General features: G+C 43.5%; 6 protein-coding genes and 1 long non-coding RNA gene across 17 annotated transcripts; 5 read left to right on the top strand and 2 right to left on the bottom strand.

The window, feature by feature from the left end:
- Window positions 1-7,961: 7,961 nt before the first annotated feature.
- On the top strand, window positions 7,962-42,158 carry slc7a2 (solute carrier family 7 member 2). Of its 2 annotated transcripts, none has more exons than XM_036969861.1 (12): window positions 7,962-8,252; window positions 14,065-14,448; window positions 14,599-14,754; window positions 16,126-16,291; window positions 18,637-18,773; window positions 18,953-19,175; window positions 22,938-23,077; window positions 25,043-25,145; window positions 38,323-38,534; window positions 38,684-38,850; window positions 39,050-39,158; window positions 39,307-42,158. In XM_036969861.1, exons 2-12 carry the CDS (start codon window positions 14,079-14,081, stop codon window positions 39,435-39,437), a joined length of 1,914 nt encoding a protein of 637 aa, XP_036825756.1. In that variant the 5' UTR covers window positions 7,962-8,252; window positions 14,065-14,078; the 3' UTR covers window positions 39,438-42,158. The 2 variants fall into 2 exon arrangements, with proteins under 2 accessions (XP_036825756.1, XP_036825757.1); XM_036969862.1 differs by lacking the exon at window positions 22,938-23,077 and adding an exon at window positions 23,400-23,536 and having other exon boundaries at window positions 7,963-8,252.
- Window positions 42,159-42,283: 125 nt separating this feature from the next.
- Window positions 42,284-51,064, top strand: pdgfrl (platelet-derived growth factor receptor-like). The gene is made up of 6 exons (XM_021583492.2): window positions 42,284-42,567; window positions 43,991-44,270; window positions 44,505-44,656; window positions 44,823-45,116; window positions 46,057-46,193; window positions 50,181-51,064. The coding sequence occupies exons 1-6, from the start codon at window positions 42,510-42,512 to the stop codon at window positions 50,367-50,369; spliced, it is 1,110 nt and encodes a 369-aa protein (XP_021439167.1). The 5' UTR covers window positions 42,284-42,509; the 3' UTR covers window positions 50,370-51,064.
- Window positions 51,065-51,630: 566 nt separating this feature from the next.
- Window positions 51,631-112,074, bottom strand: mtus1a (microtubule associated tumor suppressor 1a). 10 transcript variants are annotated; one of them, XR_005041207.1, is made up of 16 exons: window positions 111,762-112,074; window positions 100,192-102,692; window positions 99,295-99,523; window positions 93,597-93,848; window positions 91,957-92,061; window positions 91,188-91,298; window positions 77,616-77,869; window positions 66,732-66,798; window positions 58,875-59,089; window positions 57,456-57,561; window positions 57,230-57,303; window positions 57,040-57,135; window positions 53,785-53,901; window positions 53,568-53,665; window positions 52,279-53,442; window positions 51,631-52,245 (listed from the first exon to the last, which is right to left on the bottom strand). XR_005041207.1 is itself a non-coding variant. In XM_021583495.2 (15 exons), exons 2-15 carry the CDS (start codon window positions 102,460-102,462, stop codon window positions 53,178-53,180), a joined length of 4,257 nt encoding a protein of 1,418 aa, XP_021439170.2. In that variant the 5' UTR covers window positions 102,463-102,692; window positions 111,762-112,074; the 3' UTR covers window positions 51,631-53,177. The 10 variants fall into 10 exon arrangements, 9 of the variants coding, with proteins under 9 accessions (XP_021439170.2, XP_021439171.2, XP_021439168.2 ...); XM_021583495.2 differs by having other exon boundaries at window positions 51,631-53,442; window positions 91,188-91,295; XM_021583496.2 differs by having other exon boundaries at window positions 51,631-53,442; window positions 53,785-53,898.
- A 1,564-nt stretch (window positions 112,075-113,638) lies between these two features.
- On the bottom strand, window positions 113,639-116,929 carry fgl1 (fibrinogen-like 1). Its single transcript, XM_021583502.2, has 7 exons — window positions 116,589-116,929; window positions 115,709-115,883; window positions 115,434-115,593; window positions 115,230-115,327; window positions 115,029-115,117; window positions 114,179-114,366; window positions 113,639-113,975 (listed from the first exon to the last, which is right to left on the bottom strand). The coding sequence occupies exons 1-7, from the start codon at window positions 116,646-116,648 to the stop codon at window positions 113,816-113,818; spliced, it is 930 nt and encodes a 309-aa protein (XP_021439177.2). The 5' UTR covers window positions 116,649-116,929; the 3' UTR covers window positions 113,639-113,815.
- A 2,277-nt stretch (window positions 116,930-119,206) lies between these two features.
- LOC118946046 lies at window positions 119,207-122,057 on the top strand. Its single transcript, XR_005041176.1, has 3 exons — window positions 119,207-119,937; window positions 120,047-120,197; window positions 120,337-122,057. It is a non-coding gene; the product is annotated as an uncharacterized LOC118946046 (long non-coding RNA).
- A 7,707-nt stretch (window positions 122,058-129,764) lies between these two features.
- On the top strand, window positions 129,765-200,566 carry LOC110504394 (protocadherin Fat 1). The gene is made up of 35 exons (XM_036969679.1): window positions 129,765-129,960; window positions 135,592-135,685; window positions 135,793-136,442; window positions 136,579-136,637; window positions 136,880-137,078; window positions 154,216-157,503; window positions 157,873-157,991; window positions 158,130-158,225; window positions 158,322-158,421; window positions 160,360-160,421; window positions 160,564-160,938; window positions 161,673-161,883; window positions 164,435-164,574; window positions 168,934-169,209; window positions 170,256-170,466; window positions 170,637-174,692; window positions 174,824-175,020; window positions 175,662-175,815; window positions 175,949-176,182; window positions 178,023-178,409; window positions 178,530-178,744; window positions 178,932-179,069; window positions 179,254-179,397; window positions 179,751-179,948; window positions 183,808-184,633; window positions 184,990-185,112; window positions 185,346-185,503; window positions 187,406-187,725; window positions 187,847-188,007; window positions 188,148-188,301; window positions 191,199-191,309; window positions 191,578-191,866; window positions 191,952-192,297; window positions 192,555-192,671; window positions 200,158-200,566. The coding sequence occupies exons 1-35, from the start codon at window positions 129,765-129,767 to the stop codon at window positions 200,334-200,336; spliced, it is 14,583 nt and encodes a 4,860-aa protein (XP_036825574.1). The 3' UTR covers window positions 200,337-200,566.
- A 17,861-nt stretch (window positions 200,567-218,427) lies between these two features.
- LOC110504716 (melatonin receptor type 1A-A) lies at window positions 218,428-251,378 on the top strand. The gene is made up of 2 exons (XM_021583503.2): window positions 218,428-218,795; window positions 249,209-251,378. The coding sequence occupies exons 1-2, from the start codon at window positions 218,609-218,611 to the stop codon at window positions 250,069-250,071; spliced, it is 1,050 nt and encodes a 349-aa protein (XP_021439178.1). The 5' UTR covers window positions 218,428-218,608; the 3' UTR covers window positions 250,072-251,378.
- The last annotated feature ends 36,980 nt before the right edge of the window (window positions 251,379-288,358 follow it).

The raw sequence follows: 288,358 nt of genomic DNA on the forward strand, positions 1-288,358 counted from the left end.
TGGTTGGGGTTTGAGCAGATTATTTGTTGCAATTGCAGACGTAATAAAACGGTGGTCCGATAGTCCACGATTATGAGGAAAAACATTAAGATCCACAACATTTATTCAATGGGACAAAACTGGGTCCAGAGTATGACTGACTTAAGTTATGTTATACTCACAGACATGATTCAAACAGTTTTAGAAACTTCAGAGTGTTTTCTATCCAATACTATCCAATCCAATAATAATATGCATATCTTATCTTCTGGGAATGAGTAGCAGGCAGTTGAATTTGCGCATGCATTTCATCCGGACGTGAAAATACTGACCCCTGTCACCAAGAAGTTTAATCAACGTTTCAGTAAAAGTACCAGTTTTAGCCAGCCGGCTAATTTTCAACCACAGTCCCTGGGCAGGTTATAGTACCTGAATAATGTTGAAATGAGGAATTAGAGGAGATAATGGTGTACTTCTTTTGCCAACTTGCTGTAAAGATGTTTGCCTGCTCTGACAACAGATTGTTTAGCAAAACCCTTTTTTTCAAGATTTGCACCAACAGAGTGATCAGATACGGTTTGATGAGGTGACTTAATAACTCATAAAAACCTCACAGATATCCCACTGCATGCTCTCTGTATTGGCATATCAAATAGTCCCAGTTGTGTCATTCATTGAAGTATCTTCTTTTTATAGTCTTATGCAAACACAAATCAACAAAGATAGCCTGCTAGGAATGCATACCCTTCAACCTAATTGCTTAGCTTTTATGAGGATCTGATAGATGCTTTCTAAATCTGGATGTTTATGTGGCTATTTTTATACATCGTTTTCAAATCCTTTTTGGCAATGAATATTATGGGAAAAGGGAAACATGCTGGAACTGGAAGTACGTGATGGTGAGTGCTTTAGTATCAACACGCTTCTTCAGAGGGGGTCATTCTTTCTAAACCGTAATATTTCTAAATAGTGGGGGGGTTCTTTCTAAACTGCAATATAATACAAAATAAATGACCTTGGGGAGATTCTCATCAATAGACACTGTACTATATGACGGCCAAAAACAATGCAGTGTCCTGCTGTCTAATAAAGGCAGCATTAAAGGGAACTAAAAGTGTGTACACAGGTGATGTCTCTAGGCCTTTGAGATTATTGCCTAGACAGTTCTTAAAAAGCAATATAAAGAGGATTTGTGTTGTTGCTGCTTACTTTTTTTTCTAAGAATTGTAGCAAAGGCGAAGGGGTATCTGATGAATGACAGGCCTACCATCTACCTACATCAGTTAGGCTTATATCACCTGGATGACAGGCCTACCATCTACCTACATCAGTTAGGCTTATATCACCTGGATGACAAGCCTACCATCTACCTACATCAGTTAGGCCTATATCACCTGGATGACAGGCCTACCATCTACCTACATCAGTTAGGCTTATATCACCTGGATGACAGGCCTACCATCTACCTACATCAGTTAGGCTTATATCACCTGGATGACAAGCCTACCATCTACCTACATCAGTTAGGCCTATATCACCTGGATGACAAGCCTACCATCTACCTACATCAGTTAGGCCTATATCACCTGGATGACAGGCCTACCATCTACCTACATCAGTTAGGCTTATATCACCTGGATGACAAGCCTACCATCTACCTACATCAGTTAGGCTTATATCACCTGGATGACAAGCCTACCATCTACCTACATCAGTTAGGCCTATATCACCTGGATGACAAGCCTACCATCTACCTACATCAGTTAGGCTTATATCACCTGGATGACAGGCCTACCATCTACCTACATCAGTTAGGCTTATATCACCTGGATGACAAGCCTACCATCTACCTACATCAGTTAGGCCTATATCACCTGGATGACAGGCCTACCATCTACCTACATCAGTTAGGCCTATATCACCTGGATGACAGGCCTACCATCTACCTACATCAGTTAGGCCTATATCACCTGGATGACAGGCCTACCATCTACCTACATCAGTTAGGCCTATATCACCTGGATGACAGGCCTACCATCTACCTACATCAGTTAGGCTTATATCACCTGGATGACAAGCCTACCATCTACCTACATCAGTTAGGCCTATATCACCTGGATGACAAGCCTACCATCTACCTACATCAGTTAGGCCTATATCACCTGGATGACAGGCCTACCATCTACCTACATCAGTTAGGCCTATATCACCTGGATGACAGGCCTACCATCTACCTACATCAGTTAGGCCTATATCACCTGGATGACAGGCCTACCATCTACCTACATCAGTTAGGCCTATATCACCTGGATGACAAGCCTACCATCTACCTACATCAGTTAGGCTTATATCACCTGGATGACAAGCCTACCATCTACCTACATCAGTTAGGCCTATATCACCTGGATGACAGGCCTACCATCTACCTACATCAGTTAGGCTTATATCACCTGGATGACAAGCCTACCATCTACCTACATCAGTTAGGCCTATATCACCTGGATGACAGGCCTACCATCTACCTACATCAGTTAGGCTTATATCACCTGGATGACAAGCCTACCATCTACCTACATCAGTTAGGCCTATATCACCTGGATGACAAGCCTACCATCTACCTACATCAGTTAGGCCTATATCACCTGGATGACAGGCCTACCATCTACCTACATCAGTTAGGCCTATATCACCTGGATGACAGGCCTACCATCTACCTACATCAGTTAGGCCTATATCACCTGGATGACAGGCCTACCATCTACCTACATCAGTTAGGCCTATATCACCTGGATGACAGGCCTACCATCTACCTACATCAGTTAGGCCTATATCACCTGGATGACAGGCCTACCATCTACCTACATCAGTTAGGCCTATATCACCTGGATGACAGGCCTACCATCTACCTACATCAGTTAGGCTTATATCACCTGGATGACAAGCCTACCATCTACCTACATCAGTTAGGCCTATATCACCTGGATGACAAGCCTACCATCTACCTACATCAGTTAGGCCTATATCACCTGGATGACAGGCCTACCATCTACCTACATCAGTTAGGCCTATATCACCTGGATGACAGGCCTACCATCTACCTACATCAGTTAGGCCTATATCACCTGGATGACAGGCCTACCATCTACCTACATCAGTTAGGCCTATATCACCTGGATGACAAGCCTACCATCTACCTACATCAGTTAGGCTTATATCACCTGGATGACAAGCCTACCATCTACCTACATCAGTTAGGCCTATATCACCTGGATGACAGGCCTACCATCTACCTACATCAGTTAGGCTTATATCACCTGGATGACAAGCCTACCATCTACCTACATCAGTTAGGCCTATATCACCTGGATGACAGGCCTACCATCTACCTACATCAGTTAGGCTTATATCACCTGGATGACAAGCCTACCATCTACCTACATCAGTTAGGCCTATATCACCTGGATGACAGGCCTACCATCTACCTACATCAGTTAGGCCTATATCACCTGGATGACAGGCCTACCATCTACCTACATCAGTTAGGCCTATATCACCTGGATGACAGGCCTACCATCTACCTACATCAGTTAGGCTTATATCACCTGGATGACAGGCCTACCATCTACCTACATCAGTTAGGCCTATATCACCTGGATGACAGGCCTACCATCTACCTACATCAGTTAGGCCTATATCACCTGGATGACAAGCCTACCATCTACCTACATCAGTTAGGCCTATATCACCTGGATGACAGGCCTACCATCTACCTACATCAGTTAGGCCTATATCACCTGGATGACAAGCCTACCATCTACCTACATCAGTTATCTTTAATTATATTATTTTGCATGCATAGCCTTTTTTTTTTTTTCAATGTTGAAAATCCTTTGAGAATGACTCTTGACTCAGAAATAAAAGTTGATGTTAGAAAGGGCCCTTATTTTGCTCAATCTCTTTGGTGAGGCTGAACAAGGTCTTGGAACTAATCTGTCTGGATGCAAAAAAAATAAAAATAAATTTAAATACAAGTGCAGCAAAAGCTGATTCAAGTCTAGATCTCTAATCTGGCTATTCCATTTTCAGAAAGGCTGTTCTATTAGGGTACGACGTAGGACTCCTGTTGTATGTGTGGTGCTCTGACGTGTCATTTTAACAGCCTTAACCTGTCCTCTAGCTGTTTTCATCAGGCTTCCAAAAACTTCAGACCAGCGGTGAACAATTGGGCCCTTTGCCTACTCGCCCATCTCTTATTTGTCCATTTGAGGCACTTTAATCCTTTACATTTTTTTTAAAGGGAAAATCAACTGAAAAGTTTGCATCATCATGATGATGCGGCATGTGACACTTTGCTTCTTGAAAGTCCAATATCTTGAAAACTTGACTTCTGACATGCAAAACATTTTGGAGACTGTATCAACAGTGGACTAATCTGAAATAAAACGTTGATGGAAAGTGTATAGTCTACATACATGTCAGTGCTTGCCTCTGTGTAGTGCTGTCATTGGACCATACGATAATCTATTTTGGTGCTATTGGTGTATCCCAATGCTTAATGCTTCTACTCGGAGCCGTTCCCTATCTTATCATCACTAATCATTCACTCCAACATTTCCTGGTGACAGCACTGTTAAGTGGAGCAAGCTGCCCATTGCCTACACGACAAACAGTCTTCATTCTGTTGACCATGTCCACGGTTGTGTAGCTGGGTCAATCAGTTATCGTCCACGGACAAATGTATTCAATAGGCTTTACACAATTAGTCTGTGTCAACATATAAACCGGGGGAGTGACCCACTTTGTTCTTTCCATCTGTGCCATGGTAACATTGGTTGCATTAAAACTATTGCTGGACATAATGACATAGAACAGCCTTGTATCATGTCTAAAGAGCATTACAGATGAATGTGACCATGGATGTGACCTCACATGACTGTGTTAACTTATAGGGGTCAGGAGTAGCCTATTCTTCCACCTCCATTCTCTATAGAATGTGCTCTTACGATGCCTTCAACGTGTCTTGATTCGGGCCTTTGTTCAGTTCTTCTGAGAGTGATTGGCTATAGTAGTTAGAGTAGTGCCTGAATGGTTGGAGTCATAGAGTCAAACAAAAAGAGTAGTGCCTGAATGGTTGGAGTCATAGAGTCAAACTGAGAGAGTAGTGCCTGAATGGTTGGAGTCATAGAGTCAAACAAAAAGAGTAGTGCCTGAATGGTTGGAGTCATAGAGTCAAACTGAGAGAGTAGTGCCTGAATGGTTGGAGTCATAGAGTCAAACTGAGAGAGTAGTGCCTGAATGGTTGGAGTCATAGAGTCAGACTGAGAGAGAGTAGTGCCTGAATGGTTGGAGTCATAGAGTCAAACTGAGAAAGTAGTGCCTGAATGGTTGGAGTCATAGAGTCAAACTGAGAGAGTAGTGCCTGAATGGTTGGAGTCATAGAGTCAAACTGAGAAAGTAGTGCCTGAATGGTTGGAGTCATAGAGTCAAACTGAGAGAGTAGTGCCTGAATGGTTGGAGTCATAGAGTTAAACAAAAAGAGTAGTGCCTGAATGGTTGGAGTCATAGAGTCAAACAAAAAGAGTAGTGCCTGAATGGTTGGAGTCATAGAGTCAAACTGAGAAAGTAGTGCCTGAATGGTTGGAGTCATAGAGTTAAACAAAAAGAGTAGTGCCTGAATGGTTGGAGTCATAGAGTCAAACAAAAAGAGTAGTGCCTGAATGGTTGGAGTCATAGAGTCAAACTGAGAGAGTAGTGCCTGAATGGTTGGAGTCATAGAGTCAGACTGAGAGAGAGTAGTGCCTGAATGGTTGGAGTCATAGAGTCAAACTGAGAAAGTAGTGCCTGAATGGTTGGAGTCATAGAGTCAAACTGAGAGAGTAGTGCCTGAATGGTTGGAGTCATAGAGTCAAACTGAGAAAGTAGTGCCTGAATGGTTGGAGTCATAGAGTCAAACTGAGAGAGTAGTGCCTGAATGGTTGGAGTCATAGAGTTAAACAAAAAGAGTAGTGCCTGAATGGTTGGAGTCATAGAGTCAAACAAAAAGAGTAGTGCCTGAATGGTTGGAGTCATAGAGTCAAACTGAGAAAGTAGTGCCTGAATGGTTGGAGTCATAGAGTTAAACAAAAAGAGTAGTGCCTGAATGGTTGGAGTCATAGAGTCAAACAAAAAGAGTAGTGCCTGAATGGTTGGAGTCATAGAGTCAAACTGAGAGAGTAGTGCCTGAATGGTTGGAGTCATAGAGTCAGACTGAGAGAGAGTAGTGCCTGAATGGTTGGAGTCATAGAGTCAAACTGAGAGAGTAGTGCCTGAATGGTTGGAGTCATAGAGTCAAACTGAGAGAGTAGTGCCTGAATGGTTGGAGTCATAGAGTCAAACAAAAAGAGTAGTGCCTGAATGGTTGGAGTCATAGAGTCAAACTGAGAGAGTAGTGCCTGAATGGTTGGAGTCATAGAGTCAAACTGAGAGAGTAGTGCCTGAATGGTTGGAGTCATAGAGTCAGACTGAGAGAGAGTAGTGCCTGAATGGTTGGAGTCATAGAGTCAAACTGAGAGAGTAGTGCCTGAATGGTTGGAGTCATAGAGTCAAACTGAGAGAGTAGTGCCTGAATGGTTGGAGTCATAGAGTCAAACTGAGAAAGTAGTGCCTGAATGGTTGGAGTCATAGAGTCAAACTGAGAGAGTAGTGCCTGAATGGTTGGAGTCATAGAGTCAAACAAAAAGAGTAGTGCCTGAATGGTTGGAGTCATAGAGTCAAACTGAGAGAGTAGTGCCTGAATGGTTGGAGTCATAGAGTCAAACAAAAAGAGTAGTGCCTGAATGGTTGGAGTCATAGAGTCAAACTGAGAAAGTAGTGCCTGAATGGTTGGAGTCATAGAGTCAAACTGAGAGAGTAGTGCCTGAATGGTTGGAGTCATAGAGTTAAACTGAGAGAGTAGTGCCTGAATGGTTGGAGTCATAGAGTTAAACTGAGAGAGTAGTGCCTGAATGGTTGGAGTCATAGAGTCAAACTGAGAGAGCAGTGCTTGAATGGTTGGAGTCATAGAGTCAGACTGAGAGAGTAGGTCCTGAATGGTTGGAGTCATAGAGTCAAACTGAAAGAGAGGGAGAGAGAGAGAGAGAGAGAGAGAGAGAGAGAGAGAGAGAGAGAGAGAGAGAGAGGGAGAGAGAGAGATATCTCTGGACTGTCAGCTGTGACCTTCCCACTGAAGTCTGCTGCTGGGTTCAGCTGGTGATGCACCACATTTGAAATTGACATGCAAATTGCAACCATAAAAAATTTGTTAACTTAGCAAATATAAAGAATGTTTGACTTGACAGCAAATATGTGATATTTTCAACTATAAATCAAGTATATGAATGTGTTTTGGGCTTGTTGTATTTTACAGTACAGTATGTAAATGGCTCTCTATGGTAGTATTGATTCAATACTTTGATGGCTGTGACTCTAGTTGCGAAGGGAACATTGCGTAACTGTCTTCCATTAAAAGGACTCTATACCTCTGGCACTAGCAGCTCCTCCACCCCATTGACCAATCAGCACCCATGCTTTTAGCAGCACTCCCCTAGGCTGCACTGAGCAAACAGATGTGTCTGTTTCAATGTTTGTCAACGTTAGATGCCTAACCATTTATCAGTGGTCAGTAAGTACCCAGGCAGCTGGGTTCAGTCTGGCATGTGTGTGCATTAGAAATAACATTTTGTAAGTAAAAAAGGGGAGAGAGAAAGATGCCTCCCTCCCTCCCTCCCTCCCTCATGGTCTGTGGGCTGTTGACCTGAAGATCTGGACTTGTGGTACATTATTGCCTCCCTCTGAACACAATCGTGGACCAGATACCCTCTCTCGCCCTCATTACCCTATTACCCACCCCTTCCTCCTCCCCTGTTCCCTCCCTACTCGGGGGGGTCACTATACTGTAGTGGAGATGGTTCTGTAGCTCGGGCCAGGGGCATAGCAGGGGAAGTACTTATGAAGAAAGATATTTTGGGGATGGAGCGAGGGGAGGAGTAAAAATAGCCTAGTACTCTACACTGGTTTACATGTCAGAGAACATGAGCTGTGAACAGACAGAGATAGTGAACTTTACATAGAGCCTGGTCTATGTCTGTAGTCCATGAGCTCCCTGTGTGGCCTGCTTCCCTGTGACTTCCTGTTGGAGAGGAATCTAGGGAAGTTTTCTGTCTTGTCCGCGTGAGGTGCACAGGACCTTTGAGTGTCTCCATATTTAACAAAGTTGAAACTTGAATACCATATATTCGTCTTTGTCTTCTTGACAGGTAAGTGGTGTGTTATGAGGAGTCTGCATATACTTATAGACATAACATGCATTCTATCTATCTATATATCCATCTATTGATTCAACTTATCGACTTCTGTGCCTACTTGATATTATATGTGTATGCGTTGTAATGTTAGCTCATAGTTGTAATAACTGCTTAAAAAGTTGTAATATTGGCTTAAAAAGTTGTAATAACTACTTACAATGTCAGCTTTTATAACGGTAGTGCTTCAAGTGTTAGCAATACATAGCAGCCTCTATCAAAGGGATTTGGTAAGGCATTATGAGGACCTCCCTCTGTTTAGTGCAACTCAACTGTATTCTGAATTGGCCATAAAAGAGGTCAGATTGGTATGTTAATGTATTGTCAGATGGAGCATAGCATTTCTCTGGGATGAAAAGGACACACTTTAATGGGCAACACTGTGTTAAACAAAAATACATTGAGATGGTAGTCAGTGTTCTTTAAAAACACACTGAGATGGTAGTCAGTGTTCTTTAAAAACACACTGAGATGGTAGTCAGTGTTCTTTCAAAACACAGTGAGATGGTAGTCAGTGTTCTTTCAAAACACAGTGAGATGGTAGTCAGTGTTCATTAAAAACACAGTGAGATGGTAGTCAGTGTTCTTTCAAAACACAGTGAGATGGTAGTCAGTGTTCATTAAAAACACAGTGAGATGGTGGTCAGTGTTCTTTCAAAACACAGTGAGATGGCAGTCAGTGTTCATTAAAAACACAGTGAGATGGTAGTCAGTGTTCATTAAAACACACTGAGATGGTAGTCAGTGTTCATTAAAAACACAGTGAGATGGTAGTCAGTGTTCATTAAAAACACAGCGAGATGGTAGTCAGTGTTCTTTAAAAACACAGTGAGATGGTAGTCAGTGTTCTTTCAAAACACAGTGATATGGTAGTCAGTGTTCATTAAAAACACAGTGAGATGGTAGTCAGTGTTCTTTCAAAACACAGTGAGATGGTAGTCAGTGTTCTTTAAAAACACAATGAGATGGTAGTCAGTGTTCTTTCAAAACACAGTGAGATGGTAGTCAGTGTTCTTTCAAAACACAGTGAGATGGCAGTCAGTGTTCATTAAAAACACAGTGAGATGGTAGTCAGTGTTCATTAAAACACACTGAGATGGTAGTCAGTGTTCACTAAAAACACAGTGAGATGGTAGTCAGTGTTCATTAAAAACACAGTGAGATGGTAGTCAGTGTTCATTAAAAACACAGTGAGATGGTAGTCAGTGTTCTTTCAAAACACAGTGAGATGGTAGTCAGTGTTCATTAAAAACACAGTGAGATGGTAGTCAGTGTTCTTTAAAAACACAGTGAGATGGTAGTCAGTGTTCTTTCAAAACACAGTGATATGGTAGTCAGTGTTCATTAAAAACACAGTGAGATGGTAGTCAGTGTTCTTTCAAAACACAGTGAGATGGTAGTCAGTGTTCTTTAAAAACACACTGAGATGGTAGTCAGTGTTCTTTCAAAACACATTGAGATGGTAGTCAGTGTTCATTAAAAACACAGTGAGATGGTAGTCAGTGTTCATTAAAAACACAGCGAGATGGTAGTCAGTGTTCTTTAAAAACACAGTGAGATGGTAGTCAGTGTTCTTTCAAAACACAGTGATATGGTAGTCAGTGTTCATTAAAAACACAGTGAGATGGTAGTCAGTGTTCTTTCAAAACACAGTGAGATGGTAGTCAGTGTTCTTTAAAAACACAATGAGATGGTAGTCAGTGTTCTTTCAAAACACAGTGAGATGGTAGTCAGTGTTCTTTCAAAACACAGTGAGATGGCAGTCAGTGTTCATTAAAAACACAGTGAGATGGTAGTCAGTGTTCATTAAAACACACTGAGATGGTAGTCAGTGTTCACTAAAAACACAGTGAGATGGTAGTCAGTGTTCATTAAAAACACAGTGAGATGGTAGTCAGTGTTCATTAAAAACACAGTGAGATGGTAGTCAGTGTTCTTTCAAAACACAGTGAGATGGTAGTCAGTGTTCATTAAAAACACAGTGAGATGGTAGTCAGTGTTCTTTAAAAACACAGTGAGATGGTAGTCAGTGTTCTTTCAAAACACAGTGATATGGTAGTCAGTGTTCATTAAAAACACAGTGAGATGGTAGTCAGTGTTCTTTCAAAACACAGTGAGATGGTAGTCAGTGTTCTTTAAAAACACACTGAGATGGTAGTCAGTGTTCTTTCAAAACACATTGAGATGGTAGTCAGTGTTCTTTCAAAACACAGTGAGATGGCAGTCAGTGTTCATTAAAAACACAGTGAGATGGTAGTCAGTGTTCATTAAAACACACTGAGATGGTAGTCAGTGTTCACTAAAAACACAGTGAGATGGTAGTCAGTGTTCATTAAAAACACAGTGAGATGGTAGTCAGTGTTCATTAAAAACACAGTGAGATGGTAGTCAGTGTTCATTAAAAACACAGCGAGATGGTAGTCAGTGTTCACTAAAAACAGTGAGATGGTAGTCAGTGTTCATTAAAAACACAGTGAGATGGTAGTCAGTGTTCATTAAAAACACAGTGAGATGGTAGTCAGTGTTCATTAAAAACACAGCGAGATGGTAGTCAGTGTTCACTAAAAACAGTGAGATGGTAGTCAGTGTTCATTAAAAACACAGTGAGATGGTAGTCAGTGTTCTTTCAAAACACAGTGAGATGGTAGTCAGTGTTCATTAAAAACACAGTGAGATGGTAGTCAGTGTTCATTAAAAACACAGTGAGATGGTAGTCAGTGTTCATTAAAAACACAGCGAGATGGTAGTCAGTGTTCACTAAAAACAGTGAGATGGTAGTCAGTGTTCATTAAAAACACAGTGAGATGGTAGTCAGTGTTCATTAAAAACACAGTGAGATGGTAGTCAGTGTTCATTAAAAACACAGTGAGATGGTAGTCAGTGTTCTTTCAAAACACAGTGAGATGGTAGTCAGTGTTCATTAAAAACACAGTGAGATGGTAGTCAGTGTTCTTTAAAAACACAGTGAGATGGTAGACAGTGTTCTTTCAAAACACAGTGATATGGTAGTCAGTGTTCATTAAAAACACATTGAGATGGTAGTCAGTGTTCTTTCAAAACACAGTGAGATGGTAGTCAGTGTTCATTAAAAACACAGTGAGATGGTAGTCAGTGTTCATTAAAAACACAGTGAGATGGTAGTCAGTGTTCTTTCAAAACACAGTGAGATGGTAGTCAGTGTTCATTAAAAACACATTGAGATGGTAGTCAGTGTTCATTAAAAACACAGTGAGATGGTAGTCAGTGTTCTTTCAAAACACAGTGAGATGGTAGTCAGTGTTCATTAAAAACACATTGAGATGGTAGTCAGTGTTCATTAAAAACACAGTGAGATGGTAGTCAGTGTTCTTTCAAAACACAGTGAGATGGTAGTCAGTGTTCATTAAAAACACAGTGAGATGGTAGTCAGTGTTCATTAAAAACACAGTGAGATGGTAGTCAGTGTTCTTTCAAAACACAGTGAGATGGTAGTCAGTGTTCATTAAAAACACAGTGAGATGGTAGTCAGTGTTCACTAAAAACAGTGAGATGTTAGTCAGTGTTCATTAAAAACACAGTGAGATGTTAGTCAGTGTTCATTAAAAACACAATGAGATGGTAGTCAGAGTTCATTAAAAACACAGTGAGATGGTAGTCAGTGTTCATTAAAAACACAGTGAGATGGTAGTCAGAGTTCATTAAAAACACAGTGAGATGGTAGTCAGTGTTCATTAAAACACAGTGAGATGGTAGTCAGTGTTCATTAAAAACACAGTGGGATTGTAGTCAGTGTTCATTAAAAACACAGTGAGATGGTAGTCAGTGTTCTTTCAAAACACAGTGAGATGGTAGTCAGTGTTCATTAAAACACAACGAGAAAAACACAAATGCTAAATTGTTGTTGTTTCAGCTTGGGACTGAAGTTAAATCTTCTTATTTTCAACCGTGCTGGTTGAAAATAAGAAGATTTAACTTCAGCCCCAAGCTGAAACAATTCATTAAAGAGCAGTGGGTACAAACAGTTGTTTTTTCCACTTCCTAGACATAGACAAATACATCAAATGAAAAACCTGCATATAAATACATTGTTGAAAGATTTTGTTGCGAAGCTCCCCCACAATCAAAGTAATACAAAGAGACAGTGTTGCGTTAAAGCCCAGCGAGGTTATGCGTTTGAACTTCTGCATTTTCTCTTTATAGATGTACGGTACAGCAATTAGTAACCAGAGCCAAAGTAATTGCCCTATTGTATCATATGAGTACCCTCAGGCCCCCTGTTCAGCCATTTGAGTCTTTAGGTCTAAGTCCCAAATGGCACCATATTCCCTCTATAGTGCACTACCTTTGATGGTCCCTGGTCAAAAGTAGTGCACTATGAAGGGAATAGGGTGCCATTTCTGACCCCAAGTATAGGTCTGCATGCACTGTACCCCCAGACAAAGGGTTATAATGAGGTTACAATGAGGATCTGCTATATAGTGACAGCAAAGTGTTGGCCAATACTCTCATCTTCTGACACACATATGACATGATTAATCAATGGTTTGCTCTTAACGGCTTTCAGCTGTCAAAATCTGGTACTCGTTTTTAATTGCAGCTTGAGGTGTTTTTTTTAGGATTCATGAGGGGACTTTTTAGGAAGGTCTGCTCTTCTATAGGATTTATGAAGGGACTTTTTAGAAAGGGCTGCTCAAACTCAGAGGAAGCCCCGTGCCAAAACAAACTGGCCTGCTGGAAGACTTCAGTCTTCACAATGGATTTGCCTCCTGAATGCTAAAATGAGCCCCTATCCAAATATATACAGCAAGAACGTCAATAGTAACCATGGTGTTATCTCAACTAGCTTGATCCCCACCCCCCCTGAGTTGTAGCTTTGATGAGACATGTCCCTATCTCCACCCGTACTATAATAAAGAAAATGCATTTCCTCAGCTTTGTCTGTGTTCTGTATCAAACCGTATAGTGTGTGCCGCACTATACACACACGCAGTTACACACACGCAGTTACACACCCACAGTTACACACCCACAGTTACACACCCATAGTTACACACACACACACAGACACACGCACGCACACACGCAGTTACACACCCACAGTTACACACCCACAGTTACACACCCACAGTTACACACACACACACACACACACACACACACACACACACACACACACACACACACACACACACACACACACAGTTACACACCCACAGTTACACACACACACACGCAGTTACACACCCACAGTTACACCCACAGTTACAAACACACACACACACACACACACACACACACACACACACACACACACAGCACACACACACACACACGCACTTACACACCCACAGTTACACACCCACAGTTACACACACACACACACACACACACACACACACACACACACACACACACACACACACACACACACACACACACACACACACACAGTTACACACCCACAGTTACACACACACACACGCAGTTACACACCCACAGTTACACCCACAGTTACAAACACACACACACACACACACACACACACACACACACACACACACACACACACACACACACACACACACACACACACACACACACACACACACACACACACACACACACGCAGTTACACACCCACAGTTACACACCCACAGTTACACACACACACACACACACACACACACACACACACACACACACACACACACACACACACACACACACACACACACACACACACACACACACACACACACACACTAAACCATGTTCTACCCTCCCCCAGTCCTTGCTGGCGGGATGATGGGTCATGTGTTGTCGTTCGGCCGCTCCCTGGTGAGGAGGAAGGTGGTGGATCTCAACAGTCTGGAGGACTCCAAGCTGTGCCGCTGCCTGGGTACCGTGGATCTCATCGCCCTGGGCGTGGGTAGCACCCTGGGGGCTGGGGTCTATGTTCTGGCTGGAGAGGTGGCCAAGGGAAATTCAGGCCCCAGCATTGTGGTCTCCTTCCTCATCGCTGCCCTGGCCTCTGTCATGGCGGGCCTCTGCTATGCTGAGTTTGGAGCCCGTGTGCCCAAGACTGGCTCAGCCTACCTGTACAGCTATGTAACAGTTGGAGAGCTGTGGGCCTTCATCACTGGCTGGAACCTCATCCTCTCCTATGTGATAGGTGAGTTTGTTATAGCGGTCTAAAATACTATACTGCCCGCATTAACTTTTATTTTGAAGGTAACATATACTATGCTGAGTTTGACTGCTAACGGAACATAAACATTTCTACTCTAACGGAACATTTCTACTCTATATTCCCCTCTCACAGGCACCTCCAGCGTGGCCAGGGCTTGGAGCGGGACATTTGATGAGCTGATTGGAGGACACATTGAGACGTTCTGCAAGACCTACTTCAGCATGAACTCTCCAGGCCTGGCTCATTACCCAGACTTCTTTGCAGTCTGTCTCATTCTACTTCTGTCAGGTAAAGAACTGTAGCAACTGTGGATAACTGAGCTCCTGTTTAGAACTCTACCTCTTTGTCCCAAATGGCACCCTATTCTCTTTGTAGTGCACTACTTTAGGGCCAAAGGGCCCTGGTCAAAAGTAGTGCACTATATAGGGAATAGGTTGCCATTTGGGATGCACACTACATCTGATCCCCTGACTGTCAGATCTGTATATCAACAGAAATTGGAATGGGTATTTTTTCCATATCAATGGGCATTTGTATAAGCAGCAATTTTTTGGTCCACATTTTCAATGTAATAAGGAATGGCAGAACGTTGTTTGGTGAGTGGTAGTACTCACATGGTGGAGAGCCCTCTTTCCCTGAATGTCTGCCTTGTCGGTGTCAGAACTACCCAGGCAGTGCTCCTCTCTGTTCAGGAGAACTGACAAGCCCTCTGTAGCTACTGTTACACATTACACAGAAGCTTGACATGGCTAGAGAGTTCAGCACTTTCAGAGGGACACTGTGTGTAGACGTCAACAAGACTTTTCTGTGAAACAATCAGAAACAGTTAAAAGTCATCATGTGCTGAGCCAAAAACTCTCAAATGCAGTGATTGGATTACTCCAATGTTCCGGAAGGCAAACCTCCATAGCGATGCAATGTTTGCTGTTCTAAAGGTCTTAGATACTGAGAGTAGTTGTGTTAGTTTCCTAGGGTTAGGATATGATAATAATAGACCTTTTGGTTTGGATCACCTGACAAAATTACCAGACATGTAATACATAAAACATCATCTCAGATCATAGGTGATAGGTATTTAACAAGATGTAAGATAAATATTTCACCTTTCTTCAATACATGGGCTGGAGGTGTGTAACATTCTTCACATATCATGGATAGGTTATTTTCTAAATGCAATCCGTTACAGCTACATGTCCAAAATTGTAATCAGTAACGTTACTTTTGGATTACCCAAACTCTGTCATGTAATGTGATTACTTTCAGTTACTTTTGGATTACTTTCCCCTTAAGATGCATGAGAAGAAGACAAAAAGGATCCAAATATGTGTCATCGTAGTGGTCTCTGATCTGTGGTCAGACTCGCTCAGGTGGAACAAACTTAAACTTGTCAATGTATTTTTTCGCAAACATCCTTTCTGAATTTAAAAGTAATCAAAGAATTAATAATCTATTTTTCCAAAAGTATCTGTGATCTGATTACAATATTTTAGCTGGTGACGTAACTGATTACAGTTACAGGTTTTTTGTAATCGATTACATGTAGCTGATTACAAGTAATCATTTACTCCCCAACCCTGCACGTGACAATATTCAGTAAGTTGAGTCCCTGATGCGGAGTATGTTGGACTCCATATTCTTATTTGTTGTTTCCTCCCTCAGGCCTCCTGTCGTTTGGAGTGAAGGAGTCAGCCTGGGTGAACAAGGTCTTCACTGCTGTCAACGTGCTGGTGCTCTTGTTTGTCATCGTCTCTGGCTTCGTGAAGGGAGACCCACTCAACTGGAAAATCTCTGAAGAAACTCTCATCAATGTCACCATTGTTAAACGGTAAGGATTGGAGGTGGGTCTCCTCGTTTCACAAGATTTCTTATCGATGTGGCCTGTTTGGCTGCAGACCCTGGCACATGTATTCCAGAGTCAGCATGGGTATTCCAGAGCCAACCCATGCTCTTATGACTCAAAATCTCTCCTACTTTCCTGTCTCCTCTTCACTGTCCTATCTCAATAAATACAATATGCATGTACAGTGCCTTCAAAAAGTATTCACACCCCTTGACTTTTCCACATTTTGTTGTGTTACAAAGTGGGATTTAAATGAATTTAATTGTATTTTTTTGTCAACGATCTACAAAATGGAAGCCAAAACTCTAACATTGGTAAAAAATTAAAAAAAATTAAAAAAAAATATATATATATATATATATGAAAAATAAAACACTAATATATCTTGATTACATAAGTATTCAACACCCTGAGCCAATACATGTTAGAATCCCCTTTGGCAGTGATTACAGGCTGATTCTTTCTGGGTAAGTCTCTAAGAGCTTTCCACACCTGGATTGTGCAACATTTGGCCAATATTATTTTCCAAAATTATTCAAGCTCTGTCAAATTGGTTGTTGATCATTGCTAGACAAAAATCTTCAGGTTATACCATAGATTTTCAAACAGATATAAATCAAAACTGTAACTCGGCCACTCAGGAACATTCACTGTCTTCTTGGTAAGCCACTCCAGTGTAGATTTGCCCTTGTGTTGAAGGTGAATTCATCTCCCAGTGTCTGGTGGAATGCAGACTGAACCAGGTTTTCCTCTAGGATTTTGCCTGTGATTAGCTCCATTCCATTCATTTTTTTATCTTTAAAAACTCCCCAGTCCTTAAAGATTACCCATAACATGATACAGCTATGATATGCTTGAAAATATGGAAAGTGACACTCAGTAATGTGTTGTATTGGGTTTGCCCTTAACATGACACTTTGTATTCAGTATTAATTATTTAAATATTTTTATATTTAACCCTTATTTTACCAGGTAAGTTGACTGAGAACACATTCTCATTTACAGCAGCGACCTGGGGAATAGTTACAGGGGAGAGGAGGGGATAAGAATGAGACAATTGGAAGCTGGGGATGATTAGGTGGCCATGATGGTATGAGTGGCAGATTGGGAATTTAGCCAGGACACCAGGGTTAACAGCCTTACTCTTATGATAAGTGCCATGGGATCTTTAGTGACCACAGAGAGTCAGGACATCCGTTTAACGTCACATCCGAAAGACGGCACCTTACACAGGGCAATGTCCCCAATCACTGCCCTGGGGCATTATGATATTTGTTTTAGACCAGAGGAAAGAGTGCCTCCTACTGGCCCTCCAACACCACTTCCAGCAGCATCTGGTCTCCCGTCCAGGGACTGACCAGGACCAACCCTGCTTAGCTTCCTTCATTGGGATACTTTAGTGCCTTGTTGCAAAAAGGATGTATGTTTTGGAATTTTTATATTCTGTACAGGCTTCCTTCTTTTCACTCTGTCATTTAGGTTAGTATTGTGGAGTAACTACAATGTTGTTGATGCATCCTCAGTTTTCTCCTATTTCTCCTCTCCTATTTAGGCTTGCCATTAAACTCTATAACTGTTTTAAAGTCATCATTGGCCTCATGGTGAAATCCCTGAGTGGTTTCCTTCCTCTCTGGGAACTGAGTTAGGAAGGACTCCTTTATCTTTTTAGTGACTGGGTGTATTTATGCACCATCCTAAGTGTAATTAATAACTTCACCTTTCTCAAAGGGACATTCAACGTCTGCTTTTTTTAATGTTATTTTTACCCATCTACCAATAGGTGCCCTTTCCCTGGTCTTTGTGGTTGAATCTGTGTTTGAAATTCACTGCTTGACTGAGGGACCTTACAGATAAGTGGATGTATGGGGTACAGAGATGAGGTATTCATTCAAAAATTATGTAAAACACTATTATTGCACACAGAGTCCATGCAACATATTATGTGACTTTTTAAGCACATGTTTACCCCTGAACTTATTTCAGCTTGCCATAACAAAGGGGTTGAATACTTATTGACAAGACATTTCAGATTTTGTAAACATTTTGAAAAATATAATTCCACTGACATTATGAGGTATTGTTGTGTAAGCCAGAAACAAAAAATCTCAATTTAATCATTTTAAAATTCTGACTGTAACAACAAAATGTGGAGAAAGTCCAGGGGTGTGAATACTTTCTGTAGGCACGCATCCTTTTATGCATTATAATAATCTATACTTGAATATGCTCACAATCAATCACCATATGTCCCACTACTAACATTATTAACACTGAAATGTGTCAGTAACGTTTCAGTGTGCCCCTCTGTTTACCCCCCTTCTGTATTCCAGTAACCTGTCTGTGACTGCTAATGTGACCAGTGATTATGGTGCAGGAGGGTTCATGCCATTTGGCTTCAGTGGGACCCTGGCTGGAGCTGCCACCTGCTTCTATGCCTTTGTCGGATTTGACTGCATCGCAACAACAGGTGTGTCTTTTAAGACAATACCCAACATCAATGTAGATCATTCCATCTCAAAACATGCACTATCATGGATCAACAAGGTACCTGGTTTGCAGAGTCAAATAATCCCAGAGGTCAACCTAAACCACTGGGGGATCTAAATCTAAATTTGACCTGTCTCTGTGTATGCGTGTGTACACCAGGTGAGGAGGTAAGGAACCCTCAAAAAGCCATTCCCATCGGCATCGTGGTGTCTCTGACGGTGTGCTTTCTGGCCTACTTCGGTGTGTCTGCTGCCCTCACCCTCATGATGCCCTACTACCTACTGGATGAGAAGAGCCCCTTGCCCATGGCCTTTGAATATGTGGGCTGGGGCCCAGCTAAATATCTGGTGGCTGTGGGGTCACTGTGTGCCCTGTCAACCAGGTAATGGACATGTCCTGTGCATGCTTGAATGTGATGCTATTCACAGGATGCTTACCGTGTAGCTTTCCGTTAGGTCAAATGTGATGAGACTCAATAAAGACAAAGTAATACATGGAATAACAGGTTTTTAATTGTTTTGGTGTTTTAACTAGATTTCTCTGGGTTTCATTTGGGGAAAATTATTTTTAAAAGAGTTCAAACAAATCTATAACATTGAGTATTATTATCAAGGCAATTAGCCTATCCAGCTCAAAATAATGTGAAATCTACAATGACTGTCTATGTGTTGGATTGATTCTCATGGCTAATTGTCCTACTTGCCAAGCTGCGGTCATTGTTTTGAGAGAACTGCCTGGCTTGATGTGCTATATCTCTGGGTTGATGATATTGGCTGTTTGACATGTTTCTGTCTTTCTTATCCTTTGGTTCACTGAGTTCCTTCCTGGGTCCTGGGCTTCCCACTATAGAGCCTCATACTGTAACACACATCAATCAATACATCAATCTCTGACAACTCTACTTAAGTAATTATTGTGCAATATAGTGTATTCGGAAAGTATTCAGACCGCTTCCCTTTTTCCACATTTTGTTACGTTACAGCCATATTCTACTTTTTTATTTTTTTATTTTACATGTTCTCATCAATCTACACACAATACCACAGGTTTCCTCCTGATGAGATGCTTGGCATTCAGGCCAAAGAGTTTAATCTTGGTTTTATCTGACCAGAGAATCTTGTTTCTCATGGTCTGAGAGTCTTTAGGTGCCTTTTGGCACACTCCTAGCGGGCTATCATTTGCCTTTTACTGAGGAGTGGCTTCCGTCTGGCCACTCTCCCGTAAAGGCCTGATTGGTGGAGTACTGCAGAGATGGTTGTCCTTCTGGAAGGTTCTCCCATCTTCACAGAGGATTTATGGAGCTCTGCCAGAGTGACCATCGGGTTCTTGGTCACCTGCCTGACCAAGACCCTTCTCCCCCGATTGGTCAGTTTGGTCCAGGTGGCCAGCTCTAAGAAGAGTCTTGGTGGTTCTAAAGTTCTTCCATTTAAGAATGCTGGAGGCCACTGTGTTCTTGGGGACCTTCAATGCTGCAAACATGTTTTAGTACCCTTCCCCAGATGTGTGCCTCAACACAATCCTGTCTTGGAGCTCAACGGACAATTCCTTTGACCTTTGACCTTTGACCTGCTTGGTTTTGGCTCTGAAATCCACTGTCAACTGTGGGACTATATAGACGGGTGTGTGCCTTTCTAAATCATGTCCAATCAATTGAATTTACCACAGGTGTTCTCCAATCAAGTTGTAGGAACATCTCAAGGATGATCAATGGAAACAGGATGCACCTGAGATCAATGTTGAGTCTCATAGCAAAGGGTCTGAACACTTATGTAAATAAGGTATCTCTGATTTTTATTTTTAATACATTTGCAAAAATATCTACAAACCTGTTTTCATTTTGTCATTATGGGGTATTGTGTGTAGATGGATGAGGGAAATTTCATCCATATTTGATCCATTTTAGAATAAGGCTGTAATATAACAACACGTGGAAAAAGTCAAGGGGTCTGAATACTTTCCGAATGCACTGTATAGTACTTGACCAAAACAGAATAATTTCAAACCTTGATTACATTGGGATACGATCACAGATGCCTCTCTATTTATGCGTGGGAATATATGGGAACAGATTTCTATTGTTTTCTAATTTCCTGGTGATTTTATAGTCTTATGTCCAACAATTATTTGTATTTTTTTTGCTCTGAAAACTTGGGGGGGGACAAATAAAATAACCTGCCGGCCATCCTGTTGGGAACCTTGATATGAAGTATTCGGCCCCTTTGAACTTTGCAACCTTTTGCCACATTTCAGGCTTCAAACATAAAGATTTAAAACTGTATTTTTTTGTGAAGAATCAACAACAAGTGGGACACAATCATGAAGTGGAACGACATTTATTGGATTTTTCAAACTTTTTTAACAAATCAAAAACTGAAAAAGTGGCCGTGCAAAATTATTCAGACCCTTTACTTTCAGTGCAGCAAACTCTCTCCAGAAGTTCAGTGAGGATCTCTGAATGATCCAATGTTGACCTAAATGACTAATGATGATAAATACAATCCACCTGTGTGTAATCAAGTCTCTGTATAAATGCACCTGCACTGTGATAGTCTCAGAGGTCCGTTAAAAGCGCAGAGAGCATCATGAAGAACAAGGAACACACCAGGTAGGTCCGAGATACTGTTGTGAAGAAGTTTAAAGCCGGATTTGGATACAAAAAGACTTCCCAAGCTTTAAACATCCCAAGGAGCACTGTGCAAGCGATAATATTGAAATGGAAGGAGTATCAGACCACTGCAAATCTACCAAGACCTGGCCGTCCCTCTAAACTTTCAGCTCATACAAGGAGAAGACTGATCAGAGATGCAGCCAAGAGGCCCATGATCACTCTGGATGAACTGCAGAGATCTACAGCTGAGGTGGGAGACTGTCCATAGGACAACAATCAGTCGTATATTGCACAAATCTGGCCTTTATGGAAGAGTGGCAAGAAGAAAGCCATTTCTTAAAGATATCCATAAAAAGTGTTGTTTAAAGTTTGCCACAAGCCACCTGGGAGACACACCAAACATGTGGAAGAAGGTGCTCTGGTCAGATAAAAACAAAATTGAACTTTTTGGCAACAATGCAAAACGTTATGTTTGGCGTAAAAGCAACACGGCTCATCACCCTGAACACACCATCCCCACTGTCAAACATGGTGGTGGCAGCATCATGGTTTGGGCCTGCTTTTCTTCAGCAGGGACAGGGAAGATGGTTAAAATTGATGGGAAGATGGATGGAGCCAAATACAGGACCATTCTGGAAGAAAACCTGATGGAGTCTGCAAAAGACCTGAGACTGGGACGGAGATTTGTCTTCCAACAAGACAATGATCCAAAACATAAAGCAAAATCTACAATGGAATGGTTCAAAAATAAACATATCCAGGTGTTAGAATGGCCAAGTCAAAGTCCAGACCTGAATCCAATCGAGAATCTGTGGAAAGAACTGAAAACTGCTGTTCACAAATGCTCTCCATCCAACCTCACTGAGCTCGAGCTGTTTTGCAAGGAGGAATGGGAAAAAATGTCAGTCTCTCGATGTGCAAAACTGATAGAGACATACCCCAAGTGACTTACAGCTGTAATCGCAGCAAAAGGTGGAGCTACAAAGTATTAACTTAAGGGGGCTGAATAATTTTGCACGCCCAATTTTTCAGTTTTTGATTTGTTAAAAAAGTTTGAAATATCCAATAAATGTCGTTCCACTTCATGATTGTGTCCCACTTGTTGTTGATTCTTCACAAAAAAATACAGTTTTGATCTTTATGTTTGAAGCCTGAAATGTGGCAAAAGGTCGCAAAGTTCAAGGGGGCCGAATACTTTCGCAAGGCACTGTACATGTTGGCATTAAGAGTATTGCCCATTAATACATCAATAACTCTCCTCTCCTCTGGGTCTTCTGGGTCCTCTGGGTCTTCCTTCAGGCCTTTTAAAGGCTGCAAAATAACACCTGAGCAATGTCCTATTTGCAATAACCTTCAGAGAGCTTCAGGAAAGGTGATAGTGGGGATTCTGTCAGCAAAAGTTGGAAGAATGGGGCCATAAGACAAGAAATACACTGTCTCTGTGATTATGCTCTTTAGCTTTGGTGAAATTACTTTCCTGTTTGTCCTTGTGCATAACGTGTTTGTCCTTGTGCATGTCTCTGCTGTTCCATGCAGTCTGCTGGGTTCCATTTTCCCTATGCCACGTGTAATCTATGCTATGGCAGAGGATGGGGTGCTTTTCAAAGCCTTAGCCCGAATCAATCCTAAGACGAAGACCCCGCTTATTGCCACAATGAGCTCCGGTGTAGTTGCAGGTGAGAGCTGGGGAAAGTGCTTTGACATCACTGCTGCTGAAACTGTATCCACCAATCAACTGTGAAAGGATATTATGCAGATAAAATTATCCTTTCCCAAAAGGAGAGTAACAAGTCCGGTGACTTTGTCAAAATTCACCAAAATGTCCCCCGAACCCATGTTTTGACCAATCATAATTAATCAAAACATCTGTTGAAGTTTCTATTCTATTTGGTCAGAGTTTTGTGGGCTTGGTACAGACGAACACTTTCACAGTTGTGCAGGTGTCCATTCCTTCTCAAAGTGTCTTGTGTTTGAACCCTGACCCCTCTCTCTCCTTAGCCTGTTGGGCTCCATGTTCCCTCTGCCCCGCATTCTCTTTGCCATGGCACGAGATGGCTTACTGTTCAAATTTCTTTCCCAAGTGAGTAAGCGCCAGTCGCCTGTGGCTGCCACCATGGCGGCGGGCACTACCGCGGGTAAGCTCCTGAGGAGGCCTTGTGTGGCATCTCGTCTGCTGTGGTTACGTTGTGTCATCGTTGGGTTAATTGCATCTAATTCTGCTGGTGATTAATGCATGCCAATGATGTGCTGCTGGTGGTGGAAGCATGATGGAAAATCCCTCTCACATCAATCAAACTCTCTTGATGGACTTGTCCCATCCATTCAGTTAGGCATAGTAGTAGGCCTAATTATCAGTAGAGCAGGGGTACGCAGCTCCAGTCCTCTAGGCTTTTGAAGCCCTCTGTTGCTCCTAACTGATCAATTAATTTATCAGAGAAGCTACACAGCTGGTTACCCAACCAGACCTATTATTCTCTGATCAGAAGACAAAATCCAACCCTAGAGGACCAGAGTCGTGCTGTAGCTCTGCAGTCAGCAGACCTATAGAGGACCAGATTAGTGCTGTAGCCCTACAGTCAGCAGAATCATTTAATAGATGAAAGCTTCTCCAGGTTCAGTATAGTCCATAGGTGTGTGTCTCTACTCTGCTCACTGAGACTAGGGCTAAGGCTATAAGGTTATCAGGCTATAAGGTTAAAGGTTATCAGGCTATAAGGTTATCAGTCTATAATGTTATCGGGCTATAAGGTTATCGGGCTTTAAGTGTATCATGTTATCAGGCTATAAGGTTATCGGGCTTTAAGTGTATCATGTTATCAGGCTATAAGGTTATCAGGCTATAAGGTTAAGACATATAGTGCTGTCTGCAGGGTTTCTCCCAGTGAGATGGCTGACTGCAGGGTGCAGGGTTGAGGGACTTTGATGCCAGCAGGTGTTTTTTCTATATTTATTATGTAATATTTATTCATCCAGGAAGTCCCATAGAGGTCAGAATAACTATTTTACAAAGGGTGCTAAGTACATGTTAAGGTGGGGGTGGGTCTTGGGACGGGCACAGAGAGCAGCTGGTACCAGCGTGTAGACCCAGTAGAGTACACAGTGCCTGGTAGAGGAATAGTAGGGGTTGGGGTTTGTTGTGAGCAGCGCCTCCTGACATACCGCTGGTCTATGTTTGAACCATGCAGGGGTGATCAGTCCCTTACTGTGGTCAGGTGCTAAGATACAAGAGAGGGAGCTGAGCCAACTCCCCAGACTATCTCACACCAACTCCCCAGACTAGGTTGCCGTTTGCGATCCAGTCTTAGTTTTCATTTGAACCCTGAGAGAGTTTTTGGTTGAAGGCACCTGCATCATATACCCTAAACACCTGTGTCTGTGACTGTCTGTAATAGCAATCATTGACTGTGCGGTGCATCACCAAAACACTTTCTACTGTCCATTGGGACAATAGATTAGAAACCTGCTTTATTAATGACTGTGTAATTCTCTGTAATATGCTGTATAAAGATGTAATGAGTGGGGTTGTGGTTGTGTTGTATTTTGGTTCATTTAACTCTTAATGTAATCATTATTAGTCATGAATAAGTATGAACAATGAACGTTTGTATCTGACTTGTGTCTGTCTCATCCCCATTCCTCAGCAATCATGGCTTTCCTGTTTGACCTAAAAGCCTTAGTAGACATGATGTCTATTGGAACACTCCTGGCCTACTCCCTTGTTGCTGCTTGTGTTCTCATTCTCAGGTGAGTGATGGTTGGACACATCCCCAGGGTTGTTGCAGCTATTAACCGAACTATTATGCTTCATTTCTATCTAATTAAAAACATATGTTCTCCAGTGGGTTAGTTGGTGGGAGCATGGTGCTGGAAACACCAACTTTGTGGGTGTGATTCCTACAAAGGCCAAATATACTAAATAGGTCATTCTTGAATTGCGTTGGCATTAGCGTCTTTTGACTTTGCAACCATAGTTGCACATAGTTTTACAAATAGTTGCACATTATACATGTTTTTGTCTATACTGAACTGTTTATTAGTTATGAAACACAATGCAAGTAATTCCAAACTTTACCTTAATGCATTGTTTAAAGTACTAAGGGCAAGCAAATTGGCTTGTCCCAGTAGTAATGAGAGTTTTGGGGATTTAAAGATTTCTAACTAAAATTTTGAATGCTAGAAAATAAACAAAAGTATGTATTATATTGCATCGATCAATAACCAATGATAATAATACTGTAACCGTACAAACCTTGGTTTCATGCATGTTAACATTAGAAGCCTCCCCCATAAGTTTGCTTTATTCACTGCTTTATCACATTCTGCCAACCCGGATGTCTTAGCTGTGTCTGAATCCTGGCTTAGGAAAACCACCAAAAATTTCACATTTCCATCCCTAAATAGAACATTTTCCGCCAAGATAGAACTGCCAAAGGGGGCGCCGTTGCAGTCTACTGCAAAGATAGCCTGCAGAGTGCTATCTTACTATCCAGGTCTGTACCAAAACAATTCGAGCTTCTACTTCTAAAAATGCACCTTTCCAGAAACAAGCCTCTCACCGTTGCCGCTTGACCACCCTCTGCCCCCAGCTGTGCCCTGGACACCATATGTGAATTGATTGTCCCCCATCTATCTTCTGAGCTCGTGCTGCTAGGTGACCTAAACTGGGACATGCTTAACACCCCGGCCATCCTACAATCTAAGCTTGATGCCCTCAATCTCACACAAATTATCAATGAACCTACCAGGTACAACCCCAAATCCGTAAACACGGGCACCCTCATAGATATCATCCTAACTAACTCACCCTCCAGATACACCTCTGCTGTTGTCAACCAAGATCTCAGTGATCACTGTCTCATTGCCTGCATCTGTAATGGGTCTACGGTCAAACGACCACCGCTCATCACTGTCAAACGCTCCCTAAAACACTTCTGTGAACAGGCCTTTATAATTGACCTGGCCGGGGTATCCTGGGATGACATTGACTTCATCCCATCAGTAGAGGATGCCTGGTTATTCTTTAAAAGTGCCTTCCTCACCATCTTAAATAAGCATGCTCCATTCAAAAAAAATGTAGAACTAGGAATAAATATGGCCCTTGGTTCACTCCAGACCTGTCTGCCCTTGACCAGCACAAAAACATCCTGTGGGGTTCTGCATTAGCATCGAATAGCCCCCGTGATATGCAACTTTTTAGGGAAGTTAGGAACCAATATACACAGGCAGTTAGGAAAGCTAAGGCTAGCTTTTTCAAACAGAAATTTGCATCCTGTAGTACAAACTCAAAAAAGTTCTGGAACATTGTAAAGTCCATGGAGAATAAGAGCACCTCCTCCCAACTGCCCACTGCACTGAGGCTAGGAAACACTGTCACTACCGAAGAAATACACAATAATTGAGAATTTCAATAAGCATTTTTCTACGGCTGGCCATGCTTTCCACCTGGCTACCCCTGTGTTGTTATGTGTTAATAACATTTAGACTACGTTACCCAGCAGGCTAGGCAGATGGTTAAGGAATGCCTTGCATGGCTAAACAGGGAGTTTTCTAGCTGAAGTATATATTCATTAAAAGTAGTTAAACCTACGCCCCGGTTTATCCTTATATAAGGAACAAACATAACATGGTGTCAGATTGGTAGTCGCTATGACAAGACAGAGAAAAGAAAGGAGTAACTCTGCAAATTTCCGCGACGAAAATGAAACATTCTACCACAAGTCAAGTGACGTGAGTAGTCGAAGATGCTAGCTTGCAAGAGCGAGGACAACAAGCCACAGCAGCGAGAGTGACAGCAGCGAGAGCGAGGACAACGAGCTGCAGCAGTGAGAGTGACAGCAGTGAGAGCGAGGACAACGAGCTGCAGCAGCGAGAGTGACAGCAGCGAGAGCGAGGACAACGAGCTGCAGCAGCGAGAGTGACAGCAGCGAGAGCGAGGACAACGAGCTGCAGCAGCGAGAGTGACAGAAGCGAGAGCGAGGACAACGAGCTGCAGCAGTGAGAGTGACAGCAGCGAGAGTGACAGCAGCGAGAGCGAGGACAACGAGCTGCAGCAGTGAGATTGACAGCAGCGAGAGCGAGGACAACGAGCTGCAGCAGTGAGAGTGACAGCAGCGAGAGCGAGGACAACGAGCTGCAGCAGTGAGAGTGACAGCAGCGAGAGCAAGACTGTATTGGAATCTGTTGACAAGCAAGTTGATGAGCAACATACTGAATGAAGTAAGAGAAATTGACACTGTTCCTGTTCTCCGTCATGGATAGGCTTAGTCCTCCTACTCCTATGCAGTTAACAAGCAATTTAGCTGACAATTGGAAACGTTTCAAGCAGAGATTCAATATCTACCTAGCAGCCAGTGGTGCAGGGGGAAATTATGACAAATTGAAAGCTTCCATTTTTCTGCATGTTATTGGAGAGGATGCATTGGACATTTACAATAGCTTTCAGCAAGACGAGGCAAACTTGACATTGACTGTGCTAATGGATACATTTGAGGAGTACTGTGTACCAAGCCAGAACATCACGTTTGAGAGATACAAGTTTTTCTCTCATGATCAGAAACAGGGAGTCAGTTTTGACCAGTATTTGGCTGAGCTGAACACACTGAGCAAAACTTGTGAATTTGAGAATCTGTAAGACTCACTAGTGAAAGACAGGATAGTCTGTGGCATACTTGATAATGGACTCGAGGAAAGATTGCTGCGTGAGCAAGATTTAACTTTGGATAAAGCAGTGAATATGTGTCGAGCAGCTGAAACCACCGGAACACAAGCTAAAGAGCTGTGCAGGAGAGAGACGTCAGTGTATGCAATAAAAAGAGAGGAGCACCACACACAACACCTTTCAAAACAAAAACAAGCAAAAGAGATAAATCAAAACTCTACATGTGGAAAATGTGGATTTATCCACAAGCCAAAAAAATGCCCTGCATATGGCAAATCATGTAACAACTGTGGGAAAAATAATAATAATAACAGTCAAGGGGGAGATTGAAGAATTCTTTGTTGATTCTGTGGAAATATTCAATGCAGTAAAAGCTGAATGGATTGTGTCATTGACTGTGAATGAAACTATAATAACATTGAAGCTTGATACTGGAGCACAGGTAAACCTGTTGTCTCTGGATGACTACAAAACACTGAAGGTGAAGAGCAAAATACACCCGGTGAAAATGAAGGTTACTGGTTATACTGGGGAGAACGTACCAGTCAAAGGTAGCTGCATAGTATCTTTACAGCACAAAGGAAAACTGTTCAGAGCACAGCTGCTGATTGTGGAAAAGAGTGTACATCCTATTCTATGCATGTGAAAAGCTTAATTTGTTGAAAAGAGTGTATGTAGAGACATCACAGACTGTAAATGACCAAGCATCAATACTGGCTGAGTATGAGGATGTGTTTGAGGGTCTTGGATGTTTACCAGGAGAACACAAAATATGTACTGATGACTCCAGTTGTGCATGCATGCAGGAAAGTTCCATTTGCACTGAGGAAAAAGCTCAAAGAGGAACTCGGACACATGGAAAAGATGGACGTCATCACAAAAATGGATGAGCCTACAGACTGGGTAAGCTCACTGGTTATTGTGGTGAAAAAGAACGGCGATCTCAGGTTATGTCTAGACCCGAGAGATCTCAACAAAGCAATCAAGAGAGAGCATTTCAAGTTGCCAACCAGAGAAGAAATAATGTCGCAGTTTGCTGGAGTAAAGTGGTTCAGTAAGCTTGATGCCTCATCAGGATTCTGGCAAATGAAGCTAGATGATGCAAGCTCAAGGCTATGCACATTCAACACACCTGAGGGCAGGTACAGATTTCTTCGTCAACCATATGGGATTCTCTTAGCGCCAGAGGTTTACCACAAGACAATCCACATGATCTTCGAGCACATTCCAGGAGTAGAGACTATGATGGATGACATCATCGTCTGGGGGTCCACAAAAGAAGAACACGATGCGAGAGTGAGACAAGTGCTGGACCTGACACGGAAAGTCAACCTAAAACTAAACAAGGACAAATGCGAGTTTGGTGTGAAAACACTTACCTTCGTGGGAGATGTACTTTCTGAGGACGGAATCAAACCAGACCCGAGGAAGAACAAGGACGATGTGAGACGCTTCATGGGCATGATCACCTACCTTGCAAAGTTCATACCTCAACTGTCAACACAGTCCGCTCCACTCAGATGTCTACTGGAACAGAAAAATGAACTGGAATGGTCCCATGAACTGGAAAACTGCTTCAAAAACCTTCGTATTTATTTTACCTTTATTTAACTATGTAAGTCAGTTAAGAACAAATTCTTATTTTCAATGACAGCCTAGGAACAGTGGGTTAACTGCCTGTTCAGGGGCAGAACGACAGATTTGTACCTCGTCAGCTTGGGGGTTTGAACTTGCAACCTTCCGGTTACTAGTCCAACGCTCTAACCACTAGGCTACCCTTCCGCCCCAGGGTAGAAGACAATCACAGAAGAACCAGTGCTCAGGTTCTATGATCCAGAGCAAAGCACAAGGATTTCTGCAGACGCGTCACAGTTTGGCCTAGGAGCAGTTCTTCTGCAACAGTATGATGACACATCACAACCCGTCGCTTATGCGTCCAGAGCCTTGACAGGCGCAGAGACAAGGTATGCACAAATAGAGAAAGAACCACTGGCAAACACATTCTGTATGCCTGAATGATTGTCCAATGAGAATACAGAGAATGTTGATCAGACTGCAAAAGTATGATGTGAAGATGATATGTACCCCGGGAAAGTTCATGTTTGCCGCCGACACTCTTTCTCGAGCAGTCGACAAGAAGGAGAGCTTCGTCACACAGAAAAACACTGAGATTCAGGCCTACATCGACATGATCGTAGCGTCCCTTCCTGTGTCTTCTGAGAGAATGGAGCAGATCAAAAGAGAGACAGCAGTTGACCAAACAGTTACACAGTTGAAAGAAACAACACTGATAGGATGGCCCGCACAGAAAAACAACTGTCCAAGGAGAATACAGGATTACTGGGTGTGCAGAGCAGAACTCACCATTGTGGATGACATAGTGTTCAAAGGCAACAAGATTGTCATTCCCATGACACTACGCAAAGAAATGCTACAGAAAATACATGAGGGCCACTTGGTTGAGGAAAAATGCAAACGACGAGCACGAGAAGTAATGTACTGGCCAAGGATGAACCAGGAAATCAGCCAGACCACTGATTCATGTGAACTGTGTTTGACCTACAGACCAAAGCAGCAAGCTGAGCCGCTAATGCCTCATCCAGTACCCAACAGACCCTACTACAAAGTTGGAGTTGACCTTTTTGACTGCAATGGCAAAAGTCACATTGTTGTTACCGACTACCACTCAAACTACCCTGAAGTAGCAACACTGCCAACTGCCTCCAGCAAAGCTGTAATCACCTACCTGAAATCAGTGTTTGCAAGACATGGGGTTGCGTCTGAACTGTACTCGGACAATGGCCCGCAGTTCTCAAGTTCCGAATTCCGATCGTTCGCTAACGACTGGGGATTCCGACACAACACCCCAACTACCCAAGGTCCAACGGCTTAGCAGAGAGTTCAGTCAAAATTGTCAAAGGTCTGATGAAAAAGGCACATGATGGAAAGAAGCATTTCCTAAAAAATCTGATGATCTCCCGCAGCGCACCGCTGCAGAACGGACTTTCACCTGCACAAATGTTGATGGGACGTCGCATCAGAACCAACCTACCCATCCATGAGGACTTGCTAACACCCAGAGGTGCTCACAAAGTCAAACTCGCAAAGGAAAAACAGAAAGACAAACAAAAACAGCGACATGACAAAAGTGCAAGACACTTACCTGAACTGAAACCAGGAGATCATGTACGACTCAGAGACATCACTACAGGAACCTGGATGCAGCAAGGGTGTGTGCAGAGAGAAGTTGCACCGAGATCCTATGAGATCCAAACAGAGCATGGATCACAACTGAGATGAAACAGAGTGGATCTAAGGCTGCAGCCATTCACTCAAGGGACTGAGGATCATCAGGAGGATACTGCTGAAGCGTCAAATACCTTTACAAATGGACAATTCAGTCAGAACACCCTGACTGACAATGAATGCTGTCCAACTGTTTCAGGAAGCACTTCAGCAGAACGACCAAAAAGGACTGTCCGAGCCCCTGAAAGGCTTATTGAGAATTGCTAAAAATGTAAAAAAGGGGCACTGAATGTTTGGTTTATGTGAAAAGAAATAGAACCACAATAGAGTATTGTTGGACAGACTATATTTAGTTGAAAAAATATATTTATCTTTTTAAGAAATTTTTTTGGGGGAAAGAAATGTGTGTTATTGAAAATGGCATGTTATGCAGGTTGAGTAAACAAATGTGATGTGACATGTGTAGTTACATAGACAAGTAGTTTTATTTTAAAGGAAAGAAGATGTGTTGTTATGTGTTAATAACATTTAGACTACGTTACCCAGCAGGCTAGGCAGATGGTTAAGGAATGCCTTGCATGGCTAAACATGGAGTTTTCTAGCTGAAGTATGTGTTCATTAAAAGTAGTTAAACCTACGCCCCGGTTTGTCATTATATAAGGAACAAACATAACAACCCCTAACCCGGTCAACAGCCCTGCGTTCCCCACAGCAACTCGCCTAAACCTCCCCGACTTCTCCTTCACCCAAATCCAGATAGCTGATATTCTGAAAGAGCTGCAAAATCTGGACCCCTACAAATCAGCCGGGCTAGACAATTTGAACGCTCTCTTTCTAAAATTATCTGCCAAAATTATTTCAACCCCTATTACTAGCCTGTTAACCTCTCTTTCGTATCGTCCGAGATTCCAAAAGATTGGAAAGCTGCCGCGGTCATCCCCCTTTTCAAAGGGGGAGACACACTAGACCCAAACTGCTACAGACCTGCAGTATACAGTATCTATTCTACCCTGCCTTTCTAAGGTCTTTGAAAGCAAAGTTAACAAACAGATTACTGACCATTTTGAATCTCACCGTACCTTCTCCGCTATGCAATCTGGTTTCAGGGCTGGTCATGGGTGCACCTCAGCCACGCTCAAGGTCCTAAACGATATCATAACCACCATCGATAAGAGACATTACTGTGCAGCCTATTCATCGACCTGGCTAAGGCTTTCGACTCTGTCAATCACAACATTCTTATTGACAGACTCAACAGCCTTGGTTTCTCAAATGATTGCCTCGCTTGGTTCACCAACTACTTCTCCGATAGAGTTCAGTATGTCAAATCGGAGGGCCTGTTGTCCGGACCTCTGGCAGTCTCTATGGGGGTGCCACAGGGTTCAATTCTCAGGCCGACTCTCTTCTCTGTATACATCAATGATGTCGCTCTCGCTGCTGGTGATTCTTTGATCCACCTCTACGCAGACGACACCATTCTGTATACCTCTGGCCCTTCGTTGGACACTGTGTTAACTAACCCCCAAATGAGCTTCAATGCCATACAACTCTCCTTCCGTGGCCTCCAACTGCTCTTAAATGCTAGTAAAACTAAATGCATGCTTTCAACCGATCGCTGCCCGCACCTGCCCGCCCGTCCAGCATCACTACTCTGGACGGTTCTGACTTAGATTATGTGGACAACTACAAATATCTAGGTGTCTGGTTAGACTGTAAACTCTCCTTCCAGACTCACATTAAACATCGCCTATCCAAAAATCTAGAATCAGCTTCCTATTTTGCAACAAAGCATTCTTCACTCATGCTGCCAAACATACCCTCGTAAAACTAACCATGCTACCGATCCTCGACTTCGGCGATGCCATTTACAAAATAGCCTCCAACACTCTACTCAACAAATTGGATGCAGTCTATCACAGTGCCATCCGTTTTGTCACCAAAGCCCCATATACTACCCACCACTGCGATCTGTATGATCTCGTTGACTGGCCCTCGCTTCATACTCGTCGCTAAACCCACTGGCTCCAGGTCATCTACAAGTCTCTGCTGGCCTATTGTAACTACCCTTCCCGGGTCTGGGATCGTTGTCATCATCTGACACTAATTAGCATAACGCAACGGACATAAATATTACTAGAAAATATTCCTATTCATGAAATCAGAAGTGAAATATATTGAAACACAGTTTAGCCTTTTGTTAATCACCCTGTCATCTCAGATTTTGAAAAACAGCCAAAGCAAGACAAGCATTTGTGTAAGTTTATCAATAGCCTAGCATAGCATTATGTCCAGCTAGCAGTAGGCAATTTGGTCACGAAAACCAGAAAAGCAATCAAATTAAATAGTTTACCTTTGATGAGCTTCGGATGTTTTCACTCACGAGACTCCCAGTGAGATAGCAAATTATTTTTAATTTGTTAGATTATTTTAGTTAGATAGCAGATTATTTTTGTAGGCGAAATAGCTCAGTTTGTTCTTCACGTTTGGCTGAGAAATCGACCGGAAATTGCTGTCACGAAAACGCCGAAAAATATTCAAAATTAGCTCCTATCGACAGAAACATGGCAAAAGTTGTTTATAATCAATCCTCAAGGTGTTTTTCAAATATCTATTCGATAATATATCCATCGGGACAATTAGCTTTTCAGTAGGACCGAGAGGAAAAATGGCTACCCCTATATTTTACGCAAGAATCACTCTGAGAGCCATCAGGTGACCACTTACGCAATATAGTCGCTTACGCTCATTATTCAACATAAATGCGTGAAACTACGTCAAAATGCTGTCGATACCTTGGGGAATACGTAGAAAAAGGAATCTGGTTGATAGCCCATTCACTGCTCAATAGGGATGCATCGGAACGCAGAGCTTTCAAAACATGAGTCACTTCCGGATTGGATTTTTCTCAGGCTTTCGCCTGCAATATCAGTTTTGTTGTACTCACAGACAATATTTTTACTGTTTTGGAAACTTTAGAGTGTTTTCTATCCTAAGCTGTCAATTATATGCATATTCTAGCATCTTGTCCTGACAAAATAGCCCGTTTACTTTGGGAACGTTATTTTTCCAAAAATGAAAATACTGCCCCCTAGTTACAAGAAGCTAGGTAAAGCCCCGCCTTATCTCAGCTCACTGGTCACCATAGCAGCACCCACCCGTAGCACACGCTCCAGCAGGTATATCTCACTGGTCACCCCCAAAGCCAATTCTTCCTTTGGCCGCCTCTCCTTCCAGTTCTCTGCTGCCAATGACTGGAACGAACTGCAAAAATCTCTGAAGCTGGAGATTCTTACCTCCCTCACTAGCTTTAAGCACCAGCTGTCAGAGCAGCTCAGAGATCACTGCACCTGTACATAGCTCATCTGTAAATAGCCCATCCAATCTACCTCATCCCATACTGTATTTATTTATTTATCTTGCTCCTTTGCACCCCAGTATCTCAACTTGCACATTCATCTTCTGCACATACTGCCATTCCAGTGTTTAATTGCTATATTGTAATTACTTTACCACCATGGCCTATTTATTGCCTTACCTCTCTTATCCTACCTCATTTGCACACGCTGTATATATGTTTTTCTACTGTATTATTGATTGTACATTTGTTTATTCCATGTGTAACTCTGTGTTGTTGTATGTGTCGAACTGCTTTGCTTTATCTTAGCCAGGTCGCAGTTGCAAATGAGAACTTGTTCTCAACAAGCCTACCTGGTTAAATAAAGGTGACACAATTATTTTATTTTTTAAACAAGAACAAAGGCTATTCAAATATATATATAAATATATATATATATATATATATATATATATATATTTACAAATATGTCTCTTAATTTAATGTTATTGTCGTTACCACCTTGAATATCACTCATTACAAAGATATAAACAGACATTGAGCATTCTCTCCAGTGGCACATTGCTATCTGTGGAAGGGTCTATATTAAAGAAAATGATTAGCTAATCAAACCCTTTTAGTATGTCATACATTTTAGGATTCCACTGATATTTTGGTGTCTAAATAAACAGTGTAATTTGTGTTACTCAATTTAAATGAAGGACAATCACATTGTGAGCAACATGATTAACCAAATCACTTTAGTAAATTAATTTAAAGGGTCCTAAGATTTTAGCATATGTGGTCTCCATTTAAGAAAATCCTCAATTTCCTAAAATGTGTAATTGGTGTTAATACTCCTACTGGTGGCACAATGTTATCATAATGGTAAAAATGATTTAAAGTCACTACGCTGCAATATTAGTGGATTTAGAATGGGAAGATGTACCCAAATACATTTAAATCAACATCTAGAATAATGAACATCTTTTTTTCTCTCGAAATGCCATGCCCAAATCCCATTGCAATTCAAGAACGACTTGAATATGAACTTGATACAATTGACACAGCCGCAGTGTAGGTAGCCGTGCTTGTGGGGAAAATAAAGCAAATATCATTACCCTGTTAGAGTAATATGCAGCTTGTGTTATTGAATCAGAGCTATGTTGTAATCGTTCTGAATGCTTCCTTTGTGTGGAAGTAGTGAAATGACTTCTTCAGTTCAAGCTGATGTTTACTCAACCTTTCGTTGCATTCAAATCCAGATTCAAGAAACACACCATCCTGTTTAGAGTTGTAGGCTATGAAGTTCAGATGAATATCTTCCAGGGAAATAACCCTTTGACTCCAAACAGAAACAGAACAGCGTGTTTCTTGGTCAACATAGCCTAAATTCCTTTCAGGAAGTACTTCTGAACAACATCCAAATTATGACAAAGCCAGATGAATCAAGTATGTTTAGAACGTTTGAGTAAATATCAGCATGTACTCAGGAAGCAATGCACTCAAGTATCAGTGTCACATGTTGACTCTAGGGGCCCACCATGCGACACAAGGAGGAGAGGACAAAACAATGCCCACCTGTAGGAACGTAATGTGTTTCACTATGGAGCGCCGTTTGGGTCTTTGCATATCAAAAAAGATACACGTCAAATAACACTATTTGACGCATTGAGTACGTTTTATTTTGACACGTCAAATAACATAGATCTATTATAAAATGTATGTGTTCTGAATTTGCAGGTGCAAGCCAAGCGACACCACTACTGTCAGTAGTACTGTCAAAGCTGTACAAAAAAGTCTGCAAACAAGCAAACACTGGCCATGAACAATGTGTTTACATTACCGTGTTGATAATAAAGCATAATTTGTTGGACCTCAACTTCTGGGGTAGCTAGCTAGCTTTAGCTTGGTACCTAGCTATCACCAATACAACAAGCCTGAAACTGCAGTGATTTTCATTATTCTTAGCAATGATTTAGGAATCATTGTGAGTAATTATTAGCTAGGTATCCACTTGTTGTTCACCTATTGAAATTGAATCACGCTTCACCATCTGGCAGTCCGATAGACTAATCTGGTTTTAGCGGATGCCAGGAGAACGCTACCTGCCGAATGCATAGTGCCAACTGTAATGTTTGGTGGAGGAGGAATAATGGTCTGGGGCTGTTTTTCATGGTTCTGGCTAGGCCCTTTAGTTCCGGGAATCTTAACGCTACAGCATACAAAGACATTCTAGATGATTCTGTACTTCCAACTTTGTGGCAACAGTTTGGGAAAGGCCCTTTCCTGTTTCAGCATAACAATTCCTCTGTGCACAAAGCGAGGTCCATACAGAAATGGTTTATCGAGATTGGTGTGGAAGACCTTGACTGGCCTGCACAGAGCCCTGACCTCAACTCCATCGAACACCTTTGGGATGAACTGGAATGCCGACTGCGAGCCAGGCCTAATTGCCCAACATCAGTGCCCAACCTCACTAATGCTCATTACTGAATGGAAGCAAGTCCCTGCAGCAATGTTCCAACATGTAGCGGAAAGCCATCCCAGAAGAGTGGAGGCTGTTATAGCAGCAAAGGGGGGACCAACTCCATATTAATGCCCATGATTTTGGAATTATGTGTTCGACAAACAGGTGTCCAAATACTTTTCGGGATATAGTGTATTCATAACTAACCCAAGATAGTTCATCTTTGACGTTTACAGTGGGAGCAAATTAGTCATAGTGGGCAGAACAAGCAAGGAGGTGTGCAGAACAAGCAAGGAGGTGGGCAGAGCCAAGCAACGAGCTAGCGAGATCCTATTAGCGCATTATAGCATGTATTTGCATATTTCCATTAGAGAACGCCTCCACTGTGAACTGTGCATGTGCACAAACTCAATTTGGCCTTGTGCTCGGTGGCAGGTAGCCTGGTGGGTAGGAGTTTTGGGCCAGTAACCGAAAGATTGCTGGATCGAATTTCCAAGCCGACAAGATAAAAAACAGCTGTTCTGCCCCTGAGCAAGGCACTGTTCTGTGGATGTTGATTAAAGCAGCCCTTGGCTCCTCTCTAATTCAGGTTAAATGCGGAAGGCACATTTCAGTGGAATGCATTCAGGTGTACAACTGACTAGGTATCACCCTTTCCTCCTTCTAAACAATGCCATTTTTTTTTACTTTGGTAAAGTGTCAAGTCTATAAAACTTAGTGCACTGTGGTTGTAACAGATTGTAGTTTTGGGAACAGAAACATTTATTGAGATCAGCTGTTTCATCGATGAGAAAATTACCAGAATATTGGGCCAGTTTCACTTGGTTCCATCCTAATCCACTACCTGCAACCGGACTTCCTCTCATTATCATAAATGGTGGTGAGAAAACATTCTAAATGAATGCTTCAGCTTTATAGCCCCGGTGACGTGTCTGGGTTTCCCCTTCTGTCTGTGGACATACTCCTGTGTCAGTGAGAATCAGGGCTACCACTCAATGCAAGCCATTTCGATCTATGGTGTCCATAGATCAATTTCTAAGTGAAAATGTCAGTCGGAACCGGTACCAGAACTACGCAGGTCCCTTAAACAAGGGCCTTTACATCTAAGAGATTTAATAGCAAACCTACCAAATACGATGCCAAACCACTAATGTTCCTGTCTTTTGGTTGTGAAACTAAATAAGACAAAATAAGTGTCTGTCGTGTCTTTCAGGTACCAGCCGGACCTGCTCTATGGAAAGCCGGGCTGTAACAGGGAGAAGGATTGCCTGACATCACCAGAAGGGGAGTCGGAGCTGACGGAGTCTGAGTCCCACATCAACATGCTGAAGGAAGGAGGTTCCACCCTGCAGACGGTGCTCAAACCTCCCCTCGTACCCACAGAACAGTCCTCCTCTGTGGTCAACATGGCGGTCTGCCTCTTAGGTTTGCATTGCATCCCTGATCTATTCTTAAACTCCATGATGGCCATTTGAAATGTTCACAATGTTGTTTGTATCTGATGTTGTCTCACCAGTGGTGGACAACTCATTGCCTTAGATAATTATTTAAGTCTGTGTATTGTCTGTCCACAGTGTTGGTGGTGTGTGTGATCAGTGCTCTGACCACCTACCATGGATATGCCATCATTCGCATGGAGACCTGGATCCTGTGTTGTCTGGCCCTATCCCTGGTGGTCTTCATTGGCTGTGTGGTTCTCATCTGTCAACAGCCTCAAACCAGCAGGAAGGTCTCCTTCATGGTACCTATACAGATTACTATATTTTTTTAGGCAGAATCAGCCTACTGTCTACTGCCTACTACTACCATGACCCCTCAGTTTTCAAAAAATGATGTACAATGATTTTATACCATGTCAGTTTCAGACTCTCAGGTTGCAGTTGGAGGATACAATAAGCTGTGTTACTGATGGTTAGACTCTCTGTTGTCTATTCATACAGGTTCCACTCATCCCATTTCTTCCCATCCTGAGTATATTTGTCAATGTTTACCTCATGGTCCAGCTGAGTGGAGACACCTGGATACGCTTCTCCATATGGATGGCTGTGGGTAGGTGCCGCCCTCCAACATATCTGAAGCCTCAAACACATTGCGGTGAATCTATCTAGATGTCCACCTGCTGGCTCGTCCCAGGCCTGCAGAGGGGGAACCCTTTTGTAACCAGGCCTTCTCGGTCTCCCTGTCTTCCTCCCTCCAGGTTTCCTAATCTACTTTGGCTACGGAATGTGGCACAGTGTGGAGCGCCAGCGCAGGCTCCAGGACTCCCTCAGCAGCCGTGCCAAGCAGGAGAAGAAGAACAAGGGTCCAGAGAAGACCAGCCAGTGTTAAAGAAAGATCAGGGATCCACACAGACTCTAGAAGGTCACCTGGTGGCCCCTGCCCCAGCCAAGACACAGACACACTACAAGCACACAGCAGCTATCCCTAAATACACTACAGATGTAGGATCTTAATATGATCACTCTTTTATTGCTGACGATTTTCCTGAACCGCAGGAAATGCAGATGAGCTTCTTGATTTACATAAATTCCCTGAAATCCCACACTAACACATGGTTATATTAACAGTATTGCACTTTTCATGTAGTCTAATTTTGGCCAGCTAATAAACTAACCACCGATCAAGCAATATTATGGACTAAATGTTTAAATCCTGTTACTGCAGGATTATTTTGCTGTGGCAATACTGGTCAAATTAAGATCCTACATCTGTTTATACAGCTACATGCCATCTGTGCCTCAGTCACATGCCATTCTCCCAGTGGAGCTGCAGTATACTGTATTAATGGTCATGTGCCTTGGAGCAGTGAGGTGGGCTCATTATCAAATCAAATCGATGTCCGTCTCCATGACGATGTGACCAAGTAGGAAAGGCTGATTGGTCAGAAAGGTGTGGAAGCATCTCCAACAGTCAACAAGAAGAGACAGAAGACAGGAAATTACAGGTTTTGCATTTCCTATTACAATTACAGTCATGGACTAACTGTGGAAAGGCTTGGTATTTGGTTTTGGCCTAACTTTCTATGTCTTTTTCTGTAAGTCAGCTTATTCAGGAAGTTTGCTGTTGGAATCTATTGTCTTCGTGTAGAAAGGTCAGTAGGTCACACTATGCTAATATTAATACCCTGTTAGTGAAGCACAGACAATTTTCTAATCTTGCTGAAAAAACTAACTCTAAAACTAACTCTATCCAGGATTAATGACATGTACACTAAACCATTCATTTGCTTCTAAATAGTGGCCACATTCTGAATGTACATTCTGTACAAACGTAAACAGACATACTAACATGCACACACAGAATATTCATTTCATTCTTGGCATATATATATGCACATGCATCATTTTATGTGTGCATATCAATTTATTACAATCACAAATATGATATAACTGTTGGTGAATGGTATTTCTGAAATGTTTATCTGTTGAATGGTATTTCTGAAATGTTCATCTGATGTGTGTTTTCCATAATGGTACTAATGATTAAGTTTGTGCTCTATTTGACTTCTTGTCTTAATGTTCTTGCGACAGGTGTTGTTGGTGATCTAATCGAACACAAGTTTAACTAGTCTTTATAAATGTTCTATTCTGATTACTTGGATGTGTTGCCGTCATAATCGTTTTTACAATCGTGTCGTGAAGATTGTATGAAATGGAAGTGGAGTGAATAAGAGAATTGCTTGTTCGGTGTTTGATATCACATTCCGTACAAAAGACCGTTTCTGCATTGCTGTATTTTTTTGTGTGCAAGTGTTACATATCTTCTTAAGTCCTTTGGGAGATGTTTTGTCTGTTATTGCTAGACGGTGGACTGGACTGTCTTGAAATTTGCCATTTCTTGACAAAATATGCTCTACAGGCCACCTAGAGTCGCCCTTCTCATTTGATGCTAGTCCCTTCACTGTTTTCTGAATAGTTTCTTAGCATCACATATAAGATGTACCATACATGTTTTGCAGGATAATGTCCCAGGGAAAGTGACAGTTAATGACATTATTCAACAGATTTAAGTTACACTGGTCTTTCAGTGTTTAAATGGTCCATGCTTTTTTGCATTAACATTCTACTCCAAGTCGGAGCTTGATCAGTATTTAAAGGTGCCCCTCCCCTCTCCTCCTCTCGTTTTGTGTCCAAAAAGTTTATGTCGTCTACTTTGTAACTCTATCTTGGTTTCACAACCAATTTATGGGGTTTGATATGGATGAGCAGTGAGAGAGATATTTTAACATTCTTCTCTTGGAGTAGCAGAGACAAAAATCATGTAATTTTTCCCAAATTCCCAGGTTTTCCAGAAATGCCTGTTGGAAGATTCCTGGAATCAAGGGGGAATAAGCAGGAAATCCTCCAATTAGGATTTCTGAAATACCTAGGAGTTTTGGGGAAGTTACCAGATTTGTACAACCCTAATTAGGGAAGTATTTTAGGGTGTTCAGTTGCAGTTAATCCACTGATAGAGCTCTTAGACCTGTGGTATGATGATGATCTCAGAGTTCAACCTCAACCTCCGGTATTGAGAATTCCTGAACAATCTTAGTTTAGATGATTTTGATGTACATTTTCATTTGATCTTCTTGAAAGATAAGTGGCTGAGGTTATGCTATATCATGTCATGATAATTTACTGCAAAAGCATTATTATTATTATTATTATTATTATTTTTTACATTTGATTTCACTTGATCGATTTAAGTTGAGTTAGGTTAATTAAACGTGGAACAAAAGAGCAGAGCACATTATGTCCCAGGGGACCTAGATCAGGGTTCAGGCATATGTAGCTAGTGTTGTAGCTTATAAATATATCAACAGAATGATCCTCTGTAAATGTACCCATTATGTAGTGACATGGTTTTCCATTGTTTATACTAACTGTACTATTGTCAATAAATGTATTTTTTAATAAGATCAGTTTATGCAAGAGTCTATTCTGAGAGTGTTCTGCACATTGTCAGACATTGCAGTAACTCAGTGAGGGGAGGATATATAACTGCTTGTCTGTCTGTTGTAAATGGTTGGTATTAATAATTGGTAATAAAAACCTTCTTGGTTTAGAATTTGGGTCTGGACATCCAGATTTATCTGTGGTTCTCTCAATAAAACCCAAATAGGGTTGTGTGTTCTTCATTAAATCGCCTTTATAAACTGTAAATATGGGTTCGGACCAGCCCACCAGAGGGCATCAGAGCATGTATCTTAACAGAGAGAGAAAGAGCAAGAGGTCGAGAGAGAGAGATTCCCCTTTCTTCTCTTCTCCTTCATTCCACTGAGGAGGATGGATATATTAATCTAATCTAAACAGGTCTGCTGGAGCCTGCAGAGATCCAGGCAGTGTAGCACCCAGGTCTGACATCTCTCCTGCTGGGTCCCTCTCACTGCTCCTCTAGTCTCATTCGCGTCTGCTCACCATGAAGCCCTGCTGGGTCCTTTTAACTCTGGCCATACTCTGGCAGGAGCTCCAAAATGGTGAGTAACTTTCTGATCCTCTGTGTCTCTCCTCCATGTCTTCTTCTTTGTGTGTTTTCCTGAGTCTGAATACACTGCGGTTTCCGTTGATTCCGCCATCACTGTTTTGCTGTAATCGGAGAGCAGCCTTTGGGATTAGAAAATCTCATACTTCTGAGTTGATGTTGCCGTTTAGTTAAACAGCGACGGGAGTGAGGGGGAAAGGCATAGTCTGAAAGGTGATAGCAGTGATTTTAGGATTGGACACAATAGCAACATAATTTTTACAGAATAGTTTCTGTGGTGTTTGGTCACTCTGCAAAAGGCCTGCACAAACAATACATATTTTGTAAATTTTATGAAGTACAGTGAGCTCCAAAAGTATTGGGACAGAGACACTTTCGTTTGTTTTGGCTGTGTACTCCAGGACTTTGAAATTATACAACTATGATGTTAAAGTGCAGACTATCCATTTTAATTTGAGGGTTTTTTCATCAATATCGGGTGAACAGTTTAGAAATTACAGTACTTTTTGCGCACGCTATGGCTTTACAGCGCACGCTATGGCTTTACAGCGCACGCTATGGCTTCATATCAAGCTTGTAACTAGAAATTTGTTGTATGTATTTGCCGTTTGTTTTCGTTGTGTTTCAGATTATTTTGTGCCCAATAGAAATGAATGGTAAATAATGAGTTGTGTCATTTTGGAGTTACTTTTATTGTAAATAAGAATATGTTTCTAAACACTTCTACAATAATGTGGATGCTACCACAGATAATCCTGAATGAATCATGAATAATTGTGATACAATCTGGATTTGACACCTCAAACACTGAGGCTGCGCCACTCCGGAGCATGAGTGTTTATTCAGCGTAACTGCTTTTCATTTTAGAGATCTCTGCTTTCCAAATGTCCAATACAGAACAAATTAAACAAACAATGAGCTGAAATATCATCAAAAGTCAGAACTATTATGCTGTTGACAAATCTGTTCCCCTAAATATACCTGTAATATGTTTTGTCTGGAACATACCCGATATCCCATTAATTAAACTAACTCAAATAACAGAATCACATATCCATAATTTATACAAAACTATTTATCACACCAAATAGAATATACTGCAGACAGATGGGAGTTGTTGAGGTTTGGACATGTGGCAGCAAGGAAAAGTCCCATGTTTCCTGTTCTGCGGTTGTTACAGCCGTGAGTTATATTATTGAGTAGCTTTCTAGATGGGAACACTGCACTGTTCCTTACTACTCTGACTGTCTCTTTTGCTGTGTTCAGATGCTAGTCGAAAATAGGAAACTCAAACATGTCAGACTTGCTAACTTGTAGCATCTGTGTCTGTCTCTGTGGAGGTGTGTCATTCCACAGTGGGACTGCTGGGGTGGGTCACTGTTAATACTGTTCTAACCTCCCTCCCTCTGTTGGTTTAGGTGCCTGCCAGCAGGTCAATCGTAGGAAGGAGGCGGGAGAGAACCGCATCAGGCCTGGAGGCAAGCGGGCCAAGGTTCGCTACCCCAAACTGAAGGAGAAGGAGGCAGGAGGAAGAGGGCAGTCCATCCTGACCCAGGTCCTGGATAAGGGCCGTTTCCTGAGGCTGGGAGAGAGCGTGAGCCTCAGCCCTGGTAACAACATAGAGCTGCGTTGTAAAGGCAGTAACATCGGCTGGTCCTACCCTATCTACCTGGACACCTTCAATGACTCCCGACTCAGGTGACCTGAAGGTTGCGTCCCAAATGGAACCTGATTCCATATTTAGTGCACTAATTTTGACCAGGGCCCATAGGGCTTTGTAGTGCACTATATAAGACATAGGGTGCTATTTGGGATGAATCCATTGATTAACAGATGACTTGTTCTGTCTCATCACCATGCCTCCAGCTGATAGTAACCTAACAATGATTAATAATGTTAATGTCCCCCATCTGATTCACTCCCACCATGCAGCATCAAGAAGAGTGACAAATACAGCCAGTTTATCCTGACGTCTCCCTCTGCTGCCGACACAGGGATGTACAGCTGCTGGGTCACACTGTGTGACGGATCGGAGTGTCTCAAAGACCCCGACCGCACCTCCAGGACTTATATCTACTTCCCAGGTGAGCAGGGTGCCTTTACTACTGTAAAACCTATTTATACTTCATCAACCTAACACAAAACATGTTATTTAAATCGCCTCCATTCAGACTAATCCCCTCGTATTGTATATTCAAATTCTTTACTTCAAATCATCTCTACCCTCGTCCCCCCTTCCCCTCCAATCAGACAAGGATGATCTCTTCGTCCCCTCCACCATCCACTTTGAGATTGTCTACCTGCGTCCGGACAGGACTGCTGTTATCCCATGTCGTGTGACCAGTCCGCTGGCCAAGGTGTCCCTGCACAGAGAGGTCCCCCCAGAAGAGATGGAAGTGGATGGGACACTGGTCTCCTACGACCCAACCAAGGGCTTCATCCTCCAGAAGCCCAGTCCAGAGCACCAGGGAGTGTTTTACTGTAAGGCTGTGACCAAAGCCATCCCACAGATCTCCACAAAGTACCAGCTGCTTTACGTGGAGGGTAGGAACCTAGCAACCGTGCACCATCACACATAACAAAAACATTGGTTTTCAATATATCACAATATGGAACATTTGTTGTCAAATCACAATACTAGTGATCACGTTAACATTAGTAAAAGTAAAGTAAAAAAAAATGCAAATCTATATTATAGCATCAGAGTCCCCATCTCTGTATCAAATTTGAATGACTTAAAGCAATAACTGACAGGCAAAGGCAATTAACTTTTAACACAATAGTTGATTAGAAGTCTACCTCTATCTGAGACAATTTTACACAGTTATGAATCAGCTCTGCTGCTGTCTACTAGGGGCCCTGGTCAAAAGTAGTGCACTAAAGGGAAAAGGGGTGCCATTTGGGACGCATACTTGATCTGATGTGTGTCATCAGCTTCCAGGAATAGAGTGTATTTAGAGTGTGATATCAAAAGGCTGTTCCACTGTAGGGCTCGATGTTTAAGTGGACCTGTGCCTACTGCAGTGGAAACATTAACCCACTTTGGCTGCTTTAAGTGGGATGGATCAGTGGTGAATTTATGAAATGGAAACTGTGTGGTTCAGGGCCGAGTTTTTAAAAAGTTATCTGATAGGATTAAATATATAGAAATAGAAAGAATAGAACCACATTCAAGACAATGATACAGCAGTTCTATTCATTATATTTCTATGTATTTAATCCTATCCGATTGCTTAAAAACTGGTGATCTCAATCTCTCACTTCAGTTTTGACAGGAAGGCGGAGAGAACAGTATTAAGGTTTAGGTGGAGGTCGACCAAGAAAGTATGTTTCCAATCCAATCCCTGCTGTCCACTAGAAATGTATTCCATCTTAAAACAGTCAGTGACAGCACCTGGTCAATAAAATTGTTTGTCCCATACAGATCCTATAACAAATGTCCTATTTAATTCTGTGGTTTGTCCTTCCTTAACTCTGTTGGCAGTGCCCAGTGGCCCACCATACGTTACCATTGAAGCGTCCCTTTCCTCTGCGAGGGGAGGAGACAACATCAACATCACCTGTACTGTCCTGGGAGAGCCAGAGATGGACGTCACCTTCACATGGACCTATCCTGGACAGGTAAACTGGATGTCACTGTTTCTCAGAGATGCTTGATCTAGATGTTTCATCTCTTCAGCTTGTGAGACGTAGCCTGACAAAGGGAAATCTGCAGTTGCTACATCCATTTTTGGACTTAAATTGCTATGTATCCATTATGACTCATATGCTTAGTTCAACTGTCGTACCCCTTCAGAACCCAAAGTATAAGGTTGTTTTATTCCAATGTTTGCAAACAAAGTAAATGTAAACAAATACTATATAGCCTCAAAATATTGTTAAAACCAGGGACGCAACTTTTAATGGGGACGGGGGGACATGTGCCCCCACATTCTGAAATTGCATTTTTGTCCCCCCCAGTTTTATAATTGGAATGTGATACAAAACAAGGAAACGGTGTGCTTAGGACCATGGTCGGGTAGGCTGTTTGGAGTGTTTATTCGACTGGATATATACACTGCTCAAAACAATTAAGGGAACACTTAAACAACACAATGTAACTCCAAGTCAATCACACTTCTGTGAAATCAAACTGTCCACTTAGGAAGCAACACTGATTGACAATAAATTTCACATGCTGTTGTGCAAATGGAATAGACAACAGGTGGAAATTATAGGCAATTAGCAAGACACCCCCAATAAAGCAGTGGTTCTGCAGGTGGTGACCACAGATCACTTCTCAGTTCCTATGCTTCCTGGCTGATGTTTTGGTCACTTTTGAATGCTGGCGGTGCTTTCACTCTAGTGGTAGCATGAGACGGAGTCTACAACCCACACAAGTGGCTCAGGTAGTGCAGCTCATCCAGGATGGCACATCAATGCGAGCTGTGGCAAGAAGGTTTGCTGTGTCTGTCAGCGTAGTGTCCAGAGCATGGAGGCGCTACCAGGAGACAGGCCAGTACATCAGGAGACGTGGAGGAGGCCGTAGGAGGGCAACAACCCAGCAGCAGGACCGCTACCTCCGCCTTTTTGTAAGGAGCACTGCCAGAGCCCTGCAAAATGACCTCCAGCCGGCCACAAATGTGCATGTGTCTGCTCAAACGGTCAGAAACAGACTCCATGAGGGTGGTATGAGGGCCCGACGTCCACAGGTGGGGGTTGTGCTTACAGCCCAACACCGTGCAGGACGTTTGACATTTGCCAGAGAACACCAAGATTGGCAAATTCGCCACTGGCGCCCTGTGCTCTTCACAGATGAAAGCAGGTTCACACTGAGCACGTGACAGACGTGACAGAGTCTGGAGACGCCGTGGAGAACGTTCTGCTGCCTGCAACATCCTCCAGCATGACCGGTTTGGCGGTGGGTCAGTCATGGTGTGGGGTGGTATTTCTTTGGGGGGCCGCACAGACCTCTATGTGCTCGCCAGAGGTAGCCTGACTGCCATTAGGTACCGAGATGAGATCCTCAGACCCCTTGTGAGACCATATGCTGGTGCGGTTGGCCCTGGGTTCCTCCTAATGCAAGACAATGCTAGACCTCATATGGCTGGAGTGTGTCAGCAGTTCCTGCAAGAGGAAGGCATTGATGCTATGGACTGGCCCGCCCATTCCCCAGACTTGAATCCAATTGAGCACATCTGGGACATCATGTCTCGCTCCATCCACCAACACCACGTTGCACCACAGACTGTCCAGGAGTTGGCGGATGCTTTAGTCCAGGTCTGGGAGGAGATCCCTCAGGAGACCATCCGCCACCTCATCAGGAGCATGCCCAGGCATTGTAGGGAGGTCATACAGGCACGTGGAGGCCACACACACTACTGAGCCTCATTTTGACTTGTTTTAAGGACATTACATCAAAGTTGGATCAGCCTGTAGTGTGGTTTTCCACTTTAATTTTGAGTGTGACTCCAAATCCAGACCTCCATGGGTTGATAAATTTGATTTCCATCGATAATTTGTGTGATTTTTGTTGTCAGCACATTCAACTATGTAAAGAAAAAAGTATTTAATAAGAATATTTCATTCATTCAGATCTAGGATGTGTTATTTTAGTGTTCCCTTTATTTTTTTGAGCAGTGTATATATATATATGCACACAGTGTATATGTGCACACAGTGTATATGTGCACACAGTGTATATGTGCATACAGAAAATATTCAGAACCCTTGACTTTTTCCACCTTTTGTTACATTTCAACCATATTATATAATTGATTAAATAGTTTATTTCCCTCAATCTACACACAATACCTTATGACAAAGTGAAAACTGTTTTTTAGAAATGTTTGCAAGTGTATAAAAAATAAGTAAATGTGATAGTTTTTTAAAAGTATTCAGACCCTTTACTCAATACTTTGTTGAAGCACCTTTCGCAGCAATTACAGCCTTGAGTCTTCTTGGGTGTGATGCTGCAAGTTTGGCACACCTGTTTTTGGGAAGTTTCTCTCATTCCTCTCTGCAGATCCTCTCAAGCTCTGTCAGGTTGGATGGGGAGCGTCGCTGCACAGCTATTTTCAGGTCTCTCCAGAGATGTTTGATTGGGTTCAAGGCCGGGCTCTGGCTGGGCCACAAGGGCATTCAGGGACTTGTCCCGAAGCCACTACTACGTTGTCTTGGCTGTGTGCTTAGGGTCATTGTCCTGTTGGAAGGTCAGCCATCGCCTCAGTCTGAGGTCCTGAGCACTCTGGAGCAGGCTTTCATTAAGGAGCTCTCTGTACTTTGCTCCATTCATCTTTTCCTTGATCCTGACTAGTCTCCCAGTCCCCGCTGCTGAAAAACATCCCCATAGCATGATGCTTCCACCACCATGCTTCACCATAGTGATGGTGTCAGGTTTCCTCCAGATGTGACGCTTGGCATTCAGGCCAAAGAGTTCAATCTTGGTTTCATCAGACCAAAGAATCTCATTGTCTGAGTCCTTTAGGTGACTTTTGGCAAACTCCAAGCGGGCTGTCATGTGCCTTTTACTGAGGAGTGGCTTCCGTGTGGCCACTCTACTATAAAGGCCTGATTGTTGGAGTGCTGCAGAGATGGTTGTCCTTCAGGAAGTTCTCCCATCCACAGAGGAACTCTGGAGCTCTGTCAGAGTGACCATCAGGTTCTTGGTCACCTCCCTGACCAAGGCCCTTCTCCCCCGATTGCTCAGTTTGGCCGCGCGGCCAGCTCTAGGAAGAGTCTTGGTGGTTCCAAACTTCTTCCATTTAAGAATGTTGGGCGGCCACTGTGTTCTTGGGGACCTTCAATGCTGTAGACATTTTTTGATACCCTTTCCCAAATCTGTGCCTCGACTCAATCCTGTCTCGGAGCTCTACAGCCAATTCCTTCGACCTTATGGTTTGGTTTTTGCTCTGACATGCACTGTCAACTGTGGGACCTTATATAGACAGGTGTGTGCCTTTCTAAATCATGACCAATCAATTGAATTTACCACAGGTGGACTTCAATCAAGTTGTAGAAACATCAAGAATGATCAATGGAAACATGATGCACCTAAGATTAATTTTGAGTCTCATGGCAAAGGACATGAATAGTTGTGTAAATAAGGGATCGCTGTTTTTATTTTTAATAAATTTGTAAAAACCCGTTTCCACTTTGTCATTACGGGGTATTGTGTGTAGATTGACATTTTTATTTATTTAATCCATTCTAGAATAAGGCTGTAAAGTAACAAAATGTGGAAAAAGTCCAGGGGTCTGAATACTTTCCGAATGCACTTGGTATTTATGTCGTCCCACACCACTTCTATAAGCAAAGTTGCGCCCCTGGTTAAAAATATCATTTTGATGTCATGGATGGTCATAGCTCAGTCTATACATTTGAGTGGTTACATTTCTACAGTCTCATCCCTAATCTTTTTAGAGACGGGTGGGGGTCCGCTTTGTTTCAACAGCAGATAGCTGCTTTAATTGTGACTTTCTAGTTAAAGGAACATTTAAAAAAATCATACAAATCATTCCACACTCCATTTCACCCTCCCTTGTTACCGTTCTCCTGGAAAATGGCTCAAATCAAGCTCCTTTGGGAGCTATAGTATGAGCTAGTCCTCTCTTTCTGTGCTCTGTTCAGAACCTCCGTCCTGTTAGTGTGCGTGATTCGTGGAGGCTGATCAACAGAGGAATGGGACACACCACCCGCATCTCTCAGAGCGTCATAGCCGTTGATGACCTGGAGACCATCGACTTTGGAAGATACATATGCAGAGCCAAGAACAAGCTTGGGGAGACCGCTGTGGCCACCAGTGTCCACTCTAACTAGCCACAAATAACACTTAACCTGTATAGGCAACATTCCACATTAGGCCTCTTGCAGCTTGTGTAGATTTCAACTATATGTTTGCCACTTTGCTGAGGTGTATTGACCAATAAGGCTAGCACAGGAAGTATACTAGTTGAGCTAGTATACTCAAAACCAGTGTCAGTTTGACTAGCTGTTATCCAGTAAAAATCTGTGTAAATATCCATTTAGAAATATTAATGTATCCAGCTTATGTAGATGCACATTTACTCAATGTCTTGGAGGACATTAAAGATATCTTCATACATTTACCTCCTCTATGATGTATGGTGAAGCTCTTCCTGGGCACACATCTTTCCCTTCTGTGGGGAAAGACATTTTACAATGAAACAATATTGGATGCTTTGTTGGAGGATTTGATAAGTCTAAAAGGAAAACCGTCATGTGAGAGAAGCCTCTGCTCCCTCTCTCTGGTGTGAAGGGGAAGGAATAGAAACCGTGTGCCCTGCCTCACTCCTAATGGACTCCGTATGTGGAATGTGAATTGCAGGCCCAGATCTTATTTTAGTCCAGTATAACACACGTACTGCATTTCCACCTCTCTCTCAACAGAAACGTACTAGGCTGTTGCAGTCTCTTAGAATGAGCTATACTGAACATTTAAAGTGTTGGTTTCATGAGCTGAAATAAAAGATCCCAGAAATGTTCCATACACACAATCTTATTTTGCTCAAATTATGTGCACAAATGTTTGAATTTCTCCTTTGTCAAGATAATCCATCCACCTGACAGGTGTGGTTTATCAAGAAGCTGATTAAAGAGCATGTTCATTACACAGGTGCACCTTGTGCTGGGGACAAAAGGCCACTTGTCACACAATACCACAGATGTCTCGTTTTGAGTGTGCAGGAACCGCCACCCGAGCTGTTGCCAGAGAATTTCATGTTAATTTCTCTACCATAAGCCACTTACAACAGCGTTTTAATTTGGTAGCATGTCCAACCAGCCCTGGACCTCCACATCCAGCTTCTTCACCTGCGGGATCGTCTTAGACCAGCCACCCAGACAGCTGATGAAACTGAGGAGTATGTCTGCGCCTGTGCCTTCCCAGGCCCACCCATGTGAAATCCATAGATTAGGGCCGAATGAATTGTAACGCAGTAAAATTGTTGCGTTAACATTTTTGTTCAGTATACAGAGCTAAGCAGTGTTGAGGTAATTGTACACAAAATCTAGTTTCATCTACCAACCAAGTAAGAAACAGAATACATCACCATAAATATATATCTGCTTTAGATTTCATAATAGGACTTTATTAATTGCATATATTAAACAGTTTTTTCAACACCAGTAATCTCCACATCCAAACAAGTACTAATTTGTGACATATCCAAAACACGTCCATCACGCTTAGCTTCTTCTTGCATTTTAACCTTAGTGACATCTTTGTAAAGACCCCCCATTTTAAAGCTGTAGTAGGAGGATTGGATGAGGGAGGGGTGCTAGATAACAGGTCATCAAACATGCAAACATTTATTTGAATTGGTCCCATGGTCAAACAAACCAACGAACATTAAAAACACAGCTTTGAGTCATCAGGAAACCTAACTGAACAGTTAGAGGTCTATATAACCTGTAGAACTGAACAGTTAGAAGTCTATATAACCTGTAGAACTGAACAGTTAGAGGTCTATATAACCTGTAGAACCGAACAGTTAGAAGTCTATATAACCTGTAGAACTGAACAGTTAGAAGTCTATATAACCTGTAGAACTGAACAGTTAGAGGTCTATATAACCTGTAGAACTGAACAGTTAGAAGTCTATATAACCTGTAGAACTGAACAGTTAGAAGTCTATATAACCTGTAGAACTGAACAGTTAGAAGTCTATATAACCTGTAGAACTGAACAGTTAGAAGTCTATATAACCGGTAGACGGGTAATAACAGGAAAAAAAAAAGTACAGTTCGGAAGCGCAGGACGCCCATTAATTACCATGGAAACGCCATTAACCTTTTAAAAACACAGGAAATGATTGCTAATATCCAGTTTATGAAGACAATTGCATGTAGCATGTGGTGCATGCATCACTGAAAGCGAAGTTCCTGCAGTGAAAGCATTCATGAATGATCTATGAGGAGTGAACACAATGTTATTGAGTACTGTGTGTTGTACAAGGGTTTATGTTTACCTAATTTTCATCAATTAATATACAGATTACAGGATTCATGTTTGATTTCCAAATCAAAGGGAGATTCAATGTTATTTTTGGATTCCTAGCCGTGCTGATTCTCATAGCAATATTATGACAGACAGGAGCAGAGCATATTCCCGGTCAGTCAACACACAGGTCTGCCTTTGGCCACCAGCACCACTCCTTCCCATTTTCAGAGGGAAAACCAGCAACACGCTTTTGCTGACCACGAGAAAGAGTAACAAAAATAGTGTCTCATTATATAGTCCTGAGATGTCCTATAATAACCCTAACCCTCTGATGTCCTATAATAACCCTAACCCTATGGCTGATGTCCTATAATATCAGACAAGGCAGAAAGAACAAGAGGCGGTCTCACTCAGTAAGTGCTTCTGTGCAACAGTCTTTTCTCATAGAGTCATTGATCTGTAGTAAGTGTCAACAGAAAGTAGAGCCATTCAGGGATATTGTAGCCATCTCTGGATGACATGCGGCAATCCCGGCCAGCTAATATAGCTCTTAAGTACGGAGGGTTGACTCGGTCCAAACAGAAAGGAGTGAGAGAGGCTGCTTCCTGGACCCAGTCCAATCAGAGGAGAGAAAGAGTCTGCTTCCTGGAAGCGGTGGGCTGCTGTTATCTGGGTGAGACTGGAGGGCTGGAGAAGACGGCAGAGCTGCGAGGTGATTGGATGGGGCTGGTGAAGACGGCAGAGCTGCGAGGTGATTGGAGGCCGAGGGAATGGTGGGAGGGAGAGGTGGGGGACAGCTTGTGGGGGCTGCTTGGGTCCCCATTGTGCAGCTTCCAGATGAGCTCCTCATTCTCCATAGACAGACGCTTGTTCACCTTTGATTCCTTATGGAGAGACTCCTGCAGCACCGCCTGCTCTGTGGACAGTTGTCTGTAAAGCGGTGTCAAGACAGGAGTTAAGAGAGCAAAAAACACCCGGATACATAGAAGCCCATAGACACCCATTCCCAGGCTGACTTAAGACTACAGGAGTAAGAGAAGGAGTGGTTGTTTTACCTCGACAGAGCAGCATGTCTGTCCATGCGGGCTTTCAGATCCTCATTCTCCTGCTGGACTTTTTTAAGGCATTCGTCCAGCTTAACACTTTTCTCCGTCTACAAAAAATCCACAACATTAAAAATGCAAGACTAAATCAAAAAAGCATCGGTCTTAAAATGTATGTCTGAACTATATGTCATTAACAGTGAGTGGGTGTGGTATCTATGGTGCTCACCATTTTGGCCATCTGCATCAGTTTGTGGTCCTGTTGGTGCAGCTGTTTGTTCTTGATATCCAGCACTACCTTGAGGCTCTCCAGTTCCTGTTCCAGATACAGGGTGTGGGAGTCCTTCTGGAACAGAACAAAAAGAGGGTGAGTAACACTGTTCTGCATCAGTTTGTGGTTCTGTTCATGCAGCTGTTTGTTCTTGATATTCAGCACCACACTGAGGCTCTCCAGCTCCTGCTCCAAATACAGGGAGTCCTTCTGGAAAAGGGAGGTCTGAATGAGTGTGATAATTCCAGATGAGGCTAACCTCTTCCCATAACTCATTCAACCCTAAATCCATGAACAACTCAGAGGGTAACATACCTAGGTGACAAAAACACCCCACTGTGTAAGCCCTAGCAACACATACATGCCACACATACATGCCACACATAGGGCTGTGGCGGTCATGACATTGACCATTAATTAAAATAAACATGTTTAGCATCTCCAGGCCTCCCCTCGTACAAGTCGCATGCATGCATGCCACTAATGCCCACCTTTGGAACATCTACATTTAAAAAAAGTCTAATGAACTGTATACACCATCACAATACATCCCTTATGTATTTTAGGTCTAAAGAAACATTATATAATTACATTTTGTTTAACAAAACGTAAAGGATATTTTTCCCATTCTGGAGCAGGTGCGCAGGATTTGAGAAATCAATTGAATTTACACCATCAAATGGTCAGGAACAGGGGCAGGTTTAAAAAGTATCCCGTCATATAGCGAATGGAGACTGAGTTCCAGTGGTCAGTTATTATGCAGGAAAGGCTACTACAGTCATTTCACTCCAACCATCAATCACTGTTTAAGGAGCATGCAGCCTCACTGCGCGACAGGTGATATTCCACCCAAACTCTGTATGCCATGGGCTCTCCAACGCTGTTCCTGCAGCTACCCAGTGCTTCATTTTGTGAAACAAAGTTAAATCTGTTCAGCCACTCTGCGCACTGGAGTAAGGAATGAAGGAGAGAGAGAAAGATGGAAATGCACAGTGGTGAGATATTCTGTAGCTAAAGGTAACGTCAGCCTATTAATTACATACAAAGAAAAAGCTCTATTACTAAGCTAATAAAAAATAAAATACAAATTCACTATAACTGTAGGCTAACTCTGTAAGCCGTCCTGCACAATAAACCAACAGCATCGCCTAGGCCCATAAGTTGTCTCCCAGACTCATGAATAGAACGTTAGGAGAATAGCATAAGGTCCATCCAGTATGCATTATAATACAGTCCACACTCAAAGGCGATCACTAATTTGTAACCATTTTTGGAGTATAGGCTAGGCCAATTATGTGCCAAAGACATCTTGAATCAGTTTTTTAATGTTTTTCTGCTGTGTGTAATATGCAGTAGGCTATGTATTGTATATGGAACAAAAATAAACAACATGCAACAAAGTCAATTATTTTACTGAGTTACAGCTCATTTAAGGAAATCAGTCACCTGAAATAAATTCATTAGGCCCTAATCTATGGATTTCACATGACTGGTCAAGGGCGCAGCCACCCCCTCGGGAGCTGACCCAGCCAATCAGAATGCATTTCTCCCCCCCACAAAAGGGCTTTGTTACAGAAAGAAATACTCCTCAGTTTCAGATGTCCAAGGTGGCTGGTCTCAGATGATACCACTTGTGAAGAAGCCGGACGTAGAGGTCCTGGGCTGGCGTGGTTACACGTTGTGAGGCCGGTTGGGCATACTGCCAAATTCTAAAAAAAAACTTGAGGCTGCTTACGGTAGAGAAATTAACATTCAAATTGTCAGCTAACAGCTCCGGTGGACATTCCTGCAGTCAGCATGCCAATTGCACACTCCCTCAAAACTTGGCATTGTGTTACGTGACAAAACGGCACATTTTAGAGTGGCCTTTTATTGCCCCCAGCACAAGGTACACCTGTGTAATGATCATGCTGTTTAATCAGCTTCTTGATTTGCCACACATGTCAGGTGGATGGATTATCTTGGCAAAGGAGAAATAATCACTAACAGGGATGTAAGCACATTTGTGCACAAAATTCTAGAGAAATAAGCTTTTTGTGCATAGGAACATTTCTGGGACCAACACTTTAAATGTTGCGTTTTTTATTTGTTCAGTATATAAACGGCACAATCATTATTACATTTATTTGCATATAAGTGTTTTGAATGAATCATCACCTTATAAAGTGCTGTCTATTTCATTGTATTAGGCTTTGAAACAACATCCACAACAACCATGTTTTACACTCAGTTTAACCTGTTGTTGAACTTCTTTCTTCAAATTGATCAATTACAGTGAGGTGAGTTTTAAAAGCATGAAACTGTTTGGATACGTGTTTGATGTGATTTTCAATTGTATTTGCGTTGATGTCATAGTAGTTAGAGGGACAATAGAGTCCTGAGTACCAGGCCAATAGCAACGTGATGATCGTTAGCGAATGGGGTACTACTAATGCATGTCCAGACTGCATAAGAGGAGATTACCATGACTCGGTCATGACCGCCGGTGTGGCGGTAATACTTTCACCACAACAGCCTTATTCAAACATAGTCAATGCCTTCAATCACATAGCAGGGGAGAATTAAAGTCATTCTAGGTTGTAAAACTATACACCGTGTGGTGTTTTAACTATACAGCATGACTCCCATAGCCCCAAGCAGGCAGTGGACCACTGGGTTGGTGCTAGCAGTTATTGTCAGACTATTTCTAGTCTATCAGTGTGGCTGGAAGGGTAGTACAGAGGTCTTTATCTCAATCCCCTCATGTGCATTGTTAGAATGCTGAGAAGAAAAGGTCACCCACTCAATACTGATTATGACCGACAGCAGCCTAACTTTAACAACGCACTCTTGGGTGGTGTCAGAAATGGCACCCTATTCACTTTATAATGCACTGCTTTGACCAGAGGCGCTGGTTGGAAGGAGTGCACTACATAGGAAATAAAGACAAAAATAGAAAACTATCAATATATATACACACTGGAGGTCCTGTATGCCTCAGTTGGTATTGTGGGTTCAATTACCAGGGCCACCCATACGTAAAATGTGCACGCATGACTGTACGTTGCTTTGGACAAAGGTGTCTGCTAAATGGCATATCTGACATCATCATTTTATTATGGAGGGAGATAGGGCAGTGCTGTTGCCTAGTGTCAATAACACTCATCTTGGAACGTTATTGGAGTGGGCCGTAAGATAAGAGTGAATGTGAGGGGTGTGGCGTGTTGGCAGTACCTGACTTCTCTCAGCCAGCTCCCTCCTCTGGTCCTCCTCTGCCTTTATCCTGTGGTTCAGGGTCGTGTTCTCCTCGATGAGCTCCTGAATCTGGCCCTGATGAACATCACATCATGAGGACACGATCTCCTAACCTCTCCCGAGACAAAATAACTTGGAATATATTTTGATATGTGAAGCTGAAGCTTACAGATAAAGTGGCTTCAGCCTCCTTCAGTTTTTTGTCCAATGTCTGCAGCTCCCGCTCATGAGCTTGACGGAACTCTGAGAGAGAGATCAGTTTAACAGAATTATATTGCAAGACAGTCAAAATCAGTTAAAAAAAAATGACTAACACGTGCTTTGCTGATTTTTACCTTGCAGTTACTTAAGATTTTGTAATTTTTTAAACGGTGTACATGACAGGATGAATGTACCTTTTAGAGACTCTTCATACTGCTGTTTAACCACTTGGATCTGTTCAGAGTTGCTGGCCTCCAGCTCTAACGTCACAGCCTCGTGGCTGGTTCTCAACTCCGTCATCTTCAAAAAGAGAAGGAACATGGTTTTAGGAACATTCATAATCAAAAACAAAAGCAACGTATAAAAAGCTATTACCACCATCTATTTCCCCAGTCAAATTAACTCATGGACACCATGTGTGTCTGCTTGCAGTTTTAAGGAAGTTGCTAACTAGCATTAATGCAATTGTCAACTAGTGTTAGTGCAATGTAAGTCTATGGTAACTGCTAGCATGCTAGTATTTACCATAGACTTAGTCATTGAGCTAACGCTAGTTAACGCTGGCTTATGAAACACTCTTAACTTCCTTCATACTGGATGCAGAGACCTAAAAATGGTATCCGTGAGTTCACCCGGCTCTGGGGAAGCAGATAAAGGGCTTCACCCGACTCTGGGGAAGCAGATAAAGGGCTTCACCCGACTCTGGGGAAGCAGATAAAGGGCTTGACTGACAAAATCCCGAAGTATCCCTTTAACAGGTGCATTATGAATCATCACATCAATAGTAACGGATAGATCATGAAAAGCCTTTAGGCCTTTAAACTACTTAAGATCAAATAAACCAACACAGTACAGACTGCCAAAAACACTTATTCCAAACAGATAGAATTTCAATTTTATTCAGTGAGTCAGTTTGCGTAAGACAGTATGCATCCCCAAATGGCACACTATTCCCTTTAAAGTACACAACTTTGACTAGGGTCCATAGGGCTTTGGTCAAAATGAGCGCACTATAAAAGGGAACAGTGTGTAATTTGGGGTGCAGTCAGCATCAATAGAGCAACCTTCAGCATCAGGATGAAACCAGCTCCACGCTGACAGTATACCGACAGATAGCCCCAGGTCTGATTTGTGGACTACTTTCTGCAGTGACCAATTTTCCTTGAAATGAATCTAGCTGAGTAGTACGCTCTGTGAATGACTCAACAGAATGACTGCAAAGGACACTGATGGATATTGTGTATGTCAGGAATGAACAAATCTCTAAACAATTATCTCATTGTCAGACAGACAGACAGGACTGAGCCCTGAGAGACTGAGGGGGCGACAGTGTCATGTGTAGTTGTATTAAGACTTGACACTGTGGGTGCATTCCAATCCTCTCAAGCCCTTCTACATTTTTACTGATCTGAAATAAACAGACTTCTCCAGTAAAAAGAAGGAACAGAGCCACGTTTAGCCTATTGGCACTCTTCTACGTCCCAAATGGCACCCCAATCCCTTTGTAGTGCACTACTTTTGACCAAATCTCATAGGGCTCTGGTAAAAAAAAAGTAGTGCACTATATAGGGAATAGGGTTCCATTAGGGACGCACCCAGTAGCTTTAATGTACCTGCTGCTCCATGAGGGCCTTGCACCGGTCTGCCTCCTCCTGGTAGGTCAGGTGGATCTTGTCCCACTCGGCCTGGTAGAACACCCTGAGCCTCTCCTCCAGCTGGGCCAGCTCTGTGTGGTGCTGCTCCTGCATCGTCTGGAGCACGCCCTCCAATGCCCTACACACCTCATCCTTCTCCCGCTCCAACAACTCACACGAGCGGGCCGAGTTCACTGCAGGGTGCCAGTAGGATCCACAGCAGAGGGGAAATCATTTAGTTTTGTGGAACTGTATTTTCTAACGGGAAATGTGTTTGTCTCATATCTTATCAAAGAAGAACAGCATTAGATAAACAATCTAACAGTCTAACAAAGGGGCTGAGAAGGCTAGTGGGTTCAGCACTGAGACTCCAAGTCATGTGTGCCTGCAATCTCTTAGTTGTGCTTATTGGATTTCTTTATTTACATTTTTCAATGTGACATTTCATGGATGTTTATTTAAAGATGAAATAAATAAAAATGTCAATGACGGTAAATACATCAGAAATGGTCAGTTCTGAGAAAGGGGAAATAAGAGTATTGAAATTCACCCTGCGTGCACAGGGGCAAGTAAACACTTTGGGAACAACTGAACAGTAAAACTCGAGGCTCATGTTACGACATACAGCATTGGAAAGGCAAACGCATTTATAAAAATATAACCCAGTGCCCGCCTCTGGCTGACTGCAGAGCACACTGCCTTACCCAGTGCCCGCCTCTGGCTGACTACAGAGCACACTGCCTTACCCAGTGCCCGCCTCTGGCTGACTACAGAGCACACTGCCTTACCCAGTGCCCGCCTCTGGCTGACTACAGAGCACACTGCCTTACCCAGTGCCCGCCTCTGGCTGACTACAGAGCACACTGCCTTACCCAGTGCCCGCCTCTGGCTGACTACAGAGCACACTGCCTTACCCAGTGCCCGCCTCTGGCTGACTACAGAGCACACTGCCTTACCCAGTGCCCGCCTCTGGCTGACTACAGAGCACACTGCCTTACCCAGTGCCCGCCTCTGGCTGACTACAGAGCACACTGCCTTACCCAGTGCCCGCCTCTGGCTGACTACAGAGCACACTGCCTTACCCAGTGCCCGCCTCTGGCTGACTACAGAGCACACTGCCTTACCCAGTGCCCGCCTCTGGCTGACTACAGAGCACACTGCCTTACCCAGTGCCCGCCTCTGGCTGACTACAGAGCACACTGCCTTACCCAGTGCCCGCCTCTGGCTGACTACAGAGCACACTGCCTTACCCAGTGCCCGCCTCTGGCTGACTACAGAGCACACTGCCTTACCCAGTGCCCGCCTCTGGCTGACTACAGAGCACACTGCCTTACCCAGTGCCCGCCTCTGGCTGACTACAGAGCACACTGCCTTACCCAGTGCCCGCCTCTGGCTGACTACAGAGCACACTGCCTTACCCAGTGCCCGCCTCTGGCTGACTACAGAGCACACTGCCTTACCCAGTGCCCGCCTCTGGCTGACTACAGAGCACACTGCCTTACCCAGTGCCCGCCTCTGGCTGACTACAGAGCACACTGCCTTATTGGCAGTACAAAGACATACCCATGAGTTATCAAAAACACATTTTCACAATTGTCTGAAATCAGTGTCAAGTCCTTGGTATTTTTTTTATATTGACTCACTTCTGTCCTACTTGCAACATATGTCTGCTACAGTAGAACAGTACACCAGCTTTACAGTTTGAACATAGACAGTAGAAACAGCAGCATGTCCAACACAATGTACATGCTGCTGGGGGTACTGGAGGACTGGAGTTGGGAGACACTAATATAAACTAAGCAACAGACACACGGCTCTGGTGGGCCCTTGCGTGCTGTGCCACATTCCTGGTATAGACAGAACAGATGCCAGTGCCAGTGTCATGCCCAGCAGTTGGCCTTGCCAGCCCGTGAGGATTTACGTTGGCTGGCGATGACATAAGAGTGGCAGCTGTGTACAACAGGGTAGTATCTACTGTCTCCATGTGTAGCAGGTGACATACATATGGAGGTTGATCCCTGACACACAATCCTACCAGTATGAACAGAATAGCTCAATAGCTCTCGATTTACAAGTGGGCAGGGATGGATGGGTATTAAAGGCTACTTCCAGCTGTTGGTGCAATAGAAATCATTCTAATTCTATGCTTGGTGCCCTTCTGCAGGCACGTGTCAGAATATGAATCTTCTTATGCAATATGTTTAATGGTGGCAACCTTCCTAGATGTACAATAGGAGCTCTATGGCAACCTTCATAAAACAAGACATGTTCACTACAGTGATTAGATGGGATTCACACGTTAAAAGGATTGGGGAAGTGAACGTTTCAGGAGAAAGGGGAATTTGAGGTTCTTGATCATGTGTACCAGTCAGCCATGTCGTCCATCTAGAACTACGTCTCAGGAAAAAATGCCAAGCAGACGGTTTCTACCCGATGAGACAAACAGCTAAACATAAATCAAATGTAAAGAACCAGCTCCAGCCTACAGTACAGAAAAGACATGTCTAGGATAGGGGACCCTGACAAGTGAGGCTGTGGTTGTTACACAGATGGTATATCACCCTGGGAGCCAGGGAACTGGCTCTGGTGATTCTGCAACTATGGGCACCTTTGGCATTTTTTAAAATCACACAAAATTTGATTTTACTCGATTTTCACAAAACATCTTTAGCATTCTATTTTAGTTTAAAGCATAATGGGTTTTGGAATATTTGGTTTATCCGTCTATAGGATACTACCACATTAATTATTTAAATTCCTTAAACCATAAATACTGGCCTGCACTGGCTGTGATTGTATACCTGCATGTAAGCTACCATCAACAATGCAATTTCTAGTTGAAATTGTTATACGTTTATCTTTTTTCCAGTAGTTACAGTATATTGGGAACAAGTGTGTTACACTTGAAGTACAATTGAAGTCAGAAGTTTACATATATCTTAGCCAAATACATTTAAACTCAGTTTCACAATTCCTGACATTTAATCCTAGTAAAAATTCCCTGTCTTAGGTCAGTTAGGATTACCACTTTATTTTAAGAATGTGAAATGTCAGAATAATAGAGAATGATTTATTTCAGCTTTTATTTATTTCGTCACATTCCCAGTGGGTCAGAAGTTTTACATACAGTCAATTAGTATTTGGTAGCATTGCATTTAAATTGTTTAACTTGGGTCAAACGTTCCAGGTAGCCTTCCACAAGCTTCCCACAATAAGTTGGGTGAATTTTGGCCCATTCCTCCTGACAGAGCTGGTGTAACAGTCAGGCTTGTAGGCCTCCTTACTCACACACGCTTTTTCAGTTCTGCCCATACATTTTCTATACGAATGAGGTCAGGGCTTTGTGATGGCCACTCCAATACCTTGACTTTGTTACTTAAGCCATTTTGCCCCAACTTTGGAAGTATGCTTGGGGTCAATGCCATTTATTTTGTGAAGTGCACCAGCCCTCCTGCAACAAAGCACCCCCACAACATGATGCTGCCACCCCCGTGCTTCACGGTTGGGATGGTGTTCTTCAGCTTGGAAGCCTCCCCCTTTTTCCTCCAAACATAACGATGGTCATTATGGCCAAACAGTTCTATTTTTGTTTCATCAGACCAGAGGACATTTCTCCAAAAAGTATGATCTTTGTCCCTATGTGCAGTTGCAAACCGTAGTCTGGCTTTTTTATGGAGGTTTTGGAGCAGTGGCTTCTTCCTTGCTGAGAGGCCTTTCAAGTTATGTCGATATAGGACTCGTTTTACTGTGGATATTGATACTTTTGTACCTGTTTCCTCCAGCATCTTCACAAGGTCCTTTGTTGTTGTTCTGGGATTGATTTGCACTTTTCGCACCAAAGTACATTCATCTCTTGGAGACAGAACGCGTCTCCTTCCTGAGCGGTATGACAGCTGCGTGGTCCCATTGTGTTTGTACTTGCTTACTATTGTATGAACGTGGTACCTTCAGGCATTTGGAAATTGCTCCCAAGGATGAACCAGATTTGTGGAGGTCTACAATTTGTTTTCTGAGGGCTGATTTCTTTTGATTTCCCCATGATGTCAAGCAAAGAGTCGTTGTTTGAAGATAGGCCTTGAAATACATCCACAGGTATACCTCCAATTGACTCAAATGACGTCAATTAGCCTATCAGAAAATTCTAAATCCATGACATTTTCTGGAATTTTCCAAGCTGTTTAAAGGCACAGTCAACTTAGTGTATGTAAACTTCTGACCCACTGGAATTGTGATACAATGATTTATAAGTGAAAATCGGTCTGTAAATAATTGTTGAAAAAACTACTTGTGTCAAGCACAAAGTAGTCCTAACCGACTTGCCAAAACTATAGTTTGTCAACAAGAAATTTGTGGAGTGGTTGAAAAACGAGTTTTAATGACTCCAACCTAAGTCTATGTAAACTTCCGACTTCAACTGTATGTGTACATTGTGGCGGTAATAGTAAATTGGACTAGTTAAAAATAAGTGGTTGGAAATGGATTATCATTGATTGCTATAAAGAAAGTAAAATATAATTTTGATAAGCAGTATTAAGCAGGGGTATTCCCATTGAAAAATAAGCTACTTCTGGTAATAACCTGGAAATAGTCATTACCGACATTTTGTTGTGATTATGGCAATTGGCAACATTTTGGGATTTCACTGCCAGGCCACAAGGTTTACTTGGTTAGTAGAATCAGCCATCATTTGTTAATTCCAACCACAACATAATGAGATATATAATTTCAAATAGAGGACAATCTAGATTAATTGGCTCAGTTGGTAGAGCACGGCGCTTGCAAAGCCAATGTTGTTGGTTCGATTCCCATGGGGGACCAGTTTGGAAAAAAAATATGAAAATGAATGCACTCACTACTCTAAAATCGCTTTGGATTAGAGCGTCTGCTAAATGCCTAAAATGTAAGAAATGTTTTTTGTTTTACCGACGTTGCGGTAATGACTCAGTATAAGCAATATTCAAAGTGACATTTCTTGGAGGTGGAGATATGATACTCTCCATGTCATATCCTTGTTCTCCACTTTCACTTGGCAGTTCTTTTGTGATTTGACGTAAAATGTTGACTTACCACTATAATTGTTCATTTTGTTCAGAGTGATGGTAATGAAGCAATACTGAGGCAACTATTTTGTGTAAAAAAAAGTAACAAATGGCTTACGCACATAATATTTATATAGTATCCATTTACTTTGACTCTTTCCAACAGGTGCGTTAAATATTTTAAAATGATAAAAATGTCTAAGTGTAATATATAGCATCATATCAAAAGTGTGGGAGTGAGAAGAAATAGAACCCCAGACCTACAGGGACAGAGCCCAAACAAACACATCAGGTTGAGCCCTGCACTCCACAGGCATGAAGTATAACAGGGGATATGGTCATAGGAGCCAGGCTAAATTCATCGCACTAAAACACACTGTAAAGGCCCATCTGGGGATTGGGGCTGAAGCCATATCTAAAAGTTACTGGTCTTGGATTCTTGTCAGGGTGATGGCTTTGAATGTGCCCCAATTCCAGCTACTAGGTGGTGAGGCAGGAAAAAAACTATGAAGCGCTAGTAATTTATATTGGTGAAGAGTTAATATGAAAGGATAGTATGTCATGTCATGAAACTGGAGGTGGCCCAAACAGACAATGCAGTACACTATAATTAGCCAGCTGCTGTGAGTGGAGTGGTGACATCATTGGGGGAGCAAGCCCATACTGGCTATGCAGAATACTGTCTGAGGGATGGGGTAAAGTATACCCTATTCCCAGGGCCTATACAGGGCTCTAGTCAAAAGTAGTGCACTTTATAGGAAATAGGGTGCCATTTGGGACGGAATCACTGACGGTAAGTGTTGGGCTCAGGATAAATGCCTTGTGGTCTTTGCCTTCCTCCCCTCCCCCTGTACAGTACTACCATGTACCAACAACCCTAGTGGGTCTGTCTGTAGAACTGTCTGGGGGTCATTATCTATTAGAAGCTGATACACTGGGCTTAATGGGAAGGGGAGTCATGTGCTGGCCCCAAGGCTGAGGTACATTGTCTGACCACCAACATGGAGGGGTGGAGCCACACTATTCCCCAGTCAGACCCTTGCAGCCCCACAGGAACAGAACAGATAGACTTAATACAGGGCTGCAAACTGTTGAGGACACAAAAAGGTGAGGGGAAAAAAAAGTTCACATGGAAACGTAAAAAAAGATTGCTGTGAAGCGCAATAAAATATTTACAGAGAACAACAAGTACATTATACACATTTGATTAATCTCAATAATCCTAACTTTCCAAACAAACCACAATAGACAATAAATAGTGCCCACGGGTATGGGGAGTTTGGCTCGTTGGTGTGCCTACAAGGTTTAGCATGATGTCATGATCACCTCAGTCTCCCCAGACAGGAACACACAGAGCACTGGAACATCGGACCAATTCAGAGCTCAGTTTAGTTGTTCCAGGTTTTGGATTTCCCCACAGTTTTTCCCCTTCAGGTTTTGACTAAATAATCTCCTGTTTCTTTATAGAAAAACAACTAAATTCGATTTTCTAAGTCCACAACAATACTTATCAGGGGGTATTTTAAGGTCCAGGGACCCCCCCCCCCCCCCCCATCAACATTTTATTGTTTGTTTTTTTTAAATTACCATTTCTGCATGCTAACTGGCGACATAACACATAGGCACACAGAAACAGGCATTACAGGCATTACTTCAGAAAGTTGCAGGAAATACCCATCACTGATGCATTATTGTCATGAATTCACAGAAACCAATTTAACATCATTATTTTTTTTACCCCTTTTTCGTGGTATCCAATTGTTGTAGTAGCTACTACTATCTTGTCTCATCGCTACAACTCCCGTACGGGCTCGGGAGAGACGAAGGTTGAAAGTCATGGGTCCTCCGATACACAACCCAACCAAGCCGCACTGCTTCTTAACACAGCGCGCATCCAACCCGGAAGCCAGCCGCACCAATGCGCCGGAGGAAACACAGTGCACCTGGCCACCTTGGTTAGCGTGCACTGCGCCCGGCCCGCCACAGGAGTCGCTGGTGCGCAATGAGACAAGAATATCCCTAACAGCCTCTATGGGGGCCAGACACCAACCTAAAGAACCCTCAAGGGAACATGCTGCAGACACTCAGAACAGAGGCCGGGGCTAATAAAGCAGACACACACACTTCTATACTACGTCGGTTCTGGGCGTCCCATCCTCTCCTCGGTGGAGGACAGAACAAATTAACCAGGGAAGGAGGGGGAGAATCTAATTACAGGGCAGATAAGAGGCAAAGGGAATACATGCAATAGAAGAACTGTCTGATGACACTGCCACTGTTTGGCTTGTGACAGACTTAAGCTGCTTATTTCACTCAGTCATGGCAGCAATGTTTTTTTCTCCAAAAGATAGTCACAAAGATGGTTTCTGAGCTTCCTCCCCACACGCTGAAAACACAACATCACTGTCAAGGCAAAGCCCACGAGTTGTTCTTGGGTCTGAGCCTAGTGCTAAGGGTTGGGTCTGAGCCTAGTGCTAAGTGCTCTGACAAATAATAGCTGCACAAACAAAACAAAGTAGCATTGAGCCCTATCTGTTTAATGTTAGCCGTAGTGATAGCTTAAGTAAACGTCCTGAATCCTGACATTATACACTGACCCAAGATCAGTGTCTAGGGGACACGTCAATACTTCACTAAGTATTGACGTGTCCCCTAGACACTGATCTTGGGTCAGTGTATAATTTATCCCACTAATGGTTAAGGTTAGGAGAGGGAGGAGAAGCTGATTCTAGATCTGTACCTAGGGGAAAGTTAACCCCGAAGCGGTTAGGGTTGTCTCTGTGGTGACCTTACTTACCGAGCTCTCCCTTCAAGGTCATCAGTTCCTGGGACAGGTCCCTGCGCTGCTTAATGACCTCATCATGCTGGGAAACAAACACACTGTTAGTGGTCATTTAAACTCAGTTTGGGGCTTTGGTTCGCTGGCACACTGCAACAGGCTTGAGCCCCACACACACACACAATTCAGTAAGAAGAACCTAAAAAATGTCATTCGTATAACAGCTTTCAATTCAATATCCTTTTGAATACGAGACGGTCATTTTAGATGCACACAGACGCACATTGTTGATTCATGACAAGCACTTCTGGGATAAATCCAATGACAGTAACAGCTTCATTAGTGTACAAGACCTCTCCATCTCAACTTCATTTCATTAACAGGATATTGAGCCAAATAGCACAGTTATATTGCTCCTCAGCTAACAAATGCAACACATTGAGAAAACATGTCAGGCAAAGCCCCCTCCCCCCAACCCCTATGCAACTGAGCTGAGACAGAAACCCTAACACCCATTCTCTCTACCCCCAGCTATTTGACATTCTCCTCTTTCTACTTCCCCCTACTCGCTCTCTCTCTCCCTCTCCCCATCTTTACAGAGGCTGCCCTAGCTGCAGTGCTCCTCCCAAACTGACGCAGAGGGAATCCCCCACTAACCGGTCTTATACTCCTCAACAAATCCACCGGACACAGCACTAACTGAGGACCACAGGCCCTGATACTGTCCTGGAACAATCTCCCTCAGAGAAGAAGGATAACAGAACACAAAAAATAGACAGAGGCTAATGAGTCAGGCACAGAAAAGACAAGTCAAATAAAAAATTGTATCCTCTAATGAAGGGTCAGTGAGACACAGAGTTAGCAGAGTCAGTCCTGTCACCTGCTCCCCATCCCCATTACAGACAGAGTAGAACAAAAGATAGAAGTCCTTTACCCGGTCTCCAGAGCAGGGAGGGCTAAGGCACGCTCTGCTCCCTGAGCAGCCCATGGTCCAGCCTCAGGGAGTCTCCCCCAGGCTACAGAGGCCCAGCACACCAAGACACAAATGACAGCAGCACAGGTGGACACCACCTCCACACACACTCCTCTCTAGGACTGCTCCAACTACATCTGACTGAGGCACTACTGAAAACGGCACTCCATTGGCCCTGCTATCTGAGTGCTGAGAGCTTTACCATATTCTCCCTAAGAGAGCGACAGACTGCAGAATGGGACAACCTCCTCACAGCTGAGCGGAGGTCACTTTAAGGTGGTGGTAGTAGCAGGCAGCAGTGGTAAAAGGCAGAGCGGAGCAAATAAGATAGGGTGTGTCAAAAAAGGCACTCATTTCCCTTTATAGTGCACCGTATGGGCCCTGGTGAAAAGTAATGCACTACATAGGAAATAGGGTGCCATTTGGGACGCACACATACATAAAGGCCTCCTGACAATAGGCTGACAGAGAGGCATTTACACCTCACTGAGTAGCAGGAGAGGGCCTGGCTGTGCAGTGACCTTCCCAAGGGACGACACCAGAAGGGTTCATTACTACCACAACCCCTCCCCCCCTTCCTCCACCATACATTAAATCATTGTTTTTATATCATATTTCTATGCTATACCTCTAACATACAGTAGATTCAGTGCCAGCTAGATATAAGATCATTGGGACAGCATGACAGTGGGCTGGTAATGAATAAACTAGTATCATCATTGGGACAGCATGACAGTGGGCTGGTAATGAATAAACTAGTATCATTGGGACAGCATGACAGGGATGGTAATGAATAAACTAGTATCATCATTGGGACAGCATGACAGAGGGATGGTAATGAATGAAGTAGTATCATTATTGGGACAGCATGACAGAAAGCTGATAATTAATACATTTGCCTTTATCTCCTACTTCCAAGGATAAAGACAAATCATTATTGGTTTGTCTGCGGTGGACCCCACATGTAATCTTACTGAGGGTCTGATTTGTCAAACGCCTTTTCAGTTTAATTGAACAAATACACTGAGTGTACAAAACATTACGAGCACCTGCTCTTTCCATGACAGCTTGACAAGGTGAAAGCTATGATCCCTTATTGATGTCACCTGTTAAATCCACTTCAGAACAGTGTAGATGAAGGGGAGGAGACAGGTTAAAGAAGGATTTTTAATCCTCAAGACAATTGAGACATGGATTGTGTATGTGTGTCATTCAAAGGGTGAATGGGCAAGACTTAAGTTCCTTTGAACGCTGTATTATTTAAGTGCCAAAAGATTTAAGTGCCTTTGAACGGGGTATGGTAGTAGGTGCCAGGTGCACCGGTTTGAGTGTCAAGAACTGCAACGCTGCTGGGTTTTTCCATGCTCAACAGTTTCTTGTGTGTACCCACCACCCAAAGGACTTCAAGCCAACTTGACAATTGTGGGAAGCATTGGAGTCAACATGGGCCAGCATCCCTGTGGAATGCTTTCGACACCTTGTAGTCTATGGCCTGATGAATTTAGGCTGTTCAGAGGGGAAAATGGGGTGCGACTCAATATTAGGAAGGTGTTCCTAATGTTTTGTACACTCAGTGTATGTGAGCACTTCATGTCATTTGGAGGACACGCTACCCTCGTCTCTGAATGTCTACATTTCCCAGACCTCCACCATAATGATATCATACACAAGGTTTACAATGACCCTCCGCAAGATCAATAAAACCTCCAGTAATCAATCCACATTCAGATCTAATGGTCTGGAAATGTTATGTGAAAAAAACATACAGATGTAGGATCTTAATTTGATTACTCTTTTGTTGCTGAGAATTTGCAAACTTGTAGTGTATTTGAGTTAAAAAGACTTTGAGTCTTACGAGTTTGTAATTTCTATTTTGAAAATTCAGACTTGATTTGCCCTAAATAAAAAACCTCTACAAAAATGTCCATTAATTATAGTCCACATAATAATTCACATGTCCTTTTGCTGCAGGATAATTTTCCTGCTGTAGCAAACTGGCTCAAATTAAGACCCAACATCTGTAGCTACAAAGGAAGAGGAAGAAAGGGCAGGCAGACAAATGATCATAGAAAGGTCTGTAAAGTGGGGGACAATAATAATGGAGGGTTATTATCGAACATCCTTATTTAAAATAGTAATATTCTTTACATACAGTAATTAACATTCACTTTTGAATCCACCGCGGTCTCTTCTTCTACAGATACTACGGTAATCCATGTCCAGTGCTGGCAGGAATCAGCTAAACAGGTGATAAGAAACAGAACTCAACAACACACCACCTTTTCCAGTGTTTGGTTGTGGCTCGTAACCATATCAAGTCAACAGCTGGGAAATTCTCACACAGACATGGCAAGGCCCAACCTATTCCTAGCCTATTGACTGGCTAACAGATTCTAATACTGTACACAGTGTTCAGAAACAGACTGATTCCCCAACAGAACAAGTGCCACTCACAGCCTATTCATACACTCCCAATAGATCAAAGTGACATTGGACCATTGAGTCCTTGTAATGATAATTAAACAAGGCAATATGACATACTGATAACACCCACATACTGAACCTGTTGAAACCTGACAATAGATCTCTAATGAGGATACCATTGACTTCCGATGAGAGTGCAGGAGCTAGTGATTGTCACTGTGTCAGAGAGGGGGACAGAGGGAGCTGAGACAGCTGCTGTACCACCACCACAGACACCAGGAACTCTGCTGTTTTTCTGCCGGTTCAGATAATCACTTTCACAGCCCGTCCACCGTCCATCCAAACAGAAGGACCCGAGTCCAACTTTAGAGACTGGAGATACCACGGAGACGGAATGTAGTGTGTGTGTGTGTTTGGAAAGTAACTCTTGAAATCATCGACATCTTTGGAACAAGGAGCTCGTCTAACTGACAGAGCTTAAACAGAACAATAAGCATTTAACCTCAATGTATTTCATCAGTGTTTTGACAGCAGTCTGGTGATAAAGAAAGCCCTTCTATCTGTCAACTGTCCCAGTCTCTGTCCCTTTCCTAAATCACTCTACACATGCATTCTAAACTTTCAACAAATGGAATGTAGCCATGTTCTGACATGTACTGCCAGGGTTCTCGAGATGGTCCCTCAAACAGTTAAGAGGGGGGAGTCAGCTAAAAATAATTTCACAAGAATGGTGCAAGTTTATCCAGAGTCCATATTTCTCCATCCACAAATGATGAAACTCTCCCTCTCTGGATTCTAAGTGACCACAGCAACAGAACTGTCAACACACCTCCAGTACTGGCTACTGCTGCCTAGAAAAACAACTTTGGACAATTGCAGGCATGTAGGCTACATTTATCCCAAGTCCAACGGGTGGATTCATTTTTGCCAATCAAGAGAAACAGGGTCTCTAAAATAGACAATGACAGCACACCCCTGGTTGATTCACCACACACCACTAATGTCCTATAGAAAGCTGAACATAAATACACGCATCCAAAATCCACTTTACACTAATGCTTACGGCATACGAGCACCCACAGATGCCGTAAATGATCACCCAGACGCATCCACAGTGTCTGGTTTGTATCAGGAGCTGAGCTCAGGGCCCGACTGGCAGTGATGTCAGATAAGGGGCCTCCGGGAGACAGGCCTAACAGACATGGGGTGAGTCCCGAATGGAACACCCTATTCCCTACATAGTGCAATACTTTTTCCCAGGGCCCATAGGGAAGAGCACTATGCAGGCGGGAATAGGGTGCCATTTGAGACACAGCCATGACCTCTACCTCACTGTATCAACCCCAGTCTGACAACAGCCAGAACCAGAGACAGGTCCATGTAACTGATATTCCCTTCTCTGTGAAGAAAGAAACAGCGAGCATAAAAACTAATAAACTGCTAATGAATAACTCATTTGGAAGTGACGATTAGAAATAATCTCTGTACCAGGATCAGTCTCAGTGCAGTTTCTCATGGACAGTGAATGATATAGGAGTCAGCACTATGTTGTTATTGATGAAGAGGGGAGAGCGGAAGTCTCAACCTCAGCAGGCTGATAATTACTGTCACCATCACTGAGAAACACAGCAGTCACCCAGTGTTTAAGACCTTAACCAGGCAGCAGGGATAATGAAGGGGGAAGAAAAACACGTGCATTTGGAGGCAAAGGGGCTTTGGCAAGTCAGCCATTTCCTCAAAAGGACCTGTGGTAGCCTCTCAGATGGTACCCTATTCCCTTTATAGTGCACTACCCTATAGTAGAGGTGGACTATAGAGGGAAGAGAGTGCATTTAAGGACACAGCCCTGTAACTCTAGTGAACTACTGCCTTTATCTAATACTGTAGACTACAGTCCTAGTCTAACATGGAAATGTATAGGTGAAAGGTCAAATAATATGGTAGTATAAATGATAGTGTAAGCTGAAAGCCTTGAAAGGTCACATGACAGTGCTGAGAGCAAATGGTCAGTCCTCTCCTGAGGAAGCTTGTCACTTCATACACTGTCGTTGTTGAGTGTGTGTGTGCGCGTGCGTATGATAAGATAAATGTATAGAGGACTTTAAATCTTTTTGTTTTTCAATATTTGAAAAACTTCAACGCACTAGTACAACATTTTCTGAAGCAAGGCCGAATCTAAAGTTAGTTTGCACTAATCTGGCCAAGGTTAAGTGAAATGCACTACATGACCAAAAGTATGTGGAAACCTGCTCGTCAAACATCTCATTCCAAAATCATTGGCATTAATATGTAGTTGGTCCCCCCTTTGCTGCTATAACATCCTCCACTCTTCTAGGAAGGCTTTCCACTAGATGTTGGAACATTGCTGAGGGGACTTGCTTCCATTCAGCCACAAGAACATTAGTGAAGTTGGGCACTGATGTTGGGTGATTAGTCCTGGCTTACAGTCGGCGTTACAATTCATCCTAAAGGTGTTCGATGGGGTTAAGGTCAGAGCTCTGTGCAGGTCAGTCAAGTTCTTCCACACCGATCTTGACAAACCATTTCTGTATGGACCTCGCTTTGTGCACAGGGGCATTATGCTGAAAAAGGAAAGGGCCTTCCCCAAACTGTTGCCACAAAGTTGGAAGTGCAGAATCGTCTAGGATGTCATTGTATGCTGTAGCATTAAGATTTCCCTTCAATGGAACTAAGGGAACCTAGCCTGAATCATGAAAAACAGCCCCAGACCATTATTCCACCTCCACCAAACCTTACAGTTGGCACTATGCATTTGGGCAGGTAGCGTTCTCCTGGCATCCGCCAACCCCAGATTCATCCATCGGACTGCCAGATGGTGAAGCGTGATTTATCACTCCAGAGAACGCGTTTCCACTGCTCAAGAGTCCAATGGCGGTGAGCTTTACACCACTCCAGCCGACGCTTGGCATTGTGCATGGTGATCTTAGGCTGGTGTGAGCCTGCTCGGCCATGGAAACCCATTTTATGAAGCTCTCGACGAACAGTCCTTGTGCTGACGTTGCTTCCAGCAGCAGTTTGGAACTCGGTAGTGAATGTTGTGCTGACGTTGCTTCCAGAAGCAGTTTGGAACTCGGTAGTGAATGTTGTGCTGACGTTGCTTCCAGCAGCAGTTTGGAACTCGGTAGTGAATGTTGTGCTGACGTTGCTTCCAGAAGCAGTTTGGAACTCGGTAGTGAATGTTGTGCTGACGTTGCTTCCAGAAGCAGTTTGATACTCGGTAGTGAATGTTGTGCTGACGTTGCTTCCAGAAGCAGTTTGGAACTCGGTAGTGAATGTTGTGCTGACGTTGCTTCCAGCAGCAGTTTGGAACTCGGTAGTGAATGTTGTGCTGGCGTTGCTTCCAGAAGCAGTTTGGAACTCGGTAGTGAATGTTGTGCTGACGTTGCTTCCAGAAGCAGTTTGGAACTCGGTAGTGAATGTTGCAACCGAGGAGACGTTTTTTACTGGCTATGCCTTTCAGCACTCGGCAGTTCTGTTTTGTGAGCTTGTGTGGCCTACCAATTCACAGCTGAGACGTTGCTCCTAGTTGACCGGGGCAGCTCTAGCAGGGCTGAAATTTGACAAACTGACTTGTTAGAAATGTGGTATCCTATGACGGTGCCACGTTAAATGTCACTGAGCTCTTCAGCAAGGCCATTCTACTGCCAATGTTTCTCTATGGAGATTGCATGGCTGTGTGCTCGATTTTATACACCTGTCAGCAACAGGTGTGGCTTAAATAGCCAAATCCACTCATTTGAAGGGGGGTCCACATACTTTTGCATATATAGTGAAGCTATGTATCCCAGCAGGGTCTGATAGTGGCTGTTTTTACACTGTGTTTATGGAGACGGACTGGAAATCGAATGAAAACATGCCAGTGACATCACCCAGTATACCGTCGGAGCAGACGCTCCTACTAGCCCCTTGCTACTAACTTTAAACGTCGTGTCGCTAGCGTAGTGGCGGCTTCCTTGTTCCATCTACTGCTGCCCCCTGGACACTATGATCACTTGGCTACATAGCTGATGCCTGCTGGACTGTCCATTAATCACGGTACTCCATTCTGTTAATTTTTTATCTGGCGGCGCCAGCCGCGAACTCAGACTCTGTGTGTAGTTAATCCGACCCTTTCTGCGTAGTCATCGCCATTTTACCTGCTGTTGCTGTGTTAGCTGATTAGCTGTTGTTGTCTCACCTGTTGTTTTAGCTAGCTCTCCCAATCAACACCTGCGATTACTTTATGCCTCGCTGTATGTCTCTCTCAAATATCAATATGCCTTGTATACTGTTGTTCAGGTTAGTTATCATTGTTTTAGTTTACAATGGACCCCCTAGTTCCACTCTTCATACCTCTGATACCTCCTTTGTCCCACCTCCCACACATGCAGTGATCTCACCCATTACAACCAGCATGTCCAGAGATACATCCTCTCTTATCATCACCCAGTGCCTGGGCTTACCTCCGCTGTACCCGCACCCCACCATACCCATGTCTGCGCATTATGCCCTGAATATACTCTACCACGCCCAGAAATCTGCTCATTTTATTCTTTGTCCCCATTGCTCTAGGTGACCAGTTTTGATAACCTTTAGCCGCACCCTCATTCTACTCCCTCTGTTCCGCGGGTGATGTGGAGGTAAACCCAGGCCCTGCTTGTCCCCAGGCACCCTCATTTGTTGACTTCTGTGACTGAAAAAGCCTTGGTTTCATACATGTCAACATCAGAAGCCTCCTCAAGTTTTACTCACTGCTTTAGCACACTCCGCCAACCCTGATGTCCTAGCTGTGTCTGAATCCTGGCTTAGGAAGGCCACCAAAATTTCTGAGATTTCCATACCCAACTATAAAATTTTCCGTCAAGATAGAACTGCAAAAGGGGGAGGAGTTGCAGTCTACTGCAGAGATAGCCTGCAAAGTAATGTCATACTTTACAGGTCCATACCCAAACAGTTCGAACTTCTAATTTTTAAAATGAATCTCTCCAGAAATAAGTCTCTCACTGTTGCTGCCTGCTACCGACCCCCCTCAGCTCCCAGCTGTGCCCTGGACACCATTTGTGAATTGATCGCCCCCCCATCTAGCTTCAGAGTTTGTTCTGTTAGGTGACCTAAACTGGGGTATGCTTAACACCCCGGCAGTCCTACAAGCTAAGCAAGATGCCCTCAATCTCACACAAATCATCAAGGAACCCACCAGGTACAACCCTAAATCTGTAAACAAGGGCACCCTCATAGACGTCATCCTGACCAACTGGCCCTCCAAATACACCTCTGCTGTCTTCAATCAGGATCTCAGCGATCACTGCCTCATTGCCTGTATCCGCTATGGGTCCGCAGTCAAACGACCACCCCTAATCACTGTCAAACGCTCCCGCGAGCAGGCCTTTCTAATCGACCTGGCCCGGGTATCCTGGAAGGATATTGACCTCATCCCGTCAGTTGAGGATGCCTGGGTATTCTTTAAAAGTAACTTCCTCACCATCTTAGATAAGCATGCTCCGTTCAAAAAATGCAGAACTAAGAACAGATATAGCCCTTGGTTTACTCCAGACCTGACTGCCCTCGACCAGCACAAAAACATCCTGTGGCAGACTGCAATAGCATCGAATAGTCCCTGCGATATGCAACTGTTCAGGGAAGTCAGGAACCAATACACGCAGTCAGTCAGGAAAGCAAAGGCTAGCTTTTTCAAGCAGAAATGTGCATCCTGTAGCTCTAACTCCCAAAAGTTCTGGGACACTAAAGTCCATGGAGAACAAGAGCACCACCTCCCAGCTGCCCACTGCACTGAGGCTAGGTAACATGGTCACCTCCAATAAATCCATGATAATCGAAAACTTCAACAAGCATTTCTCAATGGCTGGCCATGCCTTCCTCCTGGCTACTCCAACCTCGGCCAACAGCCCCCCCCCCCCCTCCCCCCCTGTATACTTCTGGCCCTTCCTTGGACACTGTGCTATCTAACCTCCAAACGAGCTTCAATGCCGTACAACACTCCTTCCGTGGCCTCCAACTGCTCTTAAACGCTAGTAAAACAAAATGCATGCTTTTCAACTGGATGCAGTTTATCACAGTGCCATCCGTTTTGTTACTAAAGCACCGTATACAACCCACCACTGCGACCTGTATGCTCTAGTCGGCTGGTCCTCGCTACATATTCGTCGCCAGACCCACTGGTTCCAGGTCATCTACAAGTCCATGCTAGGTAAAGCTCCGCCTTATCTCAGTTCACTGGTTACGATGGCAACACCCACCCGTAGCACATGCATCTCACTGATCATCCCTAAAGCCAACACCTCATTTGGATGCCTTTCCTTCCAGTTCTCTGCTACCTGTGACTGGAATGAATTGCAAAAATCGCTGAAGTTGGAGAATTATCTCCCTCACCAACTTTAAACATCTGCTATCTGAGCAGCTAACCGATCGCCGCAGCTGTACATAGTCCATCGGTAAATAGCCCACCCAATTTACCTACCTCATCCCCATACTGTTTTTATTTATTTACTTTTCTGCTCTTTTGCACACCAGTATCTCTACCTGCACATGACCATCTGATCATTTATCACTCCAGTGTTAATCTGCTAAATTGTAATTATTCGCCTACCTCCTCTTTTTTTCCCCCACTGTGTTATTGACTTGTTTATTGTTTACTCCATGTGTAACTCTGTGTTGTTGTCTGTTCACACTGCTATGCTTTATCTTGGCCAGGTCGCAGTTGTAAATGAGAACTTGTTCTCAACTAGCCTACCTGGTTAAATAAAGGTGTTCTCAACTAGCCTACCTGGTTAAATAAAGGTGTTCTCAACTAGCCTACCTGGTTAAATAAAGGTGAAATAAAATATACTGTAAGGGTAGAAGAAACACAGCATACTATGTATTAGTATTGACCTGAAAAGACTATTTGGCCAAGAGTTCTACAAATATTTGTTAAACTGTACTCAATTGTATAGCCTAAGCATGTGTTCATATGAGATTTTGTATGAAGTGCTATATAAAATCTATTATAATAATAATAATAATAATAATAATAATAATAATAATAATAATAATAATAATAATAATAATAATGCCTCTAGTATGAGCATAACTTGTGCTGCAGCAACCAACATGGAGGGTGGTGGCTGGGTGGGCTGGTCTGGGTAGTATTGTGAGCCAGGGAGAGGAGAGTTATGATAAGGATAGGATAAGCTCATCTGTAGTACACTGTGGTAAGATGTCATTTCTCTACTTCCAATGATAACCATGAGAACGGAAACAAAAACAAACAGTGAGCTGAACACTCACACACCCAGTTCATACCGATCAAGAGCTGTGACCAAGCAGCGTGAGCAACATGATTAAGAACCAATGTAATCTAATGTCCTAAATTACACTAGTTTCTCAATGTTTCCAATTCTATTAGTATAAAAAGCAACAATAACACCCGTACCAGAATTGAGTGTCTAAGTGTATGGTTAAGACATCCATACAGAAACATTAAAGAAAAAAGGTATGCTTCCTACCTCTGCCAGGGTCTGCTGCAGCACCACAACAATGGCCTCAAATTTGCAGTTACTTGCGGCCAGGAGTCCCTGGAGCTGATGGAGGCTCTGGTTCTTCCTCTCACACGGTGCCCGGTAGCTCTCCATGCCCCCCGCTCTTCCCTCCGCCAGCACCAGGTCTGGATGCCCATCCCTCTGGGGCGGCAGTGGCGCTGGTGACTGCTGTTGAGGCTGTGGGTGGCTCCGTGGTGTCGCCCTCGGTCTGTTCTTGTCCACTACAAGAGAACATCCACCGTTCAGCGTTGTTACAACATTCAGCATCATCATTCCCCCCTCCATGATCCCTGTGGCTGGGTAGATGACTAGCTACAGTAGCACCGCATAAACTCCAGCCTGAGACTGCTACCAGTCTAGCTCCAGCCTCCAGAGAAAGACAGACCGAGACTACTACCAGTCTAGCTCCAGCCTCCAGAGAAAGACAGACCGAGACTACTACCAGTCTAGCTCCAGCCTCCAGAGAGAAACAGACCGAGACTACTACCAGTCTAGCTCCAGCCTCCAGAGAAAGACAGACCGAGACTACTACCAGTCTAGCTCCAGCCTCCAGAGAAAGACAGGCCAAGACTACTACCAGTCTAGCTCCAGCCTCCAGAGAAAGACAGGCCGAGACTACTACCAGTCTAGTGCCAGCCTCCAGAGAAAGACAGGCCAAGACTGCTACCAGTCTAGCTCCAGCCTCCAGAGAAAGACAGGCCGAGACTACTACCAGTCTAGTGCCAGCCTCCAGAGAAAGACAGGCCAAGACTGCTACCAGTCTAGCTCCAGCCTCCAGAGAAAGACAGGCCGAGACTACTACCAGTCTAGCTCCAGCCTCCAGAGAAAGACAGGCCAAGACTACTACCAGTCTAGCTCCAGCCTCCAGAGAAAGACAGGCCGAGACTACTACCAGTCTAGCTCCAGCCTCCAGAGAAAGACAGGCCGAGACTACTACCAGTCTAGCTCCAGCCTCCAGAGAAAGACAGGCCGAGACTACTACCAGTCTAGCGCCAGCCTCCAGAGAAAGACAGACCGAGACTACTACCAGTCTAACTCCAGCCTCCAGAGAAAGACAGACCGAGACTACTACCAGTCTAGCTCCAGCCTCCAGAGAGAAACAGACCGAGACTACTACCAGTCTAGCTCCAGCCTCCAGAGAAAGACAGGCCGAGACTACTACCAGTCTAGCTCCAGCCTCCAGAGAGAAACAGACCGAGACTGCTACCAGTCTAGCTCCAGCCTCCAGAGAAAGACAGGCCGAGACTACTACCAGTCTAGCTCCAGCCTCCAGAGAGAAACAGACCGAGACTGCTACCAGTCTAGCTCCAGCCTCCAGAGAAAGACAGGCCAAGACTACTACCAGTCTAGCTCCAGCCTCCAGAGAGAAACAGACCGACGTCCAGTAACACTCGCCCAGCTCATACAGGATGGCTGTCTGTCCAGTAAAGAAGGAGTAGAGGACAGTGGCACTGTCCTGTCCAGGGAGGCCTTAGCAGCAGAAAGATGATTCACAGAGCCATTATTTCCCAGAGAAAGAGAGAGATGCTCCACTCCTCCAGCACCACCACACAGTATAATGGATCCCCCGAATGAGATTACATCTCCATCTCCTGATTCAATCTTCCTCCTGCTCTGCTCTCTGGACGGACGCAGTAGTCACCGGAGCCCGCTTATTTTAGCAGGGCCGTGCCAGTGGTTTTGATTTACATGCGCTTTATAAATATAACACCCCTCTGCATAATAACTGCATGGATCCAACTAATGAACAGAAGGCTGTTCGCCCTGCCATAGCTTATTAGAAGATAAAGGAGACTAAAGATACAGGCTTGTTACTAAAAGTGTTGTCATGAGGTAAAAAATCATGCGGATGCGTTAGTGTGTTTGTGAACTTATCATTGATATTGGACACCTGCGGCTGGCTGGCTGGCTGGCTGGCTAGCTAGCTGCAAAGCACTAGGTGCTGCTTGCCTCGTTCTGTTGTGGGGAAGTATGTAATGGGACAGTGAGGACAGGCTTAGACATAACAGGAATACCAGCTATAATGAGGGAAAGATTGTACCAATGCCGTCTGGGGACACTTCCAGTCACATAACCCTGGGACTAGATTTAGAGGATTTAGGATGACAACCGGCCTCCCTAATTAAAACAAATGTGATGGTGTGTGATGGTGATATGATGGTGTGTTCTGTTTTGGGATTGGTGAGTATATGGAGTACTGTAGAGTTATATCGATGACAAACTCCACTCAGAGAAATGAACCATCTACATCCTACATACACTTATGCGTGACGCTTTAAACATGAATATCCCTTTACAGACATACTATATTTACCCATTAGCCCATAGATGAACATACAGGGGAAAAATACTCTGGTTAAATTTAGAGTGCCAAGGATGGCAGCATCCAACCACATCACAACAGTGGGGGCTTCATTTCAAAAGGATCCTGACGGTCAGGTTAGTCAGAACTACAGCAGATTAATGACCTTCAGGAAAGGATGTTAGGATACGGCTTTCAACCCCCATCTTAACATCATATATTTACATTGTCATTTAGCAGACTCTCTTACCCAGAGCGACTTACAGTAGTGAGTGCATACATTTTTCATACTGGTCCCCCGTGGGAATCATACCCACAAACCTGGCTTTGCAAGGACCATGCTCTAGCAATGGAGCCACACGGGACCCCATACGAACAAACACTACACGTCAAAAGGTTTAGAACACCTAGATTCAAGGGTTTTTCTTTGTTTTTACTACATTGTAGAATAATAGTGAAGGCATCAACACTATGAAATAACACATATGGAATCATGCAGTAACCAACAACAACAACAAAAAAAGAAGTGTAAAACAAATCCTAATATATTTTATATTTGATTCTTCAAATAGCCACCCTTTGCGTTGATGACCGCGTTGCATACTTGGCATTCTCTCAACCAACTTCATGATGTAGTCACCTGGAATGCATTTCAATTAACAGGTGTGCCTTCTTAAAAAGCTAATTTGTGGAATTTCTTTCATTCTTAATGCATTTGTGCCAATCAGTTGTGTAGTGACAATGTAGGGGTGGTATACAGAAGATAACCCTATTTGGTAAAAGAGCAAGTCCATATTATGGCAAGAACAGCTCAAATAAGCAAAGAGAAACGACAGTCCATCATTACTTTATGACTTGAAGGTCAGTCAATACGTAAAATGAAGTACTTTGAGTTTCTTCAAGTGTAGTTGCAAAAACCATCAAGGTCTATGATGAAACTGGCTCTCATTAGGACCGCCACAGAAATGGAAGACCCAGAGTTACCTCTGCTGCAGAGGATAAGTTCATTAGAGTTTCCAGCCTCAGAAATTGCAGCCCAAATAAATGGTTCAAAGAGTTCAAGTAACAGACACAACATCAACTGTTCAGAGGAGACTGTGTGTGTCAGGCCTTCAAAGAAACCACTACTAAAGGACACCAATAAGAAGAAGAGACTTGCTTGGGCCAAGAAACACGAGTAATGGACATTAGACCGGTGGAAATTTGTCCTTTGGTCTGGAGTCCAAATTGGGGATTTTTTTGTTAGTTTTGATGTTTTCAGTATTATTCTACAATGTAGAAAATCTAAAAAATAAATGAAAAACCCTTGAATGAGTTGAATGTTGTTCTAAACCTGACCGGTGGTGTATGATGTTCAGGTTCAACGGTAACACCAGAGGGTTATTTGTCTTCCAAAATGTTTTTGTTGTTGCTTTTTCCCCCCTAAAATGAGAGAGAAATAATGGTTTAGACTCGAAACAACATTCCTTACCCCAGGACACTTCCACAGTTGACTATCCAGGAAACAGGAAAAGGAGTACGGTGTCTGCATTGATCGGAATGTTGTGTTTGACTCGTCAATAAACAGATCAATGCAGACACAGTGCTCCTTTTTCTGTATTCTCCTGGATAGTCAAACATTGAAGTGTCCTGGGGTAAGGAATGTTGTTTGGATTGTCTCAAGACCCTCAGTCCAACAACGGATTCACCTTTTTGGTCAAGCTAGGCTGAAGTGTGTTTTGGTTCACTTTCTTTCCAAGGTTTTAACTGGAAGTACAAGTTATTGTGTCAGAGTTGTTGTGTCAGAAATGTCCATGTTTTGATTACCACTTCCTGATAATAGTATTTTGCTGACTGAAAAAATTGCTAATAATTCTATTAATAAAATAAAGTAGAAAACCACTCTATTGAGACTATAGTTAGCATATAATAGCTCACATGTAAATGAAGTAGCATTCATAAATATGCCACATCTTGCACAACCATTTAGTCTAGACTGGAAGCCAGCTGTTGGCTTGACCAGAACCACGCTGGTATTGAGGGGAGGGCTGTGTGGTATTTTAGGTGTAAGATGTTCCGTGTTGTCTGGCGCCCTCTGCTGGTGATGTCAGAGGTCTCTGGACTCTGTGGGGATTCCTTTTGCAACACTGCAGCAGCAGCCAAGACCTGCCCTGAAACACACATACATGCAGCATAGCCCTGCCCACACACAATATGATAGGCAGGCATTGGAAATACTGCTGTGGATACTATGTAGGTCTCAATTCAGAGTAAACTGACATGTTGAATCATTATATGTATCAAGGAAAATATGAAAATATGTAATCAGTTCACGAATTGAGATTGACAATTTCTTAAGCTTTCTTCAAAACAGTTTGACTGCCCTAATATAGCCACATATCCACTTGGGAGACTGGATCAGGAACTTATGATGTCATGGAATTTCATTCCCTCTTTAGGGAGTGAGTCCTGGGGTAAAAATGGACATCATGCAACAGAACCAGAGTGTTCCAATAATTAATGTTAATCTCTTTTACCTGTATTACTTGACAGTCCCAAGAGGCAGCTGGCCATGCTCTCTAGAGTCTAGACAAAGCAGGGTTGTCACTAGTTACCACAGCCACAAAATATAAATGGTCTATATTGTAAACATTCAAACATTTGCTTTTTGTTCTTAATTTAAGGTTAGGCATAAGGTTAGCAGTATGGTTAAGGTTAGGTTTAAAATTGAGATTTTATGAGAAATTCTAGAAATAGGCAGGATTTAGTGAACCACAAAACAGGTGTTTGTTGCCATCCAACTAGTGTCTCCCATAGCAAGAGAGCACCTACAACTATTTTGACCAAGTGTCCAGATAAGGAGAGGATGACATAACATGGAAATTGTAACTCACTCTTTCTCCTAGCTCTGTAGCTATTCTGTTCCCACTGACACCATAGAGTGAGGGGTTTGCTGGTGCCACCAGGGGATGGCACGCCACAGCACAGTGCATGATGATAGGCTGACCACAATAACATTATTGTACAGCTGTGGGGTGATGGAATAATACCAGTAAACGTGCTAAGTGAAACGCTATTGATTCTGAACAATCCCTTCTCCAAAAGGCACTGAAATTCAGAAACTAACTCAGGCCATGTTATTCAATATAATTTTCCCACTCTTTCAAATGAATAATTTGGTACTGACTGTTACAGGGGAAAACATTGAAATACAGGTAACTGCCCAAATAAAATAAACATCAACATAAAGTGTTTTAATAGGGCATTGGACCACCATGAACCAGACCAGCTTCAATGCACCTGATGTTGATGTTTATTTTTATTTGGGCAGTTAGTTACCTGTCCAAATAAAGATTATACAAGAGTCTGGAACTCTATTGGAGGGATGAGACACCATTGTTCCACAAGAAATTCCAGAATCACTCCAGAATCTCCCATAAGTGTTCAATTGGGTAGATATCTGGTGAAGGAGACGGCCATGGCATAGTTTACATTGTTTTCCTGCTCATCAAACCATTGAGTGACCACTCACACCCTGTGGATGGGGGAACTGTCATCCAACTGGGCATAGCCATGGTTGCAAAAATAATGGCCAAAATACACAGCCCTAAGCATGATGGGATGTTAATTGCTTAATTAACTCCGGAACCACAGCTGTATAGAAGCACCTGCTTTCAATAAACTTTGTATCCTTCATGTACTCTACGACGCAGCGTAACACAGAATCAAGCCAATTCCACGACACCAATTCAGCTCTGATATGTGCTGTTGACCAAGCCGGTGTGTTCTAGTCCTTCAGTGGGATCAGGTGTGGAGCATTCATTCTGCTGACATGTTGTTCAGGGGATTAGAAAGCAGATAGGGTTTATTTTGCCATCTCTTTGTCAGGGGTCATGCAAGCACGGCTAATTCATTCTCCAACTGTAATCTGTCATCTATTGAACTGAGAGAAAAAAAATGACCCAGATTACGTAGACCGTAGTGACATCTAGGTAAGAGAAGTAACCTTTAAATGGTTTTTCATCATGTCAGAGGGTTAAGTAGACTATTGTAGGGCTGCACAATTAATCCCATTTTAAATCAGAATTGTAATATTGACATGTGCAATAAGCATTTTATTTTTTTTACACCATGAATGTAACATTCAAACCTAATAAGGGTCCCCCAGGGAAACGCTGACCAACATTTTGGTTCCTACCCGGTCACAAAAATGTCTACTGTACCTGTCCTTTTCATTAGTTGACATGCCAAATGACACCAAACCATCGAATCGGAATACTCATTTTATTTACACTGAACAAAAATATAAACGCAACATGTAAAGTGTTGGTCCTCTGTTTCATGAGCTGAAATAAAATATCCTAGAAATGTTCCATAAGCACAAAAAATGTATTTCTCTCAAATGTTGTGCACACATTTGTTTACATCCCTGTTAGTGAGCATTTCTCCTTTGCCAAAAGAATCCATCCACATGAGAGGAGAGGTATATCGAGAAACATGATCATTACACAGGTGCACATTGTGCTGGGAACAATAAAAGGCCACTAAAATGTGCGATTTTGTCACACAACACCACATACAGTTGAAGTCGGAAGTTTACATACACTTAGGTTGGAGTCATTAAAACTCATTTTTCAACCTCTCCCCAAATTTCTTGTTAACAAAAATAGTTTTGGCAAGTCAGTTAGGGCATCTACTTTGTGCATGACACAAGTAAATTTTTCCAACAATTGTTTACAGACAGATTTAATTTATCAATCACTGTATCATAATTCCCGTGGGTCAGACGTTCACATACACTAAATTGACTGCCTTTAAACAGCTTGGAAAATTCCAGAAAATTGCCATGGCTTTAGAAGCTTCTGATAGGCGAATAGACATCATTTGAGTCAATTGGAGGTATACCTGTGGATGTATTTCAAGGCCTACCTTCAAACAGTGCTTCTTTGCTTGACATCATGGGAAAATCAAAAGAAATCAGACAGGACCTCAGAAAAAAAATATTGTAGACCTCCACAAGTCTGGTTCATCCTTGGGAGCAATTTCCAAACGCCTGAAGGTCCCAGGGTCATCTGTACAAACAATAGTACGCAAGTATAAACACCATGGGACCACGCAGGCATCATACCGCTCAGGAAGGAGACCCGTTCTGTCTCCAAGAGATGAACGTACTTTGGTGTGAAAAGTGAGAATTAATCCCAGAACAACAGCAAAGGACCTTATGAAGAGGAAACAGGTACAAAAGTATATATATCCACAGTAAAACGAGTCCTATATCAACATAACCTGAAAGCCCGCTCAGCAAGGAAGAAGCCACTGCTCCAAAACCGCAATAAAAAAGGCAGACTATGGCTTGCAACTGCACATGGGGACAAAGATCGTACTTTTTGGAGAAATGTCCTCTGGTCTGATGAAACAAAAATAGAACTGTTTGGCCATAATGACCATCGTTATGTTTGGAGGAAAAAGGGGGATGCTTGCAAGCCGAAGAACACCATCCCAACCGTGAAGCACAGGGGCTGCAGCATCATGTTGTGGGGGTGCTTTGCTGCAGGAAGGCTGGTGCACTTCACAAAATAGATGGCATCATGAGGTAGGAAAAGTATGTGGATATATTGAAGCAACATCTGAAGACATCAGTCAGGAAGTTAAAGCTTGGTTGCAAATGGGTCTTCCAAATGGACAATGACCCCAAGCATACTTTCAAAGTTGTGGCAAAATGGCTTAAGGACAACAAAGTCAAGGTATTGGAGTAGCCATCACAAAGCCCTCACCTCGATCCTATAGAAGATTTGTGGGCAGAACTGAAAAAGCATGTGTGAGGCCTACAAACCTGACACCAGCTCTGTCAGGAGGAATGGGCCAAAATTCACCCAACTTATTATGGGAAGCTTGTGGAAGGCTACCCGGAACGTTTGACCCAAGTTAAACTATTTAAATGCAATGCTACCAAATACTAATTGAGTGTATGTAAGCTTCTGACCCACTGGGAATGTGATGAAAGAAATAAAAGCTGAAATAAATTATTCTCTACAATTATTCTGACATTTCATATTCTTAAAATAAAGTGGTGATCCTAACTGACCTAAGACAGGGAATTTTTTACTAGGATTAAATGTCAGGAATTGTGAAAAACTGAATTTAAATGTATTTGGCTAAGGTAAACTTCCGACTTCAACTGTACTTCTCAAGATGAGGGAGCGTGCAGTTGGCATATTGACTGCAGGAATGTCCACCAGAGCTGTTGCCTGACAATTTAATGTTAAATTTCTCTACCATAAACCGTTTTAGAGAATTTGACACTACGTCCAACCAACCTCACAACCACGTGTAACCACACCAGCCCAGGACCTCCACATCCAGCTTCTTCACCAGTGGGATCATCTGAGACCAGCCACCCAGACAGCTGATGAAACTGTGGGTTTGCACAACCAAAGACTTTCTGCACAAACTGTCAGAAACCGTCTCAGGGAAGCTCATCATCCTCACCATCCTTGACCTGACTTCAGTTTGGCGTCATAACACACACACACACACCAGACTTCGGTGGGCAAATGCTCACCTTTGATACCCACAGATTTCAACGTTGTAAACAGAGTGGCCCATGGTGGCAGTGGGGTTAAGGTATGGGCAGCATAATCCACGGACAACGACCACAATTATGGATGACAATGCCAAGCGTCACATCTGGTTGAAACCTGGCACCATCCCTACAGTGAAGAATGGTGGTGGCAGCATGCTGTAGGGATGTTTTTCAGTGGCAGGGACTGGGAGACAAGTCAGGATCGAGGGAAAGATGAACAGAGCAAAGTACAGAGAAATCCTTGATGAAAACCTGCTCCAGAGCACTCAGGACCTTAGACTGGGGCGAAGGGTCACCTTGAAACAGGACAACAACCCTAAGCACACAGCCAAAACAATGCAGGAGTGGCTTTGAGAAAAGTCTCCGAATGTCCTTGAGTGGCCCAGCCAGAGCCCGGGACTTGAACCCGATCTAAAATCTCTGGAGAGATCCGAAAATAGCTTTGCGGCAATGCTCCCCATCCAACCTGACAGAGCTTGAGAGGATCTGCAGATATTGGCAGAAACTGCCCAAATACAGGTGTGCCACACTTGTAGCGTCATACCAAAGAAGACTCGAGGCTGAAATAAATACATACCGTGTTTGCTTTGTCATTATGGAATATTGTGTATAGATTGAGGGGGGGAAAAAATACATTTTAGAATAAGGCTGTAACCTAACAAAATGTGGGGTCTGAATACTTTCACGAAGGCACTGCATATACAAAAGTATGTGGACACACCTTCAAATGACTGGATTTGGCTATTTCACCAACACACGTTGCTGACAGGTGTATAAAATTGAGCACACAGCCATGCAATCTCCATAGACAAACATTGGCTGTAGAATGGCCTTACTGAAGCGCTCAGTGACTTTGAACGTGACACCGTCATAGGATGCCACCATTCCAACAAGTCAGCTCATCAAATTTCTGCGCTCCTAGAGCTGCCCCAGTTAACTGTAAGTGCTGTTATTGTGATGTGGAAACGTCTAGGAGCAACAATGGCTCAGTCACGAAGTGGTAGGCCACACAGCTCACAGAACGGGACCACCGAGTTCTGAAGCATGCAGAGCGTAAAAATCGTCTGTCCTCGATTGCAACAGTCACTTCATGAAATGCGCTTCCATGGCCGAGCAGAAGCACACAAGCCTAAAATCCCCATGTGCAATGTGGCGGCTGGAGTGGTGTAAAGCTCATCGCCATTAGACTATGGAGCAGTGGAAACGTGTTCTCTGGAGTGATGAATCACGCTTCACCATCTGGCAGTCCGATGAGTCTGGCTTTGGCCGATGCCAGGAGAGCGCTACCTGCCCAAATGCATAGTGCCAACTGTGAAGTTTGGTGGAGGAGGAATAATGGTCTGGTGCTGTTTTTCATGATTCTGGCTAGGCCCCTTAGTTCCATTGAAGGGAAATCTTAATGCTACAGCATACAATGATATTCTAGACGATTCTGCACTTCCAACTTTGTGGCAACAGTTTGGGAAGGCCCTTTCCTGTTTCAGCATAATGCAAAGCGAGGTCCATACAGAAATGGTTTGTCTAGATCGGTGTGGAAGTTGACTGGCCTGCACAGAGCCCTGACCTCCACCTCATCAACCACCCTTGAGATGAATTAGAATGCCGACTGCAAGCCAGGCCTAATCGCCCAACATCAGTGCCCTCAGCAGTGTTCCAACATCTAGTGGACTGTCTTCCCAGAAGAGTGGAGGCTGTTATAGCAGCATAGGGGGTACCCACTCCATTTTAATGCCCATGATTTTGAAATGAGATGTTCAACAAGCAGGTGTACACACAGTACATGGCCAAAGGTATATGTTGTCTCTAACTTCTTGTCCTTTGTGATGTTGTCTGTGCCCAATATTGTTTGTACTGTGTTTTGTGCTGCTACCATGTTGTACTCATGTGTAGCTGCCATGCTATGTTGTTGTCTTAGGTCTCTCTTTATGTAGTGTAGTCTCTTGTTGTGATGTAGGTTTTGTCCTATATTTTTAATCCCAACCCCCATCCCCACAAGGAGGCCTTTTGCATTTTGGTAGGCTGTCATAGTAAATAAGAATTTGTTCATAAGTGACTTGCCTAGTTAAATGTTAAATAAAAAAAATGTTTGAGTGAAACCTTATTTGGCTTGATTTGTCCAAACAAATGGATGCATTTTAAAAATAATCTGATGAGAATTTTCTGTGGGATTTGTCCTCCGTCACAACATTCCACAGCTCAACCTAGTGAGTGCTGCTGAAAATACCCCACGTCAGGCTGAAACTAGAGCAGTGGGTTTCCCTGCATGCAAGACGAAGAGTGCTCTCATGCCTACAAACAACACACAGTGCTATATGTCTTGCTATACTTGTGAGGACTTTTTGGGAACCAACAATTGATTCCCATTTAAAACACTAATTTTCCAAAACCATAACACCTAACCCTAATTTGAACCCTAAAATTGTATTTTTACAAGTGAGGACCAGTAAAATGTCCTTTGTCTCTGAATATTAGTTTGTTTACTATTCTTGTCATGACTCACAAGTATAAAACAAATATTTCTGAAATCAACATGATTGTCAAGAGAAATCCCATTGATTATTTCATTTAAATAAAGTTTATAAAAAAAAGCAACAGACTATAAGAAACATGTATTCCTCTAAATGGATGCAGGTAGGTAGCATAAAAGGTGAACCGCTCCTGGTAAACAAAAGCTAAAAATAGATTCACAAACAGCGCAGCTCTGTGTGAGTAGCACGAACGGCACCAACAGTGAAATTAGCCGGTGTAAAACAGAGGCTACAGCAGCGTAAGCTGTAGTGGTTTCCTGTGTTGGCGGTGCGGTATTAAACAGACCTGTGTAGAACACGCCGGTGTTCTTCCTGCATCCTGACAGCTGCTGCAGGTTCCTGAGTAAACCTTTGGCCGCCAGCCGCACGTGGATGTTGACCAGTGAGAGTTTCATAGACCATAACATCTCTCCAAACAACAAGGAAGGGATATACCCAACACTAACTACTGTACTTTAAATCCCCAGAAATCCAGAGGTAGAAGATGGTAAACTTGCTGTGCACCACATGCCAAAGATGGTCTCAGGGTAGAGTGCCTCAGTCGACAGTAGCACTGAGACATGAAGAGAAAAAAACAGCAGCAGCAACCGTTACCATGTGAGAGCCCCTTCAGTCAGTTCACCATGGCAACAGGAACTCCTCCCACTCAGAATGAGGACCAGCAGCACATGCCCAGCTGGGAGAGAGGCCGGCGGGGGGGTGGGCCAGCAGGCTTTCAATAGCTCTGCCCTGGACATATGTGACAGGCAGAGGCAGAGAAAGACATCCCTAATCCTGGAGTTCGAGCCAGCCTTCAGTTCAGACCATTCAGTGCTCAGACAAATATCTAGCAATAGAATTCTAGAATCTCCCAGAGCTGGGCGATGCTGGCAGAGGAGAGGGGGAGGGGAGTGGGAGGGAACAAGGAGGGGGAGGAGTGAACAGTGGAGACTGGAGCGAATGGTGGCTCAATCTGGGCTACTACTCTCACTAATTCACCCCTCCCTCCCTTTTGCTCCCTCCCTTCTGCTCCCCTTCACACCAGCAGAGAGAGGAGAAGAGAAATGGCAGGAGGTGATGGCTAGCTCATGGCAAGGTTGAGCCCAATGAGCTAAAAACAACCCTGCTCCCTTAGCCCTGCTCTCACAGTTCAACAGCTCTCAACACTACTGTACGGGGGCTCTCAACACTACTGTACGGGGGCTCTCAACACTACTGTACGGGGGCTCTCAACACTACTGTACACTACTCTCAACACTACTGTACACTACTCTCAACACTACTGTACACTACTCTCAACACTACTGTACGGGTGCTCAGTAAAGTCCCATCATCTGGGGATAAACATCCCCAGTCTCCAACTACATTACATTCTGGAGCTACAATTCAAAACGAGAAGTCTGTTACTCCCCCTAGAAACAAAAAGGCCTACTGTCCAACATTCAGAAAGAAGTATTATGCAAATACTAAACAGCTTCAGCTGCCTTGAGTATAAAAAGTGTTTTTACATATTCTGATTGTTTTGGGCAATTGAAACCGTTTCAGTAGAACATTATAAATTTTATGCAGCCAAAGCATAGATGGCCACAAGCAAAACCACCTCCCACTAGCCACAAAGGACTATGGACATGAACACAACAGTTGTATGTTTGTCTGCCAGAGAAACAAAGGGCTTTTCCTGTTAAGAGGCCTCATTATGTGTAACTACGGCAGATTGGCCACAGCTCTCCAGAAAAGGTCCTAGTCCACAAGGACTTTAGTCTAGAATAATGTAGTCAGAACGTAGAACCTCAAACCAGTGCAGTTTCACACATTCTGGAGGTCAAGCCAAACAGCTTTTCTCACAGACAAACTGCCAATCAAACAAACTGCCAATCAAACAAACAGCCAATCATACAAACAGCCAATCATACAAACAGCCAATCATACAAACAGCCAATCATACAAACAGCCAATCATACAAATAGCCAATCATACAAATAGCCAATCATACAAACAGCCAATCATACAAAACAGCCAATCATAAACTGCCAATCACATCTGGATATGACCATTGACCACATAAAAACAGAATATCTACATCTCAGATGGGCTTATTGAGTTGGGAAGTTAAACTCTTTTACAACAGAAAGTGTCAACACTGTAGGTAACAAAAAAAAACATCTCACCAGGTAATACAGCGGCAGGACGAAGAAGTCTTGATGAAGCAGTTCTTTTCATAGGACTGGCTCTGGACCTTGAGGGCACCCGATTGGTCGACTCTGTAGTTTTGCATCCTGCTGTGAATAATAAAATGTTCAGATGAGGCTCGGGTTTGAGTGGATCTGAACCATCACTGTGCCCTGGCTATGAAGGGACTGAGAACTGCTGCATCAAAGCTAGTTCTGCCTGCTGAATGACATTTAAAAGGCTGAGGCCTCATACAGGACAGGGGACAGGGGCTACTGATGGGAACTTAGCTAAACACATTTAAAAGGTGTTTGAGCAGTACACATCTTATCAGGCACCTGGATAAGATACATGTTCAATCTAATAAAACTGTACATACGCTTGTTTTAACAGTGTCAATCAGCACCCTGTTGACACATCTAAACAAAAGCTTCAAGTCAGCATTTTGGTTCTCTAATCTATTTCCTAATCACCCAAATTTAGCTTCCCAGGCATTTGATAGCAGATGTTGTGAATCCATCTAATTTGCGCTGCATTATGGGATTTTAGGTGATACACAAAACAGACTAACAACTAGTCTGACTAGAATTTGGGAGATTGAGGGTAAAAAACAAGTAAAAAAACAAACTGAGGAGAACAAAAAAATGAAACTTCAGGAAGGAAACAACAAAACTAAATCTTGGGGGAAAACAGCCAATAGAAGAGTTGTTAGTCACTCGTTGGTTTTGTGGATAACTACAGTATGTCTGTATGAGACTCCCATCTTACCAGGTCCTATGTTACTCCCTGGGTGTGAGAGGAGTCTAGCTTTTAACACTGTGGTCTTGCATGAGGCTGGTCTTCCCACAGACACCTGGGCTGCTCCTGCAGAAACTGTAGGGCAGATAACAGTCAAATAGTTAAGACATACTTCCTCAGTATTCAGACACTCAACATCTAAACTTGATGTGATTTACCGTCTTAGGAATGGAACATTTAAATGTCATTTCTATCATTTACAAATGTAGGAGGGAGCTTGGTACCATACTTCAGAATTCTATAAAACAGCTCCACCTTATTTACAGCAACAGAAGAGTACAGAGTGTACTAAAGAGATGGGCCATGGACTGAGAATGGATAGTTGCCTTAAAATGAAATCATTTAATATAATTATTCCAGGGCTCTAGAAAACAAAGCCAATACAGACAGACAATCAATTCTAAATCTGGTCTGACTTACTCTTCCATAGCCGTATTCTAGTCTTCCCGTTAAAAGCAGCTAACAAAGGGAGGATACAGAAGCGATAGGATCCAATGAGCAGGCATGTCAGCAGAGTGAGGTCACAGTGGGAGCCTGCAGCACTGCCTTGTGGGATCAATGAGGAATTGGTGAAAACCTGAGTAGAAAATTCAGTCCAAGTGCAGCTCCGCAGTCCCCCGTAACCAGACATTGGGAAGATGGAAAGATCGCAAACCCAAAAGCAGAACGCAACAGAAATGTCTAAATATTCCGCCGTGGTATTTCTGTGGTGTGCGCTCTTCCCCCTTTAGGCATCACTGTGACTGAACTACAGTGGAACAGACCCAGTCTCCTAGACAACCATGTGTGGGGGACCCCAGTCTGGAAAACAAAACTGCTTAGCCAATCAGGTCACAGTATGCTGAAGATGCTGAAAGGGAAAAGGCCCATTGTCTAACAGGGCTAGCTCCCTCTCCGCCTCCCTCCCACTGTACAGCTCAAGTCAGACATTCCAAGGCATACTTGTTAAGACACAATCAATGTTCTTATTAGAAGCATGCACAGTTGAACCATACAAGATGGGAATGTTGCAAATGTATTTCATTCATTTGACTGTGTAGGATTCATTATCCTTACAGACTAGCTCTGATGTTCATCTCAGACTTCTCAGAGGGTTTGAGCTGGACCATCGTCTAAGAACATAACTCAAAAATAATACCCATCCGAAAAAGGACATACCATTCTCAGACACTGCTGAACCTACTGAGGTGTATTATACTTTCCTTTGCAGTATGTGATTTAATGTAGAAACAGATCACAGGAACAATCACAGGATGAAAAATATGGGTCTCCAGCAGGCTGATGTGAAGGCTTAAAGCCAAGGAGATGTACGTTTTAGCACAGCCCAGTCAGTAGCCTCTTAATGTGGGTCACCACGCACAGTCCACTGCTCACCCGCCTCGCCCCACCCTTCCCTGTAACCAGATGTGTCTTTAGAAATCAACCTGACAGAACCAGACGGACCCTGGAGAGCAACAACCTTGATAAAGACTATCCCAGATTCTTGCTGTGAACAAGAAGGTGTTCAGTCAATTGACCTCGTAAAATAAGGCTTTTAAAAAAAATAGTTATTTTTATTCAACTAGAACAAAACAATATCAGCGTAGGATTTCCCTAGTTGAGCATCTCACCTTGTGCATTTCCTGTGCTGCCACTGTGCTCATTGTGTACACTGGCCTTGGAAGGGATGCTCTTGGGGACACCGTGGGACTTGTAGGGCAGTCTGGAGGAGGAGACCGCAGTAGAGAGCTGGCTGGAGCCCACAGCCAGGGTGTGACCAGAGGCCTGGGGGAGTCTGGAACCAGTCACTGGGGGCTTAGTGCTGCCGCTGGCTGAGGAGGTTCCAACAGGCACTCCCTCATTTGTCTGGGACCTCTGATGACCTATATGACAGATATCAGCATTGAGACACAGAAATCAGAGGCAGAAGTGTAAAAAAAAAAAAAATCCTGCAGAGAGTAACCACATATTCTGCTCCAACATGTTTTCATAAGGCTGCACCACAACACACAAACAACATTTCAACTGAGTGCCCCAGTCCTTCAGTAGTTCAGTAGTCCATCTGGTAACTGGTCAGAGATCAGCTGTTATGAGCCATGGTCAATGCAAATGGTGAGCTGACTTTTGTTCATGCCAGATCAGAGCACTGGTGGAAATATAATAATTGCCCTAAGCAGGTTGTATAGCAGACAGACAGGCTTGGCCTAGCTCCACATCAGGCCTGTTACACCACCCAATACCCCTCTGATGGAGTTACATAAGCAGGTTACATGAATGACTGGTGTCAAATAAGAGCACAAAGCTGAGAGACAAATTGTGTGGCACCTATCCTCATGGTTACTCATTTTTCTACACCTTTATCATAAACAGCACCAGGTGTCCCTTTACCACATACAGAGCAAAGCCTGAAAAACCTCAATCACTTTTTATAGCTACTGTTTACAGGCCTCCTGGGCCATATACAGCGTTCCTCACTGAGTTCCCTGAATTCCTATCGGACCTTGTAGTCATAGCGGATAATATTGTAATCTTTGGTGACTTTAATATTCACATGGAAAAGTCCACAGACCCACTCCAAAAGGCTTTCGGAGCCATCATCGACTCAGTGGGTTTTGTCCAACATGTCTCTGGACCCACTCACTGTCACAGTCATACGCTGGACCTAGTTTTGTCCCATGGAATAAATGTTGTGGATCTTAATGTTTTTCCTCATAATCCTGGACTATCGGACCACCATTTTATTACGTTTGCAATTGCAACAAATAATCTGCTCAGACCCCAACCAAGGATTATCAAAAGTCGTGCTATAAATTCACAGACAACACAAAGATTCCTTGATGTCCTTCCAGACTCCTTCTGCCTACCCAAGGACGCCAGAGGACAAAAATCAGTTAACCACCTAACTGAGGAACTCAACTTAACCTTGCGCAATACCCTAGATGCAGTTGCACCCCTAAAAACTAAAAACATTTCTCATAAGAAACTAGCTCCCTGGTACACAGAAAATACCCGAGCTCTGAAGCAAGCTTCCAGAAAATTGGAACGGAAATGGCGCCACACCAAACTGGAAGTCTTCCGACTAGCTTGGAAAGACAGTACTGTGCAGTACCGAAGAGCCCTTACTGCTGCTCGATCATCCTATTTTTCTAACTTAATTGAGGAAAATAAGAACAATCCGAAATTCCTTTTTGATACTGTCGCAAAGCTAACTAAAAAGCAGCATTCCCCAAGAGAGGATGACTTTCACTTTAGCAGTGATAAATTCATGAACTTCTTTGAGGAAAAGATTATGATTATTAGAAAGCAAATTACGGACTCTTCCTTAAATCTGCGTATTCCTTCAAAGCTCAGTTGTCCTGAGTCTGCACAACTCTGCCAGGACCTAGGATCAAGAGAGACAATTAAGTGTTTTAGTACTATATCTCTTGACACAATGATGAAAATAATCATGGCCTCTAAACCTTCAAGCTGCATACTGGACCCTATTCCAACTAAACTACTGAAAGAGCTGCTTCCTGTGCTTGGCCCTACTATGTTGAACATAATAAACGGCTCTCTATCCACCGGATGTGTACCAAACTCACTAAAAGTGGCAGTAATAAAGCCTCTCTTGAAAAAGCCAAACCTTGACCCAGAAAATATAAAAAACTATCGGCCTATATCGAATCTTCCATTCCTCTCAAAAATTTTAGAAAAGGCTGTTGCGCAACAACTCACTGCCTTCCTGAAGACAAACAATGTATACGAAATGCTTCAGTCTGGTTTTAGACCCCATCATAGCACTGAGACGGCACTTGTGAAGGTGGTAAATGACATTTTAATGGCATCGGACCGAGGCTCTGCATCTGTCCTCGTGCTCCTAGACCTTAGTGCTGCTTTTGATACCATCGATCACCACATTCTTTTGGAGAGATTGGAAACCCAAATTGGTCTACACGGACAAGTTCTGGCCTGGTTTAGATCTTATCTGTCGGAAAGATATCAGTTTGTCTCTGTGAATGGTCTGTCCTCTGACAAATCAACTGTACATTTCGGTGTTCCTCAAGGTTCCGTTTTAGGACCACTATTGTTTTCACTATATATTTTACCTCTTGGGGATGTTATTCGAAAACATAATGTTAACTTTCACTGCTATGCAGATGACACACAGCTGTACATTTCAATTAAACATGGTGAAGCCCCAAAATTGCCCTTGCTAGAAGAATGTGTTTCAGACATAAGGAAGTGGATGGCTGCAAACTTTCTACTTTTAAACTCGGACAAAACAGAGATGCTTGTTCTAGGTCCCAAGAAACAAAGAGATCTTCTGTTGAATCTGACAATTAATCTTAATGGTTGTACAGTCGTCTCAAATAAAACTGTGAAGGACCTCGGCGTTACTCTGGACCCTGATCTCTCTTTTGAAGAACATATCAAGACCGTTTCAAGGACAGCTTTTTTCCATCTACGTAACATTGCAAAAATCAGGAACTTTCTGTCCAAAAATGATGCAGAAAAATTAATCCATGCTTTTGTCACTTCCAGGTTAGACTACTGCAATGCTCTACTTTCCGGCTACCCGGATAAAGCACTAAATAAACTTCAGTTAGTGCTAAATACGGCTGCTAGAATCCTGACTAGAACCAAAAAATTTGATCATATTACTCCAGTGCTAGCCTCTCTACACTGGCTTCCTGTCAAAGCAAGGGCTGATTTCAAGGTTTTACTGCTAACCTACAAAGCATTACATGGGCTTGCTCCTATCTATCTCTCTGATTTGGTCCTGCCGTACATACCTACACGTACGCTACGGTCACAAGACGCAGGCCTCCTAATTGTCCCTAGAATTTTTAAGCAAACAGCTGGAGGCAGGGCTTTCTCCTATAGAGCTCCATTTTTATGGAACGGTCTGCCTACCCATGTCAGAGACGCAAACTCGGTCTCAACCTTTAAGTCTCTACTGAAGACTCATCTCTTCAGTGGGTCATATGATTGAGTGTAGTCTGGCCCAGGAGTGGGAGGGTGAACGGAAAGGCTCTGGAGCAACGAACCACCCTTGCTGTCTCTGCCTGGCCGGTTCCCCTCTTTCCACTGGGATTCTCTGCCTCTAACCCTATTACAGGGGCTGAGTCACTGGCTTTACTGGGGCTCTCTCATGCCGTCCCTGGAGGAGGTGCGTCACCTGAGTGGGTTGAGTCACTGATGTGGTCATCCTGTCTGGGTTGGCGCCCCCCCCCCCCCCCCCCTTAAGTTGTGCCGTGGCGGAGGTCTTTGTGGGCTATACTCAGCCTTGTCTCAGGATGGTAAGTTGGTGGTTGAAGATATCCCTCTAGTGGTGTGGGGGCTGTGCTTTGGCAAAGTGGGTGGGGTTATATCCTTCCTGTTTGGCCCTGTCCGGGGGTGTCCTCGGAGTGGGCCACAGTGTCTCCTGACCCCTCCTGTCTCAGCCTCCAGTATTTATGCTGCAGTAGTTTATGTGTCGGGGGGCTAGGGTCAGTTTGTTATATCTGGAGTACTTCTCCTGTCCTATTCGGTGTCCTGTGTGAATCTAAGTGTGCGTTCTCTAATTCTCTCCTTCTCTCTTTCTCTTTCTCGGAGGACCTGAGCCCTAGGACCATGCCCCAGGACTACCTGACATGATGACTCCTTGCTGTCCCCAGTCCACCTGGCTGTGCTGCTGCTCCAGTTTCAACTGTTCTGCCTTATTATTATTCGACCATGCTGATCATTTATGAACATTTGAACATCTTGGCCATGTTCTGTTATAATCTCCACCCGGCACAGCCAGAAGAGGACTGGCCATCCCACATATGCTCTCTCTAATTCTCTCTTTCTTTCTCTCTCTCGGAGGACCTGAGCCCTAGGACCATGCCCCAGGAATACCTGACATGATGACTCCTTGCTGTCCCCAGTCCACCTGACTGTGCTGCTGCTCCAGTTTCAACTATTCTGCCTTATTATTATTCGACCATGCTGGTCATTTATGAACATTTGAACATCTTGACCATGTTTTGTTATAATCTCCACCCGGCACAGCCAGAAGAGGACTGGCCACCCCACATAGCCTGGTTCCTCTCTAGGTTTCTTCCTAGGTTTTGGCCTTTCTAGGGAGTTTTTCCTAGCCACCGTGCTTCTTCACCTGCATTGCTTGCTGTTTGGGGTTTTAGGCTGGGTTTCTGTACAGCACTTTGAGATATCAGCTGATGTACGAAGGGCTATATAAAATAAATTTGATTGATTGATTGAAAAACCACTACAGATCTACTAGGCTTCTGTAAGGGAGTTGGTTTCACAGACATTGTGTTCTGTGGCTTTCACAGCAGCGCTGAGCTTTAAAAACCTCCCTTTCCTTCCTCTGCTTGTTCTAGTAGCACAGCTGGCTTCCCATCCGAGGGAGAATCCCACCTCTCTCCTCTTTCGCTGGGAATGTCCCTACCCTCTCCCTTCATGCTGCTCATAGGAGCGGTGGAGGTAGAGTGATGGGGGTGGGGTGTTTATCTCTGGGTCCTGAGCTGAGCAGGGGAGCTACGTGACATCTGTATCCATGTTATTCCTGTGCCGTCAAGGCACAAGCTCTGGTCATCATCAACAGGAAAGGTTGCCCTCTCATGGTGAGATTGTGCACTGCAACCTGTCTGACTACCACTGAAGCATGACCATTTAGAGGAGTCTTGAAGATTGAACAAGGCACTTTACAGTTGCAGTAAAGTCAGCCACTGTATCATAGATAATGAGGGTATTTAGAATCCATTTCCCTCCTAAACTAAAGGACAGGTAGCAATGCTAGGGTGGACGTGTTGGGCAATGAGACTGATGACTACATGATGTGAGGGCTACTAGGATGACACCTTTGAATCAGATGTTTCACTAGTGAAACTCTGATCACTTAAAACACATCATGGAATCATCTGTACGAGCGGAGTCCATACAACCGAAACACCGAGCAGATGCAGAATATTAGACTTCTAGGGTAAAGCATCAGTTACACAAACCACCACACTATCCAGCAGATCAGCCCTCTGGTGCTTATACACACTGCTAGACATACAGACCTGACTAAACGATAACAGGATAGCTCACTGTTTACATTACAGAGGAAATGCCTAGGAAATCATTAGGCCGGTGCTTATTCAAAGGCAGGCAGTCTGGATTATATAAAAAGGTATTCACTCTGTACCGCAGCCAATGTTTACACTATCCCCTGGATGAGATTTGTCACTTTCACTCTGTGTGAGAGAGATCAAAGCACAACCGCAAAAGCTCAGTGTCAATCTAGTCTTACAGAACTCTCACAGAGCAGCAAAGGTTTTACACATTGTATTAACTCTGTCTGTTGGAGAATGCTCTTACCTGCTGTGGTGCTATGTTTGGCCCGTGGCGAACACATCCCACTAGAGGCACTGCTGCAGACATCTCTTCCCTGCCTCTGCCTAGATACTGGAGGGAGAGCCTGAGGGGCTGAGGCTGGGGCTCCTCTGGCTCTGTTGAGGGATGGCCGTGCTCCAAGTCTACTCTTAAACCTGTCACAGGCAGCTCCTACTGCTGCCGTTGCTCCCATCGCAGTCTTAGAGGAGGCCGTCTGCAACAAGAGCAACCCGTCACTCCCAGAGTCCCAGTCAACAGGCCCAGACAGCGCGTTCCCGCTCCTCACACAATCTAGTACACCGTGGGGACATAAACGGAGACCCGGCTCACTGGGAACTAATAAAAACAATTCGCAGGCAACAGAACCAAGCTGCTAGTGTAGTTTACCCCCTGGGATTCAGGCCATTCCCGGCCACCTCTCTCGCTCCCCGTTTTCCCCCTCCTCTAAAAACACTCACCGAGCACATGGCGTGTGTTTGCTAGACTCGAGCTGAGCAGCAGTCTTGCTTGCCTCTTCTCTCCGAGGGATAATTAAAACAGATTTAAAGTACTAGATTTCCATGTAAAAAGCCTGCCTTTTTAGATGAAAACTCCTCAATGAGGCCTTGGAAAACCTGGATGTCTGTGGTCTACTTAATAATAATATCCCAGATCTGCCTAATGAAGAAAAACAATCACTTTCAAAACGATCACATGGACCTTTACAAGTCCCACTCATCTACAATGTAGGAAGATTAAACAAAGCAGTGGATTATATTCTGCGGCTATTTTAATGAATAGTATATTTTCTGCACATTTCCATCATACTTGGATTTGATTAAACAGGCCAAAAGGATTTATTCTATGTTATGTTTAGAGCACAAGTCATTCGCATTTACTTACCACAAGGCAGGATTTCTTAATCTCCTTGCTGCTTCGCTCTTCTGCTTCCTTCCTGGTCTCAGGCGGTTTGTTGTGGGCACTGCCAGTGCGGTTGTGGCTGGCTGGTCTGGCCTGGCTCTGTCCCAGGTGGACGTGGGCCTTGGGGATGATGAAGCTAGCTGAGCCGCCAGGGGAGGCTCTGGACTCCTTGTGTGGTATAGATGTAGTGGAGGAACTCTCAGACCAGCAGCGGGACCGCCGTGCTGACACTGGTGCCTGATTGGATGGTGAGGAGGCTGAGGAGACAGAGCCAGGTCTCTTCCTCTGTGGCACTTCCTCCTTGTTGCCAGCCTTGCCAGGACTGGCCAGGGCTGGTGCAGGGTCAGCTCGCTGTTCTGTGGAGGGTGACTCTGTGGGAGATGGGAAACAGGTCTGGTTTCCAGGCAGCACTGGAGCGGATCCTCCTCCACAGTTAGAAGCTACATGCTCGGCCTCTGAGCTGACCCGACTAGTGGCCTGACTGCTGGGTACTGGTGGGACATTTTCAAATGCAGCAGAGACAGAATCACACAGGGATGCTCGACACTCTGCCTCCTCAGTCAAACTAAGAGCAAGTGGACCAATGTGAGACCCAGCAGCCGAAGAGAGGTCTTGGTCATCTGCCTGGATAAATGTCATTCCATGGAAATCAGGGACTGCATTCTCAGCCACAGCAGCCCTCGGGCGGCCATCTTCCACTGTGGCTAGTTTACTAGGAGTGTTTCTCATTGGAGTGTTCCTGTTCACCTGAGATGGTTTACGACAGGGCTGGTTGACTGGTTTCCCTGGCTTATTCTTTGCGGGTGCAGGGCTTCCCAATGTCAACGGATGAGCTGGTCTCGACATGATCTTGGGTTTCACTCTGCTGAAATCTGGCTTGGGAAACTTTTTGATTTCTGCTTTGCTAATTCTGTTAGCTGATGATGGGGGAAGCCTGGCAACCAAACAGTGTTTTGGGGATGCGAGCATTGGGGCAGCCCCTCGCTGGTCTATAGCCGTTTGGACCACAGGGCTACCAGTGTGACTTTGTTCCCCAGTGCAGGGGGACTCCGTTAGGGAGGGCAAGTCCAGGGGTTTGTTCCCAGCACACTGCACTGGTGTGGAGGTCTGGGCACGGCCGTCAAGGTCCAGCTCCTCTGAGGCTGGCAGCATGAAGGTCCTGCCCTCGGTGGATCCTCCACTGATATAGGCATCCGAGCTGGCCCGCCTGCTGGGGGCTGGGGAAGCACCTCCACATGCAGCAGACGGGGTTGGCTCACACAGAAAGGTGGCCTGGTGTACACCCTCTGCCTCACAGGGATCCACATCCACAGGAGACCAAGGCCGTGCAAGGCCGTCACCCTCAGGAGGGAGATCCTGGTCATCTGACTGGATAAAGGTCATGCCCCAGCACTGAGGGCCTGGGTTGTCCTTTACTTTGAATGTGTCAGTGGGTCTGTTCTCCAGAAGCCTGTCACAGACGTCAGGCAGGGTGGTGGTGGTGGACAATGACAGCAGGCCATGGCCCAGGTCAGCAGGCAGGGCAGGGGAGCCATGGGCAGAGGAACTGGTGGACAGCTCCACCAGAGACAGAGACACAGTGAGAGTGTCAGCCTCCTCCAGACAGAAGCTGTTCCACCTCATCACCATCTCTCCTGAGCCGATGGAGCAGTTGTTCTCACTGGAGCCACGGAGCGACACAGAGCTGGAGCTCTCTTCCCCCTCAGGAGAGGCCAATTCAGGAGAGGCAGCAACACTCCTGTCACCAGACGATGTAGTACTCCCCCAGTCACTCTGGTTGTCACCATGGTGTCCCTGCAGGCTGGTGATCACCAGAGTGATATTCCCGTTCCAGTTGTCCAGGCTGGTGTTGACACAGCTGGAGACAGATGTTTGGACAGGTTCCAAAATATCCCCCTCACCAGGTACAGTCACTGCAGGTGAGAGGACAGTGCAGGTGCTATTCTCAGGTAATGTGATGAGGTCGAGGGAGCTATTCTCTGGAGGTGAGCCAAGTTTGAGGTTACCGTTTATTGGTGTGTTAGCTGTACATGTGCAATTGAGGTGGTCTGTGTGGTGGTTGGCCGGGGACGGGGAGCCCTCAATCAGGCAACACTCCATGTCAGGGGCACTGGAGGAGTCTCTATCACTCAGGCTCCTCAGAGAGTCCAGGGAGGAGGTCCCGAGACAGGCCACTGAGTTACCGTTACTGTCCCCGGGCCCTGAGGAGAGGGCCAGCTGCGTGGGTCTACACTTTGTCTTCACACTGGACATGTTGGCAGGCTTTTGTTATGTTTTAGCACAGCTGTGTTTGAGTTTACTGCATACCCAATGATTTATATCAAGTTTAGTTTTCAAAGCACCTCAAAATGAATAGCCATTTACTTCCATGGGATTCAAATGACTTGATTGGGCAGCAACTTTTTTAAATATGGCATACAGCTACAACTATGCCTTCACAGTTGCTCCAGGAGAATGTCTGAGAATCACCATCAGGAACAGATCTGTACAAGTAAAAGGGATAAAATGGTGAGACGGCTTATGGAGTCAAAGGGGATAAAATGGTGAGACGGCTTATGGAGTCAAAGGGGATAAAATGGTGAGACGGCTTATGGAGTCAAAGGGGATAAAATGGTGAGACGGCTTATGGAGTCAAAGGGGATAAAATGGTGAGACGGCTTATGGAGTCAAAGGGGATAAAATGTGATAAAATACACCAAGCAAATTGAACTTTGTGTAATGGTCTGATTTCCGTAAAAATTATACAGATGTCGTCAAATGCCATCAGATGACATTTTTGGGCTGACTGCTCTGAAATGTAAAAAAAAAAAAAAAAACGATATCCCTGGACTAAACACCACACACAGCACATTGGTGACAGATAGAAGTGGCATTGTTAAAAGGCTTTGCTTTACAGGACTATAAGCCTGACATGAACATAGCACACACACACACATCATAGTTCAATACAAACAGAAAAAAAACTCATTCTCATCAGGGGAAACTGGCATTATTCAACCACTGGCTGTGTTGGTCCCCATGTTTCCTAGCCAATTCAGTGTACTGCATTAGAAGTAATACTGTACAGTTATCTGTACTCTGATACTCGACTGAATTGGACTTAAGAAACGGTCATAAAATGTAAGCGTATAGCCCAACCGTCTGAAGTGTCGCCGGTAACGCCGACACTGGACGGACATCAACCGTCTGAAGTGTCGCCGGTAACGCCGACACTGGACGGACATCAACCGTCTGAAGTGTCGCCGGTAACGCCGACACTGGACGGACATCAACCGTCTGAAGTGTCGCCGGTAACGCCGACACTGGACGGACATCAACCGTCTGAAGTGTCGCCGGTAACGCCGACACTGGACGGACATCAACCGTCTGAAGTGTCGCCGGTAACGCCGACACTGGACGGACATCAACCGTCTGAAGTGTCGCCGGTAACGCCGACACTGGACGGACATCAACCGTCTGAAGTGTCGCCGGTAACGCCGACACTGGACGGACATCAACCGTCTGAAGTGTCGCCGGTAACGCCGACACTGGACATCAACCGTCTGAAGTGTCGCCGGTAACGCCGACACTGGACGGACATCAACCGTCTGAAGTGTCGCCGGTAACGCCGACACTGGACATCAACCGTCTGAAGTGTCGCCGGTAACGCCGACACTGGACATCAACCGTCTGAAGTGTCGCCGGTAACGCCGACACTGGACATCAACCGTCTGAAGTGTCGCCGGTAACGCCGACACTGGACATCAACTGTCTGAAGTGTCGCCGGTAACGCCGACACTGGACATCAACTGTCTGAAGTGTCGCCGGTAACGCCGACACTGGACATCAACTGTCTGAAGTGTCGCCGGTAACGCCGACACTGGACATCATGGCAGTGACACTCCATTTTTCAGACACTTCATTTTATTACCATAGTATAACAATACCCTTTGACCAAAATAACTGATAGACCCCAGCATGGGTCCACATTAGGGTTATAACAACCCCACCGATGCCCTGAGGCGTGAGAGCCGGGTGGCCAGTGGGGAATGATGCATGCGCAGTCACAACCCTAATGTGGACCCATGCTGGGGTTGATGTTGGGGAAACCAGCTCAGATGGGTTTGACACCATAACCACTAAACATCAATCTAAACAGGCCTGTTGTGTTTGTTTTAGCTCACTGGACTGGTAAGCCTCCAGTCCTAGCCCCTTCGTAGTGGTACTGCCCGCCCAGGAACATATCAATTCACCAACACTGTAAAGTTCCTAACCCAAGGTAAATAAATAAAAGCAAGACTTTGGACATTTACAAGTAGTAAAAAGGGCTGCTTTATGCAGTACTTCACAGTCTGCTCCATTTACAGTCAAAGGGTGTGTCCCAAATGGCAGCCTGTTCCCTACATAATGGACTGCTTTTGACCAGAATCCTACTGTACGTGCCCTCCTACTGTACGTGCCCTGGTCAAAAGTAGTGCACTATTAAGGGAATAGGGTACCATTTGGGACACAATCCACAATCATAGTGATATCCTTGGGGATAGGGGATTTCAACATAAATCTGGATTGTTGGAAGAAAAGTTGTGCTGTGGCACTCCTGTCATGTTCAATAAGAGAGGGAAGGGATGGAGGGAGGAGGAAGGGGAAACAAGGCCAAGCTACTTTCCCAGGAGGAACATCCAGAAAAGGGGAGAATAAAGTTCTGGTATAATTATAATTCTCTGTGGCAACAGTACATGTACAGCATCTGGTGTTCCTCGGTTGTCAAAGGCCCTCAGAGTAGATTGGGGGTGGGGGGAGATAGACACCCGGAACAGATGGGGGGATAATAGTCACCTGGAGTAGATTGGGGGGGAGATAGACACCTGGACTAGAGGGGGGGGGGGGGGGGGGGGGGGGGAATAGACACCTGGAGTAGAGGGGGGGGGGGGGGGGTAATGGACACCTGGAGTAGAGGGGCTGGGGGATAATAGACACCTGGAGTAGAGGGGCAGGGGGATAATAGACACCTGGCATAGAGGGGCAGGGGGATAATAGACACCTGGAGTAGAGGGGCAGGGGGGATAATAGACACCTGGAGTAGAGGGGCAGGGGGGATAATAGACACCTGGAGTAGAGGGGCAGGGGGGATAATAGACACCTGGAGTAGAGGGGCGGGGGATAATAGACACCTGGAGTAGAGGGGCGGGGGGATAATAGACACCTGGCGTAGAGGGCGGGGGATAATAGACACCTGGAGTAGAGGGGCGCGGGGGATAATAGACACCTGGAGTAGAGGGGCGGGGGATAATAGACACCTGGAGTAGAGGGGCGGGGGGATAATAGACACCTGGCGTAGAGGGCGGGGGATAATAGACACCTGGCGTAGAGGGCGGGGATAATAGACACCTGGAGTAGAGGAGCTGGGGGGATAATAGACACCTGGAGTAGAGGGGCTGGGGGGATAATAGACACCTGGCATAGAGGGGCAGGGGGATAATAGACACCTGGAGTAGAGGGGCTGGGGGGATAATAGACACCTGGAGTAGAGGGGGGGGGGGGATAATAGACACCTGGAGTAGAGGGGCAGGGGGATAATAGACACCTGGAGTAGAGGGCGGGGGATAATAGACACCTGGAGTAGAGGGGCGCGGGGGATAATAGACACCTGGAGTAGAGGGGCGGGGGATAATAGACACCTGGAGTAGAGGGGCGGGGGGATAATAGACACCTGGCGTAGAGGGCGGGGGATAATAGACACCTGGCGTAGAGGGCGGGGGATAATAGACACCTGGAGTAGAGGAGCTGGGGGGATAATAGACACCTGGAGTAGAGGGGCTGGGGGGATAATAGACACCTGGCATAGAGGGGCAGGGGGATAATAGACACCTGGAGTAGAGGGGCTGGGGGGATAATAGACACCTGGAGTAGAGGGGGGGGGGGGATAATAGACACCTGGAGTAGAGGGGCAGGGGGATAATAGACACCTGGAGTAGAGGGGCAGGGGGATAATAGACACTTCGCGTAGATGTCAGATAGCTCCAGAGTTATATCTGGAGGCTGGGATGCTTCCATTCTATAACTAAATCATAAGGCTTGACTACAATTACATCAGTGGTTTCGGTCATGGAGAAGCCATCACTAACATGCTGATCATTGTAATCACACAGCCACCTTTCTACCAAGGAAGACTGTCTACACCCCAAATGGCAGCCTATTGCCTTCATAGTGCACTACTTTTTACAATGGCCCATAGGACGCTGGTAAAAAGTAGTGCACTATATAGGGAATAGGGTGCTATTTGGGACATATTGGTAATGTTGCCAAAGTGGCTTGTGTGGGGTTCAGGACCTTCTCACAAAAAACCCTATAACCACCAAGATATTCATTATCAGTGATACTGGCTAAATATTTTGATTTCGCCAAGAAACAAACCATAATTAAATGTAATCATACGTTGTGCTTCAAAAGTTACTGGCACACAATTGCAGGAATTGCAAAGTGGGGAAAAAAACCTTGATGTCAAATTCCAATTGATAAGTATTGTAATTTTCCTCACTAAAGAAAGAGTCTTGTCTCCTGATTGAGACAGATCTGAACAAGGAAGGAATACAATTCCAATACAGTGGCATTGTGAAGTCACAGGCATTCCTCTGAAATGCTTAGCTTGTATGTTCAGCTCATATAGTGTCAATATATCAAACCGTGTTTGACATATCTGATTCATTTATCACCACCCACTTTAGTTACTGACGGTTATCTGCACCTGTGGCTTGCTCTGTCATGCACAATATATTGTAGATTTAACTGTCATTTCTCAAATTTTGTCACAGGAAATAGTTTAATTAATCAAGGCATTTTCATTGATAGGGTTCAATAGTCCAGAACTGAATGCAATGTTTGCTATTAAGGCTGAGCAACAACACACCTCTCTGTGACGGAATGAAAGGTTTCCTAGGGAACAGGCAGAATAGAGTGCTTAGTCATTTCCAGACTTCTCAAGCCAACACCAGCCACTTAAAGACGTACAGCAAGACAAATGCAGGAGAGATATCAAAATCTGTACATTGGACCTTGGCAAGCGTTCTCATTTGAGAGATTGCTTTTATACCGGTAATCATTCACTCTAGGGATTTAAAGAGTGGGAAACTTTGGCTTGGTCTTAGTGCTAGTGTTTTATGTAAAGTACAACAGCAGACCAACCTGATATTAACCGTGGCTCCACTATGTTTATGGAATAATCCAACCACCAGACCTGGGAGAAATATGGCACAAAGCCACATATAGGAAAGAAACACTACGCACGACAGCAACACTTAATAACAAAAACTAAAACTTGCATTTGTAGCTGTCCACTAATAAAGGAAAACAAAACTTAGAGGAACTGAAATAATGTAATACTATACAAGATGGAGCACATCATGATCATCCATTGATATGCAATCTACTGACAAATACAGTATACTCCGAGACGCATTCATTAACAAAATCATTGATGAGAAAAAGCAGCCTTACCAGTCAGTTGGTGTTGTTGTGTATCCGTATCAAGCCACAGATCTCTCAGCTTACCCAGGTCCCTCTCTGAAACAATCCCATTAGTGCTTCCCACAGCACTAAAACCAACCAGTAGCCTTGTGTACACCTCCTGTGGCTAGCACTAGCATTAACACTGCTGGGATGACAGCTCCCTTTACACAAACAGTACACACCCCCTCACGGCACTCAAACTCAGCCGTGCATCAGTAACACAGCAAAAGAGAGGGACTTCTTCTCTGAGCTGCAAGCAGAATAGTCTGGTTTTATCCCCCCTCCTCCCTGTAGGAATGTGATTTAGTCCAACAGTGCAGCAGTAGCAGCCTCTGTCAGTCAGGCCCCTGGACAGTACAGAGACAGTACAACGTGCCTGTGCATGCGGCAGAAGGCAACTCAAGGTCCAGCTCATGTGGTGCGCCACTACTAAGTTTACAGGGGGGGGGGGGGGGGGGCAAGGCCCGGCAGTCCAAATCAGCATTCACTGTTACTAAGCAGCCAAAGTGTCTATTTCATGGGGGAATGTATCAGACAGCTTTTTGGCAAATGGGGAAGAAATTAAAGGGGGTGAGGGAGTGGGATGAGAGGGGTCTAGGTTCCAGACAAAGACAGACCATTCCTACGTACACATACTCACAATAAACTATTACCATACATTGGATTAACATATGTTAGTTTGAGCAAAACAGCACAAATATGCAGGGATGTCAGTCCAGGCCTAGAGTGATAGTGGACTGTTCCCCTGGACCTTCATCATACCCCTAGGCCTAGTAAACACTGGCGATGTCATCTCAGAGTGCATGATCTGCTGGGTTAAGAGCCCTACAGTTGACTATGCCTTCCATTACAACATAGGGCCTAGGTCTGAATCCTACTGACCAGCGCCATTTCTGCTTAATCCATAAAGGTCCTTACACGTGGCCTGAGGAACCATAATCTCAGCAAGCAATGACACGCAACCCGAGCCACCAGCACTGGAAGAGCTCCCGTCCCAAACCATTTCCAAAAGAGATTACAAAATATGCTTACCTGAAGTTACATACAATAATGTCCCAGGGGACAGTTTAGTGTTTTTGTTGTAAAGTTCTATTATGGAACAACTTTTCCTGTAATTAGTTCCCAACATCCGCCTGGAGACGTTGAGAGAGGTGTGTGTACCTGAGCTTCTAAGTTTGTAGCTGTGAGCCCTGTGAGGCTGGGTTCCCACACAGCCCCAGTCCAGCTCCCTCCCAGACTCCTCCAACATGAACAGTGATTAGGTCTGGATGAGCTGAGCACAGTCAGCCACACACTTAGGAGAGCCTGGATGAAATGTAATTTTGCAGATCATTGTTACAATCTGAAATAGCAGGGTATGAAACACTATCCTACCGACTCAGTCATAGGACCTCTAAAAACATCTGATATACATCTGATACTTCCTGGAAAATTGCCCTGGGAAGAAAACTTCTAAAATAATTGTTTCAAAATTAATGCCCCATTATCTTCGGCTCTCAGTGTGACCAACCCTTGTGAGCAGATAGAACTGAAGATGGAACACACAAGCTTTGTCTTCGTGAAACATAACAACTAGCTAGGCTAACCAGTGAATGTGCTTCATTGTGCCCCGTGCATGCAGTGTCAGATGCTACAAGACTGTGGCATAGGATAGATTTCCTGTAAATCAGGGATGTGATAACAGAAAAACTGTTCAAATGCCAATGATGAATTCTGACCATAGCAGGTGGATATGAGACAAGTGGCACCTTATTGGAGTTAATCAAGTAAATCTAGTCAGTGAAGGTTTACACCTGTTCTACACACTATGAACTGGAGCAGAGGTCAAACAATGCCATCACAGTGGTGGCATCCCAATCATATTTCCTTTCTCCCTAAGTGTGCACTTGTTCTCTTCCTTCATGGATTTGAAGGGAAATTACAGGTACCCAGCCTGCTCTGCATCCTAATTCCACAGGCACCCAGCCTGCTCTGCTACTCTGCATCCTAATCCCCCAGGAACCCAGCCTGCTCTGCATCCTAATCCCCCAGGCACCCAGCCTGCTCTGCATCCTAATCCCCCATGCACACAGCCTGCTCTGCATCCTAATCCCCCAGGCACACAGCCTGCTCTGCATCCTAATCCCCCAGGCACCCAGCCTGCTCTGCATCCTAATCCCCCAGGCACCCAGCCTGCTCTGCATCCTAATCCCCCAGGCACCCAGCCTGTTCTGCATCCTAATCCCCCAGGCACCCAGCCTGTTCTGCATCCTAATCCCCCAGGCACCCAGCCTGTTCTGCATCCTAATCCCCCAGGCACCCAGCCTGTTCTGCATCCTAATCCCCCAGGCACCCAGCCTGTTCTGCATCCTAATCCCCCAGGCACCCAGCCTGTTCTGCATCCTAATCCCCCAGGCACCCAGCCTGTTCTGCATCCTAATCCCCAGGCACCCAGCCTGTTCTGCATCCTAACCCCCAGGCACCCAGCCTGTTCTGCATCCTAATCCCCCAGGCACCCAGCCTGTTCTGCATCCTAATCCCCCAGGCACCCAGCCTGTTCTGCATCCTAATCCCCCAGGCACCCAGCCTGCTCTGCATCCTAATCCTCCCAGGCACCCAGCCTGCTCTGTATCCTAATCCTCCCAGGCACCCAGCCTGCTCTGCATCCTAATCCTCCCAGGCACCCAGCCTGCTCTGCATCCTAATCCTCCCAGGCACCCAGCCTGCTCTGCATCCTAATCTCCCAGGCACCCAGCCTGCTCTGCATCCTAATCCCCCAGGCACCCAGCCTGCTCTGCATCCTAATCCCCCAGGCACCCAGCCTGCTCTGCATCCTAATCCCCCAGGCACCCAGCCTGCTCTGCATCCTAATCCTCCCAGGCACCCAGCCTGCTCTGCATCCTAATCCCCCAGACACCCAGCCTGCTCTGCATCCTAATCACCCAGGCACCCAGCCTGCTCTGCATCCTAATCACCCAGGCACCCAGCCTGCTCTGCATCCTAATCACCCAGGCACCCAGCCTGCTCTGCATCCTAATCACCCAGCCTGCTCTGCATCCTAATCACCCAGCCTGCTCTGCATCCTAATCACCCAGGCACCCAGCCTGCTCTGCATCCTAATCCCCCAGGCACCCAGCACTCTCTAATACTCTGCCCTGGCCCTCCATGTGTGACTGGGGCTGCCAGGCCAGCATCACACAGAGACAAGGCTATGAGTAGACACCCTGGTTGTGTTCAAAATGGCACCATATTCGCTACATATATGGAAATAGGGTGCAATTTGGGACAGCGCCCCAAAGCCCATTGCTCAAGCTGGGCCACAGGCAGGGGACAACAGGGCACCAGGTCAATCTTTGGGATTCCATTCTACATGCCATGGCAAAGCGACGGCCAACCAGGGTCATGGTCTATGGATAACAGAGGACAAAGACACACCATTGTGTCTAGTTAGAGACAGTTACATAAATAAGGTGGCTTACTGTGCACAAAAGCCTTTGAGGTATTGCATGGCAATGTAAATCAAGAAACCTTCTCTGATAAGCTGTTTGCTTGCACTGGTCAGCGCAAAGAGGCAATACTCAAAGAGAACTTACACACAGACTAAGATGCAATGCATACTAGTTTGGTTGGCATTTCACATTTGATTATAGAATGCAACAATAGTTTTGAGACAGCAATACATGTTAAAGTGAGTTTTCCCATATAGATGAGGGTATGAGCATACTGAAGATCCATTTCCAATCATTTCCTCCAATTCCCCAAAATGGAAAATCTCAACAAAGTACCTAATGTGGATCCAAGAGAAACAGGGTGTTTTAATAGTGAACTAATGAACTGAACATCAGATCAGGTTTGTCAAGAGCAGTTTATGAGCAACACCAAACAGCCAAGCCAAGTGGAATGAGAGCATTAGAGAAAACAGCCTGAATAGACCCTGGGTGTATTTCTAGTCATTCATTCCTCTCATGAGGTCATATAGCTCCTTAGGCTTTTCATAGCAGGTTTGAAGAAAGTTTTAGCCAACCTTAACATAATACTCCTAACCTGCTGCATAAACTCGCCTAACCTGCTACGAAAAAGTCACTTACTCCGGTAGCTGTATTCCATCTAGTCAAACCGATTAGTGCTGCACTGCCGAGGGCATCCTTCCGGTATACTTTCAATTGGGTAAAACGATTTACTATGCTACCAAAGGGAACACTGCCATTACCTCGTTTGAGTAGCAAACTGAAGTGAAGAGGACATTTGGCAACTCTTACTTGCAAGTGGAAGTTGATAAAGTTCTTATTTTACAGAATAAGAAAGTCAAGGAGGGATATATATATATATTTCTAACTGGCCTCCTGGGTTTAGTGACCGATCACAATGGGAATAAAAAAATAACTGATTGATTGGTTGGGTGTTTAGTATGGCCCGGTGCCCCAGGTGGGCGGAGTTTAGTCATTTTAGATAATTCTATTGGTCCTTAAAGGGATACGTCAAGATTTTGGCAGTGTCAGATGAACTCTTTTTCACAACACAATTTCTATGTCTGCGTGCAGTTTTAAGGAAGTCGCTAACTAGCGCAATGACTTCAGTCTATGGTAACTGCTAGCTAGTAGACACCATAGACGTTATCATTGTGCTAATGCTAGTTAGCATTGACTCGCGAAACTACCTTTTATTTCCTTTATACTGGATGCAGAGACATCCGACTCTGGGAAAGTAGATAAAGGGCTTCATTGCCAAAATCCCGAAGTATACCTTTACGTGTCATCTCCACCCACCTGGGGCACCCAGCCACGCAAAATAAACTCCACCATTGGAAAATGATTTGCAAAAATATGACCAATAGGAGGCCAGGAGACCATTTTGAAACGTAAAAAAAAGGCTCCTTCACGTTCCAATCTGAAGAACACTCGGACCTTGATGGATGGAGTGTATAAGCGTTGTCAGAACTAATAAAAATGGAAATTAGGCCAAATCAAAAATAAAACTCTTTGAAATAGTCTACAGAGTCGATAATTGCTGACTATGTTTTATTTATTTAACTAGGCAAGTCAGTTAAGAACAAATTCTTATTTACAATGAAAGCCAAGCCTGGACGATGCTGCCATCGCCCTATAGGACTCCCAACCATGGCCGGTTGTGATACAGCTTGAAATCGAACCAGGGTCTGTATTGACGCCTCCAGCACTGAGAAGCAGTTCCTTAGACCGCTGCGCAACTCGCGAGTCCATGGTGAGGGAGTGGAGTTTAGTCAGCTACTTTAGCCAGATAACTGCCAATTCAGGGTGAAAATTGTATTTGAAGCGTTGCTTTTTCTAGGGGTTCCTAGGCTATCATATTTTATCATAAATCTTTAAAAAACTAAATTAACGAAAATGTTAGCTTGTGTTAATTGCTACGTGTATGTAGAAAAATCATACAAGATGAACCATGTTTGAGTTGATATGGGCAAATCGAATGGTTTTCCCAGATGGACCGAATAGGCGCGTAGCTTGCTGCACGAGCCACTCTGAGTTCGCGCTCACATTTGGTGCGTTCAGTAGGACGCAACGTTTTGAAATGTTCAGATAGAAATAAGCTGTAGAACAAACATGTCACAAAAAAATGTATAGGCTAACAAGGCACAAACCATATTACAGGTTCTATATCTATTAAGGAATAAGGTTGGCTCTATTCTTCATTTCATGGCATTTCTATCTGCAACATTTGACAATGTATGCTAACTGCCTACTAAGAGTAGCCCTGGATGTCAGAGCCTGAGGTGAGATAGCCTTCAGTTTGTATTCGTTTTAAGACGGTAGGCCTATGCCTAATTATTGCACACACAACACTCACCAAGCCTAAGCACTCTCTTCTTTTTAGAAAGTGTTTGAAATAGTCTGTCTGGCTTTCACTGTTATCAGCCCATTCTTCTTTCCCTGCAGGATTTAATTTTTTAGGGAAATTTGAATAGACAGTGAGACAGAAAAACAACATAAAACATTTTAAGGAATCCTTTAATCAGATTTGCAAGCAAGGCAGTTATTGAGAATGATAAGAGCACATAATTGTGAGCTGGAATGAATTCAAACACTTCTGCTTCTTGCACACTGTAGTTTATGTGACTAAATAATACACTGTTTTAGCCTACATTCATTGGATTGTATCCACAGGATCAGACAATATTAGGCTCAAAAGCAGCCGGCCTTATTTTCATGACTACAGACTTGAGGGAGTACCACCAGCCATGCCAGGTGTACCAGACTACTCCATTGTCTGTCACAGCACTGTAGGCACCGTGGTAGTAGTAGCCATTCAGGTTGGCAGAGTGACATCTAGTGGAAATGAAACAGAACAGCAAGAATTAGGATAAGTATAGAATCATGAAGTGTATTGTATTTGTCATGATGTCAGATGATGTATTCTTTGAATGACTAGATTAGAGAGAGAACTTGTCCAAAGAGAGAACTTGTGACATCTCCCAAAGTAGCCCTTTTAGTTGCCTAGACCATTGACGGACAGAATGAGGATGAAGAACCTGTTGAACCACCAGCCTCCCTTGTCCTCCTGGGCACAGTTGCGTTCGTAGCGGTCGTTGTCTTTGTCGTAGGTGCTGAACTTCATTCCCTGGTGACTGGCCCACCACTGGACCTCTGGGTGGTAACTGCCTGATAGAGAGTCACCAGAGTCACCAGAGAACTCACCAAACTGCAGCTGGTAAAACTCCTGGGGATAAACATGATGGTAATATAGTGAGCACAATGCAAACCCCCAAAAAACGAACTCCTCAACTGTAATATGTGTATGGTAAGCAAAACTCTGAGAGAGGAATGAGTTGCATCATAGAATTTGGGGTTTTTCATACAATTGACATATTGGTAGAATGTCTTCCTCCTGGTTTGTTTAACCTTTGATCTGTTATTTCCTTTCCTTTTTCCTAAAGGAAACAACTGATGAGTTGCCCCTCAAACTCAACTCTGGACCATGAAGCCAGTTCCACTGCATTTTTTCATTGTTCCTGGCTGTGTGCAATTAATTATCAGGTAGAACAGAAAAGCAGCAGGCACTGGACCTCTTAAGGCAAGAGTTTAATACCCCTGATCTTGACCATGGGAAGATCTCAATTGCATCCTCCTCACATCCTCCCTCTCCTCATAACCCATTGGAGGAGAAGGTCAGAGGGGTGGGACCTCTGGCTTTCTCATCCAATAGGTTTTGAGAAAGAGACAAGAGAGAGGAGAAAGGACACAAGGCGTGTGCAATTGAGATCTTCCCCATGACCCACTGACACAGATAGATAGAAACATCACCCAAAGACAACGTCGTCATCATTCCATATGGACACTTGTTGAGCAGAGGTGTAAAAATGAAACCAGAGAATACAACACCTTCTCATCTGCAACTTTGAAGTTTTTGTACACTGCATAGCGTTGTACTCCCTCAAAGTCAGCTAAGTTGATCCTCAGGTTGTAGTCACCTAAAGCCAAGCAGTTATGGTAGCCTTTAGTCAAAACTCTAATTTCTCATCTCTCTGTCACTCTCTCACTGTTTGTCTTGACTTTGCAGACTTTGTAAAATATCACATTTACCTTGTGAAGTTAGGTAATATAAGTTGTCATTTCCCAACCAGAACTCCCCACTGGCTGACTGCAGGTCACCAAACCCCCGCTGATAATCACTCCAGGGCCTGCATACAGATTAGATATGAAGACAACACATTGCTCATTCACATACAGAAGAATGTTACTGTAATCTTATTATTAGATAACATCTGAGTTGTATTTGTGTTTTACTTATTGAAAGACTGGCTGCCATCTGAGCGTCGCTGGATGACTGTCCATCCGCCCCCCTCAGTCATGTCACAGTAGACCCTGACCAGGCTCGGGCTCGTCATGGGTCTGATCGTGTAGAACCCACTACCTTTGTTCCCAGCGTTGAAAATCTGGGCACAGTCTGAATACAGATTACTGATGAGATTATGGATGTTTACTTCACAAATGTTATGGTTTTAAACTATGAATTCTGCAATCATACTAGAAATAAAAGGATTAAAAAAACGATTATTGACCTCTATACTGATGATCTCCCAGGTCATGGAAGGTGTCCTGGTATAAAGCCAGCTGCTCAGTCCTCTGGCTGCTGAGAGTCTGGATGAGCTCTTGCTGCTGCTTCATCACCTGCACCTCCAGAGTCTTCAGCTGGGCCCGCAGCCGCACTGTCTCCTGCTGGCATTCATCTGAAGACTACACACACATATACACTGAATGGACAAAACATTAGGAACACCTGCTCTTTCCATGTCATAGACTGATCAGGTAAATCCAGGTGAAAGCCAGCATCCCTTATTGTTGTCATTTGTTAAATCCACTTCAATAAGTGTAGCTGAAGGGGAGGAGGCAGGTTAAAGAAGAATTTTTAAGCCTTGACAGAAGTGAGACAGGGATTGTGTATGTGTGCCATTCAGAGGGTGAATGGGCAAGACAACATATTTAAGTGCCTTTGAACAGGGTGCCAGGTGCACAGGTTTGAGTCAAATACACAGTTTCCCATGTGTATCAAGAATGGTCCACCACCCAAAAGACATCTAGCCAACTTTACACATCTGTGGGAAGCATTGAAGTCAACATGGGCCAGCATCCCTGTGGAACACTTTCGACACCTTGTAGAGTCCATGACGAATTGAGAATGTTCTGAGGGCAAAAGGGGGTGCAATTCAGTATTAGGAAGGTGTTCCTAATGTTTTGTACACTCAGTGTATGTACTTGTGGTATGTATGTACACATGCACACAGACATGTTTATACACACACACACAGTATAGCAGTAAGTAGTATAAGTAGCATAAATAACTTGGTTCCCTTGCAGTAGGCTACAGTTGGCCAATATCAAAATCAACCAAACATGAGAAAGAGTAGTCCATAGACATAGTTCCTTCTAATGAGTACTTACCGAAAGGGACATGTCCATGATGAAGATGAGCCCAATGAAAAACAACTTGAAGGTTCTCATTTTACCTGCAGCGATGCTGAAATAATCACAGTTGAAACGGGGATATTTAGGTCCAGTTGCTTTGTCTTTTAGTGGAAAAGGACTTCAACAGACTTTCCACAGCTGTCTCTTCATAGCCGCCTCACAAGAATGTGAGGATTCTCAGTAGCAGTTGAGCTTGTCCTCTTAAATCTTCTGTCTAGCATCACAATACACAGGGGTGAGTCAGAGTGAAGAACTAACAATATGAGAACCAGATAACCCCCTTTGGCACAGTGTTTATTTTCTTTTACAAACAAACAGGCACACTATGTACTGATAATCAATTTCAGTCTTTGTTTATATATTTTGATAATAATATTAATAAAGTAACCTACTGCCTTTTGTGTTTAAGGGGGTGGCTTTGAAGGGAATACCTGATTTGCTACAGACATTACAGAATAATGGAAGAAATATGTGTGAAGCAAGTTAGAAATGCGGACTGACATTCAGGTCAGCTTGTACTAAATGGGGAAAGATCAGGATATTATGACATTGTGAAAAGATTTTAAACATTCTAAACTGGCTCTGTATCCATAATAATGGTTTCAACTTCCTCAATGTATGTGACAGTTGGTAATGTTTTTAGCTAGCTTTGTTAGTTATCTTTAACAAAAGGTAATGGATCACAAATCAAGGTGTTCTACTCAGAAAGATGTTTCTGAGAAAGAGCGATTAAGGTACAGTATGTGCCTTTCTGAAGTCTACATTTTGCTGGATCCAAACCGTTTCAAACTGAAGGTAAATTAATGCTTGTGTCTGTGTTGCAGTGCCAGGGAGAAGTTATTGGAAGAGAGGCTGTGGCAGCAGAAGAGAGAGTTGAAGAGGTTAAATGATGAGCAACAGCACCTGATCGACTTAAATGCCAAGCTAGAAGAGCTCACACGGACATGTTCCCTACCAGAGGCGTGTGTGTGCGTACGTGCGCGTGTGTGAGAGAGCGAGATAGAGGGAGCATCCCTCATGGTTAGAAGGTGAATTCCGGGTGGCATTACTTTTCCAGGTATCTGTGTCCAGTGTGACGAGTTACCAGGAAGTCACAGATTTCCCTGCAGCCCATTCGACCTGCGCAGCCCTTACAGCCTTTAGTTCCAGTGAAGCCATGATGAACCACACAGAGCACGCTGCTTCAGCCAGTTCACTCAAGACAAAGGTACAGCACAGTACACACACAGTACATCCAAAAACTTAAGAGCTAATACCAAACAGATCTGATTCCTGTTTATTTTCAGCTGTGGACTAACTGTGAGGTGCAGCAACAACAGATCCTGGGAGGGAAGCTGAGCCAGAAGAGGACAGGGCCTGAATCTTTAATGGCAGAGTGTCAAGGGAGACACCGATTGAATGACTCCTACAAAAGGCACTGGATGGAGGAGCAGATTTCAGAGCACCAGTGGATGGATGACAGGTTAGACTCAGGGGATAACTTAGGAGGACAGCCTGCGTTATTATTTGGGGGACCATTATCTTTTAGGAGTGATGTATTTGAGCTAATGTCTTGCCGTCGTGTGGAAACCAGTTTTTCTCAGTTGTGTGTCCAGCAGCATGTCGTCGTTTGACTGCTGCTCTGATGATGAAGCGTGTCTGCGCAGGGCAGGTGTGATACCTGGATGATGATCTGTTGTCTGTGTGCATGCCTCTGTGTTTGCTTGTTGCTCTTTCTCCTGTAAGTAGTCCATAGATGATTCCATTACCCTTTGTGCCTGTGCTGGCTGTTTTTTTGTGCGTTAATTTTATTTTTTATTTTACTAGGCAAGTCAGTTAAGAACAAATTCTTATTTTCAATGATGGCCTAGGAACAGTGGGCATCCTTCCAAAATACTTATTTTCCACCATAATTTGCAAATTAATTAATTAAAAATCCTACAATGTGATTTTCTGGATTTTTTTTCTCATTTTGTCTGTCATAGTTGAAGTGTACCTATGATGAAAATTACAGGCCTCTCTCATCTTTTTAAGTGGGAGAACTTACACAATTGGTGGCTGACTAAATACTTTTTTGCCCCACTGTATGTCCTATGTGTTCCAGTCTGTACTCTACCTGAGCCCTTATGGCATCAGCCCTGGACACACACAGGTCTACCTTATTATCAACCAACTCAACCACTGCTGCACCCAGCTGGCCAGACAACAGAACAACATCCAAAGGTGGGATACTGTAAAGCCTTGACCATAAACAGCGATGACATTACTGTATTGTGACCAAATGCAAGGGCTTGTTCACTGGTCAGTGGTGAAAATGCATGCCTGTCCACTTCAAGAAAACATTATTTCATTTGACAGAATGAGGCAGCTTTTGAATGATCTCCTACATGAACAACAGTCTCATCCTCCCTTGCCTCCCCCCATAAATACCTTGAACATGAGTGACATCAGCACCTTCTCATATCCTCCTTCAGGCAAGGTCTATATTTGACTCTACAGGTTTCAATTTAAGCTGGGGATTTTGTATGACTTAACAAGAACAAAGTGTTGCAAAGTATAAATAGTTAATTATAAGACATCATTGATCAGTAACTGTTTGTATCTTTTCAGGATTTTACCCATGTCCTGCACCTCACACATCTGTGGGGGAATTACCGGTTCCCCAGTCCAGCACCAGATGGCAGCAGTGGGCTGAGCCGAAGTCCCCTGTGCTGGCAACTCATGATACAGTCTTTCCACAGCCACATGATAGCCACTCAATGAATGGGCCAGAACAATGACAAACCTACTGCAATCACAGTTTTTGGAGCTGGCTCCTCCTCTGTTTGTTTCATGGTAAATTACATAATGATTTGTTATTGAAAAGCATACTCAATTTGAGGAAGTGGAAGCCTGTGCCTGTTCAGTTGGGAGAATGTTTTCTGATTGGATTGGCACACTAAATACATGTTGTGAATGGAGACAATGTTCCAGAATAGAACAACGTTGATTCTCAATACTAGGGTTCCTGAGAATGAGGAGAAGGAGGACAGAAGCACACTGCCAAGCGCCGTCAGCTTGGCTGATGTCCATGTTGGTAGTCCAGACAAGCTAGGTGGTAAAGTTAAGAGCCAGAAAATCTCCAGGTTATTTCCTCTCCATAGAAATAGCAGGAGCAGTCGGTTTGGAGAGAAATCTTCTGGAATTCTCACCAGCAGTCTATCCAACCCTGCGGACACCACCGCCAGCCCAATGACATCCCTCAAATCCAGCAAGGCCACCACCCCCGTCAGCCTCATGTTTAAACACAGCCTGTCCTCATCTAAAAACAAGAGGAAGCAGAGTAGAGGACACGGCAGAACCACTGGTGAGTGAAGGGGGTAATAGAGCAATGAATCTGGTACATAGGGAATAGGGTGCCATTTGAGATACAGACATTGACCTAAAGGAATGTGTGTTGATTTGTGTGTTCACAGATGCGGGGGTCACGGATGGTTCATTGTTTGAGGTGTTGCGTGAGGCCATCTACTCTGAGATGGCTAATGTGATATCTCAGAATGAGACTAGGCCCAGCTGCAGCTGCTCAACACAGACTACCTACGGCAGAGAGCACTATTCGCCCTGAAGGTACTGGAACAATTTAATTGTGCCATTTACCATCTACAGGTGTTATACAATAGACTATTGTCAGTACGGTAATACAAGATCCATATGAAATCTTAATCAAGACCATTTTTTATTTATTGGCTCGGCATCCTTCCAAAAGAAATGTGACTGAAGACCAGCATGTGCCTGCCAGCCCTGTTCTCCAGGCTTCCCCCACCACAGAACTGACATCCAGAGAGACCATGTTCTTAAGACATCATTGCTGTATGTATGCGTTTCTCTGACCTGCAATCACCTGACTAATGTAACACATTACATCCTTTGTTAGTTTTATGAACAGACCAAAATTACCATAACAATAATAATATTCATGTCACTGTTTATTTGATTTGTAAGAGGATTATTCAGGAAAGAGACAGAAAATAAATGTTTCAGAAGGAGGTGAATGCATCCTGTCTATCGCCTCCCACCTTGAGCCATTTGCCAATGAGGATCTGGGTAAAAACCGTTCATGGATTTGAACACTGCTGTCTCCTTAATTAATAGTCTATGCTATATGTCTAAGTGTCTGTTTAACTTTGATCTGTTGCTATGATTGACTGGACACCCTGCTGTTTTTTAGGTGCCTGTGATGGTACTAACTCTTCCTTAAATGAAATCCAGTGTACACAAGTTGACACTCAACAACTTGACAGGCAGATAAATGCTATCATGGCTGAGATCCTTCCCATTTTGAAGGTTAAACACAATGCTTGGTGTAGGATATTTGGGATTTCAAAGCCCTGAATGTGTATACTTATTGCATTTTATGCCATTTCTTAGCTGAAAAAGATTTCTTTAGAACTGAAATGAAGAACTTGTTCATTTCTCACTGTGTGTTGTGTTGTCAGGAGCGTGTGGAGGAGGAGTTATCTTCTTATCTCCTGGCGTCCATCAGACACAAGGTTCTGGCTCTGACAGCAGAGAATTCATCCACTTCTTCCACAAACAGCTCAGTGATGTTCTGCAGCTGAGAAAACATCACATCCTGCTTGCGTCCCAAATCGCACTCCATTCTCTATAAAGTGCACTTACTTTTGACTCATACTGTAGGATTCTGGTCAAAAGTAGTGCACTGTCAAATCAAATTATATCAAATTGTATTTGTCACATGCGCCGGATACAACAGGTGTAGACCTTACAGTGAAATGCTTACTTACAATGCAGTTTTAAGAAAAATAAGAGTTAAGGAAAATATTTACTAAATAAACTAAAGTAAAAAAATAAAAGAGCAACAATAAAATATATACCAGTATCAATAGCAAGGCTACATAGGGGGTACCAGTACCGAGTCAATTTTTGTTTTTATTTTTTGTTTTAATTTGGATCTCTTTTAATCCTAATTTGGACTCCTCTTCCAAGAGTCTTTAAACATTAAAATACAATTTATAATATGAACACATTTTCACATTTAAACGCACTGTTACAAACAGACATAATGCACTAACATATTGACCCGATAAATAACAGTCAAAAAATATATTGATTCTTCATCTACTATAGTCCAACACAACATTTCTATGTGTTATATTTAAATGCTTTTAAAATATTGATTACATTTATATATTGTGAGATTTCTGGTTTGCTCAGTTAAATTATTCCGTTTCTTTATTGCTCTAAATCGAAATGTTCTTTTGCCTATTTCTCTTTTCTGTCTGGATAACACAATCTATTCCTAGTATTTACTGAATGTCTGTCTCTTACCAACTGAATACTGTTGTGGTTGTGAATAGAGTTTGGCCGTTTAAAATGGTGTATATTATGAAATAAAATAAGCATGTTTTTTTCAATTATCTTGTTGATTGATGACCAACAAAGCGCATTGCGCATGACTACAACAGAATAACCATATCTCCACCTTAAAACAATCCTTGTTGCTTTGTTCTGGGCAATCTGAATCCCCCTAATTTCACTTGCTAATGCATGTCCCCAGGCCACACATGTTTGTGTTATTTGCTTAAGAATCTTTCCTGGTAAATATTTAGATATCCTTCTGATCATGCATGCAGTTTTAATATTTGTTTTACATAGATGAGTTATTTGAGATGACCATGATAAGCAGTTGTCTAGCTGCACTCCTAGTAGTTTCTGCCACTTTGAATTTCCACTCCTCCCATACTTAATTGTATCCCATGCTATGTTGGCCTTTTCCTAGTGGAACATACCAACATAACTTTGGTTTTCTTGGTGTTTAAAACAAGTTTGTTCTGGCAAACCCACTCCCTGATATTCTCCAAATCTCCTTGTAAAGCTTGATGTACCTGTTGAACCGATTGTCTTGCTGTATAAATTGTAGTATCATCTGCAAATATAGTAGCTTGAGTTACAGATAAGGCATAAGGAAGGTCGTTGGTATATATGAAATAAAGAAGTGGCCCAAGGAAACTGCCCTGCGGTATTCCACAGTTTAAAGCATAAGGGGAAGAAAATGAACCATTGATATACAGTGGGGAGAACAAGTATTTGATACACTGCCGATTTTGCAGGTTTTCCTACTTACAAACCATTTAGAGGTCTGTAATTTTTATCATATGTACACTTCAACTGTGAGAGACGGAATCTAAAATAATAAAATACAGAAAATCACATTGTATGATTTTTAAGTAATTAATTTGCATTTTATTGCATGACATATGTATTTGATACATCAGAAAAGCATAACTTAATATTTGGTACAAAAACCTTTGTTTGCAATTACAGAGATCATACATTTCCTGTAGTTCTTGACCAGGTTTGCACACACTGCAGCAGGGATTTTGGCCCACTCCTCCATACAGACCTTCTCCAGATCCTTCAGGTTTCGGGGCTGTCGCTGGGCAATACGGATTTTCAGCTCCCTCCAAAGATTTTCTATTGGGTTCAGGTCTGGAGACTGGCTAGGCCACTCCAGGACCTTGAGATGCTTCTTACGGAGCCACTCCTTAGTTGCCCTGGCTGTGTGTTTCGGGTCGTTGTCATGTTGGAAGACCCAGCCACGACCCATCTTCAATGCTCTTACTGAGGGAAGGAGGTTGTTGGCCAAGATCTCGCGATACATGGCCCCATCCATCCTTCCCTCAATACGGTGCAGTCGTCCTGTCCCCTTTGCAGAAAAGCATCCTCAAAGAATGATGTTTTCACCTCCATGCTTCACGGTTGGGATGGTGTTCTTGGGGTTGTACTCATCCTTCCTCTTCCTCCAAACACGGCGAGTGGAGTTTAGACCAAAAAGCTCTATTTTGTCTCATCAGACCACATGACCTTCTCACATTCCTCCTCCGGATCATCCAGATGGTCATTGGCAAGCAGGCCTGAACATGTGCTGGCTTGAGCAGGGGGACCTTGCGTGCGCTGCAGGATTTTAATCCATGACGGCGTAGTGTGTTACTAATGGTTTTCTTTGAGACTGTGGTCCCAGCTCTCTTCAGGTCATTGACCAGGTCCTGCCGTGTAGTTCTGGGCTGATCCCTCACCTTCCTCATGATCATTGATGCCCCACGAGGTGAGATCTTGCATGGAGCCCCAGACAGAGGGTGATTGACCGTCATCTTGAACTTCTTCCATTTTCTAATAATTGCGCCAACAGTTGTTGCCTTCTCACCAAGCTGCTTGCCTATTGTCCTGTAGCCCATCCCAGCCTTGTGCAGGTCTACAATTTTATCCCTGATGTCCTTACACAGCTCTCTGGTCTTGGCCATTGTGGAGAGGTTGGAGTCTGTTTGATTGAGTGGGTGGACAGGTGTCTTTTATACAGGTAACGAGTTCAAAGAGGTGCAGTTAATACAGGTAATGAGTGGAGAACAGGAGGGCTTCTTAAAGAAAAACTAACAGGTCTGTGAGAGCCGGAATTCTTACTGGTTGGTAGGTGATCAAATACTTATATCATGCAATAATATGCAAATTAATTACTTAAAAATCATCCAATGTGATTTTCTGGATTTTTGTTTTTGATTCCGTCTCTCACAGTTGAAGTGTACCTATGATAAAAAAAATGACAGACCTCTACATGCTTTGTAAGTAGGAAAACCTGCAAAATCGTCAGTGTGTCAAATACTTGTTCTCCCCACTGTAGGTGGACTGTTTCCTGTCAGTTAGATATGACTGTACCTGTCACGGGCGTCTGAAGAAGAGGACCAAGGTGCAGCGTGGTGAGGGTATATTTATTTTTATTTAAGATAAATGTCGCCAAGAAAACGACTGTGAAGCTCAACTGGGCTAAGTGCCACAAACAAAGTTAACTTCCCACCCTGAAAGGAGGGAAAAGGGCTACATAAGTATGGTTCCTAATCAGAGACAACGATAGACAGCTGTCCCTGATTGAGAACCATACCCGGCCAAAACATAGAAATACAAAATCATAGAAAACAAAAACATAGGAAGCCCACCCCAAATCACACCCTGACCAAACCAAATAGAGACATAAAAAAGCTCTCTAAGGTCAGTGCATGACACTACCCCCCCCCCCCCCCCCCCCCCCCCAAAAAAAAAAGGTGCGGACTCCGGACGCAAAACCTGAGCCTACAGGGGAGGTTCGGAGTGGACATCTATCTGCGGTGGCGGCTCAGGTGCGGGACCGCTCCACCACAGGCTCACCCCACTTTGGTGGCACCTCTGGTGCGGGGACGCTCGTCGCCGACCGGCACTGGGGACCCTCGTTGTGGACCCCGGACTGGGCACCCTCGCTGCGGGCCCCGGACTGGGCACCCTCGTTGCGGGCCCGGACTGGGGACCGTCGCTGGAGATTCCGGACTGGAGACCGTCGCTGGAGACTCTGGACTGGAGACCCTCGCTGGAGACTCCAGACTGGAGGCCGTCGTTGGAGGCTTCGTGCCATGACTCCTAACTGGAGGCTTCATGCCATGGATCCTCACTGGAGGCTTCTTGCCATGGATCATCACTGGAGGCTTCGTGCCATAGATCATCACTGGAGGCTTCTTGCCATGGATCCCCACTGGAGCCTTCTTGCCATGGATCATCATTGGATGCTTCGTGCCATAGATCATCACTGGAGGCTTCTTGCCATGGATCATCACTGGAGGCTTTGTGCCATGGATCCCCACTGGAGCCTTCTTGCCATGGATCATCACTGGAGGCTTCTTGCCATGGATCATCACTGGAGTGGAGAGACACACAGGAGGCTTAGTTCTGGGCGGAGGCATAGGACTCACCAGGCTGGAGAGACATACAGGAGGCTTTGTCTTTGGCAGAGGCACCGGATACACTGGGCTGTGGAGGAGCACTGGAGGTCTCGAGCTTAGAGCCTGCACAACCCGTCCTGGCTGGGGGGTTATCTTCGCCCTGCAATGCGGGGCGCTGGCACAGGACGCACTGGGCTGTGCAGACGTACCGGAGACACAGTGCGCAGAGCCGGCGCAGGATATTCTGGGCCGAAGGGATGCACTGGAGACAATGTGCGCTGAGCCGGCACCATCCGTCCTGGCTGGATGCTCACCCTAGCCCAGCAGATGCGGGGAGCTGGGATGTAGAGCACCGGGCTGTGCGCTCCACCGCATAACACAGTGCCTGACCAGTACGACGCTCGCCACGGTAAGCACGGGGAGTTGCCTCAGGTCTCCAACCTGACTCAGCCAAACTCCCCGTGTGCCTCCCCCAAAAATATTTTTGGGGCTGCCTCTCGGGCTTCCTCGCTAGCCGTGTACGTGTCGCCAATTCCATTCTCCGGTATCCCTCCTCGCACTGCTCAATTGAATCCCAGGCGGGCTCTGGCACTCTCCCTGGGTCGACCGACCACTTCTCTGCCTCCTCCCAGGTTGTCTCATACTCCTGGCCACGCTGCTTGGTCCTTTTGTGGTGGGTAGTTCTGTCACGGGCATCTGAAGAAGACACATAGCGTCTTAAAACATTAGTCCATAAGATCATAACCTGTAGATGTACCATCAGGTAATGACTTAAATAGGTTTAACACCTCCTCCACTGACACCATTTGTAGACTAAAAGGGTCACAGGTTAGTCAAAGTAATTGAGGTAATATGTACAGGTAGGAGTAACGTGACTATGCATAGATTATAAACAGCTAGTAGCAGCAGCTTAAAAAGGGGGCAAATAGTCTGGATAGCCATTTGGTTAGGTGCAGCGTGGTGAGTGTACATTTATTTTTATTTAAGAAAAAATGACGCCAACAAAACAATAAAACGACCGTGAAGCTCAACTGGGCTAAGTGCCACAAACAAAGTTAACTTCCCACCCTGAAAGCAGGGAAAGGGCTACCTAAGTATGGTTCCCAATCAGGGACAACAATAGACAGCTGTCCCTGATTGAGAACCATACCCGGCTAAAACATAGAAATACAAAATCATGGAAAACAAAAACATAGAAAGCCCACCCCAAATCACACCCTGACCAAACCAAATAGAGACATAAAAAGGCTCTCTAAGGTCAGGTCGTGACAGTACCCAATTCAATGCTACCCCCTTAAAACCATAATGCATTAATTTTGTCAAAATTATTTCATGATCCACTAAATCAAATGCTGCACTAAAATCTCAATATAATACACCCACAAACCTGCCATTATCCATAGCATTGAGCCAATGGTCAGTCATGTCAACCAATGTAGTGGAATGGTGTTTGCGATAAGCATGCTGATTGGCTGTAATCAGATCATTATTTTCCATATACTCACAGTACCCTCCAATAACTTACTGAGTGAAGGGAGTAGACTAATTGTTTGACTATTGGCAGGAGTAATGGGTTCTTTGCTGTCTTTCAGAATAGGACACAGTTTCACATGCTTCCATACATTTGCAAACATCCCCTTTTCCGGTGACCAATTAAATATGTATCTCAGTGGAACTGCAATCTGGGAAGCAGCACAGCGAAGTAAAACATTGTCCATAAGACCATAACCTGTAGATTTACCATCGTGTAATGACTTCAACAGGTTTAACACCTCCTCGACTGACACCATTTGTAGACTAAAAGGGTCACAGGTTAGTCGAAGTAATTGAGGTAATATGTACAGGTAGGAGTAAAGTGACTATGCATAGATTATAAACAGCGAGTAGCAGCAGCTTAAAAAAGGGGGGGATCCATGCAAATAGTCTGGATAGCCATTTGGTTTGTTATTCAGCAGTCTTATGGCTTGGGGGTAGAAGCTGTTAAGAAGCCTTTTGGACCTACAATTGGCGTTCCGCAGTGTAAAGTACTTAAGTACTACATAAGTTGTTTTTTGTACTTTAAAAGTTTAAGTTTTAAAAGTTTTACTTTTACTTCACTACATTCCTGAAGAAAATTATGTACTTTTTTAGCGCGTGCTACGGGTGGGTGTCGTTATGGTGACCAGTGAGCTGAGATAAGGCGGAGCTTTACCTAGCAAAGACTTACAGATGACCTGGAGCCAGTGGGTCTGGCGCTGAATATGTAGTGAGGGCCAACCGACGAGAGCATACAGGTCGCAGTGGTGGGTGGTATATGGGGCGTTGGTGACAAAACGGATGGCACTGTGATAGACTGCATCCAGTTTGCTGAGTAGCGTGTTGGAGGCTATTCTAAGTGACATTGCCGAAGTCGAGGATCGGTAGGATAGTCAGTTTTATGAGGGTATTTTGGCAGCATGAGTGAAGGAGGCTATGTTGCGAAATAGGAAGCCTATTCTAGATTTAATTTTGGATTGGAGATGCTTAATATGAGTCTGGAAGGAGAGGTTACAGTCTAACCAGACACCTAGGTAGTTGTCCACATATTCTAAGTCAGAACCGTCCAGAGTAGTGATGCTAGTCGGGCGGGCGGGTGAGGGCAGCGATCTGTTGAAAAGCATGCATTTAGTTTTACTAGCATTTAAGAGCAGTTGGAGGCCACGGAAGGAGTGTTGTATGTATTGAAGCTCGTTTGGAGGTTTGTTAACACAGTGTCCAAAGAAGGGCCAGATTGTATACAGAATCACCCGCAGCAAGAGCGGCATCGTTGATATATATACAGAGAAAAGAGTCGGCCCAAGAATTGAACCCTGTGGTGCCCCCATAGAGACTTCCATAGGTCCGGACAACAGGCCCTCCGATTTGACACACTGAACTCTGTCTGAGAAGTAGTTGGTGAACCAGGCAAAGCAGTCATTTGAGAAACCAAGGCTGTTGAGTCTTCCGATAAGAATACAGTGATTGACAGAGTCGAAAGCCTTGGCCAGGTCAATGAAGATGGCTGCAAAGTACTGTATTTTATTGATGGCGGTTATGATATTGTTTAGTACCTTGAGCGTGGCTGAGGTGCGCCCGTGACCAGCTCTGAAACCGGATTGCACAGCAGAGAACGTACGGTGGGATTCAAAATGGTCAGTGATCTGTTTTGTTAACTTGGCCTTCAAAGACTTTAGAAAGGCAGGGAAGGATGGATATAGGTCTCTAACAGTTTGGGTCTAGAGTGTCACCCCCTTTGAAGAGGGGGGTGACTGCGACAGCTTTCCAATCTTTAGGAATCTCGGACGATATGAAAGAGACGTTCCTTTTCCTGTAGTCCACGATCATGTCCTTTGTCTTGATCACGTCGAGTGAGAGGTTGTTGTCCTGGCACCACACTGCCAGGTCTCTGACTTCCTCCCTATAGACTCTCTCATCGTTGTCGGTGATCAGGCCTACCACAATTGTGTCATCTGCAAACTTAATGATGGTGTTGTAGTTGTGCTTGGCCACGCAGTCGTGGGTGAACAAGGAGTACAGGATGGGACTCAGCATGCACCCCTGAGGGGCCCCTGTGTTGAAGATCAGCGTGACAGATGTGTTGTTGCCTACTATTACCACCTGGGGTGGCCCGTCAGGAAGTCCAGGATCCAATTGGAGAGGGAGGTGTTTAGTCCCAGGGTCCTTTGCTTAGTGATGAGCTTTGAGTGCACTATGGTGTTTAACACTGAGCTGCAGTCAATGAACAGCATTCTCACATAGGTGTTCCTTTTGTCCAGGTGGGAAAGGGCAGTGTTGAATGCAATAGAGATTGAGTCATTTGTGCATCTGTTGGGGCGGTATGCAAATTGGAGTGGGTCTTGGGTTTCTGGGATGATGGTGTTGATGTGAGACATGACCAGCCTTTCAAAGCACTTCATGGCTACAGACATGAGTGATACGGGTCGGTAGTCATTTAGGCTGGTTACCTTGGTGTTCTTGGGCACAGGGACTATGGTGGTCTGCTTGAAACGTAGGTATTACAGAATCGGCCAGGGGCAGGTTGAAAATGTCAGTGAAGACACTTGCCAGTTGGTCAGCGCATGCTTGGAGTACACGTCCTGGTAATTTGTCTCACTCTACGGCCTTGTGAATGTTGACCTGGTTAAAGGTCTTACTCACAGTGGCTGTGGCGAGCGTGATCACACAGTCGTCCAGAACAGCTGGTGCTCTCATACGTGCTTCAATGTTGCTGCCTCGAAGCGTGCATAGAAGTAATTTAGCTCGTCTGGTAGTCTTGTGCCACTGGGCAGTTCACGGCTGGGCTTCCCTTTGTAGTCTATGTAGGGAACTTGGTGCCATTTGGAACATAACTGATCCTATTGTTAATTTGACATTAACTTCTATCTGTCTGGGTTTAAAACCATCTTTCTCTTTATTTCACCTTTGTCAGAGTTCCATGGCCCGTTATGCAGGGAGGCTGTTGAGAGGCAGTGGTGGTGATCTACTGGTGGACCTCTCTGAGGCCATCTTCCATGAGCTAGCCTTCTTCCACCTGATGCAGGACATGTATAGGTTGGCAGTCAAGCAGAATGTTCAATGCACCAGCACTATCACAGCCCCTGCAGTGAAATGGACCTGCTACACTGAGGTTGGTATTAATGTTTGACAATGTGTTTATTTTATTTACCATCATATAGGAGTTTGACAAATGCAGCCAAATTGTTATTTCATTTATTCATTGTTTTCCAGGAGACAGAATCATTGGCGGAACAACAGCCATACAAGGCAGCGCTGGAAGATGAAGATAAAGTATGTTTACTATTTTCATCCTGTCTTTTTCCCTTTTCATTTGCATAGACTATATAAACAAAAGTATGTGACCACCCCTTCAAATTAGTGGATTCAGCTATTTCAGCCACACCTGTTGCTGACAGGTGTATAAAATCGAGCACACAACCATGCAATCTGCAAAGACAAACATTTGCAGTAGAATGGCCTTACTGAAGAGCTCAATGGCTTTTAACGTGGCACGGTCATAGGATGCCACCTTTCCAACAAGTCAGTTTGTCAAATTTCTGCCCTGCTAGAGCTGCCCCAGTCAACTGTAAGTGCTGTTATGGTAGGGAAGTGGAAACATCTAGGAGCAACAACGGCTCAGCCGTGAAGTGGTAGGCCACACAAGCTGACAGAATGGGACGCCGAGTGCTGAAGTGTGTAGCGCATAAAAATTGTCTGTCCTCGGTTGCAACACTCAATACCAAGTTCTAAACTGCCTCTGGAAGCAATGTCAGCACAATAACTGTTCTTTGAGAGCTTCATCAAATTGGTTTCCAAGGCCGGGCAGCTGCACACAAGCCTAAGATCACCATGTGCAATGCCAAGTGTCGGCTGGAGTGGTGTAAAGCTCACCGCCACTGGACTCTGGAGCAGTGGAAACATGTTCTCTGGAGTAATGAATCACGCTTGACCATCTGGTAGTCCGACAGACAAATCTTTGGTAGTGCCAACTGTAAAGTTTGTATACAAAGCCCTCCCCCGCCCTGCCTTCGGCAAATCTGACCATGACTCCATTTTGTTGCTCCCAGCCTATAGACAAACTAAAACCAGGAAACGCCCATGCTCAGGTCTGTCCAACGCTGGTCTGAGCAATCAGATTCCACACTTCAGGATTGCTTCGGACGTATGTGGCAGGGTCTACAGTCAATCACGGATTACAAAAAGAAAACCAGACCTGTCGCGGACATCGACGTCTTACTCACAGACAAATTAAACAACTTCTTTACTCGCTTTGAGGACAATACAGTGCCACTGACACGGGCCGCTACCAAAGCCTGTGGGCTCTTCTCCGTGGCCAACGTGAGTAAAACATTTCAATGCGTTAACTCTCGCAAGGCTGCTGGCTCAGACAGCATCCCTAGCCGCTTCCTCAGAGCATGCGCAGACCAGCTGGCTGGTGTGTTTACGGACCTATTCAATCAATCCCAATCCCAGTCTGTTGTCCCCACATGCTTCAAGATGGCCACCATTGTTCCTGTTTCCAAGAAAGCTAAGGTAACTGAGCAAAATGACTATTGCCCCGTTGCACTCACTTCTGTCATCATGAAGTGCTTTTAGAGACTAATCAAGGAGCATATCACCTCCACCCCACCTGATACCCTAGACACATTCCAATTTGCTTACCGCCCCAATTGGTTCACTGATGCAATCGCCATCACACTGCACACTGCCCTATCCCATGTGGACAAGAGGAATACCTATGTAAGAATGTTGTTCATTGACTATAGCTCAGCATTTAATACTATAGTACCCTCAAAACTCAGCATAAAACTCGAGACCCCGGGTCTCGACACCGCCCTATAAAACTGGGTCCTGGACTTTATTACGGGCCGCCCCCAGGTGGTGAAGGTAGGAAACGCCCCGCTGATCCTCAACACTGGGGCCCCACAAGGGTGCGTTCTCAGCTCTCTCCTGTACTCCCTGTTCACCTATGACTGCGTGGCCATGCATGCCTCCAACTCAATCATCAAGTTTGCAGACGACACTACAGTGGTAGGCTTGATTACCAACAACGACGAGACAGCCTACAGGGAGGAGTTGAGGGCCCTTGGAGTGTGGTGTCAGGAAAATAATCTCTCACTCAACGTCAACAAAACAAAGGAGATGAACTTCAGGAAAGTTTTAAGTTCCTCGCGTACACATCACGGACAAACTGAAATGGTCCACCCACACAGACAGCGTGGTGAAGAAGGCGCAACAACGCCTCTTCGACCTCAGGAAGCTGAAGAAGTTTGGCTTGTCACCTAAAACAAACTTTTATAGATGCACAATCGAGAACATCCTGTCGGGCTGTATCACTGCCTGGTACGGCAACTGCACCGCCCTCAACCGCAAGGCTCTCCAGAGGGTAGTGCGGTCTGCACAATGCATCACGGGGGCAAACTATCTGCCTTCCAGGACACCTACAGCACCCGATGTGAAGGCCAAAAAGATCATCAAGGACAACAACCACCCGAGCCACTGTCCGTTCACCCATCTATCATCCAGAAGGCGAGGTCAGTACAGGTGCATCAAAACTGGGACCGAGAAACAGCTTCTATCTCTAGGCCATCAGACTGTTAAACAGCCATCACTAACATAGAGAGTCTGCTGTCAACATACAGACTCAAATCTCTGACACTTTAATAAATAGACTTAAAGGTATCACTAGTCCCCTTAAATAACGCCACTTTAATAATGTTTACATATCCTACATTACTCATCTCATATGTACAGTTGAAGTTGGAAGTTTACATACACTTAGGTTGGAGTCATTGAAACTCGTTTTTCAACCACTCCACACATTTCTTGTTAACAAACCATAGTTTTTGCAAGTCGGTTAGGACATCTACTTTGTGCATGACACAAGTCATTTTTCCAACAATTGTTTACAGACAGATTATTTCACTTATAATTCACTGTATCACAATTCCAGCGGGTCAGAAGTTTACATACACTAAGTTGACTGTCCCTTTAAACAGCTTGGAAAATTCCAGAAAATTATGTCATGGCTTTAGAAGCTTCTGATAGGCTAATTGCCATCATTTGAGTCAATTGGAAGTATACCTGTAGATGTATTTCAAGGCCTACCTTCAAACTCAGTGCCTCTTTGAAAATAAAAAGAAATCAGCCAAGACCTCAGAAAAAAATGGTAGACCTCCACAAGTCTGGTTGATCCTTGGGAGCAATTTCCAAATTCCTGAAGGTACCAAGTTCATCTGTACAAACAATAGTACGCAAGTATAAACACCATGGTACCACGCAGCCGTCATACCGCTCAGGAAGGAGATGAACGTACTTTGGTGCGAAAAGTGGAAATCAATCCCAGAACAACAGCAAAGGACCTTGTGAAGATGCTGGAGGAAACAGGTACAAAGGTGTCTATATCCACGGCCTCCCAGGTGGCGCAGTGGTCTAGGGCACTGCATCGCAGCGCTAGCTGTGCCACCAGAGACTCTGGGTTCGCGAGTGGGGCGACGCACGATTGGCCTAGCGTCGTCCGGGTTAGGGAGGATTTGGCCGGTAGGGATATCCTTGTCTCATTGCGCACCAGTGACTCCTGTGGCGGGCCGGGCACAGTGCACGCTAACCAAGGTCGCCAGGTGCACAGTGTTTCCTCCGACACATTGGTGCAGCTGGCTTCCGGGTTGGATGCGCGCTGTGTTAAGAAGGTTGGGTTGTGTTTTGGAGGACTTTCAACCTTCGTCTCTCCCGAGCCCGTACGGGAGTTGTAGCGTTGAGACAAGATAGTAACTACTAATAATTGGTTACTACGAAATATGGGAGAAAAAGGGGGTAAAATTCCCCAAAATTTTAAATTAAATAAATAGTATCTGTATCCACTGTAAAATGAGTCCTATATCGACATAACCTGAAAGGCTGCTCAGCAGAGAAGAAGCCACTGCTCCAAAACCACCATAGAAAAGCCAGACTACGGTTTTCAACTGCACATGGGGACAAAGATCATGGTTTTTGGAGAAATGTCCTCTGGTTTGATGAAACAAAAATCGAACTGTTTGGCCATAATGACCATTGTTTTGTTTGGAGGGAAAAGGGGGAGGCTTGCAAGCCGAAGAACACCATCCCAACCGTGAAACACAAGGGTGGCAGCATCATGTTGTGAGGGTGCTTTGCTGCAGGAGGGACTGGTGCAGTTCACAAAATAGATGGCTTCGTGAGAAAGGAAAATGATGTTGAAGCAGCATCTTAAGACATCAGTCAGGAAGTTAATGCTTGTTCGCAAATGGGTCTTCCAAATGGACAATGACCCAAGCATACTTCCAAAGTTGTGGCAAAATGGCTTAAGGACGACAAAGTCAAGGTATTGGAGTGGCCATCACAAAGCCCTGATCTCAATCCTATAGACAATTTGTGGACAGAATTGAAAAGGTGTGTGCGAGCAAGGAGGCCTACAAAGCTGACTCAGTGACACCAGCTCTGTCAGGAGGAATGGGCCAAAATTCACCCAACTTATTGTGGGAAGCGTGTGGAAGGCTACCCGAAACGCTTGACCCATGTTAAACAATTTAAAGGTAATGCTACCAAATACCAATTGAGTGTATGTAAACTTCTGACCCACTGGGAATGTGATGAATGAAATAAAAGCTGAAAAAAATGATTCTTAGTAGTTGTTGTGAAATTGTTTGATGACTTGTTAGATATTACTGCATTGTCGGAACTAGAAGTACAAGCATTTCGCTACTCTCGCATTAACATCTGCTAACCATGTGTATGTGACCAATAAAATTGTATTTTATTTGAAAGTTTGGTGGAGCAGGAATAATAGTCTGGTTTGGGAAAAGACCCCTAGTTCCATTGAAGGGAAATCTTAATGCTACAGCATACAATGACATTCTAGAACATTCTGTGCTTCCAACTTTGTGGCAACATTTTGGGGAAGGCCCTTTCCTGTTTTAGCATGTCAATTCCCCCTTGCACAAAGTGAGGTCCATACAGGAATGGTTTGTCTAGATCGGTGTGGAAGAACTTGACTGGCCTGCACAGAGCCCTGACCTCAACTCCAGTGAACGCCTTTAGGATTAATTGGAAATCCGACTGCGATCCAGGCCTAATCGCCCAACATCTGTGCCCGACCTCACTAATGCTCTTGTAGCTGAATGCAAGCAAGTCCCTACAGTAATGTTCCAACATCTAGTGGAAAGCTTTTCCAAAACAGTGGAGGCTGTTAAAGCAGCGAAGGAGGGACCAACTCCATATTAATACCCATGATTTTGGAATGAGATGTTGGACGAGCGTGTGTCCACATACTTTTGGTCATGTAGTGTACACTATGATCTTGGTTTACATGTGGTACAAGATGAGGGAGCCTTTACAATGTGTCAACGCATGTGTGTCCCAAATTATACCCTATTCCCTATGTAGTGCACTGCTATTGACCAGAGCCCTGATCAAAATTAGTGCACTACATAGTGAATAGGGTGCCATTTAAGATGCAAAACCTGTCATCTACAAAATTCCTAAAATACTGTATCTTGAATGTGTTTTGTTAAGACAAAGATGAAACAGAGCGGAGGGAGGAATGTGCTGGGGCAGGAGAAAGGATGACTAGTTTGAAAGATGACAGCTGCAATGATGCCTTAGAAGGAGAAGAAGAGGAAGAAATGAATGACAGTGAAGGACTGCTTCTATTAATAAGTGAGCTGCAAAATTTAATTTCACCTTGGTTAATACATATATCATTTTGGTATTGTATGAAGTGTTTGATTTGGTCTGTGTTGGTCCTGTAGACCTGTCTAAGGCAGACAGCCAGGCTCTGACTAACTATGGCAGCAGAGAGGACGAGAATGAGGAAGATGAAGACTTCAGGCTGAGCCTGATGACGTCCAGACCTCTCTCTAAGCCAGTAACGACTCTCTCCAAGGCAGTAACGACCTTCCCCAAGCCAGTAATGACTTTCTCCAAGCCAGTAACGACTCTCTCCAAGCCAGTAACGACTCTCTCCAAGCCAGTAACGACTCTCTCCAAGGCAGTAACGACTCTCTCCAAGCCAGTAACGACTCTCTCCAAGCCAGTAAAGACTCTCTCCAAGCCAGTAAAGACTCTCTCCAAGCCAGTAAAGATTCTCTCCAAGTCAGTAAAGACTCTCTCCAAGCCAGTAACGACTCTCTCCAAGCCAGTAACGACTCTCTCCAAGCCAGTAACGACTCTCTCCAAGCCAGTAACGACTCTCTCCAAGCCAGTAATGACTCTCTCCAAGTCAGTAACGACTCTCTCCAAGCCATTAACGACTCTCTCCAAGCCAGTAACGACTCTCTCCAAGCCAGTAAAGACTCTCTCCAAGCCAGTAAAGACTCTCTCCAAGCCAGTAACGACTCTCTCCAAGCCAGTAACGACTCTCTCCAAGTCAGTAACGACTCTCTCCAAGCCATTAACGACTCTCTCCAAGCCAGTAACGACTCTCTCCAAGCCAGTAAAGACTCTCTCCAAGCCAGTAAAGACTCTCTCCAAGCCAGTAACGACTCTCTCCAAGTCAGTAACGACTCTCTCCAAGCCAGTAAAGACTCTCTCCAAGCCAGTAAAGACTCTCTCCAAGCCAGTAACTACTCTCTCCAATCCAGTAACTACTCTCTAAAAGCCTGTAAAGACTCTCTCTAAAAGCCAGTAACTACTCTCTCTAAAAGCCAGTAACTACTCTCTCTAAAAGCCAGTAACTACTCTCTCTAAAAGCCAGTTAAATACTCTCTCTAAAAGCCAGTAACTACTCTCTCTAAAAGCCAGTAACGACTCTCTCCAAGCCAGTAATGACTCGGCTCTAGAGCTGGAGCAGGGCCAGGTACTGTATGGCTTCTGTATACCTGCCCTACACAGGGAAATAGAGCTACCCTCCAGAAGACTTCCTCTTACTTATGTTTTGGCCTCTTCCTGAGATATCCTCTTTTCCTGTGTTGTAGGGAAGTGATATTCTCTTTTCCTGTGTTGTAGGGAAGTGATATTCTCTTTTCCTGTGTTGTAGGGAAGTGATTTTCTATTTTCCTGTGTTGTAGGGAAGTGATATTCTCTTTTCCTGTGTTGTAGGGAAGTGATATCCTAGAATGTGAGCCCACAGTCTCTTCACAGAGGGAAAACCATGAGACAGCAGCTGCCTCCTCTCCTCTACCTCTCCGTTCGGATAACCATGGAACGTGGGACAGCCACACCCCCAACCTCCGCACTACAGAGCCCTCTGACCTGCTGCATCCCAGACTCAGACTCCCCCGTCATGGTCAGTGCATAGGTGAGTTATCCTGTAGGGTGCGTTCCGAATGGCATCCTGTTCCCTATATAGTATACTACTTTTGACCAGGGCCCGTACTCCCTCCCTCCTGAGTTGTCAACCCCTGAGTAACCATAATGGGGTCACATGTATTAATTTATCCTTTACAAGAGGGAGGGTCAGGAAATGTAAGTCAAAAGTCGGATGAAGATGTTTTTGTCAAAGTGGAAGATATACCACCGCTGCAACATCCTGAAGTTAATGAGGCATTAGCTGATGATGCAAATCACAAATAAAGTGTCAATATATTAGCAATGTGACTGACTACTGATGCAGATGGTAATTAACACCTTTGTTGCTTTTTTCATAAAGTAAGAGATTCAAAAAAGTGAAACTGAAGATCAGAAAAGCACTTTGTCTATGATGGGAAAAACGGTATCAACAAGAAGTCTCAAGCTTGACTCTGACGATACAGGACAACTTCACAACAGTTGAATCAATTATTAAAGAAAACAACCATTCTGAAAACTGTTAAATCTCTTAAAAATAACTACAACTTTTCAATTACAGTAATCCCCAAGTTTGACACTTTTTTGAATTTTCTTCTTCCCTTGTGAGACAAACGTAGAATGTGATATATTAAACAAACCTGGTATAGTGAAAGTAAGATACTTTCATCCATGGGAGTGTCCCTGGCCTGGAGGCATGCCATTGTCTCATTCTTATCTTAACTTACAGCATGCATCGGCAAGGAACCTGTTTCCATATCAAAAACAAATCAATACATGATCAAATGTGAAACCTAGTGATTTGTCGGTGGTTGGCGGTTTATTAGAGATAAGGGTGGGTTTAGGACAGACTCTCCCTATATCTCTTCTGTGTCTGCTTTCACATTTACTGAAGCAATCCACTGTAATAAAGAAGAAAGAACAACTCTCTGATTACTCAACCATGTTTCTCATTCAAACTCTCGGGAATCAGTTTCTATGGCTACATTAATTCTGATACAGTTAGATATCTTTATCTTAACTAACCATGTTATTCTATGGTGGACTAAATGTATGTAGGTGCATTGGGATTTAAGTTCACAACATAAGGAAACATTTCTTTCCTTGTTTCTTCTGACAGCGCCTGTTTCAAATAATAATAACAATAATAACAATAACAATAACAATAATAATAACAGAGCCTGTTTCTAGTTCCCAAGTGCCAACTCTGTTGAACTTATTACCTCTATAGGCAATCACTTGTTCAGCAGCCCAGCAACATATGTCATGTGAAGTGGGGCTAGATGGGGCAGAGGTTCCAGGATGTTTTTCAGTACCTGATAATGTTCACTGCCTGCTGTTGTATTGGGCTGGTGATTGTGAAAGCACTGAGTCAGCCTTTATGGACCTCGAGGACATACTGTCCTGAACCTTTGGTTTGAATTAAGAGCTTTTTAGGATGATATGCATCCTTCCCTTAGTTATTCAGCTGTACAATTGTAGAAGAGCTGTCTCTCACTGTGCCTAGTGAATAATTTATTATTACATTTATTATTTTCCCCAAAATGTCCCCTTTAACTTTGTTTTAGTCTATAGTAGACAGAATATGTGCAGTAAAAGAGATGACTCATACTGATTACTCAGGAAAGTGTAGTCTTGCCCATGTTTAAATGCTATTTTATTTTTCTTTAACAAGCTTAAATATGTCATACAAAAAGCATTGACATAGCAAACATGAAATAAAACATTTTTCCTTGTGTGAAGAGAATGTGTAGGAACACACTGTTCTGACACTTGGTCTTGATGGGCACTGAATAAGTAGACGACTGCTTCAACAGGGGGCGGCAGGTAGCCTAGTGGTTAGAGAATTGGACTAGTAACCGAAAGGCTGCCCCTGAACAAGGCAGTTAACCCACTGTACCTAGGTCGTCATTGAAAATAGGAATTTGTTCTTATGCCTAGTTAAATGAAGGTACCTCTTTTTTTTTTAACACAGCAACATAAATGGTCAGACTTGTCATTTATCTGTCCATAACACCTCTGCCTGCCTTTCTGTTGACTCACAACATAATAATTCATGGTTGCCAGAGGAGAGCGTACAGTAGCAGACAGTACTGTGTTCCAATGTTGGGCTAGTGTGGTATATTTGATTAATTCCGTCAAAGTTTGCAAACTGTCTGTATCTAGTTTATTCACTAGATGTATCTCCATGTCTAATGATTTTCTGGTAGACCAGCCTGTTTCCAATAGTGTTCCATCTGTTTTGGCATCATCACTTATGAACACTCTTCTACTGTAGTTTTCTGGATCGACTCTGTTAATAAAAATGACTGTGCTTAGACTTTAAAATGCAATTAACCTGAACAGAAGTGGAATTGGTGCCACTATGTGTTTTTACTGTACACATCATTCAGAACTCTTTCTTCACCAGACTGAAATAAACACCCCTGGTCTTTGGTCTTTGAATAATTCAAACCTCACCATCCATGAACTGCAAGTTCTGTGAGTCGGAAAAGTGGTTATCAAGAGTTGTTTGTAGGAGTAACTTGTGATGAGTTGTTTTGCTGAAATGCTTGAGGGAACAGTGACACAGAGACACCTCTGATTTTCCTGTTGCTTTGAACAACTGCCTTTTAAGCAATTTATTGGGGTGATAGCCTACCCCAGTCAAACTTAGTACCTTTTGAAGTGTACAGTAATGAACTGTATCTGAGGCCAAAAACCTACCACAATCTAGAAACAGAATTACTTTCACATTTATGTCAGTTCATTCAATGAGACTCGTGCTTGATAAACCTACGTAGAGGAAAATAGGCTTTGGCAGAAGTTGGAACGTCACATTTCACCACAACAATAACTCTTATGGAGCTAGATCATGGCATCACTTCCTTGTTTTGTAAACCGTCTTACATTGTTTCTCCAACAGCTCTGAGACAGTTTCTCTCCTAGGAGTAAAGGGGATGTTATCTCTTAGCACCAAGGACTTTGTGTGCGTCTCAAATGTCACCCTATTTACTGCACTACTTTTGACCAGGGCCCTTGCACTCTAGGGAATAGGCTGCCATGTGGGATGCACTTGGATTTATGTTCCTAATAACCATAAGTATTCAAACCCTTTGCTATGACACTCAAAATTGAGCTCAGGTGCATCCTGTTTCCATTGATCATCCTTGAGATGTTTCTACAACTTGGAGTCCACCTGTGGTAAATTAAATGGATTGGACATGATTTGGAAAGGCTATATAAAAAGGCTTTATATATGTCTATATAAAGTCCCACAGTTGACAGTGCATGTCAGAGCAAAAACCAAGCCATGAAGTCAAAGGAATTGTCCGTAGAGCTCCGAGACAGGAGTGTGTCGAGGCAGAGATCTGGGGAAGGGTACCAAAAAATGTCTGCAGCTTTGAAGGGCCCCAAGAACACAGTGGCCTCCAAGGACACATTGGCCTCCATTAATTTTAAATGGAAGAAGTCTGGAACCATCAAGACTCTTCCCCGAGCTGGCTGCCCGTCCAAACTGAGCAATCGGGGGAGAAGGGCCTGGGTCAGGGAGGTGACCAAGAACCTGATGGTCACTCTGACAGAGCTCCAGAGTTCCTATGTGGAGATGGGATAACCTTCCAGAAGGACAAACTTCTCTACAGCACCACCAATCAGGCATTTATGGTAGAATGGCCACACGGAAGCCACTCCTCAGTAAAATGACATGACAGCCCGCTTGGAGTTTGCCAAAACGCACCTATAGGGCTCTCAGACCATGAGAAACAAGATTCTCTGTGCTGATGAAACCAAGATTGAGCTCTTTAGCCTGAATGCCAAGCGTCACGTCTGGAGGAAACCAGGCACCGATCATCACTTGGCCAATACCATCCCTACGGTGAAGCATGGTGGTGGCAGCTTCATGCGGTGGAGATGTTTTTCAGTGGCAGAGACTGGGAGACTAGTCAGGATCGAGGGAAAGATGAACAGAGCAAAGCACAAAGGGATCTTTGATGAAAACCTGCTCCCGAGCACTCAGGACCTCAGACTGGCGCGAAGGTTCACCTTCCAACAGGACAACGACCAAGACAACAGGCACACAGCCAAGACAACGCAGGAGTGGCTTCGGGAAAAGTACCTGAATGTCCTTGAGAGGCCCAGACAGATTCCGAACTGATTGGACGGAGAGACCTGAAAATATCTGTGCAGCGACGCTCCCCATCCAACCTGACAGAGCTTGAGAGGATATGCAGAGAAGAATGGGAGAAACTCCCAAATACAGGTGTGCCAAGCTTGTAGCATCATACCCAAGAAGACTTTTGGCTGTAATCGCTGCCAAAGGTGCTTCAACAAAGTACTGAGTAGAAAAGTGTCTGAATACTTATGTAAATGTGATATTTCCGTGGGGGTTTATACATTTGCAGAAATGTCTAAATATCTGTTTTTGCTTTGTCATTATGAGCTATTGTGCGTAGATTTACGAGGGGGAAAAACTATTTGATCCATTTTAGAATAAGGCTGAAACAAAATGTGTAAAAAGTGAAGGGGTCGGAATATTTTCTGAATGCACTATATGTGGCATCGATATGAGTCAATTATTCTAGTGTCAAAATGTACTACAAAGTGTAAATAGGATAATTTTGGTCATAGTCAGTCTCGTCTAAAACGGAGTTTGGAACATCTGTGCATCAAAACGGGTAAATGAAGGTTGGGTTTTGATTTGACAGTGTCCATTTGCCCACTAACATGGGGTGAACAGCTGCAGTGATTGCTCTCTATCCGATAGCATAGACCATTAGTCACCAACTGGTTGAAGTCCAAGGCATTCCTAGTCCATCACCAAAAATGTATTTTAAAAACCCAACGATAAAGCCTTGCAATCCTATTTTTTTATCAGTTCCGCACTGTTGGTGGTAGGTGCACTTGATTCAGCTGCCCTAATGCCGGGAAGGCAGTGTTCCCATTTTGAACCATTTAAAAATGTGTCTGAAGGTAGAACTCCGCCTACCCGGCAGGCCCAGAGAGCAAGTACAGATAGCTCAGATCACCATGTCTGCACAGTTTCCTCAAGCCATTGACTGTAAAAAGAAGCTTCGAACGCACAGCAAAGTTGATACTGTGAGATTTAAAAACGTTTAAATCCATGAATAGAGAGATACTCAGCGAATGCAGCAAAGAGCGGCTGTTTTTATGTGTAAGTTCATGTTTAAGTTGTTATTCAGCACTGTCAACACTTTGTTCAACACTTTTATAAGCCATAAAATGTGCATTCACCGCTTCTCCCTCCCTCCTCTCAAACTGACTATCAGATCCAGGCCATCAGTCCAGTAATTCAAAAAATAAGCAAATTATTACTTTCACTCAGCTGTACCTCACAAGTAATACAACAAATGATATATTATATATATATTATATTATATACCAAAAAAAAATCAATATAATTTCAAAATGGTCTGAGAAGAATAACATTGGCATGGCAATTCAAGCATAGCCAATATGCAGTGATAATGTATTGGGCCAATAGCCTACTGCACAAACCTCATTGCTACAAACTGTTTTTAATTGGTTAATGTTGCATAGGCGTACGTTTTTTTTACCTTTTGGAACTACCCATCCCGGATCCGGGAGAATTGTCATCAACTACACTAATTAGCATAGTGCAACGGTCAAAAAAATATTACTAGAAAATATTCATATTCATGAAATATAGTGAAACACAGCTTAGCCTTTTGTTAATCATCCTGTCATCTCAGATTTTGAAATTATGCTTTACAGCCAAAGCAAGACAAGCGTTTTTGTAAGTTTATCGATAGCCTAGCATAGCATTATGTCCAGCTAGCAGCAGGAAGCTTGGTCACGAAAATCAGAAAAGCAATCAAATTAAACGTTTACCTTTGATGATCTTCAGATGTTTTCACTGACGAGACTCCCAGTTAGACAGCAAATGTTACTTTTGTTCCATAAAGATTATTTTTATAGATAAATTTCCTCCGTTTGTTTGTCACGTTATGTTGAGAAATCCACCGGAAATAGCGATCACGACAACGGCAAAAAAAAAAATCTAATTATATCTATAATATCGACAGAAACATGGCAAACGTTTTATATAATCAATCCTCAAGGTGTTTTTCAAATATCTATTCGATAATATATCAACCGGGACAATTGGCTTTTCAGTAGGAGCGAGAGGAAAAATGACTACCTCTGTCTTTTACGCAAGAATCACTCTGAGAGCCCTCAGCTGGCCACTTACGCAATGTAGTCGTTTACGCTCATTCTTCAACATAAAGGCGTGAAACTATGCTGTAGACACCTTAGGGAATACGTAGAAAAAGGAATCTGGTTGATATCCCTTTCAGTGGCCAATAGGGGTGCATAGGAACACAACGGTTTCAAAACATGAGTCACTTCCTGATTGGATTTTTCTTAGGCTTTCGCCTGCAATATCAGTTATGTTATACTCACAGACAATATTTTGACAGTTTTGGAAACTTTAGAGTGTTTCCTATCCTAAGCTGTCAATTATATGCATATTCTAGCATCTGGTCCTGAGAAATAGGCGGTTTACTTTGGGAACATTATTTTTCCAAAAATAAAAATAGTGCCCCCTAGTTTCAAGAGGTTTTAAAATCTGAGTGATAGATCTCAGCTTGCATTTTGACTCAGAAAGTGATCTTTACACAGAAAAGGTTGGTGACCACTGGCATAAGACAGCAGCTCCAACTTTGTTTGCATAAGACAAAACGTCACACATTTTTTTACTTAAGAAATACTGCACCAAACATCTTAGATGTAAAATTATGCAGCTAAAACATAATTTTGGGGATTTTGAAGAAGTGAAATAGGCTTCCGCGTCTACGGTGTCTTATGGGGGACAAACATCATTAACCAAACGCGGAATCAGTCAGGAAACACTTCCAAGACTGAAATCACATGCGCCAATCGGTGTGTTCAGAGGCTCTTTAATCTCTCACACTCACATGTTGTTATTAAAGCGGTCACCTGTGGTGTGTAAGTTCATGTTTAAGTTAGAAAACCTCCACAAGCCATACAACCTCCATCAATTAGATGTCTCTCAGAACTTGGCTGTGACTGACAGAACTGATCTCCACAGTAGAGTATTTTATTCAACAGACTGAACCACTATTTTCTCATAGAATTCTTTGGAAGTTCACTTCACTCAGCAAGAACCCTCACCACCTTGTTCCATATTTACCTCTGGGAGTCTAACACTAATGTGAGTTTGCAGTGTACTTGATGGAGGGTGTGTCTGTCACTCCAGGCCATCCAGTTACCACGCTGTACAACCCATCTGCTCCTCATTGTTCATTCCATCAGATGAAGACTACATGAGGAGGAAAAGTTACTGTAGATCTGTCATGACAACTCAGTCTTAGGAATCTCACTGGAGGACATTTGTCATTGTGTACACTCCGATAAATGATGATGTCCTATCCCTAAAAATGTCCGTGTGGTTAGTTCTCCTACGTCCTCACAGTCCTGACATGCTGACAGTGACAGGTCCGTCTCTCTCTCTCTCTCGCTCTCTCACACCTTTATCTCTGTGAATCCCCAGTGATGAAGAGGGAGAATGTTGACTGTCCAACCCCCACCTGAGACTCATTTATCTAATGACAATTGTTTCCAGTATGTTTTGCCCCAATGTGTATTTTGTTATCAGAAGATCAGTTAATCATTTCCTTGCCATACTGTAATACCTTGAGCTAAAACTAAACAGTGCTTGGTGGTTCACTGATTGGTCCACATCATCAAAATGTGCACCAAGCACACATTTTACAAGATAAAAAAATTCATACTCGTTGGGACTAATCTAAATCACAGACTGATCTTATTTTTTCAATCCACAGCACTTAAAAAATCAAATAATTATGTAATAATGTTGCCAATCTCTGTCCATCTCTACAGGCCTCTCCTCCTCTTCTCTTGAAGCAAGCTAAAATTGGCAAGAGAAAAAATGCTATGGAGTAATAGTAATTGTAACAATTCTACATAAAAAAAAAAAATTATGTTAATGATTTCGATATATCATTTAGCCCTCAGTTTTTATCTGAAACAATTAACCCTAGTTGAAGCATTTGTTATCTGCATACGTTGAATGGGTAAAGTAAGGATAAGATGTCATGCAGAGAAAAGATAACCACAGAACGATTGGCGTGCATAAGAATGCATTCTTTAAATGAATCCAGTACTTCAGTTTCTGAAGACCTATCTCAAGATAACAACCTAAGCTTTTCTTATACTGTGTCATGTCCAATCAGTTATCCTTAACAGAAATAGCATGTTTTCTTTCTGTTCTCATTGAAGCATATTGCTGAACACTTGTCAACATTTGATGAGACTAACCATACAAATTTAGCTAAAATGTCAAACATGTATTCTCTCAGGCGGCTCACAGAGTTAACACTGAAGAACAGTGGAACATGTTCTGATCTATGTTCTGATCTACTGGCCTCTCTTTAATCCAGGGATAGAGCACTGGTATAGAGCCCTGTGAACAGCTAGGAGAGATGTCCAGCTGGCCTTTACCGGCCCAAAGCTAGTTAGACTAAGACCCTTTAACCAGCTCAGAAGATGATTTGCGGCTTAGGTTAATTACAAACAGGACTAAGAGGTGACTTATTAAAACAATGTCACATGGCATTAGGAGAAAATAGAATTAGATGGTCCCAGGGGGAAGCCCTAATCTTATTTGGATTCCAGTATACCAAGTTAAATCCCACACACAAGTCTGTCACAAGCCATTTACGCTCAGTTGTTCCCTCATTTCAACGTTTTGTCATGACAGACGTAAGATTCTCTGTGAGAGGGAGGGCACTGAAAGTCAAAGACAGCATGTTTGTGGTTGTCAGTGCATCCAGGGAGAGAGGGAGGACATCTGCTGTCATTCCATAGCTATGAGCCTCATGTTGTGAAGAAGTAGGGTTGGTGACTACAGTAGTGGCCGCATAAAGATGGCCTCGCTATAGAAGTGGGCAGCTCAGATATCCCACAGTTCCCAGGAGATGTGGAGAGCACAAAGCTCAATGGAGCTGAAGATGGGAAGTCATCAAACCAGGCCTCATGCCAGCCCATCAGCCCACTCAGAACAGTGTCATAGAGGGGAAGAGGCAGCAATCTGACAGGATCGTCTGACTGCCTGGAGGGAGCAGCATAATGGACTGTGACTCCGGCGCCCAGGGTTTCTGAGATTGATGTAGGCATATAAAAGTTTGAAATACTTTTGAGAGATACTTTTTCATAATAACAGTATATTGAAGACCAGTTACCCTAATAACAATTAGTGTTTATTGTGCTTTTATTATGATTTCATTTTATTAAGTTCATTATGCTTCAATGTGTTTTTTACATTTTTATTATGTAATGTGGATATGATTCTGAAGTCTACATAAATATACTGTATTTATATTTATTATGGATCCCCATTAGCTGCTGCCAAGGCAGCTGCTACTCTTCCTGGGGTCCAGCAAACACACACTGTAAGTGATGTTCTTGTTGTTCTCTTAGCCAGGCTTCTTTAACTACAACTTAGCGATTTGCAAAACGTTCCAAAATGATGGGTTAATATGTATCAGCCAGCACTGATACAGAGAAGCTGCAGGCACAGGTGTAGCAGCAATATTGATGTTACTCATATTGATGTTACACAGGAAACAGAAACTGCTTATTTACTACTTGATGTACTGTAGCTTCTTTGTAAACATGCTCAGTAAGATTCTCCTAACTATATATCTTTGTCTGTAATGACAACAACACACAGCATATTGAAACAACAGGCTACTGTACAGAATGGTGTATTTCTTCATCATATTCATTAGCCTTTGAGGCAGTTAATGAAATGACAAGCCTGATAGACCAAGCAGGTCTTGTGAGCCCTGCCTGGACATGTCTCTCCTCTGACAGAATTCTCTACCACCTGTCTCTCCACCTTCCCTCTTTGATGGGTGTCTCAGCAATAATAGATATAACATTCTTTCAGATTACATTCTGTGTTCCAGACCCAGGATACTATTCCGTAAGAATGGGTCAATGAGACACCTAGAGGGGAAAAACATATTCTGGTGTGGGTTTCAGTTTTCAATGTGAAAGATCGTATTACCTAAAGCACAGAGCATCCTTACCTGGGTCCCCTTGAATGGGTTGGGCTGATATTGCCTTGAACTGCTGTGTGACTGTCTCTCATGGAGTAAGATATGTGCACAGAACTCCCTCTCATGTCAGGTGCCCCAGGGTGCATAGCAATGTGAAACTGCCATTGTGTTTTTACAAGGACAGCAGATATAGTCTAGTACCTGGCTAACATACATACTTCTCACTGGAGGGACTGGGAATGACTTTCTTCAGAGAAAGAAGTATCACATTATTATTTTATCAGCCTGTCTTCCTGTGAAAAAAAATATGGATAGACTGTATGAGGCAATATTCTCATTTAATAAATAATCCTAATTTCATCAGAAGAGCAAAACTTTCCCACAGGAATTATTTAAAATATGTATCTGTCACGGGCGTCCTCCTCTTCATCTGAAGAGGAGAGGCGAGAAGGATCGGAGGACCAAAATGCGGCGTGGTATGTGTTCATCTTGAATTTTAATAAAGAAAACACTGAACACTGAAACACACTATACAAAAACAATAAACAAAATAGCGACCGTGAAGCTACTGAGAACTGTGCTGACACAAGCAATCAACATAGACAATCACCCACAAACAAACAGTGCAACCCAGGCTACCTAAGTATGATTCTCAATCAGAGACAACTAATGACACCTGCCTCTGATTGAGAACCATACTAGGCCGAAACATACAAATCCCCAAATCATAGAAAAACAAACATAGACTGCCCACCCCAACTCACGCCCTGACCATACTAAATAAATACAAAACAAAGGAAATAAAGGTCAGAACGTGACAGTATCATGCTTTTCATGAAGGGAGGTGATACATGACAGCTCTAACACTTTCAGAGGTAATTATACAGGAGAAGAGATAACAACACAATTTGTATGACCTATTTGGGCTATTGCTTCTGACTAAAAGTTGCAATCGAAAATGTATTCTAAAAGGATAAACATGGGATATCACTTTGTAATGTTATATTAATGAATTGAAACATTTGTTCTCATGTTAGAATTGTACTCTTGATTTGAGCAATGCAAAGGGAAACGCCTCTACAACATACTGTACTGTACTACCACATACTGTACTACTACATACTGTACTGTACTACAACATACTGTACTGCACTACCACATACTGTACTGTACTACAACATACTGTACTGCACTACCACATACTGTACTGTACTACAACATACTGTACTGTACTACTACATGCTGTAGTGTACTACAACATACTGTACTGTACTGTACTACTATATACTGTGCTGTACTACTACATACTGTACTACTACGTACTGTACTACCACATACTGTACTGTACTACTACATACTGTGCTGTACTACTACATACTGTACTACCACATACTGTACTATTTGATGTCTGAGTGTTGGAGTGTGCCCCTGGTGAGCCATGAATAACAAAATGGCACCGTCTGGTTTGCTTAAAGGAATTAAAAGTTACTTATAATTTTGATAAAAGTACATTTAAAACTAAATACTTTTTACTCAAGTAATATTTTACTGGGTGAATTTCACTTGAAGAATTTTCTATTAAACTGTACTGTACTACCACATACTGTACTATAACATAATGTACTGTACTACAACATACTGTACTGTACTACCACATACTGTACTACAACATACTGTACTGTACTACAACATACTGTACTGCACTACCACATGATGTAGTGTACTACAACATACTGTACTGTCCTACCACATGCTGTACTGTAAGACTACATACGATACTGTACTACAACATACTGTACTGTACTACTACAAACTGTACTACCACATACTGTACTACTACATACTGTACTACCACATACTGTACTGTACTACAACACACTATACTGTACTGCTACATGATGTAGTGTACTACAACATACTGTACTGTACTACTACATACTGTGCTGTACTACCACATAGCGTACTACAACATGCTGTACTGTACTACCACATGCTGTACTGTACTACCACATACTGTACTGTACTACTACATACTGTGCTGTACTACCACATACTGTACTACCACATACTGTACTGTACTACCGCATACTGTACTACCACATACTGTACTGTACTACAACATACTGTACTGCACTACCACATACTGTACTGTACTACAACATACTGTACTGTACTACTACATGCTGTAGTGTACTACAACATACTGTACTACTACATACTGTGCTGTACTACCACATACTGTACTGTTCTACAACATACTGTACTGTACTACTATATACTGTGCTGTACTACTACATACTGTACTACTACGTACTTTACTATCACATACTGTACTGTACTGCAACACACTATACTGTACTACTACATACTGTGCTGTACTACTACATACTGTACTACCATATACTGTACTACCACATACTGTACTACTACGTACTGTACTACTACATACTGTGCTGTACTACTACATACTGTACTACCACATACTGTACTATTTGTAAATGATGTCTGAGTGTTGGAGTGTGCCCCTGGTGAGCCATGAATAACAAAATGGCACCGTCTGGTTTGCTTAAAGGAATTAAAAGTTACTTATAATTTTGATAAAAGTACATTTAAAACTAAATACTTTTTACTCAAGTAATATTTTACTGGGTGAATTTCACTTGAAGAATTTTCTATTAAACTGTACTGTACTACCACATACTGTACTATAACATAATGTACTGTACTACAACATACTGTACTGTACTACCACATACTGTACTACAACATACTGTACTGTACTACAACATACTGTACTGCACTACCACATGATGTAGTGTACTACAACATACTGTACTGTCCTACCACATGCTGTACTGTAAGACTACATACGATACTGTACTACAACATACTGTACTGTACTACTACAAACTGTACTACCACATACTGTACTACTACATACTGTACTACCACATACTGTACTGTACTACAACACACTATACTGTACTGCTACATGATGTAGTGTACTACAACATACTGTACTGTACTACTACATACTGTGCTGTACTACCACATAGCGTACTACAACATGCTGTACTGTACTACCACATGCTGTACTGTACTACCACATACTGTACTGTACTACTACATACTGTGCTGTACTACCACATACTGTACTACCACATACTGTACTGTACTACCGCATACTGTACTACCACATACTGTACTGTACTACAACATACTGTACTGCACTACCACATACTGTACTGTACTACAACATACTGTACTGTACTACTACATGCTGTAGTGTACTACAACATACTGTACTACTACATACTGTGCTGTACTACCACATACTGTACTGTTCTACAACATACTGTACTGTACTACTATATACTGTGCTGTACTACTACATACTGTACTACTACGTACTTTACTATCACATACTGTACTGTACTGCAACACACTATACTGTACTACTACATACTGTGCTGTACTACTACATACTGTGCTGTACTACTACATACTGTACTACCATATACTGTACTACCACATACTGTACTACTACGTACTGTACTACTACATACTCTACTGTACTACCACATACTGTACTGTACTACCACATACTGTACTACTACATACTGTACTGTACTACAACATACTGTACTGCACTACCACATACTATACTGTACTACAACATACTGTACTGTACTACAACATACTGTGCTGTACTACTACATACTGTACTGCACTAGCACATACTGTACTGTACTACGCCATACTGAACTGTACTACTACATACTGTGCTGTACTACAACATACTGTACTAGCACATACTGTACTACCACATACTGTACTGTTATGTACTGTACTACCACATACTGTACTGTACTACAACAGACTGTACTGCACTACCACATACTGTACTGTACTACAACATACTGTACCATATGCTGTACTGTACTACCACATACTGTACTGTACTACTACATACTGTACTGTACTACAACATACTGTACTGCACTAGCACATACTGTACTGTACTACGACATACTGAACTGTACTACTACATACTGTGCTGTACTACAACATACTGTACTAGCACATACTGTACTACCACATACTGTACTGTTATGTACTGTACTACCACATACTGTACTGTACTACAACAGACTGTACTGCACTACCACATACTGTACTGTACTACAACACACTGTACCATATGCTGTACTGTACTACCACATACTGTACTGTACTACTACATACTGTACTGTACTACAACATACTGTACTGCACTACCACATACTGTACTGTACTACCACATACTGTACTGTACTACCACATACTGTACTGTACTACTACATACTGTACTGCACTACCACATACTGTACTATACTACTACACACTGTATAAACTTACTTACTTACTTCCAAAAGAGCTTTATCCAGGGGATCACACAGACCAAGGCATGACACAGCCTAACTATACTGTATAGTACACCATAGAGGACCTACTATATCCTCACAAGGTTTGGTCTCAGATTGAACTGTTCTTCATCAACACATACAATTTGTGTCTATTTGGCCCACATCTAAGGAAGGTTAATGATGATCCCTGACTGTCAGATATAATTTGTTGTAATTTTGGACAGTGAATAATAGAATGTGGTTAAACATGTACATGTTTAACCACATTCTATTATTCACTGTCCAAAATTACAACAAATTATATCTGACAGTCAGGGATCATCATTAACCTTCCTTAGATGTGGGCCAAATAGACACAAATTGTATGTGTTGATGAAGAACAGTTCAATCTGAGACCAAACCTTGTGAGGATATAGTAGGTCCTCTATGGTGTACTATACAGTTCTCACCAAGATCCTCATTCGAAATTGTCTTGAGGTTGGAAGAGATTGACAGCATGCATTCATCTCCCTTTGAAAAGCTTCCTATTTTATTGCTCTTATATACAGCATCAGCTATGGCTATGGTGTCTCTGATTAAGAGTAAGTACTGTAGGCTATATCAATGTATGTATACAGTACAGTCCACTTGACTGAATAGATGATGAGATGACAAAAGTCTGTGATTTATGTTGTTTTTCTTTAAGGTGCAGAAATAGTAATGGGAATATTGTATCAGTGTGGCTCTACATCACTGACACAAAAAAGTGTCTATCAGACAGCACTGCCATTATACCCACTGAGTGGCTCTGCTCTGTCATTGTCTATGGGCCCTGGTCAAAAGTAGTGCACTGAGTAGGGAATAAGGTGCCATTTGGGACACCAAATGGTCTGAGGCTGCATTAAAACTATATGCACATTTCTTGGTCGAACAATTGCTCTATTGACAGATCATATAAATTATGTTTTTAGACAAATGTGTAATTTACACATATGTCAAACTTTCACAGGTTCTAGTGTCTCTATTAGATCTAATCTGTGGCAATAATGTCCATGGAATTATAATTATCTTGCCCAATTTGCTGGATTCAGTTGACCCAATTTGTGGACAATCAATTGTTCTTCCACTTCTTCAAACTTTGATGAAAATATTTCAGTCTCTCAGCTTTAACCCCTATTGATCTGTGGTCAAAATGAATCCCTTTAGCCCCATAACGATTTAGCCTTACGCAATATGAAGATCTGTGAACCATAGAGGATGCTTCAAACACTTTCCTACAATATGTTACCTGAAAACACATATGATAATGTACTCCTGAGTCCCAAATGGCTCCTTATTGTCTATATTGTATAGTGTAGGGAAATAGGGACTCTGATGTAGTGCACTAAATAGGGAATAGGGTGCCATTTGGAACTTCTCTACCCCTCTCATACCCACCACAGGGAAATTATTTATAGGATGAAATGCAGTTTCTTTCTTTCTCTTGGTTTTATGACTGAGAACAGGGTTTATCTTTAGTTGAATTGCTCAGGAAATTACTGGGTACAGACCATTCAGTTCAGGCAGCTTAAATATTGTTACTCTGAGCCCAGATATAGACTTTACCTGACAGTGAACAGAAACATATAAATGCAATTATTCTATTTTATTCATAATAATATTTAATATTATTAATATTTTCTATGCAAAAAACACAAGATGGGGGGGGGGGTCTGCTGTTCGCCTTGACACCGATAAAATACAAAGGAAGGGAAAGTCGAACCTGGCTGCCCGTCTGTAAATATCAAATAGCTTGATAACATTACTAGTGCACGCTCATAGGTGGGTGTCGGGCAAGATTTAATTTTTAAAAGTTCTGTGCTGTATTGCCAACTCCATCCATTGTCTGGCATTCGTATTACCTCACTGCTGTAAGTATTCTTTCAGACAGGAACGAGCGCTCGAGCTTGAAATACGTCACTTCTTGCAGTGCAGGCGTATCCCACACTGCTGCTGCTGCGCTCGAGCCGCTCATTCAGAGTGAGGAGCCAACAATTGGACTGTAATCTCTGATTCATTAACGACTTCGAAATACACTTTTCCTTTAGATATTTAAGAATAAAACATGTCTTCAGATAAATTCAGTTTGCAGTATTCCTGTTCAAATTCGTGTTGTTTTGGCAACAAGGAATGTTGGCAACTACTTGAGTAGCAGAAAGTTGTGAGAAGGTGAGTTTCCATGTAGGGCTTTCTGTGGGCTAATAACCCAGCAATCGTTTTCAGAGTATTGATGTTAATTTGCACATTCTGTTATAAATTATGCATTTGCTTAAAAATCTTACTTGAGAAGTGGATTAATTGAAAAAGCCTATTGACAATAATTTACAGTAGGCTATTTATAGTCTTCCTCTCAAATGATCTCAAGTGTAGCTTGCAACAGAACAATTCTAGTTGACTTGTGTTATGTCTGTTAGAGAGAGTGCCTGCGTGTGAGTGCTCTATTATCCTACATTTAGACATTTTTGTCATTTAGTAGACGGATCTTACCCAGAGCGATTTACTGTCGGCCGTGGGATTTATTTTAGATACTCTTGAAATGTTTAATTGGATTTGGGGATTTGGTTTAAGTTGGCAGCATACCTAAGCATAGTAGTTCTGAAAATATACATCCGACTGCAATGTATTCACACTTGAGTCATTATTATTTGTATTTTTTTAGGAACTATGTTGATATACGATGCCAACATGGGAAAGCTCTTCACAGCAATTGTTATGCAGATCTTATGGAGTTGCTCAGGAATACCTGGACAGCAGACATCACCATTTCAATTTACACAAACAGTATACAATACCACTATATATGAAAACTCAGCTGCTAAAAGCTATGTAGAATGCCCAATTAAAATGGGAATATACATCACAGACCCATCCTGGGACATTCAATACAAAATAGAATCTGGAGATGGAGAGGTTTTATTCAAGGCTGAAGAATATGTACTGGGAGACTTCAGTTTCCTGCGAATTAGGACCAAAGGAGGCAGCTCTGCTATACTCAACAGGGAAGTGAAGGAGCACTACTCACTGAGAGTCAAAGCACTAAAATGGAGCACCAACGCTGTCGCTCAAACAATAGTTCAAGTGCGAGTTCTGGACACCAATGATCTCCGGCCTCTTTTCTCACCAACCTCCTACACTGTTTCCGTGCCTGAACACGCTGACATCAGAACTAGCATTGTGAGAGTCACTGCCACCGATGCCGACGTCGGCTCAAATGCAGAGTACTATTTCAGCTTGGGAGGAGAACACACCCACATGTTTGCCATTCATCCTACCAGTGGGGTGATTACTCTCATGGCCAGGCTGGATTACGCTAAGCGGAGGCTGTTTGAGATGGATGTCTTGGCTGTAGATCGGGGCATGAAACTCTATGGGAGCAGTGGCTTCAGCAGCACAGCCAAGCTGACGGTCAGGGTACTGCAGGCCAATGACCACGCTCCCGTCCTCACAGCTGTTCCCTTAGCTCCATCAGCCACAGACACTGACCCTACATATGCTCTAGTAACCGTGGAAGACAATGATCAAGGGCCTAATGGTGAGATAGCATCACTGAGTATAGTAGCTGGGGACCCACTCCAGCAGTTTAGGGCAGTGAAAACCAGCCCTGGTGGAAAAGAATACAGGGTCAAAGCCATTAAGGATGTGGACTGGGATAGTTGTCAGTTTGGATGCAATCTTACACTACAGGCCGAGGATAAAGGTAGCCCGCCACAGTTCTCCTCCGCTGAAGTCATTAGAGTGAGACCCCCACTTGTTGATGTGAGGGCTCCTACATTTGAAAAAAACATTTACAGAGTCAACCTGACAGAATTTTCCCCGCCCAACACTTCTGTTGTAATGGTGAGAGCTATGCCAAATCACCCCATGTTGAAATACTCCATCAAATACCCCAAGATCCAACAGATCACTCATCCTTTCACTATTAATTCAAACACAGGCTTGATAACAACAACTGCAGCTATCCAAGCTGACTGTGCCAGCAAGTATGACTTTGAGGTGATTATTAATAACCAAGAACAAGCATCAACCAGGGTGGTCATCAACGTGATTGATGTGAATAATAATGCACCGGTTTTTCAGCAACCGACCTACAAAGGCAATGTCAATGAAAATGTACCAGTGGGGACCAGCATCCTCACGGTCAGTGCCAGTGACATGGATGAAGGAGAGAATGGTTACGTTACTTACACCATCGCCAATGTAAACCCACCACAACCTTTTAACATAGATTACTTCACAGGTGTCATCAGCACTGCCAAGGAATTGGACTATGAAAAGATGCCAAGGGTTTACAACCTCAGAGTCAGAGCTTCAGATTGGGGCTCTCCTTTCCGCCGTGAAGTGGAGACTCCAGTTTCTATTACACTCAACAACCTTAATGACAATGAGCCCTTGTTTGAGAAGGTTGACTGTGAAGTGAGCTTACCAAGATACTACAGGGTGGGTGAGCAGATAGTCGCGGTGTCTGCTATCGATGCAGATGACATGGAAGGGGTTCAGCATGTAGTCATAGACGGTAACAGCCTTGGTCTTTTTGACTTGACACCAGACACTGGGCTGTTATCACTCAAGCTGCCCTTACATTACGGCGAAGCTGCAAGGTTGTCCTTCCACTCCTTACAAATTAGTGCCAACGATGGGGAGACATCAAGTAAGCCAATGTTTGTGAACATCACAGTCCTGTCTGGTTCAGGAGCCGTCTTTGAAAAGTGTGTGGATACAGGAGTGGTTGGGCGTATGGCTGAGAAGCTGCTTCTTGGCACCATGCCCCCCTCTCAAAGAGAAGATCATTTTGAGGACATTCATTCAATCAATAATTATTTTCCTCACTTTGTGGACTCTACTCCTAAGGTCATTGAGGTTAAAGAGGACCTACAAGTTGGGATGAGGATAGCTCATCTAAGTGCCATAGACGCAGACCATGGCTTCAGTGGAACATTGATGTTTGTGATATCTGGAGGAGATGTCAAGAGTCGTTTCATGATTGAAATGGACACGGGTTGGCTAAAGATTATGGAGCCATTAGACAGAGAAATAATGGATCAATATACTCTCAACATCACTGTGTATGATCTGGGAACACCACAGCGGTCAGCGTCACATGTCTTACAGATCAATGTCCTGGATTCAAATGACAACAGCCCAATCTTCCTCCAGAATAGCTACTCTGTATCGATAAGGGAGGATACAGACGTAGGAACAGCTGTCATTCAGGTTGATGCCACAGATAAAGATTCAGGGGCCAACAGAATCATCAGGTATTCATTGATGGCTGAGTCCGATCACTTTGTCATAGATGACCAGACGGGAGTGGTGAAGGTTAAAAGTCCATTGGACCGGGAGCTACACCCAACTATTATCCTAAAAGTTGTGGCCTGTGATCAGGCAGTTGATGAACCTCAGATGGTTTCTACAGTATCTCTGAAGATAGTGTTAGAGGATATCAATGACAACCCTCCTAGGTTTTTCCCCCTCCACCAGCGCGTGAAGGTGCGGGAGGACCTCCCGCTAGGGGCGGTGGTGGTCTGGCTACAGGCCCATGACCCTGACCAAGGTCAGTCTGGACAGGTCCGTTTCAGCCTGCTGGACAATGGAGATGGAGACTTTGATGTTGATAAAACAAACGGTGCTGTTCGTATATTAAGGACCCTGGACTTTGAGAGGAGACAGGTGTATAACCTGACAGCCAGAGCCAAGGATAAAGGGAAACCTGAGTCGTTGTCCTGCACATGTTTTATTGAAGTCTACGTAGTAGATGTGGATGAGAATCTGCACCAGCCTCGGTTTGCCTCCTTTGTGGATAAGGGAAGTGTGAGAGAAGATGCTCCTGTTGGCACAACTATAATGACAGTTATAGCACAAGACAATGACCAAGGTAGAGCTGGAGAAATACGCTATTCTATAAGGGACGGATCAGGCCTCGGAGTATTCACCATAGATGAAGAGAGTGGTAAGAGATTTCTTCTTTTTAAAATGATAACCTTTAAACCTAACCCTGCTATAGCATTGAAATGTACTATATATTGCATGTTGTAACCAAGTGAATGCAAAAATGGTCTTCATATATTTTCTTGTTTGGATAAAACATTTGTCCCTTTAGGCCAACACAACCCTTTATCACTGAGGTATTTAAAACCGGGTTATTCTTGAACTTACTTTGCATTTTCAATGATGTTTTTGACTTATATCTGGACTTTCATCCTGTAATGTTTGCTATGTAAAGTAGAGAGCACAGAGCTGGGATCTCGAGCCGTGTGTGAGACCAGAGTTCCCAGTGATGCCTTGACATGAAACATGCTTCTTCTCTTTCTCCTCACAGGTGTCATACAGACACAGGAGCTTTTAGACCATGAGACCACCGATCATTACTGGCTGACTATCTATGGCACCGACCTAGCTGTGGTGCCTCAGTCGTCCTTTATGGAGGTCTACATTGAGGTTAGTTTATTGTTGGATTGTGTTCTTTTTTGTCCATGTCTCTCTTTTTTATTTATCTTAATTCACATGTAGCACTTTGCGATTGTTTTTCAATGACATTTGTGTTCCAAATCAAATGTATGATTATTTATTATTCAGGTTGAAGATGTCAACGACAATGCACCACAGACCTCCGAGCCAGTCTATTATCCTGAGGTCATGGAGAATTCCCCCAAGGATGTATCTGTTATCCAGGTCCATACTTCTAGACATACTTTTAAAGAAGCACTTTTATGAACTTCCACTGTCCTCCGAGAGTTGCTGAATGTTCTCTCCCCTTCTGTTATCCAGGTGGAGGCGGTGGACCCTGACTCTGGGAACAGTGACAAGTTCGACTATAAGATAACCAGCGGGAACCCACAGGGATTCTTCAGCATCGACCACCAGACGGGTGCAATCCTAAACACTATTCATGCATTTTTACAGTGGTTCTTCCTTTAAAAGTTGCGGTGTACTGCAGCACAGATAGCGGGGTGCCGCAGAATTCTATGGCACGTTATTTAAGTGTCAGCCATTGTTGCCAGAATGACACAATTTACCACAATCTGCCACCATTTACCACAAACGGTCGCGGCATAAGCTGAAAACTTTTGAAAGAAGATCCTCACTATGCTTTGTATTGTTACACACTGATCTTTGTGTGAGACTGTCCTATTGCGTCATCATGTTTAACTGATTTTAGCCAAAGTGTTGTACTTTTCATTATACTGTAAACCATTTGATGTCATAACAAGCGTAACATCCCTGAAAAGTTTTGCACAGTAGGCTAATTTAAACATGAACATTTTCAGTTTGCATAGACATCTCACTCAGTACGAACTCTTCTCATGGAAGCGCTCCTGTTATGCAAAGTTTTATGGCAGCACTCCCTGTAAAGTAAATCTAACATTGCTAGTCCAGTGTAGAGATAGTGTTGCTGTCTGTCCAGTATATATCTCTGTGTTTCATGTCATCTGGGTGAGCCTGGTCCCATATCTGTGCTTGTTTAGCCAACTCCTTGTAATGTCATGAAACAGTCAGAGGACTTGGCTAATGCAAATACAGATCTGGGACCAGGCTAGAGCTTGATGGCCACACCATGTCATTTAGTTTATTTCTAACACTAGATTTTCTGTTGTGTCCATGAGAAAGCCCTTGTGCACCCAGCCAACAGGGTTTACTGACCATGAGAAAGCCCTTGTGCACCCAGCCAACAGGGTTTACTGACCATGAGAAAGCCCTTGTGCACCCAGCCAACAGGGTTTACTGACCATGAGAAAGCCCTTGTGCACTCAGCCAATAGTGTTTACTGACCATGAAAAAGCCCTTGTGCACCCAGCCAACAGGGTTTACTGACCATGAAAAAGCCCTTTCACTGTAAATCAACCAGCTTCATACCGCTCCCCAATGGCACCCTATTCCCTATATCGTGCACTTACTTTTGGCCAGAGCTCTGATCAAAAGGAGTGCACTATGTAGGTAATAGGGTGCCATTTGGGACAGGGACTGTATCAGGTTGAGAACAATGTCGGCGTTTTTACCAAAAAAGACCCTGTGGAGAACAGATCCAACCAAGTAGGTTATGGATTCCTTCTCTAACAACTTCCAGACATTGCTACTGTAGTCTGTAGACCTATAATAGGTTACCTATCCTTAGCTACAGTATTATAATATATTTTCCCTCTGATACAGTAAATCTTGGCTTGTTTCTTTATACTATAACTGTTGAGAAGAATAAGTTACTTCCATTATGTCATTATTTAGTTACTTCATTGTTAATTCAAGTAGCAATCAAGAACCTTCCCAGCCCTATGTTGTGGTGGACTTTCCCCCTGCATAACTAACATAATGCTATGCTATCAACAGGCTTGGCTTACAAAATGTATTTTTTCCCACTGCTAATCATACATAGCACACAAAACAGCCATCGTTTATGTGGTTTCAATGGGCAAGTGGACTCCACATTTAACCTAACAAGCATCCCGTTAAGTCTTGGGAAAAAACAGTTTTCCTTTCCTCAGAATATGGCACAAACTTGTTGTATTGGAAGTGGTTAATTTCTTTGGGCTTATGTGCATGAATTTGTGTATAAAACCTGCGTTTATGGCCCAGTGTTTAAGGACCATATATAAAGTAGAACATGTCTGAAGGTCCATTCCAGCTCCCCAGAGCTGGGTACAAGACACAAACACTCTATGCCTCTGAAACATACCCATGTTCATTTGCCTTTGAATAACATTAACCCACATTATCAGTGATGCAAATGGGAGTTTTGCAAGAACACAGGAGTATCTTACATGTAGATCATGACTGTATTAATACAGTCTGTGTTTGATATCTGACCTGACAGGTTTGGTGACAACCACTTCCAGAAAACTGGACAGAGAGCAGCAAGAGGAACATACACTGGAGGTGAACCATCTTTTATACGTAGCATCATCCTATTGGACGTTCTGGAAATCAATATCCAATTAATCAAAATATGAATATCTAACATACTGTAAAAGTGACACCTCATGCTTGCTTGACCCTTCCCCTCCTTCCTCACTCCCAGATCACAGTAACAGACAAGGGCGTGCCAGCCAGGTCCACAGCTGTCCGGGTGGTGGTGAGGGTGCAGGATGAGAACGACAACACCCCACAGTTCCTGGAGAAGATCTATAAGGTCCAGCTCCCAGAGAGGGACAGGGACAGGTCAGACAGGGACAGGTCAAACGGAGACAGGGAGAGACCAACAGAGAGGAGGGGGGTTGCTAAAAGCGAGCCAATCTACAGAGTGATCGCCTCTGACAGAGACACGGGCCCCAACGCTGAGGTGTCCTACAGCATCGAGGGGGGAGACGAGCAGGGGAGGTTCTTCATCGAACCCCAAACTGGCCATGTTTTCTCCAGAGAGGTTGTCTCGGCAGGACAGCATGCCATCCTTACAGTAAGTCTGTACAGCTTGTTACAGTAGCTACTGTGGTATTACATCTGTTTAGCAATGAAATGTATTCAATTATCTATCATATTTATATAGCCATTCAGCACCAGCCTGCAGCTTCAAACTTTGTGTTTAAATATGAACTAGTTAAAGACATGCAATATGTATGCTCAACATGTGTATTAAGTCTGCTCAGCATGCTACTGATGTATAACATGTGTATTAAGTCTGCCAACATGCTACTGATGTATAACATGTGTATTAAGTCTGCTCAATATGCTACTGATGTATAACTTGTATTAAGTCTGCTCAGCATGCTACTGATGTATAACATGTGTATTAAGTCTGCTCAGCATGCTACTGATGTATAACATGTGTATTAAGTCTGCCAACATGCTACTGATGTATAACATGTTTATTAAGTCTGCTCAATATGCTACTGATGTATAACGTGTATTAAGTCTGCTCAGCATGCTACTGATGTATAACATGTGTATTAAGTCTGCCAACATGCTACTGATGTATAACATGTGTATTAAGTCTGCTCAATATGCTACTGATGTATAACGTGTATTAAGTCTGCCAACATGCTACTGATGTATAACGTGTATTAATTCTGCTCAACGTGCTACTGATGTATAACATGTATTACGTCCATTTAGCTCAAGGCAGCACCTTAAGTATTTCTGTTAATAACCCAGTTATTATCCCTTGCTCTCCCATGTTGTGCCGTTGCCCAGATTAAAGTGGTGGACAACGGGAGACCCCAAAGGTCCTCAACCTGTCGGCTGCACATTGAGTGGATCGTGAGGCCTGAGCCCTCCTCTGAGCCCTTGGTGTTTGAAGAGACCTCCCTCGTCTTCTCTGTCATGGAGACTGACCCAGTGGCTCACATGGTGGGGGTCATCTCCACCCAACCCATAGACACACCTGTCTGGTTCCAAATCACAGGTAACCAGTAACACACATTAGTGTTTCCAGACTCACCTGTCTGTTTCCAAATCACTGGTAACCAGTAACACACATTAGTGTTTCCAGACTCACCTGTCTGTTTCCAAATCACCGGTAACCAGTAACACACATTTGTTTTTCCAGACTCACCTGTCTGCATCAAAATTACAGGAACCCAGCACATTAATCATTTCCCATGCAGAAAATGTGTGAATGTGGGTTACTATTGTTGATATCACCATTATTCTGTAAAAACTTGAGCTGCTATGTTGAAGTCTTTAGGCTTAATTTCCTAAAGGTTTGCTAGGTAACAGCCCATGTCAGAAATAAGGTTTGCTAGACAACAACCCCTGTTAGAAGTAAGGCTTGCTAGATAACAACCCCTGTTAGAAGTAATGCTTGCTAGATAACAACCCCTGTTAGAAGTAAGGCTTGCTAGGTAACAACCCCTGTTAGAAGTAAGGCTTGCTAGGTAACAACCCCTGTTAGAAGTAAGGCTTGCTAGATAACAACCCCTGTTAGAAGTAAGGCTTGCTAGATAACAACCCCTGTTAGAAGTAAGGCTAGCTAGGTAACAACCCCTGTTAGAAGTAAGGCTTGCTAGATAACAACCCCTGTTAGAAGTAAGGCTTGCTAGGTAACAACCCCTGTTAGAAGTAAGGCTTGCTAGGTAACAACCCCTGTTAGAAGTAAGGCTTGCTAGATAACAACCCCTGTTAGAAGTAAGGCTTGCTAGGTAGCAACCCCTGTTAGAAGTAAGGCTTGCTAGATAACAACCCCTGTTAGAAGTAAGGCTTGCTAGATAACAACCCCTGTTAGAAGTAAGGCTTGCTAGGTAGCAACCCCTGTTAGAAGTAAGGCTTGCTAGATAACAACCCCTGTTAGAAGTAAGGCTTGCTAGATAACAACCACTGTTAGAAGTAAGGCTTGCTAGGTAACAACCCCTGTTAGAAGTAAGGCTTGCTAGATAACAACCCCTGTTAAAAGTAAGGCTTGCTAGGTAGCAACCCCTGTTAGAAGTAAGGCTTGCTAGGTAGCAACCCCTGTTAGAAGTAAGGCTTGCTAGGTAACAACCCCTGTTAGAAGTAAGGCTTTGGTAGATAACAACCCCTGTTAGAAGTAAGGCTTGCTAGGTAACAACCCCTGTTAGAAGTAAGGCCTGCTAGATAACAACCCCTGTTAGAAGTAAGGCTTGCTAGATAACAACCCCTGTTAGAATTAAGGCTTGCTAGGTAACAACCCCTGTTAGAAGTAAGGTTTGCTAGGTAACAACCCCTGTTAGAAGTAAGGCTTGCTAGGTAACAACCCCTGTTAGAAGTAAGGCTTGCTAGGTAACAACCCCTGTTAGAAGTAAGGCTTGCTAGGTAACAACCCCTGTTAGAAGTAAGGCTTGCTAGGTAACAACCCCTGTTAGAAGTAAGGCTTGCTAGATAACAACCCCTGTTAGAAGTAAGGCTTGCTAGATAACAACCCCTGTTAGAAGTAAGGCTTGCTAGATAACAACCCCTGTTAGAAGTAAGGCTTGCTAGGTAACAACCCCTGTTAGAAGTAAGGCCTGCTAGACAACAACCCCTGTTAGAAGTAAGGCCTGCTAGACAACAACCCCTGTTAGAAGTAAGGCTTGCTAGGTAACAACCCCTGTTAGAAGTAAGGCTTGCTAGATAACAACCCCTGTTAGAAGTAAGGCTTGCTAGATAACAACCCCTGTTAGAAGTAAGGCTTGCTAGGTAACAACCCCTATTAGAAGTAAGGCTTGCTAGGTAACAACCCCTGTTAGAAGTAAGGCTTGCTAGATAACAACCCCTGTTAGAAGTAAGGCTTGCTAGATAACAACCCCTGTTAGAAGTAAGGCTTGCTAGGTAACAACCCCTGTTAGAAGTAAGGCTTGCTAGGTAACAACCCCTGTTAGAAGTAAGGCTTGCTAGGTAACAACCCCTGTTAGAAGTAAGGCTTGCTAGGTAACAACCCCTGTTAGAAGTAAGGCTTGCTAGATAACAACCCGTTAGACGTTGTTCACTTCTCTTTCTCTTTACCTCTTCTCCTGCACTAATTAACTGTCCTACAACTGACAACTTGATCTCTCTTCTGTTCTGCTCCTCTGTTCAAACTCTCCTCTTTCTCTCACCCTCTGCGGATTTCTCTTTAATTGGCAAGGAGACATGCACGCTAAAGAAGTGTTTCACATCGCTCAAATGGCTTGCGACTTGACATGTACTACAGAAGGTATCTGCTGCAGAGATTAACCAGATCTTGTTATCTACCTCCTGTTCTTTGTTAGGCTTTGTGATGCTTTCTCAGAATGCCCAACTTGTACAGATTTCATAGAAAAATGTAACATCGTTGATTAAATAAAATTGTGTATGTCTATTTTTGACATTTGTCCACTCTCTTATGGTGTTGTTATCAAATAGAATAAGATTAAATAGGATTATATGGGTTTACTCTTAAGCATAGAAGACAATGCATCCAAAAAAAGCTCTATATGTCTCCTGTTGAGAGAAGGGGAAACGTTAATTTAATCCACTGTTACTTCTCATTACGCTGATAACAGGTGGCAACGCTGACAGCCGCTTCGATGTAGGCAAGGGCAGTGGAACCGTCATTTTAGCCAAACCCCTCCATGCAGAACCAAAATCAAATTACAGCCTGACAGTGGAGGCAACAGATGGAAACAGATACATCAGCACCCAGGTAATTCACGACACTGAAAAACACAGGACTGAAATTTTTTTTCTCCAGATAACTCCTGCCATATGGGTACCATGCTAGCATCCAGGGAATGCTGTCTTGTCACACAGCCGAATGACAAATGAGTTGGCTGTTGGATTTTTATGTACATCTTCCAACTTATTTTAAATGATTCAGAGATATTGTAAAGCAGGGGTTGGCAACAGGCACGTAAAGGGATTATTTAGGGGCAATGTTTTTAGTAAAAAAAACTTTATTTAGAATTAAAGTATTCCAATGAATAAAAAAAGAGACGTGATGGGGTTCAATGTAATTGTCACGTTCGCTGGAATAATTATCGGACCAAGCTGCAGCGCGATATGGTTTCCACATATTATTTATTAGAAACGCACCAAAAGAACATAGAAAGAACGAAACAAACAACGAACCGTAACAAAGAGGTGTAACATACACTAACTCAAAACAATATCCCATAAAACACAGGTGGAAAAAATGCTACTTAAATATGATCCCCAATTAGAGACAACGATAGCCAGCTGCCTCTAATTGGGAATCATACCAAACACCAACATAGAAAAACGAAACTAGAACCCCACATAGAAAATAATAACTAGAAACCCCTCCAGTCACGCCCTGACCTACTTTACCATAGAAAAACAAAGGCTCTCTATGGTCAGGGCGTGACAGTAATTAAGGTATGAAATGATTATTTTCAAATAAAAACTATTTTTGGGCTTAGTTGTGGTCAATTTGCAGTGTACAAATTATTATAATTATGTTGTGTCCCTCCGACCATCTGCCCACGGCTAAGTCTATACTTAACAAAAATATAAACGCAGCATGCAACAATTTCAAATATTTTACTGAGTTATCAGTCAATTAAAATATATTCATTAGGTCCTAATCAATGAATTTCACATCACTAGGCAGGGGTGCAGCCATCGGTATGCCTGGGAAGGCATATGCCCACCTACTTGTGAGCCAGGTCCACCCACTGGGGAGCCAGGCCCAGCCAATCAGAATTATTTTTCCCCTACAAAAGGGCGTTATTACAGACAGAAATACTCCTCAGCTTCATCGGCTATCCGGGTGGCTGGTCTCAGACGATCCTGCAGGTGAAGCCGGATGTGGAGGTCCTGGGCTGGCGTGGTTCCATGTGGTTGTGAGGCCGGTTGTACATACTGCCAAATTCTCTTAAATTACATTGGGAGATGGCTTATGGTAGAGAAATTAACATTAAATTATCTGGCAACAGCTCTAGTGGACATTCCTGCAGTCAGCATGCCAATTGCATGCTCCTTCAAACCTTGAGTCATTGATGGCATTGTGTTGTGTGACAAAACTGCACATTTTAGAGTGGCCTTTTATTGTCCCCAGTGTAAGGTGCACCTGTATAATGATCATGCTGTTTAATCAGCTTCTTGATATGCCACACCTGTCAGGTGGATGGATTATCTTGGCAAAGGAGAAATTCTCACTAACAGGGATGTAAACAAATTTGTGCGCAAAATGTTAGAGAAATAAGCTTTTTGTGCATAGGAACATTTCTGGGATCTTTTATTTCAGCTAATGAAACATGGGACCAACACTACATGTTGCGTTTATATTTTTGTTCAGGATAGTTGTAAAATGTTAAATGCAATACATCGGTGATGACTGACATTTAGGGAATCAAAAAGAAGAAGCACTAGCTATAATGTTGTAGGCCTTAGGCTGTGACCTTGTAAGACATTTCATATGCTGCACACATTACCTTGAGACTAAGGCAATTTTATCTAGGTATAGTTTGTGTTGAGTGATCTGCACCATATACAGTGCCTTGCGAAAGTATTCGGCCCCCTTGAACTTTGCGACCTTTTGCCACATTTCAGGCTTCAAACATAAAGATATAAAACTGTATTTTTTTGTGAAGAATCAACAACAAGTGGGACACAATCATGAAGTGGAACGACATTTATTGGATATTTCAAACTTTTTTAACAAATCAAAAACTGAAAAATTGGGCGTGCAAAATTATTCAGCCCCCTTAAGTTAATACTTTGTAGCGCCATCTTTTGCTGCGATTACAGCTGTAAGTTGCTTGGGGTATGTCTCTATCAGTTTTGCACATCGAGAGACTGACATTTTTTCCCATTCCTCCTTGCAAAACAGCTCGAGCTCAGTGAGGTTGGATGGAGAGCATTTGTGAACAGCAGTTTTCAGTTCTTTCCACAGATTCTCGATTGGATTCAGGTCTGGACTTTGACTTGGCCATTCTAACACCTGGATATGTTTATTTTTGAACCATTCCATTGTAGATTTTGCTTTATGTTTTGGATCATTGTCTTGTTAGAAGACAAATCTCCGTCCCAGTCTCAGGTCTTTTGCAGACTCCATCAGGTTTTCTTCCAGAATGGTCCTGTATTTGGCTCCATCCATCTTCCCATCAATTTTAACCATCTTCCCTGTCCCTGCTGAAGAAAAGCAGGCCCAAACCATGATGCTGCCACCACCATGTTTGACAGTGGGGATGGTGTGTTCAGCTGTGTTGCTTTTACGCCAAACATAACGTTTTGCATTGTTGCCAAAAAGTTCAATTTTGGTTTCATCTGACCAGAGCACCTTCTTCCACATGTTTGGTGTGTCTCCCAGGTGGCTTGTGGCAAACTTTAAACGACACTTTTTATGGATATCTTTAAGAAATGGCTTTCTTCTTGCCACTCTTCCATAAAGGCCAGATTTGTGCAATATACGACTGATTGTTGTCCTATGGACAGAGTCTCCCACCTCAGCTGTAGATCTATGCAGTTCATCCAGAGTGATCATGGGCCTCTTGGCTGCATCTCTGATCAGTCTTCTCCTTGTATGAGCAGAAATTTTAGAGGGACGGCCAGGTCTTGGTAGATTTGCAGTGGTCTGATACTCCTTCCATTTCAATATTATCGCTTACACAGTGCTCCTTGGGATGTTTAAAGCTTGGGAAATCTTTTTGTATCCAAATCCGGCTTTAAACTTCTTCACAACAGTATCTCGGACCTGCCTGGTGTGTTCCTTGTTCTTCATGATGCTCTCTGCGCTTTTAACGGACCTCTGAGACTATCACAGTGCAGGTGCATTTATACGGAGACTTGATTACACACAGGTGGATTGTATTTATCATCATTAGTCATTTAGGTTAACATTGGATCATTCAGAGATCCTCACTGAACTTCTGGAGAGAGTTTGCTGCACTGAAAGTAAAGGGGCTGAATAATTTTGCACGCCCAATTTTTCAGTTTTTGATTTGTTAAAAAAGTTTGAAATATCCAATAAATGTCGTTCCACTTCATGATTGTGTCCCACTTGTTGTTGATTCTTCACAAAAAATACAGTTTTATATCTTTATGTTTGAAGCCTGAAATGTGGCAAAAGGTCGCAAAGTTCAAGGGGGCCGAATACTTTCGCAAGGCACTGTACATATACCTCCTTGTTCCTATAGCCACAACATCCTCAAGCCGTCCACGTGTGCTTGTTGTTGGTGGAGGATTTGTAGGTGTTTGTGCACAGAAATGGCATGCATCACCATGACCAACAGCCTGGGGTGAAGCGATTGGTTAGACAGGGAATGACATTCACTGTTTTGTTATGGTTCAGTCTCAGTTTCAGTGTCTCTGGTTCCAGAGAAATTCCACCATGAAATGATAATCATGAGCTGCATACTAAATCGAACCCTATTCCTTATTATGGTAGTGCACTACATTAGGGATAGGCTGTCATCTGGGATGCACACATGGCCTTCATATGGTTTTAAAGGTCCAGGTTTAGAGAATTGTTTACCCAAGCGGTTTTATTGCAATCTAGGCATCTGCCAAACACTATCATTTCTTCATTTGTTTGTTTGTAGCGACTTTTTCTCTAAAAAGCACATTTATTTATGGCAATTTCTACCTCAGTTTAATTTCTACCATATGTTCCTGCACATAATGCCGTTGAGTCACTTCTCTTTCCCCTCTTATGTGGGTTTATGGAGTATGGAACTAATGTTGAAAATAGCTACAGTACCAAAATATTGGACATTCAAACAGGATCTTAGAAGGGAACACTTTTAGTGCTGACTCCACTCAGGAAACAAGGGAAGACTATTTTAAATATAAAAGTGTAATGCATGACAGCAATGAAGATGTCCACACTTAAAGCTGACTGTTAAGTTAATTTGCAAGATGTTGGAAATCGGTGCAACAAATACTTATACAGCAATGCATGACAGCAATTAATATGTAATGCATACTGTTATTTTCATTTGCATACTGTTGTAACTAAATGCATTTTGAAACAAACAGCCTCTTTTCAATTTGCAGTATGTTGGAAATTGGTGCAACAAATACACAGTCTTCATTTACCTAGGTGTTCATCAAAGTGATTGACACCAACAACCACCAGCCCCAGTTCTCTCAGCCCCAGTATGAGGTCAGCATCCCAGAGGACACAGCACCAGAAACAGGCATTCTGCAGCTCAGTGCCACAGACAGAGACCAGAGGAACAGGCTAACCTTCACTCTGCTGAGCAGCACTGATCTCTTCAGCCAGAAGAGGTTCAGGCTGGACCCTGGGACGGGACAGCTCTACACCACAGAACCACTGGACCACGAGGTCATGAACAAACACACCCTCACTGTCATGGTAAGACAACATAAGGGATCTACCGCCACACCCTTACTGTCATGGTAAGACGACATGAGGGATCTACCGTCACACACTCACTGTCATGGTAAGACGACATGAGGGCTCTACCGCCACACACTCACTGTCATAGTAAGACGACATGAGGGCTCTACCGCCACACACTCACTGTCATGGTAAGATGACATGAGGGCTCTACCGCCACAGCCTCACTGTCATGGTAAGACGACATGAGGGCTCTACCGCCACACCCTCACTGTCATGGTAAGACGACATGAGGGCTCTACCGCCACACCCTCACTGTCATGGTAAGGCGACATGAGGGCTCTACCGCCACACCCTCACTGACATGGTAAGACGACATGAGGGCTCTACCGCCACACCCTCACTGTCATGGTAAGACGACATGAGGGCTCTACCGCCACACCCTCACTGTCATGGTAAGACGACATGAGGGCTCTACCGCCACACCCTCACTGTCATGGTAAGACGACATGAGGGCTCTACCGCCACACCCTCACTGACATGGTAAGACGACATGAGGGCTCTACCGCCACACCCTCACTGTCATGGTAAGACAACATGAGGGCTCTACCGCCACACCCTCACTGTCATGGTAAGACGACATGAGGGCTCTACCGCCACACCCTCACTGTCATAGTAAGACAAAACTAGGTATTTAATTTGTTTGTGTCCCAGATGGCACCCTATTCCCTTTATAGTGCACTACTTTTGACCATGGCCCACAAAAGTAGTGCACTATATAGGGAGGAGGGTGCTATTATTTGGAACGCACAATGAGTCATGTATCACTCATAACACGCAAATCAAGCTGATAAACAAGCCTTTCAAATCAGATCAAATCAAGATGACAAACAAAACTTTCTAATCAAGCGGATAAACAGGCCTTTCTGTGTCACTGTGTGGATGTCTTGGTTGATGTTTTGTTTGAGAAACAGGCCTGTAGGAATAACTGGTACAGTGTAGCACCTACCCATGTGTGATATAATGTCTTATATGAGTACTGTGATCCATGTGTTTTCCAGGTGTGTGATGATTGTGTGCCTGTAAAGCGTAACCTGGTCAGAGTGATAGTTAATGTGGAGGACACCAATGATAACACCCCCTGGTTCACCAGCCCCCGGTACTCAGGCCAGGTGTTTGAGTCAGCTGCTGTGGGATCGGCTGTACTTCAAGTTACTGCTCAGGACCGAGACAGAGGAAGCAATGCAGAGATCAGCTACATCATAGAGTCAGGTACAGTACTGTTCCTACCACACTGTTGAAACCATGACTCTCTGTGTACCATGACTTTTTAGTCTTTGACTATTAATTAATAACTACAGTACACCAGACTGTAGAATAACAATCCATGCTGTTACTAATATCTTTGCTTTTTACTCTCTTTTGGTGTTTTCCCTTCACAGGGAACGAGGACAACTCGTTTGCTATCGACCTAGTCCTGGGGACCATTACAGTGGCTAAGGAGCTAGATCGTGATGACAAGAGTCAGTTTGAGCTGGCTGTAAAGGCGTCAGACAGAGGAGCGCCTCCACTGAGTGCGGTGACAACAGTACGTATAGCTGTCACTGTGCCAGATAACGCCAGGCCCAGGTTCCCTGAGGAGGAGATCTCAGCTGTTATCAGTGAGACAGCCCCTGTAGGGAGCTTAGTTACTCTGGTCTCTGCCTCCAGTCACTCTTCTGTCCTCTACCAGATCAGAGAGGGAAATGTCAACAACGCCTTCGATATCAATCCAACCTCTGGGGTTGTTGTCACTCAGAGGCTGTTGGACTATGAGAGTGTGTCTTCATATAGACTGACAGTGCAGGCCACCAACATGGCAGAGATGGTGAACTATGTTACAGTCCTTATTCACCTCAGAGATGAGAATGACAACAGTCCAGTGTTCACACAGACAGAGTTCAGAGGAGTTGTCAGTGAGTCCGCCCCTGTTAACAGTGTGGTGCTAACCAATGGAAGGTCTCCTCTGGTTATCCAAGCCACTGATGCTGACAGTGATCTGAATGGCAGGCTGGTCTACCAGATTGTAGAGCCCTATGCCCTTGAATACTTCGCCATTGACTCCAGCACCGGAGCCATTCGCACTGTCACTGGCCTGGATTATGAGCAGAGGTCAGAGTTCAACTTCACTGTGCAGGTCCATGACAGTGGAAAGCCACAACTTTTCTCTGATATCATAGCCTATGTCACCATCCACATCACTGATGTCAATGATTGCCCCCCAACATTCAGCCAAGACGTGTTTGAGACGTCTGTCATAGTGCCAACCTACAGTGGAGTGAAGGTGATTTCTATAAACGCCACTGATCTGGATTCAGGACCTGGTTCCAAACTACTGTTCTCTATCTCAGATGGAAACATAGGAGGTCAATTCATGATTGATCCCAAGTCAGGCATTATTTCTGTTTTGAATCCAGCCCAGTTGCGAAATGGGTACGAGTTGACAGTCGGAGTGTCTGATGGGAAGTTCACCAAGACTGCCATGGTCAAAATTAACATAAGAGAGAATCAGAACAAAGATCTGGCGTTTGCCAAGGACCTGTATACTGTCTCTCTACCAGAGAACTCATCTGAGAGGAAAACTCTGGCTGTGGTGACTGCTGCGAGAAAAAGGTTAAACGAACCTCTGTTTTACACCATCCTGAACCCACAGGGGAGGTTTGAAATTGGACACACCTCTGGTGTGCTGTTTACGACTGGAGTACCTTTCGATCGAGAGGAACAGGATACATTTGAGATCGTTGTGGAGGTGACGAAGGAACACAGATCCTCAGGGGTGGCTCATGCTCTTGTGGTGGTGACCATTGAAGATGTAAATGACAATGAGCCTGTGTTCGTGGGACTCCCTTACTCAGCCCTGGTGCAGTTAGATTCAGCAGTGGGTCAGGTTGTCAGGCAGATAACCACAGTGGATAAAGACATTGGTAGGAATGCTGAGATCAAATACCAGCTGAAAGAAGACTGGGGATATTTTCAGATCAGCCCCTCAGGGGAAATCTCACTCAAAGGGACCGTTCACCCAAAAGACGTTGACACTAAGTTTGCAATCAGCGTCATCGCTAAAGACAGAGGGGACCCATCTCTCTCGGCAACAGTGGAGGTGGCTGTGACAGTGGTGAGCAAAGCCGTACCTGTGTTTGAAAAATCATCCTATGACATAGTTATACCAGAGGATGTTCCATTAGACACCTCCATTGTGAAGATCCAGGCCAATGCTTCAGAGGGACCAAGGACTGTCTATAGCATATCAAAGGGAGACCCTTTAGGTCAGTTCTCCATTAGTTTCATCACTGGTGTCTTCCATGTTGTACAGCCGTTAGACTACGAGACCCACCCAGCATACAGACTTAGTATCCGAGCCTCAGACTCACTTACAGGGGCTCACTCTGAAGTTTTCCTTGACATTATCTTGGAGGACGTCAATGATAATGCACCGACTTTCAAAGAGAGGTTATATGAGGCTAGTGTGTCTGAGTTGGCTGACATTGACTCGTCAGTGTTACAGGTGTCTGCCACAGACTCAGACTCGGGCAACAACAAAGTGCTGTTTTACCAGTTAGTGGAGGAGGGGGGTGGCTCAGAATACTTCACCATTGACCAAGACAGTGGGGTGATCATGACCTCTGTCCTGTTAGACTTTGAGGTGGGACCACAACATAGGTTGGTGGTCAGAGCTGTGGATGGGGGTGTCCCTGCCCAATCCAGTGAGGTCCAGGTCATCATCTCAGTGACAGACATCAATGACAACCCACCAGTCTTCACACAGCATCTGTATAAGGCTATGGTCAGCCAGCTGGCCCAAAGGGGTCATTTTGTAGCCTGTGTGAGGACCTCTGATGCTGACCTGTCAGACACTGACCGCCTGGAATACTCCCTACTCTCTGGCAATGAGGACTCCAGCTTCACCATAGACGGAAGGAGTGGAGAGATTGTCATATCAAAATACCGCAAGCTGAACAGGGAGACACTCTATAACCTCAGTGTGTCTGTGTCTGATGGGCTTTATAGTAGTGTATGTAATGTACAGGTCACAGTGGTCACTTCTAACCTCCACAGCCCCTCTTTCTCCCACACTGACTCTGTTGTAGAGCTGTTGGAGAACTCACCTGTTGGCATGTTGGTCACTCAAGTCACAGCTACCGATAAAGATCTTGGAGTGTATGGCAAGGTGACATATTACATAGTGAATGATGTCGCAAAGGACAAATTCACTATCAATGAAAATGGGGAGATTTTTACTGTGGAAAGCTTAGACAGAGAAAATGTAATCAGTAACCTAATCTCTATTAGTCTGATGGCTAAAGATGGAGGGGGAAAGCTAGGCTTCACCTCTGTCAACGTGATCCTGACTGATGTTAACGATAACGCTCCTCAGTTCAGGGCAGCAGAATACAAAGCCAATATTCCCAGGGATGTCTCTGAAGGAACTGTCATAGTCAGAGTTACTGCTGTGGACGCAGATGAAGGCAGCAATGCTGACATCACTTACACTGTACAATCTGAGGTGGGAGGTTTTGACATACATCCTCTCAATGGTGATATAATTGCCAAAAATAATTTTACAGCTTATAAAAATGACCTCTTTTCCTTTTATGTGAGTGCTAAAGACGCTGGAGATCCACCAAAAAAAACTTTGGTGCCAGTATATATCAGACTACTGCCCAAGGAGGTGACCGTGCCAAAACTAGTTGAGTTACAGAAGAGATGGTCAGTCAGTGAGGGTCTTCCTATAGGTTCTGAGATTGATGTCATCCAAGAGAGTGAGCAGCTTTTGATATACAACCTTGTTAAAGGCAGCACCCCTGAGAGCAACCAAGACCAAGTCTTCGTTGTCAACACAGACACAGGGAAGCTCAAACTAGCCAAACGTCTTGACTTTGAAACCACTAAATGGTACCTGCTGACTCTGCAGGCACAGGGCGACCTAGAGGACATTGATGTGATTACTACTGCCCAACTCCATATTCAGGTACAGGACGTCAACGATAACAGTCCACAGTTTGAATCGGACTCTTACAGATCATTTGTTGTTGAGAACCTACCTAAAGGGACCTCAGTGATTCAGGTGAAAGCTACTGATCTAGACTCAGGAGTGAACGGCCAGGTTACCTACAGTCTGGACCAGTATCAAAACTCTGTAGATGTCCTGGGGATGTTTGCTGTGGATGCAGAGTCAGGGTGGGTCACAACCCTGAAGGAGCTGGACCGGGAGCAGCAGGACCGGTACTCAGTAGCAGTACTGGCTACAGACAGAGGGCATGACGGGAGGCTGAATACCACTGCCACAGTGGAGGTGACGGTGGTAGACGTGAATGACAATCCTATGCACTTCACGGCAGAGGTGTTCAGGGCCAGCGTCAGTGAGGACATCCCCGTTCCTAGCAGGGCCATAACAGTCCTGAGGACCACCGACAGAGACTCTGAAGACCTCAACAAGCCAATCTGCTGTTTCATCACAGGTACTCTAGCTGGCTTGAGTAAACAGATTGTCTTTGAATTACAGAATGTTACAGGGATGTTTCAGTTGCTTTGGATTATTTTGCAAAATTGTTTGTTACCCTGAATGTTAAATGTATTTTGCCTCTCCCAGGAGGTGATCCACGGGCTCAGTTTGACCTGGAGCACTCTCAGGGGGAGTGGAGGGTTGTGGTGAGGAGAGCTCTGGACAGGGAGGAGAGGGACAGTTACCTCCTGAACGTCACTGCTTCCGATGGAACGTTTGTGACCACAGCCACTGTGGAGATCAGTGTCCTCGATGCAAATGACAACAGTCCTGTCTGTGAGAGGGTAAGGGTTGGGCAGTGCAAAACGACAACAGTCCTGTCTGTGAGAGGGTAAGGGTTGGGCAGTGCAAAACGACAACAGTCCTGTCTGTGAGAGGGTAAGGGTTGGGCAGTGCAAAACGACAACAGTCCTGTCTGTGAGAGGGTAAGGGTTGGGCAGTGCAAAACGACAACAGTCCTGTCTGTGAGTGGGTAAGGGTTGGGCAGTACAAAACGACAACAGTCCTGTCTGTGAGAGGGTAAGGGTTGGGCAGTGCAAAACGACAACAGTCCTGTCTGTGAGAGGGTAAGGGTTGGGCAGTACAAAACGACAACAGTCCTGTCTGTGAGAGGGTAAGGGTTAGGCAGTGCAAAACGACAACACCCTCTCACAGACAGGACTGTTGTCGTTTTGCACTGCCTAACCCTTACCCTCTCACAGACAGGACTAAGGGTTGGGCAGTACAAACGACAACAGTCCTGTCTGTGAGAGGGTAAGGGTTGGGCAGTACAAAGGCACTTAGAGAACATACTGTAACAGAGTGAAAGTACTTTTAAACAAAATGACCCTACGAAGTTTCTATGTAATATGAAGTCCAAAAGTGTATTTTGTTGAGTTTCTTACAGAGTTGTTTACCTCATGTAACGTCCATGACTCCTCTACAGGCTCTCTATGCCCAGACAGTCCCTGAGAACGCTCCTGAAGGGAGGCTGGTCCTGCAAGTCTCTGCCATTGATGCAGACATCCAATCCAACGCTCAGATCTCATACACTCTCTCTGGAGATGGGGCTGATTACTTTAGCATTGAATCAGACACAGGTACTGTATATCAATCAAACATATAATCATCATGTTTGGTGAAAATTGTTCACCAAATGTTACTAGTAAATGTTCTAGGAGCGGAGCCTGTAGAACCTAAGACGTAGTTGTCTGTGCTGTGTGTTTTTTGAAGGCCGGCTGAGAACCCTGTTGCCATTGGACCGTGAGGAGAGGGATGTGTACAGTCTATTGGTACAAGCGGATGACGGAGGACAGCGTTACTGCCAGGCTAATGTGGTGATAACAGTGGGAGATGTCAACGATAACGCTCCTGAGTTCACAGCTGACCCCTACCCTGTCACTGTCATTGAGAACACTGAGATAAACACGTATGTGGCACGGCTACAGGCCACTGATCTGGATGCAGGTAAGAGGCATTAACTTACCAAAAAGTATTCAGAAGATATATCCTGTTATTAGACAGAGCTAATTTCATAAATGTGCAGCAATATCACGATTTACGGATCAAATAGAATAGATATGCTGATGTAATGAATAAAAAGAGCCTTGAGAAAAGTCCTAATTCACATTCAAAATAAATGGTTGGTGTGGTATACCTTTTGAAGTAAGTCTTGCAGAAGTTTCCAAAGTCATAAGCAAGCGCTGGTTGCTCTTTGTTGCAAGTAATCAATTATGTAGTAAGACAGAGAATGAGGTCTGTGCTTTATCCTGGTATTAACGGAAGACACAAACACATAGAAACACAAATTAACACGGCCCAGGCTGATGGAATTATTCAACTGGAAAAAGATTGCTTTGATGATAAGATGACAATGTTATTTAGTCTGTTATTGACAGTAGTCCTTTCCTGTTAATAGTTAACAGTCAAGCCCAAATATTCCTCGAAATCCAATTAAACACTGGCAAGCTGTGTAAATAATATTTCCTCTCCAACCAAGCAACAGGAAAACAACAACAAAAGAATGAAAGACTTTCTCTATATGGACTTAATGCAGTGAGTGATTGATACGGACAGTGCTTTTGTCCATTGGTCCTCAGCAATATGAGTATAAAGTGATGGTATCCACTATACATTAGGTAGTTTTCTTCAGTCAACAGCCCTAACCAAGGTGAAAACACACCCACACATGGTCAATATATATATATATATATATATACAGTATATATTTTAAAACACTTGCTAGTATGAAATTACAAGTGCATCTACTTTGCTGATTGCTACTTTGAGGGAAAATGTACTTACTATGACTGTGAAATGTGGTTCTCTCACCTTCATCTTAAGATTAATGCACTAATTTAAGTCACGCTGGATATGACACTCTATTCATTCCCTATTTAGTTCCCTACTTTTGACCAGGGCCCATAAGGGTCTGGTCAAAAGTAGTGTATTATGTTGTAGGGAATAGGGAGGAAGCCATTTGGGACGCAACCTTTGGTTCTGTTCCCAGCAGAAAGAGTTTACTGTATGATGATGTAGTTGTGCAACAACAGTGTTGTTGTGTGGATTTTACAACAAATTGTAGCTGTTTGTTCCTATATACCTCTAATTGACCTCTTACTGGTGCTTTTCAGCACTTCATATTGAGAAAGTATTGCTTTCCTTGGAGCCATTTGTATTTCGTCGGGATATTTCTCCATGGACTCCTACCTTGGACTTTCTGTATCTCCACTGGTGCCTGCTGTGATGGAGAGCCAGACAGACTTTAATCTGTGATAAGAGTTGAGTTATGCAGTATACTCCTCTATTTCTTTGGTTGCATCATAAATGGCGGGAGTTGGGTTTAATTTGTGATGCCTGCCTGGCTGTATTCATCAGGGCCTGTTGTTGTGAGGCAGTCATGTCGTGCCCCAGCTGGGCCTCTATCATAAACAACCCTATTGTCTACACTAATCACAGACCTAAACACAGACCTGCCCAGAGGATGTCCATGTCATCACAGACAGACTCACTCTCCCTGGCCTCATTAACGCGCATCGTTCAGGATCAGTTAATGAAATGCCTTGTCATCTGATGACTGGAGGTCGTTGAGATCATGGAGAGATTTGGCCCCAATTCACTCAGCTGCCGTGCAGTTATCTCAACAAATGACTGTGGTCAGATATAGTATAATGGATATGCTTGGGCTGGGTAAGCTTGGGTCAAAATGCCATTGACCTCCCATTTCATCTGGATTGTTCATGTAGGATAGAGTGGAGATGGCTGTGCGTTTATGGGTTAAACTCTCTGTCCCTCTCCCTCTCTCTAGGAAACAACAGCAGGATCCTGTATTCCTTTGAGGACTCAGCCGATGGCCGGTTCTCCATCCAGCAGCATTCAGGGCTGGTCCGTGTGGAGCGACCCCTGGTGAGGACCCAGGCTGGGTACACGCTGCGTGTCCGGGCCACAGACCAGGGCTCACCCAGAAGACTGTCCTCTGTCTGCTCCGTGCTGGTCTCTGTGCTCAGCGTCAACGACAGACCCCCGGCCTTCCAAAACAGGGACTATGGCGTCACGGTGTCAGAGGACGTCACCTTGGGGACCCAGGTGGTCAGGGTGTTTGCGGCTAGCGGAGACCCCAAGGCCACCGCTGACATCACCTACTCCATCGTCAACGGCAACGAGCATGGGATGTTCAGCATGGACTCACACACCGGTAGCTATACTATAAATGTCAACTTTATTGTTTATGACATGAAATGAGGATTGCCATTGAAAAGGCTGTCCTAGTCATGTGAGTTTAGTGTCCCTTTACTGAGCGTATGTGTGTCTACAGGTGACATATTTGTGACCAAGGCTCTGGATTATGAAGCGTCCCATGAGCACTATTTGACAGTACAGGCCTCGGACAAAGGCAGGACGAGCCAAGGTGACATTGCCACGGTAACCATCTACTTGACAGATGTCAATGACAACTCTCCTGTCTTCAGCCAAGAGGTGTACTCTGCTGTGATCAGTGAAGATACCGACATGGGCCTGACCATGTTGACGGTGAGTGTCCAGTGGTATTAAATCCCCAATCATTATAAATGAAACATTTTCAAGCTTTGATTTGTACTCAAATGCTCTGTAGAAAGAAAGGGAAATCCTGCTGTGTCATTTTACTAGAAAACATCTGATGCACTATTGTTACTAGTGTTAACATGTCCATTCATGCACTCTGTTCTTTGTTGTTAAGGTGATGGCTGATGACATTGATGGTCCCTCCAACAATCACATCCACTTTTCAATCGTCAAGGGCAACCAAGCCGGGCCCTTCACCATAGACACGGTCAGCGGTGAGGTGAAGGTTGTTCGCCCGTTAGACCGAGAAAAGGTAGCTAACTAACTTTCCACGTTCTTCCCATGTTCCTCTCATTCAACAGAGCACAATTAACACTCCAATTATCACAGTTTGAAGCAGACAAGTATTGGCAATGTTATAAGCCTCAATTGTTTTTAATTGCTCACAAAGTCTAGAGTAGATTTTTTCCCCACCCCTTTACTCTGTGTTAAACTAGGTGCCTGCGTACACTCTGACGGTACTGGCATCAGACAGTGGGAGTCCATCCAGATCCAGCAGTGCCCTGGTCAATATTGACGTGTCGGATGTGAATGATAATGCGCCCGTGTTTTCTGAGGCTGATTACAGCCTTGTCATCCAGGTAAGACAGACAACACTGACTACACTTCTTAAATGAAGTGAGGTTTAGCTGAAGGGTGCAAGTTCACTGAAGATGCCTCAGAAACGTTATTGGGTGCCATAGAGTTGCACTTGAAGCAGATGAGTGTAAGGAATAGTGTGAGGTACAGATACAGGATGTATAGCTGAGAAGAGAAAGGATAAACGAGGGAGCTTCATTAAGCCTCTGAACAGTAGCTCTTAAATCAACATCGAAAGGCATGGATATGGAATCTCTCTCTCTCTCTCTCTCTCTCTCTCTCTCTTTCCCCCTCTCTCTGTCTCTCGCCCACCCTCTGTCCCCCTCTTTCTTTCCTTCTCCACTCTCTACCCCAGGATAGTGTCCCAGTAGGGAGCAGTGTTCTCAAGCTGACTGTAACAGATAGGGATGCCTCCCACAACGGCCCCCCATTCTCCTTCACCATCCTTGGGGGAGATGAAGGAGGCTCTTTCCTAATAGACCCCCAGGGAACCCTCAGGACCACCACACTGCTGGACCGCACAGTAAAGGACCACTACATACTATATGCTCAGGTTGGACTACATTCACAAAATGCTAATTAGGCTAACAGTAGTATTACATTTTTCTGATATGTGTTTTGTTCTTGATACAGTAAATTATTAGTAATAGATCAACCATTGATGTATATCTGCTGTCTGTATCAGGGAGCACCAGTAGGTTCACTGGACACGGCCATAAGCAAATAGGGAAACGCTCATCCAGAGGAGGTGCTCCAAGTGGCCGGGGACTTTAATGCAGGGAAACTTAAATCAGTTTTACCTCATTTACCTCTGCCAGGTCGCAGTTGCAAATGAGAACTTGTTCTCAACTAGCCTACCTGGTTAAATAAAGGTGAAATAAAATACAATTTCTACCAGCATGTTAAATGTGCAACCAGAGGGAAATAAACTTGAGACCACCTTTACTCCACACACAGAGATGCGTACAAAGCTCTCCCTCGCCCTCCATTTGGCAAATCTTACCGTAATTCTATCCTCCTGCCCAGTGAGACGAGCCTACCAGACGAGCTAAATGACTTTTATGCTCGCTTCGAAGCAAGTAACACTGAAACAACACCTTTAAACAGGTCAACATTCACAATACCGCAGGGCCAGATGGATTTCCAGGATGTGTACTCCAAGCATGCGCTGACCAACTGGCAAGTGTCTTCACTGACATTTTCATCCTGTCCCTGACTGAGTCTGTAATAACAACATGTTTGAAGTAGACCATCATAGTCCCTGTGCCCAAGAACACAAAGGTAACCTGACTAAATGACTACCGACCCGTAGCACACACGTCTGTAGCCATGAAGTGCTTTGAAAGGCTGGTCATGGCTCACATCAACATCATTATCCCAGAAACCCTAGACCCACTCTAATTTGCATACTGCTTCAACAGATCCACAGATGATGCCATCTCTATTGCACTCCACACTTCCCTTTCCCACCTGGACAAAAGGAACACCTACAGTGCCTTGCGAAAGTATTCGGCCCCCTTGAACTTTGCGACCTTTTGCCACATTTCAGGCTTCAAACATAAAGATATAAAACTGTATTTTTTGTGAAGAATCAACAACAAGTGGGACACAATCATGAAGTGGAACGACATTTATTGGATATTTCAAACTTTTTTAACAAATCAAAAACTGAAAAATTGGGCGTGCAAAATTATTCAGCCCCTTTACTTTCAGTGCAGCAAACTCTCTCCAGAAGTTCAGTGAGGATGTCTGAATGATCCAATGTTGACCTAAATGACTAATGATGATAAATACAATCCACCTGTGTGTAATCAAGTCTCCGTATAAATGCACCTGCACTGTGATAGTCTCAGAGGTCCGTTAAAAGCGCAGAGAGCATCATGAAGAACAAGGAACACACCAGGCAGGTCCGAGATACTGTTGCGAAGAAGTTTAAAGCCGGATTTGGATACAAAAAGATTTCCCAAGCTTTAAACATCCCAAGGAGCACTGTGCAAGCGATAATATTGAAATGGAAGGAGTATCAGACCACTGCAAATCTACCAAGACCTGGCCGTCCCTCTAAACTTTCAGCTCATACAAGGAGAAGACTGATCAGAGATGCAGCCAAGAGGCCCATGATCACTCTGGATGAACTGCAGAGATCTACAGCTGAGGTGGGAGACTCTGTCCATAGGACAACAATCAGTCGTATATTGCACAAATCTGGCCTTTATGGAAGAGTGGCAAGAAGAAAGCCATTTCTTAAAGATATCCATAAAAAGTGTCGTTTAAAGTTTGCCACAAGCCACCTGGGAGACACACCAAACATGTGGAAGAAGGTGCTCTGGTCAGATGAAACCAAAATTGAACTTTTTGGCAACAATGCAAAACGTTATGTTTGGCGTAAAAGCAACACAGCTGAACACACCATCCCCACTGTCAAACATGGTGGTGGCAGCATCATGGTTTGGGCCTGCTTTTCTTCAGCAGGGACAGGGAAGATGGTTAAAATTGATGGGAAGATGGATGGAGCCAAATACAGGACCATTCTGGAAGAAAACCTGATGGAGTCTGCAAAAGACCTGAGACTGGGACAGAGATTTGTCTTCCAACAAGACAATGACCCAAAACATAAAGCAAAATCTACAATGGAATGGTTCAAAAATAAACATATCCAGGTGTTAGAATGGCCAAGTCAAAGTCCAGACCTGAATCCAATCGAGAATCTGTGGAAAGAGCTGAAAACTGCTGTTCACAAATGCTCTCCATCCAACCTCACTGAGCTCGAGCTGTTTTGCAAGGAGGAATGGGAAAAAATGTCAGTCTCTCGGTGTGCAAAACTGATAGAGACATACCCCAAGCGACTTACAGCTGTAATCGCAGCAAAAGGTGGCGCTACAAAGTATTAACTTAAGGGGGCTGAATAATTTTGCACGCCCAATTTTTCAGTTTTTGATTTGTTAAAAAAGTTTGAAATATCCAATAAATGTCGTTCCACTTCATGATTGTGTCCCACTTGTTGTTGATTCTTCACAAAAAAATACAGTTTTATATCTTTATGTTTGAAGCCTGAAATGTGGCAAAAGGTCGCAAAGTTCAAGGGGGCCGAATACTTTCGCAAGGCACTGTATGTGAGAATGCTATTCATCGACTACAGCTCAGCGTCCAACACCATAGTACCCTCAAAGCTCATCACTAAGCTAAGGAACATGGGACTAAACACCTCCCTCTGCAACTGGATCCTGGACTTCCTGATGGGCCGACCCCAGGGTGGTAAGGCTAGGTAACAACACATCTGCCACGCTGATCCTCAACACGGGGGCCTCTCAGGGGCTGCGTGCTTAGTCCCCTCCTGTACTTCCTGTTCACTCATGACGGCATGGCCAGGCATGACTCCAACACCATCATTAAGTTTGCCGATGACACAACGGTGGTAGGCCTGATCACCGACAACGATGAGACAGCCTATAGGGAGGAGGTCAGCTACAGGACAACAACCTCTCCCTCAATGTGATCAAGACAAAGGAGATGATTGTGGACTACAGCTAAAGGAGGACCGAGCACATGCCCCCATTCTCATGGACAGGGCTGTAGTGGAACAGGTTGAGAGCCGCAAGTTCCTTGGTGTCCACATCACCAACAAACTATCATGGTCAAAACACATCAAGACAGTGGTAAAGAGGGCACGACAAAGCCTCTTCCCCCTCAGGAGATTGAAAAGATTTGGCATGGGTCCTCAGATCCTCAACGTTATACAGCTGCACCATTGAGAGCATCCTGACTGCATCCATGCCTGGTATGGCAATGGTTGAAGGGTCATATACCTGCTGTCTGTATCAGGGAGAACCAGTAGGTTCACCGGAAACACAGGAATGGTTGAAAGGGAAAGGGGGATACCTAGTCAGCTGTACAACTGAATGCGTTCAACTGAAATGTGTCTTCCGCATTTAACCCAACCTCTCTGAATCAGAGAGTTGCAGGCGGCTGCCTTAATCGACATCCGCTTAATCGGCACCCAGGGAATAGTGGAAGGGTAGTATACCTGCTGTCTGTATCAGGGAGCACCAGTAGGTTCACTGCAAACACAGGAATGGTTGTAAACTTGAGTTTGTACAGATTGCCCTAATTCCAGTATTTATTCTCTCCTTTAATCCCAGAGTTTGTACAGATTGCCCTCATTCCAGTATTGCTTTTCTCCTTTAATCCCAGAGTTTGTACAGATTGCCTCTACTGTATTGATTCTGTCCTTTGATCCCAGAAGCAGCAGTGACTCAAAGTCCACCAACTCCCCCCTCTGGTCATCAATGGCACTTGCAAGCCTGTTATTTTATCCTCTTAACCTGAAGTGAGGAATTCAAGCACTGGGTAGTGATTATAGTGATAGGTTGTAATAATGATGTAATGGCTGTGGTCCTGTTGTGTTTCCTCAGGTGCTAGACAGTGGCAGACCACCAATCCTGGCCTCCACAGTGATCAATATCAGGGTGATCCAAGAGAGCCTCCACCCCCCTGCTATCCTCCCCCTGGAGGTACTCATCTCCACCCCAGGAGAGGCCTATCCGGGCGGGGTGCTGGGTCAGATCCGAGCCACTGACCAGGACCTCTATGACTCCCTGACCTACAACCTCCAGCCCAATTTAGCCAATACACTACTGTTCTCCCTGTCCCCCTCAGATGGCCGTCTGGTGACCCGGCCGGGTCACGTCCTCAAGCTGGGCCATTACCTGCTCAACGTCACTGTTACTGACGGACGCTTCACCACGGCAACCAGTGTCAGTGTGCACGTCCACCAGGTGACCAAGCGCATGCTGGAGAGCTCCGTGGCCGTCCGTCTGGCTGGGGTGGGCCCCGAGGAGTTCGTAGGGGAGCACTGGAGGGGCTTCCTGAGGGCACTGCGCCTGGTGGCAGGGATCAAGAGGAGTGATGTCCAGCTGGTCAGTCTGCAGCCCTGTGAGCCCCCTGGTAGCCTGGATGTCCTGCTGGCTCTGGAGCGGTCACCTCCCGGTAGCCCCCTGACCACTACCAAGGACGGGATCCTCCTTCGTAAGCTCAATGCCTCTGTGGGTGCAATCCAGGAGGTTACAGGCCTCCGCGTGGTCAGGGTGTTCAGGAAACTATGTGCAGGCTTGGATTGTCCTGCCATGCTCTGTAGGGAGGTGGTCACCCTGGACCAGAACTTCCTGACCACCTACAGCACGGCTAGACTCAGCCTCATCACCCCGCCACATCACAGATCTGCTGTGTGCCTCTGTAAAGGTACACCACACATCACGCATCACACACATCACCACACATCACACCACACAACACCACACACCACCACACATCACACACCACCACACCACCACATACGACACACCACCACATCACACACCACCACATCACACACCACACACCGCGCACACCACTACACAACACACCAACACACATCACTCATCACATATCGTCAAGTTATCGATAAAACAATAGAAGTCGTCCAATACACTACATTCCGGCTGCATCCCAAATGGCACTTTTTTCCCTACAAAAAGTAGTGCATTGTATAGGGAATGGAGTGCCATTTAGGGTGTGTCCTCTCCCTTATTGTAATGATTTTATATGTTGGGTAATAGGTGGTGAGTGTCCTGTGTTGAAGCTCTGTGAGGGGAAGCCCTGTCCTGAGGGATGTGTGTCCAACCAAAGAGAGGGACCATACAGCTGTATCTGTCCACCTGACCAACAGGGAGACTGCTCAGGTACTGTCTGTCACTCAAACAACCAAACAGATCATCAACCATGAAAGTGTTCCAATGACTGTTTCTTTAGTCTAACTTTGCTAGACATTATTCTCACATTCAAGATGAATAGAATGGCTCCTGTTTCTTCAGATCCGATATAACCATTACTACAGTCACCAGCAAATATATTAGTAACAGAGATGTAAGATGTCACATAACTGATCCATCTATATGTTATTGTTAAACCACAGGAGGTCAGTCTCTATGGTTCAGTGGGAAGGGTTACATCAGGTACCGTCTGATGGAGAACCGCTATAGAGAGAAGATGAAACTGTCTCTCAGACTGAGAACCTTGTCCCACCATGCCACTCTCCTGTTTGCCAGAGGAACAGACTACTGCATTCTAGAGGTAGGTCTATGGATAAGTCCCAGATGGCACCTATTCCCTATATAGGGCTCTGGTCAATAGTACTGCACTATAAAATAGTAGGGGATAGGGCACAAGTTGCTGTTGGCTGTTCAGTTAGGAAAATCAATAATTACATTTGTATAAAACAGGCCATAAACTCAGGATTTAAACTTTGAGAAGAAATGACAGTGAATACAGTCACTACAACACTATACTGTACACATGTAGAGACACTCACATGCCTCATTGGAAAATAGTATGTGTTTAGGTAGTATTCTCTAACATCACATTGTCTTGTGTTCAAAATGGCACCCTACTCCATCTACACAATTGATTAGGTACACCAATCTAGTACCGGGTCGGACCCCCTGTATCCATGAAGGGGTGCACCTGGTCAGCAAGGTTCAGTTACGCTGTGTAGTTCAAATGTTGCTCAATTGGTATTAAGGGACCTAACATTTGCCAGGAAAACATTCTCTACACCATTATACCACTGCCACCAGCCTGTACCGTTGACACCAGACAGGATGGGCCATGAAGTAATGCTGCTTACGCCAAATCCTGACTGCCGTCAGCATGACGCAACAGGAACCGGGATTCGTGAGACCAGGCAACGTTCTTCCACTCCTCAGTTGTCCAGTGTTGGTGAGGGAGTGCCCACTGGAGGGGCTTCTTCTTGTTTTTAGCTGATAGGAGTGGAACTTGCTGTGGTCGTCTGCTGCAATAGTCCGTCTGTGACAAAGACCGACAAGTTGTGCGTTCCGAGATGCCGTTCTGCACACCACTGTTGCAATGCGCCGGTATTTGTCCTCCTGTTAGCTTGCACAATACTTGCCATTCTCCTTCAACCTCTCATCAACAAGCTGTTTTCGCCCACCGGACTGCCGCTGAATGGATGTTTTTTGTTTGTCGGTAAACCCTAGAAACCATTTTTGTGAATGGGGTAATGTACCTAATTAACTGGCCCCTGAGTGCACTATATAAGAATATTTTTACGAGCTATGCACTTCAGCACTCGGCGGTCCTGTTCTGTGAGCTTGTGTGGCCTACCACTTCACGGCTGAGCTGTGTTGCTCCTAGATGTTTCCACTTCACAATTACAGCACATACAGTTGACCGGGACTGACTTGTTGGAAAAGTGCCATTCTATGACGGTGCCACTTTGAAAAGTCTCTTAGATTTTCAGTAAGGCCATTCTATTGCCAATGTTTGTATATGGAGATTGCATGGCCGTGTGCTCAATTTTATACACCTGTCAGCAACAGGTGTGGCTGAAATATCCAAATCCACTAATTTGAAGGGTTGTCCACATACTTTTGTATATATAGTGTATATAGAATCATGAGAATCGCAATACATATCGAATTGGTACCAAAGTATCGTGATGATATCGTATCGTGAGGTCCCTGGCAATTCCCAGGCCTAACAGCCATTTCCTATCTTTATGTACCCACTCCTTTTTATTTTTTTATTTATTTATTTCACCTTTATTTAACCAGGAAGGCAAGTTGAGAACAAGTTCTCATTTACAATTGCAACCTGGCCAAGATAAAGCAAAGCAGTTCGACAGATACAATGACACAGAGTTACACATGGAGTAAAACAAACATACAGTCAATAATACAGTATAAACAAGTCTATATACGATGTGAGCAAATGAGGTGAGATAAGGGAGGTAAAGGCAAAAAAGGCCATGGTGGCAAGGTAAATACAATATAGCAAGTAAAACACTGGAATGGTAGTTTTGCAATGGAAGAATGTGCAAAGTAGAAATAAAAATGATGGGGTGCAAAGGAGCAAAATAAATAAATTAATTAAATACAGTTGGGAAAGAGGTAGTTGTTTGGGCTAAATTATAAAATGGATGTTCAGCAATTGACCCAGCACCCCTCCTGCCCCCAGATAGTGGACGGTAGGCTGCAGTACCAGTTTGACTGTGGCAGTGGCCCAGGCATCGTCTCTATCCACAGTGCCCAGGTCAGTGATGGCCAGTGGCACACCGTATCCCTTGAGGTAAACGGCAACCACGCCATGCTGGTTCTGGATCAGCTCTACACGGCCTCGGGCACGGCACCAGGCACACTCCGCTCCCTCAACCTGGACGGAAGCCTGTTCCTGGGTGGTGTTTCTGAATCCGACCAGCAGAGGACAGCAAAGACAGCCTCACAGCGTTTGTCAGTCTCTCACAGTCGTGATCTTCAGGGTTGTATTGAGGCAGTCAGGTATTTGATGTTTCCCTCCATTTTGTCAACCTTTTGTGTTTATTTATTTTTCTTTTTGTAATTGATTTGTGACAAACTTGCTTGTGAAATGACTAAATAACTGTTGATTTTATTTTGTCAGGTTTAATGGCTATGATCTGAACCTGGACACTGAGGACCAGGCCCATGTTCTAGTAGAGGAGGTGGTGGGGGTGGCACCAGGCTGTGGGGCCCTCCCTGCTCCAGACTGCTCCTCTCAGCCCTGTATGAATGGAGGAACCTGCTCCACTCTGCCTCATGGAGGTAGGAGACAGACACCATTTATTGCCATAGATAAATCCCCATACAGTCCTATTCACAGTCTATACAGAACATATTGGTCTCAAACATCTTGTTATCCTATATATATTATTTTGTACATTATACACTTGTTTCTATTGCAGGTTACATCTGTAAATGCAGTGACTGGTTCATGGGGTCTCACTGTGAGGTGGCAGCTAGCCCCTGTTCCTCCAACCCCTGTCTATATGGAGGAACCTGTGTGCTGGACAACCAGGACTTTTACTGCCAGTGTAGAGGACAGTACTCAGGACCACGGTAATATAGAGCAGTTACCCATTGTGAACTGAATTTTGGAATAATGTGTCCCAAATGGCACCTTATTCCTTTGTAGTGCACTACTTTTGACCATGACCCTTAGGGTTCTGGTTGAAAGTAGTGCACTGTATAGGAAACAGGGTGTCAGTTGGGACATTATCAATCGTGACCTTGAGATTCTATTTGACATCTTGGTAAAAAATGAGTTATTCACATAGAGTTGCTCATTAGGTGGTCCTTTACATGTGAGATCTGTCAGAGATGTTCTAAAGTAAATTTACAATGAAAAATCTGAATGTTCTTTGTGCGCAAACACCTTTTAACTTAATGCTTTGAGGGTTATATCTGCAATCCAATCACACAATGCTGGGCTGCCAATCAAAATGAACTGTATGTAAGGTCATATATTTATTGAGTCATGAAAGAGGAAGACATCACAAAATAGTTCTGGGACTTGAAAAATACTCATTAACTCCAAACTATACATTTTACAGGTAGGACCTTATAGTTCCAAGTTCTTGATTATTCATATAATGGGTTCTAGTTCCAGGTCTTCGATTATTTATATCATGGGTTCTAGTCCCAAGTCCTTGATTATTCATATCATAGGTTCTGGTCCTCTTTTTCCCAGCACTTAATAAATACAGGTGCCTTAGGGCATGTTTAGGGCTGTTTTTGTCATGTTCTATATCAACACCAAAACCTCCAAGGAAGAGGTATTTCACAAAAATGTCAAACTTACCACATTTTATTTAGAACTAGCAAGTAGTTTACTGACTTTGGGTGTCAGAGACCAGACACACATATCAGTTTACTCATCCAGAGCTAAGCTTTAGCAATGCTGCTAGTTATCCATAGGATGTAGTATATTTGTCATTTTCGAGAGCTATCGCTTTAAGAAATGTGTGATGAACATGAATTAATATATTTGATGATGTGATTAGAAAGAAGGAAGGCTATTCTCTTTATTTAATCATAATTGTCTGTACTTTTCTATGGAAATGTGAATTATTTTAACATTCCGTGCCAGATATAACCTTCCCTCTGGGCACAGACCTCAGTTCAACACAGAAATATCTCATTTACATAAGTATTCACACCCTTGAGTCAATACTTTGTAGAAGCCCCTTTGGCAGCGATTACAGCTGTGAGCTTTTCTAGGTAAGTCTTTCCACACCAGAATTGTACAACATTTTGCCATTATTAATTTCAACATTCTTCAAGCTGTCACATTGGTTGTTGATCATTTTTATTTTTTTTATTTTACCTTGATTTAACCAAGTAGGACAGTTGAGACCAAGTTCTCATTTACAACTGCGACCTGGTCAAGATAAAGCAAAGCAGTGCGACACAAACAACACAGAGTTACACATGGAATAAACAAACATACAGTCAATAACACAATAGAAAAAATCTATATACAGTGTGTGCAAATGAGGTAAGATTAAGGAGGTAAGGCAATAAATAGGCCGTCGTGGTGAAGTAATTACAATTTATCAATTACACTGGAGTGATAGGTGTGCAGAAGATGAATGTGCAAGTAGAGATATTGGGGTGCAAAGGAGCAGAAAAAAAATAACAATATGGGGATGAGGTAGTTGGATGGGCTATTTACAGATCGGCTATGTACAGGTGCAATGATCTGTGAGCTGCTCTGACAGCTGATGCTTTAAGTTAGAGAGGGAGATATGGGTCTCCAGCTTCAGTGATTTTTGCAATTCGTTCCAGTCATTGGCAGCAGAGAACTGAAAGGAAAGGCGGCCAAAGAGGGAATTGGCTTTGGGGGTGATCAGTGAAATATACCTGCTGGAGCGCATGCTACGGGTGGGTGCTGCTATGGTGACCAGTGAGCTGAGATAAGGCGTAGCTTTACCTAGTAAAGACTTATAGATGACCTGGAGCCAGTGGGTTTGGCGACGAATATGAAATGAGGGCCAGCCAACGAGAGCATACAGGTCACAGTGGTGGATAGTATATGGGGCTTTGGTGACAAAACAGATGGCACTGTGTAGAAGCGGGCAGTGATCGGTTGAAGAGCATGCATTTAGTTTTACTTGAATTTAAGAGCAGTTGGAGGCCACGGAAGGAGAGTTGCATGGCATTGAAGCTTGTCTGGAAGTTAGTTAACACAGTGTCCTAAGAAGGGACAGAAGTATACAGAATGGTGTCGTCTGCGTAGAGGTGGATCAGAGAATCACCAGCAGCAAGAGCAACATCATTGATGTATACAGAGAAAAGAGTCGGCCCTAGAATTGAACCCTGTGGCACCTTCATACAGACTGCCAGAGGTCCGGACAACAATTGCTGAACATCCATTTTCAGTCTTGCCATACAAGTAGTCAAAACTGAAACTAGGCCACTCAGGAACATTCACTGTCTTCTTGGTAAACAACTCCAGTGTAGATTTGGCCTTGTGTTTTAGGTTATTGTCCTGCTGGAAGGTGATTGCATACAGAGTGAGCCCATGCAACTTGTTATGTGATTTGTTAAGCACATTTTTACTCCTGAACTTATTTAGGCTTGCCATAACAAAAGGGTTAAATTCTCATTGACTCAAGATATTTCAGCTTTTCATTTTTGGAAAAAAATAATTCCACGTTATGGGGTATTGTAAGTAGGCCAGTGGCTCAAATATGGCTGTAACACAACAATATGTGTAAAAAGTCAAGGGATGTGAATACTTTCTGAAAGCACTGTGCCTTTATGGTGAGGACCTTAATGGGTTATGAAAGAAGAAACCACCACAAAACAGTTCTGAGACTTTAGAACGCTATAGTGTTAGTCACGTGTCTGCTATCCTGTGGGGTTGGACATTTCTCATAGCATTGTTGTTGTTGGTGAAAAACTGAAGACAATAGATGATGTATGGGAAGTTAAAAAGCGTGTCTATGTTCCAGGTGTGCGGTTGGTCCGTACTGCAAAGATAACCCCTGCAGAAACAGTGGACATTGTATCGACAGTCTGGATGGGGCTGTGTGTGAGTGTGAGCCGGGGTTTCAGGGGGAACGGTAAGCAGAAACATCCATTACTCTCACTAACCCGCATTCTTCCACTCCGGGTTTGGTATGACACATCCATGACGTCACACTATGCCAGAGCTGAAATATATACGGTATATAGGTTCTGGATGTTTGCATCCCAAATGGCACCCTATTCCCTACATAGTTCACTACAGAGCTCTGGTCAGAAGTAGTGCACTATATTGGGACCATTTGGAACACACTCCATATAGATGCTGTATGTGAATGTGACTCTGGACGGTGTTCTTCTGTCCAGGTGCCTTGGGGATGTAGATGAGTGTATGCAGACAGAGAGCCTCTGCTCTAACGGAGGTGTGTGTGTAAACACCTACGGCTCCTTCAACTGTAGCTGCGTGGTGGGGTTCGCTGGGCGGCAGTGTGAGCTCGAGGTGTTGGTCAGGAACGAGCTGCTGTTCACCAGCTGGTCCATCGGCCTGGAGGAACTCATTGGACTGGCCCTGTTCCTGGTTACCATCTTCGGCCTGTCTCTGCTCTTTGTAGCCGTCCGGAAGAGGGCCAAACAGGACAGATCTAAGGAATATGAGGTATCATATCTGTTGTCAGTAAGTGATTGATTGTATTTTTGAATATATGACAAATAATTGTGACGTTCGAACTTTGAACCTTAAGGATGAAGATGGTAAAGAGTTCTTTGGGAGAGCTTACCTGGAGGTCAAGTCCAGCCGGGGAGTCCCAGTCTACTTGGACGTTCCACCACAGATCCCAGTTAGACCCATCTCCTATACCCCTAGTTACCCCAGCAACTCACGCCACAACCTGAACAAGGGTTCCTGCGAAGGTCTTGGGTTGGTGGAACCCACAGAGCACAGCACCCCTGACCCAGACCCCGTGCCCATGCTGAGGAGAGGGGTGGCAGTGTGCAGTGTGGCTCCCACCCTGCCACGCCGCCTGCATTCCAACACCCCTTCAGAGACGGAGTCCATCCAGAAACCCTGCTGGGACTACCCCTATGATGGTGAGAGAGCAGATGACTGGAGGCTGGGAGCAGGAAATGAGAAGACACTGTTTTGTCATTCATAGTTTTCACATTTTGACCTATCAGCTTTACTTTGATAACCTGCATGTATTTTTATTGTAAACAACTAAATTAAATTGCACATTTGATGTGGATTTACATATAGTACAGTATGATACCTTTGTGTTTATGGTGAATCAAACAATCTCATCTTCATCAGCAAGGTCATAAGTGATTTGTATCTTTGTCTCCCCCAGAAGAGGTAGTGGAGCTGGATCCGGTCTCCACTCAGAGATCTAGGAAAGACCTGGAAAACCGTAGCAGTGCCTCAGAGTCCCTCTGTTCCTACCAGTCAGGATCAGGAGATGAGAACGGTAGGTTTCGTTACTCGTCTAAGATGACAGGGTGAGACATCACAGTGTAAGTGCTGGAATCCAGGCTAATGCATGTTATTAGGCAACACCTACCTGTAATGATACCTCTGAATGAGTGTTCTCTCTTATGTCACTTGTCCTTCTTCCTCTCCTTTTCTCTAGTCTCAGCTCCAGTTTGGATTAAATCTATGCACAGCCCCAGGTCAGGGTTTAACAGGGGGCACAGTGTAAGTTGTCATTTACATTGAAGTTGTGGGAAGTAGCCCAATAGTCTCCTGATAGTCTTACAATCTCTTGATAGTCTGCTGATAGTCTGTTGATAGTCTCCTGATAGTCTGACAATCTACATGTACAGTACTGATAGTTTTACAGTCTCCTGATAGTCTCCTGATAGTTTGACAGTCTCCTGATAGTCTCCTGATGTAAGTGTAAGATCACATCCTTGTGTTGTCCTGAACTCTTGTGTTAAGTGTAGTTTGTGGCTTCTGTGGTTCCAATCCATACCATTAGCATGTGTTTATTTTGAAACATATGGTTAAATTCCCATCTATTTATTTCCACCTCCATTACTCAATGGAGTATTCACCCTATGTAGTATTTGGTACATTTATTGTGTGCTAATGTTAGATTTCTCTCATCACTCCCTCCTTAGCCCTCATAGGACTTCAATCACACATTATTTACTGTGGAAAATAAGGTATCATTCCTATCTTATACTACACTAGTTGTTTCAGGAGATAGTTATGTTCAGGGAGGCAGGAGACACAGTGCCTTGCAAAAGTATTCATCCCACGTTGCGTTTTTCCTATTTTGTTGCATTACAACCTGTAATTTAAATGGATTTTTGTTTGGATTTCATGTAATTGATATACACAAAATAGGCCAAATTGGTGAAGTGAAATTAATTACTTTTTTTTTAACAGAAAAGTGGTGAATGCATATGTAATCACCCCCTTTACTGTGAAGCCCCGAAATAAGATATGGTGCAACCAATTACCTTCAGAAGTCACATAATGAGTTAAATAAAGTCCATCTGTGTGCAATCTAAGTGTCACATGATCTCAGTATGTATACACCTGTTCCGAACGGCACCATTAAGACCGTGGAGCTCTCCAAACAGGTCAGGGAGAAAGTTGTGGATGAGTACAGATCAGGGTTGGGTTATAAAAAATGTCCAAAACTTTGAGCATCCCACGGAGCACCATTAAATTCATTATTAAAATAAATACAACCAAACACGGTTGGTGTTCACCAAAAGGCATGTGGGAGACACCCCAAGCATATGGAAGAAGGTACTCTGGTCAGATGAGACTAAAATGGAGCTTTTTGACCATCAAGGATGTCTGGCGCTATGTCTATGTCTGGCGCAAACCCAACACCTCTCATCACCCCGAGAATTTCATCCCCACCGTGAAGCATGGTGGTGGCAGCATGTTTTTCATCGGCAGGGATTGGGAAACTGGTCAGAATTGAAGGAATGATGATGGATGGTGCTAAATACAGGGACATTCTTGAGGGAAACCTGTTTCAGTCTTCCAGAGATTTGAGACTGGGACAGAGGTTCACCTTCCAGCAGGACAATGACCCAATGAGACATCAGTGTAAGTGCTGGAATCCAGGCTAATGCATGTTATTAGGCAACACCTTCTACCTGTCTTCCAGAGATTTGAGATTGGGACGGAGGTTCACCTTCCAGCAGGACAATGAGCCAAAGCATTCTGCTAAAGCAACACTCCAGTGGTTTAAGGGGAAACATTCAAATGTCTTGGAATGGCCTAGTCAAAGCCCAGACCTCAATCCAATTGAGAATCTGTGGTATGACTTAAAGATTGCTGTACACCAGTGGAACCCATCCAACTTGAAGGAGCTGGAGCAGTTTTGCCTTGAATAATGGGCAAAAATCCCAGTGGCTAGATGTGCCAAGCTTATAGACACGTACCCCAAGAGACTAGCAGCTGTAATTGCTGCAGAAGGTGGGTATTCAAAGTATTGACTTTGGGGGGGTGAATAGTTATACACGCTCAAGTTATGTTTTTTGTTGTTGTTATTTCTTGTTTGTTTCACAATCAAACATATTTTGCATCTTCAAAGTGGTAGGCATGTTGTGTAAATCAAATGATACAAGCCCCCAAAAAATCAATTTTAATTCCAGATTGTAAGGCAACAAAATAGGAAAAGTGCCAAGGGGGTGAATACTTTTGCATGCCACTGTGTTCAGGGAGTCAGTAGATAATTGTGTTTAGGGAGTCAGTAGATGAGGTAATGTTGGCTGTAAGTGATTCTGGCTAGAGGTCCCAGTGGTTCTGGTTACATCTTTACATGCAGCATATGCTCTTCAGTAGGCATCAGTCCAATACACTGACTCCCATGGGTGTTCATTTGTCTCTTTGTAGTGTAAACTCTTGACATATTGTATTTCTCTCTCAGCTGTCATTACTGGGCTTGTGTTCTTCAAAACACCAGAGGTGATGTGCTTGTCTTCCCTCCTCTCATGCTCTGTTAGCTTGCCGTAGCGAATGCAGAATTGTACTCCGAAAGGACCATTTAACAATGTGCTGGCTTGTAAATAAACCCTCTATAACATCTTACCCTTGAATGTGCTGCTGAAGGCCTGCTGGTGTCTAATCTGATTTAATACAGAGGAGATTTCACAATGATGTTGTGAGATCACTAATTATTAGGTGCCGAAAACGTGTTTGGTGATGGAATATCACTTCCTTATGTTATAAAATACATTTTACCAAGACAAATATGATTGTTCATGTTCTGAATCACTCCGTGAGGTCTTTCTTCCCGGGTGGTCGCAAAAATTATTATTATACAACGGTTGGGTCTAATACTGGATGCTGATTGGTTAAAAATGCATTCCAGCCCATGTCTATTCCACAAGTTACCACCGGCTAAATCTATGACGTTAAAATGCCTATTTAATCTGTTCCGTCTGACTGCGCAATCCACAGTCGCATCAGCTCAGACAGGCATTTTATATACTAGATCTACATTGTAAAAAGCATCTAGACATTATCTCCCGTTTCTTTTAGACTAGCATTTGGATTTCAACAGCGGAGATGTGTCATAACCTTGTTGTCTGTTTCAATATTGAAATTCAGTCTCCAGCTGTTCTATGGTAATGAATGTGGTGCCGGGACGAAACAGACAGGTTGGCAGCTTTTCTCAGCCAGTCGAAATCATGAATCAGCATTTTATGGATATACAGTGCCTTGCGAAAGTATTCGGCCCCCTTGAACTTTGCGACCTTTTGCCACATTTCAGGCTTCAAACATAAAGATATAAAACTGTATTTTTTTGTGAAGAATCAACAACAAGTGGGACACAATCATGAAGTGGAACGACATTTATTGGATATTTCAAACTTTTTTAACAAATCAAAAACTGAAAAATTGGGCGTGCAAAATTATTCAGCCCCTTTACTTTCAGTGCAGCAAACTCTCTCCAGAAGTTCAGTGAGGATGTCTGAATGATCCAATGTTGACCTAAATGACTAATGATGATAAATACAATCCACCTGTGTGTAATCAAGTCTCCGTATAAATGCACCTGCACTGTGATAGTCTCAGAGGTCCGTTAAAAGCGCAGAGAGCATCATGAAGAACAAGGAACACACCAGGCAGGTCCGAGATATTGTTGTGAAGAAGTTTAAAGCCGGATTTGGATACAAAAAGATTTCCCAAGCTTTAAACATCCCAAGGAGCACTGTGCAAGCGATAATATTGAAATGGAAGGAGTATCAGACCACTGCAAATCTACCAAGACCTGGCCGTCCCTCTAAACTTTCAGCTCATACAAGGAGAAGACTGATCAGAGATGCAGCCAAGAGGCCCATGATCACTCTGGATGAACTGCAGAGATTTACAGCTGAGGTGGGAGACTCTGTCCATAGGACAACAATCAGTCGTATATTGCACAAATCTGGCCTTTATGGAAGAGTGGCTAGAAGAAAGCCATTTCTTAAAGATATCCATAAAAAGTGTTGTTTAAAGTTTGCCACAAGCCACCTGGGAGACACACCAAACATGTGGAAGAAGGTGCTCTGGTCAGATGAAACCAAAATTGAACTTTTTGGCAACAATGCAAAACGTTATGTTTGGCGTAAAAGCAACACAGCTCATCACCCTGAACACACCATACCCACTGTCAAACATGGTGGTGGCAGCATCATGGTTTGGGCCTGCTTTTCTTCAGCAGGGACAGGGAAGGTGGTTAAAATTGATGGGAAGATGGATGGAGCCAAATACAGGACCATTCTGGAAGAAACCTGATGGAGTCTGCAAAAGACCTGAGACTGGGACGGAGATTTGTCTTCCAACAAGACAATGATCCAAAACATAAAGCAAAATCTACAATGGAATGGTTCAAAAATAAACATATCCAGGTGTTAGAATGGCCAAGTCAAAGTCCAGAGCTGAATCCAATCGAGAATCTGTGGAAAGAACTGAAAACTGCTGTTCACAAATGCTCTCCATCCAACCTCACTGAGCTCGAGCTGTTTTGGAAGGAGGAATGGGAAAAAATGTCAGTCTCTCGATGTGCAAAACTGATAGAGACATACCCCAAGCGACTTACAGCTGTAATCGCAGCAAAAGGTGGAGCTACAAAGTATTAACTTAAGGGGGCTGAATAATTTTGCACGGACAATTTTTCAGTTCTTGATTTGTTAAAAAAGTTTGAAATATCCAATAAATGTCGTTCCACTTCATGATTGTGTCCCACTTGTTGTTGATTCTTCACAAAAAAATACAGTTTTATATCTTTATGTTTGAAGCCTGAAATGTGGCAAAAGGTCGCAAAGTTCAAGGGGGCCGAATACTTTCGCAAGGCACTGTATACAAAGAAATGCCAATAGAAAAACACAAAAGGCAGCTAGTTTGTTGTCATTCCAGCTTCAGTTTGAAATCATTGTTTTAGCTGTGTAGTTGGCTATCTCCTCTGAACAGTGGCCTTGCAAGAGAGCACATTTTCTAGGCCAGGCGAAATCACACATCATTAGCTTATTGTTATGGATGTATCCCCCAAAAAGTCACTAGAAAACAGCTTAAACAAACGCAAATGCAGCTACTTTGCTGTTTTTCTGGCTACACTGTTTGACTTGACTGTGTTAGTCAAAGTTGATTAGCTAGCAGGCAAGGGATAAGAACGTTGCCAGCCATCATGGCATTTAGAACAAAAAGACTTAACTACTGGATTGTGTCTCTGGCAACCGAACCGATAGAACGAACGACCAGCCGGCTTGTGTTGCAACCCCAGATTTGGCTCAGGACTATATCTTGTGGAAGAAATAGTATGAAAAAATTCATCAAAATAATGTTTTTAATGAAATTGTCTATCAATCCTTATTTGAATATGTTGAAAATGAAATGTAAAAGACTGAAATAAATAGCTTGCAGTACGCTCAGTGCTCGGTTGACATTTCATAGAGATACACTTGTTTTTCTGAGTTATGTCTCATTAATATGAAAAGCGTATACTAAAATATTAAAATGTCATGTCTCAAAATTGATATCTACAGTTGAAGTTGGAATTTTACATACACTTATGTTGGTGTCATTAAAACCACTCCACAAATAGTTTTGGCAAGTCGGTTAGAACATCTACTTTGTGCATGACACAAGTAATTTTTCCAACAATTGTTTACAGACAGATTATTTCACTTATAATTCACTGTATCACAATTCCAGTGGGTCAGAAGTTTACATACACTAAGTTGACTGTGCCTTTAAACAGCTTGGAAAACTCAGGAAAATTATGTCATGGCTTTAGAAGCTTCTTATAGGCTAATTGACATAATTTGAGTCAATTGGAGGCGTACCTGTGGATGTATTTCATGGCCTACCTTCAGACTCAGTGCCTCTTTGCTTGGGGAAATCAAAAGAAATCAGCCAAGACCTCAGAAAAAAATTGTAGACCTCCACAAGTCTGGTTCATCCTTGGGAGCAATTTCCAAACACCTGAAGGTACCACGTTCATCTGTACAAACAATAGTACGCAAGTATAAACACCATGGTACCACGCAGCCGTCATACCGCTCAGGAAGGAGACGTGTTCTGTCTGCTAGAGATGAACGTACTTTGGTGCGAAAAGTGCAAATCAATCCCAGAACAACAGCAAAGGACCTTGTGAAGATGCTGGAGGAAACAGGTACAAAAGTATCTATATCCACAGTAAAACAAGCCCTATATCGACATAACCTGAAAGCCCGCTCAGCAAGGAAGAAGCCACTGCTCCCAAACCGTCATAAAAAAGACAGACTGCACATGGGGACAAAGATCATACTTTTTGGAGAAATGTCATCTGGTCTGATGAAACAAAAATAGAACTGTTTGACCATAATGACCATCGTTATGTTTGGAGGAAAAAAGGGGGAGGCTTGCAAGCCGAAGTACACCATCCCAACCGTGAAGCACAGGGGTGGCAGCATCATGTTGTGTGGGTGCTTTGCTGCTGGAGGGACTGGTGCACTTCACAAAATAGATGGCATTATGAGGTAGGAAAAGTATGTGGATATGTTGAAGCAACATCTCAAGACATCAGCCAGGAAGTTAAAGCTTGGTTACAAATGGGTCTTCCAATTGAACAATGATCCCAAGCATACTTCCAAAGTTGTGGCAAAATGGCTTAAGGACAACAAAGTCAAGGTATTGGAGTGGCCATCACAAAGCCCTGACCTCAATCCTATAGACATTTTGTGGGCAGAACGGAAAAGGCGTGTGCGAGCAAGGAGGCCTACAAACCTGACTCAGTTACACCAGCTCTGTCAGGAGGAATGGGCCAAAATTCACCCAACTTATTGTGGGAAGCTTGTGAAAGGCAACACAAAATGTTTGACACAAGTTAAACTATTTTAAGGCAATGCTACCAAATACCAATTGAGTGTATGTAATCTTCTGACCCACTGGGAAAGTGATGAAAGAAATAAAAGCTGAAATAAGTCATTCTCTCTACTATTATTCTGACATTTCACATTCTTAAAATAAAGGGGTGATCCTAACCGACCTAAGACAGGGAATTTTTACAAGGATTCAATGTCAGGAATTGTGAAAAACGTAGTTTAAATGTATTCGGCTAAGGTGTATGTAAACGTCCGACTTCAACTGTATCTGTCTTACCTCTGTTGTTTTATGTCCTCTTGATTGGAGAATACAGATGATGAGGTTAGTTACTGTGACCCTAATCTTGGCCATCCTACAAGGGTAAACTTTTTAACAGATTATGATGGAGACATAAGGTTTGGACCATTGGTTTTCTTAGTGGAGTATCTACACATTATTTTACCTATTTTTTTTTTTTAGATTGGACACCCTATAATTATCCACAGTTTATATTCTCCAAACCTCCTATCAGACTATTCTCCAACAATGGTCACAGTAACAGACTACTGAGATGATCTATGCATGTCTGTATTTGTGTCTAAGGGGAGACAGACACTTTGATGCTTGTTTTTCACTGATAACATTTTCGCCCCGAATAGGCTATCACTGGGACACATCTGATTGGATGCCGAGTGCTCAGCGTCCTGTAGATCAGGAACTGTTGCAGTGTATATGTATAGAAAAGCCTGCCCCCTCCTGCACTGACTCTGACCCTGAGCTCCTCAACCTTGACTGCTATGTAGGAGGTATAGACATTGAGAGTGACTCCACCAACTGATTTCCTTTCTCTGGTTCTGGATGATGCCTGTTAGGCATCAGGGCCAGTTATGATGACTCCATCCAGACACATACTTCACCTGTAGCCAGCAGGGGGAAACATTTACCAGCACCAGCAGCACCACCTCTACCCTACAGACCCCACTAAGCTCCAAGGCAGTAACACAGGTATCAGCAGGGTGCATATAGGGACACAAAGTGACCCCTTGGACATGAGCTGTGGATAGGAGCTCAGCAGCAGTGTGCCCATCTCCCATGCCTCCAGCTCTGACCTGTCAGGCTTGGGTCAGAGTGACCAGCAGGCTTGTTTGGTTATCTCACACCCTAACCTCTGGACACAACGCCTCTGACAGGCGACTGAAACTATAAACTTAACTTAGAGAATTCAGAGATAGACACTGATGATCAGAGCGTTGGCTCTCTATTGGAAATATGTCTTGGTAGTCTTAATCAAATCTACTTTGAAACAAAAGTATACATCTCATACACATGGTTATGGGCTTTAGAGAAAGAAGACACCTTTACCATGTCAGATATAGAGTTAAAATGTATTACACTTTGAGTTTGCATCCCAATATTACACTTTATATACTTCACAGAAGACTGAAAAATAACATAACCGTGAGATTTTTGGCGTGTTGTAAAATAATGTTTATTAATTATGAAATTATAACAAATATGAATAACATTCCACCCATGAGGCCACTATAGGGCAATTTGGTCATTTGACTGCAGGAAAGGTGTAGTGAATGTTATGTAATTTCAGAAGAAAAAGCTCACACCTTACGTCTGTAATGGCTAATACTGTAAATACCATACATGTCTGCATATTCTTATCAGTGATATTGCATTGCATGAAGCTTATGTTAGGTTTATACTTATTATATATTAATCAGCTATTTGATTGTACTGTACAATAAACATTTATATAAATGATTCTGCCATTGAATCATTGCTGTTACGTTTGTTTTAATAAATGAATACAGATCAGTCAGCAGAAGGGACAGCAATACTGTTTTAGCATTAGCTATCCTGTTGTCCTGCCATACCCTGCTATCATCAGTAAGGAAAGGGGAAGAGGATGAGAGGAAAGTCCTCTTTTTGCCCTCAAGCTCATTCTTTTTAAAAGGGGGTAACAGTTTCTAACTTCTACTTTGGACTGATATGTTTAAATTTGGACTGAATAGGACTTTCACCAAAGAATGAAGCATTTTACTTTGGAACACTTTCAAATTGTTTTTATTTACTCCAGTTTAACTTGTGAGATGTAAAAGAGCTGGGCTTCTTCCCAAATGGCACCCTATTCCCTATGTAGTGCACTACTTTTGGCCAAATCCCATAAGGGTGTAATGCACTATGTAGGGAATAGGGTGCCATTTGGGACGTATACATGGGTATCAAAGGAAGACTGCTGCTCATTCCCTCACCAGATGCACTTGACTTGATGGTGGTGATCTAGCCTGTCGATAGTACGGTCACCTCTACTTCTTATGCGGTTTCCATTGGAGGAAAATCATTTTAGAAGCTGTTGTTTATGTTTACATGTTTCTCAAGGAAAATAAAGCTCTTTTCACAAGGTTAACCCTCTGTGAGAAATAGAATGACAGATACTTCTGTTTCCATAGGATCTTATCACACTACAGCAAGCCAGAGATGCACAACAAATATATTGTATCCATTCTGTTCAGTCCTGTATAAATGAGCTCAATATGATGTAAAACAAAATATATAGAGAACCAGTCAAAAGTTTGGACACACCTACTCATTCCTGGGTTTTTCTTTATTTTTACTATTTTGACAGCTAGGATTAATAATCTATTTTCAGTGCGGCCCTCCAGACCTCGGTGAAGATGGAATGCGGCCCACAGGGAAAATGAGTTTGACGCCCCTGTTTTAGTGTAGGTTCTTGATAGTGAGAGCTAAAGATGCTCATTGCATAGCACAAGATGGCAGTATAACCCCAGAAAGCTTTTCTTGGGAATGGTGTGGATTAGACACCATAAGTAACCTGGATTCATGTGGTCTAGCTCAGATGTCAATGTTCCTCTGAATGGATGTGTCAGACTTCATCACCTTATCAAACCAGAAAGGAGGGAGGGCATTACCAACTACAGGATGGTATTATTAAGCAATAAGGCACGAGGGGTGTGGTATTTGGCCAATATACCACAGCTAAGGGCATTTCTTAGGCACAGCCCTTAGCCAGGTATATTGGCCATATACCACAAACCCCGAGATGCCTTATTTTTATTATAAACTGGTTTCCAACGTAATTAGAGCAGTAAAAATAAATGTCATACCCATGGTATACGGTCTGATATACCACGGCTGTTAGCCAATCAGCACTCAGGGCTGGAACCACCCAGTTTATAATTTGGATTAAACAGGTCTACTTCTGTCCTACATGTAGCACAAATCCTTGTCAGACAGTGACATAATTTAAATTCTGTGACATGTAGTGGGTGGGCCTTAGGGGAGAGGAGCAGAGCCATGTGTGTAACGTGATGTGGCAGCCTGCTTCACCTTGACTGACTGACTGACTGACAAACAGGAACATGTGACACAGGCACAATGGAGATGTATGACAAACACACACACACATGTAAATCCCTGGTCAGAACACATGCACGCACACACACACAAACACACAGTTATTCTCACACACAATGACCCAAACACTCCCCACCACACACAAACACACACTCTCTCTCACATGCACACAGACTCAGAAACACTCTTCTCCCCACACACACACTTTCTCTCACACACAAATAAATAAACAAACATGTATTCATGTTAATGAGGAGCCCAGGTGGTAATAACCATATTTAACATATTAATTGTCCCTTGCAGTCTCCTCACACCTGGCCTCATAGAGCAGAAAACCAACGCTGTGTCCCCAGGTCAACCCTGGCCCAGTCATAGAGAGGTAAACCAACGCTGTGTCCCCAGGTCAACCCTGGCCCAGTCATAGAGAGGTAAACCAACGCTGTGTCCCCAGGTCAACCCTGGCCCAGTCATAGAGAGGTAAACCTACGCTGTCTCCCCAGGTCAACCCTGGCCCAGTCAGAGAGGTAAACCAACGCTGTGTCCCCAGGTCAACCCTGGCCCAGTCAGAGAGGTAAACCAACGCTGTCTCCCCAGTCACTTTAGCAGACCGTTTCGCAACAATCACATGGATGCCTAACTCTCACAAAAACTATTCTTAGCTTACTCCCCGCACTGAGTGCTTATTGTCCATTCAGAAGAGACCCCATTAATTCATTCATGGTTTGTACCATTGCCTATACACATTTTAAAGGGGATGTTTAGGTGAATAAAAGAGAAGAGCAGATATATTCAATTGTAAATCAACAGGGAGACACAGAAGAGAAACAGACCTCTTGGAGACGTGCCCTTTATATTCTAATCAGACCGTACCAAACGTTCTCTGAACATCAGCTCAAGAGGTTTGTCACAAACATCAGCTGGTACAGAATCAAACAGGTTCACAGATACATTATACGTGTGTCTCCGGCACAGAATGGAGCCAAACTTTAACCATACCATTCAACACTGGCAGACATTGGATACTGGCAGTTTCACGGGTCAAAGGTAGGAACATAAGTAATTAGTATCAGTGTCACAAATAGTACACTGGAAATCATGTGTATTACAGAAACTGAAAACATCAATATGCTATGCAGGGTGTTAATCACTGGACATCATGTGTATTACAGAAACTGAAAACATCAATATGCTATGCAGTGTGTTAATCACTGGAAATCATGTGTATTACAGAAACTGAAAACATCAATATGCTATGCAGTGTGTTAATCACTGGAAATCATGTGTATTACAGAAACTGAAAACATCAATATGCTATGCAGTGTGTTAATCACTGGAAATCATGTGTATTACAGAAACTGAAAACATCAATATGCTATGCAGTGTGTTAATCACTGGACATCATGTGTATTACAGAAACTGAAAACATCAATATGCTATGCAGTGTGTTAATCACTGGAAATCATGTGTATTACAGAAACTGAAAACATCAATATGCTATGCAGTGTGTTAATCACTGGACATCATGTGTATTACAGAAACTGAAAACATCAATATGCTATGCAGTGTGTTAATCACTGGAAATCATGTGTATTACAGAAACTGAAAACATCAATATGCTATGCAGTGTGTTAATCACTGGAAACCTTTACTCATCTTAGATTTCCCCATTACACACATGCATTTGTGTCACAAAATAATATCGATATTTTACTCACGGCATAATCTGGCAATGAACAAAGATATTGTAGGTGCAACAGCGCCTCTTCTCCCTCAAGAGGCTGAAGAGATTTGGCATGGCCTCTCAGATCCTCAAGAACTTCTACAGATGCATTATTGAGAGCACTGCCCTCAGCCCCAAGGCTCTACATCACAGGGGGCGAGCTCCGAGCCACCCAGGATATTTATACCAGGCTGGGTCTGAGGAAAATTGCCAAAGACTTATGCCACCCCAGCCATGGACTGTTATCTCCACCACCGTCTGGCAAGCGCTACCGGAGCATCAGGTCTCAGACTAACAGGCTCCGAGGGAGCTTCTAAACTCAGCAAAAAAAAGAAACGTCCTCTCACTGTCAACTGCGTTTATTTTCAGCAACTTAACATGTGTAAATATTTGTATGAACATAAGATTCAACAACTGAGACATAAACTGAACAAGTTCCACAGACATGTGACTAACATAAATATGTCCCTGAACAAAGGGTGGTTCAAAATCAAAAGTAACAGTCAGTATCTGGTGTGGCCACCAGCTGCATTAAGTACTGCACCTTATTTGACAGTTCTTGCTGTGAGATGTAACCCCACTCTTCCACCAAGGCACCTGCAAGTTGGGATTGAGATCCGGGCTCTTCGCTGACCATGGCAGAACACTGACATTCCTGTCTTGCAGGAAATCACGCACAGAACGAGCAGTATAGCTGGTGGCATTGTCATGCTGGAGAGTCATGTCAGGATGAGCCTGCAGGAAGTGTACCACATGAGGGAAGAGGATATCTTCCCTGCAATGACAACAAGCTCAGTCCGATGATGCTGTGACACACCGCCCCAGACCATGACGGACCCTCCACCTCCAAATTGATACCGCTCCAGAGTACAGGCCTCAGTGTAACGCTCATTCCTTCGACGATAAACACGAATCCACCCATCACCCCTGGTGAGACAAAACTGCGACTTTTCAGTGAAGAGCACTTTTTGCCAGTCCTGTTTGGTCCAGCGACTGTGGGTTTGTGCCCATAGGCGACGTTGTTGCCGGTGATGTCTGTTGAGGACCTGCCTTACAACAGGCCTACAAGCCCACAGTCCAGCCTGAGCACTGATGGAGTGATTGTGCGTTCCTGGTGTAACTCGGGCAGTTGTTGTTGCCATCCTGTACCTGTTCTGCAGGTGTGATGTTCAGATGTACCGATCCTGTGCAGGTGTTGTTACACGTGGTCTGCCACTGCGAGAACGATCAGCTGTCCGTCCTGTCTCCCTGTAGCTCTGTCTTAGGCGTCTTACAGTATGGACATTGCAATGTATTTCCCTGGCCACATCTGCAGTCCTCATGCCTCCTTGCAGCATGTCTAAGGCACGTTCACACAGATGAGCAGGGACCCTGGGCATCTTTCTTTTGGTGTTTTCCAGAGTCAGTAGAAAGGCCTCTTTAGTGTCCTAAGTTTTCATAACTGTGACTTTAATTACCGTCTGTAAGCTGTTAGTGTCTTAACGACCGTTCCACAGGTGCATGTTCATTAATTGTTTATGGTTCATAAACCCTTTACAATGCAGATCCATGACGTTAATTGGATTTTTAAGAATTATTTTTGAAAGACAGAGTCCTGAAAAGGGGACGTTACTTTTTTTGCTGAGTTTATCTCCAAGCAATAAGACTGAACAGCTAATCAATGGCTGCCCACCCTCAGCCTTGGACTATCTGCACTGACTCTATGCACACTCACAGGTCTCTTTCCACACACAAATTTGGAGGCAAAAGAAATGCACACCTGTTTAGGCGAGGTGCTGGCTAGCGGAGTAGAACACTTGGAGAAATTAAAGGAGAGACGCACACTCTAGGAGCTCAGATGCAATCATTGAATAACCTAATAATCAACGTTTGGACAGACAAGCTGTCCTCTTCAGGGTACAATGACAAACACTGCAGGGTGACTAGTTTATATAGTGTCAAAGGACACACACAGGTGTCTGTAATCATGGCCGGGTGTGGCTTGATATCATTGGTTAATGTAAATAAATAGAACATATTTAAAATAGAAAAAACATGAATGGATAGCATACGATCATAGATACAATTTGGCTACAAAGGCCAACAAAAATGTACAATGAATAGCAAAATCACAAGAATGGCTTCAGATCAAAGTCTACGTTGAGACCGAAGGGTCTAAATTAAAGATCCAGACAGCCTCTCATTTTAACAATAAATTGTCGAGGTCACCCCCTCTCCTAGGGAGGGTGATGTGTTCGATGCCGATATAACGCACACACACCCAAACACAGGTACACACAATGACCTTTTACGCTGCTCTTACTATTTATTATTATTTGCTGCCCAGTCACTATTACCCCTGACCTCAACTACTACCAGTATCCGTGATATACCTCTACTACCACCAGTATCCCTGATCTACCTCTACTACTACCAGTATCCCTGATCTACCTCTACTACCACCAGTATCCCTGATCTACCTCTACTACCACCAGTATCCCTGATCTACCTCTACTACCACCAGTATCCCTGATCTACCTCAACTACCACCAGTATCCCTGATCTACGTCTACTACCACCAGTATCCCTGATCTACCTCAACTACCACCAGTATCCCTGATCTACCTCTACTACCACCAGTATCCCTGATCTACCTCAACTACCACCAGTATCCCTGATCTACCTCTACTACCACCAGTATCCCTGATCTACCTCTACTACTACCAGTATCCCTGATCTACCTCTACTACCGCCAGTATCCCTGATATACCTCTACTACTACCAGTATCCCTGATCTACCTCTACTACCACCAGTATCCCTGATCTACCTCTAGTACCACCAGTATCCCTGATCTACCTCTAGTACCACCAGTATCCCTGATCTACCTCTACTACCACCAGTATCCCTGATATACCTCTACTACTACCAGTATCCCTGATCTACCTCTACTACCACCAGTATCCCTGATCTACCTCTACTACCACCAGTATCCCTGATCTACCTACACTACCACCAGTATCCCTGATCTACCTCTAGTACCACCAGTATCCCGGATCTACCTCTAGTACCACCAGTATCCCGGATCTACCTACACTACCACCAGTATCCCTGATCTACCTCTAGTACCACCAGTATCCCTGATCTACCTCTACTACCACCAGTATTCCTGATCTACCTCTATTACCGCCAGTATCCCTGATCTACCTCTAGTACCACCAGTATCCCTGATCTACCTCTACTACCACCAGTATCCCTGATCTACCTCTAGTACCACCAGTATCCCTGATCTACCTCTAGTACCACCAGTATCCCTGATCTACCTCTAGTACCACCAGTATCCCTGATCTACCTCTAGTACCACCAGTATCCCTGATCTACCTCTAGTACCACCAGTATCCCTGATCTACCTCTAGTACCACCAGTATCCCTGATCTACCTCTACTACCACCAGTATCCCTGATCTACCTCTAGTACCACCAGTATCCCTGATCTACCTCTACTACCACCAGTATCCCTGATCTACCTCTAGTACCACCAGTATCCCTGATCTACCTCTAGTACCACCAGTATCCCTGATCTACCTCTACTACCACCAGTATTCTGTTGATTCAACCAGTTTTTGCCAGTGGGAGTATTTATTCTGTGCTCCTTTTTTAGTTTCTATGATCTATTTTCTATTCCTTTACCTTTCATACTGCTTAATGCATTAAGGAAAAACTTCCAAGTAAGCATTTCCAAGTAGATGTTGACACATCACAGTTGTGAAACATCTGACTCAGTATGGAATTAGTAGAATGGGAAGAATAAAACATGGAATCAAATGTGGGAAGAAGCATAGCAGCTCAATATAAACCAAATACAGTGGTCCAGCCAAACATTGTCATATACAATACATCAGAATACATTTTCTACCCAGACTGCACTGCTTTCTCTCTATTCTCAGCTGACTCTATTCTCTCTGACTGTCTACTCACATCACAAGATACAAGATTTCTCCTCCATCCATCCTCTCTGCTGTAGCCTGTTTCATCTGCCCCCTCCATGGCTGCCCCGCTATATGTCCTTAATCTCAGCAACCCAGAACCAAATCTCGCTGGCCTCTACAGTCTTAATGTTTTTTCTGTCCACCAGAGACGAGTCTGTTTCTGGCCTCTGTTACCACAATGTTCCCTTGGTCTTTATTGTCTCACTCCACTGCCTTGTTCTTCTGGTCCAGGCCTTTAACTCTGAGGAGTGACTCTCTTAAATTGACTGTACACTTAGAAAAAAAGGTGCTATCTAGAACCTAAAAGGGTCTTCGGCTGTCCCTGTTCTGAGTCTAAATGCAAGGCGAGATCTACGGCTCTACTGCACAGATTAAATATGACTTAAAAAATGTAAGCCTATGCAACATTAACCCATTAAAAAAAGTTCTGTAGCAATGAGATTTGTCATAGGCTATAGGCCCAATACATTAACACTGCACATTGGCTATGCTTGAATTTCCCTGCCAGTGTTGTACTGAGACCATTTTGAAAATATATTTCAAAATAGTCGGTAGCCTATATGATCACACTTGTAATAGATACTTTGTTGTATTACTTTTGAGGCACAACTGAGTGAGTAGAATCATTTGCTATTTTTTATTATTTTACTAGACTGATGGCTTGCATCTGATGGTCAGTCAGGGGAGCGAGAGAACCGACTCACCGCTCACCCTCCCTTTGCGGAGAAAAGGGGACACTGTCTTCCAGCTGATGGCGAAATTCAAGTTGCACTGCATTATTTCTGCCTCATGCACAAATTCATGCTGTTAATCCGATGTCCAGTGAAATATTACTCGATATAAAAAACAGACGAGCTGCTAATAATAACTCATTCATTGCAGCTGCAGAGCTGGTTGTATCGCATTTTATGGCTTATAAAAATGTTGAACAACGTGTTGACAGTGATGAATAACAACTTAAATATGAACTCACTCAGAAAAACATTCGTTGAGTATCTCTAGTCATGGTTTAAACGTTTTGAAATATCACAGTATCAATTTAGCTGTGCGCTCAACGCTTAATTTGACAGTATGGCTCAAGGAAACTGCAGACATGTTGATCTGAGCTATCTGATTGGCCAGCAGTAGGCCTATAACTGAACTTGATTTGCTCTCTGGCAGTGTTGCTATATTCTTGCGTTTTTCAGAAAAATCGGGCACTTTGAAGACGACGTCGCGGGTGAGAATGTATTGGTCGCGGGTGGCAGCTTTTTGGGCTACTTCTAAATTGCACCGCGGCCGCCATGTAATTTCTCTTAAAAAATATATATTTCACTGTGACCTGCTGCTGACTATCAGGTACTGAGCAGACTGTTACTGAGCGAATGAATGGTGGAGAGGGAGAGGGCCGGAGGGGTGTGTGTGCTTTGACAGCACTCGTTGAGAGAGCGCAGCAGCAGAGGCATCTGAGTCACTGAGACAGAGCAACACGCACGCACGTCGTGATAACATTTGACCAGTTGTAGGTAGGCTATTTAGATTGGTCGTTATGGAGACACGCTTTTCCCATTAAACATATTAACGCGATAGAACTGATACAACGACCACAACGCGCTGGGAAACGGTGTTAGGCGCACTGGAGCTCTTTAGATGAATTCGCAAAGAGTAAACTGAATTCTAATGTGGACTTATCTTATGAATAACAGTATCAAGCGAGTGGTTTTACTCGTGCTCAGTTCTAGGGTCTGGAGCGCTGCGCGATTGTACTTTTGAAATGGAAGTTATAGAACTCTCTCATGCTTGTTATGGGAAAGGTCCACAATGAAAATTACATTAAATGTGGAGAATGATAGGCTACATTTGCATCTGTTGGCCATCAAATAGTCTATTAATTTATTTTATTTCCAGGCTACTGAAGCCTACTATTTGATACATTAAATATATTGAAATGACGAAATCACTGGAGTCTTTGCAAATCAATGTGTGTCACTTGTGTAGCCTGCCAGGGGATGGCAAATGGATTTAATAAATAAACTATAACTCAGCTTGTTGTCGTGGCCTCGTGTTATCACGCAAATATTAATGGCCATGTTTAGTTCATTAAATTGGAAGTTATCAATTGTGATCATGGTCTCAGCTCTATCGCAAATGTATCAATCATTCTCCAAATTTGATATCAGTTTCATTGTGGATTTTTCCATGTTGACATGTTGGCCTATTATGGCCTATAGTCTACCTGCATAGTTCAGCAAACCATGGCAAAGTTGAATTGCAATTATAAACCCAGATTTTAGTCAGTAGCCTATGCATATTGAAATAACAAGTCAATCTCGCAAATAGGCCATTTATAAAGGTTAACATCTGGCACATAATAAAGGCACAATTGCCAGAAAATCGCCCGACATTCGATTTTTGAAGTTCGTCCAAGTGTTTCTTGCACAGAGATTGAGATCCTCTATCCAACTTTCATCACTCAAACTCTCCTGTTGAATTTATCTATAGTTATGCACATTCACAAACAGGATGTATTTACAATTATAAACGGGGTGGTTTGATCCCTGAAGGCTGATTGGTTGAAACCCATGGTATATCAGACGAGTGGTTGACACGGGAATTACAAAAAAAAAATATTTTTCTGTTCTAATTACTTTGGTAACCAGTTTATAATAACAATAAGGCACCTTAGGGGTTTGTGGTATATGGCCATATACCATACCTGGCCTTATTGCTTAATCATAGCAGTAAAAACAAGTTAAATCGACATCCATTGATGGGAAATGATCTGGAGAGTTTAAGGGCGATCTTTTCTTTTGCGACATATTCTTAAACTCTCAATAATTATTATTTTGATGGAAAACCACATTTTTTTTTCTTAGCCTACTTCATTAAAAATGCTGTTGATATTCCTTCTTAATTTGCTCGATAACATTATGGAAAAAGGGTCAAATAAATGTGGCAACTCCTCTCTTGATGCAACATTTACATTTTTTGGGGGGGGCTAGTTTTCAGGCCTTGTGGGTGTGTTTTCAGGGGTCATTGGCCTAGAAACCCTGTTCCCAGGTCCTGCCGGTTAGCCAGAGTTTTACCTTCAGACACATGAATGGTTCAAAATGCGAACGCTTTGCCTTCCCGGCACTAGGGCTGTTGAATCAAGTGCACCTACTGACAACAGCATGAAACAATTAAAGATAATAGGATCGCAAGGCTTAACTTCTATTGTTTTTTTTTTACAGAAATGTTTGGTGATCAACTAGGAACGCATTGGAGATCGACCAGTCGACGGTTGGTGACCACTGCCATAGGATAACCCTTTTAAGAACCCTTTGATGTTCCAGTTAGTACCTGTTTGGTAGAACCCACTAGGCACAGACGTCAGTTCAAACCTAGTTTTGATTTACATTTGAGTTTTCAACTAACGTGAATTCAACGTGCATTTCAATGATTCAACATCATCACATTGTTTCACTGATATTTTAACCAAAATAATCAATGTTGATTCAACCAGTGTTTGCCCAGTGGGAACCCTGGGTTTGACCTGGAACCAAAAAGGGTTCTACTATAGAGACACCCGTAGAACCCCTATGGAACTGTTTTTTTCTAAGAGTGTAGATAAAGAGGGCTCCATATTCAACTCCTTCCAAACACCCTAACCTTGCTACTAAGTGCTTGGCACAATGGACGGTGTCCTGCAAGGTCCAATAAAGGCTGGATAAATTGAATTTGTCAATCCACTGGCCAGGACATACACCAGCCGTATAATTTGAGAGGCCAGGCCATAGTTTATTATGCAAGCATTTTGTTGCACATTTCTGTTCAACCTGAAGTAAAACTGGACTGTGTCTTTGTGGTGTGTTTCCTCAACAATCCAGTCTGTAACTGAATGAGAGGAACTCCCACTCAGACTGAACTGGCTGTGGCCAAGGAGCTTCAATGTTTTATTAAAGCCTGTGGTCTTTTATCTGCTTTCTCACAGTCTCTTTTGTAGAGAGCAAGGTTCACACTCTGCTGACAGCCAACCCCCACTCCTTACAGCACCCGTCAACCAACCCACACTCCTTACAGCGCATGTCAACCAACCCCCACTCCTTACAGCGCCCCTCAACCAACCCCCACTCCTTACAGCACCCGTCAACCAACCCCCACTCCTTACAGCACCCGTCAACCAACCCACAGTCCTTACAGCGCCTGTCAACCAACCCACACTCCTTACAGCGCCCGTCAACCAACCCCCACTCCTTACAGCGCCTGTCAACCAACCCACACTCCTTACAGCGCCCGTCAACCAACCCCCACTCCTTACAGCGCCCGTCAACCAACCCCCACTCCTTACAGCGCATGTCAACCAACCCCCACTCCTCACAGCTTCCGTCAACCAACCCACACTCCTTACAGCGCCCGTCAACCAACCCCCACTCCTCACAGCGCCTGTCAACCAACCCCCACTCCTTACAGCGCCCATCAACCAACCCACACTCCTTACAGCGCCCGTCAACCAACCCACACTCCTTACAGAACCCGTCAACCAACCCACACTCCTTACAGCGCTCGTCAACCAACCCACACGCCTTACAGCGCTCGTCAACCAACCCACATGCTTCACAGTGTTCGTCAACCAACCCACACTCCTCACAGCGTCCGTCAACCAACCCACACTCCTTACAGCGTCCGTCAACCAACCCAGACTCCTGAGCAGTGAGCAACAGGGGGGGAATGGAGAAGCACACTCTGCTGACAGCCAACCCACACTCCTCACAGCGCCCGTCAACCAACCCACACTCCTCACAGCGCCCGTCAACCAACCCACACTCCTTACAGCGTCCGTCAACCAACCCAGACTCCTGAGCAGTGAGCAACAGGGGGGGAATGGAGAAGCACACTCTGCTGACAGCCAACCCCCACTCCTTACAGCGCCCGTCAACCAACCCCCACTCCTCACAGTGCCCGTCAACCAACCCCCACTCCTCACAGTGCCCGTCAACCAACCCCCACTCCTCACAGTGCCCGTCAACCAACCCCCACTCCTCACAGTGCCCGTCAACCAACCCCCACTCCTCACAGTGCCCGTCAACCAACCCCCACTCCTCACAGTGCCCGTCAACCAACCCCCACTCCTCACAGTGCCCGTCAACCAACCCACACTCCTCACAGCGCACGTCAACCAACCCACACGCCTTACAGCACCCGTCAACCAACCCACACTCCTTACAGCACCCGTCAACCAACCCACACTCCTCACAGCGCACGTCAACCAACCCACACTCCTCACAGCGTCCGTCAACCAACCCACACGCTTCACAGTGTTCGTCAACCAACCCACACGCCTCACAGCGTCCGTCAACCAACCCAGACTCCTGAGCAGTGAGCAACAGGGGGGGAATGGAGAAGCACACTCTGCTGACAGCCAACCCACACTCCTTACAGCCCCCGTCAACCAACCCACACTCCTCACAGCGCCCGTCAACCAACCCACACTCCTTACAGCACCCGTCAACCAACCCACACTCCTTACAGCGCCCGTCAACCAACCCACACGCCTTACAGCGCACGTCAACCAACCCACACTCCTCACAGCGTCCGTCAACCAACCCCCACTCCTTACAGCGCCCGTCAACCAACCCACACTCCTTACAGCGCCCGTCAACCAACCCCCACTCCTTACAGCACCCGTCAACCAACCCACACTCCTTACAGCGCCCGTCAACCAACCCACACGCCTTACAGCGCACGTCAACCAACCCACACTCCTCACAGCGTCCGTCAACCGACCCACACGCTTCACAGTGTTCGTCAACCAACCCACACGCCTCACAGCGTCCGTCAACCAACCCAGACTCCTGAGCAGTGAGCAACAGGGGGGAATGGAGAAGCACAACCCCATATCAATACTCTTGTCAAAAAAAACATATCTCTTGATTTTTTTCAGTCGTTTGTGTTTCCCGTGAAACACAGTTGCTACGCTCTGAGAGTTAGTATCAACTTGTCATCTATTAACACAGAACAGATCATTTATAGCCTACACATGAACTCATCAGCCTGCAGCGTTGTCACTTTGAAAACAATCTGAATTCAACGCTCTCCATCAGGGATCATCAACTAGATTCAGCTGCGGGATGTTTTTTTCTTGAGCAAGAAGCCCAAACAGATATAATATTTGACTAAAACAATCATTTTAAATCTTGCTTGCTATTGTATATGATCACGTGTCTCACGTGTCAACATGAAAATCATTTGGAACGGATTTACTGGTGTACAGTCTTTTATGTCCAACAATTAAAGTTTTTTTTGCTCAGAAAACTTGGGGCCAAGTTTTTCCAACCGCAGGCTGCCGTTTGGGGAATCTTGCTCTACAGGGGAGAAGAGAAAACACGGGCAGATTAAAGGACACGTGGTGGATAAAGAGGCATACTGTAAGTGATGAGAGAGTCTGGCACTGAACAGTAATGTAGACCTAAGGCTGGGTACATCATGCAGGCGAGGTGTGTGTGTGTGTAACAGTATAACTTTAGACTGTCCCCTCGCCCATACCCGGGCGCGAACCAGGGACCCTCTGCACACATCAACAACAGTCACCCACGAAGCATCGTTACCCATCGCTCCACAAAAGCCGCGGGGGCGGGGAAGGGGAACTACTACTTCAAGGTCTCAGAGCAAGTGACGTCACCGATTGAAACGCTATTTAGCGCGCACCACCGCTAACTAAGCTAGCCGTTTCACATCCGTTACATGTGTGTGTGAGTGAGTGAGTGAGTGAGTGGTGCAATTCTCTTCCTAATCATGCTCCATCACATTGAGCTCTTGTCTGTTTACTCACATTACAAGAATAACAATCAGAGATACCCCTTCCGTACATTATACTGATGGCATCAGATCTTTATGGGGATGATGATGTGTTTTAGGAGAAGGGAGAAGGTTAAAGAAGGATTTTTAAGCCTTGAGACAATCGAGACATGGATTGTGTATGTGTGCCATTCAGAGAGTGAATGGGCATGACAAAATATTCAAGTGCCTTTGAATGGGGTATGGTAGTATGTGCCAGGCAAACTGGTTTGAAGGAAGGTGTTCCTAGTGTTTAGTATACTCAGTGTATATACAGTGGGGCAAAAAAGTATTTAGTCAGCCACCAATTGTGCAAGTTCTCCCACTTAAAAAGATGAGAGAGGCCTGTACATTTTCATCATAGGTACACTTCAACTATGACAGACAAAATGAGGTAAAAAAATCCAGAAAATCACACTGGGGCTCCACGCAAGATTTCACCCCGTGGGGTCAAAATGATCACAAGAACGGTGAGCAAAGATCCCAGAACCACACGGGGGGGGGGGGGGGGGCCTAGTGAATGACTTGCAGAGAGCTGGGACCAAAGTAACAAAGCCTACCATCAGTAACACACTACGCCGCCAGGGACTCAAATCCTGCAGTGCCAGACGTGTCCCCTTGCTTAAGCCAGTACATGTCCAGGCCCGTCAGAGCATTTGGATGATCCAGAAGAAGATTAAGAGAATGTCATATGGTCAGATGAAACCAAAATATAACTTTTTGGTAAAAACTCAACCTGTCGTGTTTGGAGGACAAAGAATGCTGAGTTGCATCCAAAGAACACCATACCTACTGTGAAGCATGGGGGTGGAAACATCATGCTTTGGGGCTGTTTTTCTGCAAAGGGACCAGGACGACTGATCCGTGTAAAGGAAAGAATGAATGGGGCCATGTAACGTGAGATTTTGAGTGAAAACCTCCTTCCATCAGCAAGGGCATTGAAGATGAAATGTGGCTGTGTCTTTCAGCATGACAATGATCCCAAACACGGGCAACGGAGTGGCTTCGTAAGAAGCATTTCAAGGTCCTGGAGTGGCCTAGCCAGTCTCCAGATCTCAACCCCATAGAAAATCTTTGGAGGGAGTTGAAAGTCCGTGTTGCCCAGCAACAGCCCCAAAACATCACTGCTCTAGAGGAGATCTGCATGGAGGAATAGGCCGAAATACCAGCAACAGTGTGTGAAAACCTTGTGAAGACTTACAGAAACCATTTGACCTCTGTCATTGCCAACAAAGGGTATATAGCAAAGTATTGAGATAAACTTTTGTTATTGACCAAATACTTATTTTCCACCATAATTTGCAAATAAATTCATTAAAAATCCTACAATGTGATTTTCTGGATTTGTTTTTCTCATTTTGTCTGTCATAGTTGAAGTGTACCTATGATGAAAATTACAGGCCTCTCTCATCTTTTTAAGTGTGAGAACTTGCACAATTGGTGGCTGACTAAATACTTTTTTGCCCCACTGTAGATACAGATATACAGACTCGTAGATACACACAGTGATGAAAACCATTACTAAGGCTTGCTGAGGTCAAGTAGGAGGGGCAATCAATATGTGGGGTGGGACATTATCTTGATAAATTACCAAATGCAAAGTAGCATTGAATTCTTCTTCATTAGATTGTTGGCTCATTTATCTGCAGGTAAGAACACTGGTAACAAAAAACACTTTTCTGTTCCTTTTTTCCAAGAATCTCACTGTTCAACCTTTGGTTATAAACAGAGTTGCAACAATAAGAAACGGACTGTAAGATATTCGTATAGCTGCAATATTGAGGACCTTGGTTTTAAAGACATGGTCATGAAACCTACTTTAGATTACTTTGTATTGACAACTTTGACATATTTGAAAAGAGGAAATATCTGTTTTTCTACTCTGCCTTTAAAGGGGCAATCTGTGATTACATTTATTTACTTTTAAATGAACACTGAGTGTCTGAAACATTAGGCACACCTTCCTAATATTGAGTTGCACCCCCTTTCGCCCCCCAAACAGCCTCAATTCGTCAGGGAATGGACTCTACAAGGTGTCGAAAGTGTTCCACAGGGATGCTGCCCCATGTTGACTCCAATGCTTCCCACAGTTGTGTTAAGTTTGCTGGATGTCCTTTGGGTGGTGGACCACTCTTGAAACTGTTGAGCGTTTAAAAAAAACAGCAGTGTTGCAGTTCTTGACACACTCAAACTGGTGAGCCTGGCACATACTAACATACCGTGTTTGATCTCGTCTTGCCCATTCACCCTCTGAATGGCACACATACACAATCCATGTCTCAATTGTCACAAAGCATAAAAACCTTCTTTAACATGCCTCCTTCCCCTTCATCTATACTGATTGAAGTGGATTTAACAAGTTACATCAATAAGGGATCATAGCTTTCTTCTGGGTTCACCTGGTCAGTCCATGTCATGGAAAGAGAAGGTGTTCATAATGTTTTGTACACTGTGTTCTGTATAGCCATTGATTCTGCAAGAATATAACTTAACCTCATGAGATCAGTTCAACTGTCTTACCCCATCAGAACCCAACATATAAGCTTGTTTTATTATTTTGTTTGTAAGCAATGTTATTGTAATGTAAACCATCACTGTATACCCTCAAAACACGGTTAAAACTATAATTGTGATGTAATGGATGGTCAGTCTGTCTATGAATTGGATAAGGGGTTACATTTCTCCAGCCCTATTCCTCAGCTGTTTACCGAAACAGTGGCGGGTGGTATAAAATAAAGGGTCCCTACAGATTACAGAAGGAAAGAATAGTATAAATACAGTGTAATACACTCTTCTAATAAAATCTATGGTTTGGTATAAATAAAGCATGAATGACTGACAGTAATGAATGAACACATTAATAAATGATAGACTCGTGCGAGTGAAAAGCGTCGTGAAGACTTGATATGAATTGAGCACCAGCAGTCAAACATGGAGTGGAGAAGTGCTTACCACGTTCGGCCACTAGGTGTCAGTATTTTCACCACTTAGGCTACAGTTTAGTCTTGGAATCCGGCACTGAAGTTGCCGCGGAATGGGACAGACGCGCAAAGTGATGGAAGACGATGCAGGGCTATAAAAGTGTAGCTGCGTGTCGTGGCAGAATAATTGAACTTGGGCACTCAGAAGAGGACCAAGCTACAACAGGTGAAATAGAAGTTTCAGCTGCGCAAAGACGGCTACTATGGAGCGCAAACCTGAGATGTATTACGAGACTGAGAGAAGGTGAAGAGATACGATAAAATGATAAGAAATGAAAGCGGTCTGACGAACGGTTCTTCAGTGGCCCCCCACGACACTAACCTGAATCGCCCTCCATGGGTTGCGACAACTTTGGGATGCTTTCTGATTTTCACCATTGTCGTTGATATTTTGGGCAACCTCTTGGTCATTATCTCCGTGTACAGAAACAAAAAACTCAGAAACGCAGGTAAGTCAAAGTAGCCTAACCCAATAAAACGTATGTATTTTGAAAAGCATACTGCCATTTGCTGTAGTCTTTTACAACAAAAGGAAACTTATTTGTCTATCTTCATTTCTTAGTTGTATCACCCTGTTGCAGGAGAACTTTCCTGTAATGCAGGAAATTAAAAACTTGTAGTGTATTTAAGGTTTAAAAAGGCTTCTGAAGTTTGTAATTTCCCCTTTGATATTTCAGACATGATTTTCTCTTACTTTTTTGTTGGGGTTGCTACATTCTCCGTAAATTCATTATAATTCACATAACCCACACTTCCTGTTGCTGCAGGATTATTTTCTTGCTTTAGCAAACTGGCTCAAATTAAGATCCTACATCTGTATTCTGCATAAGTACAAGCCACAGAGATGTCCTGTGGATGTCCTGCCTTGCCGGCCCTGGGCATAAGCGACATAGGCGGTCGCAGAGGGCCCTCGACAGACCCTCACTTAGGAACTCAGTCTGTTGAGCGTTAGAATAGTAAAATACACAAGGTGCAATTTCATCAGCAGTGTTCCTCGTGTTATGTCAGTCACTGACAGTCACTCAATTAGCCCATGTCAGCAAAAAAAAATGAGATTGGTAAATTAGTCTACCCAGCTATCTAAACTTGTAGTAATCATGGACGAATTTCTGACCGGGCACGTATCAAGGGCCCGGTCCTCTACATTCTAAAATTAATTTCCTGCAATGCTACACATTTTACAACGGGGTGTAGAGAAAATGTTGCAGTTTTAAAACAACTCTTCTCAAATTCTATACATTTTGCCATGGCTTATGCCATGTTAATATGATATCTGATTCAGAGTGACCTTTCATTCTCTTCTCATTATTGTAACCTCATTCTGTTCAGCATCACAGAGCAGATGTTTTAAATGTGTTTATTTATTGAACTAGGCAAGTCAGTTAAGAACAAATTCTTATTTATAATGACTGCCTACCCTGGCAACGCCGGGCCAATTGTGCACCGCCCTATGGTATTCTCAATCACAGCCAGATGTGATGCAGCCAAGATTCGAACCAGGTACTGCAGTGACACTTCTTGCACTGAGATGCGGTGTCTGTGCCACTCGGGAGAAAATCTATCATCATTACTGTAACCTCATTCTGTTCACCTTCACAGAAAAAATCTATCCTCATTACTGTAACCTCATTCTGTTCAGCATCACGGAGTAGATCTATCCTCATTACTGTAACCTCATTCTGTTCAGCATCACAGAGTAGATCTATCCTCATTACTGTCACTTTATTCTGTTCAGCTTCACAGAGTAGATCTATCCTCATTACTGTCACTTTATTCTATTCATCTTCACAGAGTAGATCTATCCTCATTACTGTCACTTTATTCTGTTGAGCATCACAGAGTAGATCTAGCCTCATTACTGTAACCTCATTCTGTTCAGCATCACAGAGAAAATCTATCCTCATTACTGTCACTTTATTCTGTTCAGCTTCACAGAGTAGATCTATCCTCATTACTGTAACCTCATTCTGTTCAGCATCACAGAGAAAATCTATCCTCATTACTGTCACTTTATTCTGTTCAGCATCACAGAGTAGATCTATCCTCATTACTGTAACCTCATTCTGTTCAGCATCACAGAGAAAATCTATCCTCATTACTGTCACTTTATTCTGTTCAGCTTCACAGAGTAGATCTATCCTCATTACTGTCGCCTTATTCTGTTCAACATCACAGACAATGTTCCCTCAAAAAAACGTTGGTACTGAGAAAATGTTAGGTCTGCTGAGCGCAAACTCGAACAGTGTGAAAATTCTGTGCAACTTCCAGCATGGGTTTACTTTGAACACTGAAGCTGTACCCGCTTTAAGTTACAGTTTGAACAGTAGTCAAGTAGGCTACTGTAGCTATTTTATCATAATGTAGTGGCTGGTAGGCCTACAATGGAGAAAATGCATCCCATAGCATTTTAATATGTAAATAGCTGTTATATCATTCAGGTAACATTCCATGAGACTTTTGGGGGAAAAAACCATACAGGGCTTGAGATTAACCTGTTTATCCACTTGTTCTTCATATAAAGGAGGTGACTGAAAATGTTGTTGTGTTGTTTGATGCAAGAAACACTTTACAAAATAAAATGCATCATTATTCCCATACCATTGTTACAGAGAATCAGAGAAATGATGCTACCCTCTGCCTATTGGCTACTTAGCTTATTCAAGCCTCTCTCAAAATACAACACTGCCCCTTTAAGACAAAAAAAACTCTTTACCTGACTCGCATTCAAAGATGTCTAGAAGTGTACATGTTTTGTGCTCTTGAAGGAGCAATCACTCCCCCATTGCTGATTACAAATTATCTATAACTGGGCTAATAACTCGCTATCTAGCAAAGGATATGAAGAAATGTGCACACGTGGCCACATGCAGCTCTTGTGCTTATGCTGTAAACACAGTCCAGTTCAAAGTGAATGGCCACAGATCCATATATGGCAATGTTCTATTTGCATATATGCCTCCTGCAGCTTTGATTGGTTATGGCATTTTGTTTTGGTATGTTGCATTGAAAGTGGCTAATATTGCGTTGAATCGATCACAATTCCCACAGTAAAAGGAAACATTGATAGTGCTAACTAATGGGGAAAACTCTAGAAAGTTAAGTGAAGTTCAACCTCATAATTCTCTGTGCAGGCTGATATTTCTTCTGCGCGGCAGTCCCGGGGGAGCTGAGGGAACATTGATCACAGAGTAGATTTATCCTCATTACTGTAACCTTATTCTGTTCTAAATCACAGAGAAGATATGAGTGATGTGTGAAACAGGCTAGCTACTGTGTACGGTCACACTGCATTATACAGACAGGTGTGTGTTGTTGTGGAGGCTCAAGTGGCAATTTAATGATCCTCTAGATTAAAAATCACTTTGCAAAAGGGCAACATTGACTGGTATTGGTGCAGGTACTGTAGTGCTGTAAGTGTCATGAGTAGGGTTGCAAAATGCCGAGAACTTTCAATAAATTCACTGGTTTTCCAGAAATCTTGGTGGGGGGATTTCTGGTAAACCAGGTAATTTATTGAAAGTTCCTGAAAGATTGTAACCCTAGTTGTAAAGCCAACATTTATTCTGTAGAGCTGCTGTTATTTTATTCCATGTCCTTTTCATTTGAGTTAACCTTCATTGTTGGAACCTTGGGTTACCACATGAACGGAACACAATCGTATTGCTGCTTAGGCCACTATTTTTAGCAGCAGCAGGTAATTGGCTCCTTATCAAACAGATCAATAAAATCTAAATGTACACATGTTATTGCAGGTGCAGCAAAATGTTTATGTTTGTAGCTCCAACAGTCAGCAATATCTAGCAATACAATAACAATGCAATAACAATAAAATAACAATACAATAACAATGCAATAACAATGCAATAACAATGCAATAACAATACAATAACAATACAATAACAATACAATAACAATACAATAACAATATAATAACAATACAATAACAATACAATAACAATACAATAACAATGCAATAACAATGCAATAACAATGCAATAACAATACAATAACAATACAATAACAATACAATAACAATGCAATAACAATACAATAACAATACAATAACAATACAATAACAATGCAATAACAATGCAATAACAATACAATGACAATACAATAACAATGCAATAACAATACAATAACAATGCAATAACAATGCAATAACAATACAATAACAATACAATAACAATGCAATAACAATACAATAACAATACAATAACAATGCAATAACAATGCAATAACAATACAATAACAATACAATAACAATGCAATAACAATACAATAACAATACAATAACAATACAATAACAATGCAATAACAATAAAATAACAATACAATAACAATACAATAACAATAAAATAACAATACAATAACAATACAATAACAATACAATAACAATAAAATAACAATACAATAACAATAACATAACAATACAATAACAATACAATAACAATACAATAACAATAAAATAACAATACAATAACAATACAATAACAATAAAATAACAATACAATAACAATATTATAGCAATACAATAACAATACAATAACAATAAAATAACACCACAATAACAATACAATAACAATAAAATAACAATACAATAACAATACAATAACAATACAATAACAATAAAATAACAATACAATAACAATACAATAACAATACAATAACAATAAAATAACAATACAATAACAATACAATAACAATAAAATAACAATACAATAACAATACAATAACAATAAAATAACAATACAATAACAATACAATAACAATAAAATAACAATACAATAACAATAAAATAACAATACAATAACAATACAATAATACTACAATAACAATAAAATAACAATACAATAACAATAAAATAACAATACAATAACAATACAATAACAATACAATAACAATAAAATAATACAATAACAATACAATAACAATACAATAACAATAAAATAACAATACAATAACAATAAAATAACAATACAATAACAATACAATAATACTACAATAACAATAAAATAACAATACAATAACAATAAAATAACAATACAATAACAATACAATAATACTACAATAACAATAAAATAACAATACAATAACAATAAAATAACAATACAATAACAATACAATAACAATACAATAACAATACAATAACAATAACAATACAATAACAATAAAATAACAATACAATAACAATAAAATAACAATACAATAACAATACAATAACAATACAATAACAATACAATAACAATAACAATACACACATAATACATAAAAAGAAAAAGGGATAAAGACCTCCGAACGAGCAACATCATAACAAGCAACATCATAACAAGCAACATCATAACAAGCAACATCATAACAAGCAACATCATAACAAGCAACATCATAACAAGCAACATTGGACCCAGACGATAGTTTCTCTTGTGTCGTGTTCGTGGAGGGGTTATCGCTGGTGCTACCACCAAACGTTCTGGTACCCTCCTCCTCTGCCAGTTAGACAGGATGGCTTCGTGTTGATAATTTTCTGGCCTGGGGAGTCACCTTCGCTACAAAGTACAGTCACAGTTTAATCTATAAATGTATTCATATTGCATTCTTTAATCTGCACCAAAGGGGGAATGGCAGCCTCCAGATTATTCATGAGTGCTTTATAACATAACGTTTAGATATAAATACAGTCACTTTATGGTTTATTTATTTAGGAGAATATACAGTATATGTGCATAATGTATTGTAGAGCCTACATGCTGTTAACTCTGACTGTGACTCCTGGATACTGAAACACCAGCTCTCCATGACATAGACTGACCAGGTGAGTCCAGTTCAATGCTATCCCTAATATATATGCAACCAATACAGTACTTACCTGGAATGAATATAAATTGTTGCCAATTACCATAAAGTTAAGTGCTTAAATATAACGTACTGATAAGCACGGAGAAAATTGAATTGCCCGTTTAAAGTCAGCTAAATATTTTCTGATATTGTAAAAATTATTGTCAGCAATTTTAGAAGTGTTTGTAAATTTAGTGCAGGAGGGAGTATAGTAGTAGCCTCAAATTACATTTTTGCAATTGTCTCTCTCTCCTCCACGTCTCTCTCTCCCTCCCCCACGTCTCTCCCTCTCCCCCCACGCCTCTCTCTCTCCCCCACGTCTCTCTCTCTCCCTCCCCCACGCCTCGCTCTCTCTCCCAATGCCTCCCTTTCTCTCTCCCTCCCACACCTCTCTCTCCCCACGCCTCTCTCTCCCCACACATCGCTCTCTCTCCCCACACCTCGCTCTCTCTCGCCACTCCTCGCTCTCTCTCCCAATGCCTCCCTCTCTCTGCCTCCCACGCCTCTCTCTCTCTCTCCCCACGCCTCTCTCTCCCCACACCTCGCTCTCTCTCCCCACGCCTCTCTCTCTCTCTCCCCCACGCCTCTCTCTCTTTCCCCCACGCCTCACTCTCTCTCTGCCTGCCACGCCTCTCTCTCCCCTATGCCTCGCTCTCTCTCTCCCCCACGCCTCTCTCTCTCTCTCCCCCACGCCTCTCTCTCTCTCCCCCATTCCTCGCTCTCTCTCTGCCTCCCACGCCTCTCTCTCTCCCCCACGCCTCTCTCTCTCTGCCTCCCATGCCTCTCTCTCTCTCTCCCCACGCCTCTTTCTCTCCTCCACGCCTCGCTCTCACCCCCATGCCTCTTTCTCTCCCTCTCTCACTCCCCACGCCTCTCTCTCCCCCACGCCTCTCTCTCTCCCCCACGCCTCACTCTATCTCCCTCTCTCTCTCTCTGCCTCCCACGCCTCTCTCTCTCTCCCAATGCCTCCCTCTCTCTCCCTCTCTCTGCCTCCCATGCCTCGCTCTCTCTCCCAATGCCTCCCTCTCTTTCGCTCTCTCTGCCTCCCACGCCTCTCTTTCTCTCTTCCCACGACTCTCTCTCTCCCCACTCCTCTCTCTCTCTCTCCCTTTCTCTCTCTCTGCCTCCCACGCCTCTCTCACTCTCCCCCACGCCTCGCTCTCTCTCTGCCTCCCACACCTCTCCCTCTCTCTCCCCACGCTTCGCTCTCTCTCTGCCTCCCATGCCGCTCTCTCTCTCTGCCTCCCACGCCTCTCTCTCTCTCCCCCACGCCTCTCTCTCAGCCTCCCATGCCTCTCTCTCTCTCTCCCCACGCCTCTCTCTCTCCTCCACGACTCGCTCTCACCCCCACACCTCTTTCTCTCCCTCTCTCACTCCCCACGCCTCTCTCTCTCCCCCACGCCTCTCTCTCTCCCCCACGCTTCACTCTATCTCCCTCTCTCTCTCTCTCTGCCTCCCACGCCTCTCTCTCTCTCCCAATGCCTCCCTCTCTCTCCCTCTCTCTGCCTCCCATGTCTCGCTCTCTCTCCCAATGCCTCCCTCTCTTTCGCTCTCTCTGCCTCCCACGCCTCTCTTTCTCTCTTCCCACGACTCTCTCTCTCCCCACTCCTCTCTCTCTCTCTCCCTTTCTCTCTCTCTGCCTCCCACGCCTCTCTCACTCTCCCCCACGCCTCGCTCTCTCTCTGCCTCCCACACCTCTCCCTCTCTCTCCCCACGCTGCTCTCTCTCTCCCCCCACGCCTCTCTCTCCCCCAACGCCTCTCTCTCCCCCCACGCCCCTCTCTCTCTCCCCCACACCTCTCTCTCTCTTTCTGTCTCCCACACCTCGCTCTATCCCCCACACATCACTCTCTCTCTGTCTCCCTCTCTCTCTCCCATGCCTCGCTCTTTCTCTCTGTCTGTCTCTCTCCCTCGCTCTCCCTATCGCCCTCTCCTTTTTCTGTCTCAGTCTGTCTGTCTCTCTATCACTCTCTGTCTCCCATGTCTCTCTCTTTCTCTCTTTTTCTCTTTCGCTCTCCCTCTCTCTTTCCAGAACGTTCACAAATAGGTCCGGTATCACATCATCAACTTGTATTGATCACATTTTTACTAACATGGCTGAACATTGTTCTAAAGCTGTATCAGTGGCACTAGGTTACAGTGATCATAACTTGGTTGCACTCACTAGGAAAACTAAAATACCAAAGGCTTCCCCTAAGGTAATCTAGCGAAGGTCCTATAGAGGGTTCAATCAAGACTCATTTGTGGATGAGATTAAGAATGTGCAATGGTTAGAAGTGTGTAGTAAGGATGATCCTGAAATGTCACTAAGTTTGTTTAAACATTTATGAAGTAAAGGGTGATGAAACGAACTGTGGAGAACGTTGAACGTGATTATGGGTAGGAATTCGAACATGTCCGGCTCTTTTGTTGAATCAGAGGCTATATTTATTACAAAATCAAACGACATCGCAAAACTACTTTAGTAGTACGGCCTTAGCACAAATGACAGATGATTGGTTAAAGAGTATGGATGACAGGAAGTTAGTTGGTGCTGTGTTGATAGATTTCAGTGCTGCTTTTGATGTTATTGATCATAAACTGTCACTAGATAAACTCAAACGTTATGGTTTTAAGTCTGCAGCTCTATCCTGGATGGAAAGCTATCTATCCAGGAGAAGATAAAAACTGTTCTTTAATGGTAGCTTTTCAAAAAGTAAAGATATACACTGTGGTGTTCCTCAAGGAAGCTGCCTAGGCCCACTTCTCTACTCTTATCTTTACTAATGATTTACCTTCAGTAATGAACAAAGCAGGAGTGGTAATGTATGCTGAGGACTCTACAATGCATCCGCATTATATCCGAATGTAATGCGCTAAAAGATGTACTGAGTAGTGAACTAAGAATGGTGGGTTGATATGAACAAATTGGTGTTGAACATTTCTAAAACTAAATGTATTGTATTTGGTTGAAGATATTTGCTTGCTGATGACCCCCAATTGAATTTGTTGATGAATAGAATGCATGTAGAGCAAACGAAAAATGTTAACTACTAGTTGTCATGTTGGATGCAGCTTTATCATGGTCAGAACACATACATAATATTGTTATTAAGATGGGTATGGGAATTGCTGTTACAAGAAAATTTTCAGAGTATGTAACATCTAACACTCTGAATCAGGTGATTCAATCCCTGGTCCTATCACACTTAGAGTACTATCCAGTTATATGGTTAATCCCTGGTCCTATCACACTTAGAGTACTGTCCAGTTATATGGTCAATCCCTGGTCCTATCACACTTAGAGTACTGTCCGGTTATATGGTTTATCCCTGGTCCTATCACACTTAGAGTACTGTCCGGTTATATGGTCAATCCCTGGTCCTATCACACTTAGATTACTGTCCGGTTATATGGTCAATCCCTGGTCCTATCACATTTAGAGTACCGTCCAGTTATATGGTCAATCACTGGTCCTATCACACTTAGAGTACTGTCCGGTTATGTGGTTTATCCCTGGTCCTATCACACTTAGAGTACTGTCCAGTTATATGGTTTATCCCTGGTTCTATCACACTTAGAGTACTGTCTGGTTATATGGTCAATCCCTGGTCCTATCACACTTAGAGTACTGTCTGGTTATATGGTCAATCCCTGGTCCTATCACACTTAGAGTACTGTCTGGTTATATGGTCAATCCCTGGTCCTATCACACTTAGAGTACTGTCTGGTTATATGGTTTATCCCTGGTCCTATCACACTTAGAGTACTGTCTGGTTATATGGTCAATCACTGGTCCTATCACACTTAGAGTACTGTCTGGTTATATGGTCAATCCCTGGTTCTATCACACTTAGAGTACTGTCCGGTTATATGGTCAATCCCTGGTCCTATCACACTTAGAGTACTGTCCAGTTATATGGTCAATCCCTGGTCCTATCACACTTAGAGTACTGTCCGGTTATATGGTTTATCCCTGGTCCTATCACACTTAGAGTACTGTCTGGTTATATGGTTTATCCCTGGTCCTATCACACTTAGAGTACTGTCCAGTTATATGGTCAATCCCTGGTCCTATCACACTTAGAGTACTGTCTGGTTATATGGTCAATCACTGGTCCTATCACACTTAGAGTACTGTCTGGTTATATGGTCAATCACTGGTCCTATCACACTTAGAGTACTGTCTGGTTATATGGTCAATCACTGGTCCTATCACACTTAGAGTACTGTCTGGTTATATGGTCAATCCCTGGTCCTATCACACTTAGAGTACTGTCCAGTTATATGGTCAATCACTGGTCCTATCACACTTAGAGTACTGTCTGGTTATATGGTTTATCCCTGGTCCTATCACACTTAGAGTACTGTCTGGTTATATGGTCAATCCCTGGTCCTATCACACTTAGAGTACTCTCCGGTTATATGGTTTATCCCTGGTCCTATCACACTTAGAGTACTGTCTGGTTATATGGTCAATCCCTGGTCCTATCACACTTAGAGTACTGTCTGGTTATATGGTCAATCCCTGGTCCTATCACACTTAGAGTACTGTCCAGTTATATGGTCAATCCCTGGTCCTATCACACTTAGAGTACTGTCCAGTTATATGGTCAATCACTGGTCCTATCACACTTAGAGTACTGCCTGGTCCTATCACACTTAGAGTACTGTCTGGTTATATGGTCAATCCCTGGTCCTATCACACTTAGAGTACTGTCTGGTTATATGGTCAATCCCTGGTCCTATCACACTTAGATTACTGTCCGGTTATATGGTCAATCCCTGGTCCTATCACATTTAGAGTACCGTCCAGTTATATGGTCAATCACTGGTCCTATCACACTTAGAGTACTGTCCGGTTATGTGGTTTATCCCTGGTCCTATCACACTTAGAGTACTGTCCAGTTATATGGTTTATCCCTGGTTCTATCACACTTAGAGTACTGTCTGGTTATATGGTCAATCCCTGGTCCTATCACACTTAGAGTACTGTCTGGTTATATGGTCAATCCCTGGTCCTATCACACTTAGAGTACTGTCTGGTTATATGGTCAATCCCTGGTCCTATCACACTTAGAGTACTGTCTGGTTATATGGTTTATCCCTGGTCCTATCACACTTAGAGTACTGTCTGGTTATATGGTCAATCACTGGTCCTATCACACTTAGAGTACTGTCTGGTTATATGGTCAATCCCTGGTTCTATCACACTTAGAGTACTGTCCGGTTATATGGTCAATCCCTGGTCCTATCACACTTAGAGTACTGTCCAGTTATATGGTCAATCCCTGGTCCTATCACACTTAGAGTACTGTCCGGTTATATGGTTTATCCCTGGTCCTATCACACTTAGAGTACTGTCTGGTTATATGGTTTATCCCTGGTCCTATCACACTTAGAGTACTGTCCAGTTATATGGTCAATCCCTGGTCCTATCACACTTAGAGTACTGTCTGGTTATATGGTCAATCACTGGTCCTATCACACTTAGAGTACTGTCTGGTTATATGGTCAATCACTGGTCCTATCACACTTAGAGTACTGTCTGGTTATATGGTCAATCACTGGTCCTATCACACTTAGAGTACTGTCTGGTTATATGGTCAATCCCTGGTCCTATCACACTTAGAGTACTGTCCAGTTATATGGTCAATCACTGGTCCTATCACACTTAGAGTACTGTCTGGTTATATGGTTTATCCCTGGTCCTATCACACTTAGAGTACTGTCTGGTTATATGGTCAATCCCTGGTCCTATCACACTTAGAGTACTCTCCGGTTATATGGTTTATCCCTGGTCCTATCACACTTAGAGTACTGTCTGGTTATATGGTCAATCCCTGGTCCTATCACACTTAGAGTACTGTCTGGTTATATGGTCAATCCCTGGTCCTATCACACTTAGAGTACTGTCCAGTTATATGGTCAATCCCTGGTCCTATCACACTTAGAGTACTGTCCAGTTATATGGTCAATCACTGGTCCTATCACACTTAGAGTACTGCCTGGTCCTATCACACTTAGAGTACTGTCTGGTTATATGGTCAATCCCTGGTCCTATCACACTTAGAGTACTGTCTGGTTATATGGTCAATCCCTGGTCCTATCACACTTAGAGTACTGTCCAGTTATATGGTCAATCCCTGGTCCTATCACACTTAGAGTACTGTCTGGTTATATGGTCAATCCCTGGTCCTATCACACTTAGAGTACTGCCTGGTCCTATCACACTTAGAGTACTGTCTGGTTATATGGTCAATCCCTGGTCCTATCACACTTAGAGTACTGCCTGGTCCTATAACACTTAGAGTACTGTCTGGTTAAATGGTCAATCCCTGGTCCTATCACACTTAGAGTACTGTCCAGTTATATGGTCAATCCCTGGTCCTATCACACTTTGAGTACTGTCTGGTCCTATCACACTTAGAGTACTGTCTGGTTATATGGTACATCCCTGGTCCTATCACACTTAGAGTACTGTCCAGTTATATGGTCAATCCCTGGTCCTATCACACTTAGAGTACTGTCTGGTCCTATCACACTTAGAGTACTGTCCAGTTATATGGTCAATCCCTGGTCCTATCACACTTAGAGTACTGTCTGGTCCTATCACACTTAGAGTACTGTCTGGTTATATGGTCAATCCCTGGTCCTATCACACTTAGAGTACTGTCCAGTTATATGGTCAATCCCTGGTCCTATCACACTTAGAGTACTGTCTGGTCCTATCACACTTACAGTACTGTCTGGTTATATGGTTTATCCCTGGTTCTATCACACTTAGAGTACTGTCCAGTTATATGGTCAATCCCTGGTCCTATCACACTTAGAGTACTGTCTGGTTATATGGTCAATCCCTGGTCCTATCACACTTAGAGTACTGTCTGGTTATATGGTTTATCCCTGGTTCTATCACACTTAGAGTACTGTCCAGTTATATGGTCAATCCCTGGTCCTATCACACTTAGAGTACTGTCTGGTTATATGGTCAATCCCTGGTCCTATCACACTTAGAGTACTTTCCAGTTATATGGTCAATCCCTGGTCCTATCACACTTAGAGTACTGTCTGGTCCTATCACACTTAGAGTACTGTCTGGTTATATGGTCAATCCCTGGTTCTATCACACTTAGAGTACTGTCTGGTTATATGGTTTATCCCTGGTCCTATCACACTTAGAGTACTGTCTGGTTATATGGTTCATCCCTGGTCCTATCACACTTAGAGTACTGTCTGGTTATATGGTCAATCCCTGGTCCTATCACACTTAGAGTACTGCCTGGTCCTATCACACTTAGAGTACTGTCTGGTTATATGGTCAATCCCTGGTCCTATCACACTTAGAGTACTGCCTGGTCCTATAACACTTAGAGTACTGTCTGGTTAAATGGTCAATCCCTGGTCCTATCACACTTAGAGTACTGTCCAGTTATATGGTCAATCCCTGGTCCTATCACACTTTGAGTACTGTCTGGTCCTATCACACTTAGAGTACTGTCTGGTTATATGGTACATCCCTGGTCCTATCACACTTAGAGTACTGTCCAGTTATATGGTCAATCCCTGGTCCTATCACACTTAGAGTACTGTCTGGTCCTATCACACTTAGAGTACTGTCCAGTTATATGGTCAATCCCTGGTCCTATCACACTTAGAGTACTGTCTGGTCCTATCACACTTAGAGTACTGTCTGGTTATATGGTCAATCCCTGGTCCTATCACACTTAGAGTACTGTCTGGTTATATGGTTTATCCCTGGTTCTATCACACTTAGAGTACTGTCCAGTTATATGGTCAATCCCTGGTCCTATCACACTTAGAGTACTGTCTGGTTATATGGTCAATCCCTGGTCCTATCACACTTAGAGTACTGTCTGGTTATATGGTTTATCCCTGGTTCTATCACACTTAGAGTACTGTCCAGTTATATGGTCAATCCCTGGTCCTATCACACTTAGAGTACTGTCTGGTTATATGGTCAATCCCTGGTCCTATCACACTTAGAGTACTTTCCAGTTATATGGTCAATCCCTGGTCCTATCACACTTAGAGTACTGTCTGGTCCTATCACACTTAGAGTACTGTCTGGTTATATGGTTTATCCCTGGTTCTATCACACTTAGAGTACTGTCTGGTTATATGGTTTATCCCTGGTCCTATCACACTTAGAGTACTGTCTGATTATATGGTTCATCCCTGGTCCTATCACACTTAGAGTACTGTCTGGTTATATGGTCAATCCCTGGTCCTATCACACTTAGAGTACTGTCTGGTCCTATCACACTTAGAGTACTGTCTGGTTATATGGTCAATCACTGGTCCTATCACACTTAGAGTACTGTCTGGTTATATGGTCAATCCCTGGTCCTATCACACTTAGAGTACTGTCTGGTTATATGGTCAATCCCTGGTCCTATCACACTTAGAGTACTGTCTGGTCCTATCACACTTAGAGTACTGTCTGGTTATATGGTCAATCCCTGGTCCTATCACACTTAGAGTACTGTCTGGTTATATGGTCAATCCCTGGTCCTATCACACTTAGAGTACTGTCTGGTTATATGGTTTATCCCTGGTCCTATCACACTTAGAGTACTGTCTGGTTATATGGTCAATCACTGGTCCTATCACACTTAGAGTACTGTCTGGTTATATGGTCAATCCCTGGTTCTATCACACTTAGAGTACTGTCCGGTTATATGGTCAATCCCTGGTCCTATCACACTTAGAGTACTGTCCAGTTATATGGTCAATCCCTGGTCCTATCACACTTAGAGTACTGTCCGGTTATATGGTCAATCCCTGGTCCTATCACACTTAGAGTACTGTCCAGTTATATGGTCAATCCCTGGTCCTATCACACTTAGAGTACTGTCCAGTTATATGGTCAATCCCTGGTCCTATCACACTTAGAGTACTGTCTGGTTATATGGTTTATCCCTGGTCCTATCACACTTAGAGTACTGTCTGGTTATATGGTTTATCTCTGGTCCTATCACACTTAGAGTACTGTCCAGTTATATGGTCAATCCCTGGTCCTATCACACTTAGAGTACTGTCTGGTTATATGGTCAATCACTGGTCCTATCACACTTAGAGTACTGTCTGGTTATATGGTCAATCACTGGTCCTATCACACTTAGAGTACTGTCTGGTTATATGGTCAATCACTGGTCCTATCACACTTAGAGTACTGTCTGGTTATATGGTCAATCCCTGGTCCTATCACACTTAGAGTACTGTCCAGTTATATGGTCAATCACTGGTCCTATCACACTTAGAGTACTGTCTGGTTATATGGTCAATCCCTGGTCCTATCACACTTAGAGTACTCTCCGGTTATATGGTTTATCCCTGGTCCTATCACACTTAGAGTACTGTCTGGTTATATGGTCAATCCCTGGTCCTATCACACTTAGAGTACTGTCTGGTTATATGGTCAATCCCTGGTCCTATCACACTTAGAGTACTGTCCAGTTATATGGTCAATCCCTGGTCCTATCACACTTAGAGTACTGTCCAGTTATATGGTCAATCCCTGGTCCTATCGCACTTAGAGTACTGTCCAGTTATATGGTCAATCCCTGGTCCTATCACACTTAGAGTACTCTCCAGTTATATGGTCAATCACTGGTCCTATCACACTTAGAGTACTGCCTGGTCCTATCACACTTAGAGTACTGTCTGGTTATATGGTCAATCCCTGGTCCTATCACACTTAGAGTACTGTCTGGTTATATGGTCAATCCCTGGTCCTATCACACTTAGAGTACTGTCCAGTTATATGGTCAATCCCTGGTCCTATCACACTTAGAGTACTGTCTGGTTATATGGTCAATCCCTGGTCCTATCACACTTAGAGTACTGCCTGGTCCTATCACACTTAGAGTACTGTCTGGTTATATGGTCAATCCCTGGTCCTATCACACTTAGAGTACTGCCTGGTCCTATAACACTTAGAGTACTGTCTGGTTATATGGTCAATCCCTGGTCCTATCACACTTAGAGTACTGTCCAGTTATATGGTCAATCCCTGGTCCTATCACACTTAGAGTACTGTCTGGTCCTATCACACTTAGAGTACTGTCTGGTTATATGGTCAATCCCTGGTCCTATCACACTTAGAGTACTGTCCAGTTATATGGTCAATCCCTGGTCCTATCACACTTAGAGTACTGTCTGGTCCTATCACACTTAGAGTACTGTCCAGTTATATGGTCAATCCCTGGTCCTATCACACTTAGAGTACTGTCTGGTCCTATCACACTTAGAGTACTGTCTGGTTATATGGTCAATCCCTGGTCCTATCACACTTAGAGTACTGTCCAGTTATATGGTCAATCCCTGGTCCTATCACACTTAGAGTACTGTCTGGTCCTATCACACTTAGAGTACTGTCTGGTTATATGGTTTATCCCTGGTTCTATCACACTTAGAGTACTGTCCAGTTATATGGTCAATCCCTGGTCCTATCACACTTAGAGTACTGTCTGGTTATATGGTCAATCCCTGGTCCTATCACACTTAGAGTACTGTCTGGTTATATGGTTTATCCCTGGTTCTATCACACTTAGAGTACTGTCCAGTTATATGGTCAATCCCTGGTCCTATCACACTTAGAGTACTGTCTGGTTATATGGTCAATCCCTGGTCCTATCACACTTAGAGTACTTTCCAGTTATATGGTCAATCCCTGGTCCTATCACACTTAGAGTACTGTCTGGTCCTATCACACTTAGAGTACTGTCTGGTTATATGGTTTATCCCTGGTTCTATCACACTTAGAGTACTGTCTGGTTATATGGTTTATCCCTGGTCCTATCACACTTAGAGTACTGTCTGGTTATATGGTTCATCCCTGGTCCTATCACACTTAGAGTACTGTCTGGTTATATGGTCAATCACTGGTCCTATCACACTTAGAGTACTGTCTGGTTATATGGTCAATCCCTGGTCCTATCACACTTAGAGTACTGTCTGGTTATATGGTCAATCCCTGGTCCTATCACACTTAGAGTACTGTCTGGTCCTATCACACTTAGAGTACTGTCTGGTTATATGGTCAATCCCTGGTCCTATCACACTTAGAGTACTGTCTGGTTATATGGTCAATCCCTGGTCCTATCACACTTAGAGTACTGTCTGGTCCTATCACACTTAGAGTACTGTCTGGTTATATGGTCATCTGCAGCAAAGAAACATATAAAAAAGCTCCAAATCACCCGAAACAGGGCTGCCAGATTAGCTCTTCATTGCTCTATCCGTATAAAGGTTAAATAAACAAATTAAACATGCATAACCACCAAACCAGACAGGTAAATTCAGGGCATCTAAGACAACCCAAGCCAAGGACAAATCATCTTAAATCTACAGTTTTATATAGAGCCATAGCTGAATGGAACTCTTTACCAATCCATATTTCTCAGGTAAAAAAGTAAATCAACCATGAAGAAAAAAATTAAAGAACATCTAATGAGATAGACCATATGACTGGACAGGAAATAGAAATAACGTCTAATGAGATAGACCATATGACTGGACAGAAAATAGAAAGAACATCTAATGTGATAGACCATATGACTGGACAGGAAATAGAAAGTATCAACTGAATGTTAAATGTGTTTCCTGTCAGGTATTTTAATTGTCTGTATTGTCTACTTGTTAAATGTTTGTAAAGTCATAATTTGTAATTGTTTGTAATGTCTTATTAATTGGTGTTGGACCCCAGGAAGATTAGCTAACGTTAAGGCATTAGCTAATGGGGATCCTAATAAAAATTCACAAATTCTCTCTCTTTCTCTGCATATGAGAGACAAGGAGTGGCAGAGGTCATTATGGTTTTGTTCTTGTGTCTTTACATGTATTTCATTGATTCACTCATCGATCCCGTGGCCATGTGACATTAGACCTGGAGGTAAGGTCTAGCAGTATTTCCCATCTGGACAGCTACACTTCATTAACTGAATGAGACCTTATAAGACAATGTTATTTTCTCAGGATGAGTAGGCTTTTGTTTTTCTGTTTTTAGGCACTATCTTTACTTTGGCCTGTGATGTTTCATTCTAAAGATACACCATATAAGGTAGTTGGTTGGTACGTACCGCTATCGTTCTGTCTCCACCACCATCTCTTCCTCCAGTATCTACTGTATGTTCTGGGGCCCCCCCTACCCCCTACCCACCAACACTCCCATTAGCCTCCTGTTCATTCTGTTTGTCCAGTGTGCTGTGAAACTGTCCCCCTGGTCCACAGAGGAATACGTAATGACCAGAGCAGACACTCCCTCCCACTAGACTCAAAACACACACCCTGCCACAGCCACATAATATATCCAACAAAGCCCCAACCAAGCATGTATTTAGAACCTAATTGCACTCTCATTGTTCCTGAATGACACGCCACAGTTGCTCCGCTCGCGCCCCACGCTGTCTCTTTTCTCTATTAAACAAATTAAGCTTGTGAGACTCTGTATACTGTGCCACCACTGTCTGTTTGCATTAGTCAGCATGGGCTGCTTGGTAAGAATGATCTTAACACACCCTGGGTAACTACAGCGTCACTCTGACAATAACCAATGCACCAGCTCACCTCACTCACCGTCCGCTTATGGAACTAATATGCAGCTTAAGGTTCTGCTGTTCCTCTGTATACAGCGCCACAACCAAGAGAGAGACCTTGGAAATGTTACATGTCATTTGAGATCAAGTTAGCAGAACTGAGCATCTGTTTTGTTTTGCACTGAGCAAAACAACAAAACACAAAAGTATCTGAGTAGAGCAGAGAAAAGTAGAGTAGAGCAGAGTAGTGTAGAGTACAGCAGAGAAAAGTAGAGTAGTGTAGAGCAGAGAAAAGTAGAGTAGTGTAGAGCAGAGAAAAGTAGAGTAGTGTAGAGCAGAGTAGTGTAGAGCAGAGTAGAGTACAGCAGAGCAGAGTAGTGTAGAGCAGAATAGAGCAGAGTAGAGTAGAGTAGTGTAGAGCAGAGTAGTGTAGAGTAGAGCAGAGCAGTGTAGAGTAAAGTACAGCAGAGTAGAGCATAAAGTAGTGTAGAGCAGAGTAGTGTAGAGCAGAATAGTGTAGAGCGGAGCAGTGTAGTGTAGAGCAGAGTAGTGTGAGTAGAGCATAGTAGTGTAGAGCAGAACAGAGTAGTGTAGAGTAAAGCAGGGTAGTGTAGAGCAGAATAGAGCAGAGCAGAGTACCACAGAGTAGTGTAGAGTAGAGCAGAGTAGTGTAGAGTACAGCAGAGAAAAGTAGAGTAGTGTAGAGCAGAGTAGTGTAGAGCAGAGTAGAGTACAGCAGAGCAGAGTAGTGTAGAGCAGAATAGAGCAGAGTAGAGTAGAGTAGTGTAGAGCAGAGTAGTGTAGAGTAGAGCAGAGCAGTGTAGAGTAAAGTACAGCAGAGTAGAGCATAAAGTAGTGTAGAGCAGAGTAGTGTAGAGCAGAATAGTGTAGAGCGGAGCAGTGTAGTGTAGAGCAGAGTAGTGTGAGTAGAGCATAGTAGTGTAGAGCAGAACAGAGTAGTGTAGAGTAAAGCAGGGTAGTGTAGAGCAGAATAGAGCAGAGCAGAGTACCGCAGAGTAGTGTAGAGTAGAGCAGAGTAGTGTAGAGCAGAGTAGTGTAGAGCAGAATAGTGTAGAGCAGAGTAGTGTAGAGCAGAGTAGTGTGAGTAGAGCAGAGTAGGGTAGAGCAGAACAGAGTAGTCCAGAGTAGTGTAGAGTATAGCAGGGTAATGTAGAGCAGAGTAGTGTAGAGCAGAGTAGAGTAGAGCAGAGCAGTGTAGAGTAAAGTACAGCAGAGTAGAGTAGTGTAGAGCAGAGCATAGTAGTGTAGAGCAGAGTAGTGTAGAGCAGAGTAGTGTAGAGCAGAATAGTGTAGAGCAGAGTAGTGTGAGTAGAGCATAGTAGTGTAGAGCAGAACAGAGTAGTGCAGAGTAGTGTAGTAAAGCAGGGTAGTGTAGAGCAGAATAGAGCAGAGCAGAGTAGAGTACAGCAGAGCAGAGTAGTGTAGAGCTGAGTAGTGTAGAGCAGAATAGTGTAGAGCAGAGTAGTGTAGAGCAGAGTAGTGTGAGTAGAGCAGAGTAGTGTAGAGCAGAACAGAGTAGTGCAGAGTAGTGTAGAGTATAGCAGGGTAGTGTAGAGCAGAGTAGTGTAGAGCAGAGTAGAGTAGAGCAGAGCAGTGTAGAGTAAAGTACAGCAGAGTAGAGTAGTGCAGAGCAGAGCATAGTAGTGTAGAGCAGAGCATAGTAGTGTAGAGCAGAGCAGAGTAGTGTAGAGTAGAGTAGTGTGAGTAGAGCAGAGTAGTGTAGAGCAGAGTAGTGTAGAGTAGTGTAGAGCAGAATAGAGCAGAGTGGAGTAGAGTACAGCAGAGCAGAGTAGTGTAGAGTGCAGCAGAGTAGAGCAGAGTAGAGCATAGAGTAGTGTAGAGCAGAGCAGTGTGAGTAGAGCAGAGTAGTGTAGAGCAGAGTAGAGCAGAGTAGTGTAGAGTAAAGTACAGCAGAGTAGAGCGCAGAGTAGTGTAGAGCAGAGCAGAGTAGTGTAGAGCAGAGTAGAGTAGAGTAGAGCAGAGCAGAGCAGAGCAGTGTAGAGTAAAGTACAGCAGAGCAGAGTAGTGTAGAGCAGAGCAGAGTAGTGTAGAGCAGAGTAGAGTAGAGCAGAGCAGAGTAGAGCAGAGCAGTGTAGAGTAAAGTACAGCAGAGCAGAGTAGTGTAGAGCAGAGCACAGTAGTCTAGAACAGAGTAGTGTAGAGCAGAGCAGAGCATAGTAGTGTAGAGCAGAGCAGAGTAGTGTAGAGCAGAGCAGTGTAGAGCAGAGTAGTGTAGAGTAGAGCTGTTCTCTACTGCTTTCTTCTATCCCAGTCTCTCAGTGGGTCTGATGTGAATTGGGTGCCTGGGGCAGTCATATCAACTGAAGCTCACTGCTCATTCAAGGGGAACTCTGTTACACATTACACATCTACAGTTTATGTTAAATAGAGTTGGACTCCAGCTCCACTTGATGTGATTGGAGTGGGATTCCAGCACCACGCCACCTCTATTACAGTGGAGGACCTAGAAACCCAGCCTACCTAAATATGGTTCCCAATCAGAGACAATGACGAACACCTGCCTCTGATTGAGAACCATATCAGGCCGAACATAGAAATGGACAAACTAGACATGTAACATAGAATGCCCACTCAGATCACACCCTGACCAACCAAAACATAGAAATATACAAAGTAAACTATGGTCAGGGTGTGACATGTTAGGGATACAATGCATTATGATTAGTCTGGCAAGCCTGCAGTGTCCTGGAGCCAAAACTGTTGAGGCTAACATGCTGACCAGACTGCTCGCGGGCGTGTCCAAGTGCGTCCACGTGCATCATTGCGCGCATGTTGATTTTGTCCACCCACACCAGATGTGATCAGGACAAGCATGTTGAAATATCGAAACGAACTCTGAACCAATTGTATTAATTTGCGGACAGGTCGAAAAGCATTAAACATTTATAACAATTTAGCTAGCTAGCTTGCTGTTGCTAGCTAATTTGTCCTGGGATATAAACATTGGGTTGTTATAATACCTGAAATGCACAAGGTCCTTTACTCCGACAGTGAATCCACAGATGAAAGGGTAAACCGAGTTTGTTTCTGGTCGTCTCTCCTCCTTCAGTCTTCTTCTTCTTCTTTGGACGTTATATGGTGGTTGGCAATCAACTTTAAGGTGCATTACCACTACCAACTGGACTGAGTATGAACCTCACTTCATCTTTCAATCACCCACGTGGGTATATGCTCCTGAAACCCAATGAGAAGATGGGAGAGGCGGGACTTGCAGCGCGTCAAGCACTACAAAAAGAACCAAGTTCTATTTTAGTGCCTGGCTATGCAGATGCTCGTTGACGTGCGCGGGCAGTGTGGGTGCAATGATTGAATAACATGTACAGTACCAGTCAAAAGTTTGGACACACCTACTCATTCAAGGGTTTTTCTTTATTTGTACTTTTTTCTACATTGTAGAATAATAGTGAAGACGTCAAAACTATGAAATAACACGTATGGAATCATGTAGTAACCAAAAAAGTCTTAAACAAATCTAGATATATTTTATATATTGAGATTCTTCAAAGTAGCCACCCTTTGCCTTGATGACAGCTTGCACACTCTTGGCATAAAGAAAAACCCTTGAATGAGTAGGTGTGTCCAAACTTTTGACTGGTACTGTATATCCAAAGAAATGATTTAGGCTCTGCTGAATGTTGAGAGTCATTGTTATGTAGACGAGATTACTGCTGTTCCGCTGGACATCTTCTAAGACCCTCACAAACTTCTACAGATCCTGTAGCACAGCATGGTACGGCAACTGCACCACCCGCAACCGCAGGGCTCTCCAGGGAGTGGTGCGGTCACAACCAATACATCACCGGGGGCTACCTGCCTAACTACAGCACCCAGTTTCACAGGAAGGCCAAGAAGATCATCAAGGACCTCAGCCACCCGAGCCATGGTCTGTTCACCCCGTTACCATCTAGAAGGCGGAGACAGTACAGGTGCATCAACATTGTGGCCAAGAGACTGATAAACAGCTTCTATCTCCAGGACACCAGACTGTTATATAGTCATCACTAGTCAGCCTCGGCCCAGCACCCTGCCCTGAACCTTAGACACTGTTACTAGCAGGCTAACACCAGGTACTCTACCCTGTACCTTAGAGACTGCTGCCTTATGTACAGTGCCTTGCGAAAGTATTAGGCCCCCTTGAACTTTGCGACCTTTTGCCACATTTCAGGCTTCAAACATAAAGATATAAAACTGTATTTTTTTGTGAAGAATCAACAACAAGTGGGACACAATCATGAAGTGGAACGTCATTTATTGGATATTTTAAACTTTCTTAACAAATCAAAAACTGAAAAATTGGGCGTGCAAAATTATTCAGCCCCCTTAAGTTAATACTTTGTAGCGCCACCTTTTGCTGCGATTACAGCTGTAAGTCGCTTGGGGTATGTCTATCAGTTTTGCACATCGAGAGACTGACATTTTTTCCCATTCCTCCTTGCAAAACAGCTCGAGCTCAGTGAGGTTGGATGGAGAGCATTTGTGAACAGCAGTTTTCAGTTCTTTCCACAGATTCTCGATTGGATTCAGGTCTGGACTTTGACTTGGCCATTCTAACACCTGGATATGTTTATTTTTGAACCATTCCATTGTAGATTTTGCTTTATGTTTTGGATCATTGTCTTGTTGGAAGACAAATCTCCGTCCCAGTCTCAGGTTAACCATCTTAACCATCTTCCCTGTCCCTGCTGAAGAAAAGCAGGCCCAAACCATGATGTTGCCACCACCATGTTTGACAGTGGGGATGGTGTGTTCAGCTGTGTTGCTTTTACGCCAAACATAACGTTTTGCATTGTTGCCAAAAAGTTCAATTTTGGTTTCATCTGACCAGAGCACCTTCTTCCACATGTTTGGTGTGTCTCCCAGGTGGCTTGTGGCAAACTTTAAACAACACTTTTTATGGATATCTTTAAGAAATGGCTTTCTTCTTGCCACTCTTCCATAAAGGCCAGATTTGTGCAATATATGACTGATTGTTGTCCTATGGACAGAGTCTCCCACCTCAGCTGTAGATCTCTGCAGTTCATCCAGAGTGATCATGGGCCTCTTGGCTGCATCTCTGATCAGTCTTCTCCTTGTATGAGCTGAAAGTTTAGAGGGACGGCCAGGTCTTGGTAGATTTGCAATGGTCTGATACTCCTTCCATTTCAATATTATCGCTTGCACAGTGCTCCTTGGGATGTTTAAAGCTTGGGAAATCTTTTTGTATCCAAATCCGGCTTTAAACTTCTTCACAACAGTATCTCGGACCTGCCTGGTGTGTTCCTTGTTCTTCATGATGCTCTCTGCGCTTTTAACGGACCTCTGAGACTATCACAGTGCAGGTGCATTTATACGGAGACTTGATTACACACAGGTGGATTGTATTTATCATCATTAGTCATTTAGGTCAACATTGGATCATTCAGAGATCCTCACTGAACTTCTGGAGAGAGTTTGCTGCACTGAAAGTAAAGGGGCTGAATAATTTTGCACGCCCAATTTTTCAGTTTTTGATTTGTTAAAAAAGTTTGAAATATCCAATAAATGTCGTTCCACTTCATGATTGTGTCCCACTTGTTGTTGATTCTTCACAAAAAAAAAAATACAGTTTTATATCTTTATGTTTGAAGCCTGCAATGTGGCAAAAGGTTGCAAAGTTCAAGGGGGCCGAATACTTTCACAAGGCACTGTACATAGTCATGGAACACTGGTCACTTTAATAATGTTTACATACTGTTTTACCCATTTTATATGTATATACTGTATTCTAGTCAAGGCTCATTCTATATAACTACTGCTATACACACCTTTTCTATTCACATAGTGCACGTACTATCCATTCACACCATTCACATATTTACAGTGTATTCAGAAAGTATTCAGACCCCTTCCCTTTTTCCACATTTTGTTACTTTACAGCCTTATTCTAAAAATAATTAATAAATAAAGAATTTTACGCAACAATCTACACACAATACCCCATAATGACAAAGCAAAAACAGTCATTTTTTGCAAATTCATTACAAATAAAAAACAGAAATACCTTCTTTACATAAGTATTCAGACCCTTTGCTATGACACTCGAAATTGAGCTCAGGTGGATCCTGTTTCCATTGATCATCCTTGAGATGTTTCTACAACTTGATTGGAGTCCACCGGTGGTAAATTCAATTGATTGGACATGATTTGGAAAGTCACACACCTGTCTATATACGGTCCCACAGTTCACAGTGCATGTCAGAGCAAAAACCAAGCAATGAGGTTGAAGGTAGAGCTCCGAGACAGGGTTGTGTTGAGGCACAGATCTGGGGAAGGGTACCAAAAACTTCTGCAGCATTGAAGTTCCCCAAGAACACAGTGGCCTTCTTCATTCTTAAATGGAGGACGTTTGGAAGCACCAAGACTCTTCCTAGAGCTGGCTGCCTGGCCAAACTGAGCAATCAGGGAGAGAAGGGCCTTGGTCAGGGAGGTGACCAGGAACCCGATGGTCACTATGACAAAGCTCCAGAGTTCCTTTGTGGTGATGGGAGAACCTTCCAGAAGGACAACCATCTCCGAAGCACTCCACCAATCAGGCCATTATGGTAGAGTGGCCAGACAGAAGACACTCCTCAGTAAAAGGAACATGACAGCCAGCTTGGAGTTAGCCAAAAGGCACCTAAAGACTCTCAGACCATGAGAAACAAGATTCTCTGGTCTGATGAAACCAAGATTGAACTTTTTGGCCTGGATGCCAAGCGGTAGGTCTGGAGGAAACCTGGCACCATCCCTAAGGTGAAGCATGGTGGTGCCAGCATCATGCTGTGGGGATGTTTTTCAGCAGCCAGAACTGGGAGACTAGTCAGGATCGAGGGAAAGATGAACAGAGCAAAGTACCGTTTTTTTAATGAAATCTGCTCCAGAGCTCTTAGGACCTCAGACTGGGGTGTCGGAAGGTTCACCTTTCATAAGGACAAAAAACCTAAACACACAGCCAAGACAATGCAGGAGCGGCTTTGGAACAAGTCTCTGTCTTTGAGTGGCCCAGCCAGAGCATTTCTGGAGAGACCTGAAAATAGCTGTGCAGCGACATGCCCCATCCAGCCTGACAGAGCTTAGAGGATCTGCACAGAAGAATGGGAGAAACCCACCAAATGCAGGTGTGTCAAGCTTGTAGCGTCATACCCAAGAAGACTTGAGGCTGTAATCCCTGCTTCAACAAAGTACTGAGTAAAGGGTCTGAATACTTATGTAAATGTAACATTTCTGTTTTCTTTTTTTTATGACTGTTTTTATGACTGTGCAAAAATGTATGAAAAACTGTTTTTGTTTAGTTATTATGGGTGTTCATTTCTTGCAATTCCATCAATTTTGCCATTGGATTTTGTACTGTGTATATAAATACTGTTTCCAACATTTCTTAATTTCTTGTTGTTTTTATTTCTGCATATTTTTGTTATGTTTGTTTATCCCCGTTTAAGCTCGATTTAAATGTAAAGGCAAAGATCCCAGGTTCGCGGAGACTGCTATCACAGTAAACGCTGCATATGTCGACTTAATCAGAAATCACCATTACATTTTAATGCAGATCTTAAGCGATACTTCCTCGGTACAGATTGAACCCAGCCCTTAAGCCTCTCTTTCACTCACTTTCACTGCAGCGTCAAAAAGAGGTTGTCAAATGAGGAAAACTGATCATTAAATCCAAGTTATATAATTTATCATGAAGATGTAAAACATTTAAGGATTCTTTCCAAAGTAATGTATCATAAAGACATAAAACATTGAATGATGATTTCCGAAGTAATGTATCATAAAGATATCAAATATTGAATGATTATTTCCAAACAAAACAATCCCTCCTGAATTTTAGGGAAATTACATCTAGATTGTCTCCGCAGGAGGTTCGAAGACATCATATTCTGCATCATGCCACTTGTTTTATCATGTTGTAGAAATCTTTTGTTATTTACTGTATCTGTAGCAAAGCAACTGCAGAGTTATAGCATGGTATCTGTTTTCGGCCTGTTGATGTTTGAGAGTATGAGTCTTCTTCATCATGGTAGAGCATGAAACAGACATGACCAGTAGTTCAATGATGAGTGTGTATATATATATTTGTATGTGGACACACCTTCAAATTAGTGGATTCGGCTATTTCCGCCACACCCGTTGCTGACAGGTGTATAAAAAAAAATAATCGAGCACACAACCATGCAATCTCCATAGACAAACATTGGCAATAGAATTGCCTTACTGAAGAGCTCAGTGACTTTCAACGTGGCCCTGTCATAGGATGCAACCTTTCCAAGGTCAGTTCGGGGGTTGATGTTGGGAAGGTTGATGGGTGGTTGATGAGGGGGCTGAGGTGGGGGGATTGATGTGGGGGGTTGATTTGGGGGGGTTGATGTGGTGGAGTTGATGTGGGGGGGTTGATGTTGGGGGGTTTTATGTGGGGGTGTTGATATGGAGTGGTTGATGTAGCAGGGTTGATGTGTGGGGGTGATGTGGGGGAGTTGATGTGGGGCTTGATGTTGGGGGAGTTTATGTGGAGGGGTTGACGAGGGGGCTGAGGTGGGGGTTGAAGTGAGGGGTTGATGTGGGGGGTTGATGAGGGGTCTGCGGGGGGGGGTTGATGTTGGGGGGTATGTGGGGGGCTTGATATGGAGTGGTTGATGTAGCAGTGTTCATGTGGGGGGATGATTTGGGAGGGTTGATGTGGGGAGGTTGATGTGGAGTGGTAGATGTATTAGGGGTGATGTGGGGGGGTTGATGTGGGGAGGTTGATGTGGAGTGGTACATGTAGCAGGGCTAATGTGGGGGGTGATGTGGGGGGGTTGATGTATTGGTTAATGTGGAGGTTGATGTGGTGGGTTGATGAGGGGGCTGAGGTAGGGGTGTGATGTGGGGGTTGATGGGGAGTGGTAGATGTAGCAGGGTTGATGTGGTGGTTAATGTGGAGGTTGATGTAAGGGGTCGATGTGTGGGCTGATGTGGGGGGGTTGATGTGGAGTGGTACATGTAGCAGGGCTGATGTGGGGGGTGATGTGGTGGGGTTGATGTATTGGTTAATGTGGAGGTTGATGTGGTGGGTTGATGAGGGGGCTGAGGTAGGGGTGTGATGTGGGGGTTGATGGGGAGTGGTAGATGTAGCAGGGTTGATGTGGTGGTTAATGTGGAGGTTGATGTAAGGGGTCGATGTGGGGGCTGATGTGGGGGGGGTTGATGTGGGGGAGTTGATGTGGAGTGGTAGATGTGGGGGGGCTTTATATGGAGTGGTTGATGTGGGGGAGTTGATGTAGCAGGGTTGATATGGTGGTTGATGTGGGGGAGTTGATGTAGCAGGGTTGATATGGTGGTTGATGTGGGGGAGTTGATGTAGCAGGGTTGATATGGTGGTTGATGTGGGGGAGTTGATGTAGCAGGGTTGATATGGTGGTTGATGTGGGGGAGTTGATGTTTTTTTTTTAAATGTATTTTACCTTTATTTAACTAGGCAAGCCAGTTAAGAATAAATTCTTATTTTCAATGACAGCCTAGGAACAGTGGGTTAACTGCCTGTTCAGGGGCAGAACAACAGATTTGTACCTCGTCAGCTTGGGGGTTTGAACTTGCAACCTCCCAACTAGTCCAACGCTCTAACCACTAGGCTACCCTGCCACCCAATGTGGGGGGTTGATGTTGGGGGTGTTTATGTGGAGGGGTTGATGTGAGGGGTTGATGTGGGGGGTTGATGAGGGGGTTGAGGTGGGGGGTTGATGTGTGTGGGGGCTGATGTGGAGAAGGTTGATGTGGGGATTGTTGTGGAGGGGATTGATGTGGGGGTTGATGTGGAGAGGGTTGATGTGGGGGTTGATGTGGGAGGGTTTATTTGGGGGGTTGATGTGTGGGTTGATGTGGTGGGGTTGATTTGGAGAGGTTGATGTGGGGGTGGATGTGGGGTGGTTGATTTGGGGAATTGATGTGGGGGCTGATGTTGGGGTGTTGATGGGGGGTTGATTTGGGGGATTTGATGTTGGAGGGGGGATTTGGGGGTTGATGTGGGCGTTGATGCGGGGGGATTATTTGGGGGGTTGATGTGGGGGCTGATGTAGATGGGTTGATAGGGGGTTGATGTAGGGGAGTGATGTGGGGGTTGATGTGGAGGGGTTGATGTGGGGGCGGTTTATGTAGGGGAGTTGATATGGGGGTTGATGTTTAGTGGTTGATGTGGGGGTTGATATGTGGAGCTTTGATGTCAATGTGGGGGTTGATGTCTGGGGTAATATGTGAGTTGATGTTGGGGTTTGATGTGGGTGTTGATTGGGGAAATGAATATGGGGCTTGATATGTGGAGCTTTGGTGTTGATGTGGGGGTTGACGTGGGGGTTTGATGTTGGGGGTTGTTTGGGGGTTTATGTGGGGGTCTTGCTGTGGAGATTGCATGGTTGTGTGCTCGATTCTTTTTTTTTTATACACCTGTCAGCAACGGGTGTGGCTGAAATAGCCAAATCCACTAATTTGAAGGTGTGTCTTGATGGGAGGTTTGATGTGGGATGGTTGATGCACGTGTTGATGTGGGTGTTGATGTAGGTGGGTGAATGTGGGGGTTGATGGTGATGCTCAAAACATGCACAAATTCACATAGGAAGATCAATTTTAAAAGTGCAAGGCCTGTCCAACATGCCATGCCTTCATTTGTCATCTTACAGGAATGATATACACATGAGGAGAACGCTGAAGTACCTATTCTACCTATCCATTGATGTAATTATATCCCCCAACTGATTCCCAGATCGTCCACTAGATGGCAAAAGGTGATCAAATGACATTTCTTACCACTAGAAACCAGTGGAGTGTGCTTTGGGTTGTGAGTCAATGTGCCAAAATGGCTGAACGAATTTTCAAGCCTGACATATTACATTTATTTTAGAGATCAGGGCTTTCAAGTGATGGAGTAAAAAAAAAAAAGCAAAAACAACAGACAGGTGAGGAAACTTCAAACTCCTTTTCCCATTTACTTTTCCAATTGTAAATGATGAGCTAGCTCAGCGGTGCATATGGAGGATGCATGCAAGGTAATGTAGATGGAGAAGGAAATGCATTGCTTTACAATGACCATCAGGGTGGACCCTTTCCAGCATACTAAATGTTTGCATTTTTGGTAACTTGACCTACATTGCACATTATATGAATATAACCATAGCGCATGATTTATGGCCTTTATGGGGGGCGGTGGTGGGGAAGATTCTTATGACATTGCCAGCAGTAACATTTGAGTTCGATTTCCAAAAATATGTCATATTCTTATATCATATGTTGTAGGTCGGAGATCTAGTTAGTCCTACTTGAACAAATGAACATTGTTGTTTTTGAAACCACAATGAATAAGTGGAGTTGTTCAAAGAAGAGACATTCCTGTAAGCTGGTCACCACAGGCTGGTCACCACTGGCTGGTCACCACAGACTGGTCATAACAGTTCTCAACACTATGAAGACTAGCTAGTACAGTAGCTATATTAAGGCGAGTAATTCTGCAACAGAGCCAATAGCCTGAGCCAAGACTAGCCAGGGGTACTAAACTCTTACCTAAACTCTCCGGAGCCTGCTGGTTTTCTGTTCTACCTGATCATTATTGATCATTATTGCACCTAAATCAGTTCCTGATGTGAAGGGAACAATTAAAAAAGGCAGTGGAACTGGCTTCGAGGTCCAGAGTTGAGTTTAAGGGGCCTAGGGCATACCTCACATTTTGGGACCTTTTATATTCCCCACAGTGCGTCATGGTTCTAAACCATTCCTAACAGAGAGGCACACTGTTACCCAGGATTAGCATTAATGAGGCTAGACATAGCAAAACAAGTTCCAGTCCAGGTCACCAGTGGACAGGTCATAATATGGTGTCGTCCAAAATGGCGCCCTATTCCCTATATAGTGCACTACTTTTGACAAGGGCCAATAAAGAATAGGGTACAGGGAATATGGTGCCATTTATGACATTGCCTAAGACATTTATTTGATCATAATAGCTCAAATGACGTGTGTGTGTGTGTGTGTGTGTGTGTGTGTGTGTGTGTGTGTGTGTGTGTGTGTGTGTGTGTGTGTGTGTGTGTGTGTGTGTGTGTGTGTGTGTGTGTGTGTGTGTGAAGGGGGGGGGGGGGGGGGGCAAGCAGGAGATAAACTTTTCCCAGAGATTCAGCACCATGTGTGGTTAAATCCCCTCTAAAAGAGAGAGAGCAGTAAAGGTCATTCCATTTCAGTCAACCTGCTACCATTGGGGAGTATAGACTGGGGAATATGATCCATTGATTTGTTTTTTATGTCATTTCAAATCCCTTCAAATCCTAAATGAAAGCGTTGGGAATCAACATGTACACATCAACACTTGTACACAGCTCTTGAAATATCAAAACAGTACTGGTTTCGAGGGGTATAAGATGCTGATCCTTTCAGATAAGGATATTAGGCAGATTTTAAAAAATAAAATAAACAGAGCGTTCCTTTGTTTTCCAGGCAACGTGTTTGTGGTGAGCCTGGCTGTAGCAGACCTGGTGGTAGCCTTCTACCCCTACCCTCTGGTCCTCTCCTCCATCTTCAACAACGGCTGGAACCTGGGCTTCATTCACTGTCAGGTCAGCGGCTTCCTTATGGGACTCAGCGTCATCGGCTCCATCTTCAATATCACCGGCATCGCAATCAACCGCTACTGCTATATATGTCACAGTCTTAAATACCACAAGCTGTACAGTGACAAGAACTCCCTGTGTTATGTCCTGCTCATCTGGCTGTTGACTGTGGTGGCCCTGGTGCCCAACTTCTTTGTGGGCTCGCTGCAGTACGATCCCAGGGTGTATTCGTGTACGTTCGTCCAGTCGGCCAATTCAGCGTACACCATCGCCGTGGTCTTCTTCCACTTCATCCTGCCCATCATGATCGTCACCTACTGCTACCTGAGGATCTGGATCCTGGTCATCCAGGTGAGGCGGAGGGTGAAGCCCGAGTTCAGGCCGAGGCTCACGCCGCATGACGTGAGGAACTTTGTCACCATGTTTGTGGTGTTCGTCCTGTTTGCTGTGTGCTGGGCACCGCTGAACTTCATCGGACTGGCAGTGGCCGTCAACCCCGCCGCAGTAATACCCATGATTCCAGAGTGGCTGTTCGTGTTCAGTTACTTCATGGCCTACTTCAACAGCTGCCTTAATGCCATCGTCTATGGACTGCTCAACCAGAACTTCCGGAGGGAGTACAAACGGATAGTTGTCTCGCTTTGCACTGTGACGTTGTTGTTCCCTGATAGTTCCAACGACGCTGCGGAGAGAGTCAAGCCATCCCCTTTAATAACCAACAACAACCAAGTGAAAGTAGACTGCGTGTGAGAGGTCATGAAGGGAGCACTGTGAGCAAAGACATACTAAAAACACATCTCTACTGCTTCCAGACTGCAGGCTTATTAATGATGTATAATGTACTGAACTGAAGCCAATGACTCTAACAGCTTGTATGCAGTTTTTAAACAGATTCTACTCAGTCAAGGTGCATTACAGTAGCTGTATGTTCCCCTCTGTCTAATTGTTTACAATAATGAACTATAGATGTATGTATTTATTTTATATTGACAATGGATAGTATGGCATCATTTCACAGAATAGAGCTGAAAGGGTTTCTTACGTTATGCAATCTTTACCAGTCTACAGTACTTTATGTGTACCTGTATGAGAAATAACATAGTAAAGATTGTTACTTCTGACTATAACATCAAAGTTGTATTACATACCGTAGGTTGCTGATGTAAAGGAAATTCAGAAGCTTGAAAAGCAATATGTTTGTTGTGAAGTGTTTCATATGCACTGGGAAATGTGACACAAACGTGGTAACATGCACATTCCACAGATGGGCTCGGCTCTAGTCATGGCTATATGAAGAAAAACTCAAAATAAACCATTGCCATAAGACCAATCGTTTAAATAGTGTTAACACATTGTTTACAACAAAAGTGCTTGCTTGTTTAATTTTAGAATAGTGAAATGTGACTAGTATGTACTGAAATAAATAAGGAAGTAAATAATATGGGTTTCAAGAAGTCAGGGCCAGAGGGAATATAAACTGTTAAAACTGACAACAACTGTCAATCTCCTTACTTTAATTGTCATATACGTCTATCTGAGGTGATGTGCTGTAGATCTGTGTGTAAAAGAAATTTAAAGTCCAAATCATATATTTTATACTATATATACTTACATGTATAATAGCACTGTACAGTATGTTTCAGTCTACATCTATATACTGTGCTATATAAAACAGTATGTATTTAGTCGCAAAAACTGATGACAAAGAATCCTAAGATAAGGGGCAGCTTGAACATCATTGGCATATAAACACATTAAGACTGATATCCATAACTTCTGCAGTGCAGCAGAAATGTTTGATTCTTCACATACTGGACACATTCCCATACATACATGTTTTATATTGTGACGTTGTACATTTGGATAATATATGGCCAGAAGTTTCGAGAATGACACAAATATTAATTTCCACAAAGGTTTCTGCTTCAGTGTGTAGATATTTTTTTCAGATGTTACTATGGAATACTGAAGTATAATTACAAGCATTTCATAAGTGTCAAAGGGTTTTAATGACAATTACATGAAGTTGTGTCACGCCCTGACCTTAGAGAGCCTGATGGCAGCCCGTTCTTGCATAATCAATGCTTGGAGTTTGTCAGAATTTGTGGGTTTTGTTTGTCCACCCGCCTCTTGAGGATTGACCACAAGTTCTCAATGTGATTAAGGTCTGGGGAGTTTCCTGGCCATGGACCCAAAATATTGATGTTTTGTTCCCCGAGCCACTTAGTTATCACTTTTGCCTTATGGCAAGGTGCTCCATCATGCTGGAAAAGGCATTGTTCGTCACCAAACTGTTCCTGGATGGTTGGGAGAAGTTTCTCTCGGAGGATGTGTTGGTACCATTCTTTATTCATGGCTTCAGTTCTTAGGCAAAATTGTGAGTGAGTCCACTCCCTTGGCTGAGAAGCAACCCCACACATGAATGGTCTCAGGATGCATTACTGTTGGCATGACACAGGACTGATGGTAGTGCTCACCTTGTCTTCTCCGGACAAGCTTTTTTCCGGATGCCCCAAACAATCAGAAAGGGGATTCATCAGAGAAAATGACTTTACCCCAGTCCTCAGCAGAATATCAGTCTGTCCCTGATGTTTTTCCTGGAGAGAAGTGGTTTATTTGCTGCCCTTCTTGACACCAGTCCATCCTCCAAAAGTCTTCACCTCACTGTGCATGCAGATGCACTCACACCTGCCTGCTGCCATTCCTGAGCAAGCTCTGTACTGGTGGTGCCCCGATCCCGCAGCTGAATCAACTTTAGGAGACGGTCTTGGCGCTTGCTGGACTTTCTTGGGCAACCTGAAGCCTTCTTCACAACAATTGATACGCTCTCCTTGAAGTTCTTGATGATCCAATAAATGGTTGATTTAGGTGCAATCTTACTGGCAGCAATATCCTTGCCTGTGATGCCCTTTTTGTTCAAAGCAATGATGACGGCACGTGTTTCGTTGCAGGTAACCATGGATGACAGCGAAAGAACAATGATTCCAAGCACCACCCTCCTTTTGAAGCTTCCAGTCTGTTATTCGAACTCAATCAGCATGACAGAGTGATCTCCAGCCTTGTCCTTGTCAACACTCACACCTGTGTTAACGAGAGAATCACTGACATGATGTCAGCTGGTCCTTTTGTGGTGGGGCTGAAATGCAGTGGAAATGTTTTTGGGGAGGATTCATTTCATTTGCATAGCAAAGAGGGACTTTGCAATTAATTGCAATTCATCTGATCACTCTTCATAACATTCTGGAGTATATGCAAATTGCCATCGTACAAACTGAGGCAGCAGACTGTGAAAATTAATATTTGTGTCATTCTCAAAACTTTTGGCCACGACTGTACACAGCTTGTACAATTCCGTTGTGATATATTTAAATACAATACATTGCAGTGGTTCTATAAATTGAACTGCTTTCATGCCCACAATTGGTTATTTCCGGATTTTCAGATGAAAAGGTGTTGTAGAGAACTGAGTAGGCTGCAGTAATTGTGTTTGTCTCTTCTAAAATGGCTTTACAAAGGATCATGGCTATTCGGAGAACTAGCAGCCACCCCTCTCTATAACTAACTGCCTGTAGTGGGTGTGTTTTTTTAATGAACTTGAATAGGAGGATGAGCCGCCATATACAGTGAAACGTTCCTCCGTCACAGGCAACCCCAGGATGTCCGGTGGAGACCTGTATTGTGGAGCAGCCAGGCTGTTTTCTGTTTATTTTTTTTCTTGATAGAGTGATGATGAAATCAATCAAATCTTGAGTCATCTATACTGTACTGTAGGAAGGATTATTGTTCCACTAAGCAACTCTATCTTCCAGTACCGTCCTCATCCACATATTCTCTACGCTGCTGCATCTCCTATTGGTATAAACATAAAGCTATGAGAATGGACGCTTTGTAGAAATGAGCCAAACAAACTGACACTAACTCACTCTGGGACAAAATGGTCCATTGTTGTACTACATACACCCTGAACCATTGGATTGCAACCATGTTACCATGTAAGCCTGCTGCGTCCATGTCAGAACAGCACAGCTGACGAGCTGTGAATGTTATCGATCACCATGGCAACACATGTAGAGAAACATCATTCCAAAAGACCTACTCATGCATGGGCAATGTGCTCTCTAGGTTTGGCCATATGGGATTTCTCTGGTCAATTGGTGGGGTATTGTGTGTGTGTGTGTGTGTGTGTGTGTGTGTGTGTGTGTGTGTGTGTGTGTGTGTGTGTGTGTGTGTGTGTGTGTGTGTGTGTGTGTGTGTGTGTGTGTGTGCGTGCCTGTGCGTGTTTTGAGACAGGAACTTGCCACTTTCAACAACTTTCACTCTGAGCAGGAGCCATATCACAACACTCTGAGCAGGAGCCATATCACAACACTCAGAGCAGGAGCCATATCACAACACTCAGAGCAGGAGCCATATCACAACACTCAGAGCAGGAGCCATATCACAACACTCAGAGCAGGAGCCATATCACAACACTCAGAGCAGGGGCCATATCACAACACTCAGAGCAGGAGCCATATCACAACACTCAGAGCAGGAGCCATATCACAACACTCAGAGCAGGAGCCATATCACAACACTCAGAGCAGGAGCCATATCACAACACTCAGAGCAATGGTTTTCCTTTATGAGTCCTGGAAAAAGTTATCAGCCCAGTAATCAGGCTGACTAATATTTACATGTTCTTTTTGTCTACCTAGGAAAACTGTCATGAGAGGTTCAGTTATCTTAGGTTACTAGCTACTAAAATTATGCCCATTGTTTTTCCAACCCTGAGACATAGATACCATCTGTCATTGGGAATGTGTAACAAACTTTGGTGGTATTCAATAACCCTTCTTGTATTATTTGTCTGTCAAATAAATTGGTGACATTTCCTGCTGAAATACTCTTTATTTGTCGAGCACACAAGGGGGCTTGTTTTACTTAGTTGGTTCATTCATCAAAGAATGCAAATGTTAACAGGCCTTCTTTGTACTGTCCCCCAGCCAACCCTTAACTTTGGCATTGTCTGTTTTACAAAATGTTATTACATTTGGGTTTTACAAAATGTTATTCAAGTTGGAAAACAAACATGATTACAAATTCCCTGTGTGCTTTAGTCAGGCTTAACATTTCTATAATAAATGATCACTTAGAACAAAATGCCTAAAGGGGAATGTGCATTCAATTGTTCTAAGAAACATATATTATATTAGCACATAATTCATATTTTGATTATAACCTACACTTAAGTTACTAAAAGTATGTTATGCACATGCCTTATGTAGACTGGCCTTATGTAGACTGGCCCTATGTAGACTGGCCCTATGTAGACTGGCCCTATGTAGACTGGTCTTATGTAGACTGACCTTATGTAGACTGGCCCTATGTAGACTGGCCGTATGTATTCTGGCCATATATAGACTGGCCCTATATAGACTAACCCTATGTAGAATTGCAGTATGTAGATTGGCCTTAATTAAACTGGCCCTATGTAGACTGGCCTAATGTAAACTGGCCTTACATAGACTGGCCCTATGTAGACTGGCCTTATAGACTGGCCCTATGTAGACTGGCCTTATGTAGACTGGCCATATGTAGACTGGCATTAATAAGACTGACCTTATGTACAGTAGATTGGCCCTATGTAGGTCTAGCCTATGTAGACAGGCCCTATGTAGACTGGCCTCATGTAGTCTGGGCCTATGTAGACTGGCCATATGTAGACTGGTCCTATGTACAGTAGTTGGCCCTATGTAGACTGTACTTATAGACTGGCCTTATGTATACTGGGCCTATGTAGACTAGCCCTATGTTGACTGGCCTTATGTAGACTTGGCACTATGTAGACTGGCCCTATGTAGACTGGCGTTAATAAGACTGACCTTATGTACAGTAGATTGGCCCTATGTAGGCCTACCCTATGTATACTTGCCCTATGTAGACTGGCCATATGTAGACTGGCCCTATGTAGACTAGCCCTATGTTGACTGGCCTTATGTAGACTTGGCACTATGTAGACTGGCCCTATGTAGACTGGCGTTAATAAGACTGACCTTATGTACAGTAGATTGGCCCTATGTAGGCTTACCCTATGTCGACTTGCCCTATATAGACTGGCCATATGTAGACTGGCCCTATGTAGACTAGCCCTATGTTGACTGGCCTTATGTAGACTTGGCACTATGTAGACTGGCCCTATGTAGACTGGCGTTAATAAGACTGACCTTATGTACAGTAGATTGGCCCTATGTAGGCCTACCCTATGTAGACTTGCCCTATGTAGACTGGCCATATGTTGACTGGCCCTATGTATGGGTTTTTTAGATAGGGGGGAAGGTATTGTGAGCAAAAGTGTTACTTTTATCACAATTTGTACAATTGTATTAAACAACATCCATACCTCACAATTTTACAACAATGCATCCAATCTTTTCCCCAAATTCTACTTTTTTTATTATTATGATTTATTTATTTACATTTTTCCCCTTTTTCTCCCCAATTTCGTGGTATCGTATTGTTTTAGTAGCTACTATCTTGTCTCATCGCTACAACTCCCGTACGGGCTCAGGGAGAAGGTCATGCGTCCTCCGATACACAACGCAACTAAGCCGCACTGCTTCTTAACACAGCGCGCCTCCAACCCGGAAGCCAGCCGCACCAATGTGTCGGTGGAAACACCATGCACCTGGTAACCTTGGTTAGTGCACACTGCGCCCGGCCCGCCACAGGAGTCGCTGGTGCGCGATGAGACAAGGACATCCCTACCGGCCAAGCCCTAACCGGACGACTGTAGGCCAATTGTGCGTTGCCCCACAGACCTCCCGGTTGCTGCCGGTTACGACAGAGCCTGGGCGCGAACCCAGAGTCTCTGATGGCACAGCACACCTTAACCACTGCGCCACCCGGGAGGCCCCCCCAAATTCTACTTTAAGCTTCATGTTGAGCGTGTGGATCCATCTCCATTCCAACCCCTCTTAGAGGCATTAGTGTTCAGCAGAGGCCTGTTTGCCCTTAGAGTGGAGTTGCTCTGTGGCCTCGGGGAGACTGGAAATAACTGAGGTTTGGAGCCATTATGTCCCCAGGGGCTGATATTAAACATTACCTGTGCTTGCTGTGCCTGCCTTCACGGCATCGCTTGGCGTTGTGGAGCCGTTTGGAACATCATGGTCATGAGTATACAGGCACAAGCTCTATTAGGACATCTTTATAACTTTATGTTACAGCTCTGGTAGATACAGTACATAGATTGTGTCCCAATTGGCACCCTATTCCCTTTATAGGTCACTCCTTTTAACAAGGAACCATAGGGCTCTGGTCAAAAGTAGTGCACTATCTAGGGGATAGAGTGTCATTTGGGACATAACATGAAACTGGAAGAGTATGAACAAATGGGACTATGGGTAAAGGTTGAGCCTAGCCTACTCTATCTGATTACTACCACGAACACACATTGTTGGCAGCCTGTACTGTTCTTTGCTGAGTCATTCAGTACACTACACTACACCCTGTACTGTTCTTTGCTGAGTCAGTCAGTACACTACACTACACCCTGTACTGTTCTTTGCTGAGTCAGTCAGTACACTACACTACACCCTGTACTGTTCTTTGCTGAGTCATTCAGTACACTACACTACACCCTGTACTGTTCTTTGCTGAGTCAGTCAGTACACTACACTACACCTTGTACTGTTCTTTGCTGAGTCAGTCAGTCAGTACACTACACTACACCCTGTACTGTTCTTTGCTGAGTCAGTCAGCACACTACACTACACCCTGTACTGTCCTTTGCTGAGGCAGTCAGTCAGTACACTACACTACACCCTGTACTGTCCTTTGCTGAGACAGTCAGTCAGTTGTTTTGTCGTACAGCATTGATATAAATGTGATCTCCAATCCTGGACATTGCGTTATTTACAATCAGCCGCAGTCATTGTTCTTTTAACAGAGGCGGTACTCTATGTTTAGTCTGTGGAGTGCTTGCATGGAAGGTTAATTGGGAGGTGTGGGATGGAATGTTACATCATCTATATGATATGGACCACAAACAGTAGGCCTTCATTCCCTCTCTATGATAATATCAAACACCCTTCAATTCAAATGGCTTTCTTGATTGAAATGGAAACGAAATGTAATGCGTATGAAACTATGAAGTATGAACATAAGGTCCCCCGGCCCAAGGACAAATAGAATTGTATACAGTATACTGTGTATGGTGGTATTTACAGATTTATTTAACATTTATAATTGGGATGTGACTTTACCATAACTGGAACTAGTACCATAGTTACAAAAAACAGCATCAACAATGGTGTAACAGCGGCATACTGCAAGCTCTGTCAGGTTGAATGAGGAACGTTACTGCACAGCTATTTTCATGTCCCTCCAGAGATGGTCAAGTCCGGCTCCACAGCTATTTTCAGGTGTCTCCAGAGATGTTAGATCGGGTTCAAGTCCGGGCTCTGGCTGGGCCACTCAAGGATATTCAGAGACTTGTCCCGAAGCCACTCTTGGGCTGTCTTGGCTGTGTGATTAGGGCCGTTGTTGTGTTGGAAGGTGAACCTTCATCCCAGTCGGAGGTCCTAAGCGCTCTGGAGCAGGTTTTCATCGAGGATCTCTCTGTACTTTGCTTCATTCATCTGTACCTTGATCCTGGCTAGTTTCCCGGTCCCTGCTGCTGAAAAACATCCACACAGCATGACAATGCCATCACCATGCTTCACCATAGGGATGGTGCCAGGTTTCCTCAAGGAGTTTTCCTAAAGGCACCTAAAGGACTCGCAGACCATGAAAAACAAGATTATCTGGTCTGATGAAACCAAGATTGAACTCTGAAACCTGAATGCCTGAATTCCAAGCGTCACGTCTGGAGGAAACCTGGCACCATTCCTACGGTGAAGCATGGTGGTGGCAGCATCATGCTGTGGGGATGTTTTTCAAGCGGCAGAGACTGGGAGACCAGTGAGGATCAAGGGAAAGATGAATGGCGCAAAGTACAGAGAGATACTTGATGAAATCCTGCTCCAGAGCACCCAGGACCTCAGACATGGGGGGAAGGTTCACCTTCCATAAGGACAATGACCCTAATCACACAGCCAAGACAACGCAGGAGAGGTTTCGGGACAAGTCTCTTAATGTCCTTGAGTCATCCAGCCAGAGCCTGGACATTAACTCAATCTAGCATCTCTGGAGAGACCTGAAAATAGCTGTGGAGCAACGCTCCCCATCCAACCTGACAGAGCTTGAGAGGATCTGCAGAGAAGAATAGGAGAAACTCCCGAAATACAGGTGTGCCAAGCTTGTAGTGTCATACCCAAGAAGAATCAAGGCTGTAATTGCTGCCAAAGGTGCTTTAACTAAGTACTGAGTAAAGGGTCTGAATACTTATGTAATTGTGATATTTAATTTTTATTTGTAATACATTTGCAAACATTTCTAAAAACCTGTTTTTGCTTTGTCATTATGGTGTATTGTGTGTAGATTGATGAGGGGAAAAAAACGATTTAATCCATTTTAGAATAAGGCTGTAATGTAACAAAATGTGGAAAAAGTGAAGGGGTCTGAATACTTTCCCAATGCACTGTACATGTAATACTTTCCCATGCTTTACATTCGACCGTGGTCTGCTCCCCATCATACTCTTTTCAGCCTTCCTCTTTAACCCTCATCTCTTTCACTTCTCAAGTAATATAAAGCTGTTATCTTCCTCCACTACTCTGGACTGGTCTTTAGTTCAGAACTGGTGCGCAGCTACATTAGCTCTAATTCCGTCCGCACTCTCCAGCAACTAGGTCATGCTCCGCCTACACCTCATATGATAGGCCCAATCTATTTGCCATCCTCTCAGCAATGGCCCCTTTACCATAGCTATCAATAGTTACATTAGTTGGCGAGGTTCCAATGACACTCATGCGTGTGGCGGTCATTCATTATTACACCTGGTTTTGGGTCAGACACTCCTTGTCATGTGTCCCTATTGCTTCCTTACATGCTTACATGGGTTTGAAGCAGCAAATGTCTCATATTTTACTAATCGCATTACTGCATGAGTGGTTGGGCTCTACTTACAAGCATGTGTAACATTTCATCTCAACACATCAGTGTAACAATGTGAGGCACTCTGCAGGCCAGCATTGGGCCGGGACATGGACAAGTGCCCACATCTTCCCGCATTTCGGCATACACTGTTTGGTTCAACGCTCACTTAGTGTTCCAGGTCAATCCTGCACTCAGCGCACCTTGCATTAATAAACATTCCATAGAATACTTTTCATTACAGCATAACTGCACTTATGTTCTATTCTTCGCATGCATCTCTTTTACATCTAGTTATCTTGTCTTCAATCTTTAGATCCAACCATTGCCCCCTTCTCCCTGGTGAGTAACTTATTTTTTATTTTTGCGGGGGGGGGGGGGGGGGGGGTTCGATGCCAGCTGGGCAACCTGTCATCAGCATTTGGGTCTGAGGAGCATACCGCGGAGACGAGGCCCTCACCAAGCTATTCAAGAAAATTCCCCAAAAAAATTCTTCATTTTTTTAGTTCACCTTTATTTTTTATTTTATTTTTATTTTACCTTTATTTAACCAGGAAGGCCAGTTGAGAACAAGTTCTCATTTACAACTGCGACCTGGTCAAGAAAAAGCAAAGCAGTGCGACAAAAACAACAACACAGAGTTACACATGGAGTAAACAAACGTAGAGTCAATAACACAATAGAAAAATATATATATAGTGTGTGCAAATGTAGTAAAATTAGGGAGGTAAGGCAATAAATAGGCCATATTTAGCATTAACAGGAGTGATGTGCAGATGATGATGTGGAAGTAGAGATACTGGGATGTAAAAGAGCAAAAATAAGTAACAATATGGGGATGATGTAACGGCTGTTGGTGGAAGAAGGTGAGGACCAAGGTGCAGCGTGGAACATGTTCGGCATTTTAATAGTAAAGCTGAACACTATACAACAAGCAACAAAAGAACAACTGAAACAGCTCCGTCGGGTGTGAAACACACTAAACAGAAAATAACCACCCACAACTAACAGTGGGAAAACAGGCTACCCAAGTATGGTTCTCAATCAGAGACAACGAAAGACAGCTGTCCCTGATTGAGAACCATACCGGGCCAAAACATAGAAATACAAAACCTAGACATAAAAACATAGAATGCCCACCCACATCACAACCTGACCAAACAAAAAAAAGAAACATACAAAGCAATCTACGGTCAGGGCGTGACAGATTAGGTATTTACAGATGGGCTGTATACAGGTGCAGTGATCGGTAAGCTGCTCTGACAGCTGATGCTTAAAGTTAGTGAGATCGATATAAGTCTCCAGCTTCAGTGATTTTTGCAATTCGTTCCAGTCATTTGCAGCAGAGAACTGGAAGGAAAGGAGGCCAAAGGAGGATTTGGCTTTGGGGATGACCAGTGAAATATACCTGCTGGAGTGCATGCAACGGGTGGGTGTTGCTATGGTGACCAGTGAGCTGAGAAAAGGCGGGGCTTTACCTAGTAAAGACTTATACAGTGCCTTGCGAAAGTATTCGGCCCCCTTGAACTTTGCGACCTTTTGCCACATTTCAGGCTTCAAACATAAAGATATAAAACTGTATTTTTTTGTGAAGAATCAACAACAAGTGGGACACAATCATGAAGTGGAACGACATTTATTGGATATTTCAAACTTTTTTAACAAATCAAAAACTGAAAAATTGGGCGTGCAAAATTATTCAGCCCCCTTAAGTTAATACTTTGTAGCGCCACCTTTTGCTGCGATTACAGCTGTAAGTCGCTTGGGGTATGTCTCTATCAGTTTTGCACATCGAGAGACTGAAATTTTTTCCCATTCCTCCTTGCAAAACAGCTCGAGCTCAGTGAGGTTGGATGGAGAGCATTTGTGAACAGCAGTTTTCAGTTCGTTCCACAGATTCTCGATTGGATTCAGGTCTGGACTTTGACTTGGCCATTCTAACACCTGGATATGTTTATTTTTGAACCATTCCATTGTAGATTTTGCTTTATGTTTTGGATCATTGTCTTGTTGGAAGACAAATCTCCGTCCCAGTCTCAGGTCTTTTGCAGACTCCATCAGGTTTTCTTCCAGAATGGTCCTGTATTTGGCTCCATCCATCTTCCCATCAATTTTAACCACCTTCCCTGTCCCTGCTGAAGAAAAGCAGGCCCAAACCATGATGCTGCCACCACCATGTTTGACAGTGGGGATGGTGTGTTCAGCTGTGTTGCTTTTACGCCAAACATAACGTTTTGCATTGTTGCCAAAAAGTTCAATTTTGGTTTCATCTGACCAGAGCACCTTCTTCCACATGTTTGGTGTGTCTCCCAGGTGGCTTGTGGCAAACTTTAAACAACACTTTTTATGGATATCTTTAAGAAATGGCTTTCTTCTTGCCACTCTTCCATAAAGGCCAGATTTGTGCAATATACGACTGATTGTTGTCCTATGGACAGAGTCTCCCACCTCAGCTGTAGATCTCTGCAGTTCATCCAGAGTGATCATGGGCCTCTTGGCTGCATCTCTAATCAGTCTTCTTCTTGTATGAGCTGAAAGTTTAGAGGGACGGCCAGGTCTTGGTAGATTTGCAGTGGTCTGATACTCCTTCCATTTCAATATTATCGCTTGCACAGTGCTCCTTGGGATGTTTAAAGCTTGGGAAATCTTTTTGTATCCAAATCCGGCTTTAAACTTCTTCACAACAGTATCTCGGACCTGCCTGGTGTGTTCCTTGTTCTTCATGATGCTCTCTGTGCTTTTAACGGACCTCTGAGACTATCACAGTGCAGGTGCATTTATACGGAGACTTGATTACACACAGGTGGATTGTATTTATCATCATTAGTCATTTAGGTCAACATTGGATCATTCAGAGATCCTCACTGAACTTCTGGAGAGAGTTTGCTGCACTGAAAGTAAAGGGGCTGAATAATTTTGCACGCCCAATTTTTCAGTTTTTGATTTGTTAAAAAAGTTTGAAATATCCAATAAATGTCGTTCCACTTCATGATTGTGTCCCACTTCTTGTTGATTCTTCATAACAAAATACAGTTTTATATCTTTATGTTTGAAGCCTGAAATGTGGCAAAAGGTCGCAAAGTTCAAGGGGGCCGAATACTTTCGCAAAGCACTGTAGATGACATGGAGCCAGTGGGTTTGGCGACGAATATGAAGCAAGGGCCAGCCAACGAGAGCATACAGGTCGCAATGGTGGGTGGTATATGAGGCTTTGGTGACAAAACAGATGGCACCGTGATAGACTACGTCTAATATGCTGAGTAAAGTGTTGGAGGCAATTTTGTAGATGACATCGCCGAAATCAAGGATTGGTAGGATAGTCAGTTTTACGAGGATATGTTTAGCAGCATGAGTGAAGGAGGCTTTGTTGCAAAATAGAAAGCCGATTCTAGATTTAATTTTGGATTGGAGATGCTTAATGTGAATCTGGAAGAAGAGTTTACAGTCTAACCAGACACCTAGGTATTTGTAGTTGTCCACATATTCTAAGTCAGAACCATCCAGAGTAGTGATGCTAGTCGGGTGGGCGGGTGCAGGCATCGATCGGTTGAAGAGCATGCATTTAGTTTTACTAGCATTTATGAGCAGTTGGAGGCCACAGAAGGAGTGTTGTATGGCATTGAAGCTTGTCTGGAGGTTTGTTAACACAGTGTCCAAAGAAGGGCCAGATGTAACAGAATGGTGTCGTCTGCATAGAGGTGGATCAGAGAATCACCTGCAGCAAGAGCGCCGTCATTGTTATTTATAGAGAAAAGAGACAGCCCGAGAATTGAACCCTGTGTATGTAGTGAGGACCAGCCGACTAGAGCATACAGGTCGCAGTGGTGGGTGGTATAAGGTGCTTTAGTAACAAAACGGATGGCACTGTGATAAACTGCATCCAGTTTGCTGAGTAGAGTATTGGAAGCTATTTTGTAGATGACATCGCCGAAGTCGAGGATCGGTAGGATAGTCAGTTTTACTAGGGTAAGTTTGGCGGCGTGAGTGAAGGAGGCTTTTTTGCGGAATAGAAAGACGACTCTAGATTTGATTTTAGATTGGAGATTTTTCATATGCGTCTGGAAGGAGAGTTTACAGTCTAGCCAGACACCTAGGTACTTATAGATGTCCACATATTCTAGGTCGGAACCATCCAGGGTGGTGATGCTAGTCGGGCGTGCAGGTACAGGCAACGAACGGTTGAAAGCATGCATTTGGTTTTACTAGCGTTTAAGAGCAGTTGGAGGCCACGGAAGGAGTGTTGTATGGCATTGAAGCTCGTTTGGAGGTTAGATAGCACAGTGTCCAAGGAAGGGCCAGAAGTATACAGAATGGTGTCATCTGCGTAGAGGTGGATCAGGGAATCGCCCGCAGCAAGAGCAACATCATTGATATATACAGAGAAAAGAGTCAGCCCGAGAATTGAACCCTGTGGCACCCCCATAGAAACTGCCAGAGGACCGGACAACATGCCCTCCGATTTGACACACTGAACTCTGTCTGCAAAGTAGTTGCTGAACCAGGCGCGGCAGTCATTATAAAAACCGAGGCTACTGAGCCTGCCGATAAGAATATGGTGATTGACAGAGATGAAAGCCTTGGCCAGGTCGATGAAGACGGCTGCACAGTACTGTCTTTTATCGATGGCGGTTATGATATCATTTAGTACCTTGATCGTGGCTGAGGTGCACCCGTGACCGGCTCGAAACCAGATTGCACAGCGGAGAAGGTACGGTGGGATTCGAGACGGTCAGTGATCTGTTTGTTGATTTGGCTTTCGAAGACCTTAGATAGGCAGGGCAGGATGGATATAGGTCTGTTACAGTTTGGGTCCAGGGTGTCTCCCCCTTTGAAGAGGGGGATGACTGCGGCAGCTTTCCAATCCTTGGGGATCTCAGACGATATGAAAGAGAGGTTGAACAGGCTGGTAATAGGGGTTGCGACAATGGCGGCGGATAGTTTCAGAAATAGAGGGTCCAGATTGTCAAGCCCAGCTGATTTGTACGGGTCCAGGTTTTGCAGCTCGTTCAGAACATCTGCTATCTGGATTTGGGTAAAGGAGAAGCTGGAGAGGCTTGGGCGAGTAGCTGTGGGGGGGGGGGGGCGGAGCTGTTGGCCGAGGTTGGAGTAGCCAGGAGGAAGGCATGGCCAGCCGTTGAGAAATGCTTGTTGAAGTTTTCGATAATCATGGATTTATCGGTGGTGACCGTGTTACCTAGCCTCAGTGCAGTGGGCAGCTGGGAGGAGGTGCTCTTGTTCTCCATGGACTTTACAGTGTCCCAGAACTTTTTGGAGTTAGAGCTACAGGATGCAAATTTCTGCTTGAAGAAGCTGGCCTTTGCTTTCCTGACTTCCCTGAACAGTTGCATATTGCGGGGACTATTCGATGCTATTGCAGTCCACCACAGGATGTTTTTGTGCTGGTCGAGGGCAGTCAGGTCTGGAGTGAACCAAGGGCTATATCTGTTCTTAGTTCTGCATTTTTTGAACGGAGCATGCTTATCTAGAATGGTGAGGAAGTTACTTTTAAAGAATGACCAGGCATCCTCAACTGACCGGATGAGGTCAATATCCTTCCAGGATACCCGGGCCAGGTCGATTAGAAAGGCCTGCTCGCAGAAGTGTTTTAGGGAGCGTTTGACAGTGATGAGGGGTGGTCGTTTGACTGCGGACCCATAGCGGATACAGGCAATGAGGCAGTGATCACTGAGATCCTGGTTGAAGACAGCGGAGGTGTATTGGAGGGCCAGTTGGTCAGGATAACGTCTATGAGGGTGCCCTTGTTTACAGATTTAGGGTTGTACCTGGTGGGTTCCTTGATGATTTGTGTGAGATTGAGGGCATCTAGCTTAGATTGTAGGACCGCCGGGGTGTTAAGCATATCCCAGTTTAGTTCACCTAACAGAACAAACTCTGAAGCTAGATGGGGGGGCGATCAATTCACAAATGGTGTCCAGGGCACAGCTGGGAGCTGAGGGGGGTCGGTAGCAGGCGGCAACAGTGAGAGACTTATTTCTGGAGAGAGTAATTTTTTTAATTAGTAGTTCGAACTGTTTGGGTATGGACCTGTAAAGTATGACATTACTTTGCAGGCTATCTCTGCAGTAGACTGCAACTCCTCCCCCTTTTGCAGTTCTATCTTGACAGAAAATGTTATAGTTGGGTATGGAAATCTCTGAATTTTTGGTGGCCTTCCTAAGCCAGGATTCAGACACGGCAAGGACATCAGGGTTAGCAGAGTGTGCTACAGCAGTGAGTAAAACAAACTTAGGGAGGAGGCTTCTGATGTTGACATGCATGAAACCAAGGCTTTTTCGATCACAGAAGTCAACAAATGAGGGTGCCTGGGGACATGCAGGGCCTGGGTTTACCTCCACATCACCCGCGGAACAGGGGAGGAGTAGTATGAGGGTGCGGCTAAAGGCTATCAAAACTGGTCGCCTAGAGCGTTGGGGACAAAGAATAAAAGGAGCATTGCATCTGTTGTTATTCAGTTAATCCTGTACTCGATTGAACTATAGTTGGTTACTTAAAAAATCAGGTACGAGGGAGTGTGGTATATGGCCAATATACCAAGGCTAAGGGATGTTCTTATGTAGGATGCAACACGGAGTACCTGGATACAGCCCTTAGCAGTGGTATATTGGCCATATACCACAAACCCACAAGGTGGCTTATTGCTATTATTAACTGGTTTCCAACGTAATTAGAGAAGTAAAAATAAATGTTTTGTCATACCCATGGTACACGGTCTGATATACTACGACTGTCAGCCAATCAGCATTCAGGGCTCGAACCACCCAATTTACAATAGACACTTAAATCACTAGAGAAGGGCACAATTTTTTCCTCAGCCTCTCCTCTCTTTCTCTCCTCTATAGCCTGGCTTAATTAATTACTGGTTTAATTACTTCCACTGTTACAGTTAGCATGAGACATCAGCCAAGTTCAGCCAAGATGGGTCTATTTTGTATTTAGATTTCCATGTATTGTTCATGTAGTTCAGAGGGGTGTATTATGATGCTAGATCTACTCAGGAATTTATAAAGATTCAGATTCAGCCAGATTCAGTTATTTTCACATTCCATACTTCCACTTCCATGTTACAAAGGTGGAAATTGGTCCTCCCCCTGCTGTTAATTCCAGCCAGGCTTGTAACTACGCTTGCATGTCGCACGTGAATAAGCCCAGCGAGTCGAACGCCGAACTCTTCATTTAGACAATGCTGAACACCCATCCATGGGTGAGTCAGTGCAACCTTTACATTTTTGCCTAAATCAAAAGTTATCTTGCAAATTCAGCAGGCTATTGTGTGAACTATAATAGAAGTGTTGTCTTTCTTTCATTAGGTCTCGTTCATGCCATCGTTGGTGTGCTTATCAATACACAAGCAACTTTTTTCCCACTCCTATCGATAAAATAATTGTAGTTATTTTTTTTTTGACTGTGCATGGTTTCAAATTCATCCTGTCATTACTAAATGTGTAATGTGGTAAAACAATATAACAATAATATAAAAATAACACAAACATTTGATGAATAAAATATATAGTCGGTAGTTTTTCTCCAATGAAGGGGATGATGCACACTTTGCAAGAGGGTGGGAATCAACACTTCCTTCAGGAGTTAGCCTGCCCGTTAGCGTGTTAGAGCTGAAAGATTATTTGCCAAAGAAATTGACCTGGCTAAAAGGTGAGACACCTTCGTGCCAATGGTTACCTTGTGTTGAACAGAAGTGACCCGAGATACACTATACTGTATATACAAAAGTATGTGGACACCCCTTCAAATTAGTGGATTCGTCTATTTCCGCCACACCTGTAACTGACAGGTGTATACAATGGAGCACACAGCCATGCAATCTCCATAGACAAACATTGGCAGTAGAATGATTTTACTGAAGCGCTCAGTGACTTTGAACATGGCACTGTCATAGGATGCCACCTTTCCAACAAGTCAACTGTAAGTGCTGTGATTGTGAAGTGGAAACGTCTAAGAGCAACAACGGCTCAGCCGTGAAGTGGTAGGCCACACAAGCTCACAGAACGGGACTGCCGAGTGCTGAAGCGAGTAACGTGTAAAAAATCGTCTTTCCTCGGTTTTTAGATTTTTATTTAACTAAGCAAGTCAGTTAAGAACAAATTCTTATTTACAATGACAGCCTACCGGGGAACAGTGGGTTAATTGCTTTGTTCAGGGGCAAAAAGACAGACTTTTGCCTTGTTAGCTCAGGGATTTGATCCAACAACCTTACAGTTACTGGCCCAATGCTCTAACCACTAGGCTACCTGCAACACTCACTACTGAGTTCCAAACTGCCTCAGGAAGCAACGTCAGCACAATAACTGTTCGTCGGGAGCTTCATGAAATGGTTTTCAATGGCCTAGCAGCCGCACACAAAACTAAGATCACCATGTGCAATGCCAAACGTTGGCTGGAGCAGTGGAATCGTGTTCTCTAGAATGATGGATCACGCTTCACCATCTGGCAGTCCGATGGATGAATCTGGGTTTGGCGGATGCCAGGAAATTGCTACATGCCCCAATGCATAGTGCCAAGTGTAAAGTTTGGTGGAGAAGGAATAATGATCTGTGGCTGTTTTTCATGGTTAGGGCTAGGCCCCTTAGTTCCAGTGAAATCTTAACGCTACAGCATACAATGAAATTCTGGACGATTCTATGTGCTTCCAACTTTGTGGCAACAGTTTGGTAAAGGCCCTTTCTGTTTCAGCTTGACAATGCCCCCGTGCACAAAGCGCGGTCCATACAGAAATGGTTTGTCGAGATTGGTGTGGAAGAACTTGACTGGCCTGCACAGAGCTCTGACCTCAACGCCATCGAACACCTTTAGGATGAATTGGAACACCGAGTGTAAGCCAGGACTAATCACCCAACATCAGTGCCCAACTTCACTAATGTTCTTGTGACTGAAGGGAAGCAAGTCCCCACAGTAATGTTCCAACATCTAGTGGAAAGCCTTCCCAGAAGAGTGGAGGATGTTATAGCAGCAAAGGGGGGACCAACTCCGTATTAATGCCCATGATTTTTGAATGAGATGTTCGACGAGCAGGTGTCCACATACTTTTGGTGTTGTAGTGTAGCTCGCTAACTCCTCTTATCCCTCCTCATAGTACACCTCTCTGTAGAGTATCAACATTTTCGCTTTTATAATAAACAAATGCCTTTACAGGGTTATATATATATATATATATTCGTTTCTAGGGCACAATATGTGCTTGAAAAGTAGCTAGAGGTCTTACACGACCAATAAAGGCTCTATATCCATCAATTAAAAAAAAATATTTTCTGGTGCTCTTAAATTTTAGGGAGGGAGGGTTGGGAGTAAGAGCCCTGCACGGGCATGAATTTTAAGCCCGAGCCCTACCCATGCCCCAATGTTCAGGTCCTACCCTACCCAGGCCCAATTGCTTCCTCCAAATTTACCCGGCCTTACCTGATGTATAACGTCTGTGCCTGTCGGGGTCAGGTAGCAGAGTTCTAGTTGGGAGGGAGGGGTTGGGAGGGAGGTGTTGAGAGAAAGGGAGATAGGGAGGGGTTGGGAGGGAGGTGTTGGGAGAAAGGGAGGGATTGGGAGGGAGGGGTTGGGAGAAAGGGAGCGGTTGAGAGGGAGAGAGGGAGGGGTTGGGAGGGAGGTGTTGGGAGAAAGGGAGGGGTTGGGAGGGAGCGAGGGGTTGAGAGGGAGGAATTGGGAGGGAGGGAGTAGGGGCGGTTGGGAGGGAAGTATTGGGAGAAAGGGAGGTATTGGGAGAAAGGGAGGGATTGGGAAAAGGGGAGGGGTTGGGAGGGAGGGAGGGGTTGGGAGGGAGGGAGGTGTTGGGAGAAAGGGAGGGGTTGGGAGGGAGCAAGGGGTTGAGAGGGAGGGAGTAGGGGCTCCTCTGTCCTTCCTTCTCTTCCTCCTCCAGACCAGCTGTAATGAGTGGAGCCAGCCTAGTGGTGCATCTCAAATGGCACCCTATTCCCTATATAGTTCACTACTTTTGACCAGAGCCATAACATGTGCCATTTGGGACACAACCCAGGATTTGGCACTATGAGGAACACACAGCACTTAGAGCAGCAGAGGAAACCTGTGAGTAGAGAGAGCCGCTCTGCCCAATTACTGTACCACCAACTGAGACACAGCCTCTCTCCATCCACTAACTGAGACACAGCCTCTCTCCATCCACTAACTGAGACACAGCCTCACTCCATCCATTAACTGAGACACAGCCTCTCTGCATCCACTAACTGAGACACATCCTCTCTCCATCCACTAACTGAGACACAGCCTCTCTCCATCCACTAACTGAGACACAGCCTCTCTCCATCCACTAACTGTGACACAGCCTCTCTCCATCCACTAACGGAGACACAGCCTCTCTCCATCCACTAACTGAGACACAGCCTCTCTCCATCCACTAACTGAGACACAGCCTCTCTCCATCCATTAACTGAGACACAGCCTCTCTCCATCCACTAACTGTGACACAGCCTCTCTCCATCCACTAACGGAGACACAGCCTCTCTCCATCCACTAACTGAGACACAGCCTCTCTCCATCCACTAACTGAGACACAGCCTCTCTCCATCCACTAACTGAGACACAGCCTCTCTCCATCCACTAACTGAGACACATCCTCTCTCCATCCACTAACTGAGACACAGCCTCTCTCCATCCACTAACTGAGGCACAGCCTCTCTCCATCCACTAACTGAGACACAGCCTCTCTCCATCCACTAACTGAGACACATCCTCTCTCCATCCACTAACTGAGACACATCCTCTCTCCATCCACTAACTGAGACACAGCCTCTCTCCATCCACTAACTGAGACACAGCCTCTCTCCATCCACTAACTGAGACACAGCCTCTCTGCATCCACTAACTGAGACACAGCCTCTCTCCATCCATTAACTGAGACACAGCCTCTCTCCATCCACTAACTGAGATACATCCTCTCTGCATCCACTAACTGAGACACAGCCTCTCTCCATCCACTAACTGAGACACAGCCTCTCTCCATCCACTAACTGAGACACAGCCTCTCTCCATCCACTAACTGAGACACAGCCTCTCTCCATCCACTAACGGAGACACAGCCTCTCTCCATCCACTAACTGAGACACAGCCTCTCTCCATCCACTAACTGAGACACAGCCTCTCTCCATCCACTACCTGAGACACAGCCTCTCTCCATCCACTAACTGAGACACATCCTCTCTCCATCCACTAACTGAGACACAGCCTCTCTCCATCCACTAACTGAGGCACAGCCTCTCTCCATCCACTAACTAAGACACATCCTCTCTCCATCCACTAACTGAGACACATCCTCTCTCCATCCACTAACTGAGACACATCCTCTCTCCATCCACTAACTGAGACACAGCCTCTCTCCATCCACTAACTGAGACACAGCCTCTCTCCATCCACTAACTGAGACACAGCCTCTCTCCATCCACTAACTGAGACACAGCCTCTCTCCATCCACTAACTGAGACACAGCCTCTCTCCATCCACTAACTGAGACACATCCTCTCTGCATCCACTAACTGAGACACAGCCTCTCTCCATCCACTAACTGAGACACAGCCTCTCTCCATCCACTAACTGAGACACAGCCTCTCTCCATCCACTAACTGAGACACAGCCTCTCTCCATCCATTAGCTGAGACACAGCCTCTCTCCATCCGCTGGCCGCTGGGATGGCAAATTAAGTTGGTGTGCATTTAATGAGGAGCGAATACCACAGTCATTCCTCCCTCCTGCGTTATATCGACAAGTTTATTTCCACCTGTTGCAAAGTCAACTGCTGCTTACTAATATATTTAGGTTTAGTGTGTGACTGAAAAATTATATGGCGATCCAGATAGACGTGATGCAGGGTGGGTGAGGTTCATTGTTATCATCCATCTAAGGGAGGGAACCCGAACCCATACCCATACCCATACCTGTCCAGTCCCACAACACACTTCTATACCTTTCAGTGATCAGAGGATGGACAAACTGTTAACAGTGTGGGAGAGGAGTGAGAGGCGGTGTGATTCTCTGAAATTTCAATTAGTTGATTTTGGCCTTACAGGAGGAGGGGACCAGAACTGAAGAGGTTTGTACTCTGTGGGCTATACTGATATACTGTAGATACCTTCCATTACACTGCATTTATTTACTGTATAGCACACTGTAGATGTCTCAATAAATCATTGCCCATCACTTTTCAATCACCTGAATCTAAATAAATCACGTTCATGACTGCAGGTTAGGGCACTATGGGACGTTATTCCCTCCCACAGAGAATGAACTTTTCCACTGTGGTTACAAAACACTCATCCATGCAAGCTGATCCAGCAGCCAGTGTACTGCCCCCTGCTGCAATCTGGCTCCCAGTCAGGTTAACCCTCAGAACAGTTAGCCCTTATTAAGATTTTTAAATATTTTTTTGTTGTTAAAAACAGATTTTAGCGGGTAAAGTGATAAAACCAATTCTATGATGGGTGTCTGTTGAAGTGCAACATTCCATGATTGGATAAAGACCTTTATTTGAGAAATAGAACCCCCACCACAATTCATCCCTAGCAACCAAACCAATGGTGTAGCTGAGATCATATTCCAACAATCCAACATCATAACAGACAATTTACATGTAACTGCCAAAATCATGGAAACACAATGAGGGGTACAAAGTATATTGAAAGCAGGTGCTTCCACACAGGTGTGGTTCCTGAGTTAATTAAGCAATTAACATCCCATCATGCTTAGGGTCATGTATAAAAATGCTGGGCAGGGCATTATTTTGTCTTCCATGGGTATGGGATGACAATGACCCATCCACAGGGCATGAAGTGATCACAGAATGGTTTGAAGAGCATGAAAACTATGTAAGCCTTCCAGTGTCTGCCATGGCCGTCTCAGTGACCAGATCTCTCGCCAATTGAACACTTATGAGAGATTCTGGAGCGGCACCTGAGACAGTGTTTCCCACCCATCATCAACAAAACACCAAATGATGGAATTTCTCATGGAAGAATGGTGTCTCATCCCTCCAATAGAGTTCCAGACACTTGTAGAATCTATGCCAAGGTGCATTGAAGCTGTTCTGGCTCATAGTGGCCCAACAGCCTATTAAGACACTTTATTTTGTGTATTTTGTGTATACTGTACTTCTGTTCAAACTACAATGGACAATCAGTAAATATAGATGAAAAGCTAGTAGATAACAGATTACAGATTCACATTCTTTGATGAATTCTGAATAGAAATATGATTCATTTTATGTGAGAACCTATTCACATCCACAAGTATGCATTACCATCTTCTCTCATCCCTTGCATCTCTCTGCTCATCATGATCTGCAGTCTCTCTCTCTAATTAATGTTGGAGAATAGACTCCAGTGTCTGTCAGGTTTCCCCTAATAGTTTCAGAAGCCCCTGAGGCAGTTACACTTCCTGCCGCGCCTGCCTATGTTGCTCCCCGCCCTCCTCCCTCCCAGTTCACGGGTGTCCTTAAACCTGTCACAAATGATTACCTTTCATCCGAATAAACATGCACTGCCATTCAATCAGCCTGTATGTATTGTAGGCAAGCCAGCCAGGGATGTGCAGATTTGCTACAGGCAAGAGAGGAGAGAAAACTGATTCATATAAATGTATAAATGTATGAATGTGAGGTCTAAAAATAGCCTTGTTTTTCCTTTCCTATAACCCATTCATCTGAGACATGCTCTTTTCAATGGGAAGTGATATATATAGAGAGAGGAGCCTCCTAGTTCACAGGGGACTGTTTCTCTTCTGCACAGCAGAGGCTTGCTTTAATTCAATATTTCTTGTTTTATGTAATACCGGTACCAATGCTGCGATGTGTGAAAATCCCAAACAGTGTTTGATTATGTTTCAGTACAAATAGTTAGATATGAAAGATTTGTTTGAAGAAATTCAAGGAATTGAAGCCGAAATATCTGGTAAACAAGTTTTTGCAGTAGTGTCTCTGTGGAACCTCATATAAAGCATGCTGTTGTTCTATCATGTCTAACGGTGTTGTCGTGAGACAGCTATTTCCTTGTGTTGATATCATGTCCATCCTCATCACTGTTCTCTTCAACACACAAACACACACACACTCTCCCTCTGCATTCTGAGACAGGATTACTCCAGTAACTTCACCCCTGATTTCTGCTCTTCATAGTCGATTAGTAAAATGATCAGATCCCCGTACAACAAACTATGGTATGTGCAAATACTGTATAATAACTACAGCCCAGATGTTTTGTTGGTCAGGTCACATGGGCAAGTCACATGGTCCTATATACAGTGGGGCAAAAAAGTATTTAGTCAGCCACCAATTGTGCAAGTTCTCCCACTTAAAAAGATTTGAGAGGCCTGTAATATTCATCATAGGTACACTTCAACTATGACAGACAAAATTAGAATTTTTTTCTCTCCAGAAAATCACATTGTAGGATTTTTTATGAATTTATTTGCAAATTATGGTGGAAAATAAGTATTTGGTCAATAACAAAAGTTTATCTCAATACTGTTATATACCCTTTGTTGGCAATGACAGAGGTCAAACATTTTCTGTAAGTCTTCACAAGGTTTTCACACACTGTTGCTGGTATTTTGGCCCATTCCTCCATGCAGATCTCCTCTAGAGCAGTGATGTTTTGGGGCTGTTGCTGGGAAACACAGACTTTCAACTCCCTCCAAAGATGTTCAATGGGGTTGAGATCTGGAGACTGGCTAGGCCACTCCAGGACCTTGAAATGCTTCTTACGAAGCCACTCCTTCGTTGCCCGGACGGTGTGTTTGGGATCATTGTCATGCTGAAAGACCCAGCCACGTTTCATCTTCAATGCCCTTGCTGATGGAAGGAGGTTTTCACTCAAAATCTCACGTTACATGGCCCCATTCATTCTTTCCTTTACACGGATCAGTCGTCCTGGTCCCTTTGCAGAGAAACAGCCGCAAAGCATGATGTTTCCACCCCCATGCTTCACAGTAGGTATGGTGTTCTTTGGATGCAACTCACTATTCTTCCTCATCCAAACACGACGAGTTGAGTTTTTACCAAAAAGTTATATTTTGGTTTCATCTGACCATATGACATTCTCCCAATCTTCTTCTGGATCCCCCAAATGCTCTCTAGCAAACTTCAGACGGGCCTGGACATGTACTGGCTTAAGCAGGGGGACACGTCTGGCACTGCAGGATTTGAGTCCCTGGCGGCGTAGTGTGTTACTGATGGTAGGCTTTGTTACTTTGGTCCCAGCTCTCTGCAGGTCATTCACTAGGTCCCCCCGTGTGGTTCTGGGATGTTTGCTCACCGTTCTTGTGATAATTTTGACCCCACGGGGTGAGATCTTGCGTGGAGCCCCAGATCGAGGGAGATTATCAGTGGTCTTGTATGTCTTCCATTTCCTAATATTTGCTCCCACAGTTGATTTCTTCAAACCAAGCTGCTTACCTATTGCAGATTCAGTCTTCCCAGCCTGGTACAGGTCTACAATTGTGTTTCTGGTGTCCTTTGACAGCTCTTTGGTCTTGGCCATAGTGGAGTTTGGAGTGTGACTGTTTGATGTTGTGGACAGGTGTCTTTTATACTGATAACATGTTCAAACAGGTGCCATTAATTATGGTAACGAGTGGAGGACAGAGGAGCCTCTTAAAGAAGAAGTTACAGGTCTGTGAGAGCCAGAAATCTTGCTTGTTTGTAGGTGACCAAATACTTATTTTCCACCATAATTTGCAAATAAATTCATAAAAAATCCTACAATGTGATGTTCTGGATTTTTTTTCTAATTTTGTCTGTCATAGTTGAAGTGTACCTATGATGAAAATTACAGGCCTCTCTCATCTTTTTAAGTGGGAGAACTTGCACAATTGGTGGCTGACTAAATACATTTTTGCCCCACTGTATATCGTGTTTAGTCTTTAAAAAAATGTTTTTCAGTCCCTTTTACAACTCTAGTTGCAAATCAAATTAAATCATGAAGTGACAACAACAAATACTTTTAATTGCTCAAATAATTTTGTATTTCTTTCTCCCTCCTTGTAATGTCAAGAATGAGGTTACCATATCTGACATTCACTTAATTTCATTACATATACGTGTATTATATGCTGAATTTATAATAATACCTTTGCCACTTCTAATACATTTTCCAAATTATAAACAGGATATATTCTCCAGTTGCCTTCAAATGCGGAGCCTCCTTAAAGTTGATTTACTCTCTTGTTAACAAATGTTCCTCTTAAACTTTGTGTTGTAGATGTAGGACGTTGGGGTAACTGTATATATGTGGAAAGATGGATAGGGCTGAGGGACTGAGCTGAAGTTGTTGTTGTTATTTTACCTTCATTTTAACAGATTCATATTGAAACCAAGGTCTCTTTTGCAAAGGAGTCCTGCATGCACACAAGTTAGAAAATACAACAAAATACAAATATACACAATTACAAACCCACTCAAGAAAAATAATTAAATTCCTCAGCAAAGAAAGTCCCGTGTTTGCGTGTTTTCAGAGGATCCTATACCTGTCTCACGGCAATAAAGAAAATAAGATGTAGCCTGGACACCTGCTGCAAGAGGTCAGACCCATTTTTCAAAATTAACCATATTGATTCGTTAAGTCCTTGTCTTGTAATTCCATTACCAGGGGCCAGTCTTCCTAAAGGCCATGGGCAGCCCGCGGTTTAGTCCCAAATGGCTCCCTATATACTGGACATCATTTGACCAGGGCCCATAGGGTCGTGTTCTATATATGAAATAGGATGGGATCAGGAAAAGGAGTCCAATATTGTTGTCAGGGACACAGCGAAGCAGATGAGGTCAATCTGAAGAAATGTGAGAGATCCAATTAGATTCCATCCCATTCCACAACCATCATGGTCTGAGGTATGCAGAGGTTGGGAAGAGACAGAGACTATAAGGATACACTGTAAAGACTATTGTCTCGAGCATGTAAAGTAGCATGATAATCAATTCTGAATTACATAGTTAGAGAGGAGGTAGTTTACATCATCATCATCATCCACGGTAGGAAAATGCTTGGATATACAGTACCAGTCAAAAGTTTGGACACACCTACTCATTCCAGGGTTTTTCTTTATTTATACTATTTTCTACATTGTAGTGAAGACATCACAATTATGAAATAACACATATGTTGTAACAATCATGTTGTGACCAAAAAAGTGTTAAACAAATCAAAATGTATGTTATATATTGTAGCCACACTTTGCCTTGATGACAGCTTTGCACACTCTTGTCATTCTCTCAACCAACTTGATGAGGTAGTCACCTGCAATGCATTTCAATTAACAGATGTGCCTTGTTAAAAGTTCATTTGTGGAATTTCTTTCCTTCTTAATGCGTTTGAGCCAATCAGTTGTGTTGTGACAAGGTAGGGGTGGTATACAGAAGATAGCCCTATTTGGTAAAGACCAAGTCCATATTATGGCAAGAACAGCTCAAATAAGGAAAGAGAAACAACAGTCCCATCATGACTGTTTAAGACATGAAGGTCAGTCAATTTTAAGACATGAAGGTCAGTCAATTTTAAAACATGAAGGTCAGTCAATTTTCAAGAAGTTTCTTCAAGTGCAGTTGCAAAAACCATCCAGCCATATGATAAAACTGTCTCTCATGAGGACCGCCACAGGAAAGGAAGATTCAGAGTTACTCTACTGCAGAGGAGAAGTTCATTAGAGTTACCAGCCTCAGATTGCAGCCCAAATAAATGCTTCACAGATTTCAGGTAACAGATACATCTCGACATCCTGTTCAGAGGAGACTGCATGAATCAGGCCTTTATGGTCAAATTGCTGCAAAGAAACCACTACTAAAGCACACCAATAAGAAAAAGAGACTTGCTGGGCCAAGAAACACGTCCAAATTTGAGATTTTTGGTTCCAACCGCTATGTCTTTGTGAGATGCAGGGTAGGTAAACGGATAATCTCTGCATGTGTGGTTCCCACTTGAAGCATGGAGGAGGAGGTGTGATGGTGTGGGGGTGCTTTGCTGGTGACACTGTCTGTGATTTGTTTTGAATTCAAGGCACACTTAACCAGCATGGCTACCACATCATTCTGCAGCGATACGCCATCCCATCTGGTTTGCGACTATCATTTGTTTTTCAACAGGACAATGACTCAAGATACACCTCCAGGCTGTGTAAGGGTTATTTGACAAAGAAGGAGAGTGATGGAGCATCAGATGACCTGGCCTCCACAATCACCTGACCTCAACCCAATTGAGATGGTTTGGGATGGGTTGGACTGCAGAGTGTGAAGGAAAAGCAGCCAACAAGTGCTCAGCATGTGTGGGAACTCCTTCAAGACTGTTGGAAAAGCATTCCTCATGAAGCTTGTAGAGAGAATGTCAATAATGTGCAAAGTCATCAAGGCAAAGGGTGGCTACTTTGAAGAATCTAAAATATGTTTTGATTTGTTTAACTATTTTTAGGTAACTACAGATGGCATCCCTAGCCGCGTTCTCAGAGCATGTGCAGACCAGCTGGAGTGATTACGGACGTATTCAATCTCTCCCTATCCCAGTCTGCTGTCCCCACATGCTTTAAATGTCCACCATTGTTCCTGTACCCAAGAAAGCAAAGGTAACTGAACTAAATTACTATTGCCCCATAGTACTCAACTTCTGTCATCAGAAAGTGCTTTGAGAGACTAGTAAAGGATCATATCACCTTTACCCTACCTGACATCCTAGACCCACTTCAATTTGCTTATCGCCCCAATAGATCCACAGACGATGCAATCGCCATCGCACAACACACTCCCTATCCTAACAGGAATACCTATGTAAGAATGCTGTTCATTGACACTAGCTCAGCATTCAACACCATTGTACCCTCCAAGCTCATCATTAAGCTCAAGGCCCTGGGTCTGAACCCCGCCCTGTGCAACTGGGTCCTGGACTTCCTGACGGGCCACCCCAAGGTGGTGAAGGCAGAAAACAACACCTTCACTTCTCTGATCCTCAACACTGGGGCCCCACAAGGATGCATGCTCATTCCCCTAATGTACTCCCTGTTCAGCCATGACTGCGTGGCCACGCACTCCTCCAACTCAATCATCAAGTTTGCAGATGACACAACAGTAGTAGGCCTGATTACCAACAATGCCGAGACAGCCTACAGGGAGGAGGTGAGGGCCCTGGGAGTGTGGTGCCAGGAAAATAACCTCTCACCAAACATCAACAAAACAAATGAGCTTCAGGTAACAGCAGAGGGAGCACCCCCCTATCCACATCGACAGGGCCGCAGTGGAGAAGGTGGAAAGCTTAAAGTTCCTGGACGTACACATCACTGACAAATTGAAATGGTCTACACACAAAGACAGTGTGGTGAAGAAGGCACAACAGCGCCTCTTCAAACTCAGGAGGCTGAAGAAATTAGGCTTGTCACCTAAAACCCTGACACACTTTTACAGATGCACATTTGAGAGCATCATGTCGGGCTGTATCACCGCCTGGTACGGCAACTGCACCGCCCGTAACCGCAGGGCTCTCCAGAGGGTGATGCTGGCTGCCCAACGCATCACCGGGGGCAAACTACCTGACCTCCAGGACACCTACAGCACCCAATGTCACAGGATGGCCATAAAGATCATCAAGGACAATAACCACCCGAGCCACTGCCTGTTCATCCCACTATCATCCAGAAGGTGAGGTCAGTACAGGTGCCTCGAAGCTGAGACCGAGAGACTGAAAAACAGCTTCTATCTCAAGGCCATCAGACTGTTAAATAGCCATCAGTAGCACATTAGAGGCTGCTTCCCTATATGCATAGACTTGAAATCACTGGCCACTTTAATAATGAAACACTAGTCACTTTAATAATGTTTACATATTTTGCATTATTCATCTCATATGCATATACTGTATTCTATCCTATTCTACAGTATCTTAGTCTATGCCGCTCTGACACTGCTCGCCCAAATATGCATACAGTGTATATTCCTAATTTCATTCCTTTACTTTAGATTTGTGTGGATTGTGTGTATTGTTGTGAAATTGTTAGATATTACTTGTTAGAAATTACTGCACTGTAAGAGCTAGAAACACGCATTTCGCTACACCTGTAGTATCTGCTAAACAAGTGTATGTGACAAATACAATTTTATTTGATTGTTCACTATTGTTCACTATTCTACAATGTTGAAAATAGTAAAAACAAAGAAAAACCCTTGAATTAATAGGTGTGTCCAACATTTGACTTCTACTGTATACTAAACAAAAATATAAACACAACATGTAAAGTATTGGTCCCATGTTTCATGAGCTGAAATCAAAAAGATCCCATAAATGTTCCATATAAACAAAACGCTTATTTCTTTGCAATTTTGTGCACAAATTTGTTTACATCCCTGTTAGTAAGTATTTATCCTTTGCCAAGATAATCCATCCATCTGAAAGGTGTGGCATATCAATAAGCTAATTAAACAGCATGATCATTACACAGGGCCACCTTGTGCTGGGGACAATAAAAGGCCACTAAAATATGCAGTTTTGTCAAACAGCACAAGGTGGACAGCTGGTGAAACCAAATATTATTTATGTTCGTAATAAAGCCCTTTTGTGGGGAAAAACTCATTCTGATTGGCTGGGCCCGGCTCCCCAGTGAATGGGCCCCCAAATGTGTGGGCCTATGTCCTCCCTGGCCCATCCATGGCTGCACCCCTGCCAGTTCATGTGAAATCCATAGATTAAGGCCTAATACATTTATTTAAATTGACTGATTTCCTTATATGAACTTTAACTCGTTGAAATTGTTTCATTTGGCATTTATATTTTTGTTCAGTATTTACACTATATGACCAAAATTATGTGGACACCTGCTTGTCGAACATCTCATTCCAAAATAATGGGCATTAAAATATAGTTGGTCCCCCCTTTGCTGCAATAACAGCCTCCACTCCTCTGGGAAGGTTTTCCACTAGATGTTGGAAAATTGCTGCAGGGACTTGCTTCCATTTAGTCACAAGAACATTAGTGAAGTTGGGCACTGATGTTGGGAAATTAGTCATAGCTCGCAGTCTGCGTTCCAATTCATCCCAAAGGTGTTTGATGGGGTTGACGTCAGGGCTCTGTGTGTAGGCCAGTTAAGTTCTTCCAAACCAATCTCGACAAACCATTTCTGTATGGACCTCACCTTGTGCACGGGGGCATTGGCATGCTGAAACAGGATAGGGCCTTCCTCAAACTGTTTCCACAAAGTTGGAAGCACAGAATCGTCTAGAATTTCATTGTATGCTGTAGCATTAAGATTTCCCTTCACTGGAACTAAGGGGCCTAGCCCGAACCATGAAAAACAGACCCAGACCATTATTCCTCCACCAAACTTTACCGTGGGCACTATGCATTCTGGCAGGTAGTGTTCTCCTGGCATCCGCCAAACTCAGATTTGTCAGTCGGACTGCCAGATGGTGAAACGTGATTCATCACTCCAGAGAACACGTTTCTACTGCTCCAATGGCGGCAAGCTTTACACCACTCCAGCAATTGGCATTGTGCATGGTGATTTTAGACTTGTGTACGGTTGCTCGGCCATGGAAACCCGTTTCATGAAGCTCCCAATGAATGATAGACGATTTTTACGGGCTACGCACTTCATCACTCGGAGGTCCTGTTTTATGAGCTTGTGTGGTCTATCATTTCATGGCTGAGCCGTTGGTGCTCCTAGACGTTTCCACTTCACAATGACCGGGGCAGTTCTAGCAGGGCAGAAATTTGACGAACTGACTTGTTGGACTGGTGGCATCCTATGACAGTACCACGTTGAAGGTTACTGAGCTCTTCAGTAAGAACATTCTACTGCCAATGTTTGTCCACGGAGATTGCATGGCTGTGTGCTTGATTTTATACACCTGTCAGCAACGAGTGTGGCTGAAATAGCTGAATCCACTAATTTGAAGGGATGTCCACATACTTTTGTATATACAGTGCCTACAGAAAGTGTTCACATCCTGGACTTTTTCCACATTTTGTTACGTTACAGCCTTATTCTAAAACGGATTAAATAAGTCAAGGGGTCGGAATACTTTCCGAATGCACCGTACAGTGTGTGCATATATATATGTAGCTCCTCATCAACACAGACACATTATATATATAGCTAGCTTGTAGAAGGGGACTTCCCACACACCCTTTGTGAATGTCACGTTCTATTCATAGCCTCTGACTGAAGACTAAAAATATGAGCAGGGTTTCTATTTCAGTTAAATTATTCACTCAAAATGTGCTGCTTCAAGGCATCATATTTCCTCATCAACACAGACACAATATATTTTGGTACACAATTTGAATTCTCACAGCCCAAACTGTCAAAACAAGTATAACGAATTCACATTGAGATCCAGGTACACACATCTGCATGGCAAAGACTTTCAACCTCCTGACAAACCAATGGAGACAGTTAGTGTACTAATACAATTGCTCAGAGAAAGAGATTTTGTTTAACAAGTACAAAAAATATATTATATACAGTGGGGAGAACAAGTATTTCATACACTGCCGATTTTGCAGGTTTTCCTACTTACAAAGCATGTAGAGGTCTGTAATTTTGATCATAGGTACACTTCAACGGTGAGAGACGGAATCAAAAAAATAATAATCCAGAAAATCACATTGTATGATTCTTAAGTAATTCATTTGAATTGTATTGCATGACATAAGTATTTGATCACCTACCAACCAGTAAGAAGGAAAACCTGCAAAATCGGCAGTGTATCAAATACTTGTTCTTCCCACTGTATATTGGCACCCCTGTTTTCATGTCCTCTATCAAATGTAAACGTCTGGAGTTTGCTAAACAGCATTGGCATTTGGATTGGAAGTGGTGCTTTGGTCAGAGGACATGAAAATAAAGTTATTTATAATATCACACCAGCAGAAAATTAGCAGAAAAAAACGCATACCTACTGTAAAATATGATGGTGGATCTTTGATTATTATTGCACTATTTTGCTTCCACGGGTCCTGAGGCCCGTGTTAAGGTCAACGGCATCATGAACTTACCCAGTACCACAACATTTTAGCCTATTACCTGGTTGCCTCTGCCAGATGGATGAAACTTGGCCGCAAGTGGATCTTCGACAAGACAATAACTCCAATCACACATAGAAATCCACATAAACATGATTCATTGACCACAAAAGCAACATTTTGCAATGGCCATTAAAGCCTCCGGACCTGTTCAGTTGATGAGGGGAGTCAATAAGCACATATGAAGAATTTCAAGGATCTGGAAGGTTTCTGTATGTAGGAATGGTCCCTCCCAACATGTTCTCCAACTCATAAAACATTTTTTTTTAAAGGCTCAGTGCCGTTATCCTCGCAAGGTGAGGTATTGAAAGGTTTTATAGTATATAATATAATTTCAATATAGGTCAGTATTTTAATTATTTATTTTATGCAGTTATTTTAGCTAATCTTTGTCAAGCATGTCAATAATTTCAGACCCCACTGTATATATCAACGTAGCTAGCTAGTAGAAGGAGACTATCCACACTTCCTTTACCCTTTGTGAATACCACGCTCTATTCATAGCCTCTGACTGAAGGTCTCAAAATATGAGCAGGGTTTCTATTTCAGTTAAATTATTCACTCAAAATGTGCTGCCTCAAGGTGTCATACAGATGTAGGATTTTAATTTGAGCCAATTTGCCACAGCAGTAAAATAATCCTGCAGCAACAGGAAATGTGAATTATTATGTTGATTATAATTAATGGACATATTTTGTAGTGGTTGATATATTTTTCATTAGGGCAAATCAAGACTAACATTTTAAAGTAGAAATGACAAACTTTAATAGCATTTTTAAACCTTGAATACACTACAAGTTTGTAGATCAAGTCTGACATTTTAAAGTGGAAATTACAAACGTTAGAAGTCATTTCAAACCTCGAATACACTACAAGTTTGCATTTCCTCAGCAACAAAAGAGTGATCAAATTAAGATCCTACATCAGTATGGTTCCAATGCATGGCAGAAATGTCAACAAAACAATATAACATTTGAAACAGATTAGTTGGAGTTGTGAAAGGATTTAAATACATTTCAACATACTCCTCGTATGTGCAATACAAAACGTGTTTTGTTTATGGAAAAATATAAGTCTTATTGAAGCTATTTTAAATTAATTTGATAACAATGATACATTTTCCCTTACAAATTAAGTGAATCAATCAGAAGCTCATGATTCAGGACTACAATTACATGCCTTATACCCCTGAGATATTGTTATCTCCCAACAACACATTACTGATACTGAGATATTGTACATGCTTTGGATATATGTTTAACAAATATGACAATTCACCATGACACATTGGGTTTTGTTTGTTGACTGTTGGGGAGCCTATGTACAGAATATGTGCTTATTTCTGTAACAATACCTAGTTTATCAAATTGCAATGTATTAAATACATGAATTTATATCCTATTGTGTTTAGAGATGTCGTTCAATGATAGAAACCTAGTGTAAGAAGAGTGAAAACTGAAATTTCCCCAATTGCGCCAGCGAATAGCTAGCTTTTTGCTTGACGACACCTGGTAAGACGCTTCAGGAAGGCGGTCAAGTGTGCTAGCAAGGCAGAGGTCCTGGGTTTGAAACTCTGTGTTTGCCGAATCAGGAGGAAGAGGTGCTCGCTAATCAAGTAGCACAATGTCCTTTACACTAGCTGTTACCTAACGTATATCCTCAGTCAGTACTCTCTGAAAGCCTTAACCCTGGGCTCACACATACAGGTTCTATTGGCTACATGATTCTATGGCCAGTCTCAGTTGTGGCCCACTGTACTGTACAAGGCTCCTCTCTCTGTTATTATTTAGTCGCAGTTCATATTAAGGAGTATCATCACTGACTCCCTGGGAGGGACATAACAATGGTGTCCCAAATGGTACGCTATTCTCTGTTCCCATTGTGTTTTGGCCAAAATGAGTGCACTATATAGGGAATAGGGTGCAATTTGGGATGCAGACCCATGCTTTAAGATGCAACCTCTAATCCCCTTTATGCAACTCAAATCAGCTCTCCCTCAGGCCCACTCCTCTTCTCTGCCAGCGCTTTATGTTGGTGAGATGAGTACACACTTTGGCAGGGACACAGAGGATACGAAAGTAGCACTGTGAGGGGGTGGAGCCAAAATAAGCTGGTTTTCCTCGGATTTCAGGTCGAGCAGGATATATTTAAGCTCCATTCAATAGACAGTGCCTTGTGTAGTGATGATTAAGGGACAGTACACCACCCACTCTGTAACCCACCTACCTATGCCAACAGACTGAAACACTGTAGACATAGTACAAATGTTAATCTACTGGTATTTCTCAAGTGGGAATATTGAATTCCATATTAGGATGATGGCGCCGGAGGGGATGGCTGCTGTCTTATCGGCTCTTAACCAATCATGCTATTTTGTTCCCCAAGCCATAAGACTCCTGAACAGCTAATCAAAAGGCTAGCCAGACTATTTGCATTGCCCTCCCCCTCCCCACTTTTACGCTGCTGCTACTCTCTATTATTATCTATGCATAGTCACTTTAATAACTCTACCTACATGTACATATTACCTCAATTACCTCGACACCGGTACCCCCGCACATTGACTCTCCCTGAGAGTCCCTGTATATAGCTCCGCTATTGTTATTTACTGCTGCTCTTTAATTATTTGTTATTCTTATCTCTTAATTTTGGGGGGGTATTTTCTTAAAACTGCATTGTTGGTTAGGGTCTTTTAAGCAAGCATTTCACTGTTGCATTCGGCGCATATGACAAATACATTTTTTGTTCATTTGAATCTATGTGACGGATATGTTGCACCACAATGGTAAATGTTCATTTACAAGGATACACAGTTTTAAGGAGTCCCTTCAACCATTGTATTACAGCCACACCAACTAGTAGGCCTTAGGACCGTGAGGAAGGCAACATAGTCCAGTGATGTCACTACATGTGCAAATAGTTGTTATATGGACTGTAGTGTGCAAACCAAACCTCAGAAACCTATTCAAATGGCTTAGACCTTAAGCTTACTTGACATTTTCTCACTTAGATGCACGTTTTTCCTCAATCAAACGACTTTGTAGGCAGATACTATGTGGACATGACAAACAACAGACTGCATCACGTAAATGTTTGACGCTATGAAACCTTTTTATGACTATAGTGGTAGGATGTTCACTAAGAGGTGAGACACACCAAGAACACTGACGGCCGATAGGTACTGTTTCATTGTGGGCATTGGAGAGCAGGACGGCAGTGTAACTGTAAAACCAAATGTCGTCAATGAGGATTATGGGTAATGCAAGCAGACTTTCAGCAATTAGTTTGCTGTTTTGGCAACATGCTGTACTAAAGTTGAGCACAATCTAGCAAAGTAACCATCAGAGGGAATAAGATGCGTTTTAGAAATTCCCCTATGGCAAGTAGAATTTTCTCAACTGCAACAGAAAATAGTTGGTTTTGTTTTTTGTTGTAATCTACAGTTACAAGTGTGATCTACGATTCCTTTACGGCAAGTCTCCGGTCTTCCAACAGATGGTACAGCTCTGTGGCTGATGTATCTGCCTCTCAACAGTCAATGGAAATGTTTCATCCACAATGGACATTTGACATCTTTTATATTTTATTCCAAACCTTTTAACATCTTTAGGGATGGTTTTTCAGACACCAATCAAACCTAGTCCTGGACTAAGATGCACTTTTAATGGAGAACCTCTATTGAACATGCTTTTAAATCCAGGACTATTTTAAACCTATGTCTGGGAAACTGGCCATTGATGTCTGTGAACAGTGTTTGAGATAATCATCTGTAAAGCTCAAATGTGAAAACGTGAATTATGCCATGTCACTCCTTAATTAGATTCTAGATGAATCCCTAATAGGCTTCTGACTATGTCCCTAGTAACAGCCAAGAAAAAAAATATTCCAAGAACCTGCTATAATAGAATAAATCTGGATGTTTTTAATTAAGTGACATACTTAGATCAGGTCAACATGGTGTCAAACCAATTTCTCTCCACTAAAAGAGTCTGGCTATTTCTGTCTAATGTGACCTGGTTTCTACCTGTGGAACCTTTCTCCCAACCCTATCAACAAAATTAACAAAATTACTTTATATTGAAAGTCCTTTGACCCTCTGGTCAGCTTCAGGCTGTCCCAAATGGCATCCTATTTAGGGAAAAGGGTGCCATTTGGAAAGCAGACAATCAGCCAAAATGAACTTATCAGTGTGATGGACTCTTTCAGGTTAAGCATCTTGGAAGGATGAGATGGGAGGACCTCTCACTTACAGAATACCTTAAAGTGGTCTTCACGGATCCCAAATGGATCACATAACATTAAGACCCCTGTCCAGAACCAGACAATGTGATTCAATGTTGATAGCTTCGAAGTGATAGCATGAAACAGATTTACACTCACACACAGGACATCCCTGACCAGTTCATTCTCACTGTTTCCAAGGAAATAGGTGAAAAGCCCCAGAGGGAGCCTGCAGGTTTTCTGAAATGTTGGTAGAATATATAGAATCTATGTTGCGTGTTTTGGAAAATTACCCTCAGCCTACAGTACCAGCCCACTGTAAATGAGATAAGGATTGTATGTACACCTACATGAAACAAGGTGTGTGTGTAACCCCAGATGAGATAAGGAGTGTATATAAACCTACATTAGATAAGGAGTGTATGTAAATCTAGATGCATGTAAGTCTTAAGGAGCCCAGGGAGAATAGGACACAATCTGTAAATCAAATACATCAGTTTAATACTGTGGGATTTTGTTTTGATTTCTCTGGTATAAAGTTGTACAGTATCATTGTGACATTGATATAGTTGATCATCATTTAGAAGACATAAAGAGGTGAACTGGTAGATGAAAGGTAAATTGGTACAAGGAAGTTGAATCAGTACAAGAATGGCACATTTGTACAGGAAAGGTTAATTGGTACAGGAAAAGTTCATTGGTACAGGAAAATTTCATTGGTACAGGAAAGGTTCATTGGTACAGGAAAGGTTAATTGGTACAGAAAAGGTGAATTGGTACAGGAAAGGTTAATTGGTACAGGAAAGGTTCATTGGTACAGGAAAGGTGAATTGGTACAGTAAAGGTGAATTGGTACAGGAAAGGTGAATTGGTACAGGAAAGTTTAATTGGTACAGGAAAGGTTCATTGGTACAGGAAAGGTGAATTGGTACATGAAGGGTGAATTGGTACAGGAAAGGTGAATTGGTACAGGAAAGGTTCATTGGTACCGGAAAGGTGAATTGGTACCGGAAAGGTGAATTGGTACAAGAAAGATGAATTGGTACAGGGAAAGGTGTATTGGTATAAGAAAGATGAATTGGTACAGGAAAGGTGAATTGGTACCGGAAAGGTGAATTGGTACCGGAAAGGTGAATTGGTACCGGAAAGGTGAATTGGTACAGGAAATGTGAATTGGTACAGGAAAGGTGAATTGGTACAGGAAAGATGAATTGGTACAGGAAAGGTGAATTGTTACAGGAAAGATGAATTGGTACAGGAAAGGTGAATTGGTACAGGAAAGGTGAATTGGTACAGGAAAGGTGAATTGGTACAGGAAAGGTGAATTGGTACCGGAAAGGTGAATTGGTACAGGAAAGGTGAATTGGTACAGGAAAGGTGAATTGGTACCGGAAAGGTGAATTGGTACAGGAAAGGTGAATTGGTACAGGAAAGGTGAATTGGTACCGGAAAGGTGAATTGGTAACGGAAAGGTGAATTGGTACAGGAAAGGTGAATTGGTACCGGAAAGGTGAATTGGTACAGGAAAGGTGAATTGGTACCGGAAAGGTGAATTGGTACAGGAAAGGTGAATTGGTACAGGAAAGGTGAATTGGTACCGGAAAGGTGAATTGGTACAGGAAAGGTGAATTGGTACAGGAAAGGTGAATTGGTACCGGAAAGGTGAATTGGTACAGGAAAGGTGAATTGGTACAGGAAAGGTGAATTGGTACCGGAAAGGTGAATTGGTACAGGAAAGGTGAATTGGTACAGGAAAGGTGAATTGG

This window comes from Oncorhynchus mykiss, chromosome 31, assembly GCF_013265735.2.
Source record: "Oncorhynchus mykiss isolate Arlee chromosome 31, USDA_OmykA_1.1, whole genome shotgun sequence".
Classification (NCBI taxonomy): Eukaryota; Metazoa; Chordata; class Actinopteri; order Salmoniformes; family Salmonidae; genus Oncorhynchus; species Oncorhynchus mykiss.

Bases quoted from the DNA above. Each gene is read 5' to 3' on its own strand.
- slc7a2 (XM_036969861.1), top strand. From the start codon at position 14,079: ATGATGGGTCATGTGTTGTCGTTCGGCCGCTCCCTGGTGAGGAGGAAG. The intron at 14,449-14,598 runs GTGAGTTTGTTA...CCCCTCTCACAG, and splicing joins CATCCTCTCCTATGTGATAG to GCACCTCCAGCGTGGCCAGG. The intron at 23,078-25,042 runs GTGAGAGCTGGG...CCCATTCCTCAG, and splicing joins GAGCTCCGGTGTAGTTGCAG to CAATCATGGCTTTCCTGTTT.
- pdgfrl (XM_021583492.2), top strand. From the start codon at position 42,510: ATGAAGCCCTGCTGGGTCCTTTTAACTCTGGCCATACTCTGGCAGGAG. The intron at 44,271-44,504 runs GTGACCTGAAGG...CCCACCATGCAG, and splicing joins TTCAATGACTCCCGACTCAG to CATCAAGAAGAGTGACAAAT. The intron at 45,117-46,056 runs GTAGGAACCTAG...CTCTGTTGGCAG, and splicing joins CCAGCTGCTTTACGTGGAGG to TGCCCAGTGGCCCACCATAC.
- mtus1a (XM_021583493.2), bottom strand. From the start codon at position 102,462: ATGTCCAGTGTGAAGACAAAGTGTAGACCCACGCAGCTGGCCCTCTCC. The intron at 91,299-91,956 runs GTAAGATGGGAG...TATTATTCACAG, and splicing joins AGGGAGTAACATAGGACCTG to CAGGATGCAAAACTACAGAG. The intron at 53,902-57,039 runs GTACTGCCAACA...GTTCTGTTCCAG, and splicing joins AGCTGGCTGAGAGAAGTCAG to AAGGACTCCCACACCCTGTA.
- fgl1 (XM_021583502.2), bottom strand. From the start codon at position 116,648: ATGAGAACCTTCAAGTTGTTTTTCATTGGGCTCATCTTCATCATGGAC. The intron at 115,328-115,433 runs GTAAAACACAAA...ATCTGTATGCAG, and splicing joins GGCAGCCAGTCTTTCAATAA to GCCCTGGAGTGATTATCAGC. The intron at 114,367-115,028 runs GTGTTGTATTCT...GTTTATCCCCAG, and splicing joins TCAAAGTTGCAGATGAGAAG to GAGTTTTACCAGCTGCAGTT.
- LOC110504394 (XM_036969679.1), top strand. From the start codon at position 129,765: ATGGCCCGTTATGCAGGGAGGCTGTTGAGAGGCAGTGGTGGTGATCTA. The intron at 135,686-135,792 runs GTCCAGACCTCT...TCTCCAAGCCAG, and splicing joins TTCAGGCTGAGCCTGATGAC to TAACGACTCTCTCCAAGCCA. The intron at 160,939-161,672 runs GTAAGTCTGTAC...GCCGTTGCCCAG, and splicing joins GACAGCATGCCATCCTTACA to ATTAAAGTGGTGGACAACGG.
- LOC110504716 (XM_021583503.2), top strand. From the start codon at position 218,609: ATGATAAGAAATGAAAGCGGTCTGACGAACGGTTCTTCAGTGGCCCCC. The intron at 218,796-249,208 runs GTAAGTCAAAGT...TTTGTTTTCCAG, and splicing joins CAAAAAACTCAGAAACGCAG to GCAACGTGTTTGTGGTGAGC.